General features: G+C 45.6%; 3 protein-coding genes across 4 annotated transcripts; 2 read left to right on the top strand and 1 right to left on the bottom strand.

Annotated features, from left to right (window-relative positions):
* Positions 1-17,432: 17,432 nt before the first annotated feature.
* UPK3A (uroplakin 3A) lies at positions 17,433-36,826 on the top strand. Its single transcript, XM_040345797.1, has 6 exons — positions 17,433-17,571; positions 26,437-26,571; positions 30,088-30,334; positions 33,775-33,851; positions 34,153-34,285; positions 36,398-36,826. Exons 1-6 carry the CDS (start codon positions 17,517-17,519, stop codon positions 36,534-36,536), a joined length of 786 nt encoding a protein of 261 aa, XP_040201731.1. The 5' UTR covers positions 17,433-17,516; the 3' UTR covers positions 36,537-36,826.
* A 16,025-nt stretch (positions 36,827-52,851) lies between these two features.
* On the bottom strand, positions 52,852-225,071 carry SMC1B (structural maintenance of chromosomes 1B). 2 transcript variants are annotated; one of them, XM_040345793.1, is made up of 25 exons: positions 224,816-225,070; positions 207,730-207,918; positions 205,591-205,703; positions 205,306-205,509; positions 185,527-185,765; positions 168,059-168,317; positions 166,234-166,374; positions 166,019-166,101; positions 148,428-148,635; positions 147,790-147,975; positions 134,452-134,631; positions 131,861-132,007; positions 120,362-120,499; positions 111,301-111,417; positions 103,489-103,595; positions 101,449-101,590; positions 81,567-81,712; positions 70,656-70,809; positions 70,445-70,537; positions 64,954-65,110; positions 62,296-62,450; positions 58,876-59,027; positions 58,330-58,399; positions 56,682-56,792; positions 52,852-54,503 (listed from the first exon to the last, which is right to left on the bottom strand). In XM_040345793.1, the coding sequence occupies exons 1-25, from the start codon at positions 224,922-224,924 to the stop codon at positions 54,420-54,422; spliced, it is 3,684 nt and encodes a 1,227-aa protein (XP_040201727.1). In that variant the 5' UTR covers positions 224,925-225,070; the 3' UTR covers positions 52,852-54,419. The 2 variants fall into 2 exon arrangements, with proteins under 2 accessions (XP_040201727.1, XP_040201729.1); XM_040345795.1 differs by lacking the exons at positions 52,852-54,503; positions 56,682-56,792; positions 58,330-58,399; positions 62,296-62,450 and having other exon boundaries at positions 58,934-59,027; positions 224,816-225,071.
* Positions 225,072-225,096: 25 nt separating this feature from the next.
* On the top strand, positions 225,097-248,232 carry RIBC2 (RIB43A domain with coiled-coils 2). Its single transcript, XM_040345796.1, has 7 exons — positions 225,097-225,296; positions 230,952-231,033; positions 233,573-233,917; positions 235,149-235,267; positions 244,131-244,358; positions 246,360-246,526; positions 247,916-248,232. Exons 1-7 carry the CDS (start codon positions 225,180-225,182, stop codon positions 247,995-247,997), a joined length of 1,140 nt encoding a protein of 379 aa, XP_040201730.1. The 5' UTR covers positions 225,097-225,179; the 3' UTR covers positions 247,998-248,232.
* Positions 248,233-288,358: the final 40,126 nt, after the last annotated feature.

The raw sequence follows: 288,358 nt of genomic DNA, 5'->3' as shown, positions 1-288,358 counted from the left end.
AATGAGGGAATAACACATACCTGGCCATGGAACAGCTGAGCAGCCAATTGTCCCATTACTTTTGGTCCCTTAAAAAGTGGGAGGCACATATACAAACTGTTGCAATTCCTACACCGTTCACCTGATTTGGATGTAAATACCCTCAAATTAAAGCTGAACGTCTGCAGTTAAAGCACATTGTGTTAGTTTCATTTCAAATCCATTGTGGTGGTGTATAGAGCCAAAAAGATTAGAATTGTGTCGATGTCCCAATATTTATGGACCTGACTGTAGGTCGCACCACTGGAACCTTGGCAAAAAAGGTTTGGAGAACATGTAGACAACAAAAAAAAAGGTTTTAAAAAGCATAGTGTTTCCAATCACTGGTACATAATAAAGACCCCTCTTTACTTTTGGGGAATAGACAATTTTGACTCCATTGGAGGAGTCTGCATATTACCAAAGGGGTCTCCCAAATGGAGACTCAGTGAACTTACAGCCTCCAGTCTCTATATCCTCGGGGTTTAAACCTAGATATAGCTTTACAGTGTTTTATCACAGACTATTAAGATCAGATGAATGGGGGGGGGGGGGGGGGGTGGTCTGCTAACTTTTGGTATATGATCCCTATTTTGCAATGGCCTACTAGGTATGAATTGCTTTACTTCTAGTTTCCTCCCAAAGACAGGGCTGTCTTAATGAGAGGGCACGTCTGGGCACTGCCCAGGGGCCCCAACTGCATGGGGGGCCCCTGCACTTTCCCCAAAGCAGCTGGTCCCTGTCCCAAAATTGGGAGTGCTGGGGGATATCTGGTGTGTAGAGGGGTCAGAGTGCTGGGGGGAAATTAGGGGTGTAGAGGGGTCGGAGTGCTGGGGGGATATCTGGGGTGTAGAGTGGTCAGAGTGCTGGGGGTATATCTGGGATGTAGAGGGATCAGAGTGCTGGGGGTATATCTGGGATGTTAAGGGGTCAGAGTGCTGGGGAGGCATCAATCTAGCAGATATATTATTTGCACAGGACAACTTTCTTACTTTATGTATGTAGTATTTTCCCCACTGTTTCTTTGCTGTACAGAATGATTGTTCATGTAGTTAATGTGGAGCTTCACCCAAAAGGGGAAGCTCCGCTTGTCTGCCTCCTACCTACTTGATGTCTGTTTACCTGCACTGTCTCCATTGTAGGGGACCTAGAGCATTACTTTGCCCAGGGGCCCAGGATGCTCTTAAGACGGCCCTGCCCAAAGATAGAATATGTATCATGAGGTAATACCATTTGAATCAAATACCTCACTATTCTAATTATTTAAATTTTTATTTATTTAATTCACTTTTCTGTACCAACAATATCCAAGCGAAATTAATTATTTTTTAAACAATTATTTTTCTATTCTAATAAAGGTGCGCTGTTTTAACCTCAATTGCCCACTAGAGGGAACCAGAGTGTGTTTTTTTGGGTATACCCAAGTCTAGGGAACCATGGACACAATGACGTTTTTGGTTTTACATATAATAATATATATTTTTTCAAAAATAGAGGATACATATGTTGTTTATTTATTTCTCTGACAGTAAAGCCTGCCTGGGTGACACTTTAAAGCAAATATAAAATGCAAATCCATATTGGGAACAAACCTTATGCAATATGGCATACCTCCCAACTGTCTGCCATATTTTGAGGGACTGTCCCTGATTTGGAGCAATGTCCCTCTGTCCCTCATTCTCCTCATTTGTCCCTCATTTTGGTCTGATCTATATAGATGTATATAAAATGCACTTTTTATTTATCAAAATATGTTTCCCAGCACTAAACTTTCATCTGATTTCTAAATTGCTGCATTTGTAAAATTCCAAAAGCCAATATAAAGAAATAGTAGTGGTAGAAAAAGCACTTGTGGGTTTAACCAATCTTATTTTTTTGTACAATTCTCCTTTAAGGGGGCGTGGCAAGGGGTGCGTCCTATGCCTGAATACTTTTGCTGATAGGTGTCCCTCATTCCCATCTCAGAAAGTTGGGAGGTATGAATATGGTAAGTTGGCAACAAGCAACCCCTCCCCACATGCCTTCACCCACGTCCTATCCTTGTTGCTCAACTCCCGAGGTCCACCCCAGTCGTTTGAGGGGCGGCGCTTTTCCTCCTACATGACCAAAGCTGCTCAGAAAGGACAGATGTGCACAGCCCCTGTTATTTTGTTGAGTGGTCGGCCTGGATCCAGAGAACCTGCACTGCTCCCCTTACACTTATTTACATTTGATTTCTAATTTCAGATTGACCTTACGCAGGCCAGACAGGGTCAGCTAAAGTGCCAAACGTGGCCCAGAAGCCGTAAAATGCCCAGGTGCACTTCCTAATGAGTATCTTGCAAACATATTTTTAGCTTCCAAGTGAATAACTTTAAATTTTTCAGTATTTAACCCCATCTACCATGTAGCTACCTACCCCTCAATTTTATCAAGGGTTTCATATAGACATTCTGGGCCAGATTCTCGTAGTTTGGCGTAATTTTGTGCGGGCGTAACGTAACCTATTTAAGTTACGCCTCCGCAACTTAGACGGGCAAGTGCTGTATTCTCAAAGCACTTGCTCCGTAAGTTAAAAGGCCGGCGTAAGCCCGCCTAATTCAAATTTGGAACAGGGGGGCGTGTTTTATGTTAATGTTCTGTGACCCAACGTGATTGCGCCATCCGTGGAATATCCCAGTGTGCATTGCTCCTAATACGCCGCAAGGACGTATTGGTTTTGACGTGAACGTAAATTACGTCCAGCCCCATTCACGGACGAGTTACGCAAACGACGTAAAAAATTCTAAATTCGACGCTGGAACGACGGCCATACTTAACATTGGTACGCCGCACTTACGCCACCATATAGCAGGGGTAACTTTACGCTGGGAAAAGCCTAACGTAAACGGCGTATCTGTACTGCGTCGGCCGGACGTAAGTTCGTGAATTCGCGTATCTAGCTGATTTACATATTTTGACGCGTAAATCAGCGTACACGCCCCTAGCAGCCAGCGTAAATTTGCAGTTACGATCCGACAGCGTAAGAGACTTACGCCTGTCGGATCTAAAGGAAATCTATGCGTAACTGATTCTATGAATCAGGCTCATAGATACAACCGGCCAGACTCAGAGATACGACGGCATATCTGGAGATACGCTGCCGTATCTCTTTTGAGAATCTGGGCCATTATATCTTGTTTTGAGGGTATTGCCCTACATAGCTTAGTTAGTGCCTTCAGCAAACACTGAGATCAAGCTATTTATTCTCACGTCAATATCATTTATAAACAGAGTTGGCCCCAGGACCAAACCCTGGTCCCTCGACCTTAGACCATTTAGAAAATGAGCTATTATTTATTACTACTATCCGGACATATTCCTTTAACCAGTTTTCCATCTATGTACATACAACTTCATCAATGACAATGGACTCTACCTTGTAAATTAAGCTTTTGTGGGGAAGTGTATCTAATGCTTTAGCAAAGTTCACTGCCTACATGACTGCTCACTTCCTCATAGAATGTTAATAAGTTGGTCTGACAAAAACAGCCCTTTATAATCAATGCTGGTTAATTCTATGATACCATTTTAATTGATACCAAATGTTTTAATATAATCCCCTACTATTCCTTCCATACCTTGCATACTAAGACTGACTAGTCTGTAGTTGCCTGGTATACATCTCAATCCTTTTTTTCAAAGTTGAATGACAATAGATTGAGCAGATACATGTCAGTACATAACATGCTTTTCTCTAATTGGCTGGTAAAATCTTCAATTAGTAAATGCTCCTCAAAAAATTAGGAACAATGGTCTGGCTATAACTTGGCTAAGCTCTTTAAGGACTTGTGGGTGTAAGCCATATGATCCTGGAGCTTTGCTCGCATTAAGTATTTCTATTTCTTTTTGAATGTGGATTTCTGTCAGCCACAGAGGTACCTATACTAGATTATGTATGCCTTGAACGATAAATGTTACTCTTGTGCTTATGACAGCTCTCAATCAAACTCTCAAGCTGCTGTCATAGCTGATCACTCGTGCAGCACCGACTGCAGAATAAACAGAGACTAAAGCCTCGTACACACGCACGGTTTTCTCGGCCAGAAACAGCAAGAAAACTGCTGGCAGAGCTTTCTTGCCGAGTAAATCATGCGTGTGTACGAGGCTTTGAGGTTTCTCGTTGAGAAAACTGCCCAGAATCTAGACGAGAAGAATAGAGAACCTGCTCTCTATTTTCTCGTCGTGATTCTCTTCAGTGTTTTCCTGTCGAGAAACCCTGAGCATGTGTATAATTACCTTCCTCCATGGAAACCCGCGCATGTTCGAAATTACTTTGACGCATGCGCGGTAGCTTCCAAGGCATAGGTAGGGTAAAGCAAGATGGCGGTGACGGCATCGAATGTGACGAGCGCATGCTTGTTGTAGTCGATGACGTCACCGCGTTTGTGCCATTCAAAAGAACGGCGGTTCTTTTGAATCGTACGTGTGTACACTCGGCCGGCAAGAAAATCTTGCCAGGAATCTCGTCAGGAAAAACTGCGTTTTTTTCCTTAAGAGAATCCTGGCCGTGTGTACAGGGCTTAAGATGGCAGCTTCCTTGGCTGTAAACAGACTCCAAACTGTGGCCCTTGGCTTGCCTTTATCCAGCCATTGGGGCACTGTTCTTCCTCCCAATAACACCAACAATGGGCCACAATTCATCCTTCTACTGACCACAGGTGCTATGTCATTTTTTGCTACTGCTGACCACCAAGCCTGAGACATTGTCTATTCCAACTGGCCAAAGTTTGCGCCCCCCCCTAAAATCTGAAGGACAGTAAACTGGCCCTTTGTTTAGAATGTTTGGAGACTCTTGTGTAAAGCATAGGGGGGTTTAGTTGTGCTTTAGGTCCGCTAATATTTCTGTTGAGATTGTTGTGTCTTGTAATTTTTATTATCTTTTATGGAGCCTACGTGTTCTGTCCTTTCCTCTTTACTACTAAAATATTTGAAGAATTTTTTCAGGTTCATTTACTTTATGTAGCACATTGTGTTATGTTTAGCTGCCCTGACTGCACTCTTGCATTTTATGTTGCATTCCTTTCGGTTTTACAATACCAATGATGACTCTTCTGTCTTTTCTTTTTTAAAGACCATTTTTTTTCCATTTAGATGTCTTTTTACTCTAGAATTTAGCCATCTTAGTTTAACTTTTGCTTAAGGGGGTTGTAAAGGTACCATTTTTTTTCTCCTAAATAGCTTCCTTTACCTTAGTGCAGTCCTCCTTCACTTACCTCATCCTTCCATTTTGCTTTTAAATGTCCTTATTTCTTCTGAGAAATCCTCACTTCCTGCTCTTCTGCCTGTAACTCCACACAGTAAGACGAGGCTTTCTCCCTGGTGTGGAGTGTCGTGCTCGCCCCCTCCCTTGGACTACGGGAGAGTCAGGACGCTCTCTACGTTGCAGTTAGAGAAAGGAGCTGTGTGTTAGTGGGCATCCTGACTCTCCTGTAGTCCAAGGGAGGGGGCGAGCAAGACACTCCACACTAGGGAGAAAGCCTTGCATTACTGTGTGTAGTTAAAGGCAGAAGAACAGGAAGTGAGGATTTCTCCGATGAAATAAGGACATTTAAAAGCAAAATGGAAGGATGAGGTAAGTGAAGGAGGACTGCACTAAGGTGAAGGAAGCTATTTAGGGGAAAAAAAGCACTCTCTGTCCTTATCTTGGGGATACAGAATGATTAGCCTTTACAGTATGAAGAAGGCAGAGTGTTGGTGGGTCTGAGTAGTTTGGCAAGAGAAAACTTGGCAGGGCTGACACCATCCACTTCAAACTGCTGTATGTTGTTATCCTACAACAGTATTAAAGTGGAGGTTCACCCAAAAACTTAGGGCCAGATTCTCAAAGAATTACACCCGCGTATCAGCAGATACGCCGACGTAACTCCGAATCTAAGCCCGTCGTATGGTTTAAGTGTATTCTCAAACTGAGATACACTTAAACATGCCTAAGATACGACGGCCTGCGCCGTCGTATCTTAGGGTGCAATATTTACGCTGGCCGCTATGTGGCGCTTCCAATGCGGTCGGCGTAGAATATGCAAATGAGTCGTTACGCCGATTCACGAACGTACGCTTGCCCGTCGCAGTAAATTTACGCCGTTTCCGTAAGAGATACGCGGCGTAAATATAAAGCTGCCCCCTAGGTGGCGTATCCAATGTTAAGTATGGCCATCATTCCCGCGTCGCAATTTGAAAATTTTACGTCGTTTGCGTAAGTCGTCTGTGAATGGGGCTGGACGCCATTTACGTTCACGTCGAAACCAATGACGTCCTTGCGACGTCATTTACCGCAATGCACGTCAGGAAATTTTAGGGACGGCGCATACGCAGTACGTTTGGCGCGGGAACGCGCCTAATTTAAATGATCCACGCCCCTACCCGGATCATTTGAATTAGGCGGGCTTGCGCCGGGGGGATTTACGCTACGCCGCCGCAACTTTACAGGCAAGTGCTTTGTGAATCAAGCACTTGCCCGTAAAACTTGCGGCGGCGTAACGTAAATGAGATACGTTATGCCGCCGCAGATCTGCCTGAATCTGGCCCTTAATTTTTAACATTAGATTGAGGCTCATTTTGTCTAGGGGAATCTGGTGTTTTTTTTTAAATCGAAGCAGTACTTATCGTTTTAAAGATAGATCTTCTCCGCCGCTTTCGGGTATGGGCTGCGGGACTGGGCGTTCCTATTTGATTGACAGGCTTCCGACGGTCGCATACATCGCGTCACGATTTTCCGAAAGTAGCTGAACGTCGGTGCGCAGGCGCCGTATAGAGCCGCACCGACGTTCGGCTTCTTTCGGCTACTCGTGACGCGATGTATGCGACCGTCGGAAGCCTGTCAATCAAATAAGAACGCCCAGTCCCGAAGACCATACCCGGAAGCGGCGGAGAAGATCTATCTCTAAAACGGTAAGTACTGCTTCGATTTAAAAAAAAAACACCCGATTCCCCTTGACAAAATGAGCCTCAATCTAATGTTAAAAAATTTTTTTCGGGTGAACTCCCGCTTTAAGGAACTGGGTACAGTATATTACTTTTCAGAGGGCAGTAGAGAAGCAGCTGCCAGATGTTCAGGATGTCTGTTTTTTCTTTTTTTGGGCTTTATTTTTTTAAAAGCCAAGGGGGATTTTTCACTAACATACCGCACTGAAAATTACAGCTCAACCTCCTGTATTTGGCGCCCCCTGGCTGTCTATGTGAAAGGAGACTGTTAACCTCTGTCTAGTTACCAACTCACAAACCGTAGTGATTTTAGATTTATGAAATAACATTCTATGATGGGAAAGTCACTGAGGTTTGCACATTTTCAGTTTTTAATGTGTCAATAGCAGTCAATCCTCACTAGCACTGACATATGGAAGAGATAAATAAAATGTCTGTAGGTTTCCGTGTTTGCTGCATGTAGCTTGGTGGTAGTCATACCAGATTTTTCACATAGTTCTTGGAACCGGCTTGGTGGGATTCTGCAAATCGAAGCCATGCGAAGAATGTAGTGAGTGAAATGATTGGATCACACATGGAATGTGCTCAAATAAGATAAAGAAGATACAGTATCTCACGAAAGTGAGTACACCCCTCACATTTTTGTAAATATTTTATTATATCTTTTCATGTGACAACACTGAAGAAATTACACTTTGCTACAATGTAATGTAGTGAGTGTACATCTTGTATAACAGTGTAAATTTGCTGTCCCCCCAAAAAAACACAACACACAGCCATTAATGTCTAAACCGCTGGTAACAAAAGTGAGTACACCCCAAAGTGAAAAATTTCCATATTGGGCCCAAAGTGTCAATATTTTGTGTGGCCACCATTATTTTCCAGCACTGCCTTAACCCTCTTGGGCATGGAGTTCACCAGAGCTTCACAGGTTGCCACTGAAGTCCTCTTCCATGACGTCATCAAGGAGCTGGAGGATGTTTGTGACCTTGCTCTCCTCTACCTTCCGTTTGAGGATGCCCCACAGATGCTCAATAGGGTTTAGGACTGGAACCATGCTTGACTGTAGGCAAGAGACACTTGTCTTTGTACTCCTCACCTGATTGCCACCACACACGCTTGACACCATCTGAACCAAATACGTTTATCTTGGTCTCATCAGACCACAAGACATGGTTTCAGTAATCCATGTCCTTAGTCTGCTTTTCTTCAGCAAACTGTTTGTGGGCTTTTTTGTGCATCATCTTTAGAAGAAGCTTGCTTTGCCATGCAGACCAATTTGATGCAGTGTGCGGCATATGGTCTGAGCACTGACAGGCTGACCCCTCACTCCTTAAACCTCTGCAGCTATGATAGCAGCACTCATACATCTGTTTCCCAAAGAAAACCTCTGCATATGACGCTGAGCACGTGCACAACTCCTTTGGTCGACCATGGTGAGGCCTGTTTTCGAGTGGAACCTGTCCTGTTAAACCGCTGTATGGTCTTGGCCACAGTGCTACAGCTCAGTTTTAGGGTCTTGCCAATCTTCTTATAGCCTAGACCATCTTTATGTAGAGCAACAATTCTTTTTTTCAGATCCTCAGAGAGTTCTTTGCCATGAGGTGTCATGTTGAACTTCCAGTGAACAGTATGAGAGAGTGAGAGCGATAACACCAAATTTAACACACCTGCTCCCCATTCACACCTGAGACATTGTAACACTAACGAGTCACATGACAGCGGGGAGGGAAAATGGCTAATTGGGTCCAATTTGGAAATTTTTACTTAGGGGGTGTACTCACTTTTGTTTTCAGCGGTTTAGACATTAACCACTTCAATACCAGGCACTTACACCCCTTCCTGCCCAAGCCAATTTTTAGCTTTCAGCACTGTTGAAATTTGAATGACAATTGTGAGGTTATGCTACACTGTACCCAAACAATTTTTTCTAATTTTGTTCCCACAAATAGAGTTTTATTTTGGTGGTATTTGATCACTGCTAGGGTTTTTATTTTTTGCGCAACAAATAGAAAAAAAGACCGAAAATTTTGAAAAAAAAAAGTGTTTCTTTGTTTCTGTTATAACATTTTGGAAATGAGTAAGTTTTCTCCTTCAATGACGGGCACTGACATGGCTGCACTGATGAGCACTGATGAGGTGGCATCAATGACATGGCACTAATGAGGTGGCACTGATGGGCACTGATAGGCGGCACTGATGGGTACTTATGGGTGGCACTGATGGGTGGCCTTGCTGGGCATCACTGATCTGGCAGGCATTCATAATGATGCCAGTCAGTGCCCATTTGTGGGCACTGATTGGCATATATTGGCATTGGCCATGGGGGGTGTACCTGGCCATCCACATGTTAGGGGCTTCCCTGGTGGTCCTGCCGGCATCCCTGGTGGTCCAGTGTGGCAATCAGCGCAGACCCTCCCTGTCAGGAGAGCCACAGATTGTCTCTCCTCTACTCGCGTGTCAGACGCGAGTGAGGAAAAGCCGATCAACGGCTCTTCCTGTTTAAGATGTGATTAGCCGTTATTGGACATGGCTGATCATGTGGTAAAGAGCCTCCGTCAGAGGCTCTTTACCGAGATCAGTGTAGCGGTGTGCCATATTGAGACTCCGCACCACCGATCACTGCAATGTGTGCCCCCCACAGGCACGTGTTGGCAGTTATCCTGCTGGACATCATATGACGCCGAGTCAGGATGACTGAACCACCGCCTGGCCATCATTCTGCTATAGGCCGGGCGGGAAATGGTTCATTTACACTTATACAAGCTGTACACTCACTACTTTACATTGTAGCAAAGTGTAATTTCTTCAGTGTTGATACATGAAATTATATAATAAAATATTTACAAACATGTGAGGGGTGTACTCACTTTTGTGAGATACTGTATATTTGAGCAGAAGTGAGCTCTCTGATTCCCCATGGCAGCTCATTGGCTTGTGTTACTGTGTCACACCTCCTCTGTACCCCAAACTAGGCATGCAGAGATGACAAATATGTTGAAATAAAACTTCAGCCATGGAAAAGAGTCCGATTCCATTTTGTCTGGTTCATTTTGATTGAACAAAGCTGATTGCATAAATGGATAACTTTGCTGTGTTTATTTCTGGGAGCAAAATGTTGTCTAGCAGCAAAAAATGTGGTAGTAGAAAAACAGGCTATGAGAGAAGGACCATGGTGGAGATATTGCACAAAGGTAATTCCAGACTGACCACATTCCACTGTCCAACCTGAAACCAACCGATAGATGGGGGAGGGGGAGATGGCAGCTGAGATAAGATATGGGTGACAAGGTAAAGCCACCTTCTCATGCAAATCACCCTACATGGCCTTATGGATGGGGGTCATTGCATTACATAGCCATGAATTGCCTTTACACCGTACAGATGAAATGACAACGCCCAGCTTTATCTGGGACCTGTGCATGACTTGCCCTACTAGCAAATACGAGGTTCAGGGTTCTGCTACATAACCTAAGCACATGTTTACTTCGGTGTGATAACACATGTTATGGCACACATTGGCAGCCTATTTAATATGAATGGGTACCCAATGCACCTTAGCATGCCTTAAAAACGCACTTGACCCTTTTTTTCTCACACAGCACACTGCCAACGCGCTACCATGTGTTGAAGTGCTGTACAAAGCCGACACATTGTCCTGATGCCTTGGGTTGCCATTCAAAATGAATGGCATCACAACACAACAATGCATGTTACACGTGTTGCTGTATTGCATTATATCAATGATCCAGTCTGCAAAAATGGAGTCTGTTTTTGTCTTTTTTACAGACCCACAGGTAAGCAGGTAGATAAATGGATACAAGTCTGTTTACATCCCCCTGTCTATAGAGCTCCATGGACCCTCCAGTCAGGTCCGCCTGTAAAACTGATAGAAATACCTGACTGGAATTCCTGTGTGAAAGAGGCCTGAGATTTCCCCTCACATTCTGTCCTGTTGACAATGTTTACCAGACAGAGAGTGAGGGAAGTTCATGGCAGCAAAGGAGGAAATAAAATGTTTCTAATTACTAGAGAAAAGGAAAACAGAAACCTCTGAGATTTTAATGGGACTGTAGGCCACCCCCACCCCCACCTGTTCCCGAGATACAGCCACAAATACCAACACCAAATAGGATTGCCACCGGTCCAGAATTCACCCAGACAGTTCGGGTTTGGAATCATGTGTCCGGGTTTCAGACTGTCTTAGGCTGGATTCACACCTATGCATTATTAGTGCTTTTTGCATTTTGTGGATTTGCACTACAGAACGTGTTCCATAGGAAACCATGTTAAATGGACTGTATTGCAAATCTTCAAAATGCAAAAAGCACTAAAAATGCATAGGTGTGAATCCAGCCTCAGACCCGGACACATTGTTTAGACTGGACTATGGCTTCCCAGCAGGGTTGCTGACTGCAGTTGTCTCCGCTGAGAGTGTCTGTTACACTCTTTCACATTACACTCTTTCAGACTGCCCAAAGCCAGCACTTACCCCCCCCCCCCCCCCCCAAACACATACAGGCAGGAGAGAGGGCTTGATCTGCACCTCTTTCCCCCACCCCTACCCCTCTGTGTCTACCCACACTCGAATCTCCAGCGCTGTGCCTCAGAAAAGAAAAATGGGGGTCGGGAATGGGAAATCCAAAAGCCTCAGATACATCTGGATGAGAGGTGCGGACTGCCAAAGGGTGATTGAGCTCACCATCCATCCCTGTCTGTGACTGAAGTCTCTCCCTTCTCTCTAAGTACACTAAGGCAAATCAAGGTTCTCAGGAGCAGCCCTTACATCAGAGCACCCCTTTACACCAGAGGCCACAGTGTTTCCCCTTACATCAGAGTCCTCTCCGTACAACAGTGTTCTCAGTATTCCCCCTTAAATCAGGGTTCCCAGAGCATCACTTATGTTAGAGGCCCCAGAGTTCTCTCTTACATCAGAGTCTCCCCTTATAGTGAAAGGGAACTCTGCGAGTTCAGGTGCAAAAGGGGAACTCTGTGGACTGTGATGTAAAGGGGGACTCTTGTTAACCTCATATGATTAGAAATGTTATTTAATAGCAAAATATATGTATAGTTTATACTATAAAAAAAATTGCTGTGCGCCGCAAAAGTTTTCGGGTTTGACTTAAAGAAAAGGTGCCAACCCTAAGGCTGCATTCACACCTGAGCGTAGCGTTTTGCCACGATTTTGCGGCGTTTTTAACTGCGTTTTGCCACAACATTTGCAGCGTTTTTTACCGCGATTTGTCGCAGTGTTTTTTACCGCGATTTTGGACAGGTCTAGGGTCACCAATGTTAAAAACAGAAAAACGAGCGACAAAAAAGGGTGCAGAACTTGTTTGAGCTTCAGGCGTTCGGCGTCAGGCGTTTTGGAGTGGAGATGTGAACCATCTCCATTGAGAATAATGTATTTTTTCCCCTCTAGCGTTTTGGAGCTTCATGCTTCAGGCGACAAAACGCTCAGGTGTGAATGCAGCCTAACACCATACCATGTTTTGGCAGAAATGACCGCAGCACTTTATTGGTTTACAATGCTTATAAACAACCATTATAAATAAACCAACTTGCATAACATAAACATCACGTCATCAAAAAGTCTCCGGACAGCTTTCAGAACTCAGGCAACTTAACCTTTATCACCAACGAATATGCTATTTTACCGTCGGATTTGCGGCCCATTTTGGCCGCTAGCGGAGCACTTTTAACCCCCGCTAGCGGGCCAGAAAGGGTTAATACCGCCCCCAATGTGCCACTACAGTGTTGTATTGCCGGCGGTACCGCGGCGCTGCCCATTGATTTCAATGGGCAGGAGCGCATTAGCAGCGGTGAGTTCACCGCTGCTAATGTGCTCCAAAGAAGCTGCTGGCAGGACTTTTTCTGATGCACCCTGACAGAGCACCGCTCCAGTGGGAAAGCCCTCTGGCTTTCACACTGAAGTGAATAGAGCAGCAGTTTAAGGGCGGATTGCAGGCGCTATTTTTAACGCTATAGTGCCTGCAAAACCTTGATCATACAGGTGTTGGGTCTCATATTTCTCTGATTCCCGAGTGTAGCTATGGCAGCATTGCCTTGCAAAAATAATGCAGTCTGCGGATTTTGGCAGGCTGTGCAACCTCTGTTCTCTGTGCTGCAAAGAAACATGACTGTGGCATTTATTGCAGCACATTGATATAGTTTCATTAAAAAGGATCACTTTTAGATTTGTAAAAAATAACACAAACCCACGGGGCGTTTGAGGAGCATGAAATGTGTTTCAAAAGTATACTATAGGCACATTACTGTGCATTAAAGGCTGTTCTAAAATTCAATGTCAGCCTGTGTGAACTGGCATGCACAGACACAGCCAGGTTTGGGACTATACTCGCGCAGTCTGCACACATGCATGGAAAACATGTGCAAAAAAGCATGCGCACAAGTTCTTGCCTGGCACAAAACCTTAGAAAAAAAAAATAATAATAATAATTTCCAAGCTGGAGAGAGGGGAGAAGGCAGAAGTGTGTATATATATATATATATATATATATATATATATATATATATATATATATATATATATATATATAATATGTATATATATATATATATATATATATATATATATATATATATATATATATGTGTGTATATATATATATATATATATATATATATATATATATATCATTTATTTATTATATATTTATTTATTATTTATATTTATTATTTATATTTTATATTTATTTATTATATTTACTTCTTTTGGCATGTGAATGTATTTGTGCATCTGCATCTACTTCTGTGGGCTGCTGCCACACAGCTCCAAAGTGGATGGGAACGCAGTAAAAAGTAGCGGTGCATGAAGGACGGGTCTCAGTGCCAATCTGAATGAGCCCTTGAGAGTTTTTCATACATGCCACTCTACTGACGCATACATGTCGCCTCCTCACTGCCTGCCTTAACCTTCAAAATACCAACCAACCGCTCCATAACCATGTGCATTGCATTCACTTGAATGGGTCGCATTTGGTGGCAGTACCATGTTCTGAAAGCGACATGCCATTTTCATTTTGAATTTTGAAGCAAAGCATTGTGGCTGTAGCATGGGTACAGCCCTTAGCGGGTCACAGCCAGGTGCTTTTTAAAGTTAAGGTGGGTAGTTGGGATGGGGAGGTAAAACCACAGCTCAACAGCATGCTTTTACTGCCTGCCCTTCCCAATGTGACCGAGCCCTACCATGTTCATATAATTTCAGCCTTTATGTGTAGACTACATGCAGCAGTACCGACATAATTGCACAGGCATGGTGCAATGTTGTCACAATCAGGAAGCCAATCCAAAGCAACAATGTGCAGCTGATGCTTGAGCAAGTGCATGTAGACATAAAGTGGCTGACAAAGGTTGCAGGAGATCAACAACACATAGGTTCACACATATGCATAAATGTTTATTTACAGGCAAAGTTCACTGGGAGCTATTTTAGACTTTACAAATTCCTTGTATGTTGTACATATTTGTTGTCAATAAAGCTGATTCTGAGAAAAGGATGAATAAAAAAACGAGCCCAAACATTTTTATTGAAAAAAAGGCAAATGTTTTTTTAATCCCTTTACAAAGACTTTTCCCTATCAGGTAAGCCTATAATAAGGCTTACCTGTAGGTACTGTAAATATCTCCTAAACCTCTACGGTTTAGGAGATATTTGGAATATACGTTTGTGCCGGTTTAGGAGATTTTCACCATATACGCCGGCGCACTAAAGAAAGGACACGATCAGCGACGTTTCCACAGTGCCTGTGCCATGACCGTCGGCTCCTGCGTGGGAGTGACGTCACGCGACTCCGGCCAATAGCAGAGCCGGAGTCCACGGCCCCGGAAGATAGAGGAGTTGAAAATGGACGTGATTAAGGATGAGCTCCAGCGTGTTCGCATAGTACACATGCAGAGCTCGCCAGGAAGTGTGCACGGCGCTGTGCTAATCACAGCCAGGGAAACATTTCCCGATGCTCGGCTGCAGAGATCGGGAAATGTCTCCCTGGCTGTGATTAGCGCAGCGCCGTGCAGACTTCCTGGCGGGCTTTGCACATGTACTATGCAAACACGCTGAAGCTCATCCTTAGACATGATTAAGGATGAGCTCCGGCCTGTTCGCATAGAACACGTGCAGAGCCCGCCAGAAAGTGTGCACGGCGCTGCGCTAATAACAGCCAGGGAGACATTTCACGATCACTGCAGCCGAGCATCGGGACAATGTCTTCCTGGCTGTGATTAGCACAGCGCCGTGCACACTTCCTGGCGGGCTCTGCACGTGTTCTATGTGAACACGCCGGAGCTCATCCTTAGACATGATTAGAGAGAGGGGACAGCGCTGACATTTTTGGGCTTCTTCTGCAGGTAAGTGGCACATAATGGGCTAGTATGCGATGCATACTAGCCCATTATGCTTTTACTTTTCAGGGAACATAGAGGAAGTAAAACCCATCAGGGTTTACTTCCTCTTAAGACCTCTTTCATACTGAGGTGCTTGAAAACTGACCATAAAACGGTGAGCTCTTTTGACGTGTTAGCTGTGCGCTTTTTGAAGGTCATGTGACTCAAAAGAACCATTTTGAGGCGTTTTTCGTGCATCGTTCGTGCGCTTTTCAGGCACTTCCCATTAATTTCAAGGCAGAGGGGCGCTTTTCAAACATGCTCTGAAGATGCTGCCTGCAGGAGTTTTTTCACCACCCCGCCAGTGCCCCAGTATGAAGCACACATTGGTTTTAATGGAAATTCGTTTTTGTGAGCTTTTCAGGTGCTTTTTTTCTGCGTAAAAGCTCCTGAAAAGCACCTCATCCCTAGCCATTAATTTTAGTATCCAGATTGAGTTACTAAAAATTGCTTACAGGGCTTTACCCTGTAAACATATTGGGCCAGATTCACAGAGATCGGCGTATCTCTGTGCGGGCGTAGCGCATCTCATATGCGCTACGCCGACGTAACATAGAGAGGCAAGTACAGTATTCACAAAGCACTTGCTCCCTAAGCTACGGCGGCGTAGCGTAAATGGGCCGGCGTAAGCCCGCCTAATTCAAAGTAAGCTGGTAGTGGGCGTGTTGTAATGAAATGAATCGTGACCCCATGTAAATGAAGCGCCGAACGAACGGCGCATGCGCGCACATGCTCAGAATCACGTCGAATTTACGCTGTAGGATACGACGGCTCAATGGCAACGACGTGAACGTAACCTACGCCCAGCCACATTCACGTACGACTTACGTAAACGACGTAAAATCCGCCACTTATTCCGACGTCCATACCTTTGCATTACTTGCGCCTCATATAGCAGAGGTAACTTTACGCCGGACGTACGCCTTACGTAAACGGCGTAGCTTACTGCGACAGGCGCAAGTACGTTTGTGAATCGGCGTATCTAGCTCATTTACATATTCGATACGTAAATCAACGGAAGCGCCCCTAGCAGCCAGCGTAAATATGCACCCAAGATACGACGGCGTAGGAGACTTACATCGGTCGTATCTTGGCAAAATTCAGGCGTATTTTGTTTCCTGAATATGCCGCATAGATACGACGGCGCATCACAGAACTTACGCTGCGTATCAACAGATACAGTCTCAAAAATATTCCAATTGCACACCTTCCTGGAGAGTGGCCAATGAGAAAAGAGGGTGCTGAAGCGATCACCAGCTGGAAACTGGAAAAGTAGTCTTGTAGATATATTCGCCAGCACACCAAGGATCGTTTTAAAACGTCAAAAAAAAATTTAATGCATAGAAACGATCACAGAAAACAGCAACGTTTCGAAGTCGCACAGGACCTCTTCGTCAGGCACTTGCCTGACGAAGAGGTCCTGTGCGACTTCGAAACGTTGCTGTTTTCTGTGATCGTTTCTATGCATTAAAACATTTTTGGACGTTTTAAAACGATCCTTGGTGTGCTGGCGAATATATCTACACGTATCAACAGATACGTCGGCGTAAGCTGACTGTGAATCTGGCCCATTGACAGCAGATATCTATGGTCATCTGCATGTTTTTTTCTGATTATTTGCCTAATTTAGTCAACATTTTTACAGACTGACCCTGTGTGACTCTAAAAGAATGGTACTCCTGTGTTTGCATAAAATCAAAGTAGAAAACTCTGTTTTTGTGGTCAGTGCTGCATCATTAATGCGTGTAAACATATTATGTACATGCTGGGACTGAAACCAGAGCGAGAGGAATGGAAAATCAGTATTTTATTACACCTGTATACCTGGGCTCCATATTACTCTCTTATATCTCACCAAAACAATGTAATACTACATGTGTGTGTATATAAATACAAAAGTATCCTTTCACCCAAACGTTGTGTTTATCACTTGAGCCATCACACTTCTGTACTCAGTTTTGTATACAAATGCACAGGTGAACAGAAACTTCACCACACCTTACCTGAATAGCCCCCTAGGACTCCTCTAGATACACTCTGATTGGTGGATGGAAGAGGGTGGAGCCAAGGGTTTCACCTGCAGGTGATTTTGTTCTGCACTGGAGTTGAGAGTTTCAGTTGCTGAGTTCTGGATTGTTGTCTTCTCTGCAGTCATGGGGAAAATGACATACTTATTGCTCTTTGCTTGCTTGCTGCAGGATACCCTGGGTGAGTATTTATTTTAAGAATTTTGGGTTACTATGTACAGTGAGGTCATGGGATGATGGATTATTACCTTAAAAGTTTAGGCTTGACATACATGAGCAAATCCCTCCCTGAGGGCTGGTTCACGCCAGATGCAGTCCAGTGTGTTTTGTTTTTTATTCTCTGCATCAAAACGCATGGACTGTGTTGTTTAACATGGATTCCAATAGCCCTAGTTCACACCAGTGCAATGTGTTCCAGTGCAGTCAAAAACAGTAGAGCCCCCCCCCCCCCCCCCTAATATATATATATATATATATATATATATATATATATATTTCTCTCTGTATGGAACACTGCAAAATTTATCAAGAACACACATGTCCTCAATTGAGATATATTAAAAAAAAAAAAAAAAGGGGGAAAGAGAAATGCACTGAAAATCTGTGTCTCCGATGGACTGGCATCAAAGAAGTGCATCATGCAGAAATTGTGGGGTGAACCGACCCTTAGACCGTGAAATATTTGCCAGTTTTCATACGGGGGCATTGAACCCTCCAGTGAAAATAAATAAATGGGTGTGGGTGTGTGTGTGTAAAATATATATATATATATATAATTTTTTTTTTTTTTTTTTTTTTTTTTTTTTTTTTTTGTATTAAAAATTATTGTGGTGGAGAACAATTGTGCAGTGGTCACAGCCAGATTTTGGAACATTCTCTGGCTATTGCTCCACGTACAGACCTGTGGATGTGACCAGATCATTTTGTGTTGCCTTGTGTGTGTGTGTGTGTGTGTGTGTGTGTGTGTGTTGCTGCCAATCGTGGTCAGTCTAATTCTACACACTTGCACCCTTAGACTGGGGCTTAGGCTGGGGTCACACATGTGCAAATTGGATGTGTTTTGACGATGTTGTGTCTGGTGCGAATTGAAAAAGAGTCCTGTGAAGCCGGTTTCACACCGTGTGCAAAGCGGCTCGCAGCAGGGGGGGTCTGGTGCATCACTGTTTCAGGTTTGAATTCAGACCTGAAACTGGGCCAAAGACGCACAGGACCCTTCTGCTGTGCGCTCCTTGACCATCCCGGAGATGTGTGAACTGGTCCATTGAGATCCGGTCACACTCTGATATCATGAAAATTGGATGCCGAGAAATCTGCATCCAATTCACGTAAGTGTGAACCCAGCCTCAGTTATCTGAGCAGTGCAGTCCCGGTCAGGTGTGAATTCAGACCCATTGACTTCTATGGGAATGCTTCTGTGTGAACAGGATAAAATCCTGAATCGCTAAACAACGTCGATTAGCTGTGAAAACAGAGCTTCAATTCGCACCGTACATGTGTGAATCCAGCCTTAATTTCCAAGGACTGTTGGTTTGTGTGGGGTGTTTTTTTAAAAAAAATTTAATTTTTTTTTTTTTTTTTTTTATATCTATTTCTTTGGGTAGGCACAATAGCCCTGTGTAGACCAATGTAAGTATGCAATACCTTGCAGATCCCCATGGAACTTGAAAATACCTGTAGTAGGCACCGCTAAAACAGTGGTTGCCGCTGTCCTGTGGGTCCCATGTCAAAACTTTGCATGGGCGCAATTCCCAGAACAATTTGCATTCTCTCAATAAGGGTAAAGCATTTTCTGATTTGACAAAGTAGGGACATCTCTGCCCCACCTCTCTGAGCGTCCCCCCCCCCCCCCTGTTTTCACTAAGCGGCAGGATGGCCCAGTGGCTGCTTACTACAGTGATTTCCAGCTTCCAGAGAGATTGTTCAAGGAATGGCACATACATAAGCACATTGATCCAAGCTGGACTAATTTAACAATGCAAAAAATAGCCATAACCAGAATTCAGCTTTAAAGGGGGTTGTAAAGGTTCATTTTTTTATTTTCTAAATAGGTTCCTTTAAGCTGGTGCATTGTTGGTTCACTAACCTTTTCCTTTGATTTCCCTTCTAAATGTTTTTTTTTCTTTGTCTGAATTTCTCACTTCTTGTTCCTCCTCAGTAAGCTTGCCCCATCATCCGAGCTGTTCTGGCTGGGGGTTAGTCAGCGTGCTCGCCCCCTCCCTTGGCACTACATCCCTGTGGGGAGAGCTGTGAAGTATCAGTCAAGTGGGGAAGTGAGCTTCTCTCTCATGTTTCTCACTGCAATAAATTAATGCTGGTCATTAATTTTGCTTCTACACGATGGGGTCGGAGCTGCTGCTTGACATTTTCCAACATTTGTAAACAAGGCAATATTAACCACTTCCTTACTGGGCACTTAAACCCCCCTCCTGCCCAGACCAATTTTCTGCTTTCAGCGCTGACGCACTTTGAATGACAATTGCGTGGTCATACTACACTGTACCAAAATTACATTTTTATCATTTTTTTTTCCACACAAATACAGCTTTCTTTTGGTGGTTTTTAATAACTGCTGGGGTTTTTATTTTTTGCTTAACAAACAAAAAAACATGTCATTTTAAAATAAAAAAAATTAAAATAAATCATGTTTCATAGTTTGTAATAAAATTTTGCAAACAGGTAATTTTTCTCCTTCATTGATATGCGCTGGTGGGTACTGATGGGCACAAATCTGGTGGCACTGATGGTGACGCTGTGGCCACTGGTAGGCGGCACTGTTGTGCACTGCTATGTGGCACTGGCAGGTTGCACAAATGAGCAGCTGCTCTCCCTGATCAGGGCCGATGTCCCTCTAACAGCCGCCGTTGATCTGCTTTATTTTCTATTTTTTTCCTCACGTGTTGAGGAACAAATAGCCGATTACCGTCTCTGTTTACATCACATGATCAGCTGTCATTGGCTGACAGCTGATCACATAGTAAGGGGTTCGGGATCGACCCCTTACTCCGATCTGTGATCCAGCGAGTCTCATTGACTGGCTGATCACAAAGTGCGTCCTGCAGGGGGCGCACAGGCCGCTCGAGAACGGGAGGAAGTCCATGGATGCCCTCCCAGCAAATTAATTCCGCACTGTAGCTGTCTTTCGGCTATAGAGCAGATCTGAAGTAGTTAAAACAAAACAAACCTTTCAAAATACCGGATTTATCTGCGTATAACTTTAAGAGGGACGTTTCAGGGGAAAAAAAGCTTTCCACAGCCCCCTGCATATAACACGCAGGCACAGTTTACCCTCTATTTTCAGGATAAAAAATTGAGTGTTATACGCCAATAAATACAGTAGTAAAATTTGAGAATTTGAAATGTAAAACATCTGCCAGAAGCCCTCATCTTTCTTTGCCTCTGAAGTCCCGGCTTAAAGTACAACTAAAGGCAAAACTTTTTTTTTTTTTAAGTTTTGGATAAAGTAGAGCTAGATTGGAACACTTGTCAGTTTTTATTGCTGTCTGTGCCCCCATTAAGGAGATTCAACCTCTGTATTTGTCTGTTTATCATTGAAAGAAGAAAATCCCCACATTTTGGGCTGTCCCCAGAAAAGTAATAGTGGGGTAATGTTCCAATGGGGACACTAGTTCTGGAGACCTGGGGATCCCCAAGGAATTAATTTCCTTTCACTTCCTGTTTGGCTATGGGACAGAAAGTGAAAGAAAATCTCTGCAATGGGACACAGATGATGAAAATAAATCTGTATAGTATGTAGCCAACTTTAGCCTTTTCTGCTGCCTGCCATTGACACAGTCGACTTCTCGCTCCTCCTTGATAAACTCCACTCCCTTTTGCGTCCATGACTTTGGTCTTTTCTGGTTCTCCTGCTACCTACCCCCCCCCCCCCCCCCTCCTGTAGTCCAAAAAAAAAAAATGGGCCCTTTTTAAGAATTTTTATTTGGCCTAAAATGTAATTTTTACATTTTAACTGCAGTGATGGCCGCCGTCTATAGAGGGCGCTGCAGCGCCACCCCCTCTCGCAAATAACATACATTCATGCATTGTATTGCACGAATGTTATTGTTGGTTGCCAGCTGCCGCTGGTCTATTCAGATAACCGGACATAGGGCGCGGGTTACTTGAATAACGGCAGCTGGATGGCTGAGCGGAAGTGCCTATCAGAGCCAGCAGCTCTGATAGGCTTTCCGAGTACAGCCCTAGTCTCCCGGAAGGTCTATGCTCGGAACGTAAGGGGGCTGCGTTCCTTGGATAAGACTGACGGCCGTTTCAGCCAATCAGGTTCCTGGATTCTGGTTATCAGGAACCTGATTGGCTGAAGCGTCACCAAGACATTGAGGATTCGAGGGAGGACATGGAAGCAGAAAGGCAAGTGTATTTTACAGGGAACAGCGGCGACAATGGGCACAGTGGCATCAATTAAAGGGCACAGTGGCAACAATGGGCACAGTGGTGACAATTGGCACAGTGGCTGGGTTTGATGGCACGGCACAGTGGCGACAATTGATGGCACGGCACAGTGGCGACAATTGATGGCACAGTGGCTGCGTTTGATGGCATGGCACAGTGGTGACAATTGATGGCACAGTGGCTGCATTTGATGGGCACAGTGAGGCTGCAATTTTATTTATTTTTTTTCGTTTGCGCCCCCCCCCCAAAAATGTTGAGCACCAGCCGCCACTGGTATGGATGTCATGCTATTTCCTCAAACTCGCTCTTTCTAAAACTGAAATGTAATAAATTGGTCCCTCTGCACATGGCAGGGTGCTGGGTGTAATCCTATTTTACAAGTAAGAAGGCGCAATGCTAGGATACCTCAATATAATGTGTAGTTCCCAATAGTCTAAAGAGCAGGGATATAGGAATAAATACATATAAACATATATATTGATGAGTAAGTCAGGGCTGCCACCAAAAAGACCAGAAGCTGATTCCAATGAGCTAGGGAGAGAAACAAGGAAAGTGGCGCCTCTGAGTATGTATCATAAAAACATTTATTAAGACAACAATATCCACTCCCAATAAGAAAATTGGAGTTGAGTTCAGATCCGACTGCAGGTCCGTTTATGGCTGGCACCACATCAGATCAAAGGGAGATAGTGTGGGATGGCTTAGCACAGCAACTTCTCCTTCAGCTGTCCAGGTATGGCACATCAAGGTCATATGGGGTCAGTAGAGCTCGGAAACGCATCGCGCAGTTGTGACGTCACAGCCCGGCCCCACGTTGTGTTTGCTTCCCAAGCCTTGTTTTGGCTCCGATCACACGGCCGCGTTTTTTCTTGACTGCGTACGCCGGACGAACATCTTGGAACCACAGCGCGGCCAGCTACAGGCTCCGGCGTCTGAATCCCCTATTAACCACTCTCGGAACCCACATCTTGCTAGATTACAGGTGTCAAACACAAGGCCGTGGGCCGAATCTGGCCCTCCAGGCCATTTCATGTGGCCCCCGCACCTCTCCTGCAGCTGCAGGAGAGCTCGAGCCCTCCTCTGGTCCTCCTCCAGACCCTTACTTTCTGCTTTCAAGCAATGCATCCAGCTTATTCCCAGCAGCAGCATAAGAAAAGGGGGGTGCACTGTGATGTAAGGGAGAGTGGGGGACTTAACTTCTGATGGTGGGGTGGCTCTTGACATCTAATGTAAAAGGGAGGGGAATGCGCTGGACCAGTGTTTCTCAACTCCAGTCCTCGAGGCGCCCCAACAGGTCATGTTTTCAGGATTTCCCTCAGATGAAATGGCTGTGGTAATTACCAAGGCAGTGAAACTGATTGAATCACCTGTGCAAAATAATGGAAAGCTTGAAAACATGACCTGTTGGGGCGCCTTGAGGACTGGAGTTGAGAAACACTGCGCTGGACATCTAATCTTACAGATATGATCGGCCCTTTTGAGGGCAATCGTAATGTTGATGCGGCCCACAATGAAATTGAGTTTGACACCCCTGTGCTAGATGGTCTTTCTACTGACTCCATCTGACCTTGATGTGCCATACCTGGACAGCGAAAGGAGAGGTTGCTGTGCTCAGCCATCCCACACTATCTTCCTTTGGATCTGATGTGGTGCCAGCCATAAACGGACCTGCAGTCTCATCTTTTCAGCCCAGAAACGGATCTGGACTCGGCTCTAATTTTCTCAATGTGAGTGGATATTGTCCTAATAAATGTTTTTATGATGCCTACTCAGAGGCACCCCTTTCCTTATTTCCCTGGGTGTAATCCTAGACTTCTTCTTTTGTCCCCCACAGCCAATCACACCCAAACCTCCGCAATATTTTCAGAATCTCTCCCATCCCCTGGAACTCCCTATCCCAGTATATCAGGTCAGACCCTACCCTGTCCACTATTGGGTGATCCTTGAAATAATTTATTCAGGGAAGCCTACCCCACCGCAACCTTAAAAACGATACTTGAGTCGCCTCCATTAGAACACCCCCTGCAGCCTTTTGTGCCACTTCCTTTAGATTGTAGGCTCCATGAGCAGGGCCCTCCTATTCCTTCTGTATTGTAATTGTACTGTCCCCTTTATATTGTAAAGCGCTGCACAGACTGTTGGTGCTGTATAATGATATAAGTGAATTTTAAAGCAGGCACTGTTATATTAGAATATCCAAAAGCATCTTTGTCCCTAAATATATTTAAGGTTAGAAAGGATCCCCGAATCGGGGTAAGATATGGGACTTTCAAGATGCAAAAGGAAAGGGTATGGAGATGAATAATGTGCATATAAGGCGATGACTTTCGCCAAACCCACAACACATAAATCGGGAGAAAAATGTTTTTTTTCATTATATCATTCTTTAAAAAGAAGTCACAGAAAAAGTGCTACTTATGCAATCGTGTGCAAAGGGACTTCTTCGTAAAACCTGTGTTACTGGTTCTACATGTTTCGCCCTAAAACGGGGCTTCTTCAGGAACACACGCGGGTAGTGATAATGTACTACATATAGAATTGCATGACATAGACTTGGTAACTATAATGGAGATTGTAGCCAGCCTAAAAGGAATTTGCTAATTGGCGAGTGATGATGCTCCTTTTTCTTAGTGGTTGTGTTTTTTTTTTTTTTGTTTTTTTTTTGCATTAAGGTAAAACTAAAATCCCACTATTGTTCTAGCTCCCATTCCATAACATTTACCTGCCTCCTCTTACCAATCCAGCACTGCCCCGGCTGCAGCATCGCTCTCCTCTTCCAGGTCTCGCAGGAGACTCTGAGGGCAGTGGGAGGCATTGGCTCCTGCTGCTTTGAGTCAAATTTCTGTGAGGAGGGAGAGGGTGCGTGGTGCTGTATATGTCTCTGGATACACACAACCAGGCCTGGTTGCTAGCTTGTCTGCCTGCACAGGTGCCCTCATGGCACATGGCTTGCTATGGGGGCACCTGGAGGAAGGAACAATGGACCGCACAGGTGGGGGGGGGGGACAGAAGAGGAGTTGAGGAACTGCTGTGTGCAATATAGTTGCACAGAACAGGTAAGTATTGGAAAGTTAGCCTTTAATATCACTTTACCTGCAGTGGAGAAAAGAGGTCCCTAGCCTGGCTATGCTGCCTGAAGTTGCATGGTTTGGCATGTTTAAGTAACTTTGGCATTATAAAAAATGAGGAAGCCTTGCCTTACTCGTCAAGACTTTTTTCTTGAACTTTTCCCATGTTATAGCAATGCAGCACTTCATAAGAGACTTACAGCTTATTCCATGGCGGTTTGTAAACAATACGTTCCAAAATGTCTAGTTTTATTTACATAAGAGACATTAAATCACACTTTAGGATTCCCTCCCCCCCCCCCCCCCTTCTTCCTTTTTTTTTTTTTTTTTTTTTTTTAATTCGAGCCTCAAAACCACCCATCTCCTTGTCTTTAGCCTGAACATCGTGTACTTTGGAGTACACAGCATATATGGGAGTCCTTTTGCCTGCCAAAAGAATTGCAGTCCTGTTTAATTTGTTCCAGTTACCAACCGGCTTCTGTACATATACGTCGGCAGAATGGCACGGCTGGGAAAAGTAACGTGTGTATACATATACGTCACTTTGAAATTCCTGCCGCAAACTCCGTGACCATGCCCGTGGGACCTGTGGACTCAATGTACACCATGCTTCTCCCTGTTCTGCCTAGTGACACTGTCACTGATCATCTGTTCCCTCTCATCGTGTCACTTGTAGCCACGCCCCCTAACAGAAGCCCTCCCTAGATTACACTTAACCCTTCAGGGCCACCTAGTGGTTAACCCCTTCACCGTCAGTGTCATTTTCACAGTAATCCGTGCATATTTATAGCACTGATTGCTGTAAAAATTACAATGGTCCCAAAAATGTGCCATAAAGTCGCAGTCACAATAAAAACATTTTTTTTACCAAAAATATGTGGAAGAATGCATATCCGTCTAAACTGTGGAAAAATTGTGTGGCTTTTTTTTTTTTTTTTGGGGGGGGGGGGGGGATATTTATTAGAGTAAAAAATATTGATTTTTTTTTTTTCAAAATTGTCGCTTCATTTTTGTTTATAGCGCAAAAAATAAAAAACGCAGAGGTGATCAAATATCACCAAAAGAAAGCTATATTTGTGGGAAAAAAAGGCGTAAATTTTGTTTGGGAGCCACATCGCATGACCGCGTAATTGTCAGTTAAAGCAACGCAGTGCCGAATCGCAAGATTTAGTGAGTTCCAACAGTTTGTGCAGTAATATACCAACAAAGGGAGACCGTACGGTTGCACAACAGTTTTAAGACACGAGGGTAAGAAGGGTCCAGTTTGTGATAGATTACAATCTAAAATGCTACTCAGTGGAATCAGTCATGCAAGTGCCAGAAGGCTCACATAGACCCTGCAGATTGGATGCTGAAGAAGCAGCTGATTGATGGGTCATCACTCTGCTCTCCCCCCTTTTATATATACAAAAAAAAAGGAAATGTTTTATATATATATATATATATATATATATATATATATATATATATATATATATATATATAAAAAATTTTTTGCCATGCTATATGCTTAAGTATTCTCTGCATATATTTAGCTTTCTTCAGTTGCTTTCATTCCTTCTATTCTTCAGCTGTAACTGTGGTGCCATTGTTGGCGAATAGTAAAATCTTCCAGTTTAACCCAACCCAGACCACTATTGCTTTGGAAAAGCCCTACTGCTACAGACTGACTACAGAGACCGTATATCTGTTTGTGGTCCGGAATGGTAAGTACTGCTTAACTACTAGATGAAAATGTTGAAATTAGCACATCGTATTTCACTATGGGAGGAAAATTCCACCTATACATTTATATTCTGTAGGATTTCATGATCTGTCAACAGTTCTTCTTTTTTCTTTCTTTCTTCCCCCAGCTGCCTCGCCTTCATATACAGGTGGTTCTCAAAAAATTAGCATATTGTGATAAAGTTCATTATTTTCTGTAATGTACTGATAAACATTAGACTTTCATATATTTTAGATTCATTACACACAACGGAAGTCGTTCAAGCCTTTTATTGTTTTAATATTGATGATTTTGGCATACAGCTCATGAAAACCCAAAATTCCTATCTCAAAAAATTAGCATATTTCATCCGACCAATAAAAGAAAAGTGTTTTTAATTAAAAAGAAAAGTCAACCTTCAAATCATTATGTTGAGTTATGCACTCAATACTTGGTCGGGAATCCTTTTGCAGAAATGACTGCTTCAATGCGGCGTGGCATGGAGGCAATCAGCCTGTGGCACTGCTGAGGTGTTATGGAGGCCCAGGATGCTTTGGTAGCGGCCTTAAGCTCATCCAGAGTGTTGGGTCTTGCGTCTCTCAACTTTCTCTTCCCAATATCCCACAGATTCTCTATGGGGTTCAGGTCAGGAGAGTTGGCAGGCCAATTGAGCACAGTAATACCATGGTCAGTAAACCATTTACCAGTGGTTTTGGCACTGTGAGCAGGTGCCAGGTCGTGCTGAAAAATGAAATCTTCATCTCCATAAAGCTTTTCAGCAGATGGAAGCATGAAGTGCTCCAAAATCTCCTGATAGCTAGCTGCATTCACCCTGCCCTTGATAAAACACAGTGGACCAACACCAGCAGCTGAAATGGCACCCCAGACCATCACTGACTGTGGGTACTTGACACTGGACTTCAGGCATTTCCCTCTCCCCAGTCTTCCTCCAGACTCTGGCACCTTGATTACCGAATGACATGCAAAATTTGCTTTCATCCGAAAAAAGTACTTTGGACCACTGAGCAACAGTCCAGTGTTGCTTCTCTGTAGCCCAGGTCAGGCGCTTCTGCCGCTGTTTCTGGTTCAAAAGTGGCTTGACCTGGGGAATGCGGCACCTGTAGCCCATTTCCTGCACACGCCTGTACACGGTGGCTCTGGATGTTTCTACTCCAGACTCAGTCCACTGCTTCCGCAGGTCCCCCAAGGTCTGGAATCGGTCCTTCTCCACAATCTTCCTCAGGGTCCGGTCACCTTTTCTCGTTGTGCAGCGTTTTCTGCCACACTTTTTCCTTCCCACAGACTTCCCACTGAGGTGCCTTGATACAGCACTCTGGGAACAGCCTATTCGTTCAGAAATTTCTTTCTGTGTCTTACCCTCTTGCTTGAGGGTGTCAATGATGGCCTTCTGGACAGCAGTCAGGTCGGCAGTCTTACCCATGATTGCGGTTTGGAGTAATGAACCAGGCTGGGAGTTTTTAAAAGCCTCAGGAATCTTTTGCAGGTGTTTAGAGTTAATTAGTTGATTCAGATGATTAGGTTAAGAGCTTGTTTAGAGAACCTTTTCATGATATGCTAATTTTTTGAGATGGGAATTTTGGGTTTTCATGAGCTGTATGCCAAAATCATCAATATTAAAACAATAAAAGGCTTGAACTACTTCAGTTGTGTGTAATGAATCTAAAATATATGAAAGTCTAATGTTTATCAGTACATTACAGAAAATAATGAACTTTATCACAATATGCTAATTTTTTGAGAACCACCTGTATAGTCTTTTAGGTAGATTCACTATAGAGTGTCACTTGAGTGACAGTGCTGGGGTTGCTGACATCATATCCAAGATGGCAGCAGCAGTCTTAAGGCTTTTGGATGTCACAAGAAATGCCTCTACAGGTAAATATACTTATTTTTTTTTTCCCCCATGCACCCTGTCTGGTGGCAGTGGGGTTGACTTACTAAAATTGAAAAGTGGCGCAGCTGTGAATGGTAGCCAATCGGCTTTTAACTTTGGCTTTTCAATTTAGGCTTTGACAATTAAAATCTTGACACCGATTGATTTCTTTGCAGACCTGCACCAGTTTTTGCACTCTCCAGGTTTAGTAAATCGACCCCAAGGTCTCTTTAAGCCAGTGTTTCTCAATTCCAGTCCTCAGGTCCCCCCCCCCAACAGGTCAGGTTTTCAGGATTTCCCTCAGATGAAACGGCTGTGGTGATTACTAAGGCAGTGAAAAATAATGGAAATCCTGAAAACCTGACCTGTTGGGGGGGCCTGAGGACTGGAATTGAGAAACACTGCTTTAAGCTAATTTTAAGGTAGTATGGGGTCAGTTAATGCCCGATTTCCCCTCCCCCCCCCTTTCTGTCAATAGAACAAGGTGTGAGATAAGTCCTCCCAGAGGGACATACAGTATATCTCTAATAGTTCACCACTTTATCCAAAAATATTTTGAAGTGTCAGTCCACCCAAAACATTATTTCAGTTTCAATCACCACTCTCTGTTCTGCTCCTCCAGCACTTGCTGGAGCTGCTTGCTCAGGCTCTTGGCAGTGCGCTGAGAGGCTGAGCCAGCTGCTGCTCAGGCATCTGAGAGGATAATGACGCTATAGTAGGGATCTCAGCAAACCTGGATCGGCTCTGTGCTGTAGTAGACCATCAGTAGGCTTTAGCCTGCTCTCGGCTGAATCTAGATCACAAGAGTTTTGAACTGAGTGAGATCCACAGGAGAAGTATGGCCAAAAGAGCTTTGGTTATACTTCTCATTTTAAACCCCTTTTGTTTAAAATCTGTTCTAGAAGTGGGGAGAGGATTTATCTGGCATAGTGGATTTGAAGAGGGGGGGAGGTCTTGTACAGGGATGGATAATATGGATTTGTGCCAGAACTGGGAGGACAATCTGTGCTAGAAGAGGTGGGCGAGGTGGTGGCATCTTTGTTGGGAAAATAAATTTGGGGGATTTGTTGGAAGGGGGGATAATTTGTGCTGGAGGGATTTGGGGAAGGAACTGGGTGGGGGAGGATTTGCACTGGAATGGGGGTGTGCTGGGATGGAGTATATGGTGTGGGGGGTATATATGGGGGGTGGGGGTGCATGCCAGTTCAGCACGGCTCAAATTTTTCAGTGCTGTGTGCATGCTTTGTCCGGTGCTCTGCATGCACAATATACAGTGTGTGTGTGTGTGTGTATATACACTGTTCTTTCTGCCTGGAAACTTGAGATTGTCCAGCTAGAAAACGATAATAAATTGGAACAATTGCAAAATTGAGCGATAGTGAATTGTGTGAGATATATATATATATATATATATATATATATATATATATATATATATATATATATATATATATATATATATATATATATATGCCAAATTTCTATGCAAAACAAGGTACCGCTTTGAGATGCAAAAATCTAACATAATCATACTGCCATACAACTTTTGAAATCACAATAATAAATTTAAAGTTAGTATGAGATTCTAGTGATTGGGTTTACATTTACTTTATTGCTTTTCAGATGCCACAGACCTCACACTCTCAACCACCAGCACGTACTCGACAACAAAGATTGGTGCCTCAAAACCGTATGTGGCTGTCGTGTTTAACAATACCAATTGCAGCAATCCTCCGACATCATCCCAGATCTATGACCTCTCCCAGGTGCAGGATACCCTGAATAACTATGTTGTTCGGGTGGGGAATGACACCAACTGCTTTAATAAAGATCCTTGCAATGGTCCTCTTCAAAGTAACACAGCATACAGGTATTACTTCATCCACATTAAGCCTTTGTGAAAAATCCTGGGGGAAGGGGGTGGTAGGAGTTATAGCCTACTCAAGCTCTGTCTTTTTGTTTAGTTGTTGCTGCTCCAGTCTCCTACCTCCCAGGGTACATTTCATACCCAACTATGTATTGATGTAAAGGGTATTATCAAAAACTAAAGAAAACCTTTTGGATAAAGATTGACTGACCGAAAACCCTTTCAGCTGGGTTGGCTGTACTTCTTTTCTCTCCCCCCCCCCCCTTATTTTATTTATTGAAAATGTCAAGTGTTCTACAAGAAAACCATAAACTCAGTACAACAGAGCCCAACTATGCCCCCCCGTGTCTTGACAAAAAAAAATGGTACAGAGAATGGTGGTATATATTAAGGTGTTCTGTTATGTATGAATGGAAAAGCAATGCCAAGAGTAACAAAAGGCAAATAAAGGGGACCATACAAATTTCCTGAATCTAGTGTTTTCAGGGTAAGAGGGCTAGACAACCATTTATGCCATACTTTATCAAAGAGAGGAGGTTTCTTTCTAAGTTCAATAGTAACTTTTTATATAAAGGCAAACAAATGTTATCAGCTGAATGCAAGTGGTCAGAGTAGGACATGTTTCTTTCCAAGACAGAAGTATAGTCTCTCCTTGGCAAAAAAGTACAATATTCGTAACAAACGTTTTAACATGCGTAGGAACAATTAGTTCACCAAAAATACCTGTAGCGGATGGTTGCTACTGGTTACTATCATCCACCATATAACCCTGCTGCCAGACATCACTCTCCAGAGACAATGAACTGTCATTTTGCTTTTGTTTTATTTGGGGGAATATAACTTGGGTTGGAAAGGGTATGGGATGCCCAAAGAACAGATCTTAGAATTAATGATGGACTCTAACATTTACAGTCTCAACTTCACCTCTCCTCTGCACAATTCCTGCAGACTGTTGCTCCTAAGACTCTTCTCCTCCTGCACAAACTTTACAATGTTGGTCTTTCCGCCCCATCATCTTTGCACCAGAATAATGGAGGTGGAAACATTATGCTTTGGGGTTGTTTTTCTGCTAAGGGGACAGGACAACTTCACTGCATCAAAAGGGATGATGGACAGGGCTGTGTATGGTCAAATCTTGGGTGAGAACCTCCTTCCCTCAGCCAGGGCATTGAAATGGGTTGTGGATGGGTATTCCAGCATGAAATGGACCCAAAACGCACGGCCAAGGCAACAAAGGAGTGTCTCAAGTGCCAGCACATTAAGGTCTTGGAGTGGCCTAGCCAGTCTCCAGACCTTAATCCCATTAAAAAAAAACTATGTGGAGGGAGCAGAAGGTTTGAGTAACCAAATGTCAGCCTCGCAACTTTAATGAGATGGAGAGGATCTGCAAAGAGGAGTGGGACAAAATCCCTCCTGAGATGTGTGCAAACCTGGTGGCCAACTACAAGAAATATCTGACCTCCAACTGCCCACAAGGGTTTTGCCACCAAGTACTAAGCCATGTTTTGCAAAGGGGACAAATACTTATTTCACTCAAATTAAATTTTTGAAATGCATTTTTCTGGATATTTTTGTTGTTCAGTCTCTCACTGTTAAAGTAAACCTACCATTAAAATTATAGACTGATCCTTTCTTTGTCAATGGACAAACATACAAAATCATCAGGGGATCAAATACTTCCGCCCCCCTCACTGTAGTTTATTTGGGCCAAGCTGATCAAACAAACTTTTTTCTACACCAACATCCACAAGGAAAGCTGTATAAATTGTATGTAGCCTCAGCTACATACAGTACGGTGTTCTGGGTGTGTGACAAGACCTTCCATTTTGGGCATGGGGTTCCCCTCCAAATCCATATCAGACTCGAAGGGCCTGGTATGGATCTGGGGCCATGATTTTAATTTTTTTTTTTTTTCCATAAAGATTTTATTGAAGCAAAATGGTATGGACAATGTTACAAGTACAACCGTAGCTTCAACAAACATAACATGTCCTCACAAGAGGAATCACAGCAAAGTGTTCACATGAAGGGGAACAGGTACAAGTTAAACAAGCGCGACAAGTATTATAGACAGAGATATAGTCTGTGTAGGTTACCCTATCCACATTTTATTCATGGGGAAGGTGCATTGTGAATCGATCTGGAGGCAATACCTCTACTTGTAGCTATGCAAAGGGCCTCCATGTCCTCCTAAATACAACAGACATCCCAAAACCCTTACCCACTTGTACTACGTCCCCTATTCAAACCGTGGATCCTCTCGGTATCAGTGGGATGGGCAGAGGGATCGACTCAGGGTCATCCCGTTCGACCCCAACGTCCAACCTCCGTATACGAGTAGATGAGAAGAGCGAAAGAGTAAAAGGGCAGAGAGAGGGAAAAAGAGAATAGAAGAGAAGAAAAGAGAGGGAGGAGAGAAGAGAACAAAAAAAAAAAAAAAAAGGGGGGAAGACACACACTGTAGGGAGTAAGTGGGGAGGCCCACCACCCCCGCCGTCTACTTTATAGTGAAGGTTCCATTTAATAGCAACCTCATGATTCAGGTAGTATTGAACGTATCCCTCAGGATTTCAATCAGCCCGTATTCTGTGTAAGGTCCTGGTACTCCGCTGAGCTCCGGAAATCGAACCACTCAGTCCAAATAGAAGTGAAGTTAGAAATTCTATCGTGTGCCGTGCTTATCAGCTCCTCTATCGCTGCAATGCGGTCAATGCGTGCAATCCATTCCTTGGTCATGATTTTAATTTTGGTCTCCTCTGACCACACCACTTTTACCCAGTTCTCCTAATCATTCAGATGTTCATTAGCAAACCTTAGACGGACCTGTACATGTGCTTTCTTGAGCAGGGGGACCTTGCAGGTGCTGCAGGTTTTCAGTCCTTTATGGCGTAGTGTGTTACCAATTGTTTTCTTGGAGGCTATGGTCCCAGCTGCCTTAAGATTATTGACACGATTCTCCTGTGTAGTATGTGGGTGTGTTTTTTTTTTTTTTTTCAATGTAAAATTCTGTGCCTCAAAAGTCCCATTTCGCTATTGGATAAACAATATTCTTGTATGATGGTCGGCATACAGAGACTGGCCTGGCACTGTGAGCTACATACACACAGCTCTGCTTAATTTACAGTGCTAGAGAAGACGGCAAGCAGGTAGATGCATTTCATTGCAGAAGAGACATTGCTGCTCATTCTTTTTACAGTGGGGCTTCAGTTCTGCTATAACATGGGCACATCTGACTTCAAACAAACACATAACAAAAGAGAGAATGTATCCAACAAGGGAGCATCATAGTAGTGGATCTTGATTATCTAAGAGGGCTGGTACCAACAGGGAGGGAAATTAAAAGCTTCACAAAATCCTAGATTTTAGATGGAGGTTTTAAATTTCACTTTTGGAAATGCCTTTAGTGCTAAACTAATAATGACATTCTTTTCTGTTTTTTTTAGCTTTTTGTATGCATATTACATTGGAACTGATCAAAAGAATGTGACTGGCTGGTCACCTCCCATTACTACAAAACGAGGTAAGGAGGTTCTAGAAGTTGGCCTTGCTTTTATATCCCTTAAACCAACCCCAGTCTAATATTTCAGTTTTGCTTGGTTCCTGGCTGCTAGAGGAAGCCACCTCCTCAGTTCTGAAGCACACATTTATAATTCACAGACTGGAGTAAGTGGTTCCCAAAGAGGGTCCCACATTTCTTCACTGACTGGCTATAGTTGCAATACTATAGTTGCAAAAAAAAAGAAATAAAAATGTTTTTATTTTGGAATCCCCTTTCCATGAAAAAATCATAACTCTTGGTTCACATCTGTCTGTATTCATAGGTCAAGATCCTGGAAGCATTGATTTGTGGCCTGGAGGAAGGAGCGGTGGTATGATCGTCATCACCTCAATCCTCAGCGTGCTGCTTTTCTTTGTCCTAGCGGGTCTCGTGGCAGCTGTTATCACCAATCTTATGTAAGTAGTATTTGCCATGGACAGTGTGTGTGTGTGTTTGTTTTTTCATGGCAGAATTTTGTTTTATGATGTGGGTTTAGTGACACTATCAATAAGTGGTGTATTACATACTGTACATATTCACTCCTTCACTATGAGATTTGTTTTCTGTATTCTGCAAAAAAACTGGTTGATCCTGCTGCTCTCTATCTCCACCTTCTGTTCATGTCCTTTAATTCAGTTGTGGTGGCAACTCTGCAAATGCTCAGTTTTTCAGTAAATTTCTATGCTGAGCATTTCCTCTCTATCCCATCTGAGCAGCCCATGTGATTATAGTGTCACACACGTGGGTGTATACACAGTGGTAAATGACGGCCCACTAACCAGCTAAACACAGATGTGTTGTTGCCAAAATTATAATAAATATTTGATTTCAAATATATATGTGTATGCTAATTTAAAACAGTTGTTTGATATTTTACCCTGTATGCCAAAGGTTTTTTTTTTTTTTTTTTTTTATATATATCTAAATGCAGCTCGGTTTTTAATCCCTTCAATACTGGGCTTTTATACCCACCTCAATACCGGGCCTATTCTGGCACTTCTCTTCTACATGTACTAATCCTCATTCTTTTGCTAGAAAATTACTCGGGGAACCCCCAAACATTTTATGTTTTTTTTTTTTTATTTTTTTTTAGCAGACACCCTAGGGAACAAAACCTGTCATTGCAACGTTTTATCTTGCACGGTCTTTGCGCAATAATTTTTTAACGCCCTTTTTTGGGGGGGGGGGGGGGAATGGTTTCATTAATTAAAAAAAAAAAAGTTAGCCCAATTTTTTTTGTAAAATATGAAGATGTTACGCCGAGTAAATAGATACCTAACAACATGTCGCGCTTTAAAATTGCGCACAGTCATGGAATGACGTCTAACTTCTGTACTTAAAAATCTCCATAGGCGACGCTTTGAAATTTTTTACAGGTTACCAGTATAGATTTACAGAGGAGGTCTAGTGCGAGAATTGTTGCTGGCGCACGCAGCGATACCTCATATATGTGTTTTGAATGGCGTTTACGTATGTGAGCGGGACAGGGGCGTTTTTAATATATATATTTTTTATTTTACTTCTTTTTTTTTTTTATTCCTATTACAAGGAATGTAAACATTGCTTGTAATAGGAAATGTGTGTGACAGGTTCTCTTTATGGAGAGATGCAGGGTCAATAAGACCCCACATCTCTCCTCCAGGCTGGAAAGCATGAGATTGTGAAAAAAATGTCATGATTACTAGCCACAATCGCGGCTTTGTTTACTTCCGGGTACCCGGGCGTGACGTCATCACATCGCGCCAGGGGCTCCGACGGTCAGAGATGAATGGTGACCATCTGGTCACCAGTCATCTCTATGCTTCCTAGCGTGCGCCGGACGATTATTTCTCCGGCATGGGAGAGCCCGGAGAAGCACCGGATGGTGGCGGGAGGGGGGGATGTCCCCTCCTGACGCCTATAAGAATGATCAAGCGGCGGAACCGCTACTGAGATCATTCTCATTGTGCACAGAATCGCCGGCACTAAAGAATGATATCTGAATGATGCCTCTAGCTGCAGGCATCATTCAGATATCACTGCACAAAGCCCAGGACGTCATGACGTCCACCCAGGATGGGAGATCCCCTCTGTGGACATCAAATGACTATGGGCCAGTAGTGAGGTGGTTAATTGGCCTGTACACAGGTTTATACTTGCCATGCATGTAGACCTGTAAAAAAAAAAAAATCCCAAAACCTGCGTTGCTGGTCAGTATTTTCATGTGCGTATGTACACCACACTCCCATCCTCACATTATTTTTCTGCTGGGAATATCTGATACATCAATACCATGCAAGTATGCTAAGGGTGCTGGAGCAATATGGTGGGGTAAAAGGAAATCGGTAAGCAAGCAGCCTGTAGGGGGTGGCATTGGTATGAGTATCTGGCTGCATTTTTATAACGTTCCCACACATTTGTTACTGATGCTGAAAGTAAACTCCTATTTGATTTATAATCCATATATCTTCAGCCGTTGCTAAAAAAAAAAAAAAAAAAATGTACTGCTTTTTTTTCAATGAGTGTTTTGTCATTTGTTATCCCGACAGGACTCCAGCTACCGACTCTCAGCCCAAACAACATGAAACGCAGACCTCTCACACTGTGGCTCACAAAGCAGAAGGAGGTGTCGAGTATGCCACAGCCCTCAGCGCCTCGGAACGTTACTCCACCAACCCACAAGTTTGAGGATTCTCTTGCCTATTACTGAATTTTCAGTGTCTTTGTCATGGTTAATAAGAGATAATGCATGAATCTTTAAAGGGATCAGCCATGTACAATAGCGGAGGTTGTCATTTTGTGAGTTGAGCCAACATAAGAGAAGAGAACTAGTGATTTCTCTGAGGAATGAGGACTTAGTTTAATGCCTCAGTTTTGTCACAAGTTCCTCCATGAACTGGTAATTTTCACCATTTTGGCTTGGTTTAGAAAAGGTGACAACAGTATGTAGGGGGGACTGTGTGACTGATGATAGGGGGGAGAAAAAAAGGCAAACTAAAAACTGTAAATATATTAAACTTTCTTTTCATAATGGGAAGATTAAAAAAATATATTGCCAGAACAACTGCAGTTTCCTTATAGGATGTTAGTGGTCTGAAGAGCGTGCTTCAGCATTCTAAACACAACCTGAGGCCGTTTTGTTTTTCTACTTGACGGCAATAGCATTTTCCTCTATAACTCTGCTGTACTTGATTGACTCATTGGACCCCAATTCTTCCTCCTCTGTACATTGTCTATATAAAATGGGGGAATTAATATATGCTGTTGGCCATTTTTGCCAAATCTTTGTGTGTGTGTAGATTAGCTTTTTTTTTTTTTATCTTTTTTTTGTGGTCCGTGTTCATTAGAGAATGAATTCAAATTCATTTCTAAAATAAATTACTTTAAAATTATTGGTCTGATTAAATCAAAGAAGCAACCAATCAGAAATTATTGTTCACTTGTCTGCCCACTCTAATATAATTTGGCTGCCAAGGGCCAGTGCAAAAGTATTCACACTGAGCTGGATAAATGTTAGTTGTTGTTTTGCAATCCTGTTTTTAAGAAATGGTTACATTAAATTTTTTTTTGTATGCTGTGACTTTTCTAAATAAAATCTGTTTGTAAATGATTGGACCTTTCTCTTGTGTCTCTGGTGATTGGATGGGTGTAAAACTTTTTTTCTTAATACAGTGCAACAAAGCAGTTGTAAGAATGGGCTTTTTTGAGCAAGCTGAGGTTAGAAGCCGATTGGCTACCATGCACAGGTGCACCAGTTTTAGTAAATGCACCCCATTGTTTGTGAACTGAGCTGCACAATATTTTTAAAGTGAATATTTTGTCGATGCATTTTATATATACCGGTAGTAGTGTTTTAGAACGCTTTCTTATCTTTAGGTAGTTTAACACTTGCTATTTTGAGCATGGCCATACACAATATATACTTTCTTATACAGTTTTCTAATGCAAATCATATTTGTGAATCTTTTTCAGTCTACCTGAAGATCCCATCGGTAACGGCACTTCTGAAAGATGACAACCCTAAAACACTGCCTCACAAATGGCAACCTGCCCTGTGCACTACATTAAGAGCATGTAAACCCTGATGGGTGTTGCTTCCTCTTGTTTCCCTGCAAAGGTAAAGCATAATGGGCTACTATGCATCGCATAGTAGCCCATTATGTGACACTTATCTGCAGGAGAAGCCCGAAATGTCCCCGTCTTCCTCGTTTGTAGCGAGCGTCCATTCTTCACCCCTCTTACTTCCGTGGGCCACAAAATCTGGCTCTGTAAATGGCCAAAGTCGGCGCAGAAGCCTCCACTCATGGCATGACCCAGGTTCTAACTCGGGCGACTGCGCAGAAGAAATCGCCGTACGGCGATTTGCAAATATCTCCTAGACCAGGGATATGCAATTAGCGGACCTCCAGCTGTTGCAGAACTACAAGTCCCATGAGGCATAGCAAGACTGACAGCCACAAGCATGACACCCAGAGGCAGATGGAACCTGTAGTTTTGCAACAGCTGGAGGTCCGCTAATTGCATATCCCTGTCCTAGACTATGCAGGTCTGGGAGATATTTCAAACACCTACAGGTAAGCCTTAATCTAGGCTTACCTGTAGGTTAAAGTGGTTGTAAAGGGTTTGATAAAGATGAGACCCCTGACACAATTCTCAGGGCGAACCCCATTCTGCCGTTGACCCAAATCATAATAGTGAAACATGCAGACCAGAGAGGAGAGAGAAACAGTCTACATCTTCACCTTCCAACGTCCAGCCACAGAGAGACCGGGTGGAGCCTGTAATGCTCCTTTTATTAACAACATGACATCATACACGTGCACATACCGATGGGTCAGTTCATATAGTTCAGTCCCTTATTACACGCCCCTGTGACATCTGTTCTTGGCATGCTGCACACGTTCTTCTGGTCATGTGGCACAAAAGTCCTCGTGTCATACAGGGATCTTAAACCCAAGTTTTCAGGGGTTTTCTTTTCAGTCATATATGGACATAGGCAGAACAAGAAAGAAGGAGGGAGTTTAGGAGTCCAGTAGAAGGGGCCAGCTGTCTTCACTTAATTACTTCCTGAAGGTTCCTTTAACCCTTTAATGTCTCTTTGTCCAATGCTGAAATGTACTGTATCTTCAGAACATAATCTGTCATAACTTCTTTAAATTGTAACTTTTGAAAACATTATATCTGTCGTTTTCATTTAAGGAATATAACACTATTGTAATATATATTTTTACACATACATATGTAACATTTGAGTAGCTCAGGAGAAAAGTAATAATAACACAAAATATTCATTTTAGTACTTCCATCACAGGTTTACAACCACTTTAAGTTGGGAATTTGGCAACCAATTGGGTGCATCAGATATGCAGTCCCAATAGCCGACTGAAGGAAGTGCACATGGCAAGCTCACAACAGCTTTTTCCAAGGCAGCGGCTCAGCATTGACAGGCTGTAACAGGAAGAGCTGCTTCTGAAAGAATGCCCATATAAGAAACCTTTTACAAAAAAATGTTTTGTTTAATCCCCTTCACGCTGACAACTCTTCACATATACAGCCTCACTGGACTGGGATTTTTGCCATGAGGCCGCATATATGCGTATCTGTCTTTGTGCTGGGAATGCACTGAGAGGTCTGGGTCCTGTGCTAACGATTTCGGGTCACCTGATCACTGTGGTAGCCTAATTGGCTTCTCGACCTTGTGGCTAAGATCAAGTGTAGTATTTGTTAGTAGTTTTTAGGAAGAAGAATGCAGGTGCCTCCTGTTGGGTTGGAGTGCTGGCAAGTATCCTTTCTGATATAATTGGAGATTGAGTACTGTCCGTGATATTTTTTTTATTTGCACTAACATACAATTTTTCAGGGCAAGTTCTCTTCAATGTACAAGCAGTACTGATTCACTAATGTTTTAGCAGAATGTTAAAACCAAAAAACAAAACACAAATGCATACAAATCAATGGTAATAAAGCTAGCAGCAGAGCTAGTAAGATGAGACTGAAGGAGAGCTATAGACTGGGGGGTGGTTTATCGTCACAGAGGGGGGCTCGTAAAACTAGTATAATGGGTAAGGAAACCAATATCTAAATTTAGGCCATTTATTTTTTGTGTCAAAAAGTAGTATCATTCTTGGGTTCAAACGTTTTCCTTTCCTGGATAGTTATGAAATTCCTTTTTGAAGAACTAAAACATTGCGGTCTTCTATGGTGTTGTGAGAAGTAATGTCCCACAGGTGTGCAGAAATTGTCGTCTTTATGTTCCTTGATGGCATGTCTGTACAAATTCATCCTCGCAACTTCTGTCTTGTTTCACCAACATAAGACCCTTTGCTACACCTGTTGCATTGGATGAGGTACACAACATTACTGGAGGTACAGTTGTAAGATCCCATGATATTGAAGGTCCCATTTGTGTGAAACTTTTGGATAGATTGATCTGGTTGCACAGTTTGCAGCGTTTTTTATTTCAGGGTTTGCTTCCATTATTTGTGACTTCATAATCCAGAGTGAAGTTTCCTGCTGATTAGTTTGTGTGGTTGTCTGAAAGCCAATAATGGGGGTTGTTGGAATATTTGTTTCAGAGTTCATTCTCTGCTATAATGGGTTGTAAATGTCCCTCGGTCAGTGCCAGGGTTAGTGTGTGAATCAAAGGTCCGGGTCGGTATATTATTTTTATTTAATTGGTGTCTGTGATTGGTGTTTTTTTTAGATGGGACCACAAAAAAAATGCAGACTATTTGTGTGTAGTGTGTGTTTTTTTTATTTTTTTTATAAATGTCTTTTCTAATTTTTTCAATTATACATTCACCCACATTTCATTGCCACACTATTGTTTCTTGGCTGTACAGACTATATATTTAGTATTGCAGTGATCAGCAGCATTTGTTCTTTGGTGGGTAGGTTATGGCAGTAACAAATGTAAATTTTTAAAACAAATTATTTTATTTCTACTATTTTGGGCCTGTTTCCCTCTTTTGATTAAAAAAAATATTGGATATCAGCCACCTTAGAGTTGGGCAAAAGGTCGGCCCAAATATTGCCTGTTTGCCAAAAGCTTGCATTTGCGGGGGGCGTGCTGCATAGTGCATAGCTGGTTGTTAAAGAGCAGGCTGAGAAGCCAACTGCTGCGTCCTTAACAACAGATGAGTCATCGGCTATCAACGGGCTTCCCCGCTGAATTGGAAAATTTTTTTGCTGGCAATAGGAAAAAAGTATAAAAAAAATATTTTGAGGAAAAAAATAAACCTGCTTGGGGTGCTCCCAAAACCCACACCAGACCCTTGTCCAATCAGGCAGGTCAGGAAAAGGGGGAACACCCCCCCCGAACCATACCAAGGAGGTGCTTTCGGGGCCTCTTTCCATCAACCCTTGGCGGTTGTGGGGGGGGGTCTGCGGGGGCTTATCGGAATCTGGAACCCCCGTTTTAAGAGACGTCCCCGTGCACAGCACTGCGGCCCGCTCTAACTCCCTGCACAGTGTGTGCCTGAGGAGTCTCTGAGGTGATCTGCTGTTCAGAATCAGCCATTTCAGTGCTAGTCTAAAACCACAACAAAATGGCCACCGCATGAAAAAAGAGCGCATGCTACAAGAAAATGTCCGGCAGCTGTAGTGTAATAGATACAGTGCGGCTACAAGAAAATGGCGCCGGCGCAAATCCCTGAGGTAAAAGAAGGTCGCAAACGCTGAGCCTCCGAGCGGATGCCCCCATTATGACGGACCCCCACACAGCCCCCAGTTCAGGACTCTGAGCCCCCCCCCAGTAAATAGCAGGCCCAGCAAAGCATGGGAAGGAGGGAAAGGGAGGGCGAGAGAACCCCTAAATGACCACCCCAGGAATGCCCAGCTGCTCCATCCTGCCAGGACAGGAGAAACTTACTTACCCATCCCGCAGGGGGCGCTGGAAGCGTTCCTGACAGACCCACCGCCGAGCAGTATAGAGTGGCTGTCGGCCATGACACGGACAGCAGTAGCCCAGTCATAAGTAAGCCCTGGAGCATATAGCTCACCGGCCACCCCAGGAGCAATGGAGTATGTTGTGGCCGACCCCGTGCATAGCTAAAGGTCTACTCATGCTCGATGGCCGGACTGGGGAGACAAGGATCTATATTATCCAGCCTGTCACCCAGCCGGCAGTTGATGGTAGATCTCGGGATCAAAAAACCCCCCCAAAAAAATAAGATGTAAAAATAAAAGTTCTCCAGGACCAATGGGCCCCTAGGGAGCCAGGTTCTTCTATGCTAGGCAGAAAAAAACTGAGCTGAGCTGCTGACTGCAGGGTTATGACCAGAGGACCCGCCCCCTGGGCGGTGCTGTTCGGCTTTGCTGTATTACATGTTTTAACATGTCTCCCTAGTCCTCTCCTGATAGATGGAACATAACCCTACTGTCAAGATTATTTGGAGCTGTGTCCGTCCATGAACGAAAGAGAAATTGGTCTGGTGTGCACAAAAACCTGTCAACACAGGCCCTTAAAGTGACACTAAAGCTTTGTGTTTTAAAATAAAAATAACATACTTGCCTCCACTGTGCAGTTTTTGTACAGAGTGGCCCTGAACGTCCTTTGCTGGGGTCCCACAGCGGCTCCTCCCCGCAAGAGCTAACCCCCTCTGGGAAGCAGTCTCCCGAGGGGGTTACCTTGCGGGCGCACTCCCGTGTGATACAGTCAGCGGCCATAGCTGCCGAATGTATGACTTGGCCCCGCCCCCGCGTCATTGGATTTGATTGACAGCAGCACAAGCCAATGACTGCTATTAATCTATCCAATGAAGAGCCGAGAAGCCCGGGCAACAATCGAGCGCGTTCGACGCAGGATTTTCCAGGGCTCAGGTAAGTAAACGGGGGGTGCTAATCGTCGGATGTTTTTTCACCTTAATGCATTAAGGTGAAAAAACATGTACCTTTTTCAACCTCTTTAACCACTTCAATACCCGCGTATATACAGCCAAAAGTTTTTAGAATGACACAAATACTAATTTTCACAAAGTCTGCTGCCTCAGTTTTTAAGATGGGAAATTGCATATACTCCAGAATGTTATGAAGAGTTATCAGACGAATTGCAAAGTTCCTCTTTGCCATGAAAATTAACTTAATCCCATAAAAAAAAAAAACCTGCATTTGTGAAGAAGGCTTCAGGGTGCCCAAGAAAGTCCAGCAAGCGCCAGGACCGTCTCCTAAAGAGGATTCAGCTTCGGGATCGGAGTGCCACCAGTGCAGAGCTTGCTCAGGAATGGCAGCAGGCAGGTGTGAGCGCATCTGCACGCACAGTGAGGCGAAGACTTTTGGAAGATGGCCTGGTGTCAAGAAGGGCAGCAAAGAAGCCACTTCTCTCCAAAAAAAAATCAGGTACAGATTGATCTTCTGCAGAAAATATGGTGAATGGACTGCTGAGGACTGGGGCAAAGTCATATTCTCCGATGAAGCCTCTTTGATTGTTTGTGGCATCAGGAAAAAGGCTTGTCCGGAGAAGAAAAGGTGAGCGCTACCATCAGTCCTGTGTCATGCCAACAGTAAAGCATCCTGAGACCATTCATGTGTGGGGCGCTTCTCATCCAAGAGAGTAGGCTCACTCACAATTTTGCCCATGAACACAGCCATGAATAAAGAATGGTACCAAAACACCCTCCAACAGCAACTTCTTCCAACAATCCAACAACAGTTTGGTGAAGAACAATGCATTTTCCAGCACGATGGAGCACCGTGCCATAAGGCAAAAGTGATAACTAAGTGGCTCGGGGACCAAAACGTTGACATTTTGGGTCCATGGCCTGGAAACTCCCCAGATCTTAATCCCATTGAGAACTTGTGGTCAATCCTCAAGAGGCGGGTGGAAAAACGAAAACCCACTAATTCTGACTAACTCCAAGAAGTGATTATGAAAGAATGGGTTGCTATCAGTCAGGAATTGGCCCAGAAGTTGATTGAGAGCATGCCCAGTCGAATTGCAGAGGTCCTGAAAAAGAAGGGCCAACACTGCAAATACTGACTCTTTGCATAAATGTCATGTAATTGTCGATACGAAGTGCGTGTAATTATATTTCACTACATCACAGAAACAACTGAAACAAAGATCTAAAAGCAGTTTAGCAGCAAACTTTGTGAAAACGAATATTTGTGTCATTCTCAAAACTTTTGGCCACAACTGTACATATGATGTCCACAAGGTGGCTCTGCCATCCTGGGTGGACGCCATACGACATGCTCGGGCCTCCCGGCTGTTAGGGGGGCGCGTGTGCCTGCGGCCGCAATGTCTGCCAGGTGCCCGCAATCGGCAGTTACAGAGCCAGGGACGTGGATCTCTGTGTGTAAACACAGAGATCCACGTCCTGTCAGGGAGGGGAGACCGATTGGTGTGTCCCTTGTACATAGGGACACTGATCGGTCACCTCCCCCAGTCAGTCTCCTCCCCCCACAGTAAGGGAACACTTTTAATCCCTTGATCACCCCCTAGTGTTAACCCCTTCCCTGCCAATCACATTTATACAGTAACAGTGCATATTTATAGCACTGTTCACTGTATAAATGTGAATGGTCCCAAAATGGTGTCAAAAGTGGCCGAACTGTCCGCCGCAATATCGCAGTCCTGACAAATCGCAGATTGCCGCCATTAGGAAAAAGTAGAATTATTATTTTTTTTAAATGTCAAATCTATCCCCTATTTTGTAGGTGCTATAACTTTTGCGCAAACCAATCAATATACGCTTATTGTGATTTTTTTTTTTTTTACCAAAAATATGTAAAAAAATAAATAATCGGCCTAAACTGAGGAAAAAATTGGGATATTTATTATAGCAAAAAGTTAAAAATACTGTTTTTTTTTTTTTTCCAAAATTGTCAGTCTTTTTTGTTTATAGCGTAAAAAATATAAACCGCAGAAATGATCAAATACCACCAAAAGAAAGCTCTATTTGTGGGAAAAAAAGGACATCAATTTTGTTTGGGAGCCACGTCACACAACCGCGCAATTGTCATTCAAATCGTGGCAGTGCAGAAAGCTGAAAATTGGCCTGGGCAGGAAGGGGGTGAAAATGCCCGGTATTGAAGTGTCCCCTAATGTGGGGTTAAAAAATATTTGCACCAAGGCAATTACAGACTGCCCACTGCTTAAAACTTCACAGTTAATTATTTGCTTCCTCTATTGTCAAGACAGCCTGTGAACTTGATGAGCCATCTGCCATTAAGAGAATTCTGGACAATATTATCATTGTTGCAGGCAGGACCATACAGGATTCAGACCATTATATTCCTTGTTTTTAGTGCCAGGACAAAACTTAATTCACTGCTCTGCATTTCCATGCCTTGGAAGAGCCTTTTTAATATGCTTCTGCATATATTGAATCGGGATAAAGCTTATCCCACAATTGTATGGTTGCTTACTGAGCAACTACCCAGATATTGCCACAGAGGGGGTTATTTAAGAAAGAAAGATCCATTGCACTAGTGAAATCACTGTAGATCCGAGGGAGACATGCAAGGAAAATATAAAAAACAGCATTGTAGCTTGCACATAATTGGATGATAAAATAAGCAGAGCTTCCCCTCATTTCAGATCTACCCCTCAGATTTACAGAGACTGCACTTCCAAGTGCAAAGTGGATTTGCCTTTCGTAAATAATCCCCAGAGACTTTGCGAATGTTGGTATTTGCAGAGGTAGTTCAGAGAGCTTTGGAAAGGCCAATTAGTAGAATAAAAGGTATGTCCTGGCATCTAATGCTTCCTGCCCATCAGTAAAATGTTAGATTATATCACATGTATTGATGGTAGAGGTGCATTTTAATTCTTACGAGTTTTACTGAAAGTCTGTTTTTTTTTTTTTGCATACAAGACTGATATTTGAGCCTCCAGAACAAAAAAATGACTCACTAACCCTATAAATAACACTGCAGTACATGCTTGTTTTGGTATTGCTGGTTTGTATAGAACTTGATTCTGAGATAAGACTGGTCCCACCGAAACTACTATTCCTTTTTTCGCTCTATTAAATGTGGTCAAACATCGCTTTGTCTTACAGAAACACAGAGGTAGGAATGCCATCATACCAGTTTTGGTCTGGATTCCTGCATATGTTAACATTTTTGTTTTTTTTCTACGTGACAATGTGCCCATTTTTATTTTATCAGCATCAGGTGAGCACAGATGGGTAGGTTGTAAACGCAAGAACATTTGTGAGGTCTCTTTAGGACAAGCTGTGGAAAAGCCCAGTTCTTTGGTGGCCACAAGTATAGCCTTAACCAATTAACAGCCAAACCCATGTGTGTGTATGTATATATGAGAATCCTCACACTCTAAAAGAAAACAATAACATTCATGCAACTTTGTTGTGAAGCCTGTTGCTCCGTGTGAGCTACCTTTTGTATAAGAAAAAGAAAGCAACTAAGCGGTAACTACTCGTGCCTTATAGTGCTGGGGGTCATGAGCTTTTGTATTTCTACCTGCAGCCCAGTACTCGCGATAAGAAAATAGGATGAAAAATACTGCTTTTGGAGCAATTGATAATCTGATTGTTCGTACAGAATTATGCAAAATTCTTGTACACGCAATGAGCATATTAGACGAATGATGATTTGTTTTTCTTGCATGTTAGTCTCATATCAAAAATTAAGCAGTTACGAAAATTCTCATGACAGAATACAATTTTGAAAGTGATGTATTGCACTGTAATGTATTGGATGCGTGGTCTCTGTCTACCAATTGTTTTGCAACAGATACTGTACTGATTAAATGAAAATTGCATGTTCTGGTATCGTACGAGAATGCAAGGAATCCTGGAAATAGATGGCCTGCAGGCAACTATTGCTATTTTGAGGTTATAAAATTAAATTGTATGTTGTGACCATAGATTTCCTTTAAGAAGTTTATGGATAGCTTCTATACAGGGCCGGTGCTACCACTAGGCAGCTGCCTAGGGCGCCCGGCCACTGGTGTTGCTACTCTCCTTTCTGCAACAAGCAACTAAGTCTCAGCATCAGCTGTCACTTCGTTCGCACATAGTGTCAGAGGCACAGCGGCGGCAGAGAACTGTGTATGTGTCCAACTCCCGAATGAATGGAAGAAAGCAAACATTCATTAATGGGCACTGGTAGGCTGCACTGATGGGCGCTGGTGAGGCTGCATTTTATGAGCACTTCATTAAAAAGGTGGGATATATATGGGCAGGGCAAAGGGGGTGGAGTCAAGAGGGCGACAGCAAAATGAGGTTTCGCCTAGGGTGTCAAAAATCCTTGCACCAGCCCTGCTTCTATAACACAAGCCTTGGGGGATGATCTAAAGTTGTGGATTGATTCAACATAAGCTCGTATTGACCTCTTATTACCTTCTATTTGAGTTGCCTTTCACATAAGGCATAGAGGTTTCTCTTAATTGTCACTCCCGATACTTAAATATTGTAAGATTTATACAGTATATCCAACAAACATTCTACATTTCTGTATTTGTGAGATGCATTCTTCTAGTTTTCTTTAATGAAGGTGATGGTTTACACTTTTTTACAGCTCAAGAAGTCTAATTTCTGGTGCTGCAACTTGTATATTATCATCCTGGAAGGGAGAAGGTTGCTACAATTTTTTGTTTTGTTTTCTAGTGTCCAATTTTATCTTCCTGTAGGCAGTAGTATCACCCGACCACATCTGAATTTCTGGATCCCTCAATAGACTTCCAAGAAAAAAAAGAAAAAAATAGCCTAAATGTTTATTTTTCACATTTGATTGGAAAGCTTGGTAGCATTTCTTTCAATTATTCTTTTTTTTATAAAAAATTTGATCTGAAGATGGAATTCAACTACTCCCCAACAGTTTTTCTGTAGATTTTGCTATGATCAATTTGCCAGAGATGATTCAGAAATGCCACCTGTACCACAGACATGTTTTTTTGTAGTGTTTGCCAAAAAGAGCAGCCCACTCAAAGGTAATATTTCAGTTATCTGCTGTCATCTTATATCAGAGTTTGCAGTAATATTGATCTTGGATCCGTTTCCCTGCACCTTAGAGTCTTAAGGCAGCCATACACGGTTCGAATTTCAAAAGAATTTTCGTACGAATTTCGCACTGTTAGTGGGCTGCAGCAACAGCCGATTTTCGTGTGGCAATCAAATTTGAGGAATCGGACATGTTGGAAATTTTTGGAAAAACAAACGATTTTCTGATCAATGATGGAAGAATCGTGCGAGAAATGTAATAGAAAAAAAAAATGCACATGTGCAAGAAAAGAATAATACCGGAGAGAAAAGAATATTCCCGACAACATGAAGGTTTGGTCGGCCGAATTTCAAAAATCATGGCATCATTGCATCACAAAAAAAACGAACATTCTGATTTTTGAAAAGAAAATTTGTTAGAAATGCGACCGTGTATGGCCTGCTTTATTCCACCTGTAACAAAATGGGTGTTCACACTACTTGGATTGTATGCTCTGCGTTTTTAAATTTAAATATAACAGCATGGGATATTGGGGAAAAAATATAGGCACCAACTTGTCACACTCAAAAAAACGAACAAAAAAAAAACTTCTAAAAGCAACATAGCACCCACCTGTTATGCTGTCTTATGTGTAGGAGCTCATTGTAACCTGGGAACTCAACAAGAATTCAACTGTTAGCTGATTTAACTCATGCATTTGGTTTTAGTGGGTTGTCCTGTACTAAGAGAAATATGTAGCCTGTCAATTTTGCCCTCTCTAGGAATATGCTGGGTGTCTCTGCCTTCAATCCTTTCTGTGTCACTTACTCAGAACAAGATTGGTATCAAAGCCACCAGATAAAAATGACAACCAGTCCAGAATTTTTAGCCATGGCAACTCAAATTAATTCAGCATGTTAGTTCCTACAGGTATGGAAATCTAAGCAGAGCCTGTGATCAAAGGGCAGAAGCTGCAAGGTGATTTTTACAACTTGTTTTCTTACAATTGGAGTACTAAATAGCTCATCAACTGTCCTTCTGTTGCTCTTTTCTCCAATTTTGGTCTGATCTATATAGTTGTATCTAAAAATAGTATTTTTGTACTCACCGTAAAATCCTATTTTCTCTTTCATCCATGGACGGACACAGCTTCCTTATACTCTTGACTTGTGGGTTATGTTCAGACTATTAGGAGAGGATCCTCTCCTAATAGACGGAACATAACCCTAGACATAGTATAAGGAAGCTGTGTCCGTCCATGGACGATAGAGAAATGCACTTTTTATCTTTCAAAAAGTGTTTTCCAGTGCTAAACCTTTCATCCAATTTCAAAATTGCTGCATTTGTAAATGTCAATATCCAGTATAAAGGAACAGCACATGATTAGAGCCTGATGCCTCGTACACACGACCGGTTTTCCTTTCGGAAAAACTGTGATGAGAGCTTTTGGCCGGGAATTCCGACCGTGTGTATGCTCCATCGCAGTTTTTTTGATGGGAAAACTGACGGAAAAAAAAAAAGACAGCAGTATCTATTTTTCCCCGTCAGGGAAAATCCTAGCGGGAAAAAAACGCTTGTCTGTATGCTTTTCTGACGGGAAAAAAAATGCGAATGCTCGGAATCAAGTATGTGCTGATAAAACTAGCATTCGTAATGGAAATAGCACATTCGTCATTCTGTAACGGACTGAAAAGCACAAGGCTGAAAAGCGCGAATCGTCTCTCACCAAACTTTTAATAACACGAGGATCACAAAAGCAGCCCAAAGGGTGGCACCGTTGGAATTGAACTTCTTCTTTATAGTGCGGTCATACATGTTGTCACCACGCTTTGGAGGGGCGGAATTTGGTCTGCAAGACAAGCTTGGCCGGAATTCCGTTGTGAAAACCATCGTTTTTTTTATCCGATGGGAAAACCAGTCGTGTGTACATGGCATAAGGCTCTGAAAAAAGGGTGGGCTCGGGGCGCAGTGCAGTCTACCCACTTGTGTGAAAATAGCAAATTATTATTCGCTATGGTCTTCCTTATTCTCCTCCCGACCAATCAGGAAGCAGCTGCAGGTTCTGAGAACCGACTGGGCAGGGAGTCTCAGGACCCACTTCCTAAAGGCATGGCCCCCAAAGCGACATCTCCATGGACGGCTCACCCACAGCCACATCCAGCACTCTGGCTTGGACAGTGGAGGGAGGAGGAGGGGAGACCTGTGTCATCCCGGTTGGACTCGTCATCTGCCTCCTAAGGTAAGGAGGCCTTCCCATCTGTCTATCTCCCGCCGGGAGGAACAGTGCCCTATTGTTGGTGTCAGCGGAAGAAATGGTGGCCTATTGTTGGTGTCTGCTATCAGTGGGATGCATAGTGCCCCAAGGGCCATATAAAGGAAAAACCAGGGCTGCAGTTTGGAGACCACTGCCCTAAGGGTTCTGAAAAACATACTTTTTTACTTAATTTAATATTCAGATTTTTTTTTATTTAATACTTAACACCTAGTACACACTTTCTGTTGAACCAGATAAAAGTACAGAACAACAAATTAAAAACTCCTGATCAGCTCTTCAGTGAAATATATTCTAAGCTTTCATACAAACATAGAAGCCATGCACCATTAGTCTACAGGTCTGCTGCAATGCTGTCTGATTACGCCATATTCTAGTTAGCGCAATGCAATTTCCTAGGGTAAATTGAACAATATCCCATGGCCTGGGGAGGTACTGGGCTTCAAGCTGACAGTGTAAAATACGTGGTGAATTCAAATTTAAAAAAAAAGTAGATAAGATTGATCTACCCATAGCATATGGGCTTGTACTACTTTAATTCCGTTTTCTGCACTTTTTGTGTACACTCACCCACGCATGTCATGAGGAAGGCAACCTAGCTGACAGCACAGCTCCTACATAAATCCTTCTAGGAACCAAAGGCAACAAACATGCCAAAAGAAATTCCTTGAAAATCTTTCTGTACCAATCCTTTTGTTGGATAATCACCTCTCTTACTACAAAAATATATTCTAGACGTCTAAGCACTTTCTATTGCGAACAAACCTTTAAAGCTTCTGCTACCCTCTAGTGGCAGAACAAAGCAACCAGGCATAAATAGATGTCGCTTCATCTTCAGAATTTGTAGGATAGAGCACAGATCATCTAAGCCAGGGATCTCCAAACAACTGTAGGACCATAGTTTGGAGACCCCTGATCTAAGCTGCACAAACATCAGATAAATTACCAGACTATCATTTATATATGCATTTGCAAGTGTAGCTGTTACTCACACAACACAAGGTCCTACTACAAAATGAATGCAGTCTAGACAGGATCTCCTTCCTCGGTCTTAGGCAATCCAACTGCTGAGGCATTCTAAAACTACCAACGATGTATATGCACATATATCTTACACAAGTATAAAAAGTTTATCCACAATTATTTGTCAAATGCTCCTGCTGTATGGCTAAATCTCTGGGCCCTGCACTTTGGGGCCCACATTGAAATGGCCTGTTGAGTTTAAAGCTATATACTGTATTTTCCGCACCATAAGACGCACCCCCCCCCCCCCGAAATATGGGGGAAAATGTCTCTGGGTCTTATGGTGCCAATATATGACAGGCACCACCCCCCGCTGCCACCACTGGAAGAGAGGCAGGAGAGCGGGGGAGACATCCAAACCCCCCCTGGCAATCTCCCGGCTGGGCCTGACACCGTTCTGGAGACAGAAAACAGAGCATTCGGCCTCTCAGGCTGCTCTGTCTTCTGTCAGGCGGATGGGACAACATCAGGTAAGGCTGTGTTTGTGGCAATGGTCCAGCTGCATTTATGACAATGGACACTTCATTTTTTTTGCCAATGGTCAAGCTGCGTTTATGGCAATGGTCAGGCTGCATTTTCATGGGCACTGGAAAATATTTTACTACACAATTTGGTTCAGAATATTATTTTTTCTTGTTTTCCTCCTCTAAAACCTAGGTGCGTCTTATGGATCGAAAAATACGGTAAATAAATAGGCAGACTAAGCACACCAGGTCCATCTTTCAGAAAAGGTTGCTGTAAACCTGTTTCCTGCACAGCTTTGTTAATTTTCTATTTGTCTTTTGAGATGCAAAATGAAATAAGTAATAAGCTGTAAAAATGATCTACACAGTTCCTCAGAAAAATAGAAATTCCATGCTAAAGCTGAATTGGCACCCTTAAGTTATATATCCATGAAAAAAAATATGTATTTTAAAATACTGCAATAAAATTGCCCAAAATGTATCTTTATAGTTTTTCTCATAATTCTCCAAACCGTAGAAATCAGGCTGACAGTAAGAATGTCTGAATTGTGAGCCAAATTGCAGAGTGCTGCCAGGTAAACATGTTTTTAGGCACTGGAGAGGGAGATATAAGACAATGTGTAGGTTATATTGTACATTGAACAGGCAGGTGACACAGGAAGTTGCAGATAGTTCAATAAGTAGTCGGTTAACACAGGAAGTTGCATGGCTGTATTAATGTGTGGTGCTGTTACCCTTTGGATGCATAACGTTAAAGTAGAAGTCCAGGCTAGACCAACTATGCTTAAAATGACTCCCACCCCCTTTTAAGGCTGGGTTCACACCTAAGCATTTTTAGTGCTTTTTGCATATTTGCACTACAGAATGTGTTTCATAGGAAACCATGTTAAATGGACTGTAGTGAAAATCTGCAACATGCACTAAAAATGTCCCTCCAACATTCCTGAAGCAGGCCACTGGGAGTCCATCGTTGACTAGACCGAAGCGCCCTGAAACTAGGTAAGTAAATGCATCTTCCTTCTACAGGCTAGTTAGTATTAGGTGTTAGAAAGGGGAGTGGGAGCCATTTTTAAGCTTGGTTTTAGCCTGGACTTCACAAAAGTTGCCAAACAGTGGCTGAAAAAAATACATCTGCAGTTTTAAAACGTCACATTTTAGGGGTTCTAACTTTAGATTTAAGATTTTGTCGTTTGGATGAAGGTCAGCTTTAAATCACTTAACAATGATTTTGCCAAGTCAGCTATGTGATACAAATCAAGTGCTGATGTTGGGACATTCTGCACACAATTTTGCATGCAGTTTGATCTGGAGATAGGATATTGTTGCCCGATATAGTTTCTCAAACAAACCACACAGCAGAGATGCTCAACCATTTAATTAACAATGTTTTATGTTAACAACAACAACCACCAATGTAGCAGATCATTTTGCAATTCTAACAGGTTAAAAAGAAAGGTCACAGTAGACAAATGTTCTCAATTTTTTTTTCCTTTGGAAGCTTCTTCTTGGAAAGCTGCTGAGACAAACAGGTGAAACCGAGCTGCAGCGTGTTAGGTCAGTCAATCCTTACACGACACCAAACAAAACCAAGGATTAATAAAAGAATAGAAAAGGATTGTCTGGTGTTCAAAGCAACCAATCAGATACAGCCCAGGTATTTTGGTATTGCCCATTCTGACGCTTTAATCTCAGTGCAGTTGTTCTTACACCTTGAAAACTGGGGCTGCTCGACACAAAGTATGACCCTGAGCAGGGAAAAGTTTTTTTTACTATTAACTGCATCTACCATTTTCCCAGACATGAGTTCCAGGGCACAGCACACCCATGATGTGCAAGCTCTAGGATTATCACTGGTTCCAGAAACCGTTTTTTTGTAAATTTGTCAGGAAAGAAATATGGTAGATGCCATTACTGACCTCCTAAAAAGGCTAACTTGTCTGGTTGTTTTGCTGATCCTGTGGCTTCAATGCTTTTTGATTCACTGATCCCAGACAAGTGTGTCAATCGAAAATACTGAAGAAAAGCGAGTCGTCCTCATCTGCATCCATTTTTTAGGTCAGTGACTAAAAAATTAAAGTGATCGTGTGGCCAGAGGGTGGACATTATTAGTACCCATGTAGACCGGTGTTCTTGTCAGACACAGCATTTCCCATTCAAATGTATTGCTGCTTAAATGCATGCATTGAATGCAAAATGTAGTATTAGACAAAAAAAAATTTGGTAAATATGTACATCTGTCTACATAGCCCTTATTTAGATATTCGTAACAATCAGTAAAATAGCTATAAAACAAGTCTCCACTGACTTCTGTAGCTGCAGGTTATGTGGAATAATTCATCCTAAAGGTTCATAGCAGAGGCACTGAAGCAAAATCAATTGCTTCCTCTGGCAGCAGTGACTCAGAGGGAGGCCTGACAGCCTTCTAATTTAGACAAACTGCTGACTGCTTGTTACAAATCTCTAATACATTAATGTGCATAGTTTCAGCACATGTTCACAAGCTCTTAGGTCAGCATGACGGCTGGGCAACTAGCATTTTTAGAAGGAAAAGACAGCCATGGGTGCCTTGTGACAGGCTTTTCAGCACTGGAAAAGAAATTCATGGAAGTCAGTCATGGTAGCTGGTTTACCTGCCCTTTTTGTAGAGCTAGTGGTATGCTTTGTGCCAAATTAATTTGATTCTTGCCTTATGTAACGTTTTTAACATAAGATTAAACTATACAGGTATAATATCAGAACCTTTATGCTCCAAACTGATAAAACTGGAAAAAAGGCATTTCATAGCAGAGCACCCAGCATCCTTTACAATTCAATGTTTCATGCAAATAATGTACAACATGTAAAAAAACAAACAAAAAAAAACAAGCACAATTCTTGCCGTGTGAACTAAGTGCTGAGTACTAAGGGTTCAAAGGAATAGCCCATCTTTTACATTCTGTCACTTTCAGAGTCTTCATCATCTTCATAGACAGTGAGATCCAGAGTCAGCACTTGGCTGCACATTTCATCATGCTAAGAGAATAAAAAAGGAAAAATTGTCCTTTTAGCACCAGAATAATGTCCGCTTATGAGTGTTGTATCAACTTCACTATATATATTTTCTTACTCTGAAAGATGTCCCTTTAACCACTTAAAGCGGAGGTTCACCCTCAAACTAAACTTTCTAGCTATCTTATCTGCAGCCCTAATAAAGGCTTGTAGTGTTGTCATTTTTTTTAAAATCTGTACACTTACCTGTCTTCAGCCTCACTTCCGGGTCTTCTTCCTTGCGGGGAGTGGGCGTGTCGCTCCTTTTCCCCGACGGGGAGCTCTGCGCAATGTCTCCTGGGAGTGAGTGATGAGAATCCCAGGAGACGCGATGTGCTGTAATCCCGCGATATCTCGCGGGTCACGTGACTCGGCAAGCGGGTCATGTGACGTGAAATTCTCCATTTTAGTTAGGAGTATCCCGGAAGAACATCCTGCTGGGCTTCACAGTGCCCACAAACTTCTAACCTATCGTTTGCGGCAGAAAACAATTCCTGGCGGGCAGAAGATCGGGAGACACGACTTCCTTATTTACCAAGGTAAGAGCGGCAGAATGATTTAAAATAAAAAACGAAAAACCCGCGAAACCCCCGCTTTAAGGACCGCTCAACGTCGATATACGTCGGCAGAGCGGCGCGGCCGGGCATAAGCACGTACAGGTACGTCGCCTTTAAGAGCCCAGCCGTGGGTCACGCAATGCGTCGGCGCACTCGCAAACCGGTCCTGAGCTCCGTGACCCGATCGCCGTCGGTGTCCCGCGATCGGGTCACAGAGCTGAAGAACGGTGAGAAGTATAAACAAACCTTTCCCCGTTCTTCCTAGTGAGTGCGTCACTGATCGTCTGTTCCCTATCATAGGGAACGACGATCAGTGACATCACACGCCAAGCCACGCCCCAACACAGTAAGAATCACTCCCTTACGTCACACTTAACCCCTTCAGCGCCCCTACAGGTTAACCCCTTAACTGCTAGTGTCATTTTCACAGCCTAAACCGAGGAAAAAATATGTATTTTTTTTATATATTTGTTGGGGATATTATAGCAAAAAGTAAAAAATATTGCATTTTTTCCCCAAATTGTCGCTCTATTTTTGTTTATAGTGCAAAAAATTAAAACCGCAGAGGTGATCAAATACCACCACCAAAAGAATTCTATTTTTGTGGGGGAAAAAATACGTCAACTTTGTTTGGGAGCCACGTCGCACAATCGCGCAATTGTCAGTTAAAGCAACGCAGTGCCGAATTGCAAAAAGGGGCCTGGTCCTTTAGCAACAAAATGGTCCGGGGCTGAAGCAGTTAAAAAGAGGTGTTCTGAAACAGTATAATTGCTTTCACTGAAATATTTATGGAAAATTAACAAAAATAGAATGATGCAAATCAAAACTCACCTGAAATAACCAAACCCATTATTTGATCAATAATTTTACTCTGGTTCACGTCATGCGATTTGACAATTCAAAATCGCATGACAAGTTGCACCCCATTGCCAACACTGGAATTGTTCAAATTGTTGCGACTCAAAACAAAGGTCCCTGCACTGCTTATTTTGCAATTTCATTATGACTTGCAATGTAATCTGAGGTTCAAATCGCACACAATTTTAAAGCCGTACTGGTGTGAACCAGGGCTGATTTCACAAGGACTATTCTTCAGCTGCCAACACATTGCAAGCAGCTGAATCACTCAGGAGACACTACATTCATTACAGTGATTAAGGCCGGTGAAAATTTTAACGGCAGTTCCTGCTAAGGCCCCTTAGCGGGTAGATGTGGCTGCTAGCCCCGTTGACTATAATGACAGGGCGCTGGCAGCTACTGCTATTCACAGCTCTCTGCACAGCCAATGATTACCTGTGGTGATCGCGGCTGGATGCACACAAAGTGCCAGTTTACTGGTGTGAATGTAGCCCTAACACCTCTATGGAATTGCTTCCTTGCTGGCATGGAACACTGCTGAATTTGCTCAACAAGAAAAGTGATTTCTTAATGGCCTGACCTGCATAGGAGCCATTCCATTGAAACAGGCACATTTAAAAAAAATAGATGCAAAGAAAAATAATGTATATGATTTTAAATCATGCAGCATAATGTTTAGGTGCTCAGCATACATCATCTTCCTGAATGCAGAAGACTTAACTGACCAATGTATTTAGTTTGGCTTTACCTCTGTGCACACTCCAATTAAAGCATCTGCCTTGGAAAAAAACTCTTCTTTTAAGGAAATTACCACCATTTGGAAGTGCTGTCTTGTCTGTTCTTTGATGTAACTTGTGACCTTTATGCAAAATAAGCAGATCAGCAATATGAATAATAGTGTATGTTCATCCAACACAAATAGCAATCAATTATTATCCAATGATTACCTCACCTGCACATGTCCAAACAATTAGATCCCACAGCCATCAGCCTAAAAAACCAAGTGTTCATATTTCTCTTTTGGGATACAGGCTTCATTGAACACTGATATGCAGCCGCTCACAACTTTGCACATGCCAGGGCAAAAATTCAACAGCATGATGCTTTTGGTGGGCGTTGTGAATATCAAATTTGCTTAATGCGGGTCTATAGGGTTGAACAAACAACCGCATACAATGCACATGATTGTGGTGTGGTAATTAGTATGGCATTTATAGGGTTAACTTAGATACTGAGTGTAACGGAACCCCAAATGGAACAGGGGTTAACGCCGTTTACGATATTCCATTCCGAACCCAAGACAGCTATCGACACTCCACAGTCAGGCAAACGAACCCCATAATGAGACACCGCTCTGTTTGAGGTTCAAAACGAATAGACTCTTTAATGAGAAAATCAAGCTATTATATACAGTTAGTAACCAAAAATGAACAATGACTCAACTCCACCCACATCATCACACAATGAGCCCAATACACATCTTTTTAGTAGACATAATTTACATGAGCTAATTAACTAATCATTTAACCAGACAAGGTGACTCCGAGATATGACCTTTTAAAGGTAGACATCCCGACTCCTCTCACCTCATCAATAGCCCTTCACACAATACAGGGTCAATTAGCACCACACAATGGAAGATACTTCAGAAGCCATACTAGATTCATTTACATCACAACAGACGACATTAACACCTAACAGTCTGTGTTCCCACATTGAATGAGTCACTCTTTCAATTAACCTGTTGAGTTCAGAATTAACAACCTGTAAATAGTCCTTACAGATATCCTGGAATATATGGTGGATAATCATTACTGCCCCACCTCCGGTAGTCCAAGATATTCTGAATGTCCATTATGTTCTGGCTCAATCTGTGCCCAAAAGTGACTCCCGGTACACTGAGGAAGCAACATATCACCTCCTGTCAAATACGATCCATCGCAGACTGCTCTTTCGAGGGCACTGCCCACGTGAACGAGCCCTTAAAGGGTAAAGCTGGCCATGCAGTAGCCATATTTAAGCAAATCACTACTGAACTTCGAGCCAATAAGTGACTACAGCCAATCAGGAGCAATCACTGTTCAAGTATTCTAACAGCCTCGGGTGCTGAAGCTGTCTGAATGCAATAGTTGGCAGACGAGAATCCACTGATTCTCATACAGCCCATGGGCTGAATGAGATAATTCAAAGGGTGCTAGCCTTAGACATAGGGCAATACATTAAATTACGTTATAGGGTAGAGGTATATACTTAGAGCAGAGGATTGGGCAAAGATTTTCAGTAGCTGTCTGGCAATAATTGTACAAGTCTTTGCAAAGCCAACCAACTCAACCAGTGCACACATCCAGAGGGCTGCTGTAAATGCTTAGAGAAATGTTTTTTAAACAGTGACTTACTTTACCAATGTTACTGTTGTCCAAAGCTGCATCTACTTCGTCTAAAATGAAGAATGGTGCAGGACGAAAGCTGCAAAAACAAAGATTATATATTTTCTTGCTATGTTTACATGCTTTAGGTGGACCTACAATCAAATGATAGAAGATATTTTAACAATCTTGCTGTGAAAGACTGAAAAAGGTCATGGGAGGTCTGAAATATTTTCTGTAAATGCTGCTCTGTGTTCCCTTCAGCAATGTGGGTGGGATTTCTGATTCAAACTTTACTTGCCTTTGCAAATTTGCAATACTGCTTCACCCCATCTGAGTGTCAGAAGACTTATGGCCGAGTCTAATATTAATGATGGAAGCTAGAAAGGGAGTAAATTCCTAAAATAATGTTTCATTCAATTTCGTTGGCCTAAAATATACAGTCTCTGGAATAAGTTTAAGTACCTAAAATTAAGCCTGAATTGATGTTCTGTCAGGGTGTGATCAAAAGACATGCACAAAGAATTATGGTCTTCAAGGCAAGGTGCTGCTTAAGAGCCGAGATTCTAATCTCACCTGTGGATAGCAAACACAAGAGCCAGTGCAGCTACAGACTTCTCTCCTCCAGACAAGTTGTCCATAGGCATAAATCTCTTCCCCGGAGCTACACAGTTGTAGCCAATTCCATCAAGGTAAGGTTCCTCTGAATTCTCAAGACTAAGAAAGGCCTATGCAAATGTAAGTGTTAAAACGTTAAGGTACTTCTAAACTTTATGAAAAAAAAAGGTCATGCTACCATGCTCTGTGCAATGGTTTTGCACAGAGAACCCTGAACTTCCTCTGTGGTGGGGTCCTCAGCTGGTTCTACTGGCTGCTCCTCTTCATTAAGTGTCCCCATAGGAAACCGCTTCCTATGGGGGCACTCGTGCGGGCTCGATCCCGAGCTGTGTTGCCTGCATCTATAGACAGGCAATGCGGCTTGGCCCTGCCCCCACTCTCTTGTCACAGGATTTGATTCACAGCAGCATAAGCCAACGATTCCCGCTGCTGCCTATCTGTTCTGTGAGAAGAGAGGAGAGAACCAGTGCTGGATTAGGATTGGACTCTGGTAGTATTTAGAGGGGCATACTGTTCACAGAAGGCGTATTACCTTAATGCAGAGAATGCATTAAAGGTAAAATTAAAAAATCTTAAAGCGGTTGTATACCCCGCTTGGACATTTTTACCTACAGGTAAGCCTATAATAAGGCTGCAGGAACTTCTTTCTAAGGTAAGTATTTCATAATGCCACTGTCTTGCAGTTTTTTTTTCCTTCAGAGGTTTACTACTTTAAGCCTTAAGTCTTTAGAACATCTTTAAGGCTAAACAGAACAAAATGTTTGGTTTTTCAAAAATAAATAAAAAATACATTCTAAACTCCTGTACCTTTTGTAATGAACTGTACTGTAATTGTGTTGTCCCCCCTATACATTGTAAAGCGCTGCGTAAACTGTTGTCGCTATATAAATTGTGTATAATAATAATAATAATAATAATAAACAAGATATAAAACAGACTGTTTTCCTAATGTGCATTTTTGCCCCAGTCTGAAGATAGTTATGGAAAAGAGGCAGAGCTTAAGGAAAAGTGTCTGGAGCTCCATATCAGCACAGCTCTGACATAGTAATACAACGTGACATTTCATTTGTATTGAGGAGTTCAGAGTAGATTAAAAGACACATGATTTAAAAGTATCTGTTGAACTGAGGGACCAGTACTTTCATACATAAAGCTTAAGGCCTAATTCACACAAGGCGGACGCCGTCGCGACGGAGTCCGCCTGCTCCTGCCAGCTCAGTGGGAGATCAGTCCACAGATCTCTGCTGAGCCGACGGATGACAAGCTCCTCTCTGCTCACTGAGTGGGGAGGGGCTTGTCGGGCACCGCTGTCTCCTATGGAGCGATCTGATGAAAACGGACAGCGTGTCCGTTCTCATCAGATCTTACCCGATCCGAATGGACGGATGGGGACGTGCCCCCTATACGTCTGTTTTTAGCGGATCGGATGTCAGCGGACATGTATCCGCTGACATCCGACGCTCCATAGGGATGCATGGAGCGGCCGTTCAGGGCGGACCCGAACGGTCCGTCCGTGTGAATGAGGCCTAAAGATGTTCTTTTCTGAGGTGCAGCGTTGTCTTTTTCTAACAGAATGTATCTACACTTCTAGCAAAAAAAAAACGCCACCACAAGCTTCTCAGTCTTGGTTTATGGTTAAGTGGACAGAGTCATTCAAATCATTCCCTTTTGTCCCTTTTAGCAATATGTGTGCATCCAGAACCGCTGGAAGTGAGGATGTGTAAACACCTCCTGTTATAAGAAGGTAAAGCTGTATTTTACAATACTTTAGAGCAGGGCTCTACAAATACCATGCGCCAATGGCGTCAGCCCATTCTCAGGTGTGAGAAATTCCTATTGCCCGACGCACCAGACATACAGTTCCTTGTGACGGGCAGCCGATTTAGTTCCAACTAATTGTTGAAAACACTTCTATTGATATCCTCCCAGAACCCCGCCCACTGCACGCATCGGGCACACCCCCAGGGTGCGCATTGGGTACACACTGTGATCGCTGTGTCCTCCAGGCACAGCTGATCGCAGATTGAGGTCAAGGGCCAATCAGAGCTGATCACAGAGGAAAGGAGAGCCAGTTACGGGCAATTCTGACAGGCATATTTACACTTCTAATCATGGCACTGATCACCAGTGCCGCCTATCTGTGCCAAAAAAATTATAAAAATTTCATTTGGGTACAGTGTTACATGACTGTGCCATTTTTGAAGTGCGACAGTGCTGAAAGCTGAAAATTGGCCTGGGCAAGGAGGTGAAGGTGCTCAAAAGGTAAGTGGTTAAAGGGGTTGTTAAGGCAGTGCACACAATCCCTGCCAGCCCCACTGCCAGTATAACCTGTAGCATATACTGCATGCCGTTTTTTTTTTTTAATTCATCTTCTAAATACCTTCCCTGATGAGCAGTCACGTGACTGCCCGTCGCTCTCTCCCTCCAATGTATACACTACAGAGGGAGGGGCTGAGATCTTCCTCTGACGTATGCCGGGCGGTCACGTGACCTCCCTCTGTAGTGTATTCAATCGAGGGAAGAGCGTGACGGGCGGTCACGTGACTGCTGACCGGGGAGCAAAAATAAGGTATTTATATGATTAATTTTAAAAAACGGCATGCAGTATATGCTACATGTTACTAGCAGTGGGGCTGGCAGTGATTGTGAGCAATGTTTGCACTGCTCGGAACGGTGCTACAAGGGGAGAGGAGGGGCGACTCACACACAGAGCTGACAGGCAGACAGGGAAGGGGCAGAGGACAGGAGAGAGGAGGAACTGGAGAGCCTTGGATGACGGAACCACATAAACAGATCAGAGTGTCAGGGCCCAGCAGCCATGATAAACCGTGGTCAGTTTACAGAGGGCAGGGCAGGATCAGACAGTTTTTTTTTACAAGATACAGGGGGCCAAATTACACAGCACAAGCACTGTGCTGTTATTCATGCTTTAAGGAAACAGGATCCTTTTTTATTTTACGCTTTAAAAAAAAACACTTTAACATCTACAACAAACCAGGTGTAAGTCCTCTTACACTAAATGACATCATGAAGTTGAGTGGACAATGTATGCAGGGGCCATTGTGGACAGGCTTTTGTTGGTTTCAGAACTGCTTTTCTCCCTATACATGTCTTAGGGAACGCAAAAGCAGCTGAAGCAGGTCAGACGCACCAGTAATGAATTCAGATTGATCGTGGAAGCATCTAAAATCAATTTAAAGCATACTTTATTTGCCCATTAAAGAAAACCCTAATGAAGTTATTCTTTATACTGTAAGGTTAAAATTAATAGAGCAAATCCTGGACAATACAAAGTCTGTGATAATGGTACAAATGTAACTAAACTCCACAGAACACTGACTTAATATCAACAGAAGAGGTAAACTTAAATAAGCAAACCTGAGCGCTGGCATTTCTGCAGAGCTTCTTGTAGATCTGATCGATAGCTACAGAAACATGCTCAAAACACTGGCTAAAAAGCTCATATCTCTTCTGCTTCACCTGCTCAAATTCTGTCCTACACAGACTGGCTTTCTTTCTGCTGGTCTCAAAAGCTATGAAAAAAATAAACAGGCTCACCGTTACGCTGCCTCAAGGGTGGATTTTACAACAATATTACAGCATGAGAAATGGCGGCTTGCAGTTTTAGTGAGGGAGACAGGACACAGGTGGTATGTTAAAAATCCTTGCCATCATGATAACATGGGGTCCCCGGTGGTGCTGGACCCCAGGTTATGTATTTTGGGGCTACTACCAGACGTAAAGGTGGACAAATATCACACAATCTTCATTTATGAGACATTATTACTAGCCCGTAAAGTGATAGCTTTAGAGATGGATGCAAAATGTGCTCCCCACAGTACAGTTATGGAAAAAAAGCATTGCACTGCCCTTCAAGAAGCTGATTTATACACACACTGAGGGTCTACACAAAAATATTCTAAGATTTGGGACAGATGGTTGGAAGATGGGGAAACCCATGTGTGTAATTGGCCCATACCCAGAGAAGAATACCTATGTACCTGTGGCACACTTTTAAGTGTATATTAGATTAAGCGGCCGCCTGACTTAGGGCACCTGTATTCTTGTGACTGTACATCCTGTAACATACTTGCATATTTCATTACACTGACCAGCGTTTGTAAAGGTTCTTTTATTGTCAAATGTACTTGAATGTGCTTTATATCAATAACGTTGTTTTTTTCCAAGTAAAAAAAAAAACCTTGCTAAAATTCTCGGGTAGAATTGGAATACAGACATTTAAGAAGACAGAAGGTGATATAATCAGTCATAGTCTGGCCTACAACTGAGTGGGCAGTTTTGGGTGGATTTTCTCATATTACCCAGATAATCTTGAAGTAGCAGTACATATTCATTGCAGAGGTGATCAAATACCACCAAAAGAAATCTCTATTTGTGGGGAAAAAAGGACGCCAATTTTGTTTGGGAGCCACGTCGCACGACCGCGCAATTGTCTGTTAAAGCGACGCAGTGCCGAATCCCAAAACCTGGCCTGGGCATTTAGATGCAAAATGGTCCGGGGCTTAAGTGGTTAATAGTGCCACATTGTTGGTGTCAGTTTGAGGAATATCGCCCCATCATTGGGGTCAGTGGGATTAATAGTGCTTCATTGTTGGCATCAAAGAAAGAAAGAATGCCCCATCATTGGTATCAGAGGGAGGAATAGTGTCATGTATTAGTGGAAGGAAAAGTTCCCCAAGGGCCGGATAAAAGCAACCAAATGGCCACATTCGGCCCCAGGACCACAGTTTGGAGACTCTTGCACTAGATGGTACAGTGCACCCAGAAAGATCTTTTTGTTAGCCATTTATGTTTTTGTTGAGGATACACAACCTGAACTCAACGATGTAACATAGTCCTGATGTCAACAGGTTCAAAATCATATAGGGTATAAATACTAGTGTTTCAGCCAGCTTGAGTTTATTTTTCACTTGACGTCCGCTGACCTACTGCACAATGAAGAGCAAGTAATACAACCTCAAGGGAAATGGATATTACAGACTTTAACTAGTAGCCGACCGCGCACCGTCATTATACGGCGGCAGGTCGGCTCTCCTGGGCGAGAGCCCGTAGCTATACGTCCTATCGTATAGCCGCCACTAGGGGGCGCGTGCGCGCCGCCGGAGGCGCGCGCGCTCCCCGCTCGCCCCCGACTCCCGTGCGTGTGCCCGGCGGGCGCGATCGCCGCCGGGCACACGCGATCGCTCGGTACAGAGCGGGGAACGGGAGCTGTGTGTGTAAACACACAGCTCTCGTTCCTGTCAGCAGGGGAAATGCTGATTTTCTGTTCATACAATGTATGAACAGAAAATCAGTGTTTCCCCTAGTGAGGCCACCCCCCCCCCCACAGTAAGAACACACCCAGGCATACTTAACCCCTTCCCCGCCCCCTAGTGTTAACCCCTTCACTGCCAGTGGCATTTTTATAGTAATCTAATGCATTTTTATAGCACTGATCGCTATAAAAATGCCAATGGTCCCAAAAATGTGTCAAAAATGTCCGAAGTGTCCGCCATAATGTCGCAATACCGAAAAAAAAATCGCTGATCGCCGCCATTACTAGTAAAAAAAATATTAATAAAAATGCCATAAAAATACCCCCTATTTTGTAAACGCTATAACTTTTGCGCAAACCAATCAATAAACGCTTATTGCGATTTTTTTTACGAAAAATATGTAGAAGAATACGTATCGGCCTAAACTGAGGAAAAAAAATGTTTTTTTATATATTTTTGGGGGATATTTATTACAGCAAAAAGTAAAAAATATTCATTTTTTTCAAAATTGTCGCTCTATTTTTGTTTATAGCGCAAAAAATAAAAAACGCAGGTGATCAAATACCACCAAAAGAAAGCTCTATTTGTGGGAAAAAAAGGACGCCAATTTTGTTTGGGAGCCACGTCGCACGACCGCGCAATTGTCTGTTAAAGCGACGCAGTCCCGAATCGCAAAAAGTACTCTGGTCTTTAGGCAGCAATATGTTCCAGGGGGTAAGTGGTTAAATAGGCTCTTAATGTTGTAAACATAATTTTTTACCATTTGTGGTTTCTTGAAACTTGTCACTGATATTCTGGAGTTTCTCCAGAGCTCTCAGGTTTGGAGCAGATGTCTTTAGCAGGATGTTTTCATGAGCAATGCATTGTTGACGCATTCGCATAAGTTCAGCTGAGATTTCATTGTCGGTCATCAACACCTGTACGATTGATAAATGCATGTCAGGAAACAGTCAAAATTCGATTCTCAATGTACAGTAATATAAATATTTAGGGCTCATACTGACAAGCAAGCTGCGCTAAACGCATTGGCTGCTGGTTTGCACTGAGAGATATACAGTGCAGATGCTCCAATCTCTGCACATTAAATGGTTTCCTTTTTTCACAGAACTTTATTGAAATGTAATCAGTGTTATTTCAACACAGTCCCACCCACAGCTGCAGCATTACGATGCTGTGGTTCATGCTGCAACCCAATGTGCAAAAGAAAAAAAAATATATATATTTTTTTTCTCAGTGAACAACTGCTGTGGTGTGAACTGACACCATACGAACCAAGAAACACTTTGGGCTAGATTCAGGTAACACTTACACTGACGTATCTTTAAATACGCCGCGTAAGTGCACAGATGTGCCGTCGTATATATGCGCCGGATTCTTAATGCAAGATATGTGAAATGTGACTTCATCCGACCAACGTAAGTTTCCTACGCCGTCGGAGCCTGGGTGCATATTTACGCTGGCCGCAAGGGGCGCTTCCATTGATTTACGCGTCGAATATGCAAATGACCGAGATACGCCGATTCACGAACGTACTTGCGCCTGTCGCAGTAGTATACGCCGTTTACGTAAGGCGTACGTCCGGCGTAAAGTTTTTCCATCTATAGGAGGCGCATCCCATGCAAAGGTATGGACGACGGAACAGCAGTCATATTTTACGTCGTTTACGTAGTAGTACGTGAATGGGGCTGGGCGTAGGTTACGTAAACGTCGTAGGCATTGAGCCGTCGTATCTTAGGGAGTATGTTCGACGTGATTCTGAGCATGCGCGCGCCGTTTGTTCGGACCATCATTTGCATGGGGTCACGGTTCATTTAAATGGATCACGCCAACCTACTTTGAATTAGGCGGGCTTACGCCAAATGATTTACGCTACGCTGGCGCAACTTAGGGAGCGAGTGCTTTGTGAATACTCTGCTTGCCTCTCTGGGATACGTTGGCGTAGCGCATATGAGATGCTCTACGCCGGCACAAAGATGCGCCGATCTACCTGAATCTGGCCCTTTGTCTTTTCTAGGAGTTGGGGCTGTTCTAGAAATAGCTGCTAGCATAGCCCCAACACATCGAACATGAACGAGCCCTTAAAAGGGTTGTAAAGGCAGACTTTTTCTTATATCTTAATGCTTTCTATGCATTAAGATAAAAAGCCTTTTGTGTGCAGCATCCCCCCTAACACTTACCTGAGGTCCCTCTCTGTCCACGAGTGTCTCAGTAGTCCAAGATTCTCCTTTCTGATTGCTGCCATTGGCTCCCGCTGCTGTGTCTCAGCCAATCAGTCAGCTAGCCAATCAGGGGAAAGAGGGGGTGGGGACAGGGCAGAATTAGAGCAGGAACAGAGCCGGCACGCTCCTTTACACCCACCGTAGGATGTGAGCTAACTACGACACCGCAGCCAAGCTCTGTGTTCCCCCCTGATGGTTGACATAAGCCACCGCCGTGGCGTTGTCCGACTGGATCCTGATTGGACGTCCTTGTAGCCTCTGCGACCACAAGGAGAGGCACAGCCTGATCGCTCGAAGTTCTAGTACATTGATCGGCAGGCGGGATTTGTCTGGAGTCCATCGACCCTAGGCCCACTGGACCCCCCCCCAAACCCGTGAGGAACAACTTCCCGGACTGAAGAGCTGGGATCTCAGCCACCAACTCAGGGAAGCCCTGACCAGGTGACTTACCTGAACCTGACGATCCAGAGACAATGGAGATCTGTTCCATTTGGACAGGATCTCCTTCTGCAAGACAAGTGTGGAATTGGGCATACGGTACTGCCTCGAAGGAGGCTACGATAAGGCCCAGAACTCGCATGCAAAGACGGAGAGACGACCATTGCTAACATTTTCACCGCCGACTAGAGTGTCTGCAACTTCTCCAAAGGAAGGAAGACTTTCGCCTCCGAGGAGTCCAGAATTAATCCTAGGTACTCCAGACGCTGAGTCAGTACCAAGACCGACTTCTGAATGTTCAGCACCCAACCAAATTTATGGAGGGTCTGACTGGCTATAGACACGTCCTCCTGTTATTCTGACCCAGAAGCAGCTCTCAGAAGAAGATCGTCTAGGTAGCCCACGATAGAAATGCCTCGCTGTCTCAGCAGGGCCAGAATTGGTGAACACTCTTGGTGCTGACGCTAGGCCAAAGGGAAGAGCAACAAATTGATAGTAGTCTTCGCCGATTGCAAAGCGCAGAAACCTCTGATGCCTGGTGCAGATGGGGACATGCAAGTATGCGTCCTTGATGTCCAAGGACGCCAGAAAATCCCCCTGATGGAGCGCAGCAACCACCGAACGAATTGATTCCATCCAGAACTTTCGAACCCTTACAAAGGCATTGAGGGCCTTGAGATCCAAGATTGGACGGACTCCGCCCTTCTTTGGGACCACAAACAGATTCGAGTAGGATCCCTGAAACCTTTCTTGTAGTGGCACAGGAAAAATTACCTCGCACCTCAGTAAGTCCTGTACTGCCCCCATTAAGGCAGTCTGACGAGTCGGGGAAAGAGGAAGATTTGATGGGGAAAAAAACTGTTTGGCGGATAGGAAAGAAATTCTATCTTGTATCCAGAAGTGACCACCTCGCAGACCCACTGGCCGGCGAGCAGGGAGGTCCACCGACCTGCAAACCTGCAAAGTCCTCCCCCCCCCCCAACCATGAGTCGGGCGGGGGCAAAACTTCATGCAGTAGTAGTCTTGTTAGCCGGCTTGCGCACCCAGGAACGCTTTTGTCCCCCAGCTGGACCTTTGTCAGTCTGGGAGGATCTGCCTGCGGGCCCTGACTGACGAAAATATGGCTTCTGCGTGTAAAAGGAAGGTCCCGGCTTACGGCGTGGCTCCTTCCCCTTAGAGGACTGAGGGAGAAGTGTGCTCTTACATCCGGTGACATCCTTAATAATGTCGTCCAGCAAGGTACCGAAGAGCCTCCCACCTTTGAAAGGAAGATCTGCCAGAGCTTTTTTGGATGCTTGGTCTTTTTTGGATGCTTGGTCAGAGGACCAGCATTTCAGCCAAATCAGGCGTCGCAATACAGAGGCTCTGGAAATCAAGGGGGCCGCATCCAGAGTGGCATCACAGACATACGACCCTGTACCAATTGGTCAGCCAGCCTTACACACTTTGGAGGAAGCTGATGCTCCTCTACTGTCTGTTGCAAAATCTCTGCCCATTCAGTGAGTGTCCGAGACGCCAAAGTCGCAGCCAATATAGGTGGCAACGCTGACCCAAGCATGGTGAACATGGAACGGCTCACCGCTTCGGACCTCCTATCAGTAGGGTCCTTAAACGCAGGGGTCCCTTCTACCGGGCGAGTGGTTACTTTGTTTAACCAAGCGACCAGGGGGTCAACGACCGGAGGAGAAGCCCATTTTTTCAAAAAGCTTTCCTCAAAAGGATAACGGACCGTCATGCGCTGTGGGACCACAAAGGACCTCTGCGGCCGTTCCCATTCCTTATCTCAGAAAGATGGATGTCTCAGCTGTATCCTCCAGCTTGAGAGAGTCCTTCACAGCATTGATAAGTGCACTCCCAAGTGCCCTGTCTTGCGCTGACCCAGACGAGGGATCCTCCTCACCTGGAAGGTCCTGGTCCGCATCCTCTGACAGTCCAGAACCGGGGTCCTGTGCCGCAGCCAGGCCCAAATCTGAGTCAGAGCATTCCCCAGAAGATGGCAGGGGGAGGGGACGCTTTGCCCGCACGCCATTTCCACCCTGGCAACAAATGACTCCAGGACTGCCGACAGCATATCCATGGGAACCGCAGGTGCAGGGGCACCGATTGTTGCCTCAGGAATTTTTGGGGAAGAAAGGTCAGCCACTGACTACATGTTGCCCACTGACAGCCCTTAGTGATGTAGCCAAGACAAAAACATCCACCCTTCTATGCTGCACAGACCGGGGGGTTACCCAGGGGACTCACCACCCAGTTAGAATCTGTTCAGTGCCGCTGCCTGCTCTCCTTTCACACACAGTGTGTGTCTGAGGAAAACCTGTGAGGTGAATTGCGCCATTCACGCCGTCCAGGAAGCTAGTCCAGCACAAGAGGCCAAAATTCACTCCAAAATGGCAGCCGAAACACCTCAGAGAAAAAGGCACGTACCACAAGAAAATGGCCGCCCGCAATGCCGATCTGCATCATAGCGCGGCCACTGCAAAATGGGAAATTCAATAATAAGCACAGGCCACAGAAAAATGTCGCCGGCGCTACCAAAATGGCACCCAAATACAGCGATGTGGACGAGAAGGCCGCGGTGGAGCATTCCCACTAAAAAGACTACCCCCCACAGAGAGCAGGCCTGGACACCCCAACAGACCATAACCGGGAACTGGAGACCCACAAAAGGTATACCCCGGTCGTAGCAAGCCCCGCAAGGGAAGGAGGAAAAGGGTAAACAGAGGGAGAGGAAGAGGAGGACAGGAGAACCCCCTTCCCGGGAATGCCCAGCTGTTCAATCCTGCCGAGGCAGGAGGTTACTGTACTTACCCGTCCCTGCTGATGCGTTCCTGACAGACCGTCAACCGAGTAGTAAGGAGTAGCTGTCGGCCCGGTCCACTGTGACTGAGACAGCAAGCAGCCCGGTCATATGTGAACCCTGGGGCCTATAGCTCACTGGCCACCCCTGGAGCCATGGGGTATGTTGTGGTCGACCCAGCGAAGGCCTGCTCACGCTCAATGGCCGAACTGGGGGGACTACAAGGATCTATATTATCCAGCCTGCAGTTGATAGAAGATTCTTCAAAATAAAATCATAAAAATAAATAAAATAATAAAAAATTTCCTCAGGTCCTCCTCAACTAGGCAGAAAAAAACTGAGCTGCTGACTGCAGGGTTATGTCTGGAGGGACCACCCCCGGGGCTGTTCAACTGTTTAAAGAAACATGTATTTAAATATCTAACATGTTCTGCCTAGTCCTCTCCTATAGAACAGGAACATAACCCAAAAGTCAAGATTTAAAGAGCTGTGTCCGTCCATGGACGAAAAGAGAAAAAAAATATACTTACGTTTGAAGCTATGGGACTGCCATCAAAAATGAGCCCTTGTGAACTCTACTGCACAAGAATCAATATTTCCAAGTGTTATACAACAAGCCCCAGTATGTCCAGACTTCCTGGAATGAATAATTGAGATTAAAACCCTGGCTTATTGGGGGCAGGGACTACAGCGCTTAGTCCTGTGAAACCTTTTAAGTGCTGACTAATATGTTGACAAATTACTAAAATATACAGGAAACAAAAAGGAGAGAGTAATAAGCAGCAAAAACAAGCTACCTTTAAATTATGAGGAAGATCATCATAGTCAATGCGAATAGTCCCTTCTCTTTCATAGATTTCAGCAGTAGTTCGGGTGCTTTCACTGTCTACCTGCAGTTAAACACAGATTTTTTTACCAGTCTGTCACAATATTTAGTTGTCTAACAGATTATATCTTTGTTTTAAATAAGTGTACCAACCATACTAGGGATGGAGGTCTGGGTCTCACCTCAACTTCCATGATATCTTCCAAGGAGCCAGCTAGCAGAGTTATATTCAAATCTTGGACTTTACAATCCAGGAGTAAATTGTGTCTTTCTAACCTTTTCTGCTCTATCAGACTTTCAATGGTCATTGCTTCCTTCTGTTTCTTGCCAATTTCCCTTCAGATGCAAAACACAAAAATATTGAGAATGTAAATTTTGTTTTGTCTCTCACTTCTCTAGTAATAAATGTAGAATAATCTGAATTTTGAATTGCATAAATTCCTTATATCGTATTATAGTACAGTGCACTAGACTTATTCTTAGACCATAAGTTAAATGCAGGCTACCTTCAGGTGATTGGAAAGTGGTAAAAAAAAACTTGCTAGGGTCACCCCCTAGTGTGCATACTCATAACCGGCCAACTCTGCGACTCAAGCAATAAAGAACAATCAAGATATGAAAGAGGGTGGGGATTTGTCCTGTACTGTACTCCAAGATAAGGAATTTACAGTCATTGCTATCATCATACAATATAGGACCTGTATTTATAGACCATGGGTGGGACATCCTCAAGCAAACCAAGGGGTCCCACAAAAAACCTAGGTTAACCACTTCAATACCAGGCACTTACACCCCCTCCCCACCCAGGTCAATTTTCAGCAATGCTGCTGTTTAAATGACAATTGTACGGTCATGCTACACTGTACCCAAACAGAATTTTTATCATTTTGTTCCCACACATAGCGCTTTCTTTTGGTGGTATTTGGTCACCTCTGCTGTTTTTCTTTTACAGTGCCTTGCGAAAGTATTCAGCCCCCTTGAACTTAGCGACCTTTTGCCACATTTCAGGCTTCAAACATAAAGATATAAAACTGTAATTTTTTTTGAAGAAACAACAAGTGGGACACAATCATGAAGTGGAACGAAATTTATTGGATATTTCAAACTTTTTTAACAAATAAAAAACTGAAAAATTGGGCGTGCAAAATTATTCAGCATCCTTAAGTTAATACTTTGTAGCGCCACCTTTTGCTGCGATTATAGCTGTAAGTCGCTTGGGGTATGTCTTTATCAGTTTTGCACATCGAGAGACTGAAATTTTTGCCCATTCCTTCTTGCAAAACCGCTCGAGCTCAGTGAGGTTGGATGGAGAGCGTTTGTGAACAGCAGTTTTCAGTTCTTTCCATAGATTCTCGATTGGATTCAGGTCTGGACTTTGACTTGGCCATTCTAACACCTGGATATGTTTATTTGTGAACCATTCCATTGTAGATTTTGCTTTATGTTTTGGATCATTGGCTTGTTGGAAGACAAATCTCCTTCCCAGTCTCAGGTCTATTGCAGACTCCATCAGGTTTTCTTCCAGAATGGTCCTGTATTTGGCTCCATCCATCTTCCCATCAATTTTAACCATCTTCCCTGTCCCTGCTGAAGAAAAGCAGGCCCAAACCATGATGCTGCCACCACCATGTTTCACAGTGGGGATGGTGTGTTCAGGGTGATGAGCTGTGTTGCTTTTACGCCAAACATAATGTTTTGCATTGTTGCCAAAAAGTTCGTTTTTGGTTTCATCTGACCAGAGCACCTTCTTCCACATGTTTGGTGTGTCTCCCAGGTGGCTTGTGGCAAAATTTAAACAACACTTTTTATGGATATGGCTTTCTTCTTGCCACTCTTCCATAAGGCCAGATTTGTTCAGTATACAGGGACTGATTGTTGTCCTATGGACAGAGTCTCCCACCTCAGCTGTAGATCTCTGCAGTTCATCCAGAGTGATCATGGGCCTCTTGGCTGCATCTCTGATCAGTCTTCTCCTTGTATGAGCTGAAAGTTTAGAGGGACGGCCAGGTCTTCATAGATTTGCAGTGGTCTGATACTCCTTCCATTTTAATATTATCGCGTGCACAGTGCTCCTTGGGATGTTTAAAGCTTGGGAAATCTTTTTGTATCCTAATCCGGCTTTAAACTTCTCCACAACAGTATCTCGGACCTGCCTGGTGTGTTCCTTGTTCTTTATGATGCTCTCTGTGATTTAAACGGACCTCTAAGACTATCACAGTGCAGGTGCATTTATACGGAGACTTGATTACACACAGGTGGATTCTATTTATCATCATTAGTCATTTAGGTCAACATTGGATCATTCAGAGATCCTCACTGAACTTCTGGAGTTTGCTGCACTGAGTACAGGGGCTGAATACTTTTGCACGCCCAATTTTTCAGTTTTTTATTTGTTAAAAAAGTTTGAAATATCCAATAAATTTCGTTCCACTTCATGATTGTGTCCCACTTGTTGATCCTTCAAAAAAAATTACAGTTTTATATCTTTATGTTTGAAGCCTGAAATGTGGCAAAAGGTCGCAAAGTTCAAGGGGGCCGAATACTTTCGCAAGGCACTGTATTTCTGTTATAAAATTTTGTAAAGAAGTAAGTTTTCTCCTTTACTGTTGGGCACTGATAAGGCACCACCGATGGGCACTGATGGGCATTGATAGGCGGCGCTGAATGGCTGCACTGATGGGCATCCCTAGTGGCACTGTGGATGGGCCCTGGTGGTCTAAGGTGGCATATCTGGTGTTCCAGTGTGGGTGGCCATCCCTGTTGGTCCTGGGTGAGCATCGGAGGGGAGGCTGCGATAATCAGCACAGACTCCCCTTGTTTGGAGAGCAGCCAATCCGCTCTACTCTACCTGCGTCTGTCAGACGTGAGTGAGGAAAAGCCGATCAACAGCTCTTCCGGTTTACATCATGATCAGCCATGATTGGACATGGCTGATCACCTGGTAAAGAGCCTCCATCAGAGGCCCTTTACCAAGATCAGTGTGTCAGACCAGTGTTTCTCAACTCCAGTCCTCGAGGCGCCCCAACAGGTCATGTTTTCAGGATTTCCCTGAGATGAAATGGCTGTGGTAATTACTAAGGCAGTGAAACTGATCAAATCACCTGTGCAAAAAAATGGAAAGCCTGAAAACATGACCTGTTGGGGCGCCTCGAGGACTGGAGTTGAGAAACCCTGTGTCAGACTGACACGCTGCACCACCGATCGCTGCGATTCGCGCCCCCCCCAAGGGGGACTAGGATCCATGTCTTCCCCTTATAAAAGCACCTTCCACACTGTAACAAATCACAGGCTAGGCACACTGTTAACCCTTTGATCACCTGATGTTAACCCCTTCCCAGCCAACGTCATCAGTACAACAGTGACAGTGTATATATTTTTTAGCAGTTCTGCTATAAGTCGCTGATCACCACCATTACTAGTAACAAAAAATTAAATACATTTAAAAAAAGCCCATTTTTTACAGATGCTATAACTTTTGCGCAAACCAATCAATATACGCGTATTTAGATTCTGTTTACAAAAAAATTGTAACAAAATACATATTGGTCTAAATTTATGAAGACATTAGATTTTTTTTTTCTATTTTTTTTTTATTGGAAATGTTTTAAAAGCAGAAAGTAAAAAATAAATAACATTTTCTTTTGTTTTTTAATTCAAAAAAGAAAAATGCAGAGGTGATCAAATACCACCAAAGAAAACTATTTGTGGGTAAAAAAGGGACATACATTTTATTTGGTTACAGTATCGCAAAATTGTCAGTTAAAATAACAAAGTGCTGTATCGCAAAAAATGGCCTGGTCATGGGGGAGGGGGGTAAGTCTTATGAAGGTCAAGTGGCTAAGAACATCTCAAAACTTCTGTAAGCAAAATCTTTGAATAAAGATAAATATCTTTTATAGATAGAGTAAGATGTTTAACCACTTAAGACTTGGACCAATATGCAGGTTAAGGACCTTGCCCCTTTTTGCGATTCGGCACTGCGTCGCTTTAACTGACAGTTGGCATCCTTTTTTTCCCACAAATGGAGCTTTCTTTTAGTGCTATTTTATCACCTCTGCAGTTTTTATTTTTTGCGCTATAAACATAAATAGAGCGACAATTTTAAAAAAAAACCAATATTTTTTACTTTTTGCTATAATAATTATCCCCAAAAAAGATCTAAAAAAAAACATTTTTAGGTCGATACGTATTCTTCTACCTATTTTTGGTAAAAAAAAAATCACAATAATCGTTTAACGATTGGTTTGCGCAAAATGTACAGTATAGCACTTACAAAATAGGGGATAGTTTTATGGCATTTTTATTAATATTTTTTTTTTTTACTACCAATGGCGGTGATCAGCGATTTTTTTCGTAACTGCGACATTATGGCAGACACATCGGACAATTTTGACACATTTTTGGGACCATTTTTTCACAGCAAAAGGTGCTATAAAAATGCATTGATTACTGTGAAAATGACAATTGCTGTTTAGGAGTTAACCACTAGGGGGCGCTGTAGGGGTTATGTGTTTCTAACTGTAGGGGGCAGGGCTAGAAGTGTGATGTCATTGATCATCTTTGCCTATATCAGGCCCATGTGAGCGATCGCGGGACACCGGCGGCGATTGGGTCCGCGGGTCTCGTGGCCACGGAGCTTCGGACCGGGTCACGTGCGCGACCCACGGCTGGGCTCTTAAAGGCGACGTACATGTACGTGCCTGTGCCCAGCCGTGCCATTCTGCCGACGTATATCGGCGTTAGGCGGTCCTTAAGTGGTTAAGACGGAAACATCAAGGTCTACTACCAGAGCAGACTACTTTCATGCAGGCTTTGGAGAAATTTGAAGCACCTTTAGGCTAGGTTCACACATACACACATATGCGATGCAAGAATCCGCATGATTCCAGCGCGGGTTCCCGCATTGCATGTCACCCACCGGTAGTTCACACTGCCCTATGCAAACCGCTGTGGGTGTCAAAAGAAAATGAATGACACCTGTTAAATGGTGCAAAATCGGATCGCATACCCAATGCAGACAAAAAAAAGGGTCCTGTACCATTGGTGTGAATGCGATTTCAGCCATACAGTTTGTATGGCTGAAATTCGCATCGAACAGACTTTGCATGTTATCTGCACAGCAATGTGGTGCAATCACATGCGATCCCTGTCATCGCATATGTGTGAACCGCCACTTGAGACATGGGGTATAACAAATCATGCCCAATGCCACATTTTGAAGCAAGTGTAAATGAACCCTCAGAGAATGTCACTGTACTGCTATTGTCCTTTTTGTTCTCTCACTCGCTGCCAATTTTAGTGGCTGTTTGTCTCTTAAGCTTGGTACACACTACAAACTGACAGCTCCGGTCAGAGCAGCTGTACTAACTATCAGAAGTTAGTGCATTGATCTCCCCCGCTGAGCTGTGTTCTGGGAGTTGCCCCCCCCCCCCAATTAGCTCTGGCATTGGCTGAGTGTGCTGATCGGCTGCTGGTTTACCAGCATACTCGTCTGACAGATACCGGCCAAACAGCTGGCATCTGTCGGACAGGACAACATACACATGGCCCGACACATGTCGGTTTTTATTGAACCGGCCGATGTCTCCCGACATAAGGCCCCCGTGCTTTACTTGAAAATACTTAAAACCTAAATTACAAAAAAAAAATAAAAAAAGAAAGAAAAAAGAAAGCCGTTCATTGTTCTAAGGCTTAGGTCCTGTACACACAGCCGGGAATCCCGTCAGGAAAAAAACGTTGGTTTTCCTGACGGGATTCCTGGCAAGCTTTTTTTGCAAAGCCATGCATACAGACGGCCATTCAAAAGAACCGCCGTTCTTTTGAATGACAAGAACACAGTGACGTCATCGGTGCTCGTTACATTCGATGCCATCGCCGCCATCTTGCTACACCCCACACTAAACTTGTATGCTACCGCACATGCGTCAAACTCTTATCGAGCATGCGCGGGTTTACCTGGGACAGGTGAGCACACAAATGACCGGTTTTCTCGGCAGGAAACACTCTCGGCAGCAAACAGGACCTACTCTATTACTCCTACGCTGATGACACTCAACTCTACTTTCGTATCACCGGGAAAAAAGATCAATACCACGCACTACAAAATTGCCTCCTACTGATCGACAACTGGATGACAAAGAGTTCCCTCAAACTTAATTGATAAAAAACAGAACTTCTCTTTCTCCACGCAAATCGAAAAAAAAAAAAAAACTCCAGGACAACAGGCACACCTCCCACCATCCTTGGACAAACCATCACCCCAAGCACCAAAGTCAAAAGCTTAGGAGTCATCTTTGATTCAGACATGACCATGGACGCACAAATAGGATCAGTAGTCAGCGGAGCCCACCATCTCCTACTACGTAGACTCATCCCGGATAAGGACCAAGCAGTAGTATTCGGAACAATCATCAATGCTTGACTGGATTATACTAACTCTCTCTCCCTAGGGCTACCCAAATACCAGATCTCGCGTCTACAAATCATCCAGACTACAACCACCAGACTGATAATGGGAAAAAAGCCTTGGGATTCCATCACCCCGTCCCTCCATTGGCTAACCGTAAAGGATTGGGTGACATTCAAGACACTCTGCCTCACTCACAAATGCACACAAGGAAAAGCCCCACAATACCTATGTGAGAAAATACAACACTGTAACCATAGGTGGGCCCTACGCTCGACGAATCAAAACCTGCTCTGCATCCCCAAGACCCGCTACAAATCGAAAGGAGAACGAAGATTTGCAGTCCAGGGGCCACGGCTGTGGAACACTCTACTAACCATCATCCGCATGGAAGATAACCATCGCGCCTTCAGGAAAAAACTGAAGACCCACCGCTTCTGAAGGACAAGGATGACTCCGGATACAAGCGCCTTGAGGCGATTAAGTTTGCATTTGTTAGCGCTATATAAGTTACTCACTCACTCTGCCGGGAAACCTGACGAGAAAATAGAGAGCAGGGTTCTCTATTTTCCCGTCTTGGTTGTTTTCCTGACGGGAAAACTGCTAGGGAGCATACACACGGCCGGGATTCCCGGCCAATGGCTTCAGGCTACATAACGTACTGTGTTCCGGGTGCGAGCCGAGACCTTCCTGTCTCATAGCTGGAAGATAGTGTATCTGATCGATGCTCAGCCATTCAGAGAAATCTATTTATTCTAGCAAAGAAAACAAAGCTTTCTCCGATTGGTTGTGTCACAGAGGTGGGCTGATGATGTCACAACCTGACTCACAGGAAGCTTTGTATTCAATGCTAGAATGCATTGCTTTCTCTGAATGGCGGAGCACAGATAAGATACTCTTTGTGTTCCGGAAGGTCTTGACTCGCACCCGAAACACAGTGCGATATGCTGTATGCAGCTACATACAGTTTATACACCACGCCCATCAGCCTTAGTGACATAAGCAGTATTGTAAAGTGCATCAAAAGCTGGAGTTCAGCCTGAGCATTGCCACAGTTCCCACGAGTCTGGTTTCTATTAATACTAGCGGTGATGATAAATGGGGTAAGCATGTCCGAGAAGGAGAACACAGTAACCAGAGTGTAAAACGTCTTGTAGCGAAATCCTGGTGGCAAAAGTGCAGTAGGAAGTGCTTGAAGACCTTAAAAGGAGCTGTAGGTGGAAGTAAAAGTAAAGTGTGAAACCAATGATGTGATATACCTAGTCATCCACCTGAGTCTAAGCTCTGAGTGGTTGAAATTAGAGGTGCATTAAATGGAAATTTTGGTGCCAAAACTGGAAATGCAGGATGCACTTGGCCGAAAACCTAACATTTTAAAAAAATATATCTATATTTTTATATATAATTGTATTATTTTTGACTTTTTAATATCATAAATTTTAATGAATATGAATTTATTGTTGGCCAATATTCGGCACCCTTAGTAAGAAAAATGCATCGCTTTAAATTCTATGTATTTTTTCACACTGGTCTGTTGCACTTCAGATATGGTGTTAAAAATGCTCCTCCCTCTTCAAATGCATTGAAAACGTAGCAAGAATGCATCAATAACACACCTATGTTATGTTTTTGATGTGTTTTTTATATCAGATGACCTACGAAAGACACACCATAAGCATTTTCGGCACATTTTTCTTTACGGGTAAAATGCTGAAAACACAATTTTTAGCCGCTGTAATTTCGGTGCTTCTCTAGTTGAAATTTAGCACCAAGTTTGAAAAGTTTAACTAAATGTGATGACAGATGTTTTACTGCATGGTAAACACAGGAAACAGGAATTGTTTCCTATGTGTCACATTCACACTGCAATGAAATGCAGACATGCTGCATTTAATCACAGCGCACCATGTTGAATTTCATGGCCATGCACATCAACACAGCACATTGCATAGCTGTACATTGCGTGAATGAAGTATATGCTGTGTACACTTCAAATAAAGTAAGTAGTAAGTACAAAACCAAAAAAGGGAGCCATGCAATGGACTGAATTGCACACCACACTGCCCCCTACTGCAGCCAGCAATGGAAAGAGCTGCTGTAGCGGTGAATCTCTGCAGCCCCTCTCAGTTGTTGCAGTGTAAATACAGCCTAACTCTGTATAGGTTTCCTGATTGTTTTAATGTATAAAAGGTGTACTTATTCAGGATACACATAAACAGTGAAATCAATTTTAAAACTTTCTGTGGAACTACAGCAACGGTGAAGAAAAAAGGGCGACTCAGTCTTACCTGTCCATGTTGCTGGTCCCTATATAGGGTCCAGGCTTCTGAGTGTAGACTAGGTATATTTGGTAAAAATACAATAAATAAAACACACATTTTGGAAGACAATAGAAGACATCATAAAGTAGCAAATGTCCGCACTGGTCCATGCCGAGAGCTGTCTTTGCCGCTCTTATGGCCGGCTAGATGGTGGAAAGAATGAATTCTCCTTTTGTGTGGCTTGACAATGGAGCAAGCCGTCTTTCCATCTCTTGAGTGCGCATGTGCCAAAAGGAGTGGTGAGCACGGCGGTGATATCATCACAACCAGCGCTGCAGTCCAGGGAGCATTCCAGCCCTCGGTTTTGGCTCTCCTCCATCACACCACCATCTAGCTGGCCAACACAGTCGTAGGAGTGGCAAAGACGCACTCGGCATGAACCAGTGCGGTCTACACACGACCGCACATCTGCTACTTTATAATGTGCCTTTTATTGTCTTCCAAAATGTGAGTTTTACGTATTGCATTTTTAAACCATATATACCTACAGTCTACACGCAGAGGCACCTGTATCATTCTTTCTTTGCATGTTTTGGAAATCGCTTCTGCTCCCCCACACAAGGCTGGCCCCGAATCAGTGGACCTTTAATCCTGTTCCATCAATACAATTTTACCCCTTAAAGACTCCTTTCTGATGGACTTTGAATTGCAGTAGGATTGCTTGAGTTTGCGCAACGATTTTCACATTCGTGTTTAGGGTTCAGGTTTCGCCTGTGACGAAGGGCATACCCCAAATGAGTCTTCAGGGTCTATGTTCTGTAGGGATGTACCATGGCTCTGGACCTTTATAATATACACGTGTTGTACCGAGTTGATCGCCCAAGCAAGATCCACTGGCCAAAGCAATATTACAGGCCATCCCCACGGCATGCAGTCTGACTATGTCTCCCAAGGTGCTACCAAGGTTGCAGTGCTTCTATTGTATTAGAAGATAGTGAGTAGTTGAAGAATCATAAGTAAAATTAACAATTAAGCCTCCGAAACTAAATTCCAGAAAGGGTGAAAAAAGTCTGAGGAGTTCTCTACGGGTAGAGAACAGAAGCTGAAGCCATCTTTTAATCATTCCATTCACACTCTTGCAACAGAGAGTCAGTGTCTGTGTGTAGACAGCTGTCATTTTGTTTAAGTCTACGGGTGCCTGACAATTGGTAGTAAAGGATAATACTATTTTTTAAAAATGTTCTCTCTCCCCTTCCACTACCTATCCTGCTTACCCCATACAAAAAAGAGCTGTGTACTTACCCATTTTTAATCCACTCCGGTCCAGTCACGTGATCCTGCAGTTTTGGCTAACCTGTGTAAGGGAGTGGTTGACAATAGCTGTAAATGCCTGGAGCTGTGATGTCCCCCATAGGCTTCCATGGCCCAGCTGTAGTCGGCGTTCCCTTCTCTTCTTGCACAAACCACTCACTGACAAAGGGGAGCGGAACTGCTGGATCAGGTGACCGGACAGAAGTTGAATAAAAATAGGTATGTGCACAGATCATTTCTAGACAGCATGAGGTAAGACATCCATCCTCCTAGTTTACTAGCAAAGAAATGAGGGATTACACCTAAAATGGCAGTAAAACCCAAAGATTTAGGACTTCCTGTGTCCCTCAATGGACAAGAAAGCAAATGTATTTTTGTCTATAATCTTGGTGTATATAAAACTAGAGCTAATAATACACATGTGCGTTACTAAGTGCACTGGATACAGTCCTTGTGTGTGTGTTTTAGGAGTGTACCTATTCATTTCTGTTGGCCCCCAAGACACATTCACACACCAAACAATGCACATAATTCTCAACACACTGCATACACCAATAAACATATGGACTGTGGTATGCTGGAAAAAGAAAAAGAGGTTCATGTACGTTTGTTTTTTCTGCTTTGACACATGTTGAGGATCTTTGACAAAAGGATAGACAGGTGTACTGCAACGCATGTGGCAACACATACTCATAGGTGTGAAGGGGTACTACTTTTGCTTGTGATTCACTGACAAGTGTACTGCTGTGCTGTAGATGAGTTTGTAGTGAAAGCCAAGTAACATATGTATAAGAGGCAGATATGATAAAGGTGGTGTAATTTCATCTAATGCATACTGCAGATGAACCCTCTCTGTACATGAATAATTATCTGTTGAGGCTGTGACAGCTTTTAGAAAATGCTAGGCCATCCATAACATATAATGGAATTACTCAACGGCCAATCATCTAAGAAAACACAATAATCCATACGAAGACATACACAAATAGGACTAGGGCAAAAGCATGGTCATTCTCATAATTGCTTGTCATGGGTCAATTTTATATTTTTTTACATTTTTAGTTCTGAACATTATTACAAACCAATATACCTTTCATGAAGTGTTTCACAGTTACCTGCTAATATTTATCAGCTTCTTACGTGTTTCTTCAACCAGTTTCTGAGCTTGAGAGACCTCTGACTGTTTGTGAATCAGATGATTTTTAAATTCTTGTTGCCGAGATAAGGCTTCATCAACTAACCTGAGAAATCGTTGTTCATCCTATATAATAGTCAGTTCACAGAAAATTTGAAGTTACTATGTGACAAATGCCATATACAATACATATATGTAAGTGTGTGTTGCTAACCTAATACTTTTTTAAAAGGGACTTGTTTCTATTGTTACCTCCAGTCCTAAATCTTAATGAAATTGAATACTTGTGCAAACGGTTTTATGTTTCATTTTGCGCAACTAATTTAAGGCCTCATGCACAGAAATTAAAAACACTGCTTATATAGGCGTTCGACATCTTTTAATTTTTTTTTTACCTGTAAAACACACTTGTATGTAAGCCTCTGTGGACACAAACACATTGGCATTTACAGGCATATTATAAGAAAAGCGATTTGAGACTGAACAAAAAACAAACAAAAACAAAACATTGTGCATTCAGGAGAGGAGCTTTTGGGCATAATTTTTTTTGACAACGCCTAGATGCGTGGAAACGTGCTTAAAGTGTAGGTTCACCTTTACAGGAAATCTGTAAAGTGAACTTACACACTGGACTGGACGCCATCCCCCTTGGTCCTGCTAACCTGGAGTCCGGCGATCCCCGTATAGCCGCTGCACTGGTCTGGGGGTTTGAAATCCAAGCTGATTTCTCTCTTCTTCGCCCGCAGTGACAGGATGGGCAACGCAGGTTTCCGATTGGTTGGCGCCGACCAATTAGAATGCTCCTAAACGTACCTCCTGACGAGGTATGTTTTGCAGATTACGTTGTGGGGGATTTCCCTGGGGGGGAGTGAGGAGGGTGTCCTGTGTAAGTTCACCTTACAGATTTTTCTGTAAAGGTGAACTTACCCTAATAACACTAGGCAAATAAATATCCTGGTTAATAAAACACTTTTGCTTAAACGCGTGTTCAAAATGCAGCTTTTGGCAAGTTTTTAGGTTGCTTTTTTCCTGCAATGACCAGTGGAGAAAAAAGTCCTGTGTGCATGAGGCCCAAGTATTAAAAAACTGTATGTATCAACTAGAAGGCTTCGTTCACACCTATACAGTTTGCTTTTTGACCTGATTTTGCAGTGCATTTTGCATTTTTTGTGCTTTTTTTTTATTATGCTCAATTTGTTGTTGGGTGGATTAAAAAACAAAAGCACAAAATACAGCAACATCGTGACAAAAATGCACTACAAGCTTTTCTGCAGCTTCTCCATTCTATTGAACCAAAAAGGCACCATTTTGCTTAAAAAAAACAAAAAACAGTCCCTGACTCTTTCCAAAAAGGCAGCGGCAAAGGCAGCGGCTTAAAAAAGCATAGACGTGAACATGTCCCATAGGAAACCATGTTAAATGGACTGTACTGCGTTTCTGCAAAAAGCATAAAAAAATGCATAGGTGTGAACCAAGCCTTAACGTGTATGTAAACCCTAACAATTCACCTTTCTAATTTGATACCATTTAATCTGTTAAACATACCATTGAACCCGTTTTGTCATACATGTTTAATAAGTACTAAAAAATACCCGCTGATCCTGCAAGAAACACATTGAGCTAGTAACTTTATGTTAACCCTAGCTGTGCTGCACTGAAACCTCAAGTAGTGTTTTTAAACCTGCCAGGTTCACCTCTGAACTACAGAACAACTCCCCTCTAAGCCATAGAGATGAGGGGGTGTTCTGCAGCCACAGCACACTTTTCTTTAGTGTGAATTCTACTTCTCTATAGATACAGTACCATTAGTATGTGCTGTCACTTCAAGCCATGAAGTGTTAATGGCTTGATCACTAGGTGAAAATAAAGGAAAAAACACCTAAAAAAAAAAGGATTTTTGTACTCACCGTAAAATCCATTTCTCTGAGTTCATAGACGGACACAGCCTTCATTGACCTTAGGGTTATGCTTCTTCCTACCAGGAGATTTAGGCAGAATTCTACAGCACTTAAGGTGTTAAAAACTTTCCTTCATGCCGCTCCTCCCAGGGAGCGTGGCTCCCCCAGGCATAACCCACACCCTGCTTTAGCAGCCTCAGTTCGTAACAAGCAGTACAAACAAAGGAGGGGTGGGTGCTGTGTCCGTCTATGAACTCAGAGAAATGGATTTTACGGTGAGTACAAAAATCCTTTTTTTTCTTTCGTTCATAGACGGACACAGCCTTCATTGACCTTAGGGACGTCCCCAAGCAGTGTCAAAAAATTCGAGGGGTGGGAAAAATAACACAGCAAAAACAGGTTACACCCCAAACAAAAACCGGAGTTAAGGAGGAACTCCAACCTTAAACTGCCGCCTGTAACACCTGCGGCCGAAGGAGGCATCAGAAGATGCACTCACATCCACCATATAAAACTTTGAAAAAGCGTGGACCAACGACCAGGTCGCAGCCTTACACACCTGTAACACAGAGGCTTGGTGTCGGAAAGCCCAAGAGGCCCCGATCGCCCTGGTCGAATGCGCCATGACCCGAAAGGGGGGCGCCCGCCCTTCAGGGCATAGGCGGATCCACCTGGAAATGGTTGGCCGACGAGACTGCCAGGCCCTTACTGGGACCGGACACAGACACGAACAGCGAGTCCGACTTCCGGAACAGAGCTGTCGCCGACAAGTAAACTCGAAGGGCCCGAACCACATCCAAAGAATGTAAAGTGGCCTCCTTCGGGTTCTTCGGCTGAGGACATAAGGATGGAAGAACAATGTCCCCATCCAAGTGAAAAGCCGAAAAGACCTTAGGGAGAAAAAATGGCTGCGGTCGCAGCACCACCTCATCCTTACGGATGACCAAGCAGGGAGCCTTGCAAGACAAGGCCGCCAGAACGGACAGACACCCGTCTGATCGAGGTAATTGCTACCAGAAATAAAATCACCTTTTGTGACAATAAACAAAAAACCTCCCGAATGTCCTCAAAGGGAGCATTCCGAAGCACTGAAAGGACTAAATTCAAGTCCCATGGGGGTAATGGAGGGCGCACCGGAGGGGCCACCTGCCAGACCCCCTGACCCAACGCACGCACCCAGGAGTGCGATGCCAAGAGTCGCTGCAAGTAAAAACAGCCAGAGCAGAAATCTGGCTCCTAACCATACGTAAGGCGAGAGCCTGAACCACTCCCTGCTGCAAAGACAGCAGAATCCTGTACACAACGCATGTACGAGAGTGCCAGTTCATCTCCCCACACACAGAGAAGTAGGCCTTCCATGTATGAGGAAAAAACCTACGTGAGGTAGACTTCCGTGCAGGCAGCACGGTAGAGACCACCGAGCCCAATAGGCCTCGGTCCTTAAGCCCCTGGCTCTCAACAGCCACGCCGCTAAGGCCGGTGGCTGTGAAACAGGGTGGAAGATCGGACCCTGTAACAGAAAATCAATTCCCAGGGGAAGACGCTAGGGGGCGTCTGCCAGCAGACGCACCTGGTCCGCGTACCAGAAGCGACGCGGCCAATCTGGGGCAATCAGGACCGATAGAATCCCTACAGCTTCTACTCTGCGCAGCAGGCGAGGAAGAAGCTTCCGAGGAGGGAAGGTGTAAAGTAGGCGACAGCGACCCCAAGGAGCCACCAACGCGCCTGACGCGTCCGCCCACGGGTCCTTAAACCTGGCCACGAACCGTGGCACCTACCGATAGAGACGGGACGCTAGAAGGTCCACGTTCGGAGTGCCCCACTTTCGGCACAGACCCCGAAACACCTGCGGGTGGAGAGACCACTCTCCTTGGCCCAGTGCAGTGCGACTTAGGTAGTCGGCTAGCCAATTCCGTATTCCCGGAATGTACCCGGCCGATAGAGCCGGAACGGACCCTTCGGCCCACCGAAAGGATGCGCGCGACCCCCGTCGCTGCAACAGAACTCCGTGTGCCTCCCTGATGATCAACCTACGCCACGGACGTGGTGTTATCGGACAGGATCCTGACCGGTCGGCCCTGTAGATCCAGGGACCACCTGGTAAGGCAAAGCTTGATTGCTCGGAGCTCCAGAACGTTGATCAGTAGGCAGGACTCCACCTGAGTCCAGTGCCCCTGGGCTGACTGGGTGCCCCAAAGCGCCCCTCCCCAACCGGAGAGGCTGGCATCCGTCGTGACCACTGTCCAGTGGCCTGCAGAAAAATGACTTTCCGGCCCGTAGCACCGGAAACGCCAGCCACCACCCAGGGGAGACATGATCAGATGACTCAACTGAATCTGGTAATCCAGAGATGACGGAAGCTAGTCCCATCGTGACAGCAGTTCCCTCCGTAGTACCCTGGCGTGGAATTGGGCATACGGAACCGCCTCGAAAGAGGCTACCAACTGACCCAGAACCTTCCTGCAGAATCGCAGAGATGACCGCTTCTGGGTCGGCAACTGCTGCACAGCAGATAGCAGAGTCTGAAGTTTTTCCGCTAGGAGAAAAACACTCCCGCCCCGGAGGAATCCAGGACCAGTCCCAGGTATCCCTGAGACGAAATCAACCCTGATTTCAGGACAATCCAGAAACCAGCCGAACACTCAGAGAGCCTGACACGTGATAGACACGGCTCCACCAATGCAGAGCTCGAAGAAGCTCGTAGGAGAATGTCGTCCAGACATCCCATGATAACAAACCCCCGCTGTCACAGCCGGGCCAGTATCGGTACGAGCACCTTGGTAAAAAAACCCGCTGAATGGGAAGGACACCATTGAAAATGGTCCCCCCCGACCGCAAAGCACAGAATCTCCGGTGGTTTGAGGATATGCAGGTACACGTTCATGACATCCAAGGATGCCAGAAAATTGACAAAACAAAACGAGGGACTTGAGGCCCAGGATTGACCGGGCCCCATCCTCCGTGGGGACACAAACAGAATGGAGTAAAACCCCGAGACCGTTCCAACGAGGGAACTGGCACAATCTCTCCCCTGACCAGAAGATCCTGGACAGCCCCTGACGGAGTCAACCGGCGAACCGGAGGAGGCCAGAAGCCGGAGGGAAAAAACCTGTTTGGCAGACAAGAGAGAAACTCAATCTTGTACCCCAAGGAAAACACTTCGCAATGCAAAGCCAGTCTCCCACCCGAGACACGGGCGGGAGCAGACCCTCAGGCGGAAGCAGGTATGTCCGCAGACTTGTTAGGCATGCGGTATCCGGTGCGCTGCTACCCCGCAGCGGGGATTCAAGCACCATGTAGACCTACCCCCACCGCACAGGGCGAGCGAAAAAACGCCCAGAGCTAGGCAAGGAGGGTCCTTGCACAGGGCGAGGTCCCTAGCCCTTCCCAGACTGTGGGAACAGCATGCGCTTACCACCCGTGGCATCCTCAATGATGCCAGTCAGGGAAGACCCAAAAGGACCGTTCACCCTTAACGGCCATCACCAAGGCCACCTTAGAGGTCCTTCTTCCAGCTCCTGCAGCAGGAGCTTCGCCCTTTTAGTCGGGGCCTGACCAGGGCCCCGGCCAGAGCCGGCCTCACCGCCGAACCCACCACCGTGAATAGGGAGCGGGCCACGGCCTCCACTCTCCTATCAGCGGGATCCTGAAATGCAGGAGCCCCTTCCACAGGCAACGTGGTGGCCATGCACAGTATGGACACAGGGGGATCCACTGGCGGAGGAGAGACCTACTTTTTATTTATTTATTTATTTTTTAAAGCCCCCCTCAAGGGGGTAACGGGTTGCAAAGTTTTTTGACAAACTTTTTGTGGTGCATCCCATTCCTTGTATAACATATCGTCCAAATAAGGAACACAAGGAAACCCTTCAGTGGTGCGTGGTAGTCTGCTGGTACTGACACGGAGGTGTCTCCGCCACATCCTCAATTTTTAGAGTCTCACGCACCACAGAAAACAAGAGCTCCAACAAATTCTTGCCAGCAACTGACTGCAGCAGAGTCATCCTCACTATCCATAAAGGGTTAAAACCCGCAGCCTCTGACATAACAGAACCAGAAAAAAACTGCGATTCTGTGTCATCCCCAGAAGCAGGCTTCAGGGAGGGGGCGCTTTTTTACCCCCTATCCGGGCACTAGCTGCTTCAAACCTGGCAAGAAACCCAGGACAGCCAACATAACAGATGTGGCAGGGGGAGGGGCGTTAAGGGTTAACTCAGGCATAGCTTGAGTTCCATAGTGTCAGCGCTGAGTCACCCACCCTGCAAGGCAGGACAAAAAAAAAAACACTGGTCACCTCCTTGCTGCTATTGCAGAGCATGGGGGCCCCCGGTATTCACCACCCCACCCAGCTGCAGAGGGAGCTGAAAAACCTCAGGTGTGCTCTGATGTGCTGGCTGTGATGTGTCTTCACCTCATGGAAGATTCACAGCGTTTCACAGCACTAAAACTGGTAGAAGAAACCAGAGGCTGTGCTGAGTCATCTCAGGGAAGAATCACATCGTTACCAAGGAGATTTCCAAGATGGCCACCATCTGAGGTAAAAATTACCTCATAGAACACAGCAGCACTGGCTGTGCTTTGTCTGTTTCCCCAGGGAAGAATCACAGCGTTACCAAGGAGATTTCCAAGATGGCCACCATCTGAGGTAAAAAATCACCTCATAGAACACAGCAGCACTGGCTGTGCTTTGTCTGTCACCTCAGAAAAGAATCACAGCGTTACCAAGGAGATTTTCAAGACGGCCGCTGTCTGAGGTAAAAATTACCTCATAGAACACAGCAGCACCCCTTAGGCCGGGTACTCACGACCAAACATGTATGGTGAAAGCGGTCCGTCGGACCGTTTTCACCATACATGTCTGCCAGAGGGCTTCTGTACGATGGTTGTACACACCATCGTACAGAAGTCCGCGCGTAAACAATACGCGGGGCGTGTCCGCGGTGTCGCCGCGACAATGACGCGGCGACGTGGGCGGCCCGCCTTTAAAATGCTTCCACGCATGCGTCGAAGTCATTCGACGCATGCGAGGGACGGCGGGCGTCTGGACATGTACGGTAGGTCTGTACTGACGACCGTACATGTCCGAGCGGGCAGAATTCCAGCGGGCTGTTTTAAAACAAGTCCAGGAATATTTGTCTGCTGGGAAAAGGCCCGGCGGGCAAATGTTTGCTGGAATTCGGCCCGCTCGCGCCCACACACGACCAAACATGTCTGCTGAAACTGGCCTGCGGGCCAGTTTCAGCAGACATGTTTGCTCGTGAGTATGGGGCCTTAGAGTAACAACACAGTCCCCCAACAACACACGGGCTCCGGTGGTAACAAAGAAAACCCAGGAGGCCCCCCTTCACAGCCACTACCCAGTCAGGGGAAGGAGGGAGAGGAAGGGGAGAGAGGAAAGCAGGGCGGACCCTCAGTCGACCTCCCCAGGGAAACCACCAGCCAGACCACTTACCTGAGTAAGGGGCCACTACTTACCTGTCCTGCGGCTACCCGGCTGGAGGTATCCCAGACAGAACCAACGTCCGTAAACGGCATGGCTGTCGGCCAGACACACTGTGACAAAGCCATAGAGACCGGTCATATGTGTGCCCTAGAACCGAAGTTCCCCGGCCGCCCCTGGAGCAACGGGGCCTGTCGTGGACGTCCCAAAGCTGAGCTGAGGGCCGGCACACGCTCGAAGGCCGAACATGGGGGGACTACAAGGGTCGAGGACCCAGCCTGTCACCCAGTCGGCTGTTGATAGAAGAATCGCAGGATTCAAAAATGCAGGAACAAAATAATAAAAAAAGCAAGAAAAAATCGCCAGAAAAAAACTCCAGAGTCCAGGAACTCCAGAGAGAGCCTTGACCTCCTGTCGTTAGGCAGAAAACAAACTGAGGCTGCTAAAGCAGGGTGTGGGTTATGCCTGGGGGAGCCACGCCCCCTGGGAGGAGCGGCATGAAGGAAAGTTTTTAACACCTTAAGTGCTGTAGAAGGTCAATGAAGGCTGTGTCCGTCTATGAACGAAAGAGAAAAAAATACAGCCAATACACATAAGCACTGTAAGCTACAATACAGTATATTACACCTGTCTTTTGTGGGGTTCAGCTATAATTAAATAAAATGTTAATTACTTTGTATACATTAAACAACAAACATTCCAGCTTGAAATATATCAAAATTGCATGAGTATAGGGCCGATCCTGGGCAGGTGCACGGGGGACAGCGCACCCAGGCGCCACAGAGGTGGGGGCGCTGAAGTGCTAGAGTGCTCACCTTCCGCCACCTCCTCCTTTTCTTGTCTGTGTCCAGAGGCAGCTCTCTCTGCCGGCAACTGACAGGAGAAGATCAGAGGAGGAGGGACTGTGCAGCCGCCACCGTCGCTGTGTTTCCTGCCCAAGTCCATCCTCCCTCCCTCCTCCTGTCAGAGGAGAAGGAAGCAGCCGGAGACTATAGCGGCAGTCCTTGAGCATCTCCTGTATTATATCTGCAGTCTCTGAGCATCTCCTGTAGTATGTCTGGAGCCTCTGACCATATCCTGTATTATATCTGCAGTCTCTGACCATATCCTGTAGTATATCTGCAGTCTCTGACCATCTCCTGCATTTAATATGCAGTCTCTAAACATATCCTGTAGCATGTCTGCAGTCTCTGACCATCTCCTGTAGTATGTCTGCAGTCTCTGACCATCTCTTGTATCATGTCTGCAGTTTTGAAAACAGAAAACAAATACTCCTGCGCATGAGTGGATTGTCGAACAATCAATGGTCCATGGAAATAACAATAACCATACCACTGGCCCTGCTACCCTTCATGGATGGGGATATCCTAATAGAAAACAGGAAAAGAACAACAAAGGCACACCAGCCTAGTCTATTACCGTTATAGCAAATTTATTGAAATACAACATACAAGACGTACTCACAACTGTGGTAGAAAGGATCACAGTAAGAGGCTTATTCCACATGGGCTGCAGTATGTAGACACCGAACCACACTCCAAAGGATAGATCGATAGATCATTTGGGGCGATTTAGAAGAGGTATTGCTTTCCAAGATGGAGGCGCTCCACGTACTGCCTCATGCGGAAGTGCACCATCGCCGCTATAGATCACGATAGCCTGGCTTGATCTACATCTAGGAAAGCGATGTCTCTTTTAAATCGCCCCAAAATGATCTATCGATCTATCCTTTGGAGTGTGGTTCGGTGTCTACATGCTGCAGCCCGTGTGGAATAAGCCTCTTACTGCGATCCTTTCTACCACAGTTGTGAGTAGGTCTTGTATCTTGTATTTCAATAAATTTTCTATAACGGTAATACACTAGGCTGGTGCGCCTTTGTTGTTCTTTTCTTATCATGTCTGCAGTCTCTGACCATGTGGGGGCGCCATAAATATTTCTGCACCCAGGCATCTGTGACCCTAGGATCGGCCCTGCATGAGTACATTGTTGTATGGAAAGCCCGGGCTCACCAGCCAGCTGCTGTAAAAGTAAGAGGGCCATATTCTGAGTAAAGTTACGATGGAGTAACTCAGGATACTCCATCGTAACTCCCTTTTTTGACCCGTGTATCTATGCTCCTGATTCTTAGAATCATTTTTGCATAGATACACTTAAGATCCGCCATCTGTAAGTCACTTACACTGGCGGATGTTAAATGCAATGACGCCGGCCGCCGCTAGATGGCATTTACATGAAGGAGTCATTTGCATATGCAAATGATCCTTCTACGCCGATTCACAAACGAGTTCGCGTCGCGTAACCGTCGCTAACGTCGTTTGCGTAAGCGGAAACTTACCCCTGCTATATGAGGGGTAAGTTTCCGCAAGTCTCGCGTAGGCCATGTTACGGATGGCGTCGGGTCCCCGTCGTGTTTTTTCGTCGTTTACGTAAGTCGTTCTTGAATACGACTTTACGTCAATGACGCACACGTCGGCGTCATTGACGTTTTCCGCCGAGAACTGGAGCATGCGCACTGGGCTTTTTGCAGCCCGGCGCATGCCCAGTTCTTTCGCATCGGGGGCGCGCTTCATTTGAATGGAAGACGCCCCCTTGGAGATCCGCCAGGCTACGCCGGGACACTTACACTCCGCTGTCCCAACTTATGGAGCAAGTGGTTGGGGAATACAACACCTGCTCCAGTAAGTTGGGACAGCGGAGTGTAAGTGCCCTAAGCGAAGCAGGCGGATATTTAGAGAGAATATGGCCCAGAGTCTTTATTAGACTCCCAAAACATCTTTCGTCAGCAAAAATAAAGCAAATAGACCACGTCCTGGTATAATCAATACAACATATGAGCTTAACACCAATATACCAGCCCCACACTTGGGTTTAGGGTTTTTGTTTGCTTCGGGGGTACTGCAAAGGCTGCAAGGGCTAAGCAAACAACTTCTTACTTGTCAGACACTTGCTCACAGCTGTAAACCACTTCACTGTACCTTACAGACAATGTGACTCCTTTTTGCTCTTTCTCAGACCTCCCCTGCAGCTAGGTTAAAGTCCCTGTAATCAGAATTTAGAGGCTCTTTCCCAACCAAAGTCTGTCTGAACCTCCAAATTCTGGGTCTTATATGAGGATTTAGCAATCCAGAGCGTACTGTAAATCAGTCCTCTCCTCTCTGGTAGACTACCCCACAAGTAGAGCTGCACGATTCTGGCCAAAATGAGAATCACCATTTTTGTTCCTTAGAATTAAGATCACGATTCTCACGGCGTAAAATCTTTTACATTTATACAAAAAAAATGGGCTAACTTTACTGGCTATTTTTTTTTTAATTCATTAAAGTGATTTTTTCCCAAAAAATTGCATTTAAAAAGACTGCTGCGCAAATACAGTGCAACGTAAAATATTGCAACAACCGCCATTTTATTCCCTAGGGTCTCTACTAAAAAAATATATAATGTTTGGGGGTTCTAAGTAATTTTCTAGCAAACAAAAAAAAAAAGATTTTAACTTGAAAAGAGCTGTCAGAAAAAGGTTTGGGGGTAGATCCACGTAGAATGGCGCAACGTTGTATCCTATGTACGTTACGCCTCCGCAACTTTTACAGGCAAGTGCCGTATTCTCAAAAAAAAGTTGCGGCGGCGTATCGTAAATAGGCCGGCGTAAGCCCGCCTAATTCAAAATGTGAAGAGGTGGGCATGTGTTATGGAAATCAGGCTTGACCCGACGTGATTGACGTTTTTCCCAAACGGCGCATGCGCCGTCCGTGGAATTTCCCAGTGTGCATTGCTCCAAAGTACGCCGCAAGGACGTCATTGGTTTTGACGTGAACGTAAATTACGTCCAGCCCTATTCGCAAACGACGTAAAATTTTCAAATTTCGTCGCGGGAACGACGGCCATACTTAACATTGGTTGCGCTGCATATACGCCTCATATAGCAGGGGTAACTTTATGACGGGAAAAGCCTAACGTAAACGGCGTAAATGTACTGCGTCGGCCGGGCGTACGTTCGTGAATTCGCGTATCTAGCTGATTTACATATTCGACGCGTAAATCAGCGTACACGCCCCTAGCGGCCATCGTAAATATGCAGTTAAGATCCGACGGCGTAAGAGACTTACGCCTGTCGGATCTAATAGATATCTATGCGTAACTGATTCTAAGAATCAGGCGCATAGATACGACTGGCCGGACTCAGAGATACGACGGCGTATCTGGAGATACGCAGTCGCATCTCTTTTGTGGATCTGGCCCTCGGTGTTAAAGTGGTTAAACGTTCCCTAATTTACATACAGAAGTTTATTCCTTTGAAGTGACACAATGTTTAGACTTAACTTTCCACTGATAAAGAATGTTTTTAAAACTTGGCAGGCTGCCCAGACTTGGCAGATTGCCCAGACTGACTTTTGGCTGAGAGCAGACAGGAAATTCTTTGCATACCAAAGTGCAGAAAATTATTTTCATGTCAAAGATCGCGAAACCCTGTGTCAAGAATTGCAACGGGAAAAGATCGCGATAACGATTCTTGACGATTAATCGTGCAGCTCTACCCACAAGCATCCTCGTCCTTTATGGGTGAGAACCAGAGTGTTAAAAAATGTCTCTCATGGTCACCCTTAAAAGTGCCACAAACCAAATGCAAAACTATACCTGCTGCCCAGGACACACCCTCGACGTCCTGTACAAAGTATATAAAGTACAAAATAAATAATATATTTCTCTGCCAGTGGCACAAGGAACACCAACAAAACAGAAAGAACTTGTCTGAGTTGAGTTATATATTATCACTATCACAATATGATGGCAATATAAAGTAGTAGTAGTGTAAAGTAGAAGCCATTTAGTAACATGGTGTGTTTGTAGATTTCATCTCACTTTACACATACAGTATGCCTGTCAAACAGATGCATAAACGGTCAGTGAAATGAAGCCTCACTGAATTGGCTTTTTTGAGAGACTCTGCTACTCACGTTGAAGAAACTATGATTCTGTATTAACATTCCAGAGTTTAGTGCTCTCAGCCTACATTTTATTTGTGAACAAATATGCAGTGCCTCTCAGGAGAAAGACAGTTTAAAGTGCCACTAATATCTCGTACAAAAAATAAATAAAAAATCTGTTCCAGTATATATTATTAAAGCGGTTGTAAACCGCATATACAATTTTTTTTTTTTTTTTTACCTGCAAGGCAAAATGCATAATCAGCTAGTATGCACCGCATAATAGCTGATTATGAAATACTTACCTCAAAACGAGGTGAACAACACTTACCTGGTTCACGCCGAGCGAGATGTCATCTTGCTCCGGCGTGTCTTCCGGGTATCGCCGCTCCAGCGCTGTGATTGGCTGGAGCGGCGCCGCTCCAGCGCTGTGATTGGCTGGAGCGGCGATGACGTCACTCCCGCGCGTGCGATTTAAAATCGGCAAGGTCCGGCGGCTGCCGGATCTTCCGCCGTGGATCCCTCCTGCGCATGCGCCGCCCGCATTGCGAGGGGAATATCTCCTAAACCGTACAGGTTTAGGAGATATTCTTTTTACCTACAGGTAAGCCTTGTTATAGGCTTACCTGTAGGTAAAAGTGAAAAATTAAGGTTTACAACCGCTTTAACTCTTAGCTCCTCCAAACTCCTTTTTTTTTGTTAGCTGCTGTGATCTAGTTTCCTGTATAAGGGAGTCTACGTTTGTGGTCCGTGGTCCATGATCCCATTGTATGTAGGACGGTGGCCACCCTCCCATGCTAGCTCTTGAGTTGGACTAGGGACTATAAATTATGGGATTTGTAGTATGCACAGTGCAGTGCACATGACCACAGCCAACATTCAATGCTTGTTCCAAACAAATGGAAGTGGGGGGAAAAGGATATTTATTTGGGAGCTCAAGAAGGATGTGAAAAGGAGTCAAAAACACGATATAAGTGGATTGACAGAGCATAAACATTGATTAAATAAGGATTGACTGTCAGCTTTCAAGTCCCTCTATGAAAGAGGATATATGGGGGTTTCCTTATACAGGAAAAATATGGGGACTCTTGTTAAAGCATCGACAGTAAAATTCTGTAGAAATATGTGGGCCTGGTCAACCTCAATCATGAGAGCCACAACACCGATATGAATATCAAAAATATTTATTTTGTAAAAAGGTTTTCTTTATAAAAAGACATAGAAAAAGAAAAAAAGGAAGAAAAAAGCAAAAATATTGTACATTGAATACTATAGAATGCATACTAGACAAATTCCAGACTATCAAGTAAAATGATACTTCAAGTGCATATAGATGCAGGTGATCTTCATTTCATCCCACATGTAACGGTTCTACTAGTTTCGCCCAAGGGGGCTTCGTCAGGAACCAATGGGGGGCAGTAGTCTGAGCAAACAAAGAGTATATCAATGAACAGGAACATATAAATCATAATATATACAAATAGTCACATAAATTCATTATATCAGTACATACAAACATGTCTGGTTGACCATAGAGTTTAATATAATCATCGTTTATTATAGAACATAAAGATAATGTATTTTATTTAAATAAACGAAAGTCGAGTTAATGGAGTATCTGTGGTAGCTGTGGACTTTAACGAAAAAAATAAATAATAATTATAAAGAATATATTTACCTGTAAAAGTGGACTAAAAAAACCTGAATGATTGGCCGTAATTGGCTCAAAGTCCCAGATGGAGAATCCCAGATAGATGGAAGGAGGGATGGGAAAAAGAGGAAATGATCCTCTTAAGCATGCGGGTAGGATCGCCGTGCAATGCACAGAGCCTGGATGCAAGCCTATAGAGGAAGAGGAGCCGGAGGCAAGCAGGTACTGTAGGTACAGAATAAAAATATTTTTAGGAATATTGGAAAATTAACAAATAAAAAAGGAGAAAGAAAAAAGGTAACCAGAAAGGGAGAAAAATTGCGATGAACAGACAACTGTAGAGAGATATGTGTAAAAGAATTAATGATTATTACCTGATTAAAATGATGATAGAAAAAATGGGAAGATTGATGATGAGGTAGTCTCAGAAGAGATGGATATAATTCATCCCAAAAGATTTCTGTCAATACTATACTGCACAAAATAGGAAGTCATTCACTACATCATCAGATTGTATAATGACAGATTAGTTTGAAAATTAATTATTAAAACTGCAAACGACAGCAGTAATAAAGATAATGTTAATATAAATATAAACGCCTATATAGGCTGCAAAGTATCAAACGAATCTAAATTAATTAGAAGAATGTAGCATTTTTTGTGTAATAATTCAACTTTATAGTTGTTATGCCTATCATAGTAATAGGGGTATAGCATAAAAAGAGAATGAGAATACTAATCTAATTAAAAGGAATAATGGTAATGGTTTTACCTGATTCTAGTTGCAATAATAACTGCCGGGAATAGGGCAGATAAATTGCCCAGGAGAACTGTATAGTCCAAATACTGAATAGTGAGAAATAAAAAAAAGGGAAAGTCAATCCAGGAAAAAATATATTTCCTCATTGTTGACAGATAAGTAAGTAAAAAGTATATTTTCACAAAGTCTGCAAGTGGCAACAAAGTATCACATCCAGATTGTTGTGAATAATAAATTAAACTTGGAAGGAAAGAAAATAATAAAATAATGATAAGACAATGGTAGATGAAAGCATACCTATGACCTGCTGTTGCCTCTGTAAACCAAGGAATGATTCCTCTGGCAGAGCTCACGCTGACACATCAGCTGTGCGGCTCACTAATAAGCTGCCCTCAATCAGAGTGAGATGATACACAGCTGAGTAGGGGGCAGCTCCTCACTCTAAGATGGGCGTGGTAATCACGGCAGATGTCATGGGGATTACCCATAGGAACCACAGGGACCGCGTCTGCGCAGAAGAAGAGCATCCCTCTAGGAGATGCTGAATCTAACGCGCCGGCGCGGGGAAGGGGAACTCCTGGGAAAGTGCACTTTCCCAGGAGTTCCCCTTCCCCGCGCCGGCGCGTTAGATTCAGCATCTCCTAGAGGGATGCTCTTCTTCTGCGCAGACGCGGTCCCTGTGGTTCCTATGGGTAATCCCCATGACATCTGCCGTGATTACCACGCCCATCTTAGAGTGAGGAGCTGCCCCCTACTCAGCTGTGTATCATCTCACTCTGATTGAGGGCAGCTTATTAGTGAGCCGCACAGCTGATGTGTCAGCGTGAGCTCTGCCAGAGGAATCATTCCTTGGTTTACAGAGGCAACAGCAGGTCATAGGTATGCTTTCATCTACCATTGTCTTATCATTATTTTATTATTTTCTTTCCTTCCAAGTTTAATTTATTATTCACAACAATCTGGATGTGATACTTTGTTGCCACTTGCAGACTTTGTGAAAATATACTTTTTACTTACTTATCTGTCAACAATGAGGAAATATATTTTTTCCTGGATTGACTTTCCCTTTTTTTTATTTCTCACTATTCAGTATTTGGACTATACAGTTCTCCTGGGCAATTTATCTGCCCTATTCCCGGCAGTTATTATTGCAACTAGAATCAGGTAAAACCATTACCATTATTCCTTTTAATTAGATTAGTATTCTCATTCTCTTTTTATGCTATACCCCTATTACTATGATAGGCATAACAACTATAAAGTTGAATTATTACACAAAAAATGCTACATTCTTCTAATTAATTTAGATTCGTTTGATACTTTGCAGCCTATATAGGCGTTTATATTTATATTAACATTATCTTTATTACTGCTGTCGTTTGCAGTTTTAATAATTAATTTTCAAACTAATCTGTCATTATACAATCTGATGATGTAGTGAATGACTTCCTATTTTGTGCAGTATAGTATTGACAGAAATCTTTTGGGATGAATTATATCCATCTCTTCTGAGACTACCTCATCATCAATCTTCCCATTTTTTCTATCATCATTTTAATCAGGTAATAATCATTAATTCTTTTACACATATCTCTCTACAGTTGTCTGTTCATCGCAATTTTTCTCCCTTTCTGGTTACCTTTTTTCTTTCTCCTTTTTTATTTGTTAATTTTCCAATATTCCTAAAAATATTTTTATTCTGTACCTACAGTACCTGCTTGCCTCCGGCTCCTCTTCCTCTATAGGCTTGCATCCAGGCTCTGTGCATTGCACGGCGATCCTACCCGCATGCTTAAGAGGATCATTTCCTCTTTTTCCCACCCCTCCTTCCATCTATCTGGGATTCTCCATCTGGGACTTTGAGCCAATTACGGCCAATCATTCAGGTTTTTTTAGTCCACTTTTACAGGTAAATATATTCTTTATAATTATTATTTATTTTTTTCGTTAAAGTCCACAGCTACCACAGATACTCCATTAACTCGACTTTCGTTTATTTAAATAAAATACATTATCTTTATGTTCTATAATAAACGATGATTATATTAAACTCTATGGTCAACCAGACATGTTTGTATGTACTGATATAATGAATTTATGTGACTATTTGTATATATTATGATTTATATGTTCCTGTTCATTGATATACTCTTTGTTTGCTCAGACTACTGCCCCCCATTGGTTCCTGACGAAGCCCCCTTGGGCGAAACTAGTAGAACCGTTACATGTGGGATGAAATGAAGATCACCTGCATCTATATGCACTTGAAGTATCATTTTACTTGATAGTCTGGAATTTGTCTAGTATGCATTCTATAGTATTCAATGTACAATATTTTTGCTTTTTTCTTCCTTTTTTTCTTTTTCTATGTCTTTTTATAAAGAAAACCTTTTTACAAAATAAATATTTTTGATATTCATATCGGTGTTGTGGCTCTCATGATTGAGGTTGACCAGGCCCACATATTTCTACAGAATTTTACTGTCGATGCTTTAACAAGAGTCCCCATATTTTTCCTGTATAAGGAAACCCCCATATATAGAGTCAAAAACACGGTAAGAAATTATTTTGAGAAAAATGGATTACAGGGCCATTAAAGCGGAGTTCCACCCAAAAGTGGAACTTCCGCTTTAAGCACTCCTAACACTCTTCTGGGACACAGCTCAGGTCCCAGAAGTTCGGCTGGCCAATAGGAGAGTGCAGCGCGACTTGCAAATGCGCAGTGCACGCCCGGCTGTGAAGCCGTAAGCTGTCACAGCCGGGTGCCCACAGTTAGTATGACGGTGCCGAGGAGAGGAAGAGGAGCGAGCCTCCAGGCGGCCGCATTGCTGGACTGTGGGGCAGGTAAGTGTTGGTTTATTAAAAGTCAGCAGCTATGGTTTTTGTAGCTGCTGACTTTTAATAAATTAAAAAACGTGTAGAACTCGACTTTAAGCAATAGATGTAAATGTATTATTTTTAAATAAGGATACCGTTTAATATTTTTGTGAAATACTTTCATTACATACACCTGTGAACCTATGTATATAATCTTATGCATGTGGAACCTTTGTTCTAGTTTCTTCAATCTGGTTATCGTGCAGCCTTGTGCATACAATAAGAACCTGACCAATATGGGAATTTTGACTTACCAATAAATTTCATATCTTGAAGCACCATACAGAAAAGCAAGTAACAGAGGGTTATATGCCGCTACCTTCAGGTAATTAGACACTGGCAACATTTTTGCTGGGAACAATCATATAACCTGCCCACTCTGTGGGACTCAAAATTCCCATCATCTTAACTTGTACAACACAGGACAAAGGACAACAACAAGTAATAGACTATTGGAATGTATCCAAACAATAAACTAAGGGGTGGGCAACAAACAGAAGCTATCAGGCCCACAAACAGAAAAGGTCAATTGATCTTAAAACACTCAAATGAAAGCTTAAATCAGAAGCCTGAACATCTACCTGTAAAAACTTAAAAAAGGTATAAGCAGAAGAAAAGGTGGTGGCCTTGCAAACCTACAAAACAGATGCTTGCTGCTGAAAGGCCCAAGTTACCTACAAAATCCGGTGTAATTAGTCCTATAGGGAAGATAGAAAACTGGTACTCAAGGGAGTAAGCCCTGTAAATGAGCAGTCTGAGCCATCTATCAATGGCCAAAGAAAGAGGAAGCAGGATGTCCCTTCCTGGGGCCTTCGGAGGACAAAAAAGTCCTCAGTGACGTGACGATACGCGCCGGGATTGGCGCACCGGACACAGCACCATCTTACGGTCGGCAGACGAGCGCGGCGCTCGTGGATGTATGTCACCGCTAATAGCTGCTAAATGTGAGTTTTATATTGTATTTTTACCAATAAATCTGTTCCCACGACGGGGTTACGCGATGTGTCTCCCTTCTCTTCCTCATTTCATTGCCACTCTTTGAGCTACTATTCACCGATAGCGTGAGGCAAGGAGAGACAGGAAAGGACACTATTCTATTCTAAAGGATTCTATTGCGAGCTTGTCGCTCGTGGAGACATGTCCATAATCCTTTATTCTGAGTGAGTGCTTTGGTGTTTTATCCATTTGAGCTACCAGTAGAGTTGCAGAGTTACGCTCTATACCCTCCTGTTGTCTCTCCACATGTGTATACCTGGAATCGGGTCCTCTAATTGCACTCTCAGGCAGATCGTACCATCTGGTGTATATGTAGCTGTGGATTATTAGGCTGTCTAAGCAACAGCTGTGAGGTGAGCTGCTAAGAGCCACAAGAGGTGTTTTTGCACACTGAAGTTTCCTCATCTTTCAACACTTGGCTTTGGGATCACTATTTTTAGAGACTTTTTTTTCTTCATTCATTTATTTACTCACTCTCATTATTTTTTGCATATTTCTGCACGTGTGTTTTGTATGCCATTTTTTGCTCATAGATTCTTGTTTATGTAAGAATTTATATATTCTGCTTTTCACTGTACCGTGATTTATGATTCATGTTATTTTGTTTCACACATCCACTTAGGTTTAGATCTGAGTTTTGGATCATCTAGTGGTCATTTGAGGCTATCTCTATTTTTACGCATTTAGTGCACTATAGTCACATTACTTCTCTTTCCCTTGTTCCTTCCCCCTTGCCACACAGCGCAGACACCACCACCTTTTTTCATTTGATATATGTTTGTCTATTAGGATAGATCACCAGGTGTTTGCAGCAGTGCCACCCCCCATTCTTTAGCTTATTGACAGCGCGGAGTATTTTTGTTTTACATATCCATGAAATACTGTATTTATTGGCGTATAACAATAACTTTTTTACCCTGAAATTAGAGGGTAAACTGTGCCTGCGTGTTATACGCAGGAGGCTGTGGAAAGTTTTTTTCCTGAAACATTCTTAAAGTTAGGGTGCGTGTAATACGCCTGTGCGTGTTATACGCCGATAAATGCGGTAGATACAGAATGAAAGGATAAAAGCATGTCCAGGAAGAGAGTCACGACAACACAGGTGCCAGAAGGCGAAGTGCAACAGCAGAAGAAGCGGCATTATACCCACAGTATGATTTGCTCTCCTGTACTGTATAATTAGGTTTAATGTTTTGGCTTCAGTTACAGAACATCCAAGAGAACATTACTAGCAAAATATCTTAGATGAAGGCCGCCAAAAACTTTGGTAAGGTTTGATGCAAACGCCATTGATAAAAAAAAAAAAAGTTTCTGCACCTTCTTTAACTGAGTAACTTGCTCTTCCTCTTTGCTTAAGTTCTCCCTAAGCTTTATCACTTTTTCTGTTTCTTTCTTTAGTTGTCCACGAATGTATTCAATTTGAATTTCCAGACGTGTCTTCTGATTTCCAAACTCCAGCCTAAAAATAATATGGTCAAACATTTAGTGTAACATTTACAAGTCAACTAAGTCAGCAAACTTTTAATGCAAACTAGAAAACAGGCAACTGCAACCAGTCCAGCGGCGGCTCCTCCAATTTACATGTAGGGCACATGGATTCCAATATTTTTTTTTTAAAAGCACGTGATTATAGTCTGAGGCGCAAATTGAGTTAAAAAATGGGTGGGCTCACAGCGCAAAGCACCCAATAGTAATTTGTTACCTTTTCTGATTCTCCTCCCGGCCAATCCCAGCTCAGGAAACGAGTCCTGAGACCCAACTGGCTGAGAGGAGAAGCAATCCTAATGGACACTGAGGAGGAGGAGACAGGAGACGCAGGGGAAGACGCGCCACCGTGAAGCCAAGGCAGAAGGAGACCCAGTGTGAAGCTGCCTCTAGTGGCTGAAATGCAAAATCACGTAATATTACGTGATTTTGTGCAGCCGAGCCGACTTGCCACCGTAAAACTGCGGCGGCTGGTCGGCAACTGGTTAAAGTGGATGTAAGCCCTCCATACACCCAGTGAAGTGAACAGCCTCAGATGATGCACAGAGATTAACCAAATCTCCCTACATAGGTTTTATATGTATATCTGCTGTGTTCACATTTATATACTATTTAGAAAGTTGATATCCTATTAGGAGATTTTCTCTTCCTGGTTAACACAGAGTGTGATGTCTGGGCATACAGCCAAGATAGATAAAATTGCTGATTGGAGAAAAGGCACACACCCCCTCTCATCATAGGCAGAGACTCTCAGAGCTGTTTTGTAATAGGATCTGCTCTCTGCTAATCTATTTTAGAAACCTCCTTTGACAAAAGATTCTTGCTGCTTTCGTATAAAAAGTCAAAAAATATGTCAGGAGTTCTCAGGCTGATAACAGAGGAGCCGTTCAGAAGAGAGCTATAAGATTTGGCTCATTGAAAAGAGATTATTATTATTATATAGGATTTATAGGGTTTACGCAGCGCTTTACAACATCAGGGAAGACAGTACAGTTACAATACAATTCAATAAAGGAAGGGTCAGCCGGCCCTGCTCGTTAGAGCTTACAGGCTAGAAGGGAGGGTTAAGTGGAACAAAGGGTAGTAGATGTGGGGGATGATCAGATGGACAAAATGAAAATACAGTTGTTAGGTGTGGGTAGGATATGCTTCTCTGAAGAGGAGGGTTTTCAGGGATCCTCTAAAAGCTAATAGAGAAGGAGATAGACGGACAGATTGGGGTAAGGAGTTCCATAGGCTTGGAGAGGCTCTGGAAAAGTCCTGGAGACGAGCATGGGAGGAGGTGATGAGAGAGCTAGAGAGCAGGAGGTCTTGAGAAGAACGAAGAGAACGATTAGGTTGGTATTTAGAGACTAGGTTAGTGATGTAGCTGGGGGAAAAGTTGTGGATGGCTTTGTAGATAGTTAGTATTTTGAATTTAATTTGTTGGGCGAGTGGAAGCCAGTGGAGGTATTGACAAAATACTGCAGATTTATGTGCCCTGCTCAAATTTCACGTATCGGGTTTACATCCAATTTAAGAGCAGGCCCATGTCCAGTATAGCCTCCTTCAAGCCACATTTATGAGTACACTCGCTTTGCTACCAAATCTTTTCTACTTGGGGCATAAGCCTTGCCAATGAGAGTGTCTTGCTGGCAGATAACGTTCTCTAATTGCACAGGGTGGTGATGAGACCTCTATAACAAAATAATATGAATCTCTTTCACCCTTCTCTATTCTCTGCAGAAAAAAAAAAAGATTTACTGCCATTACACTCTTATTTAAAATTTTCAGTGGCTGTACATTTCTATTTCTTGAAGAATGAAAAGAAACAAGTTAGTACCATTTTTTATTTTCACAGGAAATGTAACACACACACTTTATCTCTTGTACCTTTTCTTGTCGGTTTCTTCATGTTGTTTCACATGTTCTTCCTCAAAATCACGAATATTTTGCACTCCTATCTCGTCACAGAAATTCCTAAACACGCTGTCTTCCAGCTATGAAAACATAGTGTGTTAGGATTTGTTTCAATTTGATTCTGTTTCTGCTTGAAGCAAGTTGTAAACCTCTTCCAGCAATGGAGTGGTTTAAAGTTGCAGCACAACATGTAAACCAGTGTTTCTCAACCTTTTTCCAGTCAAGGAACCATTTAAAATGCTGCACAATCTTATGGCACCTCACTCTAAAATGTAAAAAAAACAAAACTAATATTTTTACATTATATATATACAGTGGGGATCGAAAGTTTGGGCACCCCAGGTACAAAATTGTATTAATGTGCATAGCGAAGCCAAGGAAAGATGGAAAAATATCCAAAAGGCATCAAATTACAGATTAGACATTGTTATATGTCAAAAAAAGTTAGATTTTATTTCCATCATTTACACTTTCAAAATTACAGAAAACAAAAAAATGGCGTCTGAAAAAGTTTGGACACCCTGCAGAGTTAATATCTTGTACTGCCCCCTTCCTTTGGCAAGTATCACAGCTTGTAAACACTTTTTGTAGCCAGCCAAGAGTCTTTTAATTCTTGGTTGAGGTATTTTTGTCCATTTTTTTTTACAAAAGTCTTCCAGTTCTTTGAGATTTCTGGTCTGTCTGTCACGCACTGCTCTTTTAAGGTCTATCCATAGATTTTCAATTATGTTGAGGTCAGGAGATTGTGAAGGCCATGGCAAAAACCTTCAGTTTACGCCTCTTGATGTAATCCCCCGTGGATGTTGAGGTGTGTTTAGGATCATTATCCATTTGTAGAAGCCATCCTCTCTTTAACTTCAGCTTTTTCACAGATGGCATCAAGTTACCATCCAAAATTTGTTGAAATATTATTGAATCCATTTTTCCTTCTACTCATGAAATGTTCCCTGTGCCACTGGCTGCAATACAACCCCAAAGCATGATTGATCCACCCCCATGCTTAACAGTTGGACAGAGGTTCTTTTCATTAAATTCTGTGCCCTTTCTTCTCCAAACGTACCTTTGCTCATTCCGACCAAAAAGTTCTATTTTAACCTCATCGGTCCACAGAACTTGTTTCCAAAATGCATCAGGCTTGTCTATATGTTCATTTGCAAAGTTCAAACACTGATTTTTGCGGTGAGGACGTAGAAGAGGTTTTCTTCTGATGACTCTTCCATGAAGACCATATTTGTACAAGTATCTCTTTATAGTGGAATAGTGTACCACAACTCCAGTGTCTACCAGATCTTTCTGGAGGGATCTTGCAGTCAAACGTGGGTTTTGAATTGCTTTTCTCACAATCCTGCGAGCTGTTCTGTCTGATATTTTTCTTGGTCTTCCATATCTTGCCTTAACTTCCACTGTTCCTGATGACTGCCATTTCTTAATTACAATCCGAACAGAGGATATTGACATCTGAAAACGCTTTGCTATCTTCTTATAGCCTTCTCCAGCTTTGTGAGTGTCAACTATTTTCAGTTTCAGTTTTCTAGACTACTGCTTAGAAGAACCCATGGTACTGATTGTTGGGGCAAGGTCAGATGAGTCTGGGCATTTAAAACCTTTGAGATTGACATCACCTGGTCTTCCCAGACGATGATTGAGAACAATCCATGACACTGGCAGGTCTTAGCTTAGCAAAGGGGGCAGTACATGCTATAAATTCTGCAGGGTGCCCAAACTTTTGCAGACTCCATTTTTTTGTTTTCTGTAATTTTGAAAGTGTAAATGATGAAAATAAAGTCTAACTTTTTTGACATATTATAAGAATGTCTAATCTGTAATTTGATGCCTTTTGGAGATTTTTCAATCTTTCCTTGGCTTCGTTGCACATTAAAGTGGATGTAAACCACTTTACAATTTTTTACCTGGGGTGCCCAAACTTTCGATCCCCACTGTGTGTGTATATATATATATATATATATATATATATATATATATATACATACATATATATATATATATATATAAAATGCGGCAACATCCACACTTGTATGACACCCAACAATAGAGCTGATGTATTCATCTAAAGCAGGGGTCTCCAAACTTTCAAAACAAAGGGCCAGTTTACTGCACTTCAAATATTAGGGGGGCCATAGCTGTGGCCAGCAGGAGTACAAAATGCCCTGGCATTGGTGGAAGTAAACAATGCCATAGACTTGGTGGTCAGTGGGAGTAAAAATATTACATCATAGATGTCAGTTGGAGGAATAGTGCCCCATCTTTGGTATTAGTGGAAGGAATAGTGCCGCAGTTTGGAGACCCCTGTTCTAAAGCAAACACCTTTGCACACTGGTACAAACTAGTATTCAAATGTTTATTGTCTCTCAGTTTTTCTGCCTCACTCAGCCAATGGGACCCCAAGTGTTGACGGAGAGGAGCAGGGAAGGAACAAACCAGGATGCTGTGCAGGCGCCCAACATCCTCCTTATCAAGCGATCATGTCATTGGTTGTTAGGATCGGCTTAAAGGTTGTAATAGTGGGGATTGAAAACCTGTGGCTTTGCGTAACCACAAGGCAGGCTTCATCCACCCCCTAGCTTGTATACTATTTTTGGGCAATTTTAAGGCATTTTGCCAAGGCACCCTTAAATAAATCTGAAGGCACCCTAGTTACAAAAAAGGCTTATGTAAACTATGCCTTCAATAATACCAATCTGTACTAGGCATACCTATTAGGGCCGAAACAACTAATTGATTAATCGACAACTAATCGATTATGAAATTAATCGATTACCATTTTCATAATTGATTAATCGGGCAGTAACATAATGAGATTAAAAAACTAAAATTAGCCCTTTATAGTACAAAAGGAGCAAATAAACGCTACTGTAAATATTACTTTCAATGTTCCACAGTAAAAAAAAAAAAACCTTACAGTTGCAATTATCTGCTCTTTTTGTACTATAAAGGGCTAATTTTCTTTTTTTTAACCCCATTATGTTACTAAACGTCTTAAGCCTATACATTTTTTTTTGCAGAAACACACTACAGTTCATTTAACATGGTTTCCTATGGGATACATTCACATCTATGCTTTTTTCAGCTACTGCGTATTTGGAAAGGGTCAGACTCCTTTAAATTAAAAATAGTGCTTTTTTTTTGGTTCAATATACTTCAATGAAGAAGCTGCAGAAAAGCACGTAATGCGTTTTTGCAGCAATTTGTGTTTTTTAATCTGCCCAACAACAAATTGGCCAAAAAAAAAGCATAAAATAATGCAAACCCGCAAATCGCAGCAAAATCATGTGCGCAAAAATCAAAACACACAGCAGAAACAGATCAAAAGCAAACTGCATAGGTGTGTATGTACTGAGCCTTATGCTGGCCACACAAATCAATTTTCAGTTGAGAATATTCATACAAAAAATCTTTGTACATTCGATGAAAGAATGAATGTTGTTTGAAATTTTCACTTGCTTTTAAACCTTCAATTTTAAAATGAATGAAATTTCTGAACGAAAACCACATACACTGTCTGAGAATTCCTTTGACCAAGAAGTTTTCTATTATTTCAAATAATGATATTTACCCTCTAATAGTATATACAGTATATCTAATCTGTCAGTTATTCTCAGAGTGGATTAGAGATTAAGGGCCAGATCCACAGCCGCCGAGCGCAACTTAACTTTTCAGAGTTAAGTTACACTGCCGCAAATCTCCCAAGTTAGGTGCCGATCCACAAAGCACTTACCTGGAAATTTTCGGCTGTGTAACTTAACTCCGTCCGGCGCAAGGCGTTCCTAATACAAATGGGCGATTCCCATTTAAATTAGGCGCGCTCCTGCGCCGGACGTACTGCGCATGCTCCGTCGGGTAAATTACCCGACGTGCATTGCGCTAACAGACGTCGCTCCGACGTCATTTGCTTAGACGGTAACGTAAATGGCGTCCAGCGCCATTCACGGACGTCTTACGCAAACGACGTAGAGTTTGAATTTTCGACGCGGGAACGACGGCCATACTTAATAGGGCTTAGTCAAATAGGACTCAGCCCTATTTTTACACGGCGTAACTCAACGTAAACGACGTAGAATTAGCGCGACGGGCCCGTCGGAACGTTCGTGGATCGCCGTAAGTGTTCATTTGCATATTCTAGGCTGGCCGCAATGGCCTCGCCACCTAGCGGCCAGCTTAGAATTGCATCCTTAAGATCCGACAGTGTAATTCAATTACACATGTCGGATCTTCTGTCTATCTCTTGGAAACTGATTCTGTGGATCAGTTCCAAAGATAGAAACAGGGATACGACGGCGTATCAGTAGATACGCCGTCGTATCAGTAGCTACGCCGTCGTATCTCTTTTGTGGATTACCCCTAAGCTCCCTAACCATATAGTTGGTTATTTAGATTTACCACTTCATAGTGACATTTAAGAATATATTGCCCCTTTTTTTTTTAAACTTTACATATTAACTAAATTATACACCACAATTTTTTAAAGATAATTAACCGATTAATTGAAACAATAAAATTGGCCAACTAATCGATTATGAAAATAATCGTTAGTTGCAGCCCTAAAAAGTAGTACAGCAACCTTTTCAAAAATTGCGCTGTGCTGAGATGTGTTGATGAGAGCAGGGACCATTGAAAACAATGTGATGTCATTTGATTCTGCGAGACTCACGTCACATCTGAAATTGTACTAGTATGAATAGAGCCTTATAGGGACCCAGTCACAGCTTGCAAACTGAACACAAGCAGGACAGTATACAAAAACCCTGCTGCAGTGATTTATTTCTATTAAGGATAGATATCAGGGTGAGAATTCTACTGCCAAACCAACATTTGCTGGAGTGACGGACAGAGAGCCTTCCAGGACTCTAAAGATGGGACTGCAGAGCTCTCCTATATCGGACTGTTTCAGCAGGATGTAAAAAAAAAAATCTTAAGAATTGCACTTAAAGCCACTGCAAAGTAAGCAATGACAGTGGGCTTATTATGTAGTGTAAGGCCCCTTTCAGACGGACGGATAGAATGGTGCTTTTAGCTGCGGATTTTAGAGCAGCTAGAAGCACACAATGCTTTCCTATGACATCATTCACACACTACGGTTACCTGCGATGTTTTTCCCCGCGGTTTTGTGCGGATAGAAAAAATAGGACTGGATGCGTCCACTTGCGAAATCCCGCAGCCATCGGCACATAACCGCAGGCAACCGCAGTGCACTGTGTCAGCTGCGTTTGGTATGAATTTTGAGGAGGAACTCCACGCCAAATTTCAACTAAAAAACCACCATGGGTTCCCCCTACAGGAGCATACTAGGCCCTTGGGTCTGCTATGGATTTTAAGGAGACACCCCCTGCGCCGAAAAACCGACGTGGGGGGGTCCCCCAAAATCTATACCAGACCCGTACCTGAGCAGCAGCCCGGCCGGTCAGGAAAGGGGTGGGGATGGGCGAGCGCCCCCCCTCCTTAACCGTGCCAGGCCGCATGCCCTCAACATGGGGGGGTCGGTGCTTTGGGGCGCCGTGTGGCCCCCCCACCCCAAAGCACCTGTCCCTATGTTGATGAGGACAGGGCCTCTTCCCGACAACCTTGGCCGTTGGTTGTCGGGGTCTGTGGGAGGGGAGCTTATCGGATTCCGGGAGCCCCCATTAATAAGGGGGCCCCCAGATGCCAGCCCCCCACCCTAGGTAAATGAGTATGGGGTACATCGTACCCCACCCATTCACCTGGCGGAAAAAAAATATGTAAAAAAAACACGACACAGGGTTATTAAAGTAATTTATTAGTCAGCTCCGTGGGCCTCCCCCTCTCTTCTTTAGCTCTTTTACGAGGGGGGCCTGCTTCTTCGATGTCTTCTGGGGGGGGGGATGTGCAGGTCTTCACCACCGTCTGGTTCTATTCCGCCGGGGGGGGCGCTTTCTTTAGCTCTTTTACAGCGGCCCCCCTCCCGGTCTTCTCATTCGACGTCTTCGGCTGGGGGAAGTGCAGGTCTTCACCACCGTCTGGTTCTCTTCCGCCAGGGGGGGGGGGGGGCCTGCTTTCTACTTTAGCTCTTTTACAGTGGCCCCCTCCCGGTCTTCTCATTCAACGTCTTTGGCGGGGGCGGGGGGTGCAGGTATTCACCACCGTCTGGTTCTCTTCCGCCGGGGAGGGGCCGATTTCTTCTTTAGCTCTTTTACAACGGCCCCCTCCTGGTCTTCTTATTTGACGTCTTCGGCGGGGGGTGCCCAGGCTTCTGTCGCCTTCTGCCTTCTTCTCCAATGTTGACACGTCGCTTCCTCCCGCTGCAATGCCGTGTGCGGCGGCTCACACCGATTTATATAGGCCTCTTATGACGTCACAGTCCCAGCATGCTCCGGGCGCCAGGTGAATGGGTAGGGGTACGATGTACCCCATACTCGTTCACCTAGGGTGGGGGGCCGGCATCTGGGGGCCCCCTTATTAAAGGGGGCTCCCGGATTCCGATAAGCTCCCCTCCCGCAGACCCCGACAACCAACGGCCAGGGTTGTTGGGAAGAGGCCCTGTCCTCATCAACATGGGGACAGGTGCTTTGGGGTGGGGGGGCCACAGGGGATGCGGCCTGGCACAGTTAAGGAGGTGGGTGGCCGCTCGCCCGTCCCCACCCCTTTCCTGACCGGCCTGCTGCTCGGATACGGGTCTGGTATGGATTTTGGGGGACCCCCCTATGCCGGTTTTTCGGCGCAGGGGGTGTCTCCTTAAAATCCATAGCAGACCCAAGGGCCTGGTATGCTCCTGTAAAGGGAACCCATGCCGGTTTTTAGTTGAAATTTGGCGTGGAGTTCCCCCTCAAGATTCATACTAGACACAGTGCTTGGTATTGGCAGGGATCCAAGTCGGATCCCCGTTCAATATCGTGCCGCTGCTAAAAGCACTGTACAAATGCAGCTGATCGCTGTGCCTGGAGTCTTGAATTCCAGCAAAACATAAACATGCTTTTAGCTGCGGTAAAACTGCCGTTCGTCTGAAAGGGGCCTAATATGTACATAAAGAACACTATGCACACACGTGTTTAAAGCTTGTTCACAAATACTGTAGTGCAGTGACTTGCGTTTTTCAGCACTGGATGAATGCCAGTCAGCACTAGGGCACATAGAAAACAAGTGTCTTCTATGTGTCCTGTTCGCACTGCAATGCAGTCCAGAGGTGCGTTGCAGTAGGCTGTGGTAAAATGCAGACATGCTTCACTTTACCAAGGCCCACAGGAAGACAACACATCTCCATGTACAACAGCACAACCCACCATGCTGCTATGCAGAGACATTAATTGTAATTTTGTGCTCTTCAAATAAAGTTAACAAAGAAAAAAAATGTGTGATGCACTAAAACGTGCATCACAGGGCCCCCTCACTGCAGCCAAAACAGACAGCGGCTCGTGCCCTAAAATTGAGTGTTTAGCATGCAGACCGTGTAAATGGGCCCTTTCGTTTTGTGAAGCACGCACACACAACACATAATATTCTCCCAATCCTGTTACAGTATCAAGTAACTATTGAAAATCTATGGGTAAAACTCCATACGTGTTACCAGCTTTCTGTTTATTTTTGGTGGTGGTCTGTGATTGGTCAAAAAACAGCCAATAGTAGCCAGGCTGTGCAGAACTAAACTACAACTTTTATTTAAAAAAGCACTTTGCTTAAGAACACACAAAGTGACACAATTTTCTGCTGCAAAAAATTCACATAACCAGTCATGATATGCAACAGCCTTCTACTATAAGAAGCTATTAACATGTAACAAGGACAGGTATTTCAATCATAAAAAAATACATCTACCTTATTCATTTGCTCTTGAAGGTCTGCGATTTTACCCTTATGCCTTCCAAGTTCTTCTGCTAACATTGTAAACTGAGAAGCAGCATTTGAAAACTCACTTTCCAGCCTAGATTTTTCCTGCAAAAATTATATTTAAATAGGTTCTGCTTACTTCCTACAAATACAGCAACTGTCTGCCATTTCAAACATTTCTACAACTTTGGATGGTTACAATTTTTTTTGTTTTACCAGTGCAAAATTTATACCATGGTTATATATATATATATATATATATATATATATATATATATATATATATATATATATAATATGTGTGTATATACACTGAGAGAGATTTTAAATAAGTAATAATAGTCTGACACACTTCACAAAATTCTTCACCTCCATTAACTACTCTCAAATAATTTGTTACCCCAATATTTCATATTCCTGATATGTGCCTGCTGTACTAAGTACAGTGGACCCTCGGTTTACGAGTAACGCAGTTAACGAGCATTTTGAAAGACAAGCAATTTAAAAAAAAAAAATTCTGACTCGGTTTGGGAGTGTTGTCTCACAAAACTAGCAGAATTCAAGCTAATGGGGGCGCTGGAGCCAAGCAGAGCTGATTGGAGCCATTCGGAAATGCTCAGAAATACTCAGTTTCCGGGTGTTTCCGAACCTTTCCGAGGTCATGCAATGCATGAGTCTATCCATTATACACAGAGCGGGGTGGCTGAAAAGAGAGGGCAGCGCCTGTGAGCCCTTAATGGACGCCCCGCCATTGTCTACATGGATATCCACCAATCCAGAGCTGCTTTGGTCTTAGGAGTCAGACTTCACTGACGCTCCACTCCACTGGCTCAAATAGACAGGCACTTCTCCTGTGGAAACAGTATCCAGGATTAACCTACTTTTGTGGGTTTTTTGACATGTAAAAAAAAAAAAAATGTAGGCCTGAAGAATATATTTCTGAAAGCAAAGACCCTGGAGAATAAGCATGTTCGTTCCCATTTTTAAATGTCACATGATATTTGTGCTTTAGCAACCATAAAAAAAATAATAGGATTTTTGTACTCACCGTAAAACCCATTTCTCTGAGTTCATGGACGGACACAGCAGCCTTTGACCTTAGGGTTATGCACCTTCCTTCCAGAAGAGTTTGGCAGAAAAACATCACTTTAAGTGTTAACAACATTTTCGTCATTACAGCTCCTCCCAGGGGGCGTGGTCCCCCGGGTACAACCCACACTCTGCCTCAGCAGCCTCAGTTCGTAACAAGCAGTACAAACAAAGGAGGGGTGGGTGCTGTGTCCGTCCATGAACTCAGAGAAATGGATTTTACAGTGAGTACAAAAATCCTATTTTCTCTTCCGTTCATGGACGGACACAGCAGCCTTTGACCTTAGGGACGTCCCCAAGCAGTGTCAAAAAAATTTGAGGTGTGGGAAAACAACACAGCAAGACAAGCTACACCTCAAACAAAAACCGGAGTTCCTCAACGGAGGAACTCCAACCTTAAACTGCCGCCTGTAACACCTTGCGGCCGAAAGAGGCATCCGAAGATGCACTCACATCCACCTTGTAAAATTTTGAAAAGGTGTGGATTGACGACCAGGTCGCTGCCTTACACACCTGTAACACAGAGGCTTGATGACGGAAAGCCCAAGAGGCACCGATCGCCCTGGTCGAATGCGCCGTAACCTGAAAGGGAGGCGCCCCCTCCCCTTCAGGGCATAGGCCTGAAGCACAACCTGTCTGATCCACCTAGAAATGGTGGCCGACGAGACCGCCAGACCTTTTTTAGGACCGTTCACCGACACCAACAGTGAGTCCGACTCCCGGAACGGAGCCATAGCAGATAAGTACACACGTAGGGTCCGAACCACATCCAGGGAAATAAAGTGGCCTCCTTCGGGTTCTTCGGCCGAGGACATAAGGATGGTAACACAATGTCCTCATTAATGTGAAAAGCCGAAACCACCTTCGGGAGAAAAGATGGCTGCGGCCGCAGCACTACCTTATCCTCATGGATGACCAAGTAAGGAGCCTTGCAGGACAAGGCCGCCAGTTCAGACACCCATCTGATCGATGTAATTGCCACCAGAAAAACCACCTTCTGGGACAGAGTCAACAAAGGGATCTTTCGAATGTCCTCAAAGGGAGCGTCTTGAAGCACCAAGAGGACTAAATTCAAGTCCCATGGAGCAGTGGAGGGCGCACAGGAGGGGCCACATCCTGGACCCCCTGCACAAACGTACGCACCAAGGAGTGCGCTGCCAAGGTTCGCTGAAAGCAGACAGCTAGAGCCGAAATCTCACTCTTAACCATACTTAAGGCGAGAGCCTGGTACACTCTCCGCTGTAAGAACAGCAGAATCCGGGACACCACGTATGTACGGGGGTGCCATCTCATCTCCTCACACATAGAGATGTAGGCCTTCCACGTACGATGGTAAATCTTCCTTGTAGTAGAATTCCGTGCACGCAGCATGGTAGAAACCACTGAGCCTGATAGGCCCCGGTCCTTCAGCACCTGGCTCTCAACAGCCACGCCGCTAAAGCCAGCGACTGTAAAGCAGGGTGGAAGATCGGACCCGGCGACAGAAGATCTTCTCTCAGGGGTAGACGCCAGGGGGCGTCTGCCACCAGACCCGCGTACCAGGAGCGGCGCGGCCAATCTGGGGCGATCAGGATTGTTGGAATCCCTTCGGCTTCCACTCTGCGCAGCAGGCGAGGAAGAAGCTTCAGAGGAGGGAAGGCGTAAATTAGGCGATAGTGACCCCATGCGCACCACCATTGCGTCTGACGCGTCCGCCCACGGGTCCTTTGACCTGGCCACGAACCGTGGCACTTTTCGATTGAGACGGGACGCTAGAAGATCCACGTCTGGAGTGCCCCACTTTTGGCACAGAGCCTGAAACACCTCCGGGTTGAGTGACCACTCTCCTTGGTCTAGTGTTTGGCGACTTAGGTAGTTGGCTTGCCAATTCTGTACTCCCGGAATGTACACGGCCGATAGAGCCGGAACGGACCTTTCGGCCCACCGAAGGATGGGCCAGATCCTCAAAAGAGATACTCCGACTTAACTGCTGTTCAGTCTGTGTGTAACTTTGGAAACGATCCTCAAAAGGCTTTTTCCAAAGTTAGGCAGAAGATCCGGCATGTGTAATTGAATTACACTGCCGAATCTTAGGATGCAGTACCGCATCCGCCGCTGGGGGCATTTCGAGTCGAAATGCCGTTTCTAGTATGCAAATTAGCACTTAAGGCGATCCACAAAGCTTTCCAGCTTCCTTTTTGCGCCGTAAGTGTTATTTTGCAAGTGTAAAATTAGGGCTGGTTCTACAAAGTGTAAACTAGTCACACCTTGCAAAAGCCCATTCCAGCGACGGCATTTGGTATGCTTTCCCGAGGGAGAACTCCACGGCAATTTGTAAAAACAAAACCGGCATGGGTTCCCCCCCAGGAGCATACCAGGCCCTTAGGTCTGGTATGGGTTGTAAGGGGACCCCCCCTACGCCGAAGAGAGGTCTTCCACTCTCCGGGGGTCTTCCGCTCTCCGGGGGTCTTCTCCGCTCTCCGGGGGGGGCTTCTCCGGACTCCGGGGGGCTTCTTCCATCTTCTCCCCTCTTCCGCTGTTGACTCGGCGAACCCCGGTTCTTCTGCAGCTCTCCGGTGCCTTCTTCTTCAGCGCTGGCTGCCTGCTATGTTTGTGTGTTAGCTCGATTTCAAACAGGCAGCCAGCGCGGTCTTCTGTGGCGTCAGGGTCTTCTCTTCCTTTCTTCCGATGTTGCCTCGTCGCCTGTTGTCGCTGTAATGATGGAAGCGCGCCTTGCATCCCATTTATATAGGCATCACCGTCCCATCATGCTCCGGCAGGTACCCACGTGGTGGGTGCCTACCCACGTGCACCCACCACGTGGGTACCTACCGGAGCATGAACATAGCAGGCAGCCAGCGCTGAAGAAGAAGGCACCGGAGAGCTGCAGAAGAACCGGGGTTCGCCGAGTCAACAGCGGAAGAGGGGAGAAGATGGAAGAAGCCCCCCGGAGTCCGGAGAAGCCCCCCCCGGAGAGCGGAGAAGACCCCCGGAGAGCGGAAGACCCCCGGAGAGTGGAAGACCCCCGGAGAGCGGAAGAAGAAGCCCCCCCTGCTAATTGAGCTAATAACGAAGACAGGGGGGGCATCCGGAGCAGAATAATAAAATATTTTAAAAAGCCTTGTGTTGTGTGTTTACTAACTAACTTTTTGCCTACAGGTGAATGGATAGGGGTACGATGTACCCCATATCCATTCACTTAGGGTGGGGGGGCCGGTATCTGGGGGCCCCCTTATTTGAGGGGACTCCCAGATTCCGATAAGCCTCCGCCCGCAGACCCCGACAACCAATGGCAAGGGTTGTCGGGAAGAGGTCCTGTCCTCATCAACATGGGGACAGGGTGCTCTGGGGTGGGGGGGCCCGCAGTGCGCCCCCCTGCCCCAGAGCACCCAACCCCCCCATGTTGAGGGCACGCGGCCTGGCACGGCTCAGGAGGGGGGGGGCGCTCGCTCGTCCCCACTCCTTTCCTGGCCGGCCGGGTAGCGTGCTTTGGATACGGGTCTGGTATGGATTGTAGGGGGACCCCCTACGTCAATTTTTCGGCGTGGGGGGGTCTCCTTACAACCCATGCCAGACCTAAGGGCCTGGTATGCTCCTGGGGGGGGAACCCATGCCGTTTTTTTCTTTGAAAATTGGCATGGAGTTCTCCCTCAGGAATGCATGCCGCTGTCATTTTTTTTTTTCCCGACGCAACTTTTTTAAGCCGTCGCGATCCTCAAAACTCGGCGTAACGTAACTTCGCGCATGCGCAGTACGGCCGGCGCGGGAGCGCGCCTCATTTAAATGGGACTCGCCCCATTTGAATAGGAACGCCTTGCGCCGGCGGAATTTTAGTTACACAGCCTGAAATTTCTAGATAAGTGCTTTGTGGATCAGGCACTTAGGTAGAAACTTTAAGGCAGTGTAACTTAAATGGGATTTTTTAAGTTACGCCAGGTTTTTGTGGATCTGGCCCGATGTGCGCGACCTCCGTCGCTGCAGCTGAGCTCTGTGTGCCTCCCTGATGATTGACGTATGCCACGGCCGTGGCGTTGTCGGACTGGATCCTGACCGGTTGGCCCTGCAGATCCAGGGACCACCTGGCAAGGCACAGCTTGATTGCTCGGAGCTCCAGTACATTGATCGGTAGGCGAGACTCCTCCTGAGTCCAGCGCCCCTGGGCTGACTGGGTGCCCCAAACGCCCCCCCCCCCCCAACCGGAAAGGCTGGCATCCGTCGTGACCACTGTCCAATGGCACGGCAGAAACGACTTCCCGATCTGAAGCACCGGAGACGTCAGCCACCACACCAGGGAAGACTTCACCAGATGACTCAACTGAATCTGGTAATCCAGAGATGAAGGGAGCTTGTCCCAACGTGACAGAATTTCCTTCTGTAGCACTCGGGTGTGGAATTGGGCATACGGAACTGCCTCGAAAGAGGCCACCATCAGACCCAGACCCCTCAAGCAGAATCGAAGAGATGACCAGTTCTGGGTCGACAACTGCTGCACCACTGATTGCAGTGTCTGAAGTTTCTCTGTTGGGAGAAAAACTCTCGCCTCCGCGGAATCCAGGACTAGCCCCAGGTAATTCCAGTCGCTGAGACGGAACTAACACGGACTTCTGGATATTCAGAAGCCAGCCGAACTCTTGGAGAGTCTGACACGTGATAGACACATCCTCTTCTAATTCTGAGCCTGAGGAAGCTCTCAGGAGAAGGTCGTCCAGATATCCCACAATAGCGATCCCTCGCTGCCTCAGCAGGGCTAGTATCGGGGCAAGCACCTTGGTGAAAACCTGTGGTGCCGATGCCAGGCCGAACGGGAGGGCCACAATTTGAAAATGGTCCTCCCCGATCGCAAAGCGCAGAAACCTCTGGTGCTTTGTGCATGTGGGAACATGCAGGTACGCGTCCATGATATCCAAGGACGCCATAAAGTCCCCCTGATGGAGCGCTGCTATCACCGAGCGTACCGACTCCATCCTGAATTTTTGCACTTTGACAAAACAATTAAGGGCCTTGAGGTCCAGGATTGGACGGACCCCTTCCTTCTTGGGGACTACAATCAGATTGGAGTAAAACCCCTGAAACCATTCCATCGAGGGAACTGGCACAATCACTCCCCTGACCAGAAGATCCTAGACAGCCCCTGACAGATCCTTCCGGCGATCCGGAGGAAGCTGGAGGTTGGAAGGAAAAAATCTGTTTGGTGGACAAGAGAGAAACTATCTTGTACCCCGAGGAAACTACTTCGCAAACCCAACGGTCGGAAAGAAGAGACCTCCACCGAGCCGCAAATTCGTGAAGCCGGCCCACCACCCGAGACACGGGCATTCGGAGGCAGGCTCGTCCGCAAGCTTGTTAGGCTTGCGGTACCAGGTGCGTTTCTGCCCTGCAGCGGGGGTCTTAGCACCTTGAAAACTTTTTCCTGCCGCACTGGGCGGGCGGAATTTTTTTTGGGGGATAGTAAAGGAGTGCCCTTGCTTATGGCGAGGCTCCTTGCCCTTTCCAGACTGCGGAAGCAGTGTGCTCTTACCACCTGTGGCATCCTTTATTATGTCATCAAGGAACGCCCCAAAAAAGCCGTTCACCCTTAAAGGGGAAATCCACCAAGGCCTTCTTGGAGGACTGGTCCGCAGACCAGCACTTCAGCCACACAAGGCGGCGTAGTACCACCACGTAGGCGGAGGCCCTGGAAAGCAAGGGGAGCATATCCAGGGCTGACTCACAGACAAACTTCAGACCCTGAACCAAACTGTTCAGCCAGGTCCTTACAGATCTCGGAAGCATCCTGCGCCTCCAGCTCCTGTAGCAAAAACTTTGCCCGTTCGGTCAGTGTCTGCGACACCAGAGTCCCGGTCAAAACTGGCCTTACTGCCGAACCCACTACTGTGAACATGGAGTAGGCCACAGCCTCCACTTTCCTGTCTGCGGGGTCCTTAAAGGCGGGAGCCCCTTACACCGGCAACGTGGTGGCTTTGCTCAATCTGGACACGGGAGGGTCCACTGACGGAGGAGAGACCCACCTTTTTAAAAAGTCCTCCTCAAAGGGATAACGGGTCGCAAAGTATTTTGGAACAGCAAAAACCTTCTGCGGCGTATCCCATTCCTTGTATAACAATGTCCAAATATGGAATATAAGGAAACACTTTTGCGGTGCGGGGCGGCTTGCGGAACCCAAAAGGGACCGGTACATCCGATGCCTCTGCCAAATCCTCAAGTTTCTGAGTATCACGCACCGCAGAAATGAGAGCTCCAACAAATACCTTATCATTCACTGACCCTGAAGCAGAGTCATCCTCACTGTCCGCGTGGGTTAAGCCCGCATCATCTGACATGACAGAACCAGAGCCAGAAGCAATAGCAGGGTATGATTCTGTGTCAGAGAAATCCCCAGAAGCAGGCTCAGGGAGGGGGCACTTTTTACCCCCCTTCTGGCCACTTGTCGCTTCAATCCTGGCGAGAAACGCCTCAAGGACAGCCGTCATTGCCTCAACAGATGCGGCAGGGGCACTAAGGGTTAACTCAGGCATTGCTGAGTAAGAAGCTCCTGGTTCAGGCTCCATGATGCCCCACCGCTGTGCCACCCTGGTACTGCAAAGCAGAACACCACCGGTCACCTCCCGGCTGCAGAAACAGAAGACAGGGGCCCCCAGAGAACTCACCACCCCACCCCGGTTGCAGTGTGAGCTGAAAACGCTGAAGAATGCTGAGAGGTGCCGGCTGCGCTGTGTCTGTCCCTCAGGGATGATTCGCTGGCTTTTGCAGCGCTATTTCAGGCACTAGGGGCCAAGACTTTTCCAAGATGGCCGCCGTCTGAGGTAAAAACACCATGCGGGCTACAAGAAAATGGCCGCCGACCATGTAAACCGCGTCTGCGGCGAAACGCAGTTTAAAAACCCAGTGACACAACACCACACATGGCCAGCACACACAGCAGCACCCCCAAACGTAAAAAATTCACAGCACCCCGCAACACACGGTCCGCGGTGGCGAGAAAACCCCAGGAGGCCCCCCCTCACAGCCGCCACCCAGTATGGGGAAGGAGGGAGAGGAAGGGGAGAGAGGAAACCTCCCCAGGGAAGCACCAGCCATACCACCTTGCCAGGGCAAGGGGCCTACTTACCCGTCCTGCGACCACAGGCTGGAGGCATTCCGGACAGAACCAACATCCGCTAAACGGCATGGCTGTCGGCCAGACACACTGTGACAAGGCCATAGAGACCGGTCATATGTGTGCCCTGGAACATGTAGTTCCCCGGCCGCCCCTGGAGCAATGGGGCCTGTCGTGGACGACCCAGAGCTAAGCTGAGGGCCGGCACACGCTTGATGGCCGAACATGGGGGGACTACAAGAGTCAAGACCCAGCCTGTCACCCAGTCGGCAGTTGATAGAAGAAACTCAGGATTCAAAAAATGCAGGAACAAAACAAATAAAAGCGAAAAAGTTGCAAAAAAAATCCAGAGTACAGGGACTCCAGAAGGCCATGTCCTCTCCTGACATTAGGCAGAAAAAAAACTGGAGCTGCTGAGGCAAAGTATGGGTTATACCCGGGGGACCACGCCCCCTGGGAGGAGCTGTAATGAGGAAAGCGTTGTTAACACTTAAAGTGATGTTTTTCTGCCTAACTCTCCTGGAAGGAAGGTGCATAACCCTAAGGTCAAAGGCTGCTGTGTCCGTCCATGAACGGAAGAGAAATATATATATGTATATGTTAATTGCAGGGCAGAAATTACAATAAATTACCCTATTTTTGTTAAAATATAAATGATGAGGTTGCGCTGAGTAAATAGATACCCAACAACTCAAGCTTTAAATTGGTGTGCTCCTGCAAAATCGCAAAAAAATATCTCCTAGTAGCTGCCAAGTAGCAGAATTTTCTGGATCAGTATCTCTGGAATGTAACATCTGCTTTGTTCTAAATCGGATTAACAACTATTTGTATGTAGAAGAAAGCAATGTCGTAAACAGAAAAGGTAGCAAGGCTGTATTTTTTTACCGCAAAGCAACTGGCAAGATTTTTCTTCTTTATGACTTCTAGCTCACTTTGAGAATATTTGAGACGGGTCTGTGTTCCTTGTGATTGAGCCTGAAGCTGCTTTAAATCGCTCTCCTTCCTCTTTAACTTTATTAGTTCCTAATTAAACAAACAAACAAAAAAAAAACAATAGAGGATACTGCATGAAAGCTCATATTATTCTTTCTTTTTTTTCTTAAAGTGGAGGTTCACCCGAAAACGTAATTTTTAACATTAGATTGATGCTCATTTTGTCAAGGGGAATCGGGTAGTTTTTTTAAAATCGAAGCAGTACTTACCGTTTTAGAGAGCGATCTTCTCCGCCGCTTCCGGGTATGGGCTGCGGGACTGGGCGTTCCTATTTGATTGACAGGCTTCCGACGGTCGCATACATCGCGTCACGATTTTCCAAAAGTAGCCGAACATCGGTGCGCAGGCGCCGTATAGAGCCGCACCGACGTTCGGCTTCTTTCGGCTACTCGTGACGCGATGTATGCGACCGTCGGAAGCCTGTCAATCAAATAGGAACGCCCAGTCCCGAAAACCATACCGGAAGGGGCGGAGAAGATCGCTCTCTAAAACGGTAAGTACTGCTTCGATTTTAAAAAAACTACCCGATTCCCCTTGACAAAATGAGCATCAATCTAATGTTAAAAAAAACATTTCGGGTGAACTCCCGCTTTAATCACAGAGGCTGTTTAGTGACTTAAAACATAAGATCGTTACTGTGCATTGGAGAGAAGAACTTTAAGAATAAATTTCCAAAATCAGCTACACTGAGGAGTATTGGTCTCTAGACAGACCTTTTCTGCTCACAAAACTGAAGAGATATAGGAGACAGAAAAACAATCTTAGACCACCTTATCTTAGATAATGGCTTGGGCTTCACTTATGAGGTAGCTACTAGGGATTGTTCATAGAATGGGCCTTTTCAAAAGGGTTTCATTTGTTTGGCCTGCTTCATCAGGCAGGTTCTGATGCCTGTTTAATGCCAGCTGTTAAAGGAACACTAAAGGTTTGTTTTTTATTAGATCAATTGATTGCTGTAAGCTAGAGCATTTAAATATCACTTACCTCGTTTTTCCTTTTGACCTCCAAAATACAGTAATCCAGGTTTGAAAATGCCATTTCCTGTCACTCCTCCTTCTTTCTTTCCACCAGCATCTGAGCTGTTTTGCATGGCGGAAAGCAGAATGTGCTCACCCCCTCCCTATGACTACAGCCCTGCGTGAAGATGCTCTCTTATCCCTCACAAGCATGGAGGCTAAGGCTAATGGGAACTGTAGTTCCCATTAGGCCGTGATGTAGCAAGAATGAATGCGCACCGCAAACCAGGAAGTCAGTGAGAATAATGATTCAGGAGGTGAATAAAAAAGCTCGATTTCAACAGGTATCAAACTAGTTATAATGCAAAACATTACGTTTTACTTTATCAGCTACTGTCAGACTTTAATTTAAGAGGAAAATATTTTTGTCTTTACAACCCCTTTAAAGTATTTTCATAGCACATACTGTATGTATATATAGCTAGTCATGGCAGTGCGTGTAAATTAAGCCATCTCGCCAGATTTTCCGATATCAAATGGACTATGCCTTCTCAAACTCTTAATATTTATTTTGACACTGGAGCCCCTGCTATGGTGCATTAAAGCCAACCACAACCAAGATTGTAATGAATTTCAGCTTACCAACAGGGCCAGATTTAGCCTTATGTGGGGGTGCAGTAAAAATGTCAAGGGGGGGGGGGTCAGGCGGCAGAGGATGCAAGGTTGGCAGGGCAGTGTGCAGGGGGTCAACAGGGCAGAGGATAAAGTCGACAGTATGTAGGGCAGTGTACAGTGGCCATTAGTTTTCAAGGCAGTGTACAGTGGGTTGTCTAACCAGTGTACAGTGGCCATAAGTTTTCAGGGCCGTGTACAGTGGGTTGTCTAGGCAGTGTACAGTGGCCATTAGTTTTCAGGGCAGTGTACAGTGGGTTGTCTAGGCAGTGTACAGGGGTTAACAGGACAGAAGACAGTGGTCAGCAGAGAAGAGGTATGGCTCATTGCTGGCAGGGCACTCAACAGATCGTTTCCTCCTCCCCAAACAGCACACAACCGGGATGGGATTCCCTCCCCACAATGCGAAGCTGGCTCCTACAGTTGCCAATCCAATCTTTAAATTTCACAGGTCAAAACTGCCACCCAGCAGCATATTGTGCAGATAGAGGCTGTGTCTGTAAGGGAATTCAATTCTCAGCCATGTGAGGAGGAGGAGGAGGATCTTCTGAGTGCCTTGTGTGTAGTGCAGGCAGTCCTGGACAAGGTCATCTAGCACCCAGGGCAAAGGTAACAAACTGCACCCCCTTAAACCCCCCCCCCCTCATGTGTAAGCATCATGTCTCAGCAGAAGTCCCCCCTCAAAACAAACACAAAAAAAACCCACAAAATCAACACATTCACCGCTAAGTATAAGCTCACTCTGCAAGCCAGAATCCCTTTTCCAGCACAAATCTTTGCCCCAACTCTCCCCCCCTAATCCTACCTATTGGCTCAAATCCACCCCACCTCCCCACAAATCTCCCCCGCCAAAAAAAAAACCCCAAAAAACTCAACCCTCCTTTACCAGCCCCAACCCAAATTCCCCCTCCTAATACAAATCCGTCCCCCTCATTACTCTTTTCAGCACAAACAGCCCCCCCTCCCCCCCATGGCATCTACCCTTCTCCAGAATGTTAGATGAACTATCAGATTTAGATACACTAACAAAGGGAAGCCAAACTCCAGCTCACACCGCAGTTACACAAGCAATTACAGCATCTTTTTATTGGGGGGGGGGGGGGATAAAGGTTTTACATTAATAAATAAAAGCTGGTCATTGTAAGCACCCCTGTCAGTGGTAAATTACTTGTCTCCACACTAACTTCTGCATTCGCAAGCCCTTTTCACACTTGTACGACTTGTCCAACGTTTTGGGACTGCAAAGTAGCATGACAAGTCGTTTCCCATGATTTTCAATGATAACCATTAGATGAAAATAAAGGAAAGAAAGATAAATAAAATAAAAAAACAACGAATGCAGCCATCATATCTAAGAATGTGTACACTGCAATATAATAAATGTTGCTTATCGTTTTACTAAAAAACTAAAACCTTCCACTGTGTTTGCTTCCCCTCTCCTCCCTAAACACTTACCTGACATCACTCTCAATCCAGCGTTGTCCCAGCTGGCAGCCCCGCTCAGCTCTCTTTCTAAAATTATGCGTTCTGCTGCTGTCAGTCAAATCCAGTGAGAAAAAAGCAGGGTAGGGCCAAACCAAGCTGTGTGTGTCTGTAGAAGCACACAGCGAGGCTTGAGAGTGCACCCGCACAAGTGCCCCCATAGCAGGAGGTTTAGTATGGGGGCACTCAGAGAAAGCGAGGAGCCTAGAGGACTTGTGGGGGACCCCAGATGAGGAGGTTTAGGGCCACTTGGTGCAATACTATTGCACACAGCAGGCAAGTATAACAAGTTTATTATTTTTAATTTAAACAAACGTTTACAATCCATTTTAAAAACTTTAAATGGGCCAATAGAAAACTTAAGCACCTGGGCATCTCACCTTCTCAGTAAGAGATATCCTTTGTGTAAACGTCACACTGTCTTTGTGGGATATGTCAGGACCTGCAAAAATGGGTTAAATTCACGAAAACCTGACTCGGGGGCCGCAACATTTAAAAATAATCATTCTTTGCTGACTACTGTGTTTACTCCAAACCCTCCTGATCTACATCCACCCCTCATTCCTGAAAACTGTAAAAAGTGTGTTTATTCAGTTTCTGTGGGCTTATAAGCCTCCAAGACTCTCTGGTATGTTGTGTTTGCAGAAACATACTGGAAGAATCTTTTTTAGGGCTCCCATATGTTATTATCAGGCCATCCACCCATCATGGGTGGTTGACTACTGCAAGCAGGCCTCAGTTTAAATGCTAGGTAAAGCTCTATACTTCTATACCAGTGCTCCTCATCAGGTGGGCTGTGGCCTGGTACCAAGTCGGAGCCTTCCTTCTGCTGAGCTGTGACTTGACAACATTCAATGTTTTTTAAATGTGGGGTAGCAATGACTGCTGTCCGCACTTTGGCCGCTTTGTAGGTGGAGACTATCTGCCAGGCTTCTACACCATACAGTGCCCGCCCGCGGCACTGCGGGCGGCATGGCAAAGACTGACAGCTGTAGCTTGATGGGGGAAGGCAGGCCATGCTGGGACAGGAAGAGCTGCCCATTGGAAGGGTGGCGGCTGGCTGCCCCTCCATGCTCCTAATATGATGTTATGCGGTGCCCTGATTACACCAGTATAAGGGGGTGCATCACTCTGAACACTAGTGTAACATGTCACTACACTCAACACCAGGGTATGGGGGGGCATGTTGATCACGGACCAACCAATATAAGGGGACTTTAGCATTAACCATAAGGGGATACACCATCAGTATAAGAGGGCATGGTGTGTGAAGGTAATACACTGGTCACCAACATGGAGGGGCACCTAACCCCTGACCATTCTGCAAGTTGCCTAGTGCAAATACTGTACATAGTCCCGACTCCTAAACTCTGGTTGTTGCACAGTATGCAGTATGTTGTACATCCTATTTATCATGATCCTAGAATTAATGAGTATACACTTTTTAATTTTTTATTTCTTTTTACTGTTGGTGCATAAAGGCTTTTTGAAAGCATTTACCACGCTTTGATTGCACAAATGTACATCTTCTAGCCTTGTCTGTCAAATATCCCAACTGACTCTCATAGGCACTAAGGGCAGTGCATATAGGACACTGCATCTCTTCCCATACAACAAGCCTCTCCTTAATCACCTGGCATTCCCCCCAGGTGTTAGCAACAGTGCTTCAAACCTTTTTTCACACTCTTAGGGCACCCCAAAACTGACTGACAGCTATTCAAGATGTGGTAGATCCTCTTCTGCTCTGACAAGTGCCACTTTGTGCCAATTTGAGACGGTCAAAATCCAACTTCCGTTGCACATACTTTTTCTAATTCATAAACCACACTCACAACTCCCCTTGAGGACCTTGTTCCTCCCTCCATACACAGGTGGGACCAAGTTCTCAATCTGACATTTACTGAACAGCTAAAATGCATACTATATTTTGCACATTGATCCTCAATTTATAGTGGGTTGCAAACTGCTCACTAGGTGGTACAGGGTCCCCACAAGACGTTTCCCGTAGCCAACATATTTTGCTGGAGTTGGGCAATTGGTGGATACCCTACTCCATGGGCCAGATTCTCAGAAACTTACGTTGGCGTATCAGTAGATACGCCGTCGTAAGTCCGAATCTGCGCCGTCGTAAATTTATGCGTATTCTGGAAACCAGATATGCTTAAATTAGGCTAAGATACGAGCGGCGTAAGTCTCCTACGCCGTTGTATCTTAGGGTGCATATTTACGCTGGCCGCTAGGTGGCGCTTCCATTGAGTTCGGTGTAGAATATGCAAATGACTAGATACGCCAATTCACGAACGTACGCGCGCCCGTCGCAATTATTTACGCCGTTTACGTTAGAGATACGCCGGCGTAAAGATAAAGCTGGTCTCTAGGTGGCGCATCCCATGCAAAGTATGGACGTCGGAACAAGCGTATCTTTTTACGTCGTTTGCGTAAGTCGTACGCGAATAGGGCTGTGCGTAAATTACATTCACGTCACAGGCATTGAGCCGACGTATCTTTGGGCGTAAATACGACGTGATACTGAGCATGCGCGCGCATGCGCCATTCGTTCAGCCATGCATCTACATCGGGTCAAGCCTCATTTAAATACAACACGCCCCCTACAGCCTACTTTGAATTACACGCGCTTACGCCGGCCCATTTACGCTACGCCGCCGTAACTTAGGAGGCAAGTGCTTTGTGAATACAGCACTTGCCTCTCTAAGTTGCGGCGGCGTAGCGTAAATACGGTACGCTACGCCCATGCAACGTAGATCAGCCGCACCTGAATCTAGGCCCATGTCTTTTGGTTGTGCCAAGAGTAGTTCATGCTAGAAAGAAGTTGGTGGGCCGATAATGCATTTCACTGGATCCAATCTGGAAAAAACCCTGCAGAGTGTTTGCTGCACCTCAGCCCACTTACTAGAAAGCAGCATAGACTCTCCCTCCTGAATGCAGCAAGAGCCTGCATCCCAGCCAAATGAAAGCACACCAACCCTCCCATAGTGTGCCAATAGATAATGGCCATAGATGACACAAGAATGCAAAACCTCAGTATATCAATAAGACACTAAGAAAATATGTCAATTCCAATTCTCCTCCGAGTATGAAAACATTGTAAATGACCACCTTCTTCCTAGCTTCTAGTCTCTACACCAAGGCATATCTTTATCCACTAGCCAACCAGCCGCCGCAGTTATACTGTGACTGGGTGGCTCTATTGCGCGAAGCGCCGTACCGCGCTTTGTGTAATAGATACAGTGGGCGTGGAAGGGAACCAATGCGAATGGCCAGCAGCCACAATGTCCGCCGGGCACCTGCAATCGCACCTCAGAGAGGCAGAACCGAGATCTGCCAATGTAAACAAAGCAGATCCCCCGTTCTGTCAGGGGAGTACAGTGTGATTGTCTGTTCCTAGTGATTAGGAACAGTGACCCCTCTGTACTTCTAGTCAGTCCCATCCCCCCACAGTTAGAAACAACTCCCTAGAACAAACTTAACCCCTTGATAGCCCCCTAGTTTAAACCCCTTCCAGTGCATTTTTATAGCACTGATCGCTGTATAAGTGTCACTGGTCCCAAAAAAGTCTCAAAGGTGTCAGATCTGTCCGCCCCAATGTCGCAGTCCCGCTAAAAATCGCTGATAACCGCCATTACTAGTAAAAAAATTATAATAAAAATGCCATAAATCTATATCCCATTTTGTAAATGCTATAACTTTTGCGCAAACCAATCAATATACGCTTATTGTGATTTTTTTTACCAAAATATGTAGAATACATATTATTATTATTATTATTATTATTATACAGGATTTATATAGCGCCAACAGTTTACGCAGCGCTTTACAACATCAGGGAAGACATTTAGTTACAGTACAATTTAATACAGGAATGATCAGAGGGCCCTGCTCGTTAGAGCTTACAATCTAGAAGGGAGGGTGAAGTGGAACAGAGGGTAGTAGATGTGGGGGGTGATCAGGTGGGCAAAGTTAAAATACAGTTGTTAGATGTGGGTAGGATAGGCTTCTCTGAAGAGGAGGGTTTTCAGGGATCCTCGAAAAGCTGAAAGAGAAGGAGATAGACGGATAGTTTGGGGTAAGGAGTTCCATAGGCTTGGAGAGGCTCTGGAAAAGTCCTGTAGACGAGCATGGGAAGAGGTGATGAGAGAGCTAGAGAGCAGGAGGTCTTGAGAAGAACGAAGAGAGCGATTAGGTTGGTATTTGGAGACAAGGCCAGTGATGTAGCAGGGGGCAGAATTGTGGATGGCTTTGTAGGTTGTAGTTAGTATTTTGAATTTAATTCGTTGGGCGAGCGGAAGCCAGTGGAGGGATTGACAGAGAGGAGTAGCAGAGACAGAGCGGTTGGTAAGGTGGATAAGTCTGGCCGCGGCATTCATGATGGATTGAAGGGGGGTTAGAGTATGCAGCGGTAAGCCAATGAGAAGGGAATTGCAGTAATCAAGGCGAGAGATGACCAGGGAGTGAATTAAGAGCTTTGTGGCATCATTGGTTAGAAAGGGGCGTATTTTGGAGATGTTGCGGAGGTTGAGGCGGCAAGATTTGGACAGTGATTGAACGTGAGGCTTAAAGGAGAGTTCAGAGTCCAGGACTACACCTAGGACCTTGGCATGTGGGGATGGGCTGATAGTTGTGCCATCAATATTGACAGAGAGATCAGGGGAAGAGGCACGTGGGGGAGGGAAAATGATAAGTTCGGTTTTGGATAGGTTGAGTTTAAGGAAATGACGTGACATCCAAAGTGATATATCTGATAGTAAATTAGTGATACGTGAGGAAAATGAAGGAGTGAGTTGAGGGGTAGAGAAATAGATTTGAGTGTCATCAGCGTAGAGGTGGTATTGGAAGCCATGGGAGGCTATCAGCTGACCCAGGGAGGAGGTGTAGATTGAAAATAGGAGGGGTCCAAGAACAGAACCTTGTGGGACCCCAACAGAGAATGGTAGAGGAGAGGAGGAAGTAGAGTTGTAAGTAACGCTGAAGGTGCGGTTGGATAAGTAGGTAGAGAACCAGCGAAGAGTAAAGTCACAGAGACCAAAGGTGTGGAGTTTTTTGAGGAGGAGTGGGTGGTCAACCGTATCGAAGGCGGCAGAGAGGTCCAGGAGTAGGAGCACAGAATAGTGTCCTTTAGTTTTGGCCGTTAGTATATCGTTTGTTAGTTTTAGGAGAGCAGTTTCAGTGGAATGTTGAGGACGAAATCCAGACTGAAGGGGATCAAGAAGGTTATTGTCAGCAAGGTGGACGCTCAGTCGGTTGTAGACTAGACGTTCAAGGAGTTTGGATAAAAAGGGGAGCAAGGAGATGGGGCGTAGGTTGTCAAGATTGGATGGGTCCAGTGAGGGCTTTTTAAGTATGGGGCTGACTAGTGCATGTTTCAAAGAGTTAGGGAAGATGCCAGAAGAGAGGGAGAGATTGAAGATGTGGGTAAGAGAGTGTAGAATAGAGTAAGAGGGTGAACGTAGCATTTGTGAGGGAACAGGATCCAGAGCGCAGGTGGTAAGATGGACATTGGTTAGTAATTTAGCGACCTCCTCTGTAGTGGTGGGGTTGAACGAGGGAAGTAGTGACTGTACCTGTGTGCATGAGGTGTGAGGTGTGGAGGATGTCTGAACAGTAGAGATCTCCTTGCGAATAGTATCAATCTTCTGTTGGAAGTGATTGGCAATCTCCTGGGCGTTGATTGAGTTAGTGGGTGGAGGCAGTGGAGGATGAAGGAGAGAGTTGAAGGTAGAGAAGAGTTGACGGGGACGGGATGATAGGTTTTTAATGAGGGTGATGAAGTAGGTCTGCTTGGCAGGCGAGGAGGCTGGAATTGTATTTTTGGAGGGCAGATTTATACTGGACGAAGTCTTCCTGGGACTTAGTCTTGCGCCACTGGCGCTCGAGAGCACGGTTGTGTTTTTTCAGACTTCTAGTATCATCAGTTTGCCAGGGTTGAAGGGGGCGGGGCCTTATTCTGCGTGTGGTGAGGGGGGCCAGTCTGTCCAGTGATGCTAGAAGTGAAGTGTTGTAGACAGAAGTGGCTAGGTCGGTGCAGGACAGGGGTGCAATTTTGTCATAGAGGTGGTCAGTCACAGAGTGTAGAAGAGAAGGGTTGATATGCTGCAGGTTTCTACGAGTGACTGTTAGGTATTTGGAGGAAGAGGAGACGGAGGAGAGGGAGAGCGTGAAATTAATAAGGTGGTGATCAGAGAGGGGGTAAGGATCGATGGAGAGGTTGCATGGAGTGCATAGGTGGGAAAAGACAAGGTCAAGAGTATTGCCTTCAGAGTGAGTAGGAGCATGTATCCATTGCTTCAGGTCAAAAGAGGAGGTTAGACTGAGAAGTTTGGAAGTTGCAGGAGTGTTAGCATTAGTAGGGATGTTGAAGTCGCCAAGAATAATTGTGGGGATTTCAGAAGAGAGAAAGTAGGGTAGCCAGGCAGAGAAGTCATCAAGAAAGGAGGATACTGGACCGGGGGGGCGGTAGATTACAGCTATCCTTAGAGAAACTGGGGAGAAGAGACGAATGCAATGCGCCTCAAATGAGGAGAGTGACAGAGAGGGAGGTGGGTGAAGTACCTGAAAGGTGCTATGTGGGGCTAAAAGGATTCCAACACCCCCTCCTTTGCGTCCGCTGGGTCTGGGGGAGTGAGTCCAAAGAAGACCACCGTGGGATAGAGCAGCAGAAGATGCAGTGTCGGATTCGTGAAGCCAGGTTTCAGTGATGGCGAGTAGATGAAATGAGTTTGCGATAAAGAGATCGTGGAGGGACGTGAGTTTGTTACAGACGGAGCGAGCGTTCAAAATGGCACAGGAGAAAGGGAGTCTGGTCATGGGAAGAAGAGAAATGGGAACTAGATTGTGTGCATTGCGGCTGCACCCAGAGGGTGTAGGGTAATGGGTGCGTTGAGCACAGTTGGATGAAGGAGGCCCAGGGTTTGGGGAGATATCACCAGAGGATAGGAGAAGCAGGAGGGTGAGGGAGGTAATGTGGGAATGCGATTTATATGAGGGGACATGCCCCAGTGATTTGGAGCATTGGGCGTTTGACTTTAGAATTAGCATGAGTTGGTGAGTGCAGTAATAAGGAGAGGACAGAAGTGAGGGCGATATATAGAGGGTGTAGGGTGGACCAGAGGGGTGACTGGAAGAAAGTTTGAGGATAGAAGACACAACTGTCAGAAGGAGTGGTAGAGAGTGCATTTTCGAAGGGGAAGAATGTGAATTTAACGGAAAAAAAAAAAAAAAAAAAAAAATATATATATACCTGGATCATGAACAGCAAACTTAAAGTTTGTTTTGCTTTGTGCAATTGCTGAAGTGCATAGGCAGAAGTGTTTCCACTTATAGAATAGCCCCACTTGAAGAAGAGCCCCAGGCACAATGAGCCCCCTGCTAATGCTTCCCCCTAAAGGATGCTTACATTTATACTGACAGAGATAGGGGGTGGGTGCATTTCAATTATCTAATCAGGAGGTAATAAATGTATGCTGATCAACAGGGCAGAATTCTTGGTTCAAAAACAGATCAGCAAGAGGGCAATAAAATTAATGGGCCGCGATTTTGGGTAAGTCAAGGGAGATGATAAAGCATTGTAAGGTGGACAGATCTACAGAGGGTTAAGCAAAAACAACATGCCAGTATTATCAAATAGACATAAGCAAAACAGACATCAATGTTTCAGATTCTGGGTGGATCTCAGACAGCTGAAACATACCATAGACATTTAAACTAGAGAAAACACATCCGTTTTCAATTCTGGGTGGATCTCAGACAGCTGAAACATACCATAGACATTTAAACTAGAGAAAACACATCCGTTTTCAATTCTGGGTGGATCTCAGACAGCTGAAACATACCATAGACATTTAAACTAGAGAAAACACATCCGTTTTCAATTCTGGGTGGATCTCAGACAGCTGAAACATACCTGTAAAGAGACAGAGAACATATTGGTCTAAACTGATGAAGATTTTTTTTTTACATATCTTTTTGGATATTTATTATAGCAAAAGGTAATTTATTTATATATATATATATATATATTTTTCTAAATTGTCAGGCTTTTTTGTTTATAGCGCAAAAAATAAAAACCACAGAGGTGATCAAATACCACGGAAAAAAGCTCTATTTGTGGGGAAAAAAGGACATCGGTTTTGTTTTGGTACATCATTGCACGAGCAATTGTCAGTTAAAGCGACGCAGTACTGTATCGCAAACAATGGCCTGGTCATTAAGGGGGTAAATCCTTCCAGGGCTGAAGTGGTTAAATACATTAGAATTCCAATCTTACCTTTAGTTCACTCATTAAAACATCTCTTTTCTCTTTTAGTTCAGTTATCTCTTTTTCATCCCAGCGTTTGGCTTTAAACCTCAAATCACTTGAGCCTCCAGATATCACACCAGATTTTAAGAACATAGTTCCATCCAAAGCAACTGTCTGAAAAGCAAATATTGATTATTATTATTTTTTAAAGGGTCTCACTTTCAAAATGTGGAGATAAGAAAACATGAGGGTGTAGTCATAGAATATCAGTTTAGAACAGGGCTAGACAAATCCTGGGTGCCAGATCGCCAATGCAACAAAAAATTGGGTCCTGGCACCTGGGAATTTGTCAGCCGTTCGCTGTCAGGCACCGGGACGCCGATTCGCTGATCCAGGAATTTGAAATCCCAACGGCTCCTATTCGTACCCCTCAGTGTACAGAGAAGAGGCATTCTGATTGGTCAGCATCGTCACATGTTGTCGCTGACCAAGCAGAACCACCCGCCTCTTCTCCACTGTCAACACATGCATAGGATGCACTACTCGCCTTCTGTCAGCCCTCCCCATTGCTGTCACCCGGTGCACATCTGTCTGATATCAGGTAAGAGCGCCGGGTCTGATGCTGATCGTTGTGTGTGAGGTGGGGGAATGATGAGCCAGGCCTGGGCTCTGCACAGATTTCCATGCGTCAGCCACTTCCCGGCCTGGGTGTCACTGCTTCATCGGCCCCTGGGGCGAGGGGGGAATGCGAACCGAGCCCATCCTGCCCAGGGAAGGGCACCACCTACAAATTAGTTGAGGGGCACAGTTTACCCTTTACTGACCGGGTGAGGGACCCCCCCCCCCTCCCCTTATAGACAGGTGTGGGAACCCCACCCCCCCCCTTATAGACAGGTGTGAGGGAACAGTGCAGCCTGTGTTCTGGGTGTGAGGAAGGTGAAAGATTGCATGGAGCTGAGGGGACCTCACTGTACATATACACGTCTGAGTCGGTCTCTCTTGCATTCTCTTTTTCCCCCCATCATTCTTTGTCTTTTTATTCGTTCTTCATTTTTCTCTCTTTTCTGGGCACAGGGCAGCTGATTTGAAAAACTGGCTCCTAACTTTTTAGCTGGCTTCTATAGTCTAAGCAAATTTGTCAAACTCTGGTTTAAGCCCATCCTTGTAGTGGACCTTGATTGGTTGCTATGGCAAACCACAGACACTATTCTTTCTCGTTTTTATAATTCAAATTGAACCAAAGTAGTAATTGCTTGCCTTACTTAAGTACCTGTAATACAGGTTGCAAATGCCTTTACAGCAGTTGAGATTATCTTTTGCTACTCTAAAGTAGTGGATGAAGGAGGAATCAGGATTGTGATAAATTGAAACTGTGCTTTCTCCATGCAAGGCAATTTAAAAAGTCAACACTTTGTTCCTCCATCCTTGATTTTGCTCCTGCACTGCACAAATCAGCTGCAGGGAGCAAGTAAAAATAGCCCTGTGTAAGCTTGTCAGTCTTCCAGATGGAGTTTATATAGGGCTGAACATCTGCTCACCCACAAAGACCAATCACTAGCATCTGAATTGTCAATATGGGCGAGTATACTTTCCCTGCCACAGAAATAATGGATATTTCTATCACTATGCATAATGTGAAAGATGAAGTTACACGAGTAAATAGATACCCAACATGTCACGCTTCAAAATTGCACATCCGCTTGGAATGGCGCCAAACTTCGGTACTTAAAAATCTCCACAGGCGATGCTTTACATTTTTTTACTGGTTACATGTTTTGAGTTACAGAGGAGGTCTAGTGCGAGAATTATTACAGGGACAGGGGCACTTAAAAAAAAATGTCATTGTTAATTCTATCAATTTTTTCGTTTGACACTTAAAAAAAATTTTTTTTTGATCACTTTTATTCCTATTACAAAGAATGTAAACATTCCTTATAATAGGATTATGGCATGATCGGACCTCTTTACAGTAAGATATGGTGTCAATAAGACCCCACATCTCACCTCTAGGCTGGGAAGCCTGAAATAAAAAATAAAATATAACGATCACGGCTTCCCAGCCAAGGTGGCACCGTTTGTATGAATGCAGAGGCCAGGCGTGACATCATATCATCACGCCCGGCCTCCAACGATCATAGAGACTCCGGCGACCATCTGGTCCGACGGAAATCTCTATGGTGAACATCCAGGCCGGCGAATCCGTTCTCTGACTCACTGATCGCAGTGGTGAGTCGGTAGAAGCACTGGTGGGGGGGGGGGGGCCGGAGCGTTCCCTCTCGTTGCCCCTAAGAACGATTAAGCGGCTATGATTGTTCTTATGTAGCTGCAGGCATCATTCAGGTATACCCCCACAAAGCCCAGGACGTCATATGACGGCCAGCCATCAGCAAGTGGTTAAGAAAACTAGTTTGCACAAGTTTGCTCTAAAGTGTGTACTTTATAATGGCCACTTCTCTGAAATCCACAAAAGCCATACATTACAACAGGTTTAATTGCCCAGGAAAAAGGAGATGCATATAAATGGCACTTCACTTTATGTTTATAACAGATTTCGGTGCTTTAAGTAGCATTATTCAAATAAAACATGAAAATGCAAATGAGACTTTTAATGTACTTACTTTTAGCCTCTCAGGACCATCAAATGCAATGTGTCTTGCCTCCTTGACTGTTTCACACACCAGGCCATTGCCACAAACAAACTGAACCACCTTTTTTAGAGAGGCATTTGAACACTGTACGACATCAAGCAACATTTTGCAACCTCTAATTTCCCTCAGCTTTTCATTGACTGTCTTTAACTGTAAACAAAAGTTAAATCATTTATTACACAGCTATAAGTTAAATGTGAAAAGCAACATCACAAAGTAGGAGCAGAGTGAGGTGAGTAATCCACTGGTCTGAAACCCCACTGCAAGCCTTTAAAGTGGTTCCAAAGCAGCCTTTTCCAAGCAGGGTGGGGGCAACCTGGGGTGCCTTCTGGGTTCTTCAGGGGTGCCTCGACAAAATACCTACAAATTGCCTCAAAGTGCCCAAAAATTGTCAACCAGCTGGCGGATCATGCCTGCCTTACTGCGGGGGAGGAAGAGAAACTGAGGCAGAAGAGAAACACTGGCATACTAGTCAGTACCAGTGTGTAAAGGTATACTTGCTTTGTAAGAATAAATTATCTTTTAGGTTAGGTGTCCTATGTTTGTGGACCCTGCTGCAATGTATAAAACTATTTGATTTGTTTTTACATTTTAGAATGGTGTGCTTCAAAATTTTGGAGAAACATAACAACTTTTTTACCCTAATGCAGGAAATACATTAAGGTAAAAAACTCCCCACAAACCTTACTTGAGAGCCCTGTCAGCAATATACAGGCCAGCTTAAAAGCACGTTCGCACAGCTGCCCCCCATAGCACACGGCTTACTATGGGGGAACTGCAGGAATAAGGAGCAGACTGCAATGGCAAGGAACTCCAGAAGAAGGGGTAAGGGACTGCCGTGTGCACAGAGCCGGCGTTTAGCCATTTTTACATTTTAATAACAAAATAAATATTGCTTTAATATCACTTATATATGGGCCCGAAGTCAAAAAGTAAAAGGTCTGCCATTTTATAGGGAACATCATAAAAGGTTAATTGTGCATAAGTAGTACCCTGAAAGATTCACCTTTAAAAGTTCTCCTGGAAATAAGCAGTGCACTTCTTGACAACTGCTTGACACATAACAATGCCTAGCAACCTCTGTGCCTACAGGCTCATTGCTGTATATTTGAAGTATGAGGTCATCGAATGCCGCGTACACATGACCGTTTTTCATGACGAGAAAAATTCAGTTTTTTAAATTGGTCATTAGGCTGTAGGCTCCAGAGCATTTTTCTCGACGTGAAAAATGGCCGTTAAAAATTTAGAACATGCTCTAATTTTTCGCATCGTTTTTCACGTCGTGAAAAACGGTTGTGTGTAGGATTTAACAATGGTGAAAAAACGCGCATTCTCAGAAGCAAGTTATGAGACGGGAGCTCTTGTTCTGGTAAAACTAGAATTTGTAATGGAGATAGCACATTCGTCACGCTGTAACAGACTGAAAAGCACGAAGACTGAAAAGCGCGAATCGTCTCTCACCAAACTTTTACTAACACAAAATCAGCAAAAGCAGCCCAAAGGGTGGCGCCATCCGAATGGAACTTCCCCTTTATAGTGCCGTCGTACGTGTTGTACGTCACGCGCTTTGCTCGAGCATTTATTTTTTTGCTGCTGTCAATCACATCCAATGACGCGGTGCCGAGTGATACAGTGAGCGGCTATGGCCGCCGGCTGTATCATGGGAGCGCACCCGCAAGCACTCAACACCATGCGAGCTTGCTCGCATGAAGGCGTTGAGTCCTTGGGGGGGGGGGGGGGTGTTTTCCCACAGTGGAGGCAAGTATAGCATGTTTGTTATTTTAAAAAAAATAAAAAAGATCCTTTAGTGATCCTTTAACTAAACAAGCTGAAGATAAAAGCCAATTGGTTGCTATGTACAGCTGCTCCAGATTCCATCTGCTCCACTTTTTGCAAATGTTCCTGGTCTTATTTGGAGATGTTATTTATATGCTTCCCGCTGTTCTTTTTGCTAGAAAGGAAAATAAACCAGAAGATCTGTCCTGCATGGATCTCACTGTTTTTTCTTTATCCATTTTGTGAATCTGTGGCATTCGATAACCTGTCATCAGAGGGCAGCCCTGTCCTGTCCCTACAAATATTGCTGCCTCCACACACAGACCGAGCAGTACAATGCATGATAAGCTAGTAATAGGAAAATATTGCAGGTACCTACAAAAATAGACAAGTGATTTACCAGTTTTCTGTATTGTGGCATATTCTTATTAAAGCAGGGGTTCACCCTAAATACAAATTTCTAACACTACATCCAGGATACTAACAACATTTACAGTATGCAGGTCTTTTTTTTTTATCGATTTTCTCCCCGGCTTCCGATTCCCGCGGGAGTGGGCGTTCCTATGGCTGGGTTAGATGATTGACGTCTGGTGAAACAGTTCCCATGTCGCACAAGGCGCGTCACCAGATTTCCATAAATAGCCGAGCTGCGAGTCGGCGCTATACGGCGCCTGCGCCCGCCGCGTAGAGCAGTCGCCGTATATCGCCGACTCGCAGCTCGGCTATTTACGAAAATCTGGTGACGCGCCTTGTGCGACATGGGAACTGTTTTACCAGACGTCAATCATCTGCAGCCGAGCTTCGTGTGCCCCCCTGATGATTGACGTATGCCACGGCCGTGGCGTTGTCGGACTGTATTCTGACCGGTCGGCCTTGCAGACCCAGAGACCACTTGGAGAGACACAACTTGATCACTCGGAGATCCAGTAAATTGATTGGAAGGCGGGACTCCTCCTGAGTCCAGAGCCCCTGGGCTGACTGGCCCCCCCCAGACACCCACCCAGCCGGAGAGGCTGGCATCCGTCGTGATCACTGTCCAATGACACGGCAGAAACGATTTTCCGGTCCGAAGTACCGGAGAGGTCAGCCACCACACTAGGGAGGACTTGACCAGTCGACTCACCCGAATCTGGTAATCCAAAGACGAAGGAAGCTTGTTCCAACGTGACAGAATCTCTTTCTGCAACACTCGGGTGTGGAATTGGGCATACGGAACTGCCTCGAAAGAGGCCACCATGAGACCCAGCACTCTCATGCAAAAGCGAAGCGACGCCTATTTCTGAGTCGCCAACCGCTGCACCGCAGATTGCAGAGTCTGCAGTTTTTCCGTTGGGAGGAAAACTCTCACCTCTGAGGAATCCAGGACTAACCCCAGATATTCCAGCCGCTGAGACTGTACCAGTACTGACTTCTGGATAGTCAATAGACAACTGAATTCTCGGAGGGTCTGACAGGTGATAGACACGTCCTCTTCTAACTCTGAGCTTGAGGAAGCTCTCAGAAGAAGGTCGTCCAGGTATCCCACGATAGCGATCCTGCGCTGCCGCAGCAGGGCCAGAATCGGGGCGAGCACCTTGGTGAAAACCCGCGGTGCTGAGGCCAGGCCGAACGGGAGGGCCACAAATTGAAAGTGGTTCCCCCTAGACAGCAAAGCGCAGAAACCTCTGGTGTTTTGCGCATATGGGGATATGCAGGTACGCGTCCTTGATATCCAAGGATGCTAGGAAATCCCCCCTGATGGAGCGCTGCTATTACTGAGCGAATCGACTCCATCCTGAATTTTTGCACTTTGACAAAGCAATTGAGGGCCTTGAGGTCCAGGATTGGACAGACCCCATCCTTCTTGGGGACTACAAACAGATTGGAGTAGAACCCCTGAAACCTTTCCGTTGAGGGAACCGGCACAATCACTCCCCTGACCAGCAGATCCTGGACAGCCCCTGACAGATCCTTCAGGCGATCCGGAGGAAGCCGGAGGGAAAAAATCTGTTTGGTGGACAAGAGAGAAAGTCTATCTTGTACCCCGAGGAAACTACTTCGCAAACCCAACGGTCGGAAAGAAGAGACCTCCACCGAGCCGCGAAGCCGGCCCCCCACCCGAGATGTGGGCAGGGCAGACCTTCATGCGGAGGCAGGCTTGTTGGGCTTGCGGTACCAGGGGCGCTTTTGCCCTTCAGTGGACGCCTTAGCACCCTGGAAACGTTTTCCTGCCGCACTTGGCGGGCGAAAAAAAATGCTTGGGGGTAGTAAATGAGGGCCCTTGCTTACGGCGAGGCTCCTTACCCTTCCCAGATTGCGGGAGCAGAGTGCTCTTACCACCTGTGGCATCCTTTATGATGTCATCCAGGGACACCCCAAAAAGCCGTTCACCCTTAAAAGGCAAATCCACCGTGGCCTTCTTAGAGGACTGGTCCGCAGACCAACACTTTAGCCACACAAGGAAGCGTAGTACCACCGCGTAGGCCCTGGAGAGCAAGGGGAGCGTATCCAGGGCCGACTCACAGGCAAATTTTAGGCCTTGCACAAACTGGTCGGCCAGGTCCACACAGGTCTCAGAAGCATTCTGCGCCTCCAGCTCCTGCACCAGGGACTTAGCCCGTTCGGTCAGTGTCTGCGACACCAGAGCCCCGGCCAAAACTGGTCTCACCGCCGACCCCACCACTGTGAATATGGAGCGGGCCACAGCCTCAGCTCTCCTATCTGCGGGGTCCTTAAATGCGGGAGCCCTTCCACAGGCAACATGGTGGCCTTGTTCAGCCTGGACACCGGAGGGTCCACTGACAGAGGAGGAACACACTTTTTTAAAAAGTCCTCCTCAAAAGGGTAACGGACCGCAAAGTATTTTGGTACTGCAAAAACTTTCTGCGGCCGTTCCCATTCCTTGTATAACAGTTTGTCCAGATATGGAACACAAGGAAACACTTTTGCAGTGCGGGGTGGCTTGCAGAACCCAAAAGGGACCGGCATGTCTGATGTCTCTGCCAAATCCTCAAGTTTTTGAGTGTTCCACACCGCAGTGATAAGAGCTCCAACAAATTCCTTATCATGCTTTGACCCTGAAGCAGAGTCATCCTCACTGTCCGTGTGGGCTAAGTCTGCATCATCTGACATGACAGAACCAAGGCCAGATGCAGTAGCAGGGCCTGATTCCGCTTCAGAGACATCCCCAGAAGCAGGCGCAGGGAGGGGGCACTTTTTACCCCCCTTCTGGCCACTTGCTGCTTCAATCCTGGCAACAAACGCCTCAAGGACTGCCGTCACAGCATCCACCGAGGTTGCAGGAGCACTAAGGGTTAACTCTGGCATGGTTAGGGTAGAAGCCTCTGGTTCAGACTCCATGCTGACCCACCTATATATGCCGCCTTAGTACTGCAGAAACAGGACCCACAGGCCACCCTCCCGGCTGTCACAGAGAGCAGGGGACCCCCAGGGGACTCACCACCCAAAAACAGGCTGTACTACTGTGCAGAGCTGAGAGCGCTGTCCGTGCTGTGCCGTCCCTCAGGAAGAATGCTGCGGGCTTTGCGCCGTTATTCCAGACACTAGAGGCCAAAACTTTTCCAAGATGGCCGCCGAAATGCAGAAAAAACAGCATGTGAGCTACAAGAAAATGGCCGCCGATATATAGAACCGCGTCACCGGTAAAATAGCGGCCGTACACGTGTTTAAAAAACCCAGTAACACACAGCAGACACTGTCCAGCATACACAGCACATAAGCACAATAAAAAACAACAGCACCCCACAGCAGCACAGCCCCCCGGCAGTAACAGAGCCCCCCCCCAGGTGGACCCCCCACCTCACAGCCGCCACCCAGAACGGGGAAGGAGGGAGAGGAAGAGAGAGAGGAAAGCAGGGTGGACCCTCAGTCGACCTCCCTAGGAATGCACCAGCCGAACCACCTTGCCGAGGCAAGGGGATACTACTTACCCATCCTGCGACCACCGGCTGGAGGCAGTCCAGACAGACCCAACGTCCACAGGTAGATACGGCATGGCTGTCGGCCCGGCACACTGTGACACAGCCATAGAGACCGGTCATATGTGTGCCCTGTAGCATATAGCTCACCGGCCGTCCCTGGAGCAAGGCCGGCACACGCTCGATGGCCAAACATGGGGGGACTACAAGGATCAAGATCCAGCCTGTCACCCAGTCGGCAGTTGATAGTAGATCCCAGGATTCAAAAATGCAGGAAAAAAAATCAAATAAAGGCGAAAAATCGCAAAAAATCTCCAGAGCACATGGGCTCCAGAAGGGCCATATCCTCTCCTAACGCTAGGCAGAAAAAAAACTGAGGCTGGATGTTCCAGAGAGTAGGATATACCCGGGGGACCCGCCCCCTGGGAGGTGCTGTACTGAGAAGTGTTTTTTAACACTAAAAGTGCTGTTTTTTCTGCCTAGTCTCTCCTGAAAGGAAGGTATATAACCCTAAGGTCAATGCTGCTGTGTCCGTCCATGAACGGAAGAGAAATAGGATTTTTTGTACTCACCATAAAATCCGTTTCTCTGACGTCCATGGACGGACACAGCTCCTTAAGTCTTGACAAGTGGGTTATGTTCCCTGTTTACAGGAGAGGACTAGGCAGAAACATGTTAGATCATTAAATACATGTTACATTAACAGAGTTGAAAGGTCCCGCCAAGGGGGCGGTCCCTCCAGACATAACCCTCCTCACTGCAGCTGCAGCCTCAGTTCGTAACAAGCAGTACAAACCTAAAAAGGAGGGGTGGGAGCTGCGTCCGTCCATGGACGTCAGAGAAAAGGATTTTACGGTGAGTACAAAAATCCTATTTTCTCTTATTGTCCATGGACGGACACAGCTCCTTAAGTCTTGAAAAGTGGGACGTCCCCAAGCAGTGTCAAAAGGAGGGGTGGGAAATATATCAGTAAAACCAATCTTAACTTCACCCCAAAACAAGCAGAGCTCCTCAAAAGAGGAGGTGCAACTTTAAACAGCCGCCTGCAAAAACCTAGTGGCCGAAAGAAGCATCAGAAGATGCACTCACAGCAACCATGTAAATTCTGGAAAGAATGTGAACGGATGACCAGTCGCCACCTCGCACACCTGAGACCGACGCGTGCTGTCGGACCGGAAAAGGGGGACCCGCCCCTTAAGAACATAGGCCTGTATGACAGCCTACCTGATCCACCGAGAAATGGTGGGCAACGAGATCGCCAGTCCCTTTTGTGGACCAGACACCGACACAAAAGAGTCAGATCTTCCGAAACGGAGCCGTAGCAGGCTGGTACACCCGCAAAGTGCGTACCACGCCTAAAGTATGAAAGACAACCTCCGTAGGATGCGGCGGCCAGGGACAGAAGGATGTGAGAAACAATGTTCTTATTCCGGCAAAAAAGCCGAAACCCCCTTCGGAAGAAGGGAAGGTCGCGGATGCACCACCACCTAAGGCTATGAAGGATGAAACATGGTGGCTTGCAAGACAAGAGCGCCAACTCAGAAACAGAGGTAAAGGCCACTTAAAGGGGCCACTTCTGAGATAGTTTCAAGAGAAAATCTGTCTGATGTTTCCAAAAGGAAGATTCCTGAAGAACTGAGAACGCCAGAGTCAAAACTCATGGGGGAAGAGATGGGCCAAGGGGGGAAGGTATAGGACAAGCCCCCTCCACAAAAAAGGTACCCACCAGGGAACGGCCGCAAAAAGGCCACTGAAAGAACACAGCCAAGGCTGAAATTTGCCCCCCAAATGGTGCTCTAAGCTCATTTTTGATCCACCAAGCTGTAAAAACAGCAGGCCGATGGACCCCGAGTACATCCGTGGACGTCACTCCATCTCTTCGCACCAAGAGATGTAGGTCCGCCAGACGCGACGGTAGGTCCACCGGAAGAAGACTACCGTGCCCTCAGCATTGTTGAGGTGACCGAGTCGGACAGACCCCGGTCCCTTAAAGTCTGGCTTCCAATAGCTCTGTTGAGCAAGTCAGTGACTGTACAACTGGAGGAAGTATGGGACCTCGAGACAGAAGGACCTTGTGCCCTGGCAACCGCCAGGGTACCTCCGCTACCAGGTGCCCAGAAATCGGCGCACCAAGGATCTGGAGCTATTAAAATCATTGGGATTCTTCAGCCTCCACTCTGTGGAGCATCCGGGGAAGCCACTACAATTGGGGAAAGGCATAAAGTTGCCGAGACAGACCCCACAGGGACACCAGCGCAAGTTGCGCACCTGTACCAGATCACTAGATCTGGCCACGAACCTTGATACCCCTGCGGCTGAGACGAGTGGCTAGGAGATCCATGCCCTGCAAGGCTCACCTCCTGCAAGAGAGTTGACTCCATGTGCCAAGACCAGTTGTCCTGGTTCAACATCAGGCGACTCCAGTAGCCCGCCTGCCGGTATATACCTGATGGTAGCCCGAAGCCACCGGTGTGGCGTTGTCAGGTTGAATCAAGATCGGACGACCTTGCAACCCCCTCGACCACAAGGAGAGGCATAACCTGACCGCCCACAGTACTAGGGCAAGTAACGGTAGACAAGGTCTACGGCACCTGGTATTTCCTGGCGGACTCCAACCCAGGTACTAACCAGGCTCGAGCTTGGGTAGTTACCGAGATCCGACGGGAACGGGCGCATATAGGGCTGAGTGGTCATAGGTCCACTCAAGTCCAGCGACTCTGGGACGACCGGACCCCCCGGAGCCCTCACAACCCTAGAGGTTGGCGTCCGTTGTAATCTCCACAGAAAGGAAGAAACCACCTCCCGGACCGAAAAGTCAGGGATCTCAGCCACCAATTCAGAGAGACACTGACAGGGTGACGCACCTGAATCTGATGATTCAGAGACCAGAGATTCATACCACTCGGACAGCATTTCCCTCTGGAAAAAAACACGAGCGTGGAACTGGGCATACGGTACCGCCTCGGAGGAGGCTACCCACAGACTTAGGATTTGCTTGCAAACAAGAGACCGATTGCGTGATGTCAATAATCACCGCCGACTGAAGAATCTGCAAGTTCTCCAGGGGGGAAAAAAGACCTTCGCCACCGAAGAGTACGGAATTCGTAGGCACTCCAAACTGAGTCGGAACCAGGACCGACTCCAAATGTTTAACACCCACCCAAATTCACGGAGGGTCCGAAAAGCCACAGACACAACCTGAGTCAGGAAGTCGTCTAAGTAGCCACGATGGCAAAACCTCGCTGTCCCAACAAGGTTAGGATAAGTGCAAAACTCCTTGGTGAAAACCATTGGTGCTGGCGGCAGTTCAAAAGGAAGGACCACAACTGACCGTGGGCATCCCCATCGCAAGGTACAGAAAACCTCTGTGACTTGCGCAAAGTGGAACATGCATGTATGCGTCCTTAATATCCAAGGACGCCAGAAAGTCCCCCGGATGGAGCACAGCTAAAAGCTATACAGGTTGCAGCCCCATGGTGGGTCGTACCTATGACCTTCTGCACCGAAGTGCCAGTGGCTACCCCCATTCACAAAGGCCTTTTAGGCTCTTGAAGCCCAAAATCGGATAGACCATGCCCATCCTTGGGACCGAGAGCAGATTTGGATAGAATCCCTCAAACCACTAGTCCTGCGGAAAAGACAAAATCACACCGCAGCTTAGCAAGTCCCACACTGCCCAAAGGCAGACACTGTTCGGTGGATCGGAAGGGACCCTATCTAGTACTCCGAAGATACCTCCTCGCAGACCTACTGTCGGAGAGCAGGGAGGTTCACCGAGCTGTTAACAGCAAAGGCGACCCCCCACCTCAGAGACGGGCAGGGGAAGCTACATACATTGGCGGGTTCGGGGTGCCGGCGCGATTGGCTTACGCACCCAGGGACGGATCAGCCCCCCAGCTGAGCCCTTGTCGGCCCGGGAGGTTCGTCCGCGGACCCCGACTGACGAAAAAAACCCGCTTTGGTGTGGAAAAAGAAGGACCCGGCCCACGGCGGGGTCCCTTCCCCCTGGAGGCCTGAGGGAGGAGAGCGCTCTTCCCTCCAGTGACATCCTTGATAATGTCGTTCATCGAGGACCCAAAGGTCTCCCACCCAAAAAAGGGTAAATCTGTCAGGGCGTATGTTAAAGGCCTGGCCAGCAGACCAGCATTCCAACCAGAGAAGGCGCCATCTCTGAAACCAAAGCCCTGGATATCAAGGGCGCGGCATTCAGTGAAACATCGCAGACATATACAAGGCCTTGGACCCGCAGGTCCGTTAGCCCAATAACTTTGGGAGAGAGTCGGTGCTCCCCCACTGTATGGTGCAACCACCGGAGGAGAAGCCCACTCTCTTAAAAAGGCTCCCCTCAAGGGGCACTAAGCCGCCAGGCGGTGAGGGACTACAAAAGCCCTGGCTTTTCTCATTCCGCATCATAAAAATTAGCAAGGAAGGGCACAGAAGGAAAACCTACACAGAGCGGTCTGATTTGTGTGATCCCAAAAAAGACTGAGCCCTCAGCGGAAACCCAGCTGCACTATCCAGCTACAGGCCGTACAGCAGTGAGATGCGCACCTCTAAGTGCCTTATCCTGCACCCCCAGGTATCTGGTCCATGGCTGCATTGTGACAGAGCATTCCCCAGGGGATAAGGGGGGGGCACTCCTTTGACCCCCGCCCGTCCGCAGTCCCCCACCCTGGCACCAAGGTGTCCAGGACAAACAGTAAAAAAAAACATCTGTGGGATCCCAGGTATTAGGCACCCGCTGCCACCACAAACATGTAGGGGAAGGACCAGATACTGACCCCAACTAGAGCAACACATACACTAAGGCCCGGATTCACATACCTGAGCGCATCTTTATGCCGGCGTAGCGCATCTCATATGCGCTACGCCGACGTAACACAGAGAGGCAAGCACAGTATTCACAAAGCACTTGCTCCCAACGTTGCGCCGGCGTAACATAAATTTCTTAGCGTATGCCGGCCTAATTCAAAGTAGATGGAAGTGGGCGTGATACATTTAAATGAACCGTGACCCCATTCAATTTACGGGCCGAACGAACGGCGCATGCGTTGTCCCGTGGACGCTTCCCAGTGCGCATGCTCAGAATCATGTCGGAAAGAACGCCTAAAATACGTTGAATCACTGAACGTAACCTACGCCCAGCCCTATTCACGTAGTACTACGTAAACGACGTAAAATACGACGGCTGTTCCGTGGTCCATACCTTTGCATGGGTTGCGCCTCCCTATATGTGGAATAACTTTACGCCGGACGTACGCCTTACGTAAACGGCTTATATTACTGCGACGGGCGCATGTACATTCGTGAATCGGCGTATCTCAGCCATTTGCATATTCGACACGCAAATCAATTGGAGAACGCCCCTTGCGGCCAGCGTAAATATGCGCCCAAGATACGCCGGCGTAGGAAAGTTACGTCGGTCGGAGGAAGCCTATTTTCAGGCGTATCTAGTTCTGTGGGCACGGCGCACAGATACGACGGCGCACATTTACACTTACGCGGCGTATATTGAGATACGTCTGCATAAGTGCTACGTGAATCCGGGCCATAGTGTGTATGTATAAAATGCAATTGTGTTTTACCACAAACAGAAGCTCAAATGCCCTATTCAGGGCAACTCACCCTTCGCTGCGCTGGTCGGGGGTATCCCAGGGGACTCACCGAGGAGGAGACTGCCCAGCACGCCATCCGCCCACAGACCACGGCGTGTGGGGAGGAAAAAACACTAAGGAGACATGTGGCATCTGAGGGACCTGTGTGCACCGTAGGATTCAGCACTAGGGGTCAGCCAAGATGGCCGCCAAACGTCCTCGGAGCGCGGCTACAGCAAAATGGCCGCCAATGGGAGTTTTCAATGCAATTGAAAACCACCCCAAAAATGGCGCCAGAGCCGGCCGCATGACGGCAAAACGCTGCATTTAAGCAGCAAAAGCCTCTAAGGCCTTGTACTCACGAGCAGACATGTCCGATGAAACCGGTCCGCGGACCGTTTTCATCGGACATGTCTGCCCGGGGACTTCTGTTCGATGACTGTACACACCATCAAACAGAGGTCCGCGCGTAAACAATAAGCGGGGCGTGTCCGCGGTGTCGCCGCGTCGATGACGCGGTGTCGCCGCGACAATGACGCGGCCTGCCTTTAAAATGCTTCCACGCATGCGTCGAAGTCATTCGACGCATGCGAGGGATGGTGGGCGGCCGGACATGTACAGTAGGTCTGTACAGACGACCGTACATGTCGGGCGGACAGGTTTCCAGTAACCTGTCCGATCCGCCCGAAAATGGTCCGCTCGGGCCTACACACGGCCAAACATGTCTGCTGAAACTGGTCTGCGGACCAGTTTCAGCAGACATGTTTGGTCGTGAGTACGGGGCCTAAGGCTTTTAAAAGTGTAAAAAATAAGAAAAATACACACAGAAACCTCACAAAAAAACTCAAGCCAGACACAGTCCCCTCAGGGAGGCCTCCCCCCCCCCGTTAGCGGCAAATGTTTGCAATGCAGGAGAGGGAAAGGAGGAGAAGAGAACCCCCAAACCCCAGCCGTACCAACCCACCTAAGCGGGAGGGACTGTACTTACCTCCAAGCGAGGACTCGCTTACACATTCCTGACAGACCTACAACCGCAATGGAGGTAGCTGTCAGCCCGGTCCACTGAGTGAGACAACACCACAGCCCAGTCATATGTGGACCTCAGAGAAAAGCTCACCGGCCACCCCAGGAGTCATGGGGTATGGCGTGGCAGACCAAGCCTCTTTGCAAAGGTGTGCCCACGCTTGCTGGTCGGACTGAGAAGACTACAAGGATCTATAATATCCAGCCTGTCTCTCAGCCGACAGTTAAAAAAAAAACCTTTAAGAAAAAATTTAAATAAAAGAAAATTTCTCCTCAAGGCACTGGGCCCAAAGGGAGCCATACGTCCTTCTCCTTTGCTAGGCAGAACGAAACTGAGGCTGCAGTGAGGAGGGTTATGTCTGGAGGGACCGCCCCCTGGGCAGGGCTGTTCAACTCTGTTAATGTAACATGTATTTAATGATCTAACATGTTTCTGCATAGTCCTCTCCTGTAAACAAGGAACATAACCCACTTGTCAAGACTTAAGGAGCTGTGTCCGTCCATGGACGATAAGAGAAACATGTTTTATTACAAACTATATTTAGGATGGAACATTTTGCAGCTTCCCATCCTGCAGCCGCTGCCAAGTTGAAAACCAGCATGGCTGTACAGGGCTCTACTCAGACAGCTGCATCATTCATTCACAGGGATCTGAGAATGCAGAAACTACAAGTCCCTTCTAGCAACATGGCAGATGGACTTAACTTTCAATGGACTTGCTATGGGGTCACTTGGCGAAGGTGAGGAGCCTAGAGTGTCTGTGGTGTACCCCAGAAGAGGAGGTTCAGGACACTGTGCAATAGTAAGTATAACACGTTTGTTCTTTATTTTAGAAAAAAAAATGTATGCCTATAAAATCACTTTAAGGTTTCCCATAAGAACCAGCTATATTTTTTTTGTGTATTCACTTACAAAGCGACCTGCTGGAGAATTAGAAAATATAGCATGTAAACCTCATGTTCCTGTAATTACAAAGTTGCATCGACACTGAAACTCACTTCCAGATAGTCCAAGGCAAGAAATGTCTCTGGCTCTGCTCTTTCTTCTTTGAGAAATCGGATGCAGTCCTTTGCCACCCTCTCACTTGTCACAACAATGGCATTCATGTACTTGCCAAAGACCTTGGTAACAGCTAGTTGGTACTTTTTATGGATTGGATGACACAGCTCGAACAATCTGCCAAACTTACAATAACAGAATAATAAAAAAAAAAATCAAGGAAATGAGACATCCATTGGAACATCATACATACATATAATCTAACACGGCTTTATATTAAAGTGGTTGTAAAGGCAGAAGGTTATTTATCTTTATGCATTCTATGCATGAAGGTAAAAAAACTTCTGGATGCAGCGGCCCTTCACTTTTTCTTACCCGAGCCACTCAGTGGGGGGAGAATCAGAGTGCAGGAGGAGGACCTGAGAAGGGGAGGATCCAGGCTGCTCTGTACAAAACAATTGTACAGAGCAGGGAAGTATAACATGTTGGTTTTTACAGAAAACAAATCCCATAGTGCGTGAGTATGAACAGCATGTAATACAACATTTATTGACAGTTTATAATTATGTGGGTGCAATGACACTTTGAGAACATTTTAAAAATTAAATATCCTAGTCTCCACAGCCTATATACTTACCACAGAGTCTGGGTACATTCTTTTCACACTCTCCAAAATTTCTGCTTTCTTCTTCTGGCGAGTGCCTTCATTAAAATCGATCCTAGCGTTCTGCAGCTCACTAACAGTAATGTTCAGCTCCTCATTTACCTCTGACATCCTCTGAGTACTGTATTCAATTTCACGAACGAGCTGTTCCTCCTGCTTTCTGTGCTCTTCAAGAGCATTGCTGAAAACAATTAGCAATCATATTCTTTAATCAGGGCAGAAGTGAAGGAAACAGAAATTGCCTTTAGGGATATCCCCAAAGCCATACCGTTAATAAAACTGGGATTTTGGTTTACCTGTAAAATCCTTTTCTTGGGACACATCGGACTCCATATTTGTGACTATTGGAGTAATACTGCCATCTTTAGGTGAATGGACAAGGATAAAAAAAGGCAGGAATCCGCACTCAGTCATTACCCCTCCAAGCTCAGCTAAGCCTCAGTTTTGGAGCAAGTAATAAGGAACAACCAACAGAAGGATTTCTGTGTCCTGGGATGTACTCCAATAAATTTTTTTTTATAGTTAAATCACAAATCCTAATTTCTTAATCATACGTACATTACAGGACACAGATGACTTCATATTCATGTGCTGGGATGTCCCAAACCACTGAACACGAGGGATGAGCAACACGACAACAAGGCCAAATATGCCCAAAACCAAAGAAGCAGAATGGGGGAGCCCTATAAATATGGCTGTCAGAGCTTTTATCCAAAACTGGCAAACTTGGTAAAGATATGAAATGGTGACCATATAGAAGTCTTACATACCTTAAAAAGAGAATCTTGATACTGAACAGGAAACAACGACACTCCTGATGGAATGAAGAGGGAGAGAATGGCCGCTCCAGGTGGAAACCTTAATAAAAATTAACCGTAGCAGGCATCACAGGTGCAGGCAATGCACTTAGCAAGACAGGAACAAAGGATGTTTCTGGACAGCCGCACTCTGAACAATGGTTGCCTTTATTGAAATAGTTACAACGCGGGGGGCGCATGCGCGGCGCGATGCAGGGAGGACTTGCTTGAGCAGAGCTCCGTTGGTCGCGGTCCCTCCGGGCGGATTACCCAGGGCTAAAACGCACTTTCAGCGGCGATTTCACCCAGCACCCCTGTGGGAACACTTTGTGCATGCCATCAGCGCGGAAGAAGGGGAAACGGAGCTCCGGCCATTGCCTCACAAACTTCCTTATTGATATGGAGCAAAGACACAGCAAGGTGTCCCAAGATGGCGCCGGACAGCACGAGGAATCACAGGCCCACAAAGAATTTACATCCCCATACGTCCACTCTAATCACCAGAACAGTGAGTACGATGCCCCGCTCTCCAAAGCAGACTTGGATGCTAGCCTGACCAGCATTTTTAACAAATTGGTGGACAAGATAGAGAAGGAGGTTCATAGCTCCACGGCAGCCTTATCACAAGAAATAGCTAACATTGGCAACCGTACTGACATGTTAGAGACCAAACATGATGAGCTCTCCCTAGCTCACAATGACCTCAGAAAGGATTATGAAAACTTGGCTGACAATTTTGCTTTTATGCAAGCACAGGTCGAGGACCTTGACAACCGTAATCGACGCCATAATATCAGGCTTCGCGGGGTCCCTGAATCAATCACAGACCTTATGCCAGCAGTAACAAAATTTTTTCATAACCTCCTGCCGGATAAACCCCCATCTGCTTTCACCTGTGACAGAATTCACAGGGCACTTCGCCCCAAACCTCCCTCTGACAGCCCCCCCAGAGATATCATCATGTACATGAGAGACTTCCTGGTCAAAGAGGACATTATGAGGGCCTCCAGGAACACACCCAATCTTACAATGGAAGGCAAGAGAATCCAGCTATACCCAGACATATCCCCTGCCACCCTGGACAGAAGGCGTAGGATGAAGGAGGTCACAAATGTTTTACAAACAGCCAGAATCAAATATAGATGGGGATTTCCATTTAAGCTCACGATCCCACATAATGGATCAACATACACAGTATTTAATGTCATTGAAGGCAAAGAACTATTAATAAAATTGGGCCTGCTGGCCCAAGACCCCCAAATCCGCCCCCCATCTACGCCCAGGCCCTCACCAATCTGGTCTACTCCTCCCACCAGACGCAACCAGAGGGATCAAAGAAGACTAATCAACTCCTTTCAGAACCAGCACTACTAAGTCCATCATGAACAATGAACAGTCCTAACATCTAACCTATTCCTTAAGACATACCCTATATCTGATTTTCTTGTACCTGCATACTGGTCGGGGTCTCCTTTTGTTTTTTTTTTCTTTTTCTGTTTTTTTTTCTCCTCCTCTAGATGGAAATACTCACCAGAGACACCTCAAGATTCTCAGATACATCCATCCATACAACAGCGAACTTCTTAAACTACTCACCAGTTCTGAATCTATCTTTGTTGGACTGTATGGATCTGCACACTGATCGAGTGTGTGTGGTTACCCCATCAGGTTATGTTGTACACACTCAGTTTTATGTTTCTCACCAAGTATGCCAGTGGTTATATTTGTTCTATGGTTATATCTCATTATGACCATTTTGTCCCAAACCAACTATATCTAAATGAAGCGCATATTTTACACTCTATAGTGGTGATATTGTCTGTGATATCTATAATTATCCACAATACGCACTATAATGGTTATTGGTGCAGGTTGCACCTCATATATAGCATTGACAGTTTCGCCACAATGCATTCATCTTTAAAAATTAAAATGCCCGGTGCACCCGCCGCCGCTTGATTGACCCCACCCCTACAGCTACACTCGGCTGCTGCCCCATCCCCATATGGGGCATCGCCCGGTCGGCTGTTGGGATAAGGACATTTTGTCCTTCTTTCTGTTCTTTTTTGTTTTATTTTTTAGTGACAGACTTTTCTCTGTCCCCATTATCTGTATGTTCCTAAACAGATTTATGATACTCACTATAGAGGCTTATGAGACCTCACGTTTGTTTTACATGGTACATGACCCACAAGACATGTGGACCCATACATTGCTATACTACTGTTACTTTAATTTTCTATATAACTTGCTGCTCACCAAGGTGCATATATATTTTGAATTGTTGTTGATACCCACGGGGTTGCTGACCACACCCCTGACAGGAACTGTATACGGGCCCGGTCGGGACGGTGGTCCGCCCCTGGAATTATATATAGAGATGTCGTACTTTCAGAAGTTATTTCATGTAAGGTTTTCCCATGAATCTTAAAATTATATCTCACAACACGCAAGGCTTTAACTCCCCCCAGAAACGGAAAAAAGCGTTTCAACACTACAAAAGACTGGGGGCGGACATTGTCCTAATCCAGGAAACCCACTTTGCCACTTCTAAACACCCCACCTTCTTTAACAGATCATATAATCAATATCATTATACAACTTTTACCAATAAAACACGAGGGGTAGCGATATTTATTAGAAATACAGTGGTTTTTGACATTCAACACATCTATAAAGACCCAGATAGCCGTTTTATAATTATTAAAGGCACCATTAACAACAAAGTAATCACAATTGCATCTGTTTATGCCCCGAATGATGCACAAACTACATTCTTTTCCAAATTTTTTGACATCCTAGATAAATTTCAAGCCCCCCATGTCATCTTGGGAGGAGACTTCAACCTGGCCGCACACCCTGCCCTAGATAGGAGCAGGATATCCCCCTCCTCTAAGGCATTTTCTAAATCCATTAACAGACTCATTAACAAGTTCCAACTTATTGACTCATGGAGAGCACATAACACTGGTATTAAATCCTATACGCATTATTCACACCCTCACGATTGCTATGCCAGGCTGGATTACATCTTCTGTACCCCAATTTTATTAGCCAACTCATCACAAGCACATATACACCCCTGTCCTTGGTCCGACCATGACATTACTTCGTTTTACACGTCCCACATAGGCCTGGCCCCCTCTATATATAATTGGCGACTTAACGACTCACTCCTAACAAACCCTGACATCAAGAACGCTATAACTACCCATATTGAGAATTATTTTTTGGAAAATATAAATGTTGACACCCCCCCTACCTCCCTCTGGGTTGCCCATAAGGCGGTCCTGAGGGGTCACATTATCCAAATTGCGGCGACAAAAAATAAGGAGAGACTAGCGGGAATTAAAAGTTTAACTAAGGATCTAAATGAACTGTACAAAAAATTACAACACTCCACTTCCCAAGATATTACTGATCAGATACAAGCTAAGCGTCGAGATCTCGACCTAATACTATCCGCCAATACCGAAAGATCTTTGAGATTCTCGAAGGCCAAGTTTTTTCTGCACAGTAACTCCCCATCAGCCATGTTTGCTAGGAAGTTAAATCAAGATGGAAACCCCACCCATATATATAAATTAAGAGATAATAATGGGAACCTCATCACACATCCTCAAGAGGTTTTAAAAATTTTTACCACCTTTTACAAAGATCTGCTATCTGATTCAGGTGGCAGACCAAATGCTCTCTCCAAATCCTGGCTGGACAACCTCCAGCTTCCCACCTTAGATCAAAACCAAAAAGACTCGCTAAACGGTCCCTGCACCGCAGATGAAATCTCCCAAATTATAAAATCACTCAAAACATCCACGGCCCCGGGTCCAGACGGATTCACTTCTTCCTATTACAAAAAATTCTCCCCTCTTCTAGTCCCCAACCTAACAAACCTTTTCAATCACATCCTTGAGGGTAACAATTTCCCAGAAGAAATGCTCCTTGCGAACCTTTCCCTGATCCCTAAACCAGACAAGGACCATACTCTCCCCCAAAATTATCGTCCCATTTCAGTATTGAACAACGATCTAAAGATCTTTGGCAGGATACTAGCTGACAGACTAGCTAAGGTTATATCCCCCCTAATTCACCCAGATCAAACTGGTTTTATACCAGGTAGACAAATAGTAGACAACATTAGATTAGTAACGAACATTGTCCAAGATGCCAATCTAAATTCCAAGCGAGCCTGTCTCCTAAGCCTTGACATCCATAAGGCTTTCGATAGCGTTAGCTGGTCCTACCTAAATGATCTTCTCCCGAGATATGGAATCTTAGCCCAATTTCTGCAAGGATTTAACGCTTTATACCACTCACCCCAGACTCGTGTTAAAATTCCGGGCAACAACTCGAACTTCTTCCCACTAGGCAGGGGTACGAGACAGGGCTGCCCACTATCCCCACTCTTATTCGCACTTGCCATAGAGCCTCTGGCACAGGCCATTAGAACCAATACGGATATCAGAGGATATATTAAAAATGACTCAGAATTTAAGATAAGTATGTATGCAGATGATGCTTTAGTATTCATCTCAGAACCTTTGTTGTCCATACCGGTCCTCCTAGATACCCTAAAAATATTCCATGATATATCAGGCCTTAAAATTAACGCCAATAAATGTTCTGCCCTTTCACTTAATATTCCCTCTGATATGCAAAAATTATTACAACAAAATTTCCCTTTTATATGGTGCCCCCTCTCTTTCAAATACTTGGGGGTTAATATTACAGCCTCACACTCGCTACTCTATAAATCCAACTTCCCTCACATTATAGCTCGAATTGAAAACCTTCTTAAATCATGGTCCTCATATCATATCTCTTTCTTAGGAAGAGTTTGTGCGGTTCGAATGACTATCATACCTAAAATACTCTACTACTTTCGCTCCCTCCCTATAACAGTCCCCAAATCCAAGATAGAAGGCCTTCAGAGAACAATAAATAAATTTCTATGGGCAGATAAAAAGCCTAGGTATGGCTATGCACTTTTACACCGCCCCCAGTCCATGGGTGGTTTGGGACTCCCAAATCTCTGGCATTACTATTTAGCTACTAAATTATCCCAGATTTCCCAATGGTTCCCCCCCTCATATGATATACCGTGGAAAAGATTCGAAGCTAGCTCGATCCTCCCTTTCCATCTTCAGGGAACTATTTGGTCCAACAACATTACATACATGAAACTCTCAAAACTTAACAGAATAGTTGCACAATTACTCCAACTATGGCTGAAAATCAAAGATATTTATCATCTCTCCTCACCCATCTCTCCCCTAACCTCCTTCTTAGGAGATCCTAGGCTCAGGCTTTCCTTTGACAACAGACAGAGGTTCTCTGCATGGATTGATAACAATCTCACCACACTATCCTCACTTCTAACCAAGTGGGTATTTAAACCCTTTACACAGATACAAAGAGAAAATGGCCTACCCTTCAGAGAACTAGAAAACTATGAATTAATCAAATCTTTCTATGCCCAACACTTCTCTCTCACCATTCCCTCCACGAACACAACATTTGAAAGGATATGCATCTCATCATCCAGGGATAAAGGGATGATCTCCCGCATATATTGCTACCTTAATAACCTTAACCTACAAGATAAATCCAATCAAATGCTCCATTGGGAGAGTGATCTTAACATTACCTTCACCCCCGATACATGGCACGCCATGGCAGAAAATCTAAGAAAATGTAACAAGGCCATATCCTTCAGAGAAACACCAACGAAACTCTTTACCAGATGGTATCTCACCCCTACAAAGCTACATACATTTTATACCTCAGTTTCCCCGAACTGCTTTAGAGGCTGTACGGAACCGGGCACACTACTACACACCTTCTGGAGCTGCCCCTCCTTAAGTCATATTTGGAATCTGGCGGCTGCCAGATTCAAAGACTCCTCGGGCCATACAGTCACCCCCACCCCCCAAATATGTATATTATATGACAAGATCCCAGAGATCCCCACCCACTCTACTAGACTATTTCACTCATTATGCAGCTCCATTCAGTGGATGATTGCACTCAATTGGAGATCTAGTAGTGTCTCCTGGACCCAGGTACTTGAGAGAATGGAAACCCTCAAACTCTCCGAAAAAGTTTATCACACACTTAATGATAGCATTCAGACCTATAACACTAAATGGTCATGTTGGAATATTCCACCACATTATTAACCCCACCCTATCTACCTTTCGGTGTGCTCCCTTTATTCAACTCCTACTAGACAACTGATTCTACCAATATCTCTTTTTGATGTTATGATATGCAATGTACCTCACATATGTTCTTACCCACCACTCAATAACTTTGTACTGACATCTATCTTTGTCAACCTGTTTGATTGTCCATGTATTACTACTATTATTTTCTTCATTGAAAATTTTCAATAAACTTTTGTAAACAAAAAAAAAAGAAATAGTTACAACGCTACAAGTCACAGCAAGCAAAACAAAAACCTGGAGCTGACGCGTTTCGCACTGAATCTAGTGCTTAGTCACCCACGTCAGTTTTCCAGGTTTTTGTTTTGCTTGCTGTGACTTGTAGTGCTGTTCCTACTTCAATAAAGGCAACCATTCAGAGTGCGGCTGTCCAGAAACATCCTTTGTTCCACTCCTGATGGAATGGGCTTTAACCGGGAAGGGAGGAACCTTGACACCATAGGCCGGAGAAAATAGGATTTTTGTACTCGCCGTAAAATCCATTTCTCTAAATTCATAGACGGATACAGCATCCTTTGACAGTAGGGTTAAATCCGCTTCCCTTTAGGAGAGTTTAGGCAGATAAAAAGCACTTAAAGTGTTAACAACACATTCCTCAGTGCAGCTCCTCCCAGGGGGCGTGGCCCCCGGGGTATAACCCACCACCTCCTCTAGCAGCCTCAGTTTGTAACAAGCAGTACAAACAAAGGAGGGGTGGGTGCTGTGTCCGTCTATGAACTCAGAGAAATGGATTTTACGGTGAGTACAAAAATCCTATTTTCTCTTCCGTTCATAGACGGACGCAGCATCCTTTGACAGTAGGAACGTCCCCAAGCAGTGTCAAAATTTTTCGAGGGGTGGGAAAATAACACAGCAAACCAGGTTACACCCCAAACAAAAACCGGAGTTGCTCAACGGAGAAACTCCAACCATAAACTGCTGCCTGTAACACCTGCGGCCGAAGGAGGCATCAGAAGATGCACACACATCCACCTTGTAAAACTTTAAAAAAGTGTGGATCAATGACCAGGTCGCTGCCTTACACACCTGTAACACAGAGGCATGATGCCGGAAAGCCCAAGAGGCCCCGATCGCCCTGGTCAAATGCGCCATAACCCGAAAGGGGGGCGCACGCCCCTTCAGGGCAGAGGCCTGAAGCACAATCCATCGGATCCACCTAGAAATGGTGGCCGACGAGACTGCCAGGCCCTCTTGTAGGACCAGCTACCAACACGAACAGTGAGTCCGACTTCCGGAACGGAATCGTAGCAGATAAGTACACTCGTAGGGCCCGAACCACATCCAGAGTATGTAAAGTGGCCTCCTCCTTGCATTTCGGCCGAGGACATAAGGATGGAAGAACAATGTCCACATCAATGTGAAAAGCCGAAACGACCTTGGGGAGAAAAGACGGCTGCGGCCGCAGCACCACCTCATCCTTATGGATGACCAAGTAGTGAGCCTTGCAAGACAAGGCCGCCAGTTCAGACAGACACTCGTCTGATCGAGGTAATTGCCACCAGAAAAAAATCACCTTTAGTGACAGTCAACAAAAAACCTCCCGAATGTCCTCAAAGGGAGCATCCTGAAGCACCGAAAGGACTAAATTCAAGTCCCATGGGGGTAGTGGAGGGCACACCGGAGGGGCCACATGCCAGACCCCTGACCAAACGTACGCACCAAGGAGTGCGACGCCAAGGGTCGCTGAAAGTAAACAGCCAGAGTAGAAATCTGACTCGTAACCATACTTAAGGCGAGAGCCTGATCCACTCCCTGCTGTAAAAACAGCAGAACCCTGTACACCACATATGTACGAGGGTGCCGTTTCATCTCCTCACACACAGAGATGTAGGCCTTCCACGTATGATGAGAAATCCTACGTGAGGTAGACTTCCGTGCAGGCAGCACGGTAGAGACCACCGAGCCCAATAGGCCTCGGTCCTTCAGCCCCTGGCTCTCAACAGCCACGCCGCTAAAGCCAGTGGCTGTAAAAACAGGGTGGAAGATCGGACCCTGTAACAGAAGATCATCTCCCAGGGCAAGACGCCAGGGGGCGTCTGCCACCAGACGCACCAGGTCCGTGTACCAGGAGCGATGCGGCCAATCAGGGGCAATCAAATTGATAGAATCCCTTCGGCTTCAACTCTGCGCAGCAGGCGAGGAAGAAGCTTCCGAGGAGGGAAGGTGTAAATTAGGCGATAGTGACCCCAAGGAGCCACCAACGCGCCTGACGCGTCCGCCCACGGTTCCTTAAACCTGGCCACGAACCGTGGCACCTACCGATAGAGACGGGACGCTAGAAGGACCACGTCCGGAGTGCCCCACTTTTTGGCACAGACCCTGAAACACCTGCGGGTGGAGAGACCACGCTCCTTGGCCTAGTGTAGTGCGACTTAGGAAGTCGGCTTGCCATACTGTACCCCCGGAACGTACACGGCTGATAGAGCCGGAACGGACCTTTTGGCCCACCGAAGGATGTGCGCGACCTCCCTCGCTGCAGCTGAACTCCGTCGCTGCAGCTGAACTCCGTGTGCCTCCCTGTTGATTGACGTACGCCACGGCGTTGTCGGACTGGATCCTGACCGGTCGGCCCTGCAGATCCAGGGACCACCTGGCAAGGCACAGCTTAATTGCTCGGAGCTCCAGAATATTGATCGGTAGGCGGGACTCCTCCGGAGTCCAGCGCCCCTGGGCTGACTGGGTGCCCCAAACGCCCCCCCCAACCGGAGAGGCTGGCATCCGTCGTGACCACTGTCCAGTGGCACGGCAGAAAACGACTTCCCGGCCCGAAGCACCGGAGGAAACATGACCAGTTGACTCAATGAACCTGGTAATCCAGAGATGACGGAAGCTTGTCCCAACGTGACAGCAGTTCCCTCTGTAGCACCCTGGTGTGGAATTGGGCATGCGGAACCGCCTCAAAATAGGCCACCGTCAAACCCAGAACCCTCATGCAGAATCGCAGAGATGACCACTTCTAGGTCGACAACTGCTGCCCAGCAGATTGCAGAGTCTGAAGTTTTTCCGTTAGGAGAAAAAAACTCCCGCCCCGGCGGAATCCAGGACTAGTCCCAGGAATTCCAGTCCCTGAGACAGAATCAACACTGACTTCTGGACAATACAGAAGCCAGCCAAACTATTGGAGAGTCTGACACGTGATAGACACGGCTCCACTAATTCAGAGCTCGAAGAAGCTCGTAGGAGAATGTCGTCCAGACACCCCACGATAACAAACCCCTGCTGTCACAGCCGGGCCAGTATTGGGACGAGCACCTCGGTGAAAACCCGTGGTGTCGACACCAAGCCGAGCGGGAGGGCCACATAATGAAAATGGCCCTCCCTGACCGCAAAGCCCAGAACCTCTGGTGCTTTGAGCATATGGGAACATGCAGGTACGCGTTCATGACATCCAAGGACGCCAGAAAATCCCCATCCTGAAATTTTGCACTTTGACAAAAAACAAACGAGAGCCTTGAGGCCCAGGATTGGACGGACCCCGTCCTCCTTGGGGACTACAAACAGATTAGAGTAATACCCCTGAGATCGTTCCATCGAGGGAACTGGCACAATCACTCCCCCGACCAGAAGATACTGGACAGCCCCTGACAGAGCCAAACGGCGAATCGGAGGAAGCCAGAGGTTGGAGGGAAAAAATTCTGTTTGGTAGCCAAGAGAGAAAATCTATCTTGCACCGCAAGAAAACAACTTTGCAAATCCAACGGTCGGAAAGAAGAGGCCTCCACGAGCCGCAAAGTCACAAAGCCGGCAGACCTACATGCGGAAGCAGTACTGTCCGCAGGCCCGTCAGGCACGGGGTATCAGGCGCGCCACAGCCCCGCAGCGGGGGCCTCAGCACCATGCAGATATTTTCCCCGCTGTGCTAGGCGCACGAACCGCTCGGGAGAGGAGGGCTCTCGCTGACGGCGAGGCTCCTTGCCCTCCCTAGACAGTGGAAGCAGCGTGCTCTTACCACCCGTGGCATCCTTAGGGGTGTCATCCCGGGAGGCCCAAAAAGCCACCCACCCTTAAAGGGGTAAGTCCACCAAGGACCCTTTTGAAGATTGGTCCGCAGACCAGCATGTTCGCCACACGAGGTGGCGCAAACACCCCCACACAGGCGGAGGCCCTGGAAAGCAAGGGGAGCGCATCCAGGACCGACTCACAGACGAATTACAGACCCTGAACCAATTGTTCAGCTAGGTCCTTACAGGTCTCGGCAGCATCTTGTGCCCCCAGCTCCTGCAGCAGGAGCTTCGCCCTTTCAGTCAGAGTCTGTGACACTAGAGACCCAGCTAAGACCGGTCTCAGCGGGGTCCCCAAAGGCAGGAGCCCCTTCCATGGACAACGTGTCGGCTTTGTTCCATCCAGACACTAGAGGGTCCACAGGGGGAGAGACCCACCTTCTTACAAAGGGGTCGCAAAGCATTCAGGCACTGCAAAAAAAGCATTCTGCGGTGTAACAAAAAATGTCCAAATAAGGAACACATTTGTAGTGCGCTGCGGTTCGTGGAACCCAAAAGGGACCGGTACATCTGGTACCTCCCCACCACCCCGCCTGGTGCATCGCGCTGAGAGGAGCCTGATGAAGTGCTGAGAAGCCGGCCGCGCTGCTGACTGTCCCCACAGAGAGATTCGCTGTCTCTCCGAGCGCTAAAACGGCCACACAAGGCCAAACGAAAATTTAAGATGGCCGCCGTAATGCAAAAAAAACGCCAAGGACCACAAGAAAATGGCCGCCGAGCAATATAAGGCGCAACAACGTCAAAATGGCGGCCGTTGCGCATTTTTTTTTTTAAAAGTACAGACACAGCCTGCAGCCCACAGCAGCACAGTAACAAGCGCACAAGACCCGCAGTGAACACATACAGCCCCCTGCAGTGAACACACACAGCCCCAGGTAACACACAGGCCCTGGTGTAATAAAGAGACCCCAGAAAAGCCCCCCCTCACGGCCGCTACCCAAAAGGGAAGGAGGGAGAGGAAATGGGAGAGAGGAAAGCAGGGCGAACCCTCAGTCGACCTCCCCTGGGAAAATTCCAGCCAGACCACTTACCTGAGCAAGGGGTCACTACTTACCCGTCCTGCGACCACCGGCTGGAGGTATCCCAGACAGAACCAACGTCTGCTAAACGGCATGGCTGTCGGCCAGACACACTGTGACAAAGCCATAAAAGACCGGTCATATGTGTGCCCTAGAACCGAAGTTCCCCGGCCGCCCCTGGAGCAATGGGGCCTGTCGTGGACGTCCCAAAGCTGAGCTAAGGGCCGGCACACGCTCGATGGCCGAACATGGGGGGAACATGGGGGGACTACAAGAGTCGAGGACCCAGCCTGAAGCTGCTAGAGCAGGTGGTGGGTTATACCCGGGGGGCCACGCCCCCTGGGAGGAGCTGCACTGAGGAATGTGTTGTTAACACTTTAAGTGCTTTTTTTTCTGCCTAAACTCTCCTAAAGGGAAGCAGATATAACCCTAATGTCAAAGGATGCTGTGTCCGTCTATGAACGGAAGAGAAATGAGTTGACAAATCCAACTAAAAAGAGTGGATTGAGAAGCAGCTTGACCCTTGCAAGGACCCACAAACAGGGAATCCGGCTGCTGAAATGAAGCTGTAGATAGGTAAACTCATACATTGTGAACATCAAAGAGTGAAGCACCTTCTTAGGATGCTTATGATTAGGACAAAAAGATGGCACACCCTGTCTTCATTCAATATGAAAATGGGTTGTCACGGCTCTCTAACTGCTACAGCTGCAGAACAGCTCGTCTGTTGAAAAACTGCAGACTTTCTGGCAGCATCAACAAGTAAAAATAAGGGGCACTACCTGTGTGACACTCTGTAAAATAGTACTAAATCATATAACACAAAAACCCACTAAAACAAGAAAGCTCACTCCTAACATACAAAATAAATTAATACCACTGATGTTCGGATTGTTTCTTAATACAGACAATATAAAAGTCCAAATGTATAGAAAAAGTTCATAATGTGATGATCCAATATTAAAAGCCGTAACTAGTCACCCGTTTGATATAGATCAGATCCATGCACCCAGGTAGAAAGCACACACTCCAGCTTCTTACCAGATTATAAGGACCATTAAAGTGGATGTAAACCCTCACATATGACGTGAACAGCCTCAGATGAAACACAGAGATGAAACAAATCTCCCTACATAAGATTTACATGTACCTTATATACTCGAGTATAAGCCGACCTGAATATAAGCCGAGGCACCTTATTTTACCACAAGAAAATGGGAAAGCGTATTGATTTGCGTATAAGCCTAGGGGGTGGGAAATGCAGCCGCTACCGGTAAACAATGCCCATCTGCAGCCTCACTGTGCACATTTGCAGCCTCACTGTGCCCATCTGCAGCCTCGCTGTACCCATCTGCAGCCTCACCTTGTTTACAGTCTCCCGTTGTCCACTGTACTGTCGGGTTTGAGTCGCGGCTACAACAAAATGGCGCCGACTCCGAAACACTGAAGGCCGCTGTTAGACCTCTAGAGGCGGATCACCATCACTATCCAGACCTATAGAGGCGGTCGTAGGAATGGCTCAAAGCAGCCCCAGAGAGACTGGAGAGCAGTAAGTGGGACCCTCATTTGAGTATCAGCTGAGGGGGGGGGTGCTTTTTCAGCACAAAAAAAGTGATGAAAAACTCGGCTTATACTCGAGTATATACGGTATATCTGCTGTCTTCAGCTTTATATATCCTTTAGAAAGTGAAGATGGTGTTACAGATTTTCTCTTCCTGTTCAGCACTGCAGTGAATACAGCCATGACAGCTGATTGGAGGAAAGGCACACACCACTCCACATAGGCAGAGACTTGCAGAGCTGTTTATAGCAACCTCGCACAACACAAAATTCAGGCTGGTTTTATCACAGTTGATGGAGAGCTTTTCAGAAGTTATCATGCAGATAACAGAAGAATGGAGCAGGAGAAAGCCATGGGACTTTGTGCTTTGGAGACACATAAGGAAACACTACAGATATACGTGCCCAACTCAAATTTAATGAATCAGGTTTACATCCACTTTAATTAAACTAGTAAATGGTCTAACAGCGCATAGGGGGTAAATCAGCCTGGAACAATATGAAAGGTGCTCCTAAACAACATAAAACACTCCAGCATCTTACCAGATTATATTGACCATTACTGTTAGTAAATGGTCAAAAAGCGCATTAGGGATTAATCTCGTCTGACAGTTGCTGTCTCTCCTCAATTGTTCATGCAGAATGGGAGCCGCCACAAATTATCTCAGAAATGATGGATAAAAAGCAAGACCGTAGGTACCTTATGAACCTATTTATTTTAAAATCCATAGAGGAAACTCACATTAGAAGTTCAAGACATGTCATAAAAGCCAGTGTTTCCGGGCAGACAGAGCAAACCCACGCATTTACGCAATCAAATGCAGCGTGCGTGGTGACGTCACTCTCGTAGGCCCTACCCTATGCGTTTTATCACAGATGACATCCAGGTTCTGCAAGAATCCTAACTTTAATGTTGGGATCAACCCAGATGCTTGACCTGCAGCTGGCATAGCTGCTCTCGCCCCCTTCACAGCCCAGTGCTCCAGTAAGGATTGAAGGGGTAGAGCAGAAAGTCAGTGACTTGACAGGCCGCCCTCACTCTTGAATGCAGGTTGCATGTATAGTCCCCTTTTGGCCTGCTTGCCTTAGCAACCATTTGGAACAAGGCCTACCTCTGCTCCTCAGATATGTAAGGAACAGGCCAGAAGTAATGGGAACAAAGTCAATCAAAAGATTTTCAGGGTGGCATAAGGAAAAACATCCAGCACCTACAATCAATAGCTAAATAGTGAGGCTTAGCTGATTTGGGAGGAGTTGTGCCTGGGCAGGAATTTTTGCTTTTTTCACCAGTGTCTGGTGAAAACACGAAGCAACCCAAGTAGTCATGAGTATAAGGTCCTTTGTGTCCTATGATGTACGATTAAGAAAGCTTTATTACTGAAACTGCCCTGTATTGTGATAGAAGTTATTTTGTGGTTTACTTGCCAAAACTGTTTACCAAGTTTTACTAAGCTTGCCTGATATGGAAAAGTAATACCCACAGATGAAGTTAAAGTGGAGGTTCACCCTAATAGCATGTATATCTGACCAACTCCCTTATATTCGTAACAAGTACTGTCCGCAATAAAAAATTTTTTTAATGCTGTACGTACCTTGTAATCCATTTTTTCAATCTACTTCTCTCAGCGGGAGTAGGCGTTTCTATGCCTAGGGGGATTGTCATCTGGGAGGTCGCCCAGATGATTGACGTTTGTTCGCCCCGGCAGATAAGGCCCCGCCCCCCGTATTGCGTAAGCGCACACGAGTTACGGGGTTTCCGAAAAAAGCCGAAAATGCGGAGATGCGAGTCGGCTCTATACGGCACCTGCGCTCTGCATGTTCGGCTTCTTTCGGAAACCCCGTAACTCGTGCGCGCCTGCGCAATACAGGGGGCGGGGCCTAATCTGCCGGGGGGAACAGACGTCAATCATCTGGGCGACCTCCCAGATGACAATCCCCCTAGGCATAGAAACGCCTACTCCCGCGGGGAGAAGTAGATTGAAAAAATGGATTACAAGGTACGTACAGCATAAAAAATAATAATAATTGCGGACAGTACTTGTTACGAATATAAGGGAGTTGGTCAGATATACATGTTATTAGGGTGACCCTCCGCTTTAATAACATGCTATAAGTAATGTAGGTTGCCAACAATAATAAAAAATGAATTTTGTATGGTCCTCATACCCTGAAAAAAAAAAGCATGAGGACCCTTTTCCCCTACTATTGGATTAATGGGTCATGTCCTATTGTGGATTGGTGGTGTCTGTGTCTCCAATCATGTTCATTTGTTGGATCTTTAACTGTTATATGGCTGGTTTTGTCTGGATATTTGGAGGTCTGTTTGATTGTGTGCTTTTAGTCTGTGTGTTCGCAGATTGGTTGGCTTGTCTGTCTGTGTGTGGGTCCTTTGGAATGATTGGGTATGTTGGGTGGTTGCTTGGCGTCTTTTTGTTATGTATGGGGAACCACGTCACAATCCTTAACAGGGCGAGGCCTCTCACCTACCGCGGCCTCCCCTAGCATGGGATATGGGCATGCGCATGGTCTGCACGTCACTTCCGCCATACGCCGGTCCAATTCGGAAGTGTAGCTGCAGGCGTTTTGTTTACCTCGCCCCACAATTTCTGGACATACCTGCCCGCGCTCCCGTTGGGCCATTCAGGATGTGGCAGGCACAGGGAGGAGCTGCACTGCAGCCGGCCATTTGCATTCCCCCATTTATACAGACCAGGGGGAGGCAATTTTTCCAATGGATATGGAGGCATATGTTGAAGGTCAGTCTTATACACCTTTACAGTTTTGGTGGGGGTGGGATGTGTCCCTTCTAGGGTCTTATTTGGGGATAATATCCCAATGGAGCACTTGCATTATGGTGGTCTTCGCTTTTTTTTGCCTTGTCTCATTCTAGTGCCGTATTGGGAAGATAAGAAATCTACTTAGTTACCAAGAGACAATTTATATCTTTCCAACCCTGGAATCTTGTGTTAGGCACACTCCTCCCATCTTGTGTCAAAGTCAGTTTTCTATATATTTTTTATATCCTTCTCATTAATGTTTCTTTAATATGTATAGTAAACATTTTTTACTTCAATATATTGATCCTCCACTACCATTAATTGGTGATCCTGATCTATATTAGGAGTTCACGGACACTTTACATCTGGTTATTATCCAATAGGTAAGAATTGGCCCTAGTGGGTTGCTCTTGAAGTTGTAGTGACCCTGATGGGGTGCCTATCTTTTGTGTGGCTGGATTCATGTGCCTCCTTCCTTGCCCAAGTTCCTGACTCTATGCATAGATGTGAGTACTTATAAGTATACAAGGGTGATGAAACATATTCATGTGTTTTGAATGATATTTTTTCTATGTGTTTGTTATTGTAGAATATATATTACATATTTATATATTTATTTTTTAGTTTATAGCGCAAAAAATAAAAATCACAGAGGTGATCAAATGCCAGCAAAAGAAAGATCTATTTATGGGGAAAACAGGGACATCAATTTTGTTTGGGTACATCACACGACCGCGCAACTATCAGTTAAAGCGATGCAGTGTCGTATCGCAAAGAATGGCCTGGTCATTAAGGGGGTAAATACTTTCGGGGCTGAAGTGGTGAATAAAGGAGCTACCACCACACACCGATATCAGCGTTTAAGCTCTGTTGATGGGTGAAATGCATTAAGAGTTTCTGGTTCTAGGAGGGGGATGTGCTGGTTTCATCCAATGGAAAAAAATTACTTTTGAACACTGGCATCTGTGTGCAGTGGTGGCTCCTTTAATGGATTACAGTGTGGGAGCAGACACAAGTTTGTGAGCCAGTCCAGCACCCACAGCTGAGGGCACAAGTCAAAGGGGGCTTGAAACAGTATCAGTTTACTTCTTTGTAATTGTGTTTACTGGCCTTTTAGTATAAGTAAACATAATTTCTTATGTAGCACATACATGCAAGTGTTGATGTAGTTTTATGTAGCACATACATGCAAGTGTTGATGTAGTCTTCTAATTTCCCCACTCTCCTGTTGTAGTCTTCAATCTGCTCCTCTACACACTTTTTGTTTGCCTGCGGGAAACAAAGTAATACATCTCTTTGAAATTGTAATCTTTTAAAATCATGGTATTAAACAGATGTAGACAGAGAAACATCCAGATAAACCGGTTTGATTTATCGGTGTTAAAACTGCAAAATAATTACCTCTATTTCGTTTTGTCTCCTCTGCTGAAACGCCATTTTCTCTTCTATAGCCCTCTCTTCCCAGTGAAGCTTTTCCAGCTGCTGCCCCAGTACAGCATTTTTCTTTCGCGACTCCTCTTTTAACAGCCTGTATTGATCCAGCTATGAAGACAGGGATGTTACAACCGCCTATTAGCTGCTAATTCTGAACAACTCCTCCAAGCAAAATACAATAAATCCCTACTTTGGTTGACTAACATATTCTGCCTCCTAGCCTTAAAAAAGGAATTACCCTTAGGTTTAAGATTTGTATTGAAAACAATAACATGTAAATGCATTCTGCTTTAAAGTGGTAGTAAACCGGCGCATGCACTCTGAAGGTCTGGCATTACATGCTGGACCTTCAGAGTTGGTGCTGTAAACGTGGTGCCTTTTGAGTCCCTGATGGCATGCTTCACCATAAATTGACTAGCTATCTTATTTGGGTTATATAAGCTCAATATTAAAAGTGCATGTCTTATTCCCAAAAGAATAGTAACATGCATTTCATTAATTTAAAGGGCAAATGCATTAGTCTGAATAAAAAGGTCTCTACTTATGAATAACATGGAAGAAAAAGCAAAACACTGCTCACAAGCATCCTAGCCTATTGCAGAAACATGTGGTCTCGCTCAACCTGGAGCATTTGCATTTCATGAAATCAAGGATTGCAGAGGGTCTAATGTTTTCTGACACACGGCATCTGAAAGACTTGCCACAAAAAAAAAAAAAAAATTGGACGAGATACAATCATTATGGCTGCCAATGAAAATATTAAATTATATGTGACACAGAGAAACAAGGGTATTTTTGTACTTACAGCAAAGTAATAGTTTGTTGGGATTCACAGACTATAAATGTGCAGATGTGTTTATAGAAAATCTATCAGGTACCGTATTTATCGGCGTATACCGCGCACTTTTTTGCCCTGAAAATCAGGGCAAAATCGTGTGTGCGCGATATACGCCGATACCCGCTTCCCACACTGTGTTTGAACCACTGCACCGACATATACCGAGCGCAGTACACTCGGGTATAGTTGGGCAGGCTCGGCTCCTCTCGCGAGAGGAGCCGAGCCTGCCCGACTATACCCGAGTGTATTTTGCTCGGTATATGTCGGCGGAGTGGTTCAAACACAGCGCGGGAAGCGGGGATCGAGCGGGGAGGACACCACGACGGCCGCAGAAGGACGCCGGACCGGACGAGGCCGCCGATGGACGACGGGCAAGACACCAACGAGGGGCATCCAAAACGGTAAGTATTTTTTTTTTTTTCAGGAATTTTCCTTCAAGTTCGGGGCTGCGTGCTATACGCTGGGGCGCGTTATAGCAAGATAAATACGGTAAGTGGAAAACAATCCAGGGGTTTGTTAATGTCAACAGTATGATCAACTGGGATTTTTAAGATCTACTAAGCAGGGCTCTATTGTCTTGAGATTCAGAAAGCCCACATCCAAGGAATGGATAAAGCTGAATCAGGGAAATACTTTTCTGTAGGTCCTTAGGTACAGCTTTCTCCTCAGCCAGGAGAACAGTGAGCACCACAGGAATGAAATCAAGCAGAAGTGCCTGACAGTACAGATTTACAGCTATAGGGCTGTATGCACAGAAGTGCTTAGGCACAGGAATTGCCTTGCTGTTTCTCAGGAGCAATTCAAGGCATAATGTAGATATTTCGGGGTACTGCTTTGGCACCATTAATATTTCCGATGCTCGTTATACCATAGCAAGCCTTCGCTTTAACAGTGAAAGATGCACCAGGGAAAAGAAACCAGTGTTATGTAAGTGGAAGAATCAGCTTCAATTACCTGACTTTGCTCCAACTCAACATCTGCTTGTCTTTCTAAATGCTCCTCTTCAAGCTTCTGATCGAATATTCTCCAGGCCTGCTTTACTTCATCAATCTCCTTTTCCAACTCATTAATGTCTTGCTCCAGTGTGCCACAGTGTTTCTCAGTTTTCTTCAGGGAAGATTTAGTAATTTCAACCTTCTTCATCTGGTGTTTAGAATTTTCTTTTGTTTTAATGAACTGGGGCCTCAATTGATTTAGTGATGCTTCAAGGACTCTACAGGTAATGTGAAAAAAAGATCACCAAACTGTCTCTCTGTAAACTAACCAATTATTATTATTATTATTAAAACCCCGGCGGCGTTCTCTCCTCTCCGTGCTGACAGTACTGGCTAGACTGTTTCTAAAGGGTCAGCGCCGTCCATGTGACGGTGCTGACCAATTATAATCTCTGTAGTCCATACTGGCTAAGCAATACAAACACAAGATTAAGCCGCCAGTGGGACAGGGTGAGATGGGTCCAGTGTATGGTCACCTTACAGATATTTACTTTAAAGAGTATGTAAACTCAACATGTCATATTCCTTATATGTGCCTGCTGTACCATGTGCTTGTATGACAAACTATTTAAAACTGAGAACACTAAGCAGGAGAGCTCAGTATGGTAAGTTCTCTGGCTGTGCTGGAAACTCAGTGTGCTCTCCTCTAATGATCATATTTGTTTAAACCCCCCCTGACTTTCACTGGGCAGTTCGGTGTGCTGCTGTTTCTCCTCCTTCAGCTTGTATGTAGCTGAGAACAGAGGGAATGTGAAAACCTATAAAGAAAAAGGTGAAGGGTATAAAAAAAAAAATAATATAGATCTATACAAATATGTTCTGCCTTTCATTTCTATTTTAAACCAAATGTTTTTTATTTATTTTTTACAAGGTGAGGGTTTATATATACTTTAACTGCTTGCCGACCAGCCGCCGGGCTGCTGGGCGAGATCACGTAGCTATACGTCATCTTGCCGAGCAGCCAATAGGGGCGCGCGCCGTGCGTGCCTGGTGGTCGCGATCACCGCCGGGCACCCGCGATCGCTCGTTACAGAGCGAGAACTAATGGCTGTGTGTGTAAACACACAGCTCCCAGTCCTGTCAGGGGGGGAAAATGACCTATCGTCTGTTCATACAATGTATGAACAGCGATTTGTCATTTCCCCATGTCAGTCCCACCCCCCCTTCAGTTAGAACACACCCAGGGAACATGATTAACCCCTTCCTCGCCCCCTAGTGTTTACCCCTTTACTGCCAGTGGCATTTTTATAGTAATCAATGCATTTTTACAGCACTGATCGCTATAAAAATGCTAATGGTCCCAAAAATGTGTCAAAAGTGTCCGCCATAATGTCGCAGTACTGATAAAAATCGCTGATCGCCGCCATTACTAGAAAAAAAAAATATTAAGAAAAATGCCATAAAACTATCCCCTATTTTGTAAATGATATAACTTTTGCGCAAACCAATCACTAAACGCTTATTGCGATTTTTTTTTTAATGAAAAATATATGAATACGTATCGGCCTAAACTGAGGAAAATAATTGTTTTTTTATATATTTTTGGGGGATATTTATTACAGCAAAAAGTAAAAAATATTCATTTTTTTCAAAATTGTTGCTCTATTTTTGTTTATAGCGCAAAAACGAAAAACCGCAGAGGTGATCAAATACCACCAAAAGAAAGCTCTATTTGTGGGGAAAAAAGAAAGCCAATTTTGTTTGGGAGCCACGTCGCACGACCGCGCAATTGTCAGTTAAAGTGACGCAGTGCCGAATCGCAAAAAGTGGCCTGGTCTTTGACTAGCAATATGGTCCGGGGGTTAAGTGGTTAAAGGCATTTTAGACAACTGTGTGCTTTCAACCTTCTTACATCAGTTTGAGGAAGGCCCTTCTCTGTTCCAAAATGACTTTGCTCTTGTGCACAATGCCAGCTCCATATAGACATGGTTTGATGTGGAGGAACTCTGTGGACTATAAAGAATCCTGACATCAACCCTATAGAACACCACTGGGATTAACACAGACTGCAAGTGAGGTCTTCTCACCCAAAGTCAGTAACTAACCTTGCAAACGTTCTTTTGATGAAGGGCACAAATTCCTACAGATATGCCCCAAAATCTTGTGTAACGTTGTCCCAGAAAGATGGAGAATGCTATTGCTTCAAAATACACTTCATTGATATCATTGTATAGCAGCGCAATGCGCTGCTCTGCTGTACAGTGACTTGTGATCCTGTATGTTGCACTGCATTGCAGCTCCAGTCTGTGTTGCAGTGTGAATGGGACATTCAGTCCATCTTTGGCACCTTGGGTGTTCACAAAAATAGGATTTTTGTACTCACCGTAAAATAAATTTTTCTGAGTTCATGGACGGACACAGCAGCCTTTGACCTTAGGGTTATGCACCTTCCTTCCAGGAGAGTTAGGCAGAAAAACATCACTTAAAGTGTTAATAACACTTTCCTCATTACAGCTTCTCCCAGTGGGCGTGGTCCCCCGGGTATAACCCACACTCTGCCTCAGCAGCTCCAGTTCGTAACAAGCAGTACAAAGGAGGGGTGGGTGCTGTGTCCGTCCATGAACTCAGAGAAATGGATTTTACGGTGAGTACAAAAATCCTATTTTCTCTTCCGTTCAATAACGGACACAGCAGCATTGACCTTAGGGATGTCCCCAAGCAGTGTCAAAAATTTGAGGGGTGGGAAAACAACACAGCAAACCAAGCTACACCCCAAACAAAACCGGAGTTACTCAACGGAGAAACTCCAACCTTAAACTGCCGCCTGTAACACCTTGCGGCCGAAGGAGGCATCCGAAGATGCACTCACATCCACCTTGGAGGTGTGGATTGACGACCAGGTCGCTGCCTTACACACCTGTAAATCAGAGGCTTAATGACGGAAAGCCCAAGAGGCACTGATCGCCCTGGTCGAATGCACCGTGACCTGAAAGGGAGGCGCCCGCCCCTTCAGGGCATAGGCCTGAAGCACAACCTGTCTGATCCACCTAGAAATGGTGGCCGACGACACCGCCAGACCTTTTTGCAGGACTGTTCACCGACACGAACAGTGAATCCGACTTCCGGAACGGAGCCATAGCAGATAAGTACACACGTAGAGCCCGAACCACATCCAGGTAATGTAAAGTGGCCTCCTTAGGGTTCTTCGGCCGAGGACATAAGGATGGTAACACAATGTCCTCATTAATGTGAAAAGCCGTAACAACCTTCGGGAGAAAAGATGGCTGCGGCCACAGCACCACCTTATCCTCATGGATGACCAAGTAAGGAGCCTTGCAGGACAAGGCCGCCAGTTCAGACACCCGTCTGATCGATGTAAAAACCACCTTCTGAGACAGAGTCAACAAGGGGATCTTTCGAATGTACTCAAAGGGAGCTTCTTGAAGCACCGAGAGGACTAAATTCAAGTCCCATGGGGGCAGTGGAGGGCGCACAGAAGGGGCCACATGCCGGACCCCCTGCACAAACGTACGCAGCAAGGAGTGCGCTGCCAAGGGTCGCTGAAAGTAGACAGCTAGAGCCGAAATCTGACTCTTAACCGTACTTAAGGCGAGAGCCTGGTCTACTCCCCGCTGTAAGAACAGCAGAATCCGGGACACCACGTATGTACGGGGGTGCCATCTCATCTCCTCACACATAGAGATGTAGGCCTTCCACGTACGATGGTAAATCTTTCGTGAAGTAGACTTCCGTGCACGCAGCATGGTAGAAACCACCGAGCCTGATAGGCCCCGGTCCTTCAGTACCAGGCTCTCAACAGCCACGCCGTTAAAGCCAGCGACTGTAAAGCAGGGTGGAAGATCGGACCCTGCGACAGAACGCACCAGGTCCGCATACCAGGAGCGGCGCGGCCAATCTGGGGCGATCAGGATTGTTGGAATCCCTTCAGCTTCCACTCTGCGCAGCTGGCGAGGAAGAAGCTTCAGAGGAGGGAAGGCGTAAATTAGGTGATAGTGACCCCAAGGTGCCACCAACGCGTCTGACGCGTCCGCCCACGGGTCCTTCGACCTGGCCACGAACCGTGGCACCTTCCCGATTGAGACGGGACGCTAGAAGGTCCACGTCTGGAGTGCCCCATTTTCGGCACAGACTCCAGTGTTTGGCGACTTAGGTAGTCGGCTTGCCAATTCTGTACTCCCGGAATGTACACGGCCGATAGAGCCGGAACGGACCTTTCGGCCCACCGAAGGATGTGCGCGACCTCCGTCGCTGCAGCTGAGCTCCGTGTGCCTCCCTGATGATTGACGTACGCCACGGCTGTGGCGTTGTCTGACTGGATCCTGACCGATCGGCCCTGCAGATCCTGGGACCACCTGGCAAGGCACAGCTTGATTGCTCGGAGCTCCAGTACATTGATTGGCAGGCGAGACTCCTCTTGAGTTCAGCGCCCCTGGGCTGACTGGGTGCCCCAAACGTCCCCCCAGCCGGAGAGGCTGGCATCCGTCGTGACCACTGTCCAATGGCACGGCACAAACAACTTCCCGGTCCGAAGCACCGGAGACGTCAGCCACCACACCAGGGAAGACTTCACCAGATGACTCAACTGAATCTGGTAATCCAAAGATGAGGGGAGCTTGTCCCAACGTGACAGAATTTCTTCCTGTAGCACTCGGGTGTGGAATTGGGCATACGGAACTGCCTCATGCAGAATCGAAGAGATGAGCACTTCTGGGTCGACAACTGCTGCACCGCTGATTGCAGTGTCTGAAGTTTCTCTGTTGGGAGAAAATCTCTCGCCTCCGCGGAATCCAGGACTAGCCCCAGGTATTCCAGTCGCTGAGACGGAACTAACACTGACTTTTGGATATTCAGCAGCCAGCCGAACTCTCGGAGAGTCTGACACGTGATGGACAGATCTAGCTGGATTCATGTACAGTTACGACGGCGTATCAGTAGATACGCCGTTGTAACTCCCAATCCGCGCCGTCGTACATTTCAGCGTATGCTCAAACTGAGATACGCTTAAATGTTGCTAAGATACGACCGGCGTAAGTCTCCTACGCCGTCGTATCTTAGCTGTCTATTTACGCTGGCCGCTAGGGGCGTGTACGCTGATTTACGCACTAGAATATGTAAATCAGCAAGATACGCCTATTCACGAACGTACGCACGCCCGTCGAGTAAAGATACGCCGTTTACGTAAGGCGTTTTCAGGCGTAAAGATAAACCACCAAAAAGATGGCGCAGCCAATGTTAAGTATGGACGTCGGCACAGCGTCGTATTTTTCACGTTTTACGTCGTTTGCGTAAGTCGATTCAGAATAGGGCTGGGCGTAGGTTACGTTCACGTCAAAAGCATTGACTATTTGCGTCGTGATTTGGAGCATGCGCACTGGAATACGTCCACGGACGGCGCATGCGCCTTTCGTTCGAAGTGTCATTTACGCGAGGTCACGAATAATTTCCATAAAACACGCCCACCTCTTCCACATTTGAATTAGGCGGGCTTACGCCGGCCAATTTACGCTACGCCGCCGCACCTTACGGAGCAAGTGCTTTGTGAATACTGCACTTGCCTCTCTAAATTGCGGCGGCGTAACGTAAATAACATACGTTACGCCCGCACAAAGTTAAGCCGCCGTACGTGAATCTACCTAATCCTCTTCTAATTCTGAGGAAGCTCTCAGGAGAAGGTCGTCCAGATATCCCACCATAGCGATCCCTCGCTGCCTCAGCAGCAGGGCTGTGGAGTCGGTAGATAAATGTTCCGACTCCGACTCCTCAGTTTTATGTACTTCCGACTCCGACTCCCCGACTCCTCTGTATTAATATGCGAATGTATTTTATACATTCCTTGAGGGAAAGAAACGCAACTTACCACAGGACTACTGGCTGGGAAGCCAACAGTCTACTGTATTGCACAGTTTAAGCAAAAGACAAACACAATGAAAACAACGTTTTATAAAAAAAAATGTATTAATCAATCAAGTGGCTGGATAGTAGCAGCAGGCATAAACATCAGGAACAGGATTTTTACCAGTTCAAAAATACAAACCACATTATTTGGTTGTTTTAGAACAAAAACAAAGCTTATCTATAATGAACCAAAAACAAAATCTGTAAAACCTAGAAATGGTTTATATTAATCTTGAAATGTAGTTATAGGCTTAGCAAATGCAAATCAATTCAAAGTAGAGTTCTAAGGAAGAGAATTGCCTCTGCCAGATCCTCTTTCATAGAGGCTCTTAAGTCAGACTTTATTATTTTCAGGGCTGAAAATAATCTTAGAGAGGTAGTTGGGCTGCTGCTTTCTCCTTTGTGTGCTTATCTGCTGCTGAAGATAGGGCAGTGGGAGGATCCAGGAAGGGGCATTTATTCTAAAACATGATTTTCCTAGGAGAATCCCATAGTCATGTTTAAAGTTTAAGCTAACAATCGGAGTTTACAAGTTTTTATAGCCTTAGCTAAATGACAGCAGTTTTTCCAATGGTTTACAGCTTCAGTCTTGAACTATTGGCCCTCCATTCCCTTCACTTATACAAGTGTCTCACTCTCTAGTCCTGCAAAAAACATATTTATTTAATCCCTTATCAGTGAGAGGCTAGGTTACACATGGACGCTGCGTTCCCTGTAAAAGCAGAACACAACACTATGGAAAGTATAAGTATTGCAGCTCCTAATTGTGCGTTGCGTGCCATATAGTGAAGCACGTGAAAAGCATGCTTCTTCACGGTCACTTAACGTGTTCGTTTGGCGGTTACGTGAGGCACTGCATGCATTGGTCTTTATTCTCACAGTAGAGGAGTCATTAATTATAACTTTTTGTGAATTGGGACATTTAAACTTGCTTTTTTTTTTTTTTAATTCCAATCTAAATTTAGTAGGAGTCGGAGTCGGTGCATTGTTTGCCGACTCCAACTCCAGGTACCCAAAATTTCCCCCGACTCCGACTCCTCGACTCCGACTCCACAGCCCTGCTCAGCAGGGCGAGCACCTTGGTGAAAACCAGTGGTGCCGATGTAAGGCCGAACGGGAGGGCCACAAATTGAAAATGGTCCTCCCCGATCACAAAGCGCAGAAACCTCTGGTGCTTTGTGCATATGGGAACATGCAGGTACGCGTCCATGATATCCAAGGACGCCATAAAGTCCCCCTGATGGAGCTCTGCTATCACTGAGCAAATCGACTCCATCCTGAATTTTTGCACTTTGACAAAACAATTAAGGGCCTTGAGGTCCAGGATTGGACGGACCCCTTCCTTCTTGGGGACTACAAACAGATTGGAGTAAAACCCCTGAAACCGTTCCATCGACTGAACTGGTACAATCACTCCCCTGACCAGAAGATCCTGGACAGCCCCTGACAGATCCTTCCGGCGATCCGGAGGAAGCTGGAGGTTGGAAGGAAAAAATCTGTTTGGTGGACAAGAGAGAAACTCTATCTTGTACCCCGAGGAAACTACTTCGCAAACCCAACGGTCGGAAAGAAGAGACCTCCACTGAGCCGCAAATTTGTGAAGCCGGCCCCCCACCCGAGACACGGGCGGGGGCAGACCTTCATGCGGAAGCAGGTTTGTCCACAGGCTTGTTAGGCTTGCGGTACCAGGTGCGCTTCTGCCCTGCAGCGGGGGTCTTAGCACCTTGAAAACTTTTTCCTGCCGCACTGGGCGGGCGAAAAAAACGCTTGGGGGTAGTGAAGGAGGGCCCTTGCTTACGGCGAGGCTCCTTGCCCTTCCCAGACTGCGGGAGCAGTGTGCTCTTACCACCTGTGGCATCCTTTATGACATCCAGGGAAGCCCCAAAAAGCCGTTTACCCTTAAAGGGTAAATCCACCAAGGCCTTCTTGGAGGACTGATCCGCAGACCAGCACTTCAGCCACACAAGGCGGCGTAGTACCACTGCATAGGCGGAGGCCCTGGAAAGCAAGGGGAGCGTATCCAGGGCCGTCTCACAGACAAACTTCAGACCCTGAACCAACTGTTCAGCCAGGTCCTTACAGATCTCGGAAGCATCCTGCGCCTCCAGCTCCTGTAGCAAAAACGTTGCCCGTTCGGTCAGTGTCTGCGACACCAGAGTCCCGGCCAAAACCGGTCTTACTGCCGAACCCAGTACTGTGAACATGGAGCAGGCCACAGCTTCCACTTTCCTGTCTGCGGGGTCCTTAAAGGCGGGAGCCCCTTCCACCGGCAACGTGGTGGCTTTGCTCAATCTGGACACGGGAGGGTCCTCTGACGGAGGAGAGACCCACCTTTTTTTAAAAGTTCTCCTCAAAGGGATAACGGGTCGCAAAGTATTTTGGAACAGCAAAAACTTTCTGCGGCGTATCCCATTCCTTGTATAACAATTTGTCCAAATATGGAATACAAGCAAACACATTTGCGGTGCGGGGCGGCTTGAGGAACCCAAAAGGGACCGGCACATCCGATGCCTCCGCCAAATCCTCAAGTTTCTGAGTATCACGCACCGCAGAAATACGAGCTCCAACAAATTCCTTATCAGCAACTGACCCTGAAGCAGAGTCATCCTCATTGTCCGCTTGGGTTAAGTCCGCATCATCTGACATGACAGAACAGAGCCAGAAGCAATAGCAGGGTATGATTCTGTGTCAGAGACATCCCCAGAAGCAGGCTCAGGGAGGGGGCGCTTTTTACCCCCCCCTTCTGGCCACTTGTCGCTTCGATTCTGGCGAGAAACGCCTCAAGGACAGCCGTCATTGCCTTAACAGATGCGGCAGGGGCAGAGGCACTAAGGGTTAACTCAGGCATTGCTGGGGAAGAAGCTCCTGGTTCAGGCTCCATGATGCCCCACCGCTGTGCCACCCTAGTACTGCAAAGCAGGACAACCCACCGGTCACCTCCCGGCTGCAGAAACAGAAGGCAGGGGCCCCCAGGGAACTCACCACCCCACCCCGGTGCAGTGTGAGCTGAAAACGCTGAGGAATGCTGAGAAGTGCTGGCTGCGCTGTGTCTGTCCCTCAGGGATGATTCGCAGGGTTTAGCAGCGCTATTTCAGGCACTAGAGGCCAAGACTTTTTCAAGATGGCCGCCGTCTGAGGTAAAAAGCACCATGCGGGCTACAAGAAAATGGCCGCCAAACATGTAAACCGCGTCCGCGGCAAAATGGCGGCCAAACGCAGTTTAAAAACCCAGTGACACAACACCACACACAGCAGCACCCCCAAACGCAAAAGGCCATATGTGTGCCCTGGAACATGTAGTTCCCCGGCCGCCCCTGGAGCAATGGGGCCTGTCGTGGACGACCCAGAGCTGAGCTGAGGGCCGGCATACGCTCGATGGCCGAACATGGGAGGACTACAAGAGTCAAGACTCAGCCTGTCACCCAGTCGGCAGTTGATAGAAGAATCTCAGGATTCAAAAAAATGCAGGAACAAAACAAATAAAAGCGAAAAAAGGGACTCCAGAAGGCCTGTCCTCTCCTGACATTAGGCAGAAAAAACTGGAGCTGCTGAGGCAGAGTGTGGGTTATACCCGGGGGACCACGCCCCCTGGGAGGAGCTGTAATGAGAAAAGTGTTGTTAACACTTTAAGTGATGTTTTTCTGCCTAACTCTCCTGGAAGGAAGGTGCATAACCCTAAGGTCAAAGGCTGCTGTGTCCGTCCATGAACGGAAGAGAAAGTGCTTTTTCCAGTTGTGTTCTCTTGGCATCCCTGTTGTGGGATACTTAGATGACATACTGTCGAGGGAACAGTTGAGTAGGTCTTTGTTGGACAGCGTCAATTGTTTTCTGTGTCCTTGCGGTGACCGGCGTTTCGCAATGTAGTAAAATGCCGGTCACCGCACATACTGCGAATTCAGCCTAAATCTGGAACAGATGGCCTTCTAACAGTTTGCTCCAATGCTGAAAGCATAGCCAAAATGCCTGAAATGGGTTGTAAACCCTCGTGTTTTTTCACCTTATGCATTAAAGCGGTAGTTCACCCCCCCCCCCCCCCCCCCCGACACATTTTACCATCGAGACAGGCATTGTAGCGCGAGCTACAGTATGCCTGTCCCGATTTTTTTAACCCCGGACTCACCTTGTAATCGGAGATCGTATTTTTCGGCTCCCGCGGGGAATGGGCGTGCCTATGGAGAGGGAGGATGATTGACGGCCGGCCCTGGCACGTCACTCTCCCCGAAGACAGCCGGAGTAGGTCTCGGCTCTTCACGGCGCCTGCGCACAGGCTATGCGCACGCGTCGTGAAGACCAAGCATATTTCGGCTATTTCCGGAGAAGCGTGACGCGCCAGAGCCGGCCGTCAATCATCCTCCGTCTCCATAGGCACGCCCATTCCCCAGTATCTTCAATCTACGAGAACAAGGTGAGTACGGGGGTAAAAAATTCGGGACAGGCATACTGTAGCTCGCGCTACAATGCCTGATTTTATGGTAAAATAAAAAAAAAAAATGTTTTTTTCGTCGATAGGGTGAACCCCCGCTTTAAGGTGAAGACACCTTGCAGTGTCTGGCCCTCCCAAGCCCCCGTTTTACTTACCTGAGCCCCGAATTTCCGTGGGCGCGATCCCACGTCGCTCTCTCCACAACTTCTTGGCTCTTCATTGGATAGATTCATAGCAGCGCAGCCATTGGCTCCTGCTGCCATCAATCAAATCCAATGACACGGCCGCCGGCGGTCCGGTTTACGATAATGGTGGTCTCTGCGGCGGATTCACCGTGAGATCACCATTATCGGCGGCGGGAGAGGGCCCCCTCCAGCGCGTTCCGACACTTAACGGAGCCGTCGGTAGCGGCGGAGACTATCTGGTCCTTTCTGTGGCTGGGTATGGATAGGAGTGAGGGGAAGATGGCCCCCACCCGTCTCCATGCCATAGCAGGGCGGAAGCGACGTCAAAACAGTCCTTTTTTTTCAAATGACAAATCTTTTTTTTATTGCATTTTAGTGTAAATATGAGATCTGAGGTCTTTTTGACCCCAGATCTCATATTTAAGAGGACCTGTCATGCTTTTTCTATTACAATTACATTTCTCTGAGTTCATGGACGGACACAGCGGCCTTTGACCTTAGGGTTATATCCGCTTCCAGAAAAAAAGCACTTTAAGTGTTAACAACACTTTCCTCAGTGCAGCTACTCCCAGGGGGCGAGGCTCCCCGGGTATAACCCACGCCCTGCTCTAGCAGCCTCAGTTTGTAACAAGCAGTACAAACAAAGGAGGGGTGGGTGCTGTGTCCGTCCATGAACTCAGAGAAATGGATTTTACGGTGAGTACAAAAATCCTATTTTCTCTTCCGTTCATGGACGGACACAGCAGCCTTTGACCTTAGGGACGTCCCCAAGCAGTGTCAAAAAATTCGAGGGGTGGGAAAAACAACACAGCAACCAAGCTTACACCCCAAACAAAACCGGAGTTACTCAACGGAGGAACTCCAACTTTAAACTGCCACCTGTAACACCTTGCGGCCGAAGGAGGCATCAGAAGATGCACATACATCCACCTTGTAAAACTTTGAAAAAGTGTGGACCGACGACCAGGACGCTGCCTCACACACCTGTAACACAGAGGCTTGATGTCGGAAAGCCCAAGAGGCACTGATCGCCCTGGTCGAATGCGCCGTAACCTGAAAGGGAGGCGCCCGCCCCTTTAGGGCATAGGTCTGAAGCACAACCTGTCGGATCCACCTAGAAATGGTGGCCGACGAGATCGCCAGACCCTTTTTGAGGACCATTCACTGACACGAACAGTGAGTCCGGCTTCCGGAATGGAGCTGAAGCAGACAAGTACACTCGAAGAGCTCGAACCACATCCAGGGAATGTAAAGTGCCCTCCTTCTGGTTTTTCGGCCGAGGACATAAGGATGGAAGAACAATGTCCTCATTAATGTGAAAAGCTGAAACAACCTTTGGGAGAAAAGAAGGCTGCGGCCGCAGCACCACCTTCTCCTCATGGATGACTAAGTAGGGAGCCTTGCAGGACAAGGCCACCAGTTCAGACACCCGTCTGATCAATGTAATCCAGAAAAACCACCTTTTGTGACAGAGTCAACAAAGGGATCCTCCGAATGTCCTCAAAGGGAGCATCTTGAAGCACCGAGAGGACAAAAGTCCCATGGGGGCAGTGGAGGGCGCACAGGAGGGGCCACATGTCGGACCCCCTGCACAAACATGCGCACCAGGGGGTGCGCCACCAATGGTCGTTGAAAGTAAACAGCCAGAGCTGAAATCTGACACTTGACCGTACTTAAGGCGAGAGCCTGATCCACTCCCCGCTGTAAAAACCAGGGCTGTGGAATCGGAGAGTCGGAGTCGGGGGAAATTTTGGGTACCTGGAGTCGGAGTCGGAAAACAATGCACCGACTCCGACTCCTACTAAATTTAGATTGGAATAAAAAAATAAAAAAAAGCAAGTTTAAATGTCCCAATTCACAAAAAGTTATAATTAATGACTTCTCTACTGTAAGAATAAAGACCAATGCATGCAGTGCCTCACGTAACCGCAAAACGAACACGTTAAGTGACCGTGAAGAAGCATGCTTTTCATGTGCTTCACTATATGGCACGCAACGCACAATTAGGAGCTGCAATACTTATACTTTCCATAGTGTTGTGTTCTGCTGTTACAGGGAACGCATGTTAGAGAACCAGTAAGTGTCCAAATAAAAAAATTCCAACAGGAGTTTTATAAAGCACTAAAAGAAGTTGAAAAGTTTGATCGCTCATCAAAACTTACTGTTGAAGAAGCCATCCTTGTTTATCCAGAGATCGTTAGTGATGTGGCCAGAATAGTTACTGCAATGCCACCCACCCAAGTCAGTGTCGAAAGATTATTTTCAGCCCTAAAAATAATAAAGTCTGACTTCAGAGCCTCTATGAAAGAGGATCTGGCAGAGGCAATTCTCTTCCTTAGAACTCTACATTGAATTGATTTGCATTTGCTAAGCCTAGAACTACATTTCAAGATTAATATAAACCATTTCTAGGTTTTTCAGATTTTGTTTTTGGTTCATTATAGATAAGCTTTGTTTTTGTTCTAAAACAACCAAATAATGTGGTTTGTATTTTTGAACTGGTAAAGATCCTGTTCCTGATGTTTATGCCTGCTGCTACTATCCAGCCACTTGATTGTTTTCATTGGGTTTGTCTTTTGCTTAAACTGTGCAATACAGTAGACTGTTGGCTTCCCAGCCAGTAGTCCTGTGGTAGGTTGCGTTTCTTTCCCTCAAGGAATGTATAAAATACATTCGCATATTAATACAGAGGAGTCGGAGTCGGGGAGTCGGAGTCGGAAGTACATAAAACTGAGGAGTCGGAGTCGGAACATTTATCTACCGACTCCACAGCCCTGGTAAAAACAGCAGAATCCGGGACACCACGTATGTAAGGGGGTGCCACTCCATCTCCTTACACATAGAGATGTAGGCCGTCCACGTACGATGGTAAATCCTCCGTGAAGTAGACTTCCGTGCACCCAGCATGGTAGAAACCACCGAGCCTGATAGGCCCCAGTCCTTCAACACCTGGCTCTCAACAGCCATGCCGACAAAGCCAGCGACTGCAAAGCAGGATGGAAGATCGGACCCTGCGACAGAAGAACTTCTCTCAGGGGTAGACGCCAGGGGGCATCAGCCACCAGACACACTAGGTCCTCGTACCAGAAACGGCGCGGCCAGTCTGGGGCGAGCAGGATTGTTTTAATCCCTTCGGCTTCCACTCTGCGCAGCAGGCGAGGAAGAAGCTTCAGAGAAGGGAAGGCGTAAATTAGGCGATAGTGACCCCAAGGCACCACCAATGAGTCTGACGCGTCCTTCGACCTGGCCACGAACCGTGGCACCTTCCAATTGAGACTGGATGCTAGAAGGTCCACGTCTGGAGTGCCCCACTTTTGGCACAGATTCAGAAACATCACCGGGAGTAGAGACCATTCTCCTTGGTCTAGTGTTTGGCGACTTAGGTAGTCGGCTTGCCAATTCTGTACTCCCGGAATGTAGACGACCGACAGAGCCGGAACGGATCTTTTCGGCCCACTGAAGAATGTGCGTGACCTCCGTCGCTGCAGCTGAACTCCGTGTGCCTCCCTGATGATTGACGTGCGCCAGGGCCGTGGCGTTGTCGGACTGGATTTTGAACGGTCAGTCCTGCAGATCCAGGGACCACCTGGCAAGGCACAACTTGATTGCTCGGAGCTCCAGAATATTGATTGGCAGGCGGGACTCCTCCTGAGTCCAGCGCCCCTGGGCTGACTGGGTGTCCCAAATGCCCCCCCCCCCAACTGGAGAGGCTGGCATCCGTCGTGACCACTGTCCAGCGACACGGTAGAAATTACTTCCCGGTCCGAAGCACCGGAGATGTCAGCCACCACACCAGGGAAGACTTGACCGGATGGCTCAACTGAATCTAGTAATCCAGAGAAGACGGGAGCTTGTCCCAACGAGACAGAATATCCTTCTGTAGCTCCCTGGTGTGAAATAGGGCATACAAGACCGCCACGAAAGAGGCCACCATCAGGCCCAGAACCCTCATGCAGAACTGAAGAGACGCCCACTTCTGGGTCGACAACCACTCCATCGCAGACTGCAGGGTCTCCAGTATTTCCCGTCGGGAGGAATAACTCACGCCTCCGCGGAACTCAGGACCAGTCCCAAGTATTCCAGCTCCGGAACGGAACTAACACTGACTTCTGGACATTCAGAAGCCAGCCGAACTCTTGGAGAGTCTGACACGTGATAGAGACGTCCTCTTCTAACTCTGAGCCTGAGAAAGCTCGCAGGAGAAGGTCGTCCAGATATCCCACGATAGCGATCCCTGGGTGCCTCAGGAGGGCCAATATCGGGGCGAAGACCTCGGTGAAAACCCGTGGTGTCACAAATTGAAAATGGCCCACAAATTGAAAATGGTCCACCCTGACCGCAAAGCGCAGAAATCTCCGGTGCTTTGAGCATATTACCTAGCGAATTGAATCCATCCTGAACATTTGCACCTAGACAAAACAATTGAGGGCCCTTAAGTCCAGGATTGGACGGACCCCTACCCTCTTGAGGACTACAAACAGATTGGAGCAAAACTCCTGAAACCGTTCCATCGAGGGAACTGGCACAATTACTCCCCTGTCCAGTAGATCCTGGACAGCCCCTGACGAAGCATTCCGGAGGAAGCTGGAGGTTGGAAGGAAAAAATCTGTTTGGTGGACAAGAGAGAAACTCTGTCTTGTACCCCGAGGAAACTACTTCGCAAACCCAACGGTCGAAAAGAAGAGACCTCCACCGAGCCGCGAATTCGCGAAGCCGGCCCCCCACCCAAGACACGGGTGGGGGCAGAGCTTCATGCGGAAGCAGGCTTGTCCGCAGGCTTGATAGGCTTGCGGTACCAGGTGCGCTTCTGCCCCGCAGCGGGGGTCTTAGCACCTAGCAAACTTCAGACCCTGAACCATTTGTTCAGCCAGGTCCTTACAGGTCTCGGGAAGCATCTTGTGCCTCCAGCTCCTGCAGCAAAAGCTTGCCCTTCCAGTCAAAGACTGTGACACCAGAGCCCCGGCCAAAACCGGTCTCACAGCTGAACCCACTACTGCGAAGATAGAGCGGGCCATAGCCTCCATTCTCCTATCCGCGGGGTCTTTAAAGGCAGGAGCCCCATCCACAGGCAACGTGGTGGCTTTGCTCAACCTGGACACGGGAGGGTCCACGGATGGAGGAGAGACCCACTTTTCCTAAAAAAAGTCCTCCTCAAAGGGATAACAGGTCGCAAAGGCAAAAACTGTCTGCGGTGTATCCCATTCCTAGTACAACAAACTGTCCAAAAAAGGAACACAAGGAAACACATTTTCAGTGCGTGGCAGTTTGTAGGACTGGCACACCAGGTGCCCCCGCCATATCCTCAAGTTTCTGAGTATCACGCCCGCAGAAATAATAGCTCCAACATAAGCAACCGACCCTGAAGCAGAGTCGTCCTCATTGTCCGCGTGGGTTAAGCCCGCATCATCTGACAATACAGATACCATGTCAGAGATATCCCCAGAAGCAGGCCAGGGAGGGGGCGCTTTTTTACCCCCATCGGCCACTAGTCGCTTCAAACCTGGCGAGAGAACGCCACCAGGACAGCCGACACTGCCTCAGCAGATGTGGCAGGGGGAGGGTCACCAAGGGTTAACTCAGGCAACGCAGGGAAAGAAGTACCCGTTCAGGCACCACAGGGCCCCACCGCTGTGTCACCCTGAACTGCAAGGCAGAACCACCCACCGGTCACCTCCAGGCCATTACCATAGAGACAGGGGCCCCCAGGGAACTCACCACCCCATCCGGTGCAGTGCGAGCTGAGACAGGTCCTACGTGTGCACTGGAGCCGGCTGCACAGCGTCTGTCACCCCCGGGAGATTCGTGGCCTTCCTGCAGCGCTAAAACGACCGCATGAGGCCAAACGAAATCCAAGATGGCCGCCGTATGATGAAAAAACACCATAAGACTCCAGGAAAATGGCCGCCGAGCCATATAAAGCGTGACCACGGCAAAATGGCGGCCGTTGCGCAGTTAAAAACACCCACAGTGACACAGCACCCAGTACACACAGAACCTGTATGTAAAAACACACAGCCCCCGCTATACACACAGGCCTCGGTGGCAATAAAGAGACCCCAGAAGGCCCCCCCTCACAGCCGCTACCCCAAGGGGGAAGGAGGGAGAGGAAGTAAAGGAGAGAGGGAAGCAGGGAAACCCCTCAGTCGACCTCCCAGGGGAAAATTCCAGCCATACCACCTTACCTGAGCAAGGGGCCACTACTTACCCGTCCTGCGACCACCGCTGGAGGTATCCCAGACAGAACCAACGTCCGCTAAACGGCATGGCTGTCGGCCAGACACATTGTGACAAGGCCATAGAGACCGGTCATATGTGTGCCCTAGAACATGACGTTCCCCGGCCGCCCCTGGAGCAATGGGGCCTGTCGTGGACGACCCAGAGCTGAGCTGAGGGCCGGCACACGCTCAATGGCCGAACATGGGGGGACTACAAGAGTCAAGACCCAGCCTGTCACCCAGTCAGCTGTTGATAGAAGAATCACAGGATTCAAAAATGCAAGAACAAAACAATAAAAATCTCCAGAGTACAGGACTCTAGAGGGCCTGTCCTCTCCTGACGTTAGGCAGAGAAAAACTGAGGCTGCTAGAGCAGGGTGTGGGTTATACCCGGGGAGCCACGTCCCCTGGGAGGAGCTGCACTGAGGAAAGTGTTAACACTTAAAGTGCTTTTTTTCTGCCTAACTCTCCTGGAAGGAAGCGGATATAACCCTAAGGTTAAAGGCTGCTGTGTCCGACCATGAACGGAAGAGAAATACCAAAATTCTCACACAACACTAAACTTTGAACTCGATGTTCCCTACTTTCACAGTAAACTGGGATGCTTTGCAGAGAACTAAAAGGCTATGTGCAGCCCCCTTGTGTAATCTGCTCTTAAATATTCTTATTTTTTTAAGCAGTTTAGGCTTTTATGGCAGGTTATTCAACACACAAAATGATTTCAAAAGTTCAGTTAAAACTGCCTTACTTAATTTCTTTTTCAATCTGCTGTAGTTCTCTGTTCAGCCTTCCAAAACCTTGTTTTACAGTCTTCAGTTCAGATTCAGTATCAGCAAGTTGGTCTTTTTGACTGTTGGTTTCCATGTGTTTTTCATTTAAGTTTCCATATAAATTCTCCAATTTGTTTTCATTGTAAAAAAGCTGAAAAAGCTGGAGATGCTGTTTACTTTTAAGAAGTTCATGGCGAAGACTTTTATAACGATCAGCCTATATTTAAAAAAAGAAGATTATATTAAATTATATACATATATATATACCACATTCACACATACACACACACACCAAATATGTGTATATAGAGGCCGTGAGATGAAGAGAGCCAAAAGTGCCGATTTCAATCCCAATTAATAGCCAGATTCACGTAGTTTGGCGTATCTTTAAGCCGGCGTAGCGCAGCTCATTTGCACTACGCCAACGTAAAATAGAGAGGCAAGTACATTATTCACGAAGCACTTGCTCCGTAAGTTACGTCGGCATAGCGCAAATGGGCCACCTAATTCAAAGTAGGCATGTAGTGGGCGGGCTACATTTAAATGAACTGTGACCCCATGTAAATGAAGGCCGTTCGTACGGCGCATGCTCAGAATCACGTCGCAAATACTCAATGCTTTCGACGTGAACGTAACCTATGCCCAGCCCCATTCATGTACGCTTACGCAAACAACGTAAAATAGACGGCTGTTCCTTCGTCCATATGATATCATCCCCACCAAACTACTGAAGGAATGTGCCGACATCCTGGCACCACCCATCACACAGCTTATAAACCAGTCATTTAAGGAAGGCACAGTGCCATCCCTGTTGAAAGAGGGCACAATCCAGCCCATCTTGAAAAAACCTAACCTGGATCCCAAGGACCCAACTCACCGCCGTCCCATAACAGGCCTAAATGTTCTCTCCAAGATAATGGAGAAAGTAGTGGTACAACAGCTGCAACAGCATCTAGATACCCACAATCTACTGGATCCATTACAATCAGGCTTCCGTCCCGGACACGGGACAGAAACGGACTTACTCAAAATATGGGACGATGCCCTTGAGGCCGCAGACGAAGGAGAATCTTGTCTCCTGGTTCTGCTGGACCTAAGCGCAGCCTTTGACACGGTAGACCACAAACTGTTACTGATGCGACTAGCCAAGGTAGCAGAAGTCGCAGAAGGTGATTTACCATGGTTTTCTTCCTTTCTTGAAAACCGATCACAAACAGTTAAATTGGGTTCTTTCACGTCGGAAAAGCGCACGGTGTCATGTGGAGTCCCCCAAGGATCCCCCCTGTCACCGGTGCTTTTCAACATCTATCTTCGCCCTCTCTTTGATATTATCAGTAGCCAAGAACTACTTTATCACTCTTATGCAGACGATACGCAATTGTATTTTCGCATCTGCAACAAAAAGGATCATCATCCCAGTTTAGAGAAATGTCTCTCTTTGATAGAAAACTGGATGACAAAGAGTTATCTTAAACTCAACAGTTCAAAAACAGAACTCCTTATGTTTCACGCCAGCCGAAAGAGTCAACTGGCAACAACCTGGACACCCCCGCCCATTCTGGGCCAAATCATCACCCCTAGCTCCAAAGTCAAAAGTCTCGGGATCATCTTCGACACCTTCATGACAATGGACGCACAAATAGGGTCAGTAGTCAGCGGAGCGCACCATCTGTTGCGCCTACTACGCAGACTTATTCAATTTATCCCCAAAGAAGACGTAGCAGTCGTGGTGGGAACAATCGTGAATTCCAGACTGGACTATGCTAACGCCCTGTACCTCGGACTCCCAAAGTACCAAATCTCCCGTCTGCAAGTCGTTCAGAATACGGCCGCCAGACTGGTGACTGGGGAAAAAAAATGGGAATCAATCTCACCTTCGTTGAGAACCCTTCACTGGCTGCCAGTAAAAGACAGAATTGCATTTAAAGCACTCTACCTGACACATAAGTGCATCCATGGGAAGGCTCCGCAATATCTTTGCGACAAGATAGAACCTCACAATTCGAATCGCGTTCTGCGATCCACCGACCAAAATCTGGTCAGGGTACCAAAAACCAAATACAAGTCCAAAGGAGAAAGAAGGTTTGCTTTTCAAGGTCCGAGACTATGGAACGCTTTACCAACCAGCATTCGGTTGGAGGAAAACCACCTGACTTTCAGAAGACAGATCAAAACTCTGCTCTTTTGATGTCATGAGACACGAACAACTAGCGCCCAGAAGCGATTCAGTTCGCATGCGCCGCGCTTTATAAGTTTTTCATTCATTCATTCATACCTTGCATGGGCTGCGCCATCTTTTTGGTGGTTTATCTTTACGCCGGCGTATGTCTTACATAAACGGCGTATCTTACTGCGACAGGCGTTTGTACGTTCGTGAATCGGCGTATCTTGGTCATTTACATATTCGATGCGTAAATCCACGTACACGCCCCTAGCGGCCAGCGTAAATATGCACATAAGATACGACGGCATAGGAAACTTACGTTGGTCCTATCTTGGCCATATTTAACCACTTCCATACAGGGCACGTATACACCTTCCCGCCCAAGCCAATTTTCAGCTTTCAGCACTGTCGCACTTTGAATGGCAATTGCGCGGTCATGCTACACTGTACCCAAACAAAACTGGCGTCCTTTTTTCCCCACAAATAGAGCTTTCTTTTGGTGGTATTTGATCACCTCTGCGATTTTTTTTTTGTGCGCAACAACTAAAAAAAGACTGAAAATTTTGAAAAAAAATATGTTTTTATTTTTTTCTGTTAATTTTTTTGTAAATAAGTACGTTTTCTTTCAATTACGGGCACTGATATGGCGGCACTGATGGGCACCGATGAGATGGCACTGATGGGCATCGATGAGGTAGTACTGACGGGCACAGATGTGGTGGTACTGATTGGCGGCGCTTGTATGCGGCACTGATGGGCACACATAGGCGGCACTGATGGGCACACACAGGGCGGAACTGATGGGCACTCATGGGCGGCACTGATGGGCACTCATGGGCAGCAATGATGGGCACTCATGGGCGGCACTGATGGGCGGCACTGGGCACTCATAGGCGGCACAGATGGGCACTCATGGGCGGCACTGATGGCTACTTATGGGTGGCACAGATGGGCACTGATAGGTGGGCACTGGGCATGGATGGGCACTGTGGGGTGGCACTGATGGACACTGTAGGGTGGCACTGATGTACAATGTGGGGTGGCACTGATGGACACTGGGGCGGCACTGATTTAGCTATGTTGCCAGTCAGTGCCCATTTGTGGGCACTGATTGGCATCTTTTTTTTTTTTAATGCTTTTTTTTTTGACAGGCTTTTTTTTTTTTTTTTTGACACCATCCCTGGTGGTCCATGTGGCGATCCGAGGGGGGGCTGCGCTGATAAACAATCAGCGCGAACCCCCCCTGTCAGGAGAGCCGCAGATCGGCTCTCCTCTACTCGCGTCTGTCAGACGCGAGTGAGGAAGAGCCGACAACGGCTTTTCCTGTTTACACCGTGATTCGACACGGCTGATCACGTGGTAAAGAGTCTCCGTGAGAGACTCTTTACCAAGATCGGTGTTGCGGGGTGTCAGACTGACACCCCGCAACAACGATCGCCGCAATGCGCGCCGCCGGGGGCGCGCAGCGGCTCAGAATCCTGAGGACGTCATATGACGTCCGGTCAGGATCAGACAACCACTTTGCCGCCGTCAATATGTCATTGGCGGGCGGCAAGTGGTTAAGCGTATCTGGTTTCCAGAATACGCTTAAATATACGACGGCGCTCTTTCGGACTTACGACGGCGTATCTACTGATACGCCGTCGTAAGTCTACGTGAATCTGGGCCTAAGTCTTTAAAGTGGATGTAATTCCGATTTTGTTTTTAATCAAGGCATGTACCCTTTAGAGTACAGGATTTCATGTCATCTGTGCCCAGTCTTGCCACAAATAGTTAATCCAGCTCTGAGCAATCCTCTTACCTCTTTTTAGCAAGATAAAAACAGACACACAGTGAAAAAGGTGCCCATTTATTCCCCCTTGCTGTGACAGGTGATTGCCTCTCTCACACTCCTGCACGAGATATGAAATTCTGTGTACTTCACATCCCCCCCTCCTTTCTTCTCCAGCTCTCCCAGGATTGGCTGCTCCATACCTCAACATGACTGGGCATGTTGAAATCATGTGGTGTCTTTCCTTGACTGGATGTTAGTGATCATGGGGCATAATTCCACAAGACCAGTTCAGTGTAAGGAATACACAGGAGAAAATATATGCTGCCGCCAAGGGGAGTGTAGAGGTGGGAGGGGATTCTACTGATGTCACGACTCTGCCCACTGAGCTCCGGACAACAGACCCGCCCACAGAATCCAGAGTTTTGCAGGGCTACAAACAGAAAAGGGGGAGATATTTGACAGGTAAGGATACATGCATGTATATCCCTTAGAGGTAAGCACTATGACAGTAGTTTAGCGATGATGAGAGTGGGTTTACATCCAGCATAACTTAAAGGATCACTAAAGGAAAACATTTTTTTTGCTGAAATGACTGTTTACAGGGTATAGAGACATAATAATTAACTGATTCCTTTTAAAAACGATTAAAAATAGATAAAAATCAATCATATAATGTGCCTCTTAGATGCAAAAACGAAACTGAAAGTAGTTTAGTCTTTGCATGTTATTTTATGCCTCTGTGCTGGACAGTGCCATAGAGAGTCATGGCTAGGAAAACGAATCTAAACTCTCCCATGACTTTTTTCATACAGAGCCAGACAACCAGGAAGTGTCCAGAACAGAGCAGTTTTACAGCAAAATCAGAGCAAAAACGAGCAATGAGGACATGAAACCAGGACTGCAGTAAGGTAAAGGAAGCTATTCAGCTAAAAAAAAAAATCCTTTAGTGACCCTTTAACCTTCTCAATAAACATTGACTATTTTAATCCTTTACTTTCGTTCAACTTTTTATAATTTTTTTTTTTACATTTCAGTTAATTCCTGAATTTCAGGCCTAGGCAAATGATGTCATACTTCGCAGAAGTCTTCAGGAAGAAAGGAGAGAGAGTTTTCTCAGTTAAAGCGGAGTTCCACCCAAAAATGTAACCTCAGCTTTAAGTGAAGGTGACCCCCTAAAATTTTTGTTGGGGGGGGAGCGGATACCCTCTTTTAAGAGGCACCCAGCTCCCACTTCCTCCCAGAGCTCCACGGTGCCAAAAAGAAGTTCACCTCTCCCCTCCGTGCAATCTTCTGGGACACATCACAGGTCCCAGAAGATTGCCCGGCCAATGACAGCGCGGCTCGTGGCCTCACAGCCGGGAGCCCATAGTCAGAATGCCGACATCGTGGAGAGGAGCGAGGCTTCGTTTTGCCCAAATCACTGAACCTTGGGACAGGTGAGTATCCTATAATTAAAAGTCAGCAGCTACACTTTTTGTAGCTGCTGACTTTTATATGGGGGGAACTCTGCTTTAAGCACATCCACCTGCCTGTATGCCTGAGCTATGGACCGATGGATTCCAGGAAGTTAAAGCTGTAGTAAACCCGCTCCCGTTTTTTTTTTCCACAACTAAAAAACAAAAGTCATAATGGGCTAGTATGCACCGCATTCTAGCTCATTATGAAATACTTACCTTGGAACGAGGTGTGAAGAACTTACCTGGTCCACGCCGAGGGAGATGTCTTCTTGAGTCGGCATGTCTTCCGGGTATCGCCGCTCCAACGCTGTGATTGGCTGGAGTGGCGATGTCGTCACTCCCGCGCCAATGCGCGCGGGAGACTTCTTTCCGGCAAGGTCCGGCGGCTGCCAGGCCTTTAGCCGAGGATCCCCGCTGCGCATGCGCCGCTGCAGTCAGCGGCGCTTTGCGAGGGGAATATCTCCTAAACCTTGCAGGTTTAGGAGATATTCTTTATACCTACAGGTAAGCCTTATTATAGGCTTACCTGTAGGTTAAAATGGTAGTACAGAGTTTACTACCACTTTAATACTGCCATTATTCAAGATGGCCAAGGCCAGAAATGCTAGAGGGTGTTTTTGAAAGTGGTTTCTTAGCAAAATAAAGCATAGAGACATAGATGGATGATTGAGTTTGCATTAATTAAATGAAACAGCGTTTTTTGGTTTGCAGTGTAGCCCCCTTTATGTTTAATCTAATTGTATTGAAATGTTTTAAATTTAAAATACAAAATATCAAAACACCAGACATAAGCTACGACGATCTGGGGCAAGAACAAAAAAAGAAAAGAAAGAAAAAAAAACCCCAATATATTACATATATTAGAAGTGTTTCAAAGCAGCCAGAGCAAGGGTGGTACCAAAGATAAGTGATCCAAAGTGGCAGAGCTTAAACAGATACAAAATGACCAGTGTCAGAGAGCAATCCATGTGAACATGGCCAAAAGCAATACATACAGTCCATAAACACTGTCAGAACCTCATTATCTCCATCCCCGTTAAAAATGTAAAATCAAGATGCAATGGTATCAAACTAGCCAAAACCCTGCATGCACAAAAACAAACAAATTAAATAAAAAAGGGAATGGGGGAAAGAAAAGGTGTAAAAGGAAAAAAAAAATGAAAAAAAGAGGGCAGGAGGGAGAGAAGAAAACCAGGCAATAGTTACAGAGGAGGTCTAGCACTAGAATTATTGCTCTCGCTTTAATGTTCACGGTGATACCTCCAATACAGTGATCATTGCTAAAAATATGCACCATCACTGTACTAAATCACCCTGACTGGGAAGGGGTTAATATCAGAGGCAATCAAAGGGTTAACTGTGTGCCTAGCTTTATACTAAACTGTTGGAGGTGTTTTTACTAGGGGGAAGACATGGATCCTAGTCCCTGCTTGCTAAGGTAAGTATTTCATACGAGCACATTATGCCATTGCCAATGTCATTGCCTTGCAGGGGATTTTTTCCCCCAAATCGGTGGTTTACTACCGATTTAATATGAAAATGGCTATATTAGGTACAGTTAAACCTTGGTTTGCAAGCATAATTTGTTCCAGAAACATGCTTGTAATCCAAAGCACTTGTATATGAAAGCATTTTTTTTACAGGGTATAAAAGAGAAGAGAGGTATCTCTAAGGCCCCATGCACACAAGACGCTGGTAAACTCGAGTTCAGAGGCGTTTGGGCATTTTTTTCAACTGCCCCTGAACACATTTAATGTTATCCTATGTGTCCATGCACACAATCACGTTTTTTGGCGTTTTAAAGCAGTTGGGTTTAGGCTCTTTTTTCGGATGCAAAATTTTGGGTTCTGCCACAAACGTTTTTGCGTTTCAAAGCTTTGGGAGGGTCTACAATGTCTTTGTTATGAAGGCTGATAGCCGCAAACGCGGTAAAACGCCGCTAAACGGGCGTTTTAAACGCCGGCTTTTGCCTTAAAAACTTGAGTTTACATTTGCTTCTCGTGTGCATGGGGAATAAGGAGTAGCAATAAGTTGCTAAGGCCCCATGCACTCGAGACGCTGCTAAACTCGAGTTCAGAGGCATTTGGTCATTTTTTTCAACTGCCCCTGAACACATTTAATGTTATCCTATGTGTCCATGCACACAATCACGTTTTTTGGCGTTTCAAAGCAGTTGGGTTTAGGGCCGTTTTTCCAAACCCAAAATTTTGGGTTCAGACGCTTTCAGCTTTTGCGTTTTAGACGCAAATCGCGGCAAAACGCGGTACCGGCGTTTTGCCGCGATTTCGTTTATAGGCGTTTTTAAAGGTGACCTATTTTTTTACATTAGAAATCTCAAAAATTATGGCAAATGATGAAAAACCATAAAAAAACATAAAAAATGTAATTGCTTGCATTGCATTGTGGACAATCCACAACTTGCGGCAGGTGACGTGGCCAGTGGACAATCCACAACTTGTGGCAGGTGACATGGCCAGGTGACGTGGCAAGTGGACAATCCACAACTTGTGGTAGGTGACGTGGCCAGGTGATGTGGCAGGTGACGTGGCCAGTGGACAATCCACAACTTGTGGCAGGTAACATGGCCAGGTGACGTGGCAAGTGTACAATCCACAACTTGTGGTAGGTGACGTAGCCAGGTGACATGGCAAGTGGACAATCCACTTGTAGACCCTCCCAAAGCTTTGAAACGCAAAAACGTTTGTGGCAGAACCCAAAATTTTGCGTCCGAAAAAAGAGCCAATCCAGGTGACGTGGCCAGGTGATTTGGCAAGTGCATAATCCACTTGTGGCAGGTGACGTGGCAAGTGGACAATCCACAACTTGTGGCAGGTGTCGTGGTCAGGTGACGTGGCAAGTGGACAATCCACAACTTGTGGCAGGTGACGTGGCCAGGTGACGTGGCAGGAGACGTGGCCAGGTGACATGGCAAGTGGACAATCCACAACTTGTGGCAGGTGACGTGGCCAGGTGACGTGGCCCGTGGACAATCCACAACTTGTGGCAGGTGGCGTGGCCAGGTGACGTGGCAGATGACGTGGCAAGTGGACAATTCACAACTTGGCAGGTGATGTGGCAAGTGACACGCTAAATACACGTACACTGCTGCTCTCTCAGCTGCTCTGGTCTCACAAAATAGCTGAAATGGTTAAATAATACTGTTTTTTGAGCTTAGGGAGGGTCTTATGATGTTTCTTAACCAAATGCTTATAAACGCAAACGCGGTAAAACGCCGCAAAATTTGCGGCAAAAACAGGCGTTTTAAACGCCGGTTTTTGCGTTTGAAAACTTGTGTTTAGATCAGTTTGCATTTGCTTCTCGTGTGCATGGGGCCTAAATGTTGTACCTTCATTAAATGTAACCATATTGCTACACTTATGCTGGCCATACACTATACGAAAATTCGGCCGACATTCGGTCGTTAAGAAAGATCTTTCGTTTTTCGAACAGTTAATGGGCACAAAATCGAAAATCGTTGGGACGTTTTTGAGCCGAAAAAACGAAGGACACATTTGGAAATTTTCTGCCGAACGAACAATAAATCGGAAGGTTAATGTGTTTCCCGTCCGAACTTTCTGCACTAGGTATATGTAAAAAAAACGAACCAATTTTTTTTAATTTATGTCCACTAAACGATTTATAGGTCATTACATGATGGCACTATCGTTTGCGCTCACGACCGAATTAGAGGCTCCTCTCTTCTTTTTTATACTCAGTTGTGACATGACGTTACTCCTATATCAAGACATCGCTTGTATATCAAGGCAAAAATTTATTAAAACATTTTGCTTGTCTTGCAAAACGCTCTCAAACCAAGGTTTTACTTTATCTGGATCTACATTTAATAGAGTCCGTCAAGGTCTGATTTAATCCTGAAGTGCAGGCAGTGAGTTCTAATCTTGAAATCAACTACTTTGGTGTCATAATAGACCTCCTAGACCTAGATCTTTTGTACGTGTTATTATAAAATAAAACCCTTTTTTTATACATTGTCTCATAATTCAATAATTAAAGCGGTGGTTCCCCCTTAAAAACAACATTTTTTTATTCCACTGCCCCCCCACATTCCATCACGATTAATGCTCTTAATATTATGTACAGCAGGAAAAAAATATTAAGAGCATTAATCGTGATGGAGTGTGGGGGGGCAGTGGAATAAAAAAATGTTGTTTTTAAGGGGGAACCACCGCTTTAAGCTGCCCAAAAACCCGATACCAAGCATTTGCCAGAGTACTTGTACTCGGGCAAATGCTCCCGATGCTTCACCCGATACTTGTACTGTCAGGGGTGATCAGTGCATGGGGAAGTTACAGGCACCAATCATGTGTATCCCGCTGTGTATTCCTCCGTGTATTCCCGCCATGTATTCCTCCGTGTATCCCGCCGTGTTTCTCTCCCCTTCCGTGCTCCTCCTCCACCCCCTGGAACTGTCAGGATGGAGAGCGGGGTATGAGCCGGTAAATCCAGCTCCTTACTGCTCCGAATGGACAGTCAGTGATCACTGACTCGGTCCAGCTCTCCAGTTCGTAACAAGCAGTAGAAACCAAAGGAGGGGTGGGTGCTGTGTCCGTCCATGAACTCAGAGAAATGGATTTTACGGTGAGTACAAAAATCCTATTTTCTCTTCCGTTCATGGACGGATACAGTAGCCTTTGACCTTAGGGACGTCCCCAAGCAGTGTCAACGGAGGAACTCCAACTTTAAACTGCCGCCTGTAACACCAAGCGGCCGAAGGAGGCATCAGAAGATGCACTCACATCCACCTTGTAAAACTTTGAAAAAGTGTGAACCGACGACCAGGTCGCTGCCTTACACACACGTAACACAGAGGCTTGATGCCGGAAAACCCAAGACACCAATCGCCCTGGTCGTATGCGCCGTAACCCGAAAGGGAGGCGCCCGCCCCTCCAGGGCATAGGCCTGAAGCACAACCTGTCGGATCCACCTAGAAATAGTGGCCGACGATACTGCCAGACCTTTCTTAGGACCAGCCAGCGACACAAACGGTGAGTTTGACTTCCGGAATGGAGCCGTAGCCGAAAAGTACACTCGTAGGGCCCGAACCACATCCAGGGAATGTAAAGTGGCCTCCTTCGGGTTCTACGGCTGAGGACATAAAATGGCAACATAATGTCCTCATTAATGTGAAAAAGCCGAAACAACCTTCAGGAGAAAAGACGGCTGAGGTCGCAGCATCACCTCATCCTCATGGATGACCAAGTAGGGAGCCATGCAGGACAAGGCCGCCAGTACAGACACCCGTCTGATCGAGGTAATTGAAACCAGAAATACCACCTTTTGTGACAGAGTCAACAAGGGAATCTTTCGGATGTCCACAAAGGGAGCATCCTGAAGCACCGAGAGGACCAAATTCAAGTCCCACAGGGGTAGTGGATGGCGTACCGGAGGGGCCACATGCCGGACCCCCTGCACAAACGCAAGGGGGACATGCCGGTCCCCCTGCACAAACGCCAAGGGTCGCTGAAAGTAAACAGCCAGAGCCGAAATCTGACTCATAACCGCACTCAAGGCGAGAGCCTGATCCACTCCCCGCTGTAAAAACAGCACAATCCAGGACACCACGTAAGTACGAGGGTGCCACTCTATCTCCTCACACATAGAGATGTAAGCCTTCCACGTACGATGGTAAATCCTACGTGAAGTAGCCTTCCGTGCACGCAGCATGGCAGAGACCACCGAGCCTGATAGGCCCCGGTCCTTCAGTACTTGGCTCACAACAGCCACGCCGTTAAAGCCAGTGACCGTAAAGCAGGGTGGAAGATCGGACCCTGCGACAGAAGATCTTCTCTCAGGGGTAGACACCAGGAGGCGTCTGCCACCAGACGCACCAGGTCCGCGTATCAGGAGCGGCACGGCCAAACTGGGGCGAACAGGATTGTTGGAATCCCTTCGGCTTCCACTCTGCGCAGCAGGCGAGGAAGAAGCTTCAGAGGAGGGAAGGCGTAAATTAGGCGATAGCGACCCCAAGGCGCCACTAGTGCAACTGATGCGCCCGCCCACGGGTCCCTCGACCTGGACACGAATCGTGCCACCTTCCGATTGAGACGGGACGCTAGAAGGCCCACGTCTGGAGTGCCCCACTTTCGGCACAGACACCGAAACACCTCCGGATGTAGCGACCGTACACCTTGGTCTAGCCTTTGGAGACTCATATAGTCGGCTTGCCAATTCAGCACGCCCGGAATGTGCACCACTGACAGAGCTGGAACGTAGCTTTCGGCCCACCGGAGGATGTGCGCGACTTCCATCACTGCAGCCGAGCTTCGTGTGCCCCCCGATGATTGACGTATGCCACAGCCGTGGCGTTGTCGGACTGGATTTAGACCGGTCGGCCTTGCAGACCCAGAGACCACGTGGAGAGACACAACTTGAACGCTCGGAGCTCCAGTACATTAATTGGAAGGCGGGACTCCTCCTGAGTCCAGCGCCCCTGGGCACCCCAGACACCCCCCCAGCCGGAGAGGCTGGCAACCGCCATGATCACTGTCCAGTGACACGGCAGGACCAATCATCCGATCGGGAGTACTGGAGAAGTCAGCCACCACACTAGGGAGGACTAGGTCAGTCGACCCACCCGAATCTGGTAATCCAGAGACGAAAGAATCTTGTTCCAACGTGACAGAATATCCTTCTGTATACTCGAGTGCCACCATCAGACCCAGCAATGATATGCAAAAACGAAGCGACGCCCATTTAGGGTCGCCAACCGCTGCACCGCAGATTGCAGAGTCTGCAGTGTTTCCGCAGGGAGGAAAACTCTCGCCTCCGAGGAATTTAGGACCAACCCCAGACACTCCAGCCGCTGAGATGGTACCAGTACCAACCTCTGGATATTCAGCAGCCAACCGAAATCTTGGAGGGACTGACAGGTGATAGACACATCGTCTACTAATTCCAAGCTTCAGGAAGCTCCCAGAAGAAGGTCGTCCAGGTAAGAAACTGGTCCTCCCCGACCGCCAAGCGCAGAAAACTCAGGCGTTTTGCGCAAAAGGGGAAATGCAGGTACGCGTCCATGATATCCAGGGACGCCAGGAAATCCCTCTGATGGAGCGTCGCTATTACCGAGCGTATCGACTCCATTCTGAATTATTGCGCTTTGACAAAGCAATTGAGAGCTTCGAGGTCCAGGACCGGACGGACCCTGTCCTTCTAGGGAACTAGAAACAGATTGGAGTAAAAACCCCTGAAACCATTCTGGTGAAGGAACCGGCACAATAACTTCCCTGATCAGAAGATCCTGGACAGCCCCTGACAGATCCTTCAGGCCATCTGGAAGAAACCAGAGGTTGGAGGAAAAAATCTGTTTGGTGGACAATAAACTCAATCTCGTACCCCGAGGAAACCACTTCGCAGACCCAACGGTCGGAAAGAAGAGACCTCCACCGAGCCGCAAATCCGCGGAGCTGCCCCCCCACCTGAGATGTGAGCGGGGGCAAACCTTCATGCGGAAGCAGACTTGTCCGCAGGCTCGTTGGGCTTGCGGTACCAGGGGCGCCTTTGTCCTTTAGTGGACGTCTCAGCCCCCTGAAAGTGTTTTCCTGCAGCACTTGGCGGGCGAAAACAAAACCGCTTGGGGATAGTAAATGAGGGCCCTTGCCTACGGCGAGGCACCTTACCCTTCCCAGATTGAGGTAGCAGAGTGCTCACACCGCCCGAGGCATCGTTTATGATGTCATACAGGGACACCCCAAAAGGTCGTTCACCCTCACAGGGTAATTCCTCCAAGGACTACTTAGAGGACTGGTCCGCAGACCAACCTTTAGCCATACAAGGCGGGGCAGTATCACCGCGGATGGCGGAGGCCCTGGAGAGCAAGGGGAGCATATCCAGGGCCAACACACAGACAAATATTAGACCCTGTACCAACTGGTCGGTCAGGTCCACGCAGGTCTCAGAAGCATTCTGCGCCTCTAGCTCCCGCACCAGGGACTTAGCGCGACCGGTAAATGTCTGCGACACCAGAGACCCGGCCAAAACCGATCTCACCACCAGCCCCCCCCTGATGTGAATATGGAGCGGGCCACAGCCACAGCTCTCCTATATGCGGGGTCCTTAAAAGCGGGAGCCCCTTCCACAGGTAATGTGGCAGCCTTGTTCCAAAACAAGCTTCCCAGCCTGGACACAGGGAGGCCCACTGACGGAGGAGACACCACTGTTATAGGAAATCCTCCTCAAAAAGGGGAACGGACCGCAAAGTATCTTGTACTGCAAAAACTTCCTGCGACCGATCCCATTCCCTGCATAACATTCCAGACATGGAATACAAGGAAAACACTTATTGCGGTGCGGGGCGGCTTACTGAACCCAAAAGGGACTGACACCTCTGATGCCTCCGCCGAATCCTTAAGTGCTTGAGCAACCCACACCGCAGTGTCAAGAGCCCCACCAAAAGCACAATCATGTGCTGACCCTGAAACAGGGTCATCCTCACAGTCTGTGTGGGCTTTGGCCTGCAGCAACTGACAAAACGGAACCAGAGCCGGACGCCTCAGCGAGGCCTGATTCCCTGTCAGAAAAAACATCCCAGAAGAAGGCAGAGGGGGGGGGACGCTTTGTAACCCCCCATATTCCCCCAACACTTCCATCTTGACCCAAACGCCTCAGGGACTGCCACCACAGCATCCATGGAGGCCACAGGAACAGGGACACTAAGGGTTAATACCAGCGTGTCAGTGAGAGTCACTGCAACAGCCACCCTAGTACTGCCAGGCTTCACAGGACATCCCCCCAGCCGCTACAGAGAGCAGGGAAACCCCCCCCCCCCGGAGGACTCACCGTCCGACCAGACCGCCGCTGCTGAGAGCCAAAAACGCTGCCTGTGCTGCGCCATCCATAGTAAAGTGTGCATGACCCGTCAGCGCCGTCATCCTAGGCACAAGAGGCCAAGAGCTGTACCAAGATAGCCGCCGACTTGGAAAAAAACAGCCTGCGGGCTCCGAGAAAATGGCCGCCGTAATTACTACTGCACCATATAACACAGCCGGTCAGCAGCAAAATGGCGCCAAAAACGGTGTTTTTAAAAAAAAACATGTACAGAGAAGCCCCAGTGACACACGGAAAAAAACATATAGGCCCACGGGACCCCCCCCCCCCCGCACACATGGCAGTACACAAGGCACTAAAACAGCACCCACAGCAGCCGCAACCCCCAGGTCAGACTGAGCCCCCCAAGCGGGCACCCCACTCATGGCCGTCACCCAGAAACGGGGAAAGAGGGAGAGGAAAGGGAGAGAGGAAAGCAGGGCGAACCCTCAAACGACCTCCCATGAATGCACCAGCCGAAACCACCCCGCAGAGGCAAGGGGGATACTACTTACCCGTCCTGCGACCACCGGCTGGAGGCATCCCGGACAGAACCAACGTCCACTAACGGCATGGCTGTCGGCCAGATACACTGTGACAAGGCCATAGAGACCGGTCATATGTGTATCCTGGAACATGTAGTTCCCTGGCCGCCCCTTGGAGCAATAGGGCCTGTCGTAGACGACCCAGAGCTAAGCTGAGGGCCGGCATACGCTCGATGGCCGAACATGGGGGGACTACAAGAGTCAAGACGCAGCCTGTCACCCAGTCGGCTGTTGATAGAAGAATCACAGGATTCAATAAAAAGGCAGGAACAAAATAATAAAAAGCGAAAAAATCTCAGAAAAATTCCAGAGTACAGGGACTCCAGAGTGCCTGTTCTCTCCTGACAATTAGGCAGAAAAAAACTGGAGAGCTGCTAGAGCAGGGTGTGGGTTATACCCGGGGAAAAACGCCCCCTGGGAGGAGCTGCACTGAGGAAAGTGTTAACACTTAAAGTGCTTTTTTTCTGCCTAACTCTCCTGGAAGGAAGCGGATATAACCCTAAGGTCAAAGGCTGCTGTGTCCGTCCATGAACGGAAGAGAAAATTAAAAACAAATTGTTAAAGATTAAAAAAAAAAATACTGACGTGCTGCTGTCACATGAGATTGTAAAAAAAGTATTGGTATTCGGTATCAGCGAGTACTTGAAAAAAAGTATCAGTACTTGTACTCTGTCTTAAAAAAGTGGTATCGGGACAACCCTATCGTAGGGTCAGCACACAGGCAGAGTATTATGTACATAATCATTTCACTGGCACTCAGAATTTTATAGGCACAAATATTGCATCAATTTCCTTTGTAATATTTGATCAATATCCCAAGAGACTCTAAAAACAAAAAACATCCATCCCACCACCCTTCTGCTCATGGACTAGATTTGTGGTCAGCTATAAAACAGAGACCAGAGCTCACTGGTCTTGTTAAGTGTATAAAGCTTTTCTTTTTAATAGTATAAGGTTAAAAACATTTACAATTGTATAAGCTTATCTATTACATTAATTTTTAGTAACATGCCATTGATGCAGTGTTATGAGCATCTAATCTCCAACCATATAATATAGATTATAAAATAAAATTATAATATATAAATGTAATTAAAGCAGCCAATGCATTTTAGGAGTTATACAGACCCACTTAATTAGGGCTAAAATTTAGCAAGACAAGACATTTTAGTCTCAATGAAGAGGGCCTTCCGCATAACACTTGAAACACATTGGTTTTTATCCTAAGACTTTCACTGTGACAAACTACAGTTTGCCACTCTCTGGCCCCTTTCACATGACCATTTATTTATTATTTACCGTATTTATCGGCGTATAACGCGTACCTAATTTTAAAAGGGAAGTTTCAGGAAAAAAAACAAAATTTTAAATAAAGAACTTTGAATATGGTATGGTATTATTTTGGAATTATTTTGGGGATTTATTTATTTAGTGCTTGCAGGTTGTTTTATTTTTAAACATTTCAGTTCATTTATTTTTATTTTTTTATTGGAGTTAATGAATTCAATGCTTGGACAATGCTCAAACACCCCCCCCCTATTAACCCTTTAATTTTGAGGGATTTGTACCTTCTTACTGAAGCAGATTCCTGTCAGATTCCAGAGGCTCTGAGTCTCGCGGTAGTCAGCGTAACCATGGTAACCCTCTGCACGGTGTGAAAGTAACGCTGACTACCGCGAGACTTGGAGCAGGAAGCTTCCTCTGTCCACTGCAGCCTGAGACCCGCACAGAACCCAGGCCATGTCCGACGTTGATCACAGCACTGAAGTGGGCGAAGGCTGCCTGAGATCTGGGGATCGAGTCCCGCACATCACCCAGGCTCCGACGGTGTCTCCGATGCGGTCTCCGATGCTGATTACAGCACTGCAGTGGGGGGGATGGCTGCCGGAGTTCGAGCGCCCGAGACCCGCACATCACACAGGCTGACCCGCACATCACACCGGTTCCGACGGTGTCTCCGAAGAGGATTACAGTATGTACAATGTTGTAAAGAATGTACAATGGGTTTTTGGTAAATGCATATCAGCGTATACCGCGCATATCGGCGTATAACGCGCACATGCTTTTTCCACATTATTTTCAAGATGAAAAAGTGCGCGTTATACGCCGATAAATACGGTATTTATAAAAATGCTTATTGAGAGCGCAGTCATTACCCAAGAGCCTCGATGCGCTCAATGATGATCAGATCCGCCTGTCAGTTTTCAGGTGGACCTGATCAAACGATCCATTCATCCCTATGGACCGGAGGGTGTAAACAAACGTGTGCCTACCTGTGATCTGAACCGGACCACTAAAAAGAAATGAAAGGGGATTCGTTCTCCATATAGGCAGATTGGATCGGAAGTAGTCAGGTGTAACCTTTTAGTAGAGTCGCCCATAGGGCACTCTGCAGAAACTGAATGGACACAGACCTGTCATATACCCGCTCTGCTCTGATTAGCAGGGGATCTGTGAGTGAATATCCTGCTGATCAGAACGGAGTCCGGTGCCTTTCTCTTTTTTTCTTAAACAAATGCTTTTATTGAACAAAAAGGCTTTCTTGACAAACATTGTGCATATCAATCAGAATCTCTCAATAAAGGCATAAAACAACATCCTCCATTATTGTATGTATTAACTCGAGACTAAGTTGTTGGTACCGTGAACAATTGGTCGCAACCATTGAGGGGTAGATTCACGTAGAATGGCGTATTTTTGTGCGGGCGTAACGTATCCTATTTACGTTACGCCTCCGCAACTTTTACAGGCAAGTGCTGTATTCTTAAAAGAAAGTTGCGGCGGCGTAGCATAAATAGGCCGGCGAAAGCCCGCCTAATTTAAATTGTGAAGAGGTGGGCGTGTGTTATGTAAATTAACCCTGACCCGACGTGATTGAAGTTTTTCAGGAATTTCCCAGTGTGCATTGCTCCAAAGTACGCCGCAAGGACGTACTGGTTTCGACGTGAACGTAAATGACGTCCAGCCACATTCACGGACGACTTGCGCAAACGACGTACATTTTTCAAATTTCATCGCGGGAACAACGGCCATACTTAACATTGGTGCGCCGCATATACGCCTCATATAGCAGGGGTAACTTTACGCCGGGAAAAGCCTAACGTAAACGGCGTAAATGTACTGCGTCGGCCGGGCGTACGTTCGTGAATTCGCGTATCTAGCTGATTTACATATTCTAGGCGTAAATCAGCGTACACGCCCCTAGCGGCCAGCGTAAATATGCAGTTAAGATCCGACGGCGTAAGAGACTTACGCCGGTCGGATCTAATAGAAATCTATGCGTAACTGATTCTATGAATCAGGCGCATAGATACGACCGGCCAGACTCAAAGATACGACGGCGTATCTCCAGATACGCCGTCGTATCTCCTCTGTGAATCTGGGCCATAGTGTACATGTTGCACTGCGACACACAATCCCCTCCTTAGTGTAGATAAACCGTGGGAGAACCAAGAAGACCCGAAGGCCATATTATGACCAATCCTGATCAAGCGTGCCTTTCTCTTTTACTTTAAAAAGGTTGTCTATCCTGAGAACCAGGGCTGTGGAGTCGGAGTCGGAGTCGGGGGAAATTTTGGGTACCTGGAGTCGGAGTCGGCAAACAATGCACCGACCGACTCCTACTAAATTTAGATTGGAATAAAAAAAAAAAAAGCAAGTTTAAATGTCCCAATTCACAAAAAGTTATAATTAATGACTTCTCTACTGTAATAATAAAGACCAATGCATGCAGTGCCTCACGTAACCGCAAAACGAACACGTTAAGTGACCGTGAAGAAGCATGCTTTTCATGTGCTTCACTATATGGCACGCAACGCACAATTAGGAGCTGCAATACTTATACTTTCCATAGTGTTGTGTTCTGCTTTTACAGGGAACGCATGTTAGAGAACCAGTAAGTGTCCAAATAAAAAAATTCCAACAGGAGTTTTATAAAGCACTAAAAGAAGTTGAAAATTATGATCGCTCATCAAAACTTACTGTTGAAGAAGCCATCCTTGTTTATCCAGAGATCGTTAGTGATGTGGCCAGAATAGTTACTGCAATGCCACCCACCCAAGTCAGTGTCGAAAGATTATTTTCAGCCCTAAAAATAATAAAGTCTGACTTAAGAGCCTCTATGAAAGAGGATCTGGCAGAGGCAATTCTCTTCCTTAGAACTCTACATTGAATTGATTTGCATTTGCTAAGCCTATAACTACATTTCAAGATTAATATAAACCATTTCTAGGTTTTACAGATTTTGTTTTTGGTTCATTATAGATAAGCTTTGTTTGTGTTCTAAAACAACCAAATAATGTGGTTTGTATTTTTGAACTGGTAAAGATCCTGTTCCTGATGTTTATGCCTGCTGCTACTATCCAGCCACTTGATTGATTAATAAAAAAAAAATTAATAAAACGTTGTTTTCATTGTGTTTGTCTTTTGCTTAAACTGTGCAATACAGTAGACTGTTGGCTTCCAAGCCAGTAGTCCTGTGGTAGGTTGCGTTTCTTTCCCTCAAGGAATGTATAAAATACATTTGCATATTAATACATCGGAGTCGGAGTCGGAAGTACATAAAACTGAGGAGTCGGAACATTTATCTACCGACTCCACAGCCCTGCTGAGAACCCTGCCAAATGATGTTAGTAAAAGCTATCTCTACAGAAAATACATCTATTGGACCCGATCCCTTATTTAGCCTTGACTGCACCATATCTCCACTGTAACCTACTTAAAAAATAAATAAAAAAATGGCACAGTAAATACCAACATTGCTTGTGAGACCCCTGGCCATGAATGGATTAACAACAGTTTAACGTGAAAATTCCTCTATTCAGGCCTTGCCTTTACTAAGAAAATTCAATAACTACATTAATTCATTGACCCAGTCTGCAAGAAAGACACAAGAAGGTCCTGATGCCTGTTTCAGGGAAGTGGGTAGATCACACACATCCCTCTTTTTTTGGAAAGGTTTGCTCATCTTTAAAAGACACTCAGCCAGCACTGACCTCTTCCTTCTCTATCTTGGCATGCTTTCTTTCAAATGCCACATTTTTCCTCTTATTATAGCAGAACTGTGCATCTTCCTCAGCCTGTAACATTTTTTTTTTCTTTTGCTCATACTCTTCTGCTAGTTCTGATGAGTTGCTTATTTGTTCAAAAAGTTGGGTTCTTTCTTTAGGTTTCTTCACTGCAATGGATTCCACCTCACCCTGGTGAAAAACAGACAAATCAAATATCTGCTCCTATAAACAACTTTGATATTTAACATCAGGCAGAATACATTGATTTACCTGAAATATGAGACAATTTCTGGCCTTTGAAATTATTCCAATTTTTTCAAGCTCCAGAACATACGCTGAACGTCCTATTGGTGTGTCATTAAGTCGATATTCTGTAGCGCCCCCTGGCAATTTTGTTAAATATAAAGCACAAAAAGGTCAGTTGTGGAAGCATAAACTGTTTACTTCCCACAGCTTCTAGTGATTAAAGTGGTTATAATGGCAAAAGGTTTTCTTTACCTTAATGAATTCCCTGTATTAAAAATGTAAAAAAAAGTCACTACTTTTTCTGCCCATCCAACCCCCCAATAACACTTACATGAGACCACTCATGGTCCAGCTGCCCCTGCTGGCAGGCATGCTCTTCTCTCTTCTTAGATTCATGAGCTTCACTGAAAGCAATGAGAGCCATAGGCTCCTGCTGCCATCAGTGAAAACCTGTGAGAAGGGAGCACAGGTTTTGATGGCACTGTGTCTATAGATGCACAAAGCCTGGCTCAGGAGTGTATCTGCACGTGTGCCCCCATAGCACAGGGCTTTCTATGGGGGCACTTGGAAGAATAGGCAGTGGAGGACTGCTGAACAGGTAAGGGGTCGTCTTAGAGTGCCATCATCCCAAATGACAGGAAGTTGTAGTTATGGGGACCTTATAAGAGTGTGAGATTTAAATAAAAATTATACTCACCTAGGTGGAAGCGACATATGTCCCCTGCCACCTCTAAGACCAAGAACTGAGAAATCAAAGACCACTGATCGCTCAGTTATCAGGTCTTCAGTGACGTCAACGGCTCTCTGCTGTGCTCCTACAGCACTCACTGCCTGGCTCAGGTTCTCAACAGCACGCTGAGAGGCCAAGCCAGCTGCTGGTCAGGCATGTGAATGGATTCTGACATTCAGACAAATGACAATAGCCGGGTAAATATAAGCCACGAGAAGTATGGCCAAAATAGCTTTGCCCCTATTTCTCCTTTAAATATGGCACAAAAAAAAATTATATATATATATATATATATAAAATTGTATTTAAACATTATTATTATTAACCTCTTGCCGACCACACAACGAATATACGCAATTGCAGGAATAGTGGTCTTTAAAGCGGGGGTTCGCCCCAAAAATTTTTTTTAACATTACATTCAGCCGAGTTGTGCTAATGACATTAGGCAGTTTTTTTTTAAAATCCTTGCCGTACATACCGTTTTATCTACATTTTCACCGCGGTTTCTGGGTATGTAATCTGCGGGACTGGGCATTCCTAATTGATTGACATGCTTCCGACCGGCGCATACAGCGCGTCACGAGTTGCCGAAAGAAGCCAGACTGCGAGTCGGCTCTATACGGCGCCTGCGCACCGACGTTCGGCAACTCGTGACACGATGTATGCGCCGGTCGGAAGCATGTCAATCAATTAGGAACGCCCAGTCCCGCAGACTACATACCCGGAAGCCGCGGTGAAAATGTAGATAAAACGGTATGTACGGCAAGGATTTAAAAAAAAACAGCCTAATGTCGTTATCACAACTCGGCTGAATGTAATGTTAAAGTTATTTTTTGGGGTGAACCCCTGCTTTAATGTCCATTTGCTACACTTGTGTGCACAGCGGCCTGAGGTTATGTGCTAAAGGGGTTTCCAGCAAACTGACAGCCTGCGATAACAGTAGCGCAGGCCTCTGATCATGTGACCGCTGTAAGAGCCAGACATAGATCACATGATGAAGAAGCTGCGCACCCACCTGCAAGCATGAAGAAAATACATCAAAAGGATTTGTTGGTTTAAAAACTGCATAAAGAAGTGTTAATGGCATGAAAATCAACACCTCAATTGCAGGTATTAAGACATTTGAACCCTTTCATGCCTAAGCCTATTTCTGACATTTGTTGCTTGCAAGTTAAAAATCCAGATTTTTTGCTAGAAAATTCCTTATAACCCCCAAACATATACACACACACAAAAAAAAAAAAGAACACAGGCACAATTATTATAAAGGTGCAGAGAGGATGGGAGCATTTAATAAAAGTTGGTTAACAACCAAGGATTTTTTTTTAGTAGTTCCATTACCAGATTTTAGAATTTCTAACTAGTAAATGCAAAAATAGCAAACAATACTCTTGTTGCATTAAATATTACATCAGTAATATTAGTTTTCATACCTAAAATCATCCTCGAAAATGTCTTTTCCTCTCCAGTCTCATCACAATAAACCAAGTGCACGCTGGCAGTAGAAGAGACAGGCCGCCCTACATTAGCTCCGCTAATAAGCTCTCGAACACTCTTCACTCTTAAATTAGACGTTCTCTCACCCATCACAAAACTAAGTGCATCCATTAAATTTGATTTTCCTAGGGGGAAAAAAAAAAAAGTGTAAGAGTGTGTGTATATATTAGTGATACAGTATATATATATATATATATCAAACTGTAAAATAGCAGAATCTTTATAGGAAATGTGTTCCAAATAAACCAGCACTTCTACATGCAGCAGTAATGTTTATGTTGGGTCAGTCTGTGGGAAGGATTAAAGCATATGTACTGTATTTTCCACACCATAAGACGCACTTTATTTCCCCCCAGAAATATGGGGGAAAATGTCTCTGCGTCTTATGTGGCAACGCCCCCCGCCGCCACCACTGGAAGAGAGGCAGGAGAGCGGGGGACAGACATCCAATCCCCCCGTTGGCACCAGCCGATTACCAGGCTGGGCCTGACACTGTTCCTGAGACAGAAAACAAAGAATTCGGCCACTGTCTTCTGTCAGGTGGATGGGATAACATCAGGTAAGGCTGTTTGTGGCAATGGTCAAACTGCATTTATGACAATGGTTACTCTGCATTTATGGCAATGGTCAAGTTGCGCTTATGGCAATGGTCAAGCTGCACTTATGGCAATGATCATGCTGCCCTTTTGGCAACGGTCAAGCTGCACTTATGGCAACGGTCAAGCTGCACTTATAGCAATGGTCAAGCTGCGGTTATGGCAATGGTCAAGCTGCGCTTATGGCAACGATCAAGCTGCACTTATGGCAATGGTCAAGCTGCACTTATGGCAATGGTCAAGCTGCACTTATTGCAATGGTTAAAGCTGCACTTATGGCAATGGTTAAAGCTGCACTTATGGCAATGGTCAAGCTGCACTTATGGCAATGGTCAAGCTGCACTTATAGCAATGGTTACTCTTCATTTTTGTTGGCAATGGTCAGGCTGCGTTTATGGCAATAGTCACCATGCATTTTTTTTGGCAATGGTCAGGCTGCATTTATGCCAATGGTAAGGCTGCATTTCATTCGCACTGGAAAATATTTTAATACACCATTTGGTACAGAATATTTTTTTTCTTGTTTTCCTCCTTTAAAACCTAGGTGTGCCTTATGGATCAAAAAATACAGTATCTAATACCCAAACTTATTTTTTTTAGGTTTTAAAGTAGAATTCCAAGTTTACTTTTTATTAAATTCTTTTTATTGCATTTAAAAACAAGAAAATGGACACTAGCATAGACTACACACCCTAACTGAATTCAAAACAAAGTAGCTAAACACTTGCTCAGGTCCACGGAGTAGGAATAAAGTGCCAGAAAAAGATAAAACCATATTTGAAGACTACTCGTATGACATAGGGCTCGTTCACACGGGCAGCTGTTCTGCCGCTGTTAAAAGCATGTTTTGTTATTTTGAAATTCCAAGACTCCAGGCACAGCGATCACCTGCAGTTGTACATTGCGATTAACAGCGTTTACATGCAGTGGAACATTCTTGCCATTTCTGATGTGCTTCCTGTTTTTCTTTCCTCGTTGCCACTGCTATCCGCAGGTGAAATATTACACTGCGATTATTTGCGGTTATGTGCTGATAGGTGCGCTAAATCAGTCCTGGACCCAGTCAAATACATTTTTTCTAACCCCACAAAACCCCATGTAACTAAACCGTTGCTAAATGCAGTGTGTGAATGGGGTCATAGGAAAGCATTGTGTGAGTTTAGGTGCGGTAGATAACTTCATCTATCTGCAGCTAAAGGCTGAATTCTATCCGCTCGTGTGAAAGGGGCCATAGAGTGAATCCCAGGCAGAAAGACATTAAATCGAACCAAAAAAAACGATAACTTCCAGGTTTACATTGACTTCAAAAGAGCAACTCTATTTTATGTTGTGAAAAAGAAAAATTCCCCTGTGGGTGATCAATGTACATTGCAGGAGTTTTAACAAATTTTGTTGTACAAAGCGTGACAGTGCTAAAAGCTGAAAATTGGCCTGGGCAGGAAGGGGGTGAAAATGCCCGGTATTGAAGTGGTTAAAGAATAACACCACTTTTGTGATGACAAAAATAGCAAAAAATAAAGAATAGTATACAATTGCTACAAACTATATTGTAATTGAATGTAATTTTAAAAAAAAATCTTTCCTTTTCTGCAAGCGTTGTAATTTTTTTGCAAATTTCAATACAATATGGCAACCTGGAGTTATTCTGTACACCGGTATGGAACACACTCGGAAATGGCATTTCCTGCTTGTGTGATTGGCTTAGTGATTTTCCCAGAAGTCTGCACAAGTCAGATTTTAGGCATCCTGTGCAAAGAAAATTTCATTTTGGTGAAATACTCTCAAATGGTCAATCACTTTCTAAAGAGAAGCAGTCCCTGCAACTTGCTTCATTAGATCACTGCAAGTACATCAGCTGATTACTAATGAAAACATCACTCTGCAAACAGCAAAGAGACAGCATCAGGCAGGACAAATTATTTGCGTTTCCATTATTTCTTATAAGGAAATTCACTTTGATATACAAGTGCTTTGGATTACAAGCATGTTTCTGGAACGAATTATGCTCGCAATCCAAGGTTTTACTGTATACAGCTTTGGAATGGAATATCCAACAAGCTCATATAGGTGTCTACAAGCATTCAACCACATAGGTCATATATGTTTGATATACATATACATTCCTGCATTTGCTGCTAGCTCTGACATCAATACATCAGACTCAGTTGAATGACAATTGTGCAGTCGTGCGACATGGCTCCCTAACAAAATTGCGGTTTTTATTTTTTGCGCTATAAACAAAAAAAGAAATGATGACTTTTTTTATTTTATTTTTTTACTAGCAATGGTGGTTATCTGCAATTTTTGGCAGGACTGCGATATTGCGACAGACAGGTCGGACACTTTTGACACTATTTTGGGACCATTCAGATTTATACAGCGAACAGTGCTATAAATATGCACTGATTACTGTATAAATGTGATTGGCAGGGAAGGGGTTAACACTAGGGGGCGATCAAGGGGTTAAATGTGTGCCCTAGGGAGTGATTCTAACTGTAAGGGGAGGGGACTGACTGGGGAGGTGACCAATCGGTGTCCCTTTGTACAAGGGACACACCATCGGTCTACTCTCCCTGACAGGACGTGGATCTCGGTGTTTACACACTGAGATCCACATCCCTGGCTCTGTAACTGGCGATCTTGGGCACCCGGCAGACGCAGCGGGCACGCGTGCGTGGCTCCTAGCGGCCCGAGGACGTCATATGACGTCCACCCAGGATGGCAGAGCCACTTTCTCTATCTGCAACATAAAGCGTGTTCTGACTCTCCTGTAGTCTAAGGAAGGGGGCAAGCACGACACTCCACACCAGGGAGAAAGCCTCACATTACTGTGTGGAGTTACAGACAGAAGAACAGGAAGTGAGGATTTCTCAGAAGAAATAAGGACATTTAAAAGCAAAATGGAAGGATGAGGTAAGTGAAGGAGGACTTCACTAAGGTAAAGGAAGCTATTTAGGAAAAAAATAAATTGTACCTTTACATCCCTTTAAGGACCGGAAGGATTTTCCCCCTTATTGACCAGGCCAATTTTTGCGATATACGGCGCTGCAACGCTTTAACTGGCAATTGCGTGGTCATGCGACACTGAACAAAAACAACATTTATGTCACCCCCCCCCACTAATAGAGCTTTTTTTTGGTGGTATTTGATTACCTCTGTGTTTTTTTTCCTGCTATAAACAAAAAAAGGATTTTTGTACTCACCTTAAAATCCATTTCTCTGAGTTCATGGACGGACACAGCAGCCTTTGACCTTAGGGTATTATATCCTTCCTTCCAGGAGAGTTAGGCAGAAAAACAGCACTTTAAGTGTTAACAACACTTTCCTTAGTACAGCTCCTCCCAGGGGGCGTGGTCCCCCGGGTACAACCCACACTCTGCCTCAGCAGCTCCAGTTCGTAACAAGCAGTACAAACAAAAAGGAGGGGTGGGTGCTGTGTCCGTCCATGAACTCAAAGAAATCGATTTTACGGTGAGTACAAAAATCCTATTTTCTCTTCCGTTCATGGACGGACACAGCAGCCTTTGACCTTAGGGACGTCCCCAAGCAGTGTCAAAAAATTTGAGGGGTGGGAAAAACACAGCAAACCAAGCTACACCCCAACAAAACCGGAGTTTCTCAACGGAGGAACTCCAACCTTAAACTGTAACACCTTGCGGCCGAAGGAGGCATCCGAAGACGCACTCACATCCACCTTGTAAAAGTTTGAGAAGGTGTGGATTGACGACCAGGTCACTGCCTTACACACCTGTAACACAGAGGCTTGATGACGGAAAGCCCAAGAGGCACCGATCGCCCTGGTCGAATGCGCCATAACCCGAAAGGGAGGCGCCCGCCCCTTCAGGGCATAGGCCTGAATCACAACCTGTCTGATCCACCTAGAAATGGTGGCCGACGAGACCGCCAGACCTTTTTTAGGACCATTCACAGACACGAACAGTGAGTCCGACTTTCGGAACGGAGCCGTAGCCGATAAGTACACACGTAGGGCCCGAACCACATCCAGGGAATGTAAAACGGCCTCCTTCGGGTTTTTTGACCGAGGACATAAGGATGGCAACACAATGTCCTCATTAATGTGAAAAGCCGAAACAACCTTTGGGAGAAAAGACGGCTGCGGCCGCAGCACCACCTTATCCTCATGGATGACCAAGTAGGGAGCCTTGCAGGACAAGGCCGCCAGTTCAGACACTCGTCTGATCGAGGTAATTGCCACCAGAAAAAACACCTTCTGTGACAGAGTCAACAAAGGGATCTTTCGAATGTCCTCAAAGGGAGCTTCTTGAAGCACCGAGAGGACTAAATTCAGGTCCCACGGGGGCAGTGGAGGACGCACAGGAGGAGCCACATGCCTGACCCCCTGCACAAACGTACGCACCAGGGAGTGCGCCGCCAAGGGGCGCTGAAAGTAAGCGGCCAGAGCCAAAATCTGACTCTTAACTCAAGGCGAGAGCCTGATCCACTCTCCGCTGTAAAACAGCAGAATCCTGGACACCACGTATGTACGAGGGTGCCACTTCATCTCCTCACACATAGAGATGTAGGCTTTCCACGTACGATGGTAAATCCTTCGTGAAGTAGACTTCCGTGCACGCAGCATGGTAGAAACCACCGAGCCCGATAGGCCTCGGTCCTTCAGTACCTGGCTCTCAACAGCCACGCCGTTAAAGCCAGCGACTGTAAAGCAGGGTGGAAGATCGGACCCTGCGACAGAAGATCTTCCCTCAGGGGTAGACACCAGGGGGCGTCCGTCACCAGACGCACCAGGAGTGGCGCGGCCAATCTGGGGCGATCAAGATAGTCGGAATTCCCTCGGCTTCCACTCTGCGCAGCAGACGAGGAAGAAGCTTCAGAGGAGGGAAGGCGTAAATCAGGCGATAGTGACCCCAAGGTGCCACCAGCGCATCTGACGCGTTCGCCCACGGGTCCTTTGACCTGGCCACGAACCGTGGCACCTTCCGATGGAGACGGGGCGCTAGGAGGTCCACGACTGGAGTGCCCCACTTTCGGCACAGACTCCGAAACACCTCCGGGTGGAGTGACCACTCTCCTTGGTCCAGTGTTTGGCGACTTAGGTAGTCGGCTTGCCAATTCTGAACTCCTGGAATATACACGGCCGACAGAACCGAAACGGACCTTTCGGCCCACCGAAGGATTGCGCTACTTCCAGCGCTGCAGCCGAGCTTCGTGTGCCTCCTTGATGATTGACGTACGCCATGGCCGTGGCGTTGTCGGACTGGATCCTGACCGGTCGGCCCTGCAGATCCAGGGACCACCTGGCAAGGCACAGCTTGATTGCTCTGAGCTCCAGTACATTGATTGGAAGGCAGGACTCCTCCTGAGTCCAGCGCTCCTGGGATGACTGGATGCCCCAAACGCCCCCCCCCCACCCAACCGGAGATGCTGGCATCCGTTGTGACCACAGTCCATTGGCACGACAGAAACGACTTCCCGGTCCGAAGCACCGGAGACGTCAGCCACCACACCAGGGAAGACTTGACCAATTAACTCAACTGAATCTGGTAATCCAGAGAAGACGGGAGCTTGTGCCAACGTAACAGAATCTCCTTCTGTAGTTCCCTGGTGTGAAATTGGGCATTAGGAACTGCCACGAAAGAGGCCACCATCAGACCCAGAACTCTCATGCAGAATCGAAGAGACGACCACTTTTGGGTCAACAACTGCTGCACCGCAGAATCCAGTGGCTGGAGTTATTCTGGTGGGATAAAAACCCTCGCCGCCGCCGCGGAATCCAGGACTAGTCCTAGGTATTCAAGACGCAAAGACGGAACCAACACTGACTTCTGGATATTCAGAAGCCAGCCGAACTCTTGGAGAGTCTGACACGTGATAGACACGTCCTCCTTTAACTCTGAGCTTGAGGAAGCCCTCAGGAGAAGGTCGTCCAGATATCCTACGATAACGATCCCGCGCTGCCTCAGCAGGGCTAGGATCGGGGCAAGCACCTTGGTGAAAACACGTGGTGCTGAGGCCAGGCCGAACGGGAGGGCCACAAATTGAAACTGGTCCTCCCCGATCGCAAAGAGCAGAAACCTCTGGTGCTTTGTGCAAATGGGAACGAAAGTATGCGTCCATGATATCCAAGGATGCCAGGAAGTCCCCCTGATGGAGTGTTGCTATTACCGAGCGAATCGACTCCATCCTGAATGTTTGCACCTTGACAAAACAATTGAGGGCCATGAGGTCCAGGATTGGACGGACCCCTTCCTTCTTGGGGACTACAAGCAGATTGGAGTAAAAACCTTGAAACCGTTCCAACGAGGGAACTGGTACAATCACTCCCCTGTCCAGTAGATCCTGGACAGCCCCTGACAGAGCCTGCCGGCGAACTGGAGGAAGCTGGAGGTTGGAAGGAAAAAATCTGTTCGGTGAACAAGAGAGAAACTCTATCTTGTACCCCGAGGAAACTACTTCGCAAACCCAACGGTCGGAAAGAAGAGACCTCCACCGAGCCGCGAATTCGCAAAGCCGGCCCCCCACCCGAGACACGGGCGGGGGCAGACCTTCACGCGGAAGCAGGTTTGTTAGGCTTGCGGAACCAAGGATGCTTCTGCCCTGCAGCGGGCGCCTTAGCACCTTGTGAATTCTTTCCCGCCGCACTGGGCGCACGAAAAAAACGCTTTGGGGTAGTAAAAGAGGGCCCTTGCCTACGGCGAGGCTCCTTGCTCTTCCCAGACTGTGAGAGCAGTATGCTCTTACCACCTGTGGCATCCTTAATGATGTCATCCAGGGACGCCCCAAAAAGCCGCTCACTCTTAAAGGGTAAATCCACCAAAGCCTTCTTTGAGGATTGGTCCGCAGACCAGCATTTCAGCCACACAAAACGGCGTAGTACCACCGCATAGGTGGAGGCTCTGGAAAGCAAGGGAAGCGTATCCAGGGCCGACTCACAGACAAATTTTAGACCCTGAACCAATTGTTCAGCCAGGTCCTTGCAGGTTTTGGAAGCATCCTGCTCCTCCAGCTTCTGCAGCAACAACTTTGCCCGTTCAGTTAGCGTCTGCGACACCAGAGACCCGGCAACAACCGGTCTCACAGCCGAACCCACAACTGTGAACATCGAGCGGGCCACAGCCTCCACCCTCCTATCAGTGGGGTCCGTAAAAGCAGGAGCCCCTTCCACAGGTAATGTGGTTGCTTTACAGTCTGGACACGGGAGGGTCCACTGATGGAGGAGAGACCCACTTTTTTAAAAAGGCCTCCTCAAAGGGATAACGGACCGCAAAGTTTTTAGGAACAACAAAAACTGTCTGTGGCGTGTCCCATTTCTCACATAGCAATTGCTCCAAATATGGAATACAGGGTAATACTTTTGCGGTGCTGGGCGGTTTGCGGAATCCAAAAGGGACCGGTCCGGTACCCCCGCCAATTCCCTCATTCACTGACCCTGAGACAGAGTCATCCTCACAGTCCGTGTGGGTTAAGCCTGCATCATCTGCCATTACAGAATCAGATCCTGAAGCAACAGCAGGCAATGAGTCTGTGTCAGAGACATCCCCAGAAGCAGGCTCAGGGAGGGGGCGCTTTGTACCCCCCTTCTGGGCACTAGCTGCTTCAAACCTGGCGAGAAACGCCTCAAGGACAGCCGACATTTCAACAGATGCGGCAGGGGCAGGGGGATTAAAGTATAACTCACCGAAACAGAAACACCAGGTTCAGGTTCCATGTTGCCCCACCGCTGTGTACTGCAAGGCAGAACAACCCACCGGTCACCTCCTGGCTGCAAAAATAGAAGCAGAGGCCTCCCAGGGAGTCACCACCCCACCCGGTTGCAGAGAGCGCTGAAAACCTGAGGTGTGCTCATTGGCGTATGTTTCCCCAGCTGAACAATGCCGCTGTTGCGGTAGAGGCAGCTGCGGCAACCTCCTATGAGACATTGCTGAACTTTTTTCATAGAGGGGAGGTCCCGACGGCAGGTGGAATGGTGATCCTTCGATCGGCCAGGACGGTGCTTGAGACTTGTAGGAGACATGCTCAGGATACTCCCCTGCACTTGTCCCCTAATGCTCCGTTGTGGTTTAATCCCAGACTGGCCAACATAGCTTTGCTGGAGGATGGACATAGGTGGGCCAAATTTGGCCTTGCCTATCTACACCAACTGTTTGATAGGGGGGAGTTGAAGACATTTGCGCAACTGAAGGGGGAACTAGGGGTGCCTGAGACATGGAGATTCCACTATACGAGACTGGTGCATGCCACTCATGCGCAGTTTGGTACAGGCATAGTGGTTTTGGAAAACACGAAGCTAGAATCATTGCTATTGGATCCTGAACATACTAAATTGGTATCTACCTACTATGCTATGCTTATGGGTAGGAAACGACCGAGGGAAGACAAGACGAGACTTAGATGGACTGAGATAATACCAGAGCTGACTGAACCCCACAGGGAGGAGGTTCTGGCATCCTACCTCCCTACAGTGATCTCTGCTAGGGACAAACTAATACAACTGCGATACCTGCACCAAATGTATTACACACCACACAGATTATATAAGATGGGCAGAAGAGAGAACCCTGTTTGTCATAAGTGCTTAGTGGCAGAGGGCACCTTTATTCATATGGTGTGGGACTGTAATAGGATCAGTCCGGTGTGGTCGCAGGTTACGCAGTTTATTGCAGATACTTTTGACCTTCCAAATATATGTAGTCCACTCTTATGTCTCCTGGGCATTATAGAGGATGAAGTCATGAGTAATAATATGCGAATTTTTTTAAGACTACTATTCTATTATGTCAGAAAACTGATTGTATTAAATTGGATAAAGAGGGATTATCTCGCTCTGTCTGCTTGGAAGGGGCTGGTCAATGCTAATGTCACAATGTACAAAACGACCTATGAGGCAAGGGGCAGCAGGAAGAAATTTCGCAAGGTCTGGGGTAGATGGGTAGACTCCAAGGACACCAACCCTGGAGACTTCTAAGGGTCTGTTGATCTTGAATGTACTGTATTAGATGTATTGTGCACTAATGGTGATGACAACTGTGGGGACGGGGGAGGCAACGACACATGACACATGAGAGGGAGTTTTCTATCTTTATTTGTATGCCCTAGTTTTCTGTTGTTTTTTTCTGATTTTGTTCTATGATGGGCATGGTGGTCTGGATCTATTTTACAGGATATGGTTAATTATACTGTTTAGAATCTTTCAGACAGGAGTGCGAATTTAAGATAACTGGTTCTAAGTTGGTTAAAATTCTGTATGCACTTTAGAAGAATCCATGTTAGGATTGTTCTCTGTCATTTTGAAGGTTATGGAAATGTATGGTGGGGGAATTTTATATCTCCTTTAATTTTCTGACTATTTTTCTTTTGTGATTACTTGTCATTTCTATGCAATGTTATCTCCTGTAATCGTGTATATGGCTGATAATAAAAACCTTTTAGAAAACCTGAGGTGTGCTCTGATGTGCTGCGTCTGTCACCGCAGGGAAGATTTGCAGCGTTTTGCAGCGCTAAAACTGTCACAAGAGGCCAAGACATTTCCAAGATGGCCGCCGTCTGAGGTAAAAATCACCAGCGGGCTACAGGAAAATGGCAGCCGAGCTATGTAAACCACGACCACAGCAAAATGGCGGCCGTGACGCAGTTTAAATTCCCCAGTGATGCACCAAACACCTCACACTACACAGCAGCATACAGTAGCACCCCCTAGAGTAAAAACACAGTCCCCCACAACACACAGGCCCCCGGTTGGTAATAAAGAAACCCCAGGAGGCCCCCCCTCACAGCCGCTACCCAGTCAGGGGAAGGAGGGAGAAAAAAGGGAGAGAGGAAAGCAGGGCGGGCCCTCAGTCGACCTCCCCAGGGAAAACACCAGCCAAACCACCTTGCCAGGGCAAGGGGCCGCTACTTACCCGTCCTGCGACTACCTACTGGAGGTATCCCGGACAGAACCATCGTCCACTAACGGCATTGGCGGTCGGCCAGACACACTGTGACAAGGCTATAGAGACCGGTCATATGTGTGTCCTGGAACATGTAGTTCCCCGGCCGCCCCTGGAGAAATGGGGCCTGTCGTGGACGACCCAGAGCTGAGCTGAGGGCCGGCACACGCTCGATGGCCGAACATGGGGGGACTACAAGAGTCAAGACCCAGCCTGTCACCCAGTCGGCTGTTGATAGAAGAATCACAGGATTCAAAATGCAGGAACAAAATAATAAAAAGCGAAAAAAAATCTCCAGAGTACAGAGACTCCAGAGTGCCTGTCCTCTTCTGACGTTAGGCAGAAAGAAACTGGAGCTGCTAGAGCAGGGTGTCGGTTATAACCAGGGAACCACGCCCCCTGGGAGGAGCTGCACTGAGGAAAGTGTTGTTAACACTTAAAGTGCTTTTTTTCTCTCCTAAAGGAAGCGGACATAACCCTAAGGTCAAAGGCTGCTGTGTCCGTCCATGAACGGAAGAGAAACCAATTTGGTGGACAAGAGAGAAACTCTATCTTGTACCCCGAGGAAACTTCGCAAACCCAACGGTCGGAAAGAAGAGACCTCCACTGAGCCACGAATTCTCAAAACCGGCCCCCCACCCGAGACCCGGGCGGGGGCAGACCTTCATGCGAAAGCAGGTTTGTCCGCAGGTTTGCGGTACCAGGTGCGCTTCTGCCCTGCAGCTGGAGTCTTAGCACCTTGATAACTTTTTACTGCTGCACTGGGCGGGCGAAAAAAACAATTGGGGGTAGTAAAGGAGGGCCCTTGCTTACGTCGAGGTTCCTTGCCCTTCCCAGACTGTGGGAGCATATCCAGGGCAGACTCACAGACAAACTTCAGACCCTGAACCAACTGTTCAGCCAGGTCCACACAGGTCTCAGAAGCACCTTGCGCCTCCAGCTCCTGTAGCAAACACTTTGCCCGTTCGGTAAGTGTCTGCGACACCAGAGTGCCGGCCAAAACCGCTCTTACTGCCGAACCCACTACTGTGAACATGGAGCGGGCCACAGCCTCCACTCTCCTATCTGCGGGGTCCTTAAAGGCGGGAGCCCCTTCCACAGGCAACGTGGTGGCTTTGCTCAATCTGGACACGGGAGGGTCCACTGACGGAGGAGAGACTAGGGGTGCAACGGATCAAAAAACTCACGGTTCGGAACGTTCCTCGGATCAGGAGTCACGGATCAGATCATTTTTCGGATCGGCAAAAAAAAATCTCCCCCACTGTAATATCCACATCTCCCCCCCCCACTGTAATATCCACATCTCCCCCCCCCCCCCCCACTGTAATATCCACATCTCTCCCCCCCCACTGTAATATCCACATCTCTCCTCCCCTCACTGTAATATTCCCCCCCCCACTGTAATATCCACATCTCTCCCCCCCCCACTGTAATATCCACCCTAGTACTGCAAAGCAGAACAACCCACCGGTCACCTCCCGGCTGCAAAAACAGAAGGCAGGGGCCCCCAGGGAACTCACCACCCCACCCGGTTGCAGTGTGAGCTGAAAACGCTGAGGAGTGCAGAGAAGTGCTGGCTGCGCTGTCCCTCAGGGATTGATTTGCGGGCTTTTGCAGCGCTACTTCAGGCACTCGTGACCAAGACTTTTCTAAGATGGTCGCCATCTGAGGTAAAAAACACCATGCGGGCTACAAGAAAATGGCCGCCGACCATGTAAACCGCGACCGTGGCAAAATAGCGGCCAAACGCAGTTTAAAAACCCAGTGAAACAGCACAACACACTGCCAGCACACACAGCAGCACCCCAAAACGTAAAAAAATCACGGCACCCCGCAACACACGGTCCCCGGTAGCGATAGAACCCCAGGAGGGCCCCCCCCCTCACAGCCGCCACCTAGTATGGGGAAGGAGGGAGAGGGAAAGGAGAGAGGAAAGCAGGGCGGACCCTCATTCGACCTCCCCAGGGAAGCACCAGCCATTCCCCCTTGCCAGGGCAAGGGGCCTACTTACCCGTCCTGCGACCACCGGCTGGAGGCATTCCGGACAGAACCAACGTCCGCTAAACGACATGGCTGTCGGCCAGACACACTGTGACAAGGCCATAGAGACCGGTCATATGTGTGCCCTGAAACATGTAGTTCCCCGGCCGCTCCTGGAGCAACGGGGCATGTCATGGACGACCCAGAGCTGAGGGCTGGCACACACTCGATGGCCGAACATGGGGGACTACAGGAGTCAAGACCCAGCCTGTCACCCAGTCGGCAGTTGATAGAAGAATCACAGGATTAAAAAAATGCAGGAACAAAACAATAAAAGCGAACAAAAATCACAAAAAAAAATATCCAGAGTACAGGGACTCCAGAAGGCCATGTCCTCTCCTGACAAAAACTGGAGCTGCTGAGGCAGAGTGTGGATTGTACCCGGGGGACCACGCCCCCTGGGAGGAGCTGTACTGAGGAAAGTGTTAACACTTAAAGTGCTGTTTTCTGCCTAACTCTCCTGGAAGGAAGCATATAATACCCTAAGGTCAAAGGCTGCTGTGTCCGTCCATGAACGGAAGAGAAAAAAGAGCGACAATTTTGAAAAAAGAAAAAAAAATGTCTTACTTTTTGCAATTAATAAATATCCCCATAAAACAGTTTAGGCCAATATATATTGTTCTACATATTTTTGGTTAAAAAGGGGGGGGGGTAGATTTATGGCATTTTTGTTATATATTTGTACTAGTAATCAGCGATTTTTAGCAGGACTGCGACAGATTGGAAGTAGACAGTCCAATGTATTTAGTAGAGGCATATGAAGTTTTTTGAAGTTTATTATATCTTTCTTTATTTTATACACTGTGACCAGAGCAAAAGTGTTAAGAGGCGGTTCACACTACCGCGACATAACAAGTTACATGGAAGTGAATGAGAGCCGTCTTAATGCACACTACTGAAGTCACTCCAACTTCAGAAAAGGTTCCTGTACTACTTCAAGGCGACTTCTAGGTGTAACTTGTACCCATTGATTTCAATGGAAGTCGACTCCAAGTCGGATCTCCCCTGTCTTTACTGAAGCAACTCTAAGGCCCCGTACTCACGACCAAACATGTCTGCTGAAACTGGTCCGCAGACCAGTTTCAGCAGACATGTTTGGCCGTGTGTTGGCCCGAGCGGACCATTTTGGGACGGATCGGACAGGTTTCCAGCGGACAACTGTTTCCCGGACTTGTTTTAAAACAGTCCGCTGGAAACCTGTCCGCCCGGACATGTACGGTCGTCTGTACAGACCTACCGTACATGTCCTGCCGCCCGCATCCCTCGCATGCGTCGAATGACTTCGACGCATGCGTGGAAGCATATTTAAGGCGGCCCGCCCACGTCGCCGCGTCATTGTCGCGGCGACACCGCGTCATCGACGCGGCGACACCGCGGACACGCCCCGCGTAATGTTTACGCGCGGGCTTCTGTTCGATGGTGTGTATAGCCATCGAACAGAAGTCCCCGGGCAGTCCCCGGCCAGACATGTCCGATGGAAACGGTCTGCAGACCGTTTTCATCGGACATGTCCTGCCGTGAGTACAAGGCCTCAGGGTCCTTTCACACGTGCGGACCGGTTTTTAGATCAGTTTTTTATCATCAGTTGATCAGTTTTTTCATCCGTTTTTCATCAGTTGTCATCCGTTTTTCAATACGTTTATTTTTTTGTTAGAACTTTATTTTTATTACATATTTTGATGAAAAACGGATGTTAGCGGATCGGATGTTAAACGGCTCGTCCGCTAACATACGTTTTTCGTCCGTTCCGTTTTTTTGACGGAAGAAAAATAGGGTTTTCTTCCGTTCAAAAAAACAGAGCTTAACAGAGACGGATGTTAACGGACGTTAGCGGTATCCCATTGGAAAGCATTCCAGTCCGTAAACGGACATATGAAAAAACGGACGAACGGTCCACACGTGTGAAAGGACCCTTAAGGAAGTGAAAATAGTTTTCTAAGGCAAACCCCTCCCTCCCACAGAGCAGATTATTATGTGATTGGCCACTGGCAGTCGCCTGTCCTGGAGGCGTCTTGAAGTCGCTCCAAGTAGCGCTCAAGTCGTCTCCAAGTTGCCTTGTAAAGTCGCGCTGGAAGTCATGTTGCCCCAGTGTGAACCGGCACTAAACCTGACCACAGAAATACAGTGTTACCATAATAAAAGAAAAAACTGTCAGGGGTTAAAACTGTCCCTTACAATACACAAAATTAAAACTAAAATTACCTTTAGTTCAACTTTAATCATATTTGAGTGACTGCATTTACCTCTACTTTAAAATGTTTTTTGTTTAGTTTTGGATGGTATGGAGAGGGATTAGAACACCTGTCAGTTGTTATTGCTGTCTGTCCCCCTGAAAGGGAGGTTTCACTCACTCTCTTTGTCCTGTTTACCATTGTCTTCAAAAGTGAAAGAAAATTCCAGATTTTGGGTTGTACCTAGAAAAATAGCATGTTCTGGTGACACCCCAGGATTCCATTTCACTTCCTGTTTTGGCTATTTCAGAAAGTGAACGGAAATCTAATCAATGGGACACAGATGGCCAAAAAAAAACTGATAGGGCTTATAACGCTCCTACTCCATATGTACTACCCTTTAGTGCACAGGTGTCAAACACAAGGCCTGCGGGCCGAATCTGGCCCTCCAGGTCATTTAATGTGGCCCTCGCACCTCTCCTGCAGCTGCAGAAGAGCTCCAGCCCTCCTCTGGTCCTACTCCAGACCCTTACTTTCTGCTTTCAAGCAACGCATCCAGCTTCTTCCCAGCAGCAGCATAAGGAAAGGGGGTGCACTGTGATGTAAGGGAGAGGGGGGGGGACTCAACTTCTGATGGTGGGGTGACTCTTGACATCTAATGTAAAGGGGAGGGAATGCTCTGGACATCTAATCTTACAGAGATGAGGGCAATCATAATGCTGATACGGCCCACGAAATTGAGTTTGACACCCCTGCTCTAGTGTGTGCTACTGGAGTGGAAAATAGGTAAAAGCATATTCTGGCCAGGAATAACCCGAATCAGTGAACCAGGTCAGGGTTACTAGAGGCCAGGGCGACTCAACCTGGCAGCTCTCTGGTGCCTCCCCCTGGTGTCTGGAGAACTTTCTAGAACTAGAGGGTGGGGGTTAGGAGGAGTTGCCATGAATATTTATGGATCCTCAGCCAATCCCCAGAGGTGGGTTGGCAGGGGACTGAGACAACCCCATAAATAGACATGGGCGATTCCAGCAAGAGTCAGGTTGGAAGAGGCTGTTGGTGGCCCTTGAGGGACCCCTTACTAAGAGGGGTTACCTTGGGCCAGCTGCGTAGGAATTCTGGTCTGGAGGGATTCATCCCGGAGAGAGCAAGGAGAGACAATAAATAGATAAGCACAGAGCAGGGACACACAAGGGGGGAGACTGCCATCTGTAGCGGGTCTCTCTTGAAGACCGCGGGGTGCCAAATCTTCAGCTAACCTTTCCCTGAGAGGTTTCCATATGTGTTTGCCAGAAAGTCAGTCAGGAGGACTGGGAGGAAGATCAGCCAGGCGAACAGCATTTTCTGCAAGTGGAGCTGGGATCACTCATGCTGTTTATTCATATTGAACTACTTTTGTCAAGGGACTGGGAGTTCCGGCCTGTAATGGGCCTTTCCTGAGCTAACAATATTCTGTCAGTTCCCACAGGAGTGAGCAGCAGGTACTGTGCATTGAAAGCCACATTTTTGAAGGACTTTTTTTTTTTTTTGTCTAAATAGGGGGGAAGTTGTCCCTGGTTCAGTGTTTCAGACATTCTCAAGTTGGGCATCCCATAATTCCCTACCAAATCCAAGTTACCATGCCCTAATAAAATATCAAAAACAGGCCCAGGACTCTTTTCTGCGTTGGAATGTATGAAGGAAATCACGTGTGCACCAGCAGACCGATCGGGTCCGCCTGTCCGCTTTCCAGGCGGACCTCATCGGGCCACCCATTGTCCTCTATGGGGTGGTGGATGTCAGTGGGCATGTGTCTGCTAACCTCTGCTGGGCATCGATCCGAAAAAGACCACTGAAAACAAACATGGCGACACGTTCCTCATCCGTCCAGGGTGTCGGTTCAAATGACAATGGACATGCAGTCCGTTTCCATCCAACCACCCATAGAAAAAAGTGGGCTGTGCCCTTATCTGCTCTGTTGCAATGCGGAGACAGACACTGAGCAGGCGCACTCCGCTCGGACAGATCCGCCTCGTGTGAAAACGGCCTTAGTGACCCATACGAGGGAAGTGGTGTTACAAATACCAAATGGAGAAAATAAAAGTTTTGGCTTTGTTTGTACTTCACCGCCAAATGTCTGAAAGAAAAAAACCCTCATGGAGCCCTGGGTGAGTTTTCAGGTCCAGGAGGGTTCCTGCTAGTCCTCCTCATGAGGTGATTTCTGGAACCACCATTTCCAGGGACAAGCTCCACACCCTGCCAGGCCTCCCATGTCTCCTCAGTAGGTCACTTTATCGCAGGCCTGTCATGGCCGCTTGCTGAACCTTTTACCTGAACCATTGGGGCCAATGACACAATTGAACCGTTTGAAGGGCCCTATGACCTGGCGGCCTCTCCACGATTTGAAGTTCTGCAAGACGAGGTGACTGAGGTAGCCCATGTTCTCTGGTCACCGATCCGCACAGCTCGCGTTACAGACTTTTCCCGCCCGCGGACTTCACCTCCCTCACAGAGCGGCAGCGAGAAGACTCGCATAGCAACTCCTGTGTGGGGGAAGCAAATCTCGCGAGAAGTGGCGGAGACATCGGTAGCGCGGACACGTCACGCTTTCTCTCCGCACAGCCCAGCGTTGCCGAGCAACCGTTTGTGTTTACTGTGTGTTGCTGTGGAAGGACTTTGCCGAGAGACGGGAGACATGTACAAGCTAGATCTGCCCGTGGATCTGAAGGAAGCCGCCGTGCTGCAGAGGAGAAGGGATGCCGAGCAGCAGAGGCAGAGCCGAGTCTTCGATGCCAGAGTCCGGACCGTCGGGGTGAGACAGACTGGGGGGATTTTTATCACTGAGCTGCAGCCCTCAGCCCGGCCATTGCCCTAGTCCCTGGTTCCTAAGTGCTGGAGATCTCTTCCTAGTTCTCTCATCATAGGAAGTGAAAGGATCACTTCAGCCAAAAGTCATATTTCAAGCCCAGCTCCATCTGTTCTATTCTCTCAAAGAGACTCTGTCCTCCGTGCCCTACAGTGTTCCTTCACCTTAGTGGGGGCAAGTCCAGTCAAGTGTCTCATTGAACCAACTAATTTAAGCAACTAGTGAAGGACTACAAATCCAAGCATTAACACCTGAGATCTAAGGACGTGACCCCCCCCCCCCCCAACTAGTGAGGTACTACAAGTCCCAACATTAACATCTGAGAATGTGATTCCCCCCAACTAGTGAAGAACTACAAGTCCCAGCATTAACATCTGAGATCTAAGGATGTGCCCCCCCCCCCCCAACTAGCAAAAGACTACAAGTCCCAGCATTAACACCTGAGATCTAAGAATGTGATCCCCCCCCCCCAACTAGTGAAGGACTACAAGTCCCAGCATTAACACCTGAGATCTAAGGACGTGACCCCCCCCCCCAACTAGTGAGGTACTACAAGTCCCAACATTAACATCTGAGAATGTGATTCCCCCCAACTAGTGAAGAACTACAAGTCCCAGCATTAACATCTGAGATCTAAGGATGTGACCCCCCCCCCAACTAGCAAAAGACTACAAGTCCCAGCATTAACACCTGAGATCTAAGAATGTGATCCCCCCCCCAACTAGTGAAGGACTACAAGTCCCAGCATTAACACCTGAGATCTAAGGATGTGATTAGGGTTGCCACCTCATCCCTTTAAAACAGAACATATATGAATTACACAGGTTCTGTGGCTAATTAAGGTGGTAATTAGACTCATTTGGTGCCTTACCTGCATTAAATGAGCCACAGAACCTGTGTAATTTATATGTGTTCTGTTTTAAAGGGATGAGGTGGCAACCCTAGATGTGATTCCCCCCCAACTAGTGAGGAACTACAAGTCCCAGCATTAACACCTGAGATCTTAGGGTGTGATCCCCCCAACTAGTGAAGGACCATAAGTCCCAGCATTAATACCTGAGATCTAAGGATGTGATCCCCCCCAACTAGTGAAGGACTACAAGTCCCAGCATTAGCACATGAGATCTAAGGATGTGACCCTCCCAACTAGTGAAGGACTACAAGTCCCAGCATTAACACCTAAGATCTAAGGATATGATCCGCCCCAACTAGTGAAGGACTACAAGTCCCAGCATTAACACCTGAGATCTAAGGATGTGATTCCCTCCTCCCCACTAGTGAAGGACTACATGTCCCAGCATGAAACCCTGATATCCAAGGATGTGATCCCCTTAGATCTCACAGGTTTATGCTGTGACCTTTAGCACTTCACTAGTTGGCTGGGGGGGGGGGGGACACATCCTAAGCTCTGAGGGGTTCATGCTTGGACCTTTAGTCCTTCACTTTTGGAGGGTTACATCCCCAAAAGTGAAAGACTACAAGTCCTAGCATGAACCCTAGCTGAGATATAAGGATGTGACCTTCTCTGCTGCCAGGTCATGCTTTCATGACACACATGCTCCACATATGTTGTAATTTATCTACTGCACCTCACCTCACCTCAGGCAGGTCGACTCTTGAGAGGTGCTCTGTTTGATCCTGGCACAGACCGGCCCCTTCCCTCAGGCAGGCTCTGAGGCGCATGCTGCCACACAGAAGATGGAGGGATGAGGTGGGCGGAGCCAAATAGGCAAAATAAATCCTCCTCTGCTCTGAATGCTGGGGCTTTGGCCTCAATTTCCTCCTCCTGACATCACTGGTTGCTAGACACTAGGCGGCAGGCAACCCTAGCAACCATTGCCGACAATAACAGCCAGCAGCAGAACTGGTCTCGATCAGGTGACTGTGAGTACAGTGGAGCTGCTGCTGCTGTGGTGGCCTTTTCTGGGGGGGAATCAGATCGGCCCTGGGGGAAATTGTCACCCTGCTCCCCAGCCCAGTCCACCCCTGGCAACGTGCATGTGTGCATTTATTTTACCGCATTTGTCGCACATCAGCACAGGGAAGCCCCACTCACACTAGGCGTAGCAGGAACATGTGCTGCCTTACCCTCAACAAGCGTTCCAAAGAAGCTCACACACTTTTTTTTACAATGTGCTTTGGTACGTTATAGTCGCGTTTGGGGTGCCATTAGGAGGTTGCGAGACGTACGATTGTATCACGTTTTGCGCATGTTTCAGGATCATGTAGGTGTGATGGGACCTTATAGAAAAAAAATTAAAGGTGAACGAATACCATATGCCCTACGCAGCCCACCTTCCCCTTCCCCCTGGTCCTCGCTGTATCTACCTCCAGGGATACTGAGCTGACCGTGCCCATGAAGCTGGTCTGCAATTCTGATTGGTCAGCACCATCACAGAGGATCGCTCTAATCCATCCTGCGAAGTGCTGCACAGAGAAGAGGGAAAAGTCTTGTTTACATAGGCAGTTCCCCGTTCTGCCTCTCCATGCCACCATTGCGGGTCACCGACGGACATCAAGTCCGCAGGCCCGCTATCCTGCTTTAACGGACTAACGTACAGGTACGTCAGTTTGCGCAGGAGAGCCATTCTGCCGACGTCCATCTTTCATTACATCTTACACCCATATTCAGGGTATAACATGTTACGAATGGACCAGTCCCCGTGCACCTCCCATATCTGACAACTAGCGGGGATCTTCTCCACTGCCCCTCCCCCCGTCACAGTTTTTTAAAATAAGTGCCTTGCTGCATATTTCATTCACAGTGTCTTGTAAATTGAAAAAGACCAGGTCCAGCAGCCTTTGCGGCTGTTGACAGTGCTATGGAGCACCATGGTAGTTCATTCTCTCCTGTCTGATTGTATCTGCTTACCAGTGCAGGATGTACGGGCACACAGATACACTGGCAGATCTGCCTGGGACCTGCATCTGCTGATGCTTTACAGGCTCCAAAAAATAATAATAAATGCACATTTTATTTTATCCTACAAAAAAATGTGCATTTTTTTTTTTTTTTATTAAAACATGAACTTATCCTTTAAGTTGGTAACAGAGTCTCTTTAAATCTAGGAAAGGTTTAAAGCGGAACTAAAGTTCCAGTGTGACAAGCTGCAAGCGGACAGGCACTTTGTTGCAGAAGAGACATGGAATGTTTCTTCTGCTATAAAAATCCACCTACCTGCCTTCTTGCAGCATTCTCTGGCATGTAATCTGAGCTGTGTACACCCCAGCTCACAGTGTTGGCATGGCCCCTGTTTTCCCAGGATAACTGACTTCTGTGCATGTGCAGGAGTGACAACATCCCGTGACAGCCAGTGAAGACAGCCAAAGACTGGCACTCAGGAGAAGATGCCAGGGAGGAATGGGGCTGCTGGAGGAAAGGTAAGTTTTGTTCCCTTCAGTTCTGCTTTATGGTGAAACTAAACTCCTCTACAGCAGGGCTCGACAAACCCCGGGCGCCAGGTCGCAATTGCGACTAGAATTAGTGACCTAGCACCTGGGGCGGCACAGATGCGGTACCCTGTCTCCGTGCACCCCCCCACACGTGATCGCGTCGGGCCGCGCCGACCGGTAATTGAGGCTGCGGCTTTGCGCCCTTCTGCAGTCCTATGCTTCTTTCTGGAATATGGTGCCCTATTGTGGTGGCCGTTGGTATGACAAGACAACCAAGAATGCTAATGGAACTTCCCTGCCTGTTTTCATTGCCCGCCCATCTCCTTCCCTTAGAACCCCCAAACATGATATATATTTTTTATTCTAACACCCTAGAGAATAAAATGGCCCAATTTGTTTTTATATTTGAAAGATAATGTTACACCGAGTAAATTGATACTCAACATGTCACGCTTAAAAATTGCGTCCACTCGTGGAAAGGCGACAAACTTTTACCCTTTAAAAATCTCCATAGGCGACGTTTAAAAAATTCTACAGGTTGCATGTTTTGAGGTCTAGGGCTAGAATTATTGCTCTTGCGGCGATACCTCATATGTGTGGTTTGAACACCGCTTTCATATGCGGGCGCTACTCACATATGCGTTCGCTTCTGCACGCAAGCTCGGTGGGACGGGGTGCGTTCCTGGCTCCTAACTGAGAAGACAGCCGGCTATTCACAAACCTTTGCGCGACTCGCGCATGCGCAGTAGGAAACTGGCAGTGAAGCCACAAGGCTCCACTGCCTGTTTCCCTTAGTACGAATGGCAGCACCCGCACCCGATCCAAAGGATGGATCGGCTCTCGGAAGGACCGACATCACGGGTACCCTGGACAGGTAAGTGTGCTTATTAAAAGTCAGCACCTACAGTGTTTGTAGCTGCTGACTTTAAAAAAAATTCAGCTGGAACACCGCTTTAACCATATTTCTTTTGCAAAATAAGAAAATTAATTTGACCAGCAGAGGGTAGCAGAGAGCTATATTGTAATCCAGCGAACAGTACAGCCCTGGTGCACAAGATGATGACCTTGTGGGGACCACATAAGACTTCCCAGTTAAAGGAGTTGTAAAGGCAGAAGGATTTTCTTTATGCATCAGGATAAAAAACCTTTTGTGTGTAGCTGCCTCCCCAGCACCCCCTAATAATATTTACCTGCGCCCCTTTTCTCTCCAGCGATGCCCACGAATGTCTAAGCCGTCTGGGACACTCCTCCTGATTGGCTGGGACACAGCAGCGGCGCCATTGACTCTGCAGCTGTCAATCAAAGTCTGTCAGCCAATCAGGGGAGAAAGGGGCAGGGCCAAGTCGGGGCTCCGTGTCTGAATGCTCTGACTCGACTTGGGTGCCCCCATAGAAAGCTCCTGGCTGAGGGGGCACTCAATAGAAGGGAGGGGCCAGGAGCAGAAAAGAAGGACCCAAGAAGAGGAGGATCCGGGCTGCTTTGTGCAAAACCAACATGTTTGTTTTTTTTGGTTTGTTTTTCTAAACAAGACTTTACAATCACTTTTATTTTTGGGTTCCTATCTCAAAAAAACTATATTTAATCAATAGGGTTCTGTCAATATGCAAAACATTTGGGAACATGAAGTAGCAGCACACTGACAGCTTGGGGTGCAATTAAGCTTTCAGGTTAAATCGGCTGACTTCCAGGTTTATCAAAACAAAAGGTGTTCAACACCTTGCATCTTATTTTGTTTAGAGTGCATCCACAGTACTCTAAGTAGAAAAGCTTGTCCCCTGCCAGCATGCCGCAGAGAAGGACCTTTGCTCTCTGTGTAGGAGCAGTTTTCTCTCTGCACATCTCCTACACACATATAGAGCTAGGGTCATTTTCTGCAGCATGCTGGCAGGGAACGGGCTTTTCTACTCCAGGTTGGGGCTGCTTTCTAAAGAATATAAGCAGCTTTTTGTTTGGTTGCACCTGAAATGTACTTAGGTGATTTAAACTGAAAGTTCATTTGGGCTTTAAAAACTTCTTTACTGGACTACAACAAAATTGTATTATAATACTATACTAAATCTAATTTCATGCTCTATAAGAGCTGGAGGTGTAATGAGTTATACTTGTACAGCATGTAAAGGAATTGCATTATGATCATGTCATCAGTCCACTTATTTTGGGGTTGTAATAAAATAGAGTATAACAGAATTATGTTTTAATATCCTTTAGGTTGATAAGGATGCTTTGGACCACCAAATACAGGATAGGAAAACCAGGAAGGAGACAGACAACAAAAGACAAGAGGCATTTGGTTAGTCAATGACATTTGTGTGTTTGACAGCAGAGCTCTTGTATGATGGATGGATAAATCTTTAGATGCTTCTCTTTCAGACCCCTCACAATTGTATAAGGTAGGAAGCTTTATGATCCCTGTCAGGAGATTGGAAACCCATCCTTTCTTATCTTTAGGACAGGGGCATTCCCAGCATCCTAAATTACCAATGGCACCCCAGGCACCTAGATTGAGTTTTAGACAGCCTGTAGCATTCCATGATTATAATAGGTGAGGTTATTTCTGGTCTCCTATTTCACTTCTTCTATCGCTCTTTCCCTTTCTGTCTGCTGTCTTACCTCTCTAAGCCCTGGTTCACACTGGGTACGATTTGGAACGATTTGAGATGCGATTTGACATGTCAAATCGCATCTCAAATCGGCGGCAATTGTTGGCAATGGCACTGTCCTAATCAGTGCGACGCCGCATCTGCGATTTCAAAAAGTAGTTCCTGTACTACTTTTTGCGATTTCGGGCCGCGATTTACATTAAATTGCGGCCAAAATCGCGGCGAAATCGCGGTAAAATCGCGCATTTTACCGCGATTTTGAATTCGCAGCAGTGTGAACCTAGGCTAAAGCCCTGTACACCCGATAGGATATCTGATGGATTTTTTCGTCGGATAACCAATGAAGCTGACTTTCATCAGTCTTGCCTACACACCATCAATCAAAAATCCGACCGTGCCAAAACGCGGTAACGTAAAACACTACGACGAGCCAAAAAAAATGAAGTTCAATGCTTCCGAGCATGCGTCGACTTGATTCTGAGCATGCATGGATTTTTATCCGATGGAGTTCCACACAGACGATCGGATTTTTCTATCAGTTTTTTATCCATAGGAAAAATTTAAAACATGTTCCATTTTTTAACAACAATGGGGCCCACACACGATCGGTTTGTCCGATGAAAACAGTCCATCGGTCTGTTTTCATCAGACAAACCGATCGTGTGTACACGGCTCTAGGGTGCTTTCACACTTACAAATGCACCCACATCCCAAATACATGGAAGAACTCCAGAAAGGGGTTCCCACGATTAACTGCGAGAAGCCGCCCCATGAAAATCAATGAGAGGCTGTCTGCTCCCGCAGGACCAATCATTTGTATGTGATCGCTGCATGAGTGATTACATGTGGGTGGCCACAGTTAGCTGCGGGAGCCAGCAGCCTCCCATTGCTTTTCGTAGGACTGCCTCTTATAGTCATTCTGGGGTTTTTGCATGTACGGGTGCATTTGTAAGTGTGAATGCATCCTTATGTTTCTTTTCCTGCTGTACTCTATGAGATATTAGTGTTTTGGCCCTTTGCTGTCAGTGGTTACAGAGAAGCTGGGTGTACAAAAAGCCCCCCAAAATACCTTACAATATCACTACTTTCATCACAGCTTATATTGCCTTTCATATAGAATTAAAGTAGAAGTTCACACAAAACCTAACTAATAAATAAACTATTGGAAAAGAAAACCTACTGTATATACTCGAGTATAAGCCAAGTTTTTCAGCACTTTTTTTGGTGCTGAAAATGCCCCCCTCGGCTTATACTCGAGTCACCTTTTTGCGCATGATCTCCCAGACTTTGGGGACCCAGTACCGGCCGGGTCCCCTGGACCCCAAACTTGGCACACATGTAGCCCCACCCTTCCTCTACAAGTGTCCAAAGTTGGTTGTCGGGGAGCACCGATCCTTAGCAAACCGACCTGAAACAGCCGCTGCTGTCTTTCCAGTGTGAAAGCCCTGAGGGCTATCACACTGGAGCGGTGCACTAGCAGGACGGTAAAAAAAGTCCTGCTAGCTGCATCTTTGGAGCAGTGAAGGAGCGGTGTGTTTACCGCTCCTCCAACCCTCCTGCCTACTGAAATCAATGGGGTGAGGCGGCTATACCGCCAGCAAAGCGCCTCTGCAGAGGTGCTTTGCGCTCGTTTTTAACCCTTTCTCGGGTAAAACCGCCTCGCTAGCGGCCAAATAGTGCCGCAAAATTGATGGTAATTGACGGACAGACAATGCCGCCACAGTGTGAAAGGGGCCTTAGGGGAAACAAATTTAGCATTAGTAGGAGGGAAAGGGGAGCGGGATTAGTATCAGTGATGAAAAATTGTTTGTTTTATTGCAGACACCACAAGTCAAACAAATTAACTCTTTAATTAAGCATTTTACTGTAAAAATCCTAGCTTTACTGATGTTATAATCTATTGTCAGTGCTCATCTTTAGGCAAGTTTCAGGTCTGGTACAGTGAAGTGATACCGTCATTTTACCTATCCCTCCTCTCACCTAGGTCAGTAACTAACCCACTAAAAAATAATATATCCCCGGAGTTCTGCTTTAAGAAGTCAACATCAGGCCTTCCAGCTCCTGCACATTTCTGTTGGCCTATGACGCTGCCCATATTTATATGAAGTGTTCCATGCTGCTTAGCGCATCACCAGCTGCATGGTCTGCCCTAGCCGTAGTTGCAACTTTAATGCCACTTCTGTTAAAATTTTTAATAATAATCGCTGCATTGATATTCTTCATTTTTAGATGCACAGATGGTGCAGAATGACAAGATCACCTGCTTATTAGATGACCGTCAAAAGGAAGACATCCAAAATCTAAACAAAGCCATCAACGATTTTAGACTCTGCTTACAGCAAAAAGAGGACCGCAGGGAGTTTGACTTATATGATCCACAGGCCTTAAAGAAAGATCTGCCCGCGCGGGTGTCTGATGATGATCCTCGCTGCACTGTTTCTGGGGTACAGAAGCTTCTGGGAGAGGATTTAACAGAAAATAACAGAAGGAAAGCACAGCAAGAGCAGCTTAGGGAATGGTCTCTCCAGCAACAGTGGGAGCAACAAAAAGCATTAGAAGACAAGAGGCTTGCTGGTAAGATTTAGTTTTTTTTTTGTTTTGTTTTTTCAAAAGAATACTGGTAAGTCATATTATGTTGCCATCATCTTTTTACTCACATTGATTAAAGCCCAACTGCAGCTTGGTAACATTTTTTAAATATTTAAAGCCCTATAAAATAATAAAAGCAGGCCTTGCTACAATATGACCCTATGATCTAGTGCTGGTCCCCTTCTAGGTTAATGGATACCCAGAGCATCAAAGACCTGCCCTGTGGGGGTATGTCATCATTTAACTTCTTGTGGACTGCCCACCATACTACAGCAAGATGGCCGCTCTGTGCCAGATCACGTGCCTACGTACCCAGTACGTGATCTGACACTTCCAAGTCTAGGGTGCATGCCAGCGGCGGGTACCACGGACATCCGCTGATTTCACAGGTCGGAGGCAGAATGGCAAACAAGACAGATTGCCGTTCTGTCAGAAGGGAAGGTATTGCTCTTGTGTTTCTGCAAAGCAGGAACATGGAACTTTGCTTTCCCCTAGTCAAATCACCTCCCGCACAGTGTGTAAGCACAAGCTAGGCACAGTTAACCCTTTGTTTGCCGCAATATTTTTTAGCACTGATCACTGCATTAGTGTCCCAGAAGGACACTAATGCATTCACAGTAGGGTATCGGGCAGTGAAGCAGTGATTCCCTCACCGAGGATGGCGACGGAAGCAGCCGAGGACCGAGCATTTGCTCAGCCTCGTCTGCTGACATTGCGGGCGCGCTGGACAGGTAAGTGTCCATTTTTTTAAAGTCAGCAGCTGCCGTATTTGTAGCTGCTGGCTTGAAAAAAAACAAAAAAAAACGAGTGCACCTCCGCTTTAAGCGTATTACACACTGCTATTTTTTTTCCGTACAACCCAGCAGGCTGAACAAAAAAAAGCTGCTGTACTAACAATCCGATGTTGGTAAATCAATTTCCCCTGCAGTTCTATTGTGTTCTGACAGGGGGGACGGCCCCCCTTCCAGAACACTCCAGTCAGTGCTGATCGGGGGCCGGTCAGCAGACCTTTTTCGGTCATGTCCTGTCGAAAGAAGTTGCCTTCTGTCGTACCGGCTGCAGTACACACGGAGTGAATGTCAGCTTTCTATTGAACCAGCCGATACCGCCCAATATTCGGCCCGTGTGTACAGGGCTTAAGTTAGGATTTCGATTTGTAACTTAATTTTTGTCTGTATGATAATAATTACTGTGAGATATTTTATGCTCCTTGCAGATGGTCTCTATGACAAACACAGGATTGAGCTGGACAAGAAGGCAATGGAATTACAAAGAATGGAAGAAAAAGCCAAACGTGATGTCTGTACTTTCACAAAGGAATTCAACAAAGCCCAGGTAAATATCACAAAAGCAGTAAAGAAAAAAGGAAAAAGTTGTTCTGTCCTCTTGCTTGGCCTCATTTCCTCTACGTCATTGTATATATCGAGTTTACTGTCAGTAAAAGGCTTCAGAAAGCTGTGGTCCATTTGCACCAATCAGAGAGAGATTTGGCCCCAATGTAAGTACCCAACCGTGTGGACTCCTAAATTCTATTATGACATTGAACCTGCATGACTGTACATATATTTATATTTTTTTCAGGCTTAACATGACCCTGGCAACAAAATTAGAAACACATTACCCTGAGAAGAAAAAAGGGTTTATGCATATCTGTATGTTGGCTTGTTTACTTAAAGCGGTGGTTCACCCTCCATGACAACATTTTAGCATAAAATTCGGCATAGTAGCGCGAGCTACAGTATGCCTGTCTTTATTTTTTTATCCCCGTACTCACTGTGTAATCGTAGAGACAAGATTCCGACTCCCCTCGGGGAATGGGTGTTCCTATGGAGAGGGAAGGTGATTGACGGCCGGCTCTGGCACGTCACGCTCCCCGAAGACAGCCGGAACAGGTCTCGGCTCTTCACGGCGCTATACGGCGCCTGCGCACAGACTATGCGCAGGCGCCGTGAAGCGCCAAGTCCTATTTCGGCTATTTCCGGAGAAGCGTGACGTGCCAGAGCCGGCCGTCAATCACCTTCCCTCTCCATAGGAACGCCCATTCCCCGAGGGGAGTCGGAATCTTGTCTCTACGATTACACAGTGAGTACGGGGATAAAAAAATAAAGACAGGCATACTGTAGCTCGCGCTACTATGCCGAATTTTATGCTAGAGGAAAAAAAATTTTTTTTTTTTTTTTATTAATAGGGTGAACCCCCGCTTTAAAGGGGAGTTCCAGCCTTTTAGTGTTTATTAAAAGTTAGCAGCTACAAAAAGTGTAGCTGCTGACTTTTAATAAACAGACACTTACCTGCTCCACGGTTCAGCGACGCAGCCGCCCGGAGCTCCTCTCCGGCCTGCGCCTCCATTCATAGTGTGGGAACCCGGCTGTGACAGGTTTCGGCTTCATGGCTGGGCACTCACTGCGCATGCGCAAGTCGCACTGCGCTCTATGAATGGACAGGCGATCTCCTGGGACCCGTCGCGTGTCCCTGGAGATCGCGTAAAGGGGGGGGGGCGCCTAAGGCGAGAAGAGAAGTAACCGAGGCGGTCCCTGGGCAGAAGGAGGAAGTGGGACAGGAAGTCCCACTCCTACCAAAGCCCCCACTCCCCCCCCCCAAAAAAATTACACGCCATATGTGGCATGTAATGGGGTGAGGAGTGCTTAAAGCGGAAGTTCCACTTTTGGCTGGAACTCGTCTTTAACCACTTAACAACCGAAGGCCGTTATGTAACGTCCTCGACTTTGTGCGGTGATATCTGAATGATGCCTGCAGCTACAGAAAGAGGACTTGTCACAGTGATTCATATTACAAGGGATGTTTACATTCCTTGTAATAGGAATAAAAGTGAAAAAAAAAAAAAAAAGTGTAAAAATAAAAAAGCGTGTGCAACAATTCTAGCACTAGACCTCCTCTGTAACTCGAAAATAGTAACCTGTAAAAAAATTTAAAGCGTCGCCCATGGAGATTTTTAAGTACCGAAGTTTGGCGCCATTCCATGTAGCCAGCATCAATAGACCCTCCAGCAGCAAGCAACAAAGACGCCTCCCCCAACAGTACCTCCTAGAAATGACTGACCCCCCCCAGCAACAATAGATTCCCCACAAGCAACAGAAGAACTCCCCAGCAACAATAGACCCCCTTCCTTTGCAAAATAGATCCCCTCCAGCAACAATAGATCCCCCAGGAGACGGCATCAATAGACTCTCCAGCACACCCCAGCACCTCTTCCCATTACATACATTCAGTTCGGGAGGTGCCGAAACTGCGTTCCTCCACGTTCCTGCTAAAAAAAAAGCCCTGGTTGCCATAAACTCCACTCTATTCTGTGAATCCTCCACCCAACTGCTCAAATTACTCACAAGAAGCTCTGACCCTTAAGTGGGTCCCTTGTGCTTTCTTAAAAGCCTCCAAGACAAGCCAGCTCCCTTTCAAGTGAGTTCCAACCCTGGTGAATGGTTTAAGCACTTTATATCACTATTATACACCCTAGGGAATAAAATGGCGGTCATTGCAACTTTTTTTCTCGCACAGTATTTGTGCAATCATTTTTCAAATGCCTTTTTTTAGAGAAAAAAAAACAGTTTCATGAATTAAAAAATAACAAAACAGTAAAGTTAGTCCAATTTTGTTGTATAATGTGAAAGATGATGTTACGCCGAGTAAATAGATACCTAACATGTCACACTTTAAAATTGCGCATAGAATGCTTTGCATTTTCTGAATGAATGCAAAAGGTTCTGTGATTAGACAAGGTGGGGGCGGGGCGGTGACATTCATTTCCAGCTTCCAGGGACTTTGAGCAGGTATGGTATATACAAGTTGGACCAATGTAACTATGTAGACATATAGGGTCAGATTCAGGTAGAGCGGCGTACATTTGAGCGGGCCTAGCGCAGCTCATTTGCGCTACGCTGACGTAAAATAGAGAGGCAAGGCCAGTATTCACAAAGCACTTGCTCCCTAAGTTACGTCGGCATAGGGTAAATGGGCCGGCGTAAGCCCGCCTAATTCAAATTAGGAAGGTAGTGGGCGTGTTGTATTAAAATTAGCAGTGACCCCATGTAAATGACTTACCAAAGGAACGGCGCATGCGCGTGCATGCTCAGAATCACGTCGAATTTACGCCCTAAGATACGACGGCTCAATGGCAACAACGTGAACGTAACCTACGCCCAGCCCCATTCATGTACGACTTACGTAAACGATGTAAAATCCGACGGCTGTTCCGTCGTCCATACCTTGCATGGGTTGCGCCACCTATAGAGGTGTTTTATCTTTACGCCGGACGTACGCCTTATGTAAACGGCGTAGCTTACTGCGACGGGTGCAAGTACGTTTGTGAATCGGAGTATCTAGGTCATTTACATATTTAACGCGTAAATCAACGGAAGCGCCCCTTGCGGCCAGCGTAAATATGCACCCAAGATACGACGGCGTAGGAGACTTACGTCAGTCGTATCTTGCCACAATTTAGGCGTATCTGATTTAGAGAATCAGCGCATAGATACGACGGCGCACATTTGGACTTACGACGGCGTGTCAGTCTTTGTGAATCTGTATCATGGCCGGAATTCATCTTTAAACTTTGCTCTGTAGCAGAGCTCCTGGAACTTATCCTAATCCACAGTTCCAGGTTTGTAGATAAATATGGCCTCCACTCCAGACTGAATCTTCCTACCAACTGCTATGTCCTGCAGTGACTAGGGGGTCAGCAGGAGGAACCACAGTTGTCAGTTGGAGGAACCACATACACAACCAGCCCAAGGCATTAAATCGTATCGTTGTGAGAAGCTCTGCTACAGAGTGATGTTTTTGCAAACAAACAAGCAGAGAGTTCTGTATAAAACTGCTTTCTAATCTTGTTGACCCTATGACAGTTTTGCAGAGTTTTTTCCATCTTCCCATAAAAAATAATTGTAATTATTATATTGCTTGCCAGAGCAATCTTGAGGTGTGAAAAAAAGGAGCACCAACAAGAATGAATTTAATGAGGCATTTAGGTGCAAATGAACATTTTTTTAATATAAGTTGATAAGGCAGCCAACGTTTTTCCGTGATTGCTACAAATATAAGCAAAAAAATGCCTTGACTTCCACTATCAGGCAAAGCAGTGAAATAAAATAGGTAAGTGATTTTATGCAATAATATATTATGACCAGGGTTATGTGATGGAAAAAATACAATATAATAATATAACGTATAGTCCCAAAGTTTATCTAATCCATGTGGTTCTTCATATTCAAACGATCTCCAATATATATTCTTTTCATCTGACTTATTATGTGCTCACAGAACTCTCACCTTGAAAATATAAATAACCAGCATCAAGTTATATGGGATCCTTCAGTTCACATGAGATTCCACCCCACGATCTTTACTGGGAAATTTGTGTCTTTCTATGAATCACCAGGTCGCCAAGTATCCGAATTCCAAATATCAGGTACATACAGCTATCAAGAATCTATTGGCTCCTGCAGAAACAAGAATCGAGGGGAAAAGGAAAATAAATGCCTCCCATAGTGTGATAAGTTCAAATACTGGGGTATTTATTAAAAGTAAATGGACTCTTACATCAAAAACAATCATAAAATCGCGTAAAAGTAAAAATGAGACGTTTGTGCGCCTTCTCACTTCACTTCCGGTGGACGTCCACGTCAGTCTCCAGCCACTCCCTACACGTTACGTCACTGCACGTGACTTCATCAGGTGAGAAGGCACACAAACGCCTCGTATTTACTTTTACACGATTTTATGATTGTTTTTGATGTAAGAGTCCATTTACTTTTAATAAATACCCCAGTATTTGAACTTATCACACTATGCTGATTATTTATGTTTTCAAGGTGAGAGTTCTGTGAGCACCTAATAAGCCGGATGAAAAAAATATATATTGGAGATCGTTTGAATATGAAGAACCACATGGATTAGATAAACTTTGGGACTATACTTTATATTATTATATTGTATTTTTTCCATCACATACACTCATTGTGGTAATAATATATTGTTGCGCGAAATCACTTACCTATTTTATTTTTATGTTTTTAATTTGTATGTGTATTGTGAACACAATTAGGTTTTGCAGGCAGTTTTGATTTTTTTTGATTATCACTATTTGTTCATATTATTTGAAATTATTTATTTGGTAGCGCGAAGGACACTTTATTACAAAGCAGTGAAATAACTGTAAATACATCCCCAATGTTGTTGCTTATGTCCCCAAAGCCTGTATTTGGATAAATGCCATCTGAAATGTCCTCAGCATGGAGACAGTTCATTAAATACAAAGATACCCAATAAAACAAACAGCATGCATTCCAAAGCCAATTGTGGTTTCCCTGCAGCACTTTATAAGATCAGAGTGTCGGAGGGCAGACAGTTCATGATGCTTCACTTTGCACACTTCATCCTCAATGCACAGGAATATGGTGTCAGAACATTTAAAACATTTACTCAATCCGATGAGAGAATGCAGGCAAGATCAGAATACTCTGTATTTTGGATCTTTTTCTGGAGAATGAGTAACTGATTTGTAATTAAAGAGAACTACAATTATGTCTGATGAGTCAACTGTAAACAAAAGATTTCCAGAGTCTGAGACTGTCTCCTGAGCTTTGCAATCACCCCCTCCTCCTCTTCAGCTACTCTGGTCTGCTGGTCCTCATAAACTTTAAATGTTTCAGTATGCCCATTATAAGCCCTGATAGCTGCAGTTGCAAAAGCCTGCTTTGCTTTTCCATGGAAACATTTGATAGCTATTCATCTCAGCTGCTAAAGATTGCTTGATCTGCTGCTGCGAGACATGGCCAATTATTGTAATGTGGAGGATTTGTTTGTCAAGTGAAAGAGTTTACTTTTCCTTCTTGAAGAATCCCTCTAAGCACTGAAACCGCCATACAGAAATCCAAAGCTATTGCAGAAGGCTACACCCCTTTCTGTGAAAATGTATTTCCTTTTAGTAAAAATATATTCCTAAATATTAATACCACCCGGAGAAAACCTTTCTAAAAAATATAAAAGCTATCATTGAAGATCTCCTGTAAAATGCCAGTTGCCCAACTGCCATGTTGAACCTCTTGCTTCAGAACTTTAAATTGTTGACCCCTTCCTTCTCACAATCTATATATTAAAGCGGAGTTCCACCCTAAAAATCCTCCTTCTTCTCCCCCTTGCGCTGACATCCTCCCATTCACATAGCGCCGCGCGGCTCGTACATGCGCAGTAGGGACCCGGGCAGTGAAGCTTCACTGCTTCACTTCCTGATTCCCTCACTGAGGATGACGGCGGGGCAGCGATTGCTCGGCTTCTGGCTGCCGACATCGCAGGCACCCTGGACAGGTAAGTGTCCTTATTAAAAGTCAGCAGCTACAGTGTTTGTAGTTGCTGACTTTTATTTATTTATTTTTTAAGCTGGACCTCCGCTTAACACTTCTCAGCACAATGTCCTGACACTTTACCCAGCGGTTGGCTCTCAAGCTCAACTGTCACCGTTAGCGTCTGTTCCTATTGCTGAGCTGATCAATAACCAGTCAAAGTTTTTCCTGATCATGTGACCTACCTGCAGACATTACACAATAGGAAGACAGTCAAAAGACCTGTTAAGCAAAGGATCTTTCCTTAACCACTTAAGGACCAAGCCTCTTTTTTAGATGTGGTGTTTACAAGTTAAAAAAAAAATGTTTCCATAAAAAATAATTAGAACCTCCAAACATTATAAAACATTTTTTTTAACACCCTAGAGAAAAAGATGACGGTCATTGCAATACTTTTTGTCACACTGTATTTGCGCAGTGGTCTTACAAGCGCACTTTTTTTGGAAAAAATACACTTTTTTGAATAAAAAAACAAGACAACAGTAAAGTTAGCCCAATTTTTTTTATATTGTGAAAGATAATGTTATGCAGAGTAAATTGATACCCAACATGTCACATTTCAAAATTGCGCCCGCTCGTGGAACGGCGACAAACTTTTACCCTTAAAAATCTCCATAGGCGACGTTTAAAAAATTCTACAGGTTGCATGTTTTGAGTTACAGAGGAGGTCTAGGACTAGAATTATTGCTCTCGCTCTAACAATTGCGATGTGTGTGCTTTGAACACCATTTTCATATGCGGGCGCTGCTTACGTATGTGTTCGCTTCTGCTGGTGAGCTCGTTGGGATGGGGCGCTTTAAAAAAAAAAAATCTTATTTGTTTTAGTTTATTTTATTTATTTTTACACAGTCTTAAAAACAAAAAAAAGCATACAATTAAAAAAATATATATATTTTTTACATTTTTGCAATAATAAATATCCCTCAAAAAATATAAATAAACACATTTCTTCATCAGTTTAGGCCAATATGTATTCTTTTAAATATTTTTGGTAAAAAAAATCGCAATAAGCGTATATTGATTGGTTTGCGTAAATGTTATAGCATCTACAAAGTAGGGGATAGATTTATGGCATTTTTATTATTTTATTATTTTTTACAAATAATGGCAGTGAGCTGCAATTTTTAGCGAGACTGGGACATTGCGACAGACAGATCAGATACTTTTGACACTTTTTTGGGACCATTGGCATTTATACAGCGATCAGAACTATAAAAATGCACTGATTACTGTGTAAATGTCACAGGCAGTGAAGAGGTTTACACTAGGGGGTGATCAAGGGGTTAAATGTGTTCCCTCGTGAGTGTTTCTAACTGTGGGGGGATGGGACTGACTAAAGGAGGAGACATATCGCTGTTCGTAATTACTACGAACAGCAGATCTGTCTCTTCTCTCCATTTAGAACAAGCATTTGTGTGTTTACATACACAAATTCCCGTTTTGGCTCTCATGCCCCGCGATGGCGGGTGACCAGAGGCGATCCTGCCCACCGGCCACGCACATCGGGCCCCCCCGCCGCGCAGCGGGTGTGTGCCTGCTTTGGCTCTTAATGGAGCCAACGTATGGGTACGTTGATTTGTGGGAGCGAAACACTTTGCCGACGTATATGTGCGTGAGCCGATCAGCAAGTGGTTAAGTACTAACCATCTATTACCCTCTATGGAGCGGCGGATGTCAACGGATATATGTCTGTTGACAACCGCCAACATCTAATCAAATCCTATCCTATAAAAATGGACGGATGGGGGATTCGTCCCCCATCCGTCTGGTGGATCGGATTATATGACAGTCAGATGGAAACATCCGTTTCCACCCAACCACCCATAGAGGTAAGCGGTCTGTGTCCGTTTCAAGCAGACACAGACCTGTCATCTGCCTGCTCAGCGGATATCAGCGGACAGATTCCCAGGTAAGTGGGCAGATCTGCTGGTGGAGTCTGCCCGTCTGAAAGGGGCCTGAGAGTATTATCTGCCAGCAGCCATAGGAAATTGTTGGTAGGTTGATAAGGGAATGCTCTCATGTAGCTTGATCACCTAGAGACCTTGGGGTTGATTTACTAAAAATGAATAAACTGTGTACTTTACACGTGCAGTTGCACTCTGCAAGGGCATTTGCTCCAAGGCTTAGTAGACGAGGAGAAACAGTCTATTTGTCTTTAGTAAATCAACCCTGTAGAATATTGTGATTTGTAATTGCTTTTTTGAATAAACATTCATAGAGGTTGATTTACTAAAAGGAAATAGTCTGGGCACTTTGCAGGTTCAGTTGCAATGTACAAGTACAAGTCCAGATCTTAGTAAATGAAGGAAGCTCTGCTGCCTGCCATCATCCAATCTGGTGCAAGCTAAAATGTTTTTTATAATTTCCTTGCATGTGATTTGGTATTCTTTGCAAAGCTTCACCTCATTTACTAAACTCTAGAGCAACTTAACTACATACTATGGGATTTGTAGGGTGCATAGAGCAGTGCACGTGACCTCAAGCAATATGCACTACACATTCCAAAAGCAAATGAGAGGGCAAGGAGGGGTTTGGGAGCTTATGGACTTTACAAGGAGACAGAAAACACTGTAAGAAACAATTTAATGAAAAATAGATTACAGGGCCATTAGTGGATATGTATGCATTATTTTTGGAAAATAGGGATATAGCTTAGTCTCACTTTAAAAAAGTAAAACAGTTCATTTTTTTGTAGCTTTTACACTTTCAAATTGAAAGGAGCAAAGACAATGAATTTTTATAGTAGGCACCTGACTGGCTTTTTAAACATACACAGTTTTCACATTATCTTTAAACAGGTTGACCTTATATATATATATTTTTTTTTTGTTGTTATCTAGGCAGAAGAATCATTAGCAAGAAGAAAGTTCAAGAAGCAACAGGAAGAAGAGGACAATTCTGTAGAAATCTCCAACCTTGTGGAAGGAGACCTCCTTTCTGAGAACCCTGCCCAAGCAATAAGTGCTTTTGGCCCGCACCGCATAGTTACTGATCGCTGGAAAGGAATGAGACCAGAACAACTGGAGGAAGTTATTAATGTCCAGCAGCAACAAATACAGGAAAAGATGGTATGGGCATGTCTGTTTTCACTTGTATTTGTGATAATAAATGTGCCTTGCTGTAATAAAATTACATTATATGTTGAAGCCCAGCTCCCAACCTCAGAAATTCATTGAAGGGAATTTATTAGGACTGGAGCAGTCAGAAGCTGAAGCAGCTGTGCAATCAATCAACCAATCAACTTCCAGATTTCATTTTCCAAGCTAATGGCCCGTACACACGATCCGAATATCGTACGACGGATCGTACGACTTTTTTCGCTTAATAGTCGCAAGTAAAATAAAATAGGTTATTAAAGTCCCGAAAATTCTCGTACGACCGAAAAAAATAATCGGAAGTGATGTCATGTGTTGTAATGAATTTGTATTGTATTGTCGGACGACAACTGTACTGACTAAACGAAAATCGTACGATCTTACATCGTACGAGGAAAATTTTCGTGCATGTCCGATCGAAAAATATCGGATGAACGGTCATGATCGGCTCTCGAAAGTAGTGTACACACGATCCGAAAATCGTACGATTCTTCATCGGACGATCGTTTTCGTCCGCTATTCGGATCGTGTGTACGGGCCATTAGTGTTTGTTACCCCAACATTTAAAATTCCTGATATGTGGCTGTTGTACCATGTACTTGTGTGAAAAAGCATCCTGTTCAAGTGTCAATGTGAAATACCTGGTGATCCTGCCAGTCCCCCTGCTTTCCTATTTCAAACTGACCATGTTAGGCACATTCATCACATTCATCCCATACAAAAATCTTGTCGATACATAATAATATCATCAGATACTTCACATGTCATTCAATTGTTTGGTTCATCTAGTTTTAACATTTGAATTTGGAATGAATGACATTTTCCGAATATAAACAACATTATAACAATATAAACAACATTCACTGTTAGGCCTCATTCACACTACGGGCCGTTCGGGTCCGTCTGTCACGGACCTGAACGGCCGCTCCATGCATCGCTATGGAGCGTCGGATGTGAGCGGAGACATGTCCGCTGACATCCGACCCGATCCGATCCGTTAAAACAGACGTATGGGGGCCACGTCCCCATCTGTCCATGCGGATCGGATCAGGTAGCGACGGAGTCCGCCTGTGTGAATGAGGCCTTAGAATTTCATTTGTTAAAAAAAAAAAAAAAAAATCCTGCTCCTTCAAATTGTTTTTTACTTTTCACTATTGTCGAAAACAATTGTTAATTTGACGACATTAATGCCGCTTACACACGATCGGAATTCCCGACAACAAATGTTCGATGTGAGCTTGTTTGAGAGCAGGTTCTCAATTTTTCCGACAACAAAAGTTCTTGTCAGAAATTCCTATGGTCTGTATGCAATTCTGGGGCACAAAAATCGTTCGGAATTTCCGAGAACATTTGTGTGACCGTGTGTATGCAACACAAGTTTGAGCAAACATTCAGTCGGGAAAAAAAACGGTCTTGTTGTCGGAATGTCCGATCGTGTGTGCATGGCATAACTGTCAGGCCTCGTACACACGACCGAGTTTCTCGGCAAAAACCAGCAAGAAACTTGCTGGGTTTTTTTTTTTGCCGAGGAAACCGGTCGTGTGTACACTTTTCGACGAGGAAACTGTCGAGGGTTTCGTCGAGCCAAAAAGAGAGCATGTCTTCTTTTTCCTCGACGGGAATGGGGAAATTTGGCTCGCCGAGATCCTAGACAACAAGGAACTCGACGAGCAAAACGATGTGTTTCGCCCGTCGAGTTTCTCGGTCGTGTGTACGAGGCTTCAGAAAATCTATCGAAAAGATTACATTTTTTCCCCCAAAAAAATCTACTAGTGTAAAGTGGCCAAATTTAGACATGAATTGCTTGGGTTTTTATAATGTTCTCTGAATCCACAGTTTACAGTGTAATTCCTTCCACTGATTTTTGGATGTATTATGGCCCGATCAGGTATACATTAATTGATCAAAGATAGATTTCGCACCACAGTAGCTTTAAGCATGTTGACATTATGATAACAAAGCTTTTTTTGACAGAGACTGAAGGAAGAAGAGAGACAAAGGCAGGCAGAGTGGGACCGCAGGAGGGTACAAGAAGCCAGAGCCATGGTGCTACTTGAAAGACAACAAAAACGTCAGGAGAAGGAACTGCGCAAAGAACAGGATCACATCAACCTGCAGTTGGTACAGGCCCACGAAGCCCAGTAAGTTATCACCATCAAATCTGAAGTGGGCTGGACCTTGTGTGCAGATCAGGGGGGCCAAAACACACAGTGTTAGTCCATTAACTCTATAAAGAATAATGTTTGTGGACATCTGACAATCACACCAACCTGAATGGCCTAAAGTATTTAGAGATCCCTTAAATTATCAACTTCAGGTGTTTCCAGTGATAGGTACATTTAATGCTACAACGTACAAAGCCATTTTAACCTTGTAGTAAGTAACAGTTTGGGGAAGGCCCTTTTTTGTTACAGCATGACTGTGCCCCTGTGTACAAAGCCAGCTCCATAAAGACATGGTTTGACCAGTTTGGTGTGGAAGAACTTGAGTGGCCTTTACAGAGCCCTAACCTCAACACTACTGAACAACTTTGGGATGAATTAAGAGCCAGGTCTTCTCATCCAGCATAAGTACCTGATCTCAAATGGGCACAGGTTCCCACAGACACTTCAAAATCTTATGGAAAGCTTTCCCAGAAAAGTGGAGCCTGTTATAACGTCAAAATGAAGGAAATAGTGCAGCTCCATTTTAATGCCTATGGTTTTGGAATGGATATCCAACAAGGTCAAGTAGCTGTAAAGGTCAGGTATCCACAAACATGCACTCTACAACTGCCATGGATGAGCTATCCTCTGTAAATATTTCATATCAGTTGATAATTTAATAATTCTGCATATTACAGTTTTGTTGGGTCCATCCTATCAGACCTTACATGACCTCTTTTTCATGCAGTTTCTCTGCAGAAGCAAACTTCAGCCCAGCCATTACACCCTTTTGAAGCTGACAATGGAAATGATCCTGTGAGGAATACGATTCCTATACATTACTCACCATCTTAAGCCTGGTACACACGATCAGGTTTTCCACGGACAAAATGTAGGACTTTTGTCCAAAGGGTGTTGGCCATGAACTTGTCTTGCATACAAACAGCAAAGAATTGTCGGCAAACAAACACAAAACTACCGGTACGTGTTTTTTCAGCTCTTTAGCGCCACCCTTTGGGCAACTTCTGCTAATGTTGTGTTATGGATAGCATTGCTTCTGAGCATGCGTGTTTGTACTTTGAAGTTTTATCCGAAGGACTTCTGTACACACGATCAGATAATCCGACAACACACATTTTTAAAGCATGCTATCCAACATTGGCAGAAAATACGCCAATTGTCCGATGGAGCATACAAACGTTCAGATTTTCCAACAACAGCCTGTCATCACACAATTCCCATCGGAAAATCAGATTGTGTTTACTGTTCCTGTACCTTTTCAAACTTTTCGGCAGTTAATTTTCTTAAATTGAATGACAGAAACTCATTCCTTATTGCCTAATAATATTTAACCATCTTTTCCTTTTCTTTCTTTTTTATTTTCAGGAAAAATTACTTGAACAAAGAGGTCTTCACTAACCCGCCAACAGATGCTTATTTCCACCAATTTAATACAACTAGCCGATGATGGTGGAATTAATTAATGTTTATAATAACAGGTGGAATTTTCATTGAACACTGTCAGTTTTATGGAACAATATAACTGCTGCTGTGAGATCTGTCTTGTAACTTCAAATGAACAATTGTGGCATCCTAAAGATGTGTGCTTGCTGTGGCTCCTATACATACAGTTTTGTGCTAAGCATCTGTTTTTCTCATATCTCTTTTATATATATATAAACCAACTACTGCAGATATCTCAACCGTGTGTGTGTGTGTGTGTGTGTGTGACATGAGGTGTATGTTTGTATGTTGAGGATGAAGTGAGGTACGTAGTGGGTGGAGTGAGGTATGTGGCATTGGGTGGGTAATTAGGTGGCATGGGATTGGTAAAGTGAGATATGTAACCTAGTCAAAAAAGTATGACGTGTGGGATATGAAAACTGAAAAGAAGCACATAATTTGGGTTATTTAAAGTGAGGGTGTGGCATGACTAAGATGAGGTACAAAATGAATGATACGTGTAGAGAGGTATGTGTGATCAGAAAAGTGAAGCAGCATGTGGTAAGTGAAATACTTGGTGCCATGGGATCGCAGTTTTAATCTATGTGATGTAGGATGGTTATGGCTGTACATTATGTGATATGGCTGACACAGGGAACAATATGTGGGATGTGTGTGGAGAGAGATGTATGACGTGTGCCGAGCATTGTGGACTGTGCGTCATTGGATGGGTGAGATTGACATGCTTGACATGGGATAAGTGTATTGGACTGTGTGACATTGGATGGTTTTGTGAGTTGCATGACTTGGGACGAGTTTTACACTGGATGGGTTTTCTAAGGTGGGTGACATGGGATCGGTATAGTGAACTGCATAATATTGTATAGGTGCAGTGAGATGTATGATCTGAGATGTGTATAGTGAACATCCAATTAGTGACATTGGATGGGTGTGGTAAGATACAGCAAAACCTTGGATTGCGAGTAATGCCGCGTACATACGATCGGAATTTCCGTTTGGAAAAAGTCAGACAGACTTTTTCCATCGAAAATTCCGACCGTGTGTATGCCCCATCGGAAAAATTCCATCGAAAATTCTCATGAATTCCATCAGAGTTTAAATATAGAACATGTTCTATTTTACTCCGATGGAATTCGTCGGAATTCCGATGAACTTTTGGTCGGGCAAAAGCCAGATCGTGTGTACGTGGCATTACTTGGTCTGCGAATGTTTTGCAAAAGGAGCAAAATTTTCATAAAAATGTTTAACTTGATATACGAGTGAGGTCTTACTATATGATTAGCATTGAGCAGTGCCATTTAGGTGTAGTATGATCACAGTTTTAATGTAAATAAAAGTGGAATTACACAATGTTAAAAACAATATCCAGCGTTAAGAAGTTTGGTGCTTATCCATGTAAAGCTTCTGGTGTATACATGGCCAGAGGTCCGGCGGCGCTCGTGGCTCATGGCGCTTCCTGGAGAACTCAAACACTCCCAGCTTGGCGGGTGTAGCGTGGGTTTGGCGGACCTGGAAGTGACGTCAACAGTTCCCTAGTGTCTCAGAGTTCTCCAGAAATCGCTAGGAGCCACCAGCGCCACCGGACCTCCGGCCACATACACACCAGCAGCTTTACACGGATGAGATCCAGACTTCTGGATATTGTTTTTAACATTGTGTCATTCTACTTTTTTTACATTAAAACTGTGATCATACTACATTACACTTAGATGGCGCTGCTCTTTTTGTCACCTAATTAGGACCTTTTACAGAAAAAACTCCAGCTGGAGTGCACAAATAACCTGTTTTTTTGTGCCTCTGAAGCCTCGTACACACGACCGAGAAACTCGATGGGCGAAACACATTGTTTTTACATCGAATTAATCATCTGAGTTTCCATTATTTCTTATGGGGAAATTTGCTTTGATATACCAGTGCTTTGGATTACAAGCACGTTTCCAGAATGCATTGTGCTTGCAATACAATGTTTTACTGTATATGATATAGGAGGGGAGTAATAGGAACCATAAAACATGATCTGGTAGGAAATACATAATATTAGGAAAATGATTCATACCATGACATGCTTTATGCATTGGAGGAGTGTAGGAAGACTACAGCTAGTTTTGGATCTGCATACCAGTGATGACCAATACGCTATCAGAAAAGTGTGATCAATAATTTAAAAAGTGAAATGGTGTGTTTGTTTAGCAGGTGATGACTGAACATAATTAAATGATGATGTAGAAAATAAAGAAGAATGAATAAGGAATTATGCGTTAAGCCCCGTACTCACGATCAGAAAATCGTACGAAAAATAGAGCTTTCGAGAGCCAATCATGACAATTCATCCAATATTATCCGATCGGCCGAGCACAAAATTTTTTTTTGTACAATTCCAGATCATACAATTTTTGTTTAATCAGTACAACTGTCATTCAAAAATGCAATACAAATGCATTACAACACATTACGTCACTCCTACATTTTTATTCTGTTGTACTAGAATTTCCGTGACTTTAGTAAATTCTTCAGGTTCGATCTGAGATTAGCATGCAAAAAAAAACACAGACAATCAGTAGTCCAATAATCTCATTGTGTGTACCGTGCATTAGACCAGTGAAGTGACATGAAAGTTTCACAATGAATGATGACAATCCTCACAAATGTCAAGAGTGAAATCTGGTGATATAATATCTCATTGTTTATCACTGACCATTTTCATCTTGAGCCTCCACTTCTATTGTGTGAAAACCCTTATACTCACTTAAAGCATACAAGTTGGGCATGCAGACAGTAAGCAATCTATCCATAAAATGCTGATATCTAAATTGCAGAAATACCTTTTATTTTATTTTTTAATCTTATTATCCCAGGTCAAGTGATCACTTTTCGCTGTACTACACAGCCTCAGCTGGTGGGTAGAGTTAAAGCGGGGGTTCACCCTAAAAACAAATTTCTAACCTTAGAGCCAGCATACTAAGGACATTTACGGTACTTTCTGAAGGTCATTTTTTTTTTCTCCGTACATACCTTTATATTCTGATTTTGTCCAGGGCTTCCACGTTCTGATGACTGCGGGACTGGGCATTCTTATCCCTGCCTCAGGGTTCTGATGACTGCGGGACTGGGCGTTCCTATCCCTGCCTCAGGGTTCTAATGACTGCGGGACTGGGCGTTCCTATCCCAGCCTCAGGGTTCTGATGACTGCGGGACTGGACGTTCCTATCCCTGCCTCAGGGTTCTGATGACTGCGGGACTGGGCGTTCCTATTCTTCGATTAGATGATTGACGGCTTGTGAAACAGTTCCCCTGTCGCACAACGCGTGTCACCAGATTTCCGAAAATAGCCGAGCTGCGAGTCGGCACTATACGGCGGGGAACTTTTTCACAAGCCGTCAATCATCTAATCCAAGGATAGGAACGCCCAGTCCCGCAGTCATCAGAAACCGGAAGCCCTGGACAAAATCAGAATATAAAGGTATGTACGGAGAAAAAAAAATGACCTGCAGAATGTAAATGTCCTTAGTATGCTAGATGTAATGTTAAAAAAAATTTTTGGGGTGAACCCCCGCTTTAAGTCTCAGATCTTTTTTTTTTTTTTTACATAGTAACTCATTTTTATTCTGGGATAGCTTGCTTTGCACCTTTGAGGGTCGTGGGTATAAAGTGCAACAATGTCTGACAGATATTCAAGCTGATGAAGGCGATGTGTATACAGGATTGACAGGTCCTGTTACACCTTAGGCCTCCATCAGCTGTCAATCAACTAACTAGCACCGCCCTGTCAGGCTTTCTTGTCTGAGCCTTTCAGCCTCATACACACGATAAGACTTTCATCTGACAAATCCGTGGAATTTTGTCCGAAGGGCGTTGGCCGTGAACTTGTTCTGCATACAGACAGCAGAACTTTTTCAGCCAACATACACAAAACTATGTTGTTTTTCAGCTCTTTAGTGCCACCCTTTGGGCAAATTCTGCTCATGCTGTCTGATGGTTAGCATTGGTTTGGAGAATGCGTGTTTGTACTTTGGATTTTAGTCCGACGGACACACGATCGGATAATCTGACGGAACACATTTGTTGTCGGACAATTTGAGAGCATGGCTATCCAACATTTGTTGTCAGAAATACCGACAACAATTGTCCGATTGAGCATACAGAGGGTTGGATTATCCGACAAAACCCTTCCATCACACAATTGTTGTTGGAATATCCGATCGTGTGTACGAGGCTATAGGCAGCTAGAAGATACATGGGGACATGTGCACACTGGTGGAAATACTGTCACTGGGAGGAGCATGGAATTATAACTAACTGGTAGGTATTATCTCTTTATTCTGACCATATTAGATAAACAAATTGCACACATAGTTAATCAATGTTCATAGGGAGCCTTTAATGCATATATGTTTTGGGTTTACTTACACTTTAAGTTCCACAGAAGGATGAATTTGAAAGTTTCAAAGTGTTTTTATTGTAATTAACTCACAGGCCAGCTGCTTAAGATATCACAAAGCGTATACAGTATACTGAGAGTTTATTATTTTTAAAGAACATTCACACAGACAAAGTAAGACCATGATGTAGTATCACTGCCAGCTATACAGCAAATGCGAAGTGTAGATGTATATAAACACGCATACAAATCCCACAAGGAAGAGGAGCAGAGTGAAAAGGATGGTATACACACAGCTGAGAACTGCCAAGTTTCTATGGAATTTGATCCCAAACAGAGCCATTGCGACTGCAACCTTCAGCTGCCCTGAAATTCAAAGATTTCATTTATTTAGACAAAAAAATGTAGTTTTAAATACCACCTTGATATAAACACTACATGTTAGACTTGTAGTTTGAGGCTCGATTCACACCTATGCATGTTGCTTTTGAGCATTTTTGCGATGCTTGCTGCGTTTTTTGACGTGCATTTTTACTGCGATTTGCATTTTTTTTTGCCAGTAATTTTTTTTTTTACATTTACTTTAACAATTAGCTATAAACAGGTAAAAAAAACGCAAATCGTGGCAAAATCGCGGTACTTGCGCTTTGGATGCAGGTCTATTGAATTCTATTGCATGCAAAACGCTGCTTTTTGCAGGAAAAAAAAGTCCCTGACCCTTTCCAAAAACGCAGAGGCACAAAAAAGCATTGATGTGAACATGTTCCATAGGAAACCATGTTAAAAAATTTCCTGCATTTCTGCAAAATGCATTAAAAAAAAGCATTAGTGTGAATGGAGCCCTATTCTGATTTTAGATTTTAAAATTGGCATGCAGTGCCTCCTCATAACCTACAGATGGCACTGTTAAATATATTTACTACAAGAATTATGTTTCTCTATGCATATTATTGGGAATTATATGGCACCTGTGTGCTAGAAGTCAAGACAAAAATAATTTTCTAAATATAAATATATATATATGAATAGCGGCACTTGAAAAGCTTTGCGAGTTTCACAGAGAACCATCTTATAGGAAACATGGGCCAGATTCACAAATGAGATACGACGGCGTTTCTCCTGATACGCCGTCGTATCTCTGTTTCTATCTATGCGACTGATTCATGGAATCAGTTACGCATAGATAGCCAGAAGATCCGACAGGTGTAATTGTTTTACACTGTCGGATCTTAAGATGCAATACCGCCGCCGCCGCTGGGGGGGAGTTTGCGTCGTAAACCAGCGTCGGGTATGCAAATTAGCAGTTACGGCGATCCACGGCGGTTTTTCGCGTTCGCTACGTCGCCGCTACGCTAGTTTCCCGTCGCTAAGTTACACTTTTTTTTTGGTGCCTTAACTTTAGTCAGCAAGTGTATTGCTGTCTAAAGTATGGCCGTCAATCCCGCGTCGAAATTTAAAAATCAACGTCGTTTGCGTAAGCCGTCCGGGAATACGGAAGTACGCTACGCGCGTCGCCGTTCCAAAAAATGACGTCACGGCGTGCAAAGCATGGCGGGAGTTAGGAAACGGAGCATGCGCAGTAAGTCCGGCGCGGGAGCGCGCCTAATTTAAATGACACACGCTCATTTGAATTGGCCCGCCTTGCGCCGGAAGCCGCGGGCGTAGGTTTTCATCGCAAGCAAGTGCTTGGTGAATCAGGCACTTGCGATGAAAAATTGCGGCGGTGTAACGTATCTAGGATACGTTACGCCGCCGCGATTCTACGTGAATCTGGCCCCATGTATTTAGAGAAATCTGTAGGCTGCCATTCTACTTTTTGGAGAATTTTGACTTTACTCAGACAGCTTTAAAGCTAGACAGCCATGCATAAAGCATTTTAAGGAGATCAGCAATGGCAGCCTACACATTTCAGGTTCTATTAAAAATAAAAGAAAAATCACAATTTGAAAATATGCCCTGTATTGTAGCCTGGTGTCAGCGCCACTTTCTAGCGGCATTAAGAAAATGGAGATCTGATATGGCTGCCCATTGCTGCTGGTCCAAAGTGTAATCCACAACATAGACTGAGTCAAACAGGCAATAGAGACTCAATAGGGACAATGTAGTGTTATCATGGTGTATATGAAGCCTGCTGCAAGCTCCACTGCTGATTATGAATGTACCGGTGGCACTTGGTAAAAGTTGGGTCATAAGGGTCTGAGCTCCATAGGCTACAAAGTACACTTTTCTTTCCTACACCCTCATGACTCGGCCCCATTGTGATCCATGCTCTCTACAATGCCAGGATACTCACAGGTTGTTGTTTTTGTCTCTGGCTTGCAGATTCTTGTCAACGTTCCATGTTCTTTTCACAAATCATCCCCCTCTATCAGGCCAGCAATCAGCAGGGGCTAATCATAGAGAGGTCACATGACAACTGGCAGGGCTCAGGTCTTTCATCCACTGCTGGAAATTACACTCTGTACAGGATTACAGACATATTTTTCAGATAGAAACTGGGTCAGCAAATAACTTTATCCTTTTAGGATTTACTTAAATCCTTTTACCAGAATAAATGATCATCCCTGCGCAATAAGGAAGAGAGCAGTGACCCTAAGTAACCAATCGAAATTATATCTTTCCCTGATTTCAACGAAATCTGACTGGCTGCTAGGGTAATGTATATTGTATACCAGCATAAGGAACTGAAATCAAAAAGTGAAGTGCTATTTTATAGAAAGAGTCTACAAATGTTAATTGTGCCTAAGCAGTGCCCAGAAAATTCTTCCTTTTGTCTTGAATTTCTCTTTAATGCAGTTCCTGGTGTTTGAGGCTGGGTTCGCACGATTGCGAATTGAATGTGGATTTTCTCCGCATCCAATTTTCATGTTAGGAACCTATGGCCGGCTGTCAATGGAGCCGGTTCACAGAACTCTGGGGCGGCTGCAGAGCGAATTGCACAGGCGTCCTGTGCGGTTTAAGGTCCGATTTTAGCCCAAAATCAGACCTGAAATGGTAAACAGGGACGCAGCGGACCCCTGCTGTGAGCTGCTCTGCGCGGAGATGTGAACCCAGCCTTAATTTTCCCTTTGCACCCTGTGCCTACAGCCTCAGCCTTATATGTGCAGTGTTTGATCTTCTATGGAAGGATCGCTAGCCAGTGTGGCCCTTTCTTGCCTTGAACCGACCCTTGGTGTATTATTTCTCTCACTGACATATGGGGCACTATTCTAACCATTGACACCATCAACTCCTTTCACTGACACAAACGATAGGGCATAATTCTTCCCACCAACACCACTGGTGAGGCACTATTCTTCCCACTGACGCCAATGATGGGGCAGAATTTTTTTCAACTGACACTAACAATGGGACAATATTCCTCCTCCTGATGACATAACAATGGAGCAATATTCCTCCTCCCACTGATACCAACGATGGAGCACTATTCCTGTCACTGATACCAACGATGGAGCACTATTCCTTCCATTGACACCAATAACAGGGCATTATTCCTCTCACTGACACCAACGTTGGAACACTATTCCTCCCACTAACATTATGCACTATTTTATTGACACCAACGATGTTGCATTATTCCTCCTCCCACTGACAACAGGCACCAAGTAGATTTTTCACTCCAACTGACCATCAGCCCGGGTCATTTTTTTACTTCCATTGACCACTGAGCCTGAGGCATTGTCTACTCTCGCTGAGCACTGATGCTGGGCATTTTCCTCTGTCACTGGTCACATTCTGGATTCCATATATCTGAAGGACAGTGAACTGGCCCTTTGTTTAGAAAACATGGAGACCCCTGTTTTAAGGCACTGCTGCCTCTGACTGAAAAGATTTGGTGTGAGACATGGTGATGTCACTACCATGCTGCTTACAGTTCTCCTTACTAAAGAGGAAGCTGTACCTGAGGATCTGCAATGCAAGGATCTCTGTGCTTCTGTTTCATCGATGCTGTTGATCTGGGCTTCCCACCCTTCTACTGCTGCTTCTTAAATTTCTTTCAGCAGTTATCAGATCACCTGTCATTAGAGGACTGCCCTGCAGCACTGCTTCTCTACCAAGATGGCCACCCCACAATGAGGGACAATAGTAAGTCAGTAGCACAAGGCATGCTAAGTCTGTAAGGGGGAAAATACAGTAGTTGTGGGAAGCCAACAGGCAATACTGATGACTAGTCATGTGCACTCTACCTGCCCTTTTTTTTTTTTTGGATACAGCATCCACAGTACAGTAGTGTTGAGCAGAATATGCCATATTCGATTTCGCGATATATCTCGAATATATATTCGAATATTCGAGATATATTCGCTAAATTCGAATATTCGTGATATTTTATCGAAATTAATTGAATGCGATTTTTCGCTATTGCGAATGCGAAAATAATTGCGATTTTTTAATAACTGCGGTAGGAGCGCTCTGATTGGCTTAGAATATTCGTGATATTTTATCGAAATATCGCAACATGCGAATGCGATATTTATTGCGCAATTTCGAGATATGCTGGAGGAGCGCTCTGATTGGCTCAGAATATTCGTGATATTTTATCGAAATATCGCAACATGCGAATGCGATATTTATTGCGCAATTTCGAGATATGCTGGAGGAGCGCTCTGATTGGCTCAGAATATTCGTGATATTTTATCGAAATATCGCAACATGCGATTGCGATATTTATTGCGCAATTTCGAGATATGCTGGAGGAGCGCTCTGATTGGCTCAGAATATTCCTGATATTTTATCGAAATATCGCAACATGCGAATGCGATATTTATTGCGCAATTTCGAGATATGCTGGAGGAGCGCTCTGATTGGCTCAGAATATTCCTGATATTTTATCGAAATATCGCAACATGCGAATGCGAAATTTATTGCAGATATTTCGAAAACTGCTGTAGCAGCACTCTGAAATCGAATATGTATGATATTTTAACCAAAATACATATTGCGATTGCGATTTTTCGATCGCGCATGCGCAATTGCGCGAACAACACGCGACCATTTCCTGGAGCCTTGCCAGTTTCCCAATATTACAGCAACATGGTGGGAAGCAATTTCTCAAAGTCTGAGGAAAAGTTGCTGATTTGTGTAAGTATTTTGACCACTGTTATTTCATCATCTTCAACTGCATTTAAGTCTAGTTTAAAAGTTAGTATATATGATCAGATATTAGTATTTAACCAAAAATGTGTCTCCTGCTTTTACAAAACTACAAGTCCCAGCATGCCTGGACAGCTGCAGACACCCTGGTTGGCAAATGTGTATTTAGGCACTTTTCCTTGTTATTTAGCATAATGAATTTAAAATTTTTTTGGACATAGGACGTATGCGAACGTCCTGACTTCAGTGTCCTCAAGGCCCAAGGACGTTCGAATACATATTGCCCTTTAGATGTTGCAGAACTACAACTTCCAGCATGCCTGGGAATGCTGGCACTTCTAGTATTGTAAGTTCTGCAGGCCCACATTTTTCAGGCCTTTATGCACGGGTCTCTAAACTGTGGCACCCTAGATGCAGCAAAAGTAAAATTCTTAGCATGCACTGACAGACCGTGGCTGATGGGAGTAGTAGTTTTGCAACAGCTGGAGGTGGACTGGTCTTGAAACCCAGAGTTAGGTAACAAACCCGTAGTGTTTTGCAACCATTCTGCCTCCAGCTGGTTATTTTCTGTTGAAAAGCCTGTGGCGTGCAAAACACAACCCAAAAACTCCACCCGGTGCAAGGAAAAATTTGCACACACCTAAAGAGTGACATCACAAAAAACTGCGACGGTTGCATACGTCAGTGGTCCTCCGAAAAGGTCCCGTCTCTGACCCCCCGGGGCGTTAGGCTCCTGACAGGGAAAAGAGTTACTGTGGTCCATACAGCCGAAGCCATATGGACCCATCTCGGTCCAAGCAGCGCAATCAACACGCGAACAACACGCGACCATTTCCTGGACCCTTGCCAGTTTCCAACTTTATGATCGCAACGCAATCGCAGAGCAAGATGGTTGGAAGTAATTTCACTGTATCTGAGGAAAAGTTGCTGATTTGTGTAAGTATTTTGACCACTGTTATTTCATTATCTTCAACTGCATTTTAGTCTAGTTTAAAAGTTAGTATATATTCATAATTATGCAAATGATAATGGCTGCTATATTTATGTAAAAAAGGTGGCGACGGAAATGGCAGTATATAAAATCTGTCATGTTACCCCTGTCATTGATTAATAAGGCGAGAATGCTTCCAATTGTTGAATAGCATACATTTATGTCATATATCCATAAGGCTGTCAACAAAAGTATTACAATATACTTTGTTCTTCATCTTGCAGAAGTTCCTGGAAACAGGATACGATGAGCTGCGGAGGCAGCAAGAAAAACAGGGAGTTATAAGCTCCCTGATTGAGGAACTAGGCGAAGAACACACTCGCATGGCGATCCTCAAAAAGTGGTCCGACCTGAAGAGGCGCCAGATGAACCGGGTCAGGCGTATCCGGAATAAATATCATCCTGGTAAGTTATTGGTCACAGTTATGTTTTTTTTTCCCTAAAGTGTATTTTGTGCGTGTACTCGAGAGAGGAGCCGGACTGCAGGAGTTGGGAGTAGGCAGGCCTCCCCCAGAGGTAATCTGCCACCTTTCTCCATGCCCCGGGTGGCAATGGCGGGTGTGAGGGGGTCCTCCCACACAGACCGTCCTACCTGCTCCGCTTCGAAGCCCCACGGGGCAGAGGGACTCCCTATAAGGGAGTGAGAGGATTTGCCCGCTCAACCAGCCCCGTTAGTCCTTCGCCTCTCTTTTTAGAGACCGCATGGTCAGAGTGCGTGCATGTTAACCCAATTGCGAGTGCGTGTGTAAGTGTGGTGGTTTTTGTGGGAGGGAGGTGGGCATACTAAGCGCAGGCTTACCTCGCATAGCACACCCACCGGGGGCCGAGCTGAGACCACCAAACTCAATTCACATGTAGCCGAGAGCGGGATCCGAACCCCTAGCTGCAGAGGTGAATGGCTTGTCAGCGCAGTGGCAATCGCGTTGAGCCAGCCCGGGTCCCTTGGGGACAGTTATGGAAGGTCATATGTAATTAATGTAAGGTCAGATGTTGTTAACCAAGACGCCATGTTGTTGTAACATATATCACCACCAGCCAAGGTATTCATAGTACTGTTGGAAAAAAACATGGGACAGCAGACAGGAACACAGAAGTTATGTGGGAACATACTTTTCCCATTGCTTTGCATGGGACTTTAAACAAAAAGCCCGACCCTCACCAATGGGGTTAGTTAAGGGATAAATTAACGATCCTATACTTTAAGTGGACGTATAGATAACATGTGACCAAGTGTTATCGAAATATCTACAGCTGTTATGAAATAACATGTATTTCCCATAGAGTTGAATGGGACTTTAAAGAAAAACCCTGACCAAGGCAAATGGGGGTGGGTATGGGTTAAACCACCAATCCTATATTTGTGGCTGACATATAAGTAACCTGTGTGCCAAGTTTCATGTAAATATCTTTAGCCGTTTGGACGTGATGGTGGAACATACATACATACATGCACACACACGTTGAGTTTTATATATATAGATTCCCACTAAATTCCTGTGTTAGGCGTGGGGTTGTTATAGTAATCCTGTGTACTCCATCAAGTACTTTTTTTTAACATGAGATCGTCTGAACAAAACAAAGGAGACAAAAACAGCTAATTTTACCATGGTGGCAGCCCAGCTCACGCTCAGTCCCCTGTAGTGCCCACAAGACCCTTTAATATAACATTGTCCCATTGGTTAACTGTCTATATAAATTAATTTGTATTCATATACAATACAGTAGAGTACACAGAATTTGCATACGTCATTAGAAAACATTTTTATAATATATGAACATTGTGTTATTATAGGAGCTCCGCTACCAACTGTGCGCCCCAAGCGCACAAGGCGACAGGCCGCAGAGGAGGAGCAGGAGGAGGATGTGGAAGAGGAGGAGAGGGATGAGGAGGAGCAGCCAGGGCCATCCACATCACCACCCCCAGTTCCTGTGGAGGAGCAAGAGGAGGAGCTGCACCCCCCCCCCCGAAACTTCTGGTGGAGTAGTGGGTGACGAGGAAGAGGAGCAGGATGAGACGGTTAATTATACCGTCAATCAGGAGGGTAAATATGTGCACATATATTAATAAAATTTCAACAATAAAATGTAGCTCTAAAAATGGACAGCATTTAAAGCAGGGCTGTGGAGTCGGTAGATAAATTTTTCGACTCCGACTCCTCAGTTTTATGTACTTCAGACTCCGACTCCCCGACTCCCCGACTCCCCGACTCCGACTCCTCTGTATTAATATGCGAATGTATTTTATAGATTCCTTGAGGGAAAGAAACGCAAACTACCACAGGACTACTGGCTGGGAAGCCAACAGTCTACTGTATTGCACAGTTTAAGCAAAAGACAAACACAATGAAAACAATCAAGTGACTGGATAGTAGCAGCAGGCTTAAACATCAGGAACATGATCTTTAACAGTTCAAAAATACAGACCACATTATTTGGCTGTTTTAGAACCAAAACAAAGCTTATCTATAATGAACCCAAAAAAAAAAATATGAAAAACCTAGAAATGGTTTATATTAATCTTGAAATGTAGTTCTAGGCTTAGCAAATGCAAATAAATGCAATGTAGAGTTCTAAGGAAGAGAATTGCCTCTGCCAGATCCTCTTTCATAGAGTCTCTTAAGTCAGACTTTATTATTTTTATGGCTGAAAATAATCTTTCGTAACGGTCTTTGAAATCCAAATGTTTTTTTCTTATATCCTAACAGTTCTAAAAAAGCTAGAGGTGAAGCAAGCTGCCATGAAAAACCTCACGAAGAGAGTAATGGCAAATGAGCAGCAGATACTGTTTTTGATGCGCCAAAATCAACAACTGGTGCAACAACTGGCGAAAAACATGGATGAGGTGACAGAGCTTCAGAAGTTAATGTCCTAATTTTTTTTTTTTTTTTTTAATAAAAAATGTTATATTTTGCAAAGGTTTCATTTCTTATTGAAATTGTTAGTTTTTTAAACACATCTAACTTCACATCTAACTTCACATCTAACACATCAACATCAACATCAACACATCTAGCTTAATAATAACCGAAAACATTTTATACTATTACTAGCTGAATACCCGGCGTTGCCCGGTCTTCCTATCTTAACCTTTTGGGGAGGAAAATCATAGTAATATAAATATACCCATCTTTTATATAAGGGTGTTGGTAAGGGTTAATTTAACTGTTATATATTTTTATTTGGCATATAAGTAATATGTATAGCGGGTATTATTGAAATATCTCCAGGCGTACAGAAGTTATGTGGGAACATACATTTTCCATTGATTTGCATGGGACTTTAAAGGAAAACCCCGACCCTCACAAATGGGGGTAGTTAAGGGATAAATTAACTATCAGTGGTATCAGTGAACAGCAGTGGTAATAGGAGTATATATAGAGTGGGAATTAACTTTTTACATAGGTGTCTTGACAGAGCAGCAGCAGCAGCAGTAGTAGTAGTAGTAGTAGATACAGAGTCATATCACTTGGGCAGGAGGTGCCATGATGAACAGCAGTGGTAATAGGAGTATATAGAGTGGGAAATTACTTTTGACATAGTTGTCTTGACTGAGCAGCAGCAGCAGCAGCAGCAGCAGTAGTAGTATTAGCAGTAGTAGTTGATACAGAGTCATATCACTTGGGCAGGAGTTGCCATGATGAACAGCAGTAGGAATAAGAGTATATAGAGTGTGAAACAACTGCTGACATAGGTGTATTGACTGGGCGGCAGCAGCAACAGCAGAAGCAGCAGTAGTAGTATTAACAGTAGTAGTTGATACAGAGTCATATCACATGGGCAGGAGTTGCCATGATGTACAGCAGTCTTAATAAGAGTATATAGAGTGTGAAATAACTGCTGACATAGGTGTATTGACTGGGCGGCAGCAGCAGCAGCAGAAGCAGCAGTAGTAGTATTAACAGTAGTAGTTGATACAGAGTCATATCACATGGGCAGGAGTTGCCATGATGTACAGCAGTCTTAATAAGAGTATATAGAGTGTGAAATAACTGCTGACATAGGTGTATTGACTGGGCGGCAGCAGCAGCAGAAGCAGCAGTAGTAGTATTAACAGTAGTAGTTGATACAGAGTCATATCACATGGGCAGGAGTTGCCATGATGTACAGCAGTCTTAATAAGAGTATATAGAGTGTGAAATAACTGCTGACATAGGTGTATTGACTGGGCGGCAGCAGCAGCAGAAGCATCAGTAGTAGTATTAACAGTAGTAGTTGATACAGAGTCATATCACATGGGCAGGAGTTGCCATGATGTACAGCAGTCTTAATAAGAGTATATAGAGTGTGAAATAACTGCTGACATAGGTGTATTGACTGGGCGGCAGCAGCAGCAGAAGCAGCAGTAGTAGTATTAACAGTAGTAGTTGATACAGAGTCATATCACATGGGCAGGAGTTGCCATGATGTACAGCAGTCTTAATAAGAGTATATAGAGTGTGAAATAACTGCTGACATAGGTGTATTGACTGGGCGGCAGCAGCAGCAGCAGAAGCAGCAGTAGTAGTATTAACAGTAGTAGTTGATACAGAGTCATATCACATGGGCAGGAGTTGCCATGATGTACAGCAGTCTTAATAAGAGTATATAGAGTGTGAAATAACTGCTGACATAGGTGTATTGACTGGGCGGCAGCAGCAGCAGAAGCAGCAGTAGTAGTATTAACAGTAGTAGTTGATACAGAGTCATATCACATGGGCAGGAGTTGCCATGATGTACAGCAGTCTTAATAAGAGTATATAGAGTGTGAAATAACTGCTGACATAGGTGTATTGACTGGGCGGCAGCAGCAGCAGCAGAAGCAGCAGTAGTAGTATTAACAGTAGTAGTTGATACAGAGTCATATCACATGGGCAGGAGTTGCCATGATGTACAGCAGTCTTAATAAGAGTATATAGAGTGTGAAATAACTGCTGACATAGGTGTATTGACTGGGCGGCAGCAGCAGCAGCAGAAGCAGCAGTAGTAGTATTAACAGTAGTAGTTGATACAGAGTCATATCACATGGGCAGGAGTTGCCATGATGTACAGCAGTCTTAATAAGAGTATATAGAGTGTGAAATAACTGCTGACATAGGTGTATTGACTGGGCGGCAGCAGCAGCAGAAGCAGCAGTAGTAGTATTAACAGTAGTAGTTGATACAGAGTCATATCACATGGGCAGGAGTTGCCATGATGTACAGCAGTCTTAATAAGAGTATATAGAGTGTGAAATAACTGCTGACATAGGTGTATTGACTGGGCGGCAGCAGCAGCAGCAGAAGCAGCAGTAGTAGTATTAACAGTAGTAGTTGATACAGAGTCATATCACATGGGCAGGAGTTGCCATGATGTACAGCAGTCTTAATAAGAGTATATAGAGTGTGAAATAACTGCTGACATAGGTGTATTGACTGGGCGGCAGCAGCAGCAGAAGCAGCAGTAGTAGTATTAACAGTAGTAGTTGATACAGAGTCATATCACATGGGCAGGAGTTGCCATGATGTACAGCAGTCTTAATAAGAGTATATAGAGTGTGAAATAACTGCTGACATAGGTGTATTGACTGGGCGGCAGCAGCAGCAGAAGCATCAGTAGTAGTATTAACAGTAGTAGTTGATACAGAGTCATATTACATGGGCAGGAGTTGCCATGATGTACAGCAGTCTTAATAAGAGTATATAGAGTGTGAAATAACTGCTGACATAGGTGTATTGACTGGGCGGCAGCAGCAGCAGCAGAAGCAGCAGTAGTAGTATTAACAGTAGTAGTTGATACAGAGTCATATCACATGGGCAGGAGTTGCCATGATGTACAGCAGTCTTAATAAGAGTATATAGAGTGTGAAATAACTGCTGACATAGGTGTATTGACTGGGCGGCAGCAGCAGCAGAAGCAGCAGTAGTAGTATTAACAGTAGTAGTTGATACAGAGTCATATCACATGGGCAGGAGTTGCCATGATGTACAGCAGTCTTAATAAGAGTATATAGAGTGTGAAATAACTGCTGACATAGGTGTATTGACTGGGCGGCAGCAGCAGCAGAAGCATCAGTAGTAGTATTAACAGTAGTAGTTGATACAGAGTCATATCACATGGGCAGGAGTTGCCATGATGTACAGCAGTCTTAATAAGAGTATATAGGGTGTGAAATAACTGCTGACATAATTGTCTTGACTGATCCAAAGGAGTCATGGGAGAAAATCATGTGGTCAGATGAGACTATAATATAATTTTTTGATCATAATTTCACTAACCGTGTTCGGAGGAAGAATAATGATGAGTACCATGCCAAGAACGCCATCCCTAATGTGAAGCATGGGGGTGGTAGCATCATGCTTTGGTGGTGTTTTTCTGCACATGGGACAGGGTGACTGCACTGTATTAAGGAGAGGATGACCGGGGCCATGTATTGCAAGATTTTGGGCAACAACCTCCTTCCCTGAGTTAGAGCTTTGAAGATGGGTCGAGGCTGGGTCTTCCAACATGAGAATGACCCAAAGCACACAGCCAGGATAACCAAGGATTGGCTCTGTAAGGAGCATATCAAGGTTCTGGCGTGGCCTAGCCAGTCTCCAGACCTAAACCCAATAGAGAATCTTTGGAGGGAGCTCAAACTCCGTGTTTCTCAGCGATAGCCCAGAAACATGACTGATGTAGAGAAGATCTGTGTGGAGGAGTGGGCCAAAATCCCTCCTCCAGTGTGTGCAAAGCTGGTGTAAAAATAAAAGAAATTTTTGACCGCTGTAATTGCAAAGAAAGCCTACTGTACCAAATATTAACATTGATTTTCTCTGATGTTGAAATAGTTATATTCAGCACTGTAAATACATCAGGTCCGGGGCTTCATCAGGGAATGCATGGCAAGGGACCCTTCAGCGCCCTGAACCGACGACGGGTGCCAGAAAGTCACCGCCGATCCAGGACTCATTCATCTTTATGAATGTGAGTCTGTCCACGGACTCTGTGGACAGACGGGTCCTCTTGTCCGTGACCACCCCACCTGCCGCGCTGAATGTCCGCTCAGATAGTACGCTGGAGGGGGGGCAAGACAATAACTCCAGCGCATACTGAGCGAGCTCGCGGCAGGTGTCCAATCTGGCAACCCAGTACTCCATGGGGTCGTCGGTGCTCATACTGTCAGAAGCACCGACGGACGCCATGTAGTCTGCCACCATGTGGGCCAGCCGCTGGTGGTGACTGCTGCTGCTGCTGCTGGTGGTGGTACTGGGTCGCTCGGTTTGGAAGAACATCCTCATCTCTTCCATTAGGTCCCCTGCTCGGCTGCAGCTGGGTGCAGCCACCTGCTGGGTGAGATGAGGGGGGACAACTGGAGGCCGGGGAGTTGCCTGCTCCAACCGTCTGACAATGGCTGCCTGCAGTTCCTCCATCCGGTGCTGCCTCCGGCTGGCTGGGATGAACTGCTCCAGTTTCCCCTTGCACCTGGGATCCAAAAGGGTGGCCATCCAGAAATCATCCCTCGTCTTGATGGTCTTAACCCGGGGGTCCCTCCTGAGGCATCTGAGCATGTGGGCAGCCATGGGGAAGAGCACAGCCCGCTGTGACTCCTCAATGCTGGCCAGGTGAATGAGGTGCGACTCTTCTTCCCTGAGGCGCTGCTGGTCAAACTCAGACATGCCCAACCCCCGGACTATCGGTGCCCCCAACACCGGCTCTCCCTCCTGACCAGGCCCTGACTCCGGGACGACACCAGCAACCACCTCCTCCTCCTCTTCATCATCATCCTCCTCCTCCTCCTCCTCCTCCTCCTGGTCCTGGCCCTGGTCTCGGTGGAGCATTGCTGACTCCTCCTGCTCCACCAAGGCACTCTCCCCAGCCTCGAGCAGGCGATCTAGTGTCCTCTCCAGCATGAACAGTATTGGCAGCACGCTATTGAGGCCAATTTGCTCACTGCTGACCATCTTGGTCGCCTGCTCGAAGGAGGACAACACTTGGCAGACCTGGTTTATCTGCCCCCACTGCGCACAGGCGATGAAAGGGAGTTGTGGTGAAGCCCTCTGAGTGCCTAGTTCCATCAGGTACTCCCTCACCGCCCTTTGCTGCTCCCACAACCTCTTCAGCATGTGGAGGGTGGAGTTCCACCGCGTCACACTGTCCACAATCAGCCTGTGAAGGGGCAGATTGTACTTCCGCTGCAATTTGGACAGGGACGCGGTAGCGGTTGGGGAGCGCCTGAAGTGGCTGGCAATCCTACGCGCCTTTGCCACAATGTCACTCAACCCTGGATAAGTGCGCAGGAACTTCTGCACCACCAGGTTGAGGACATGTGCCAGACAGGGCACGTGCGTCAGACTGCCAGCATGGAGGGCGGCGAGTAGGTTGCTGCCGTTATCGCAGACAACCATACCTGGCTGGAGCCTTCGGGGTGTCAGCCACTTCTGGACCTGAGCTTGAAGTGCTTTCAGCACTTCTTCTGCAGTGTGTCTCCGGTCCCCTAAACTAACAAGCTGGAGCACGGCCTGACAGCGCACGTGCCCCACACTTGAGTAGCTACGGGGGCGCTTGCTGGGAGGCTCAGCAGCTGCGGAGACAGTGGCTTGAGGGAGACCAGCAGTTCTCCCCTGGACACCCCGGGGCGGCACCACAAGATCGGTTGCCGACGATCCCTCACCGACGCCTCGGAGGGAAACCCAATGGGCCGTGAAGCTGATGTAGCGTCCCTGCCCATGCCTGCTGGTCCAGCCATCCATTGTCAGATGAACCCTGTCGCTGACAGCGTGATCCAGCGACAGGGTTACATTCTGAACAATGTGCTGGTGTAGGGCAGGGACACCAGTCCTGGCAAAGAAATGGCGGCTGGGGACACGCCATTGGGGTTGGGCCTGCTCCAACATCTGCCTGAAGGGGTTGCTGTCAACTATGTTGAAGGGCAGCAGATGTTGGGCAATAACCCTTGCCAGGAGCCCATTGAGGGAACGCACACGTCGGTCTCCAGGGGGGAAGGGAGTGGTGCGGTCAAAGGCGTCTGAAATCGACGCCTGGCGCCGGACGGCAGTGCGGGACACAGACGTGGAGGGTGCTGTGGAAGTAGAGGTCTGGCTGCCGGTACCAGTACCTCTACTAGAGGGAGCGGGGGGGCATGACCTGCTGGAAACAGATGAAGATGTGGCAGGGGCTGCTGTACCCTGCTCACTTGTGGTGGTGGCGCTGCTACCACCACCACGCTTCATCTCCTCATACAACGCCCAGTGGTTTATCCTGAGGTGCTGGTTCAGGGCTGTGGTACCCACCCGAGCCAAACACTTCCCTCTCTTCACCCTCACTTTACAAATCCGGCAGATGGCCACGGTAGGGTTGTCTGCCACCAGGGTAAAGAAATTCCAGACAGGTGACTTCAGCACCGCCCTCCTGTCAGATGGGGTGACGCTTACTTGCACCTGCTGGGATTCGGTGCGCACAGGTGGAGCTGCCTGCTGCTGCTGCTGCTGCTGCTGCTCCTCCTCCTGACACCTCCTGCTGCCATCACCAGTGGAGACCCTGACGATGGTCTCCCTGGTGGTGACCTGGCGCACCGTTTCACCAGGGTGCCTACCTTCCCCGTCGTCACTGACGTAGTGAGCCGACGCGTCAGATGGCAACCATGATGGGTCACCCTCTTCGCCCCCAGAGATGTCAGACCAAGGGCTGAGATGTGTTGGTCTGAGGGAACCACGTGACATGGAGCCTCTAGCCTGGCTCCGCTGTCCCCTCACCCACGCCTGGGTCTGACTAGGTGCTGCTGTTTCCTGCACCAAAACAGCAGCACCAGTTTGAAGGGATGTCTCTGGGATACTGCCAGCAGGTATCCCATCCTCCTCATCCATCCCTTCAAAAAGGTCCTGACCATCAGGACAGAGCTGGAGGTCTGCCTGATGCATGGCCTCCCCCAAGAGATCCCTATCACTGTCGCTGTCGAACAGTAAGATGCTGGACTCTTGGGGGCTGGGGGGGGGTAGTACAGGCAACGGTGTAATGGTGGTACTACTGTGAGTCGGGACCGACGACTCAGTGGCACTGCTGTGCCCCATGTAGTCCACCACTACTTGAGCCTGAGATGGCAATATCGGGCGGCTGCCCGATGGGAAGAACTCCCGGATCAGGCGTACTCCCCTTGCACCCGATCCTCTACCACTAGTAGGGGCACGAGAGGTACCCCGTGCTGGCAGCGATCCAGCACTGGGAGTAACTCCCCTACCCCTACTGCCACGGCCACGGATGCCGCTCATAATTGCTGATATGTGTGTGGGGGGGTTAAACTTTATTGGGGGGGAAAATGTGAACAAAATGTGTTTTTGTGTTTTTTTTACAAGACAGGCACGCAGACAAAGACGTACACAGACAGCTACTAAACTATAAGAAAAGTAGTACACCAGACAAGGACTACAAAATTAAAGAAAAAAAAAAAAAGCACTAAACAAACACTAACTTTTTTTTTTTTTTTTTTTTTAAACACAGACACTAAACACACACTAAGCTAAGCTAGATGAAATAAATGTACACTAACAGTGTGTACACTTACTACACAAAATTTAACTAAACTGAACACAAAACTTAGCTTTTATAAAAGCTCTTTAGGGAAAACTAAACAAAATTTGAACTGAGATGCCTATCAAATATCACTGAACAGTGAACCTGCAAGATCTGACAGTAACACAAGATGAACAAAACTTAGCTTTTAGAAAAGCTCTTTTATAAAGCTCAGATCAATATGTGTTCTGAAATCTCTTGCAAATATAACTGAACAGGGAGGATTGCAGGATCAAACAGTAACACAAATGAAAAAAACAGCACAAAACAGCACAAAACGTAGCTTTGAAAAAAGCTCTTGGGTCTATTGCTTTGAAAAAAGCAGTTGATATACTGGAAAAGATCCACTGGAATCACTAAATAGCAATGCTGGTGATGATCTAAATCAATCAAGAACAAAGACACAGGAAACCAGGAAACCAGGAACACAGAAACAGCCTCCACACTCTATAGCAAGCTTCTGAATCTGCAATGAAATGGTGCTGGGAGTGAGCTTATATAATGTCCATGCAGGCAGGTTCCTATTGGTTGCTAACCTGTGACGAGTGTGGAAGGAGAACTCTGATTGGCTCTGATGCAAAAGGGCGGAGCAAATAATCGCGCAATATTCCTATTGCCGAATATTCGCATTGCGAATATTCGGCAATATAAAATGATCGCTTCAGCTACTCGGCCCAATGGCTCTAATCATACCAGCAATGCTTTCAGACGTCTATGGAGATCACTAGGATGTGATCTGTTTTAAAAATGAAACTGTAAAAATCGCTCTGATGCGGAAGATCGGGGCGAGGAAAATAATCGCGCGATATTGCGTTTGCCGAATAATCGCATTGCGATCTTTCTGGAAAATTCAATGAACGCTTCAGCTACTCGGCCCAGGGTCTCTAATTATACCAGCAATGCTTTTAGACGTCGATGGAGATATCTAGGATGTGATCTGATTCAAAAAAAAAATTGTAAAAAATCGAATATTCGGAATTGCGAATATTCACCGCGAATTTCGAAATATAGCGCGATTTCTCGAATATGCTATATTCGAGTCGAATATTCGCAATGCGAATATTCGTGAGCAACACTACAGTACAGGTAGCATATAAACTACTCTAACTGATTCAGCTTACCAGCTGAATGGCTAACATTTTTATTCTGGGCTTTCACCTAATTCAACAGACTAAAGCCTTGTACACAATAACCAAAAATCATTCGGTTCAGCAGTAGTGTTGAGCAGAATATGCCATATTCGATTTCGCGATATATCTCGAATATATATTCGAATATTCGAGATATATTCGCTAAATTCGAATATTCGTGATATTTTATCGAAATTAATTGAATGCGATTTTTCGCTATTGCGAATGCGAAAATAATTGCGATTTTTTTAATAACTGCGGTAGGAGCGCTCTGATTGGCTTAGAATATTCGTGATATTTTATCGAAATATCGCAACATGCGAATGCGATATTTATTGCGGAATTTCGAGATATGCTGGAGGAGCGCTCTGATTGGCTCAGAATATTCGTGATATTTTATCGAAATATCGCAACATGCGAATGCGATATTTATTGCGGAATTTCGAGATATGCTGGAGGAGCGCTCTGATTGGCTCAGAATATTCGTGATATTTTATCGAAATATCGCAACATGCGAATGCGATATTTATTGCGCAATTTCGAGATATGCTGGAGGAGCGCTCTGATTGGCTCAGAATATTCCTGATATTTTATCGAAATATCGCAACATGCGAATGCGAAATTGATTGCAGATATTTCGAAAACTGCTGTAGCAGCACTCTGAAATCGAATATGTATGATATTTTAACCAAAATACATATTGCGATTGCGATTTTTCGATCGCGCATGCGCAATTGCGCGAACAACACGCGACCATTTCCTGGAGCCTTGCCAGTTTCCAACTTATGATCGCAGCGCAATCACACAGCAACATGGTTGGAAGCAATTTCACTAAGTCTGAGGAAAAGTTGCTGATTTGTGTAAGTATTTTGACCACTGTTATTTCATCATCTTCAACTGCATTTAAGTCTAGTTTAAAAGTTAGTATATATGATCAGATATTAGTATTTCACAAAAAATGTGTCTCCTGCTTTTACAAAACTACAAGTCCCAGCATGCCTGGACAGCTGCAGACACCCTGGTTGGCAAATGTGTATTTAGGCACTTTTCCTTGTTATTTAGCATAATGAATTTAACATTTTATTGGACATAGGACGTATGCGAACGTCCTGACTTCAGTGTCCTCAAGGCCCAAGGACGTTCGAATACATATTGCCCTTTAGATGTTGCAGAACTACAACTTCCAGCATGCCTGGGAATGCTGGCACTTCTAGTATTGTAAGTTCTGCAGGCCCCCATTTTTCAGGCCTTTATGCACGGGTCTCTAAACTGTGGCACCCTAGATGCAGCAAAAGTAAAATTCTTAGCATGCACTGACAGACCGTGGCTGATGGGAGTAGTAGTTTTGCAACAGCTGGAGTTGGACTGGTCTTGAAACCCAGAGTTAGGTAACAAACCCGTAGTGTTTTGCAACCATTCTGCCTCCAGCTGGTTATTTTCTGTTGAAAAGCCTGTGGCGTGCAAAACACAACCCAAAAACTCCACCCGGTGCAAGGAAAAATTTGCACACACCTAAAGAGTGACATCACAAAAAACTGCGACGGTTGCATACGTCAGTGGTCCTCCGAAAAGGTCCCGTCTCTGACCCCCCGGGGCGTTAGGCTCCTGACAGGGAAAAGAGTTACTGTGGTCCATACAGCCGAAGCCATATGGACCCATCTCGGTCCAAGCAGCGCAATCAACACGCGAACAACACGCGACCATTTCCTGGACCCTTGCCAGTTTCCAACTTTATGATCGCAACGCAATCGCAGAGCAAGATGGTTGGAAGTAATTTCACTGTATCTGAGGAAAAGTTGCTGATTTGTGTAAGTATTTTGACCACTGTTATTTCATTATCTTCAACTGCATTTTAGTCTAGTTTAAAAGTTAGTATATATTCATAATTATGCAAATGATAATGGCTGCTATATTTATGTAAAAAAGGTGGCGACGGAAATGGCAGTATATAAAATCTGTCATGTTACCCCTGTCATTGATTAATAAGGCGAGAATGCTTCCAATTGTTGAATAGCATACATTTATGTCATATATCCATAAGGCTGTCAACAAAAGTATTACAATATACTTTGTTCTTCATCTTGCAGAAGTTCCTGGAAACAGGATACGATGAGCTGCGGAGGCAGCAAGAAAAACAGGGAGTTATAAGCTCCCTGATTGAGGAACTAGGCGAAGAACACACTTGCATGGCGATCCTCAAAAAGTGGTCCGACCTGAAGAGGCGCCAGATGAACCGGGTCAGGCGTATCCGGAATAAATATCATCCTGGTAAGTTATTGGTCACAGTTATGTTTTTTTTTCCCTAAAGTGTATTTTGTGCGTGTACTCGAGAGAGGAGCCGGACTGCAGGAGTTGGGAGTAGGCAGGCCTCCCCCAGAGGTAATCTGCCACCTTTCTCCATGCCCCGGGTGGCAATGGCGGGTGTGAGGGGGTCCTCCCACACAGACCGTCCTACCTGCTCCGCTTCGAAGCCCCACGGGGCAGAGGGACTCCCTATAAGGGAGTGAGAGGATTTGCCCGCTCAACCAGCCCCGTTAGTCCTTCGCCTCTCTTTTTAGAGACCGCATGGTCAGAGTGCGTGCATGTTAACCCAATTGCGAGTGCGTGTGTAAGTGTGGTGGTTTTTGTGGGAGGGAGGTGGGCATACTAAGCGCAGGCTTACCTCGCATAGCACACCCACCGGGGGCCGAGCTGAGACCACCAAACTCAATTCACATGTAGCCGAGAGCGGGATCCGAACCCCTAGCTGCAGAGGTGAATGGCTTGTCAGCGCAGTGGCAATCGCGTTGAGCCAGCCCGGGTCCCTTGGGGACAGTTATGTAAGGTCATATGTAATTAATGTAAGGTCAGATGTTGTTAACCAAGACGCCATGTTGTTGTAACATATATCACCACCAGCCAAGGTATTCATAGTACTGTTGGAAAAAAACATGGGACAGCAGACAGGAACACAGAAGTTATGTGGGAACATACTTTTCCCATTGCTTTGCATGGGACTTTAAACAAAAAGCCCGACCCTCACCAATGGGGTTAGTTAAGGGATAAATTAACGATCCTATACTTTAAGTGGACGTATAGATAACATGTGACCAAGTGTTATCGAAATATCTACAGCTGTTATGAAATAACATGTATTTCCCATAGAGTTGAATGGGACTTTAAAGAAAAACCCTGACCAAGGCAAATGGGGGTGGGTATGGGTTAAACCACCAATCCTATATTTGTGGCTGACATATAAGTAACCTGTGTGCCAAGTTTCATGTAAATATCTTTAGCCGTTTGGACGTGATGGTGGAACATACATACATACATGCACACACACGTTGAGTTTTATATATATAGATTCCCACTAAATTCCTGTGTTAGGCGTGGGGTTGTTATAGTAATCCTGTGTACTCCATCAAGTACTTTTTTTTAACATGAGATCGTCTGAACAAAACAAAGGAGACAAAAACAGCTCATTTTACCATGGTGGCAGCCCAGCTCACGCTCAGTCCCCTGTAGTGCCCACAAGACCCTTTAATATAACATTGTCCCATTGGTTAACTGTCTATATAAATTAATTTGTATTCATATACAATACAGTAGAGTACACAGAATTTGCATACGTCATTAGAAAACATTTTTATAATATATGAACATTGTGTTATTATAGGAGCTCCGCTACCAACTGTGCGCCCCAAGCGCACAAGGCGACAGGCCGCAGAGGAGGAGCAGGAGGAGGATGTGGAAGAGGAGGAGAGGGATGAGGAGGAGCAGCCAGGGCCATCCACATCACCACCCCCAGTTCCTGTGGAGGAGCAAGAGGAGGAGCTGCACCCCCCCCCCCGAAACTTCTGGTGGAGTAGTGGGTGACGAGGAAGAGGAGCAGGATGAGACGGTTAATTATACCGTCAATCAGGAGGGTAAATATGTGCACATATATTAATAAAATTTCAACAATAAAATGTAGCTCTAAAAATGGACAGCATTTAAAGCAGGGCTGTGGAGTCGGTAGATAAATTTTTCGACTCCGACTCCTCAGTTTTATGTACTTCAGACTCCGACTCCCCGACTCCCCGACTCCCCGACTCCGACTCCTCTGTATTAATATGCGAATGTATTTTATAGATTCCTTGAGGGAAAGAAACGCAAACTACCACAGGACTACTGGCTGGGAAGCCAACAGTCTACTGTATTGCACAGTTTAAGCAAAAGACAAACACAATGAAAACAATCAAGTGACTGGATAGTAGCAGCAGGCTTAAACATCAGGAACATGATCTTTAACAGTTCAAAAATACAGACCACATTATTTGGCTGTTTTAGAACCAAAACAAAGCTTATCTATAATGAACCCAAAAAAAAAATATGAAAAACCTAGAAATGGTTTATATTAATCTTGAAATGTAGTTCTAGGCTTAGCAAATGCAAATAAATGCAATGTAGAGTTCTAAGGAAGAGAATTGCCTCTGCCAGATCCTCTTTCATAGAGTCTCTTAAGTCAGACTTTATTATTTTTATGGCTGAAAATAATCTTTCGTAACGGTCTTTGAAATCCAAATGTTTTTTTCTTATATCCTAACAGTTCTAAAAAAGCTAGAGGTGAAACAAGCTGCCATGAAAAACCTCACGAAGAGAGTAATGGCAAATGAGCAGCAGATACTGTTTTTGATGCGCCAAAATCAACAACTGGTGCAACAACTGGCGAAAAACATGGATGAGGTGACAGAGCTTCAGAAGTTAATGTCCTAATTTTTTTTTTTTTTTTTTAATAAAAAATGTTATATTTTGCAAAGGTTTCATTTCTTATTGAAATTGTTAGTTTTTTAAACACATCTAACTTCACATCTAACTTCACATCTAACACATCAACATCAACATCAACACATCTAGCTTAATAATAACCGAAAACATTTTATACTATTACTAGCTGAATACCCGGCGTTGCCCGGTCTTCCTATCTTAACCTTTTGGGGAGGAAAATCATAGTAATATAAATATACCCATCTTTTATATAAGGGTGTTGGTAAGGGTTAATTTAACTGTTATATATTTTTATTTGGCATATAAGTAATATGTATAGCGGGTATTATTGAAATATCTCCAGGCGTACAGAAGTTATGTGGGAACATACATTTTCCATTGATTTGCATGGGACTTTAAAGGAAAACCCCGACCCTCACAAATGGGGGTAGTTAAGGGATAAATTAACTATCAGTGGTATCAGTGAACAGCAGTGGTAATAGGAGTATATATAGAGTGGGAATTAACTTTTTACATAGGTGTCTTGACAGAGCAGCAGCAGCAGCAGTAGTAGTAGTAGTAGTAGATACAGAGTCATATCACTTGGGCAGGAGGTGCCATGATGAACAGCAGTGGTAATAGGAGTATATAGAGTGGGAAATTACTTTTGACATAGTTGTCTTGACTGAGCAGCAGCAGCAGCAACAGCAGCAGTAGTAGTATTAGCAGTAGTAGTTGATACAGAGTCATATCACTTGGGCAGGAGTTGCCATGATGAACAGCAGTAGGAATAAGAGTATATAGAGTGTGAAACAACTGCTGACATAGGTGTATTGACTGGGCGGCAGCAGCAACAGCAGAAGCAGCAGTAGTAGTATTAACAGTAGTAGTTGATACAGAGTCATATCACATGGGCAGGAGTTGCCATGATGTACAGCAGTCTTAATAAGAGTATATAGAGTGTGAAATAACTGCTGACATAGGTGTATTGACTGGGCGGCAGCAGCAGCAGCAGAAGCAGCAGTAGTAGTATTAACAGTAGTAGTTGATACAGAGTCATATCACATGGGCAGGAGTTGCCATGATGTACAGCAGTCTTAATAAGAGTATATAGAGTGTGAAATAACTGCTGACATAGGTGTATTGACTGGGCGGCAGCAGCAGCAGAAGCATCAGTAGTAGTATTAACAGTAGTAGTTGATACAGAGTCATATCACATGGGCAGGAGTTGCCATGATGTACAGCAGTCTTAATAAGAGTATATAGAGTGTGAAATAACTGCTGACATAGGTGTATTGACTGGGCGGCAGCAGCAGCAGAAGCATCAGTAGTAGTATTAACAGTAGTAGTTGATACAGAGTCATATCACATGGGCAGGAGTTGCCATGATGTACAGCAGTCTTAATAAGAGTATATAGAGTGTGAAATAACTGCTGACATAGGTGTATTGACTGGGCGGCAGCAGCAGCAGAAGCAGCAGTAGTAGTATTAACAGTAGTAGTTGATACAGAGTCATATCACATGGGCAGGAGTTGCCATGATGTACAGCAGTCTTAATAAGAGTATATAGAGTGTGAAATAACTGCTGACATAGGTGTATTGACTGGGCGGCAGCAGCAGCAGAAGCAGCAGTAGTAGTATTAACAGTAGTAGTTGATACAGAGTCATATCACATGGGCAGGAGTTGCCATGATGTACAGCAGTCTTAATAAGAGTATATAGAGTGTGAAATAACTGCTGACATAGGTGTATTGACTGGGCGGCAGCAGCAGCAGAAGCAGCAGTAGTAGTATTAACAGTAGTAGTTGATACAGAGTCATATCACATGGGCAGGAGTTGCCATGATGTACAGCAGTCTTAATAAGAGTATATAGGGTGTGAAATAACTGCTGACATAATTGTCTTGACTGATCCAAAGGAGTCATGGGAGAAAATCATGTGGTCAGATGAGACTATAATATAATTTTTTGATCATAATTTCACTAACCGTGTTCGGAGGAAGAATAATGATGAGTACCATGCCAAGAACGCCATCCCTAATGTGAAGCATGGGGGTGGTAGCATCATGCTTTGGTGGTGTTTTTCTGCACATGGGACAGGGTGACTGCACTGTATTAAGGAGAGGATGACCGGGGCCATGTATTGCAAGATTTTGGGCAACAACCTCCTTCCCTGAGTTAGAGCTTTGAAGATGGGTCGAGGCTGGGTCTTCCAACATGAGAATGACCCAAAGCACACAGCCAGGATAACCAAGGATTGGCTCTGTAAGGAGCATATCAAGGTTCTGGCGTGGCCTAGCCAGTCTCCAGACCTAAACCCAATAGAGAATCTTTGGAGGGAGCTCAAACTCCGTGTTTCTCAGCGATAGCCCAGAAACATGACTGATGTAGAGAAGATCTGTGTGGAGGAGTGGGCCAAAATCCCTCCTCCAGTGTGTGCAAAGTTGGTGTAAAACTACAAGAAATGTTTGACCGCTGTAATTGCAAAGAAAGCCTACTGTACCAAATATTAACATTGATTTTCTCTGATGTTGAAATAGTTATATTCAGCACTGTAAATACATCAGGTCCGGGGCTTCATCAGGGAATGCATGGCAAGGGACCCTTCAGCGCCCTGAACCGACGACGGGTGCCAGAAAGTCACCGCCGATCCAGGACTCATTCATCTTTATGAATGTGAGTCTGTCCACGGAGTCTGTGGACAGACGGGTCCTCTTGTCCGTGACCACCCCACCTGCCGCGCTGAATGTCCGCTCAGATAGTACGCTGGAGGGGGGGCAAGACAATAACTCCAGCGCATACTGAGCGAGCTCGCGGCAGGTGTCCAATCTGGCAACCCAGTACTCCATGGGGTCGTCGGTGCTCATACTGTCAGAAGCACCGACGGACGCCATGTAGTCTGCCACCATGTGGGCCAGCCGCTGGTGGTGACTGCTGCTGCTGCTGCTGGTGGTGGTACTGGGTCGCTCGGTTTGGAAGAACATCCTCATCTCTTCCATTAGGTCCCCTGCTCGGCTGCAGCTGGGTGCAGCCACCTGCTGGGTGAGATGAGGGGGGACAACTGGAGGCCGGGGAGTTGCCTGCTCCAACCGTCTGACAATGGCTGCCTGCAGTTCCTCCATCCGGTGCTGCCTCCGGCTGGCTGGGATGAACTGCTCCAGTTTCCCCTTGCACCTGGGATCCAAAAGGGTGGCCATCCAGAAATCATCCCTCGTCTTGATGGTCTTAACCCGGGGGTCCCTCCTGAGGCATCTCAGCATGTGGGCAGCCATGGGGAAGAGCACAGCCCGCTGTGACTCCTCAATGCTGGCCAGGTGAATGAGGTGCGACTCTTCTTCCCTGAGGCGCTGCTGGTCAAACTCAGACATGCCCAACCCCCGGACTATCGGTGCCCCCAACACCGGCTCTCCCTCCTGACCAGGCCCTGACTCCGGGACGACACCAGCAACCACCTCCTCCTCCTCTTCATCATCATCCTCCTCCTCCTCCTCCTCCTCCTGGTCCTGGCCCTGGTCTCGGTGGAGCATTGCTGACTCCTCCTGCTCCACCAAGGCACTCTCCCCAGCCTCGAGCAGGCGATCTAGTGTCCTCTCCAGCATGAACAGTATTGGCAGCACGCTATTGAGGCCAATTTGCTCACTGCTGACCATCTTGGTCGCCTGCTCGAAGGAGGACAACACTTGGCAGACCTGGTTTATCTGCCCCCACTCCGCACAGGCGATGAAAGGGAGTTGTGGTGAAGCCCTCTCAGTGCCTAGTTCCATCAGGTACTCCCTCACCGCCCTTTGCTGCTCCCACAACCTCTTCAGCATGTGGAGGGTGGAGTTCCACCGCGTCACACTGTCCACAATCAGCCTGTGAAGGGGCAGATTGTACTTCCGCTGCAATTTGGACAGGGACGCGGTAGCGGTTGGGGAGCGCCTGAAGTGGCTGGCAATCCTACGCGCCTTTGCCACAATGTCACTCAACCCTGGATAAGTGCGCAGGAACTTCTGCACCACCAGGTTGAGGACATGTGCCAGACAGGGCACGTGCGTCAGACTGCCAGCATGGAGGGCGGCGAGTAGGTTGCTGCCGTTATCGCAGACAACCATACCTGGCTGGAGCCTTCGGGGTGTCAGCCACTTCTGGACCTGAGCTTGAAGTGCTTTCAGCACTTCTTCTGCAGTGTGTCTCCGGTCCCCTAAACTAACAAGCTGGAGCACGGCCTGACAGCGCACGTGCCCCACACTTGAGTAGCTACGGGGGCGCTTGCTGGGAGGCTCAGCAGCTGCGGAGACAGTGGCTTGAGGGAGACCAGCAGTTCTCCCCTGGACACCCCGGGGCGGCACCACAAGATCGGTTGCCGACGATCCCTCACCGACGCCTCGGAGGGAAACCCAATGGGCCGTGAAGCTGATGTAGCGTCCCTGCCCATGCCTGCTGGTCCAGCCATCCATTGTCAGATGAACCCTGTCGCTGACAGCGTGATCCAGCGACAGGGTTACATTCTGCACAATGTGCTGGTGTAGGGCAGGGACACCAGTCCTGGCAAAGAAATGGCGGCTGGGGACACGCCATTGGGGTTGGGCCTGCTCCAACATCTGCCTGAAGGGGTTGCTGTCAACTATGTTGAAGGGCAGCAGATGTTGGGCAATAACCCTTGCCAGGAGCCCATTGAGGGAACGCACACGTCGGTCTCCAGGGGGGAAGGGAGTGGTGCGGTCAAAGGCGTCTGAAATCGACGCCTGGCGCCGGACGGCAGTGCGGGACACAGACGTGGAGGGTGCTGTGGAAGTAGAGGTCTGGCTGCCGGTACCAGTACCTCTACTAGAGGGAGCGGGGGGGCATGACCTGCTGGAAACAGATGAAGATGTGGCAGGGGCTGCTGTACCCTGCTCACTTGTGGTGGTGGCGCTGCTACCACCACCACGCTTCATCTCGTCATACAACGCCCAGTGGTTTATCCTCAGGTGCTGGTTCAGGGCTGTGGTACCCACCCGAGCCAAACACTTCCCTCTCTTCACCCTCACTTTACAAATCCGGCAGATGGCCACGGTAGGGTTGTCTGCCACCAGGGTAAAGAAATTCCAGACAGGTGACTTCAGCACCGCCCTCCTGTCAGATGGGGTGACGCTTACTTGCACCTGCTGGGATTCGGTGCGCACAGGTGGAGCTGCCTGCTGCTGCTGCTGCTGCTGCTGCTCCTCCTCCTGACACCTCCTGCTGCCATCACCAGTGGAGACCCTGACGATGGTCTCCCTGGTGGTGACCTGGCGCACCGTTTCACCAGGGTGCCTACCTTCCCCGTCGTCACTGACGTAGTGAGCCGACGCGTCAGATGGCAACCATGATGGGTCACCCTCTTCGCCCCCAGAGATGTCAGACCAAGGGCTGAGATGTGTTGGTCTGAGGGAACCACGTGACATGGAGCCTCTAGCCTGGCTCCGCTGTCCCCTCACCCACGCCTGGGTCTGACTAGGTGCTGCTGTTTCCTGCACCAAAACAGCAGCACCAGTTTGAAGGGATGTCTCTGGGATACTGCCAGCAGGTATCCCATCCTCCTCATCCATCCCTTCAAAAAGGTCCTGACCATCAGGACAGAGCTGGAGGTCTGCCTGATGCATGGCCTCCCCCAAGAGATCCCTATCACTGTCGCTGTCGAACAGTAAGATGCTGGACTCTTGGGGGCTGGGGGGGGGTAGTACAGGCAACGGTGTAATGGTGGTACTACTGTGAGTCGGGACCGACGACTCAGTGGCACTGCTGTGCCCCATGTAGTCCACCACTACTTGAGCCTGAGATGGCAATATCGGGCGGCTGCCCGATGGGAAGAACTCCCGGATCAGGCGTACTCCCCTTGCACCCGATCCTCTACCACTAGTAGGGGCACGAGAGGTACCCCGTGCTGGCAGCGATCCAGCACTGGGAGTAACTCCCCTACCCCTGCTGCCACGGCCACGGATGCCGCTCATTATTGCTGATATGTGTGTGGGGGGGTTAAACTTTATTGGGGGGGAAAATGTGAACAAAATGTGTTTTTGTGTTTTTTTTACAAGACAGGCACGCAGACAAAGACGTACACAGACAGCTACTAAACTATAAGAAAAGTAGTACACCAGACAAGGACTACAAAATTAAAGAAAAAAAAAAAAAGCACTAAACAAACACTAACTTTTTTTTTTTTTTTTTAAACACAAAACACAGACACTAAACACACACTAAGCTAAGCTAGATGAAATAAATGTACACTAACAGTGTGTACACTTACTACACAAAATTTAACTAAACTGAACACAAAACTTAGCTTTTATAAAAGCTCTTTAGGGAAAACTAAACAAAATTTGAACTGAGATGCCTATCAAATATCACTGAACAGCGAACCTGCAAGATCTAACAGTAACACAAGATGAACAAAACTTAGCTTTTAGAAAAGCTCTTTTATAAAGCTCAGCAAAATGTGTTCTGAAATCTCTTGCAAATATAACTGAACAGGGAGGATTGCAGGATCAAACAGTAACACAAATGAAAAAAACAGCACAAAACAGCACAAAACGTAGCTTTGAAAAAAGCTCTTGGGTCTATTGCTTTGAAAAAAGCAGTTGATATACTGGAAAAGATCCACTGGAATCACTAAATAGCAATGCTGGTGATGATCTAAATCAATCAAGAACAAAGACACAGGAAACCAGGAACACAGAAACAGCCTCCACACTCTATAGCCAGCTTCTGAATCTGCAATGAAATGGTGCTGGGAGTGAGCTTATATAATGTCCATGCAGGCAGGTTCCTATTGGTTGCTAACCTGTGACGAGTGTGGAAGGAGAACTCTGATTGGCTCTGATGCAAAAGGGCGGAGCAAATAATCGCGCAATATTCCTATTGCCGAATATTCGCATTGCGAATATTCGGCAATATAAAATGATCGCTTCAGCTACTCGGCCCAATGGCTCTAATCATACCAGCAATGCTTTCAGACGTCTATGGAGATCACTAGGATGTGATCTGTTTTAAAAATGAAACTGTAAAAATCGCTCTGATGCGGAAGATAGGGGCGAAGAAAATAATCGCGCGATATTGCGTTTGCCGAATAATCGCATTGCGATCTTTCTGGAAAATTCAATGAACGCTTCAGCTACTCGGCCCAGGGTCTCTAATGATACCAGCAATGCTTTTAGACGTCGATGGAGATATCTAGGATGTGATCTGATTCAAAAAAAAAATTGTAAAAAATCGAATATTCGGAATTGCGAATATTCACCGCGAATTTCGAAATATAGCGCGATTTCTCGAATATGCTATATTCGAGTCGAATATTCGCAATGCGAATATTCGTGAGCAACACTATTCAGCAGGAATTGGACGACATTTTAACCCATGTGTACAGCTTAGGGTTGCCAGTTGTATGGGATTTACCCGGACAGTCCGGGTTTTGAATCGTGCATCCGGGTTTTAGGCGGACTGAAACCCAGACACATTATTTAGACCAGGCTGTGGCTCCCCAAGTAACCAAAATAGTGACATACAAATCTGTTTCCGTCAGGGATCTGTGGGCAGCTATTTGAGGACAGGTTCGGCATTACACTGGGGGGGGGGGGCAGGGCGATGATGTTAGCAAGAGCAATTTGGCCACACTTACATTTTGCTGCTGCACGCTATGCACACCGCATTTCTACTCCCCTTGGGGCACCTGAAGGTGTCCCAGGTTGCTAAAGTTTTCGGGTTTGGCTTGAAGAAAAGGTGGCAACCCTAGTACAGCTGTCTGTTCCACAGAAACCCCTCACGACTGACTTCTGTAAAACGGGCATGCGGGAAATCAAGCATCTGTCCCACATCAAATCTGCGCCGATCAGTGTGTTCTGGCAGGGGGAGTCCCCCTGTCAGAATACAATGGCACAGCAGGGAACAATGCTTGTGTTAGTAGTACGGCAATCTCAGTTCTAGTGTGTACCCACATTTACTCACTTATTATACCACTCTATGTACAGGTATGCTCCTGTTCTGAATAGCCCTGGATGTGCAACCCGAGAAAATGTATTCTAATTTGTTTCCTGGCTCCAACGCGTCCTTGCCTCTGAGCACACAGCATTTCAGCTTATACCTATCATAGCATGAGGGGGAGGTTGAACAGCCCACCAAGTGCACTAAAGAGTAGTAAAATCTTAAAGAGGAACTGCAGTCTGCTCACATAATTTGTAATAAAAACGTCTTTGCCATTCTAAAGCTTCCCTCCAACCACTTTGCATATTATTTTATATATACTGTGATTCTGTACTTGCCAAATATGCTTCAGAAATCTCCCTCCACCGAGTCTGGCTGCAACCATTTTAACTGTGGGCAGCTGAAGCCGCTGCCTGTTCACCTGGATTTACACACACAGAGGCACACCTACAGCTCTGCTGCTCTCATTGGCCCTTTTATGACTTGTACCCCCTCCCATCCTGGCAAACTCTCACGGCCGTTAGAGAGAGAGCTGTGCATGAAGTCACAAGCCTAGGCTTTTAACCAGACAAGAGACAGGAAGTGGGTTGTATAAGGTATTTACTGGCAAAAAAAATGTTTTACTATCCAAAGTTAAAACAACAAGGGCAAAAGATTTAATAGATGAAAAAAAATACTGAAGGTCCGCTTTAATTTCCTTGATAGGATTATCCTCCATGTGGAAAAACATCAAAATGTCCAAATGGGATGTAAAAGTCTACTTTTTATCATTATTGTACATATCACACAAACATTCAAAACCATCTAAATGTATTGATTTATTTATTTATTACAGTTACTTATATAGTGTCGACAATTTACACACCGTGCAAGATTAGGGACACTGGCGGACGAGCCATCACACGATAAGCTTGTTTTTGTTTTACCTCCTGTTTTTAACCATTGTTCTAATAAATCCCCCTGTGATAGTGCTTCCCTCCTCTTTCCTTTCTTTACCTGAGAGACCAGAGAAACTAGGAAAGAAACCATATAGGAAATTTGTGTAGCAACATAATAGTTTATTCGACATGCAATGCGCCACAATAAGATGTCACATGCAACAATTTGCATTCTTCAGTGTCTGCCAATCTTTGCCTATCTGGTTCAGTGTCCCTGGTAGGATTCAAAACCAAGACAGAGTTGGAATGTACAGTAATAGTACTGACCACTAAAACAGCAACCAGCGAGTTGAACAAAAAAAAAAAAAAGACTTGATTCCTCCCATGCACACACTACATGTGGTTAGGGGATTCACTTCAGATTTTGTATCCTAACAGCGGCGAAAGTTCCCGTCAGAATACACTGTTCAGCGTTGCTGGCTATAGCCAGAGGTGCTGATCATGTGGAAATTCTCCAACAGGCTGGTCGTACAGAAGCGGATCCTTAGATCCGCTTCTGTACGACCACTCTGCCATTCATGGATCAAAATTTGTCCAGTCTCTGCTGAACCGGAAAAATTTTCATCCATGTATGGCCGGAATGCTGTCCGATACTGCCAGTTACTACTGGCCACCTAACCGCTACTGTATACTGCAAAATGTTAGAGCCGTCTTTAATCCTAATTATTAAAATGTCATATAACCTTTAACATGTTAATATAATTTCAAAAGTTGTTTTCATTAAAATACTCCCTGATCCTTGTCCTTCTTCAGGGATTTTCTATATAAAATAAAAAATAAATGGAGAAAGAAACAGAAGTTGCAGCACATACTATACTACAAAGTATTCATTCACACCCCTTGACATTTTCCACATTGTGTCATGTTACAACCAAAAACGTAAATGTATTTTATTGGGATTTTATGTGATAGACCAACAGAGAGTGACAATTTTGTCCATTCTACTTTACAAAATAACTCAAGCTCTGTCAGATTGGATGGAGAGTGTCTGTGAACATCAATTTTTCGTCTTGCCACAGATTATCAATTGAATTTAGGTCTGGACTTTGACTGGGCCATTCTAAAATATGAATATGCTTTGATCTAATTCTAAACCATTCCATTGTAGCTCTGGCTGTATGTTTAGGGTTGTTGTCCTGCTGGAAGGTGGACCTTCGTCCCAGTCTCAAGTCTTTCTCTGACTCTTATGCCGGGTACAGACGACCAAACATGTACGATGAAACCGGTCCGCCGGACCGTTTTCACCGTACATGTCTGCCCGGGGATTTCTGTATGGTGGCTGTACTCACCATCATACAGAAATCCGCGCGTAAACAATACGCGGGGCGTGTCCGCGCCGTTGCCGCGACGATGACGCGGCGACGTGGGCGGCCCTGCCAGTTCAATGCTTCCACGCATGCGTCAAAGTCGTTCGACGCATGCGAGGGATGGCGGGCACTCGGACATGTACGGTAGGTCTGTACAGACGACCGAACATGTTCGAGCGTGCAGGATTCCGGCGGGCTGTTTTAAAACAAGTCCAGAAATATTTGCCTGCTGGAAAAAGACCCGGCGGGCAAATGTATGCTGGAATCCTGTCCGCTCGGGCCTACACACGACCGAACATGTCTGCTGAAACTGGTCCGCGGACCAGTTTCAGCAGACATGTTCGGTCGTGTGTACGGGGCCTAACAGTTTTTTTTTCAAAGATTGACCTGTATTTGGCTCCATCCATCTTCCCATCGCTAACAAGCTTCCCTGTCCCTGCTGAAGATTGGTGGGGATGGTGTGTTCAGGGTGATATGCAGTGTGTATTCTGCCATACATAGCGTTTTGCTTTTATTCCAAAAAATTACACTTTGGTCTCATCTGACCAGAGAACCCTCTTCCACATGTTTGCTATATCCCCCACATGGCTTCTCGCAAGTTGCAAATGGGACTTCCTATGACTTTCTTTCAATGGCTTTCTTCTTGTCACTCTTCCATAAAGGCCAGATTTGTGGGGTGAATGTCTAATAGTTGTCCTGTGGACAGATTCTCTCACCTGAGACATGGAGCTCCACCAGAGTTACCATGGGCCTCTTCGCTGCTTCTGTGATTAATGCTCTCCTTGCCCGGTCCAGGCTCAATTTAGGCCATGTCTTGGTAAGTTTGCAGTTGTGCCATATTTTTTCAATTTTCAGGTGATGAATTGAACAGTGCTCCATGAGATGTTCAAAGCTTGGGATATTTTTTTTCAACCTAACCCTTCTTTTAACTTCTCCACAACTTTATCCCTGACCTGTCTGGTGTGTCCCTTGGCCTTCATTATTATTATTTAGGCCATATTATTATTTAGCGTCGTCAATTTACGCAGCACTTTACATACAATGTACATTAACATCAGTCCCTACGCTCAAGGAGCTTACAATCTAAGGTCCCTAACTCAGATTCATATACTAGGGCCAATTTAGGCAGAAGCCAATTAACCTACCATCATGTCTTTGGAGTGTGGGAGTAAACCGGAGTACCCGGAGGAAACCCACGCAGGCACAGGGAGAACATGCAAACTCCAGGCAGGTAGTGTCGTGGTCGGGATTTGAACCAGCAACCCTTTTTACTGCTAGGTGAGAGTGTGACTCACTACACCACTGTGCTGCCCTATTCATGATGCTGTTTGGTCACTAAGGTTCTCTAACAAACCTCGGAGGGCTTCACAGAACAGCTATATTTAAACTGAGATTAAATTATACACAGGTGGACTCTAGTTACTAATTAGGTGACTTCTGAAGTCAATTGGTTCCACTCGATTTAAGTTAGTAAAGGGGGCTGAATACAAATGCACGCTATACTTTTCAGGTATTTATTTGTAAAACAAAATTCACAATTATATGCCACTTTATGTTGGCCTATCACATACATTTACCTTTTTGGTTGTAACATGACAAAATGTGGAAAATTTCAAGGGGCATGAATACTTTTTCAAGACACTGTAAACTACTAGCTTTCCAAAAATCTACAATATCTAACAGTGCCGCGCTGCCAAGCAATTTAAAGTACAAAATAATATACAGTATGTACACTTATAGCGAAACCATGTAGAATCTTATTTATATGTACCAAAATGTATATATATATATTATAAGCACAGTGCCTTGAAAAAGTATTCATACCGCTTGAAATTTTCCACATTTTGTCATGTTACAACCAAAAGCATAAATGTTCTTTATTGGGATTTTATGTGATAGACCAACACAAAGTGGCACATAATTGTGAGGTGGAAGGAAAATTATAAATGGTTTTCATTTTTTTTTTTACAAATAAATAGTGAAAAGCGTGGTGTGCATTTGTATTCAGCCCACCTTGTAGAACCATTGTTCGCTGCAATTACAGCTGCAAGTCTTTTTGGGTATGTCTCTACTAGCTTTGCACATCTAGAGAGTGACATTTTCTTTGCAAAATAGCTCAAGCTCTGTCAGATTGGATGGAGAGCCTCTGTGAACAACAATTTTCATGTCTTGCCACAGATTCTCAATTGGATTTAGGTCTGGGCCATTCTAACACAAGAATATGCTTTGATCTAAACCATTCCATTGTAGCTCTGGCTGTATGTTTAGGGTCGTTGTCCATTTGAACTTTCGCCCCAAGTCTAAAGTCTTTTGCAGGCTCTAACAGATTTTCTTCAAAGATTGCCCTATATTTGGCTCCATCCATCTTCACATCAACTCTGGCCAGCTTTCCTGTCCCTGCTGAAGAAAAGCATCCCCACAACATGATGCTGCCACCACCATGTTTCACGGTGGGGATGGTGTATTCAGGATGATGCGCAGTGTTCGTTTTCCGCTATACATAGCGTTTTGCTTTTAGGCCAAAAAGTAAAATTTTGGTCTCATCTGACCAGAGCACCTTCTTCCACATGTTTGTTGTGTCCCCCACATGGCTTCTCGCAAACTGCAAACAGGACTTCTTATGGCTTTCTTCTTGCCACTCTTCCATAAAGGCCAGATTTGTGGAGTGCACGACTAATAGTTGTCCTGTGGACTTATTCTCCCACCTGAGCTGTGTATCTCTGCAGCTCCTCCAGAGTTACTTGGCTGCTTCTCTGATTATTGCTCTCCTTGCCCGGCCTGTCAGTTTAGGTGGACGGTCATGTCTTGGTAGGTTTGCAGTTGTGCCATGCTCTTTCCATTTTCAGATGATGGATTGACAGTGCTCAGTGAGATGATCAAAGCTTGGGATATTTTTTTATAACCTAACCCTGCTTTAAACTTCTCCACAACTTTATCCGTGACCTGTCTCGTGTGTTCCACAATGTTGTATGTTCACTAAGGTTCTATAACAAACCTCTGAGGGCTTCACAGAACAGGTGTATTTATGCAGAGATTAAGGTAGACTCTATTTACTAAGTAGGTTACTTCTGAAAGTAATTGGTTCCACTATATTTTAGTTAGGGGTATCAGAGTAAAGGGGGCTGAATACAAATGCACGTCACACTTTTCAGATATTTATTTGTACAAAATGTTGAAAACCATTTATCATTTTCCTTCTACTTCACAATTATGTGCCACTTTTTGGCACATATGATTAAGATTTATTATAGTTTTACTATGTACATACTGTATATTATTTTGTGGTTGACATTACTGTATATATTCTAATTGCACTTTAAATTTCTTGGTAGTGTGGCACTTTTAGATATTGTAAGGCTTTGTCCATGTTTGCCAATTTT

Source organism: Rana temporaria, chromosome 3, assembly GCF_905171775.1.
Source record: "Rana temporaria chromosome 3, aRanTem1.1, whole genome shotgun sequence".
Lineage (NCBI taxonomy): Eukaryota > Metazoa > Chordata > Amphibia > Anura > Ranidae > Rana > Rana temporaria.
Note: the sequence above shows the minus strand (reverse complement) of the source record. Positions and strands in the feature narration are given on the sequence as shown.

Coding starts and splice junctions, on each gene's coding strand:
- UPK3A (XM_040345797.1), top strand. CDS start 17,517: ATGGGGAAAATGACATACTTATTGCTCTTTGCTTGCTTGCTGCAGGAT. Junction 17,572..26,436: donor CTTGCTGCAGGATACCCTGG/GTGAGTATTTAT, acceptor TCTATTCTTCAG/CTGTAACTGTGGTGCCATTG. Junction 33,852..34,152: donor TCCCATTACTACAAAACGAG/GTAAGGAGGTTC, acceptor CTGTATTCATAG/GTCAAGATCCTGGAAGCATT.
- SMC1B (XM_040345793.1), bottom strand. CDS start 224,924: ATGGGCTACCTCAGTCACCTCGTCTTGCAGAACTTCAAATCGTGGAGA. Junction 205,704..207,729: donor ATTTTCGAGGATGATTTTAG/GTATGAAAACTA, acceptor CAAAATTGCCAG/GGGGCGCTACAGAATATCGA. Junction 111,418..120,361: donor ATCTTGCCAGTTGCTTTGCG/GTAAAAAAATAC, acceptor TAATTTTTGCAG/GAAAAATCTAGGCTGGAAAG.
- RIBC2 (XM_040345796.1), top strand. CDS start 225,180: ATGTACAAGCTAGATCTGCCCGTGGATCTGAAGGAAGCCGCCGTGCTG. Junction 225,297..230,951: donor CCAGAGTCCGGACCGTCGGG/GTGAGACAGACT, acceptor AATATCCTTTAG/GTTGATAAGGATGCTTTGGA. Junction 246,527..247,915: donor GTACAGGCCCACGAAGCCCA/GTAAGTTATCAC, acceptor TTTTATTTTCAG/GAAAAATTACTTGAACAAAG.